Genomic DNA, 210,000 nt, shown 5'->3' with positions numbered 1-210,000 from the left:
GTATGCGAGCTTGAGATGATCAGCGAGAGGAGATATGGCACAGTTGAGTATTGCAGTAACTGCTCGTGGCATGGAATCACAATGGATTAGCAATGAGATAAAGGGATTTCCCCCTCTACAAGGTCTCTGCCACACAGTCTGTATTTGACTTAAAGCCAAAACATAGTTCTTGGAAGGGCTCAAAATTTATCTTCGATTACTTGGCATTTCCCTCCAATACAGTGGACTCCCGTCGTAACAAAGTCCTCAGGACTGGCAGTTTTCTTTTGTATATCAACATTTTGTTATACCGAACAAATGAACGATAACTAAACATGGAGCGGATATATCTTGCGCCTGAATTTTTACTTCGTTGTAAACAGAATTTTGTTATAATTGTGTTTGTTATAGTGGGAGTGCACTATAAATCAAAAGGGACTACACGAAACTTACCTGGCTGATGCAATTTAATAGAATGATGAGTTCTTTTAGAGTGTTTTTGATGTCAAAGGTGTAAAATAATTTTGATCATAGTACACAACTTTTATTCCGAAGAGCCCTCTCCGTAACCCTTCGTTCAGCATTGTGGGAAGGTAGAATGTGAAATGATGATCAATCGTGCCCTTGGAGTTCTGACGATCCTTTACGGCCAATAAATTTATATTTTGCATTTTCATCGTTACCCAACTGAAATCATGTTAGTACAGTGTTATTTCATACATCTCAATATGCATATGTGTACATTTCAGAGCAATAATAGATACTGTAGTTCTGCTGGCATACTAGAACTTTGATTTGGCTTTAAAGGGCTCGTATAACTTTGGTTTCTAACATTTCCGGGTGAGATAATGAGAACCCTCTTGTGAAATATGAAAGAGCATGTAATTCCACGAGGAATTTCAACGTTTATCTGATGAAAATTGGTTTTGAAATGGTCAAGATATCCAAAACAGAGCAAACCTAATAAAAGGTGGAATCCACCTTTTATTATGTTACGATCACTTTGTTTTTGGATATATCTCAGCCATTCCACAACTGATTTTCGTCAAATAAACTTTGCATTTCTTGATATCTCATAGAAAGTTAAAAGCACTAATACAATTACATATGTACAGTCAAACATTTGTATAGTGACCACTTAACATATTTCATTTCCCCTAAAATATACAAATTGTAGAGCCATTAATTAAAATTCAGATCCATCACAAAAAAAAAAGCAAAAAGAAATGTGACAACGTAAAACTAGGTATGCTAGCAGGTAGGCCTCGATCAAATGGTTGTGGCTGCCACATCTGCCACATCCAATATAATGAAATGAAACAACACAACGAATCAAAAACAACTTTCAAAAGCAAGCATGTCTATTTTCTGATTTAATTACATATCTTTTTTTTTTTTTGTGGTAACATTCACCTGAAATAACAATACAATGTTTTACATATACTACAATAAAATGATTATAATATAAACCATGACTATCTAACTCCTCTTTCTGATTTGCATAAGAGACTGAATTCTCCCTACAGTGTTTAAAATGACACTACCCATTGCACATGTCAAGTTCTTACTACATTTCAACACACACAATTTCCACTTTCATTTTGCGCGGTACGATGGACCATCACACTGTGCATTATAAGTGTGTTTGCTCCCATATAGACCACTCTTTTAAAGGCTAGTAAATCTTTATACTGTAAAGTGAAGAGTACCAGAGGGTAAAATCCCATCACTTTGACACAATTTGGTCCTGCTAATACCCACAGCTGGTTCATTTTGTGATGCACACGGGTTGTACATACTTTTGTGCTTTGTGAAGAAGTAAGACTTGAATTAGCTGTAAAGTTTCCACCAGATGCTACTCGAGGCTAATTATCAAATGCTGAGCACATTCACAGACCTGACTAAATATACAGTCGACTTTTATTATTAAGGTGTTGAATCCAAAGCTACCGGAGCAAATCCTTCAACTTTTGTGAATTTACACTTGGATAATAGAATTGACATGATTATATCCATCCAGGGTAGAGTTTTCTTCGAGATAGCATATCTTTTGGCTTGTTCAAGGTTGACTTTACACCCATTATGTCCAATTTTGAGCTGACATTCAACAGCTAGACATGCCACAAGATGCTCCAAGATTATATCATGTCCACTGGACTTCACCTAACTGCTCTTGGGAGTGCTGAATTTGTTTATAATTACAATATCATCTGATTTCTTTTGTTGTTGTTGTTGTTGTTGTAAACATCCAGGGGCAATGTTCATAAAAACAAAGTTCCATTTAAAAAACAAACAGTTTGTGCATCATTCAGAAAAACATCACATTACAATTTCAACTGTACACTGCACTACTGTAGTTTGCAAGCACAAATCCTTGACGGTCGTAAAAGAGTCTGTGCCAAAGCATCTATTTCATGGTCTTTACATATAATCCCTCCACTGTAGCTGCTCCCAACAGAGAGCAGCCACAGTACACGGCCTATGGGATAGTGCCAGTAGTGGTGCATGTAGTCTTTTTGGCGCAGACTCCTTTACGACCCACAAGGGTTTGTGCCTGCAAACTAGCACTACTGTGTCATGTCCTTGATTATCTCCCACCTGTGCACACTACTGCAACAGATGTAGCAAACCACCACCACACCGATTCTTCTGCCAGGATCATTTTAGTTGCACCTGTCTGTCGAGTCAAAAGGATCTTCACAATCTTGAAGTTTCTGGCATAAGGCTTGTTCAAACATGTTTGGCATCAGTGGGCATGTGGAGACACAGTGTGTGGTTGGCAACATATTTAAACTGGCATTGCAAACATTTAATAGAAGGCAGCCATAGGCAGAAAAGAAAAACAACCAAACCAACCCAAAACACTGAACTACTGTGAGATTCACAGAACGTGAATCTCGAAAAGAGCAGCATTTTAGCTGACTAGAGTCACTTGTTGCCGAACAACAATCAAGTGCATGTAATGTAAATACAATACACTCCCTAGAAATCAGTTATGCACACATCCAAGTTCTTACCAATCAATCCTAGTAGCAGAGCACACAGCTGTCATTTTCCACTCTTTTGACCCTGATATGAATAGTGTAAAACCAGAAATTTTAGCGAGTGTGAAATTCTCACAAAGTTTTTGAGGAGCCAAGATTTGCAAAAGTGGACTATGCACGCGAAAGTTTTCATCTACACAATGCACTGAAAGCCAATAAAATGCTGTACTCTATCATGCACGGTCATGCTGCGAAAGAGGCCGTCAGCTCCAATTGGTGAAAGTTTCAAGCCGCAAATGTTTCTGGTTTTATACTACATGCCCAAGGGTGTCATGTGATCACACTACAGTACATACCATGTCAAGTTTGTATCACAGCTACCTTTTTTTAATATTAATTTGCTACGGCTTACCCTGATGAGAGCACATACATGTAGCTATCATTACTATCTGGTTTCCCTTTTAACATTTTCTTTTTTTTTTCTCAAAATCATTGAGGTAAAGAAGGAAACAATAAAATAAGTTTCAGTTCCAAGCAAGGGATATTGGGTTTTTGTTGGGGTCATCACGGAATGATAAGACAAAAAACTAAAAACTCAAATTTTGCAAGAAAAGTCAATGTCACTGTGTCCTACTTTATGCATGTACGGTTTACATTATCCCCAAATCAAGGAGAGTGAAAAGATCGCATAACTTCATCTATGAAGAGCCTTTGCCATATAAAATGTTATCCTGTCCTGTGAATAGGCAAAACACACACAGGTCTTCATCGACACATACAACTATAAATACTCAAGGTTACATTCATCTCTTGTGTTACTGCATGCATGAATACTCTTTTTTTTTTTTTCTACTCGGGACACAAAATCTGTGTATATACTCTAGATCCATTTGCTGAAACCATACACTATTATACCAAAGTTCTAGATACCACACAAAGCAAATAGAAATAGATCAAGTCAAAACATATTCTAGTCTAAATATGACGTCTATTCAATACTGTAAACTTGTGTGTTGCAGTCAACAACATTTGTATAACTGGATGAAGTTTGTGAGATCACAAGCTTGACAACATTTGGATTAATACAAGAAGTGAAAGAATACATGCCACACACACAGTGCTTTGTTTATTTGGTTTCACATGGGCACTGTAACTAAATTTGGATTGCTGTAGACCACTTCCTAATAACCCTTGACCTACACTGACCTTGGACTTCCGACACTGCTGATCCAATTACATGTACAGGACTGCAGACACGCCAGTGGGTGACAGTACTACACCCATCATGTGAAAACTCACTAGTTACTGTATATTCAAGGTGCCTTCAATGACAACATAATCTTTTTGACTACGGATAAAACAAGCAGTGCTCATATCTTATCTAACTTGCATGAACAAATTCTGAAAACATCACTGTTTCATCAAAACATGAGAAACCACAAAATTCCATTACTTTTTATGTTTTCCATGCATTTTTGTTTTGTTTTGTTTGCCAGCTTTCACTGCTATGCCTGACGTCAGTCTTTATTTAAATGTTGTTGAATGATTTTTAATATTTTACTGAAATGAAAATAATTTGAAATCGACACCATGATGTAGAAGAGATCAAGCTCTGCAGCATGACTATAATAATTTGAATATCCCTTCCCCAAAGTTGTGATAATGCTCTTCTTGTTGTCAACAGACATTTTAAGAATTTTCTGCCTTGACGGACTGATGGTACAATAACTGCAGCGACATATGTCAGCACTGGAATAGCTGATCAGTATAAACTTGGGAGAAATAGGCAACAAAATTGACCAGCCATGACAAGAATCATGTCATATTGTACATCTATGCACATTGCTGCATTAGCCCTAGAATGAGAAGTGAAGGTATGACAAAACTCACTCAATAACTCCTGCACAAATACAGAATGTTTGTTCAATGTGTCGGTTCGAATTATTACAACTTCCTTCACCTGTGCTAGGAATGTACACGAACATATCGGTGATTGTGAATGCTCCTGATTCTCTTATGGGCAAATCATTACGAGAACTTCCATTTCAAACACATAGGGATTGACGACACTTAATGCACTCATTTGCCAACCAGTAGAGAAATTCTTGGATAGCTTAATGGATACATGTCCACTACAGCTCAATTATCATTCCCAGTGGGTAATATGTGGCTTGGTTCACTGACTTTGTCTAATTTCTCTAAATATTTTCAGTGACTAGAAATGTACTTCAACTCCTAAAAGTCAACAAAACTTTCCTCACAGGGTTGAATTCTCCTTTCCTGCTAAGAGTGGTCATTTTAATGTTGCACCATCTTGAGAAAATGTACATCTCCCTCATCAGGGAAAAGGGGGCACTGTATAATTCTCTCTGACCGATCTAAAAATACTTTGTACATCTATTCTAATTCTGAATAGACTCTTATGTAATACAATAGGCGTGCTACAGATCTATAGAATTATACAAGCATGCACATCATAATTGCATAATCAGAGTTTTATGCAATGCCCACAGAAAGGACCTTTTTGAATCCTGACATCAGTAGCTATGTGAACTCACCAGACTGTTGCTATGGAGATGAATTGAGATTGTGCGGTGTTGCACCAATGATAACATCAAAACCAAATAACAGGCGAATCCTGCTATAATGAGATACTAAGGACTGCAAGATTATCCTTGTTATATCACAAGTAATCTCATCAACATGGGCACCCATGAGAAAGTCTTAACAACATATACACTTTGTAAACATGTGTGTCTGAAAACTCTTCTTGAAACCACCACATGAATATAGTCTATGTGTGGTTCCGGGAGTGGAAACATCATGTGGAGACAGAGAGAGGATGTATTGAGGGCTGTAGGGAAAAGTATTATTTTTTGCTACAAGTTTTCTACGAATCCCTCCTGGCTATTCACAAGTTGATGCGTCCAGTGATCGCAGCTAAAGATTCAGTCCCTTCCTCCCATTGACAATACACGTAAGATGGCAGATAGTACATAGCAGGTACGCCATACTGCATTCTACAGATGCAAATCTGCAGCCCTCACACACTGCACAACACAGCGAGTGTTACATGCTAGTTTCTTATTTTAAAGTGTCATGAGCGTTCAATGCGTGCCACATGTTTGTGTGTGTAATGTGTATACTGTAAGATGTGTACCTGGTTGTGTATCACCCTGGCCTATTCTTTCAGTCTTGTAGTGAACAAAGCAAGGAAGGGATGTAACAATTCATTGTTAAAATCCACTCAAACTGTCAAAATGAAATATCAAGTGGCTTTTGGCATAAACATTATTAAAAACATCCACACTAGGAAAATCTTCTCGAAGAAACATGGGAAAGTCTTTTCAGAGTAATAAAGTCTCATTGAATTGGTGTTCTTTATAACAGGATCCATCTATATTATAAGAATTACACATTTTTAAAAACTTACCCATCTTTACTAATACATATGGTGAAAAGTTGTTGGCCACTTCTTTGTCCATGTGGGTGACTGTGTTAGTGTACAAAGTAGTGGTTGTGTCAGTGATACAGTATTCAATCCTCAGAATGATACAGGACCTAAATCCCTTAGATTTGTCTTCTAACTGATTCTAATGAAGTTCTGGGCACAACATGCCTCGTTAGATATTTTGCTCCACAAACTGTTCATGCAGTACAACACAACTAACCACTAACATTTCTAGTGTAAACATTGGCATTCATATGATACAGAAAACACTGCCATCCTCCCTTTTGAAGGGATACATCCACACAAGATTGCTGTCAACAATCCACTGGCTATTTGCCCATCTCGCTGACCACAACGTGTGCAACTTGCCTCCTTCAATATGTAATGCAGACTGATGAGTTATAGATGCCACTCACAAATACTGACGCATCGACATGTCGCATACAACATCTTATCCAAGGGAACGGGGGAAGAAACGGGATGCCAGTCTCATATTCTTACAATTTGGGCTAAGATCATAACTTGTCCCATCCTTTGTCCTTGCGACTACTTGCCATCATGCTAAGCACAGTCTGCGTGCCCTGAGTCTTGCACTCCACCTCAACCTTGGCCTCGTGGGCCCTCAGCAGCCAGGACAGGCTGTCCTCGAAGTAGTTCTTGAGACCTGGCGGGAGTTCCAGGACGTCCAGGACGTTGAGGTCGGGAGGGACGGCCTTCCGCAGCGCCTGGCAGCACCAGAACTGCAGGTTGCTCGGGAAGGACTTGGTCTTCACCAGCCGCATGCTGGACCGGGCAGCCGTGGAACTGACTATGGGGTACCAGGTCTTGTTCATCAGGTTTCTGGCAGCTATTCCTGCACAGGGGAACAGAAAAGAGGGTACTGCTCTATTATCAGTTCTTAAACGAATGAAAAGAAACAAAAGATGTGCTGCCCAGACACAGATACAGTGCACTCCTGTCATTACAAACATGATTATAATGAAACCCTCATTACAATGAGGTAAATATTCAGGTCCAAAAATTACTGTCTACATCTCATCTTTATAATCACCATATTGCTTGGCTATAATGAAATTATGATATAAAGAAAGAAAACTGCTGGTCCTGAGGACTTTGTTACAACACAGTGAAATCAACACTTAAAGGAACTCTGTACAGTTCTGGTTGAGGTGAGGATGCAGGTTTACAACATTTTTTTGGTGAGATAATGAAAAACCTCTTATGAAATATGAAAGAGCATGTAATTTCAAGAAGGATTCAACGTTTATTTGATGAAAATTGGCCATGAAATGGCTGAGATATCCAAAACAGCAATCCTACTAAAATTGACAGGCCACAACTTTTATCAGGATCTCTTTGTTTTTCCTTGTTTTTAGATATATCTCAGTCATTTCAAAACCGAATTTCATCAAATCAACTTTTGATTCCCCTTAGAATTGTACGCTCTTTAATATTTCATAGAGTGGGTTCTAAATATCTCGCAAAATGTTACAAGCTGAATCCTCAACTCAACCATTACTGTAGAGTCCCTTCAAAGATGAATAAAGGGCTGTGAGTGTCAACTCACCAAGTCTCTTTCCGTTCTTGTAATACGTCAGCGTGCCAAACCACATGTCTAGGTGCATGCCGATGATGGCCCCCTGACCAAACTTGCTGCAGTACATCCTGCCGACCCCGCCCTTCTGGAAGCGACCGGTGTAGGACAGACCACAACTCTCACTTCCCGCCTCGTGGCCCAGCATGCTGCAGAAGGCACGGGAGTACTGGTTGAGATCTACCTGTTTGGTTCCCACGCCGATCATCTGCCAAGAGAGCAAAGTAAAAATAAAATAGGTCTCCGACAACTACCCCCACATACAAGTACAGTGGCACCTCGTTAAAAACCACTGAGGTTATATACAACAAAACTTTCTAGTAGCGACGCGGTTTTGCTGGTCCCAACTTTTCATACATTGTACTTCTTTGTTTTTGTTAAAGAAGCCTGATATATCAAGGTACAAAGTACTGTTATGGTTTTAGGTCCTCACATGTTAAAAGTTTTCCTGTAATGGGTTTGTGCTAACCTACTGTTTTGATAATTTCAGAAGATGAAAGATTTACAGAAAATAAACTATGATATGCATGTACACATTTTCCTACTCATAACTATGTTAATTTGATGTTCCAAATGCCTCACTTTTCTCATTAAGAAATGACTGACTGAAATAGAATTTCTTGACACACAGTAAATATTTGCTTAATGTACAATTGTGTAAGTCTCTTTTAGTCTTGCCTTCAAATACATGTAGCTTCAGCTTTGTCTCTCAGAAAAAATAAACAAACAAACAACCTCTCTTATTCATTTGAAGACTGCCTTGAAACAAACCCAAACATCTCAAAGAACGAACTTGTGGAAACACTTCAAACCGAAACCTTATATTAAACAGATGCAGTTTGGTAATGATCATTTACTTCTGAAAAGGGGTGTAATGTCAGAAGAGGTTGAAAACATGCATGTTCCCATCGAATTGACATGTGCTACATAGTAGCTTGGAAAAGAACCACACCAGACCACACAAGCTGATAGCAACTCTTGTTGGAATGGCAATTGTCATGGTAATGACAAGAATCCAGCTTCCTGATTGGCTGTTGCTATGGGAAGTTGCCATACCAGCAAGAGTTGCTATCTTAACATCTTTTAACGAAATGGGGGTACTGCATGTATGTGTTCAAACTGTATCACCGCACATGTACAGTACATAGCAGTACTCATGACAGGTAAATTGATTGTTGCAATGTACACAACCAGTATGTCCCTAGTTTAGTTGCTAAGAGTTTCGATCCTCAGTAATCTTCCTGTCTATGACCATGAAGCTTTCTTTGTGAACGGGCATTTGTACATAGTACATTTCTTTCTTAATAACTGAGCAGATGAAAAAACAAAACTGTTCAAGTAAATTTCCATTGTTTGTTTTCCCCAAAACTTAAATTGGATTATCAAAATGGACTACAAAACTGTCCACAATACTAAATGAAAGAGACAAAAAAAATTGCACAATTTCAAAACAAAACAAAAAACAAAACAAAAAATCTGAGTTTTTTTCTTAAAGAGTTCTTTTTAAAGGTTGTTTTGTTTTGTTTGTTTTGTTTTTGATTTGTTTTTTTTTGTTTTTTGTTTTTTGTTTTGTTTTGTTTTGTTTTGTTGTGTGTTTATTTTTTTTTTGGGGGGGGGTTGCTTTTTGGGTTTAGAGAGGATGAATGTGCATATTTTCTCTACATGGGTGTATGTATAATAAGTGTGGAAAGCAAGACTGGTTTTGTAATGCAAGTTAAGAGTGATGTAATCAGTCTTAAGTAAACACAGGTGTTTTGTCAGAACAAATACAGGAACTGGTTCCTGACAACAACCCTTCAATAATTCACCAGGTACATTTTGGCCACACTGCTATCAGAGGGTGCGTTCAAGCGCTCTCATAAAGCAAACTGTACTGTACCCGCGCCAGAGGAGCGCTCGAACGCTCCTAAAGTGTACCGTACCGTACTGTACTGAGCCAAAGTGGACCACTTCCTGATGTGCTCCAAAAGCGTACCAAAAGTTTGCTGTAAAGCATCACGTATCATGAGCACATGCATGTACGTCACAATGCAAAGACATCATTCTCTTTGTTCGAGACAGCTGCAAGTAGTTCAAGCGCCAGGTAAATTACATTCTTGCTACAAAAATGTTTGACCTCTTCTAAAAATAGCTCATGAGGTACACTTTCTCAACAGAGCGCTAGAACACTCCAAAACTGGCATGGTACGGTACGGTACGCTTTAGTTCAGTTCGCTTTGGTTCGCTTTAGAGCGCTCGAATGCAGCCCTAGTGTTACATTCTGCAGAACTTCCATCAGTCTGTTCAATAAATCTGCCAATTGTATTCTATGTGCTTTAGTTTCATAATGTTGGCAATACAAAGATTTAATGACTTAAAACAGAGTGCCCACAGCACAAAACTAATGAGTAGAGTAGCCACTTTAAAGTTACTGTTGGGTATTCAGAGCTCAAACACTTTAGTACACATGTAATTCATTTAGGAATAACTGAGAATGACTTGATTGAAGGCAAGGAGTACAACTGTCATCAGCTACAGTACATGTACCTCAATAAACTGTCCCCAGTTATCAGGAACAACAATTGCACCAGGACACTGCGGCTGACAAAATATTGCACTTCAATCCCATACACTTTGAAACCTTTCCGGTGACTTTTGTACTTTTCGTATCAATGGTACAGTCATCACTTATTGCTTTAGTTGCAACATGACACGGTAATGGATGACATTGTCAGGAGACGGCAAGTCCCTTTCTCGACGGGAGCACTATGCCCTCTATCTTAGCATGTTTTGGCAATAGCTTTTTAAGTATTTTCCACAGTTGCTTATAAGCGTCTGATACATTGAGGTGCCCATCATAAAAAAAAAAAAGTGGCAAAAGTGTAGCAAGTTAACTGTGCTTCAGTCGAATCTCTTGGGACTTCAAAAAAAAAAAAAAAAAAGGGCAAACCCCCCCCCCCCCAAAAAAAAAAAAAAAAAACACTTCAACTCAGAGAAAAAGAAAATAAAGAAATGGGTCCTAGGAAATATATTCCACTTTTTAGGCAATATTTATTTGATTTTGGTTATGCAACTTTGACTTCTGCAGAGTCTATTGTGCTATGCTCTTGCATCACTATGACAAAGCCAATTTTACATAATGCATCCTGACAATATGATTTCCTTGATCACTTTATGCACTTAGTTTTAGAGGTATGTACAAGTTACATGTATGTCTTCAAGTCTGTTAAGTTGGTCTTTAGACTGTAAAATGACAAAAATAACACAAATTAATTGACAACAAATATAATAAGACAGGGGACTATGTGATGCACGATGAAGGTTTAGGAAATTACAGGTGATGAAATACAGCAGGGATCTTTGGAATCTATGGGGACATTTTATTTGGACATGATTTGCACTGATGTGCTGTGCTTTAATAAACAAGTATAAAAATATGTGCCAAAAACCTTTCTCTTTTTCCTCAAATCTTAGAGAGCTTACTTTGGCATTGCCTTCAATGAACATGTTGTCCCTTACTTGTCATATCCATGTCTGATTTGATTTGATTTGTTTTAATAAGCTAATTAAGTACTGTAATGCGTAAACCAACATTTAGAAAGCAGGCATTTATTTTTTGAAGATTCAGCTGTATCATATTCCCTTCTTCTGCTCACCATGTCGGTGCCATACACAGGGGACACCATCTTGACCTCCCAGTAAAACTGACCGTCCCTCATGAGTTCCGAGCCTCTGGCCGCCGCGGTGCCACAGCTGTAGTCCAGATGAAAGCGCACCTCGGTCTTCATCTTGGCCAGGCAGCAGGCACTGGACTTGGCATTGTCATCCCACTCCCATTCAAACCCTGCCAGGAATGCATGTATCAGAATACAAATTAATTACTGTAATTCTATGTAGTAAAATCAATCTTCTTCTTCTTAGGTACTGTCCAACACCCCTTTAGTGGGGGCCAACCGGACAGGGGGATCTAATGTGTATACAGTGTAATGTGTATAAAATCTAATGTGTATTGTATGTACATGTACATACAATTTAATGTGTATACAGTGTAAACCCATGATGGTGCAAAAGTTCTTTTGGCGGACCATACTGAAAATGCATTGGCAAACTCCAGTATCAGAAGTCAGTACCAGCTTTGGGACCAAGAATGTTTTAAAATTTTTCAAAATGCCCACTTGATGCACTAGACGGGAATAGCCCCCAGCATTGCCAGGTATCATTTATACACCTGGGTCGAGAGGGACATGGCGGGTAAAAACATCTTGTCCAAGGACGTTCAAGCACTGGGCGGGAATCGAACTTGGGTCCTCCGATTGGGAGTCGGAGTCTTATCCACTATGCCACAGCGCTCCCACAAAATCCTTTCAGTATTTGGACAAAGAATTTGAAAGTCTGGAGAAAAAAAAAAAATCTTTGACATGATAAACATGGGGTTTAATGACCCCATCACTAGGTATCTGTGAATATATCAATTCTTTAAATAAAAGATTCTGGGCAATACATCAGAGTGGTATACGAACTACAGGTAATTGTATAACCACAAGTAATATCCTCCTGTCTAGTCTGAGCTTTAAATTTGGCAGGACTTCCTCATGTCCCCCCACTGCTCACAAATTATACATCCGAAAAATACGTGCGAGTGCGTGTGTCTAAGCTAACAAGGTTAGGGTACTATCCAAACGCAGATACTGCAGAGTTCAGTGGTATGACAAAAAATAGGGAGGAGGGGACATAAGAAAGTCTTTCCTTACATTTTTCTGCTGAATTGCTTTCTGAACTCAGTCATACATTCCTTTCTTCACAGATATTGTGTCAAACATCTACAGGAAAGTTGGAGTTTAGCAGAAGAGAGATATTGTTCTCCACATGTATAGAGATCCTCTGTTCCGCCTATAGCTTTACAGTGCACTGACAGTCTTTTTGTGGTCATTCTCTTTTTTTTTTTTCTTTTTTATAATGCCTTGATCCTTGTTGTCACTACCAAACTCTTTATGAGTAGTCTGTGGTCCTCAATACACATGATCTATCAAACGAGTTCTGGGCCGGGCATGACAAGCTGTAGAAGATTGAATATATGTCTGTCTTGTCAGATCAGTAGTTATTCATTTCAAATTTCACAAAGCAGTGAGGACGGGCGGATTTTGCTACAACACACATACAAGTAACATTCTATAGGCACTTGCCCGAGTATACTCAGGACTCGTCCTGAACAGGTTAATGCAACGTTCTGTGAGGCCTTGATATTAGCATTACTGCATAATTGCTATCACGAATGACTCTTGAAATTTTAACATACAAAGATTTTTTTTTTTAAATGTGTGATTCATCCATGTATTGTACCATCCATTACTGATACAGAAAGACAACTTCCTTTCACAAATGTATGAAGTTGATGTTTACAATAAAAAGCTATGGTATTATAGTATCTAGACATGCTTTGGTTCCAGGGGTAAGCCATTAATTGCCTGAATAACTGATGAAAAACAATTTCACAACTGTCACAAAATGAGCACCTTGCTTGCCACTGAAGACCATGGCATGCGTGTATGTAAACCACAATTTCCTAAACATTCGCTGCATGAAACTTCCACGAATTGTAGAAGACAGCATTTTTTGCGGCATGAAACTTTTACAAATCGCCACTGGCGTTCAATGCATTGGTAGTCAAACACTTCTGCATGCATTTTACTTTCGCAAATACTGGCTCCTTGCATAATTTGCGGAAGTTTCATGCACGTGGAAATTTCTGGTTTCACAGAATTAGCAGAAGAGGTTTAGAAAGTCATAGTTTCTCACCAGTGTATTTGTTGTTACGTTCATCTTCTTCGGCACCACTGGAACTCATTCCCATTTCCTCCTCACTCCCAAATCCAGGCCAACCAGCGCCATCTCTCAGAATACCCACTCCTGTCCCTTCGAGGTTTGGCTGCCACAGCTGAGTTCCCTGTTTTCGGGCGGGAGGCTGCGGCGAAGCACCTCGTCGTGGACTCGCACTCCCGCCCGCCGTCGAAGGTGGTTGAGGGGAACTCCTCAAGGAGACCGAAGCAGTGGTACGTGGTTCTGTGAAGGATGCGGTCGTTACAGCTGGCCCTACTACATGACGTGCATGTTGTCTGCTGACGATACTACATGTACTACTACTACCAACGTTAGACTGGGATAAGTCAATGGGAAGAGTCGAGTTTGTGCTCCTGTTTAATGACGTAGGACATGATAACGTTGTTCTTGGATTCAAAAGAACTGGGGACGTAGATCTTCGAAATCGTTTTTCTGGTGGCTGATGGAAAGTATGTTGCGAACTTGTTGAATTTGTTGAAGAATTTGTTGCAATGTTACGACTGCTACTGCTGCTGGGTCGTTTCATAGCAGATGGAGTCGACGAAGGAGATGATCCCTCAGCCTCAACATCAGGCTCAGTGTCGATTGTGGTACCCAAGGGCAAGGCCAAATTCTCGTCCGATTCTTCTCTCTTGCGTTTACTTGCACTCGACCTAATACCCGTGCTGCTTGGTTCCATGATTACAGAATTCTAACATAACGACTAACATGCAATTTCACAACAATATGTGTTTTACATACGTTGAACCGAGTCGCGTCCTGTCCTCTACACCGAAAATGAGGTTCCCCCACAAATGAAGTGCAGTGATAGACGTCTCTGTTTCCGTGGAGTTTCCGTATGTCCGTGTCGTGTCTTCCCAATGCAATGGCAGCATGGATGCAATGCAAATGATACGTATCGACCTCAGCAGTTTAGGCGTCCATCCTGATTTCTGAGTAGACTCACAGTGAACATGGAGTAGATCTAGTTCTAGACCTAGATCTAGTTATATTCTACGATCTACGCTGCCGCTGCAATCGTGATATGGTTCGGTTACTAGTAGATAGATCGTAGTTCCACTAACGTTGATCCACCATGCACCACCACAAACTGGGGCCGCTGGTTACAATGTACGTTTAATATCCAGGTTGCGTTTGTTCACGCGCAGCGCACATACAGTAAATGGTTGCAGTACCTCGGTAACGATTGAATTTACAAGAACATCTGTGGAATGAGTCTATCAGATACATGCGATGGTACACGTGATTTATCTGCAATGATAGAGAGCATAACATCAAGGGGGGGGGGGGGGGGGCAGACACATCAATATTACTGTATGCCTGTGCTCAGTACATGTACTGTGATTCGACCACTCAACTCTCGCATTTGGACAATTTCATACCAACTCCCTTGGTCATATACAAACGTGTAGGCCTATTTCAGTTATTATTTTCCATAGTAGAAAGAAAATTTACCTAATTCAATCCAATCCGGAATGTGTTCTTGTGTCTCGGGTTTTCCATGAGGCTCCACACGTAGTGTTTATTTAGGTTACTCAAGTGATGATCAGGGACAATATTAAGCAACAATATATCCTTACGAAATCGCAGATTAGATTTAAATGTTATAAAATCAAAATTGAAAACCTGTAGAGTTCTACCTACTCACTGGAGCTGTGTAAGCCCTTTATATGAGCATACACACATGCACATTAGGCCTATATGAGGAGTTCATTAATGCAAAAAGAAATAAACCCCATTTTATTTTCATTTTTACGTAATGGTCATCATCAAATAAAGAAAAAAAGTCTTTTCAATGATACTGCACTTGTTACATAAAAAAAAAAAATGTTTTTGTAGATCTCAAAATTATCACATAGATAGCTTAGGTCTATATAGCTGCAGTACGGGCCGGTAATGCAATTATATTCTTCGTTTTTCAGCAGCTTCAATTTCAATTCTAAAGTGGATGAAAATACATGTATCGGCTTTTGCATATATACAGATTTATATGTATATTATGTTAATGATAATGATGATGATAATAATAATAATAATGATAATAATAATAATAGTAGTAATAATAATGATAATAACAATCATTCATATATATATATATATATATATATATATATATATATATATATGGGGGAGGGGGTATAGGCCTATATTGCATACTAAGATTTTCCTCATCATGAAACTCATTTGTATTATTTGTATCACAATACGAGCTGGAGGTATCAAATTTGTTCAGGTCTGAAAACCTTTGTCACACACCTGAACAGAAACATACGTGTTTTTGTTTTTTTTTTCTGTTCCCCCCCCCCCCTTTAAGTTTGCTTTTTTTTTTCTATGCAGAAAATTGCATGCAGGTATCAAAATGTTTCGGATCTGAAGGATCACCAATCTTGACCTTTTCATTTCATTTATTTCATTTCCAACAAAAGTATGGTTATAGCATAACATTTGCGTATATGCATAGTCATACAAAACATTAGCAGCTCATTTCATTCATTGTTATGCTCTAATCATACTTTTGTTGGAAATGGAATAAATGTAATGTAATGAAATGAAATGAATGAAATATATGAAATTACTTGCCGTCCTTTTTATATAGACCTTATTGTCATTTTGCTATGCCCAGACTTACTCTGGAGTGATTGTGATGATTACCCACAATTACAAGTACTCTCTTTTGAAGTCTTTGATATACTCAGGTTTGGAAGGGAAATAGAGAAATAAGAAAAAGTTAGTAGACATGAGGGAGAGAATTAAGATGCAAGAATAGGTAAAATCGAATTAATTTACAAATAATAGAAATACGTTTGTGCCATGCGGAAGGACTTTCCAAACCATCTATGACATCAGCCTGTTTGAGATGCTCATGCAGGTATAATTTGTAATAATAGCTGTTTTTGGCTCTTATCTGCTGGAAGTTCACTATTATTGAAGACGTTTGAAACGGTACAATTACAAAAATGCTAGATTAAATCCATATGCATGGTTGTGTCTGTTATACGCTATTGAAAAAAAAAGGAATAAAAACCTCAGTCTTAAGGACCTTAAAAAATGATAGAGCGTGTCAAGACTATAGTGTATAACCATTCTGTCGAAAGATGGCGCGCTCCAACAATACAAAATCACGAAATTGAAGAAATATACAGTACTCCATAAATACCCTGTTCTTTTTGTTTTGATTTGTTTTGTTCTGTTTTGTCTTTTGTTCTGCAAGAGCCATCTGTAATGGAGGGACATACGAAGAATGTCCGATACCTAGTCTCTGTTAAAGCCTAATAATTTGGTTCATATTTTGCTTTACACCAAGATTTGATATATCAAACAGTTGAAGATTTTAGCATGGAAATGTAAATCAGAGGAACCAAGAAAATAAATCTGACATTGAATATATTTCGTTGTTTATCACATCGTCTGATCTTATAATATTCCCGCGTGGTGTATTGTAGACCAACTTTTCGTATCCTCTGTCTCGAATGATATATTACCACGAAAATTATCCTCATTGAAAAAAAAAAACAAATCTAACAGAGAGACAACGTTTGACATAAATCTAATTGAGGAGAGAGACGTCTGCGGATCTAGCCTCAATCGAAATTGCCGCCTCTGAATGTCTGATAAGGTCAATGCTACCACAGCTCTTGCATCTCATATTTGATTTACCCTTTCAGCATCAATCAGTCAAATGTACACAAATTTCACACCACATACATAATCATGTGGGGGGGGGGATCACGTGGTATGCAGAGGATTAACAAGAAGAATGTTGGACAAGAGCCAGCCGGTCCACGTGAAAGATGATTGCATCGCATGTCTGTGCACAATACGTACTCTACGCTTGATTCTGCGTCGCTTTATTAGCCTTCTCTGATCCTTGAAACTGACAAGCAACATTTCTCATTGCCTTCCTCCATTTTCGAATTAGTGGCGGATCCGCGGGGGTGGGATGGATAGGGGATTTAAATCTCTCTTGAGCTCTTATTAATTTGCTTCTCTTCATTAAGAAGCTCCATATTGTTCGGTTTTTTGTTGGGTGTAGTTGATTTACCGCCTACACCCAAAATCCCCCTCTTTTAGCCCCCCCCCCCCATTTTTTTTTTTTAGCCAAAAAAAAAAAAAAAGAAGTGAAGACTTTTATTTGCTTGTCTGCAGATTTCGGGAGGGAAGTGGCACGACAAAATGCGAAGACCATTTTTTTTTTCGCTTTTGCTTGTCATGACCCAAACTTGACCCCCATATTATATAGCTAAAAGCTAGATCCGTCCCTGCGAATATTACACTTCTACTCTACTTTGACATGGAGACTTCACGTTCATACCCTGCACACTCCAACTGTATAAACAGCGTTTGATCTCTGTCAATACGATGCCTCTGCTCCAAAGACGCTTTCTAATCCATGAATCTTTAAATCGAGGATAAACGACGCTTTCATTTTTGACATGCGATGTAATTAACGGGGGACAATGATGACAAGCAGATTGAAGTGTAAATCGAAACGCTGACAGGATATTCTGTCATCCCTGCAGTTTAGCATGTTTAGTGATCTCTGCTTATTTAAGTTCTCTTATGATAGAGTCCCCTTATTCTTGAACACACATTAGTAGTACCGGGCAATCAATGTCATTAGAAGAACATTTCAAATAAGTTAAACGAAATACTAATTTGGATGACAGCAAGAATGTTAGGAGGAACGGTGCAAATCACTGGATGATGGTGTAGATTTTACATCATGCCTCTCTGTTGTCATGGTGATGCCATGGCTGTTTAATCATTGTCAAGAATAAAAATACGACTTCCCCATCTTTTCATGAACTCTCTATTAAGAAGCTCAGACTGCTGGTGTAGCAATAAATTTTGTCTGAAAATGTCAATTGCAGCGAAACATTTGTGTGTGTGTGTGTGTGTGTGTGTGTGTGTGTGTGTGTTAGTTCATCATGATATCTTTTTGTAACTATCGATGACTGTGATAAGTGATTCTTTTGCATCAAGACACGCCCACCTTTTGAAAGAAGCTGATGCTGACATTTTTTTTTTTAATCCAAGAAATCTTGCCAGTTAACCGTATATGCAGCCATGTAGGAGGGATGCAGGAAGGCAATTATTCACTCTACTGATTTATGTAAGAAGTGCTCAGTTCAGGCGAGCTTTGTTCCATACTCAAGACTGAAACTGCGAGAATGACTTCGTCTACAAGTTCACCAGAGAACAGTTCTACGGTTGAATTTGAACCTCCGAGTCATCTTGGTGTTTTTCATATAGATATCTGGGTGCGCGTTGTTATAGCCATCTATCTTGTTCTTATGATGTCGATAAGCATAGCAGCAAACGTAACACTGTTTCTCATTGCCAAAATAAATCCCCGATTAAAGAATCGCGTTTCTTCTCTCTTTGCCATCGTTGCCATGTTGGTGAACATCTGTCATGGGCTGTTGCTCAACTCGCTCGGTCTCGTGTGCGTTGTAGCTGATGTCCGGCAAAGCACAAAGTTCTGCAGAATGTATATGATTCTTTCCAATACGTTCCCAAAACTCGCAGAGCTACTGGCAACAATAGAAGGTGTGCGCTTCGCCATCGGTCTGTTGCGATCAGATCTTAGTCTGAAGCGTGCATGTATAGCTCGAGCATCGTCTGTTGCTATGGTGATCAGCATTATCTTTGTCATTGTCGACAACGTGCCGTTGATCATGGCCGAAGTCGTCTCGACTCCGTCTTGTTCTGTTGTTATCTCAGGATGGTTGAAGAGGATCTGGGTGACGGAAGGAGTCGTAATACTCTGCTTTCCTATTATCACTTGCTGGATCATCATTTTCTTGACATTGAGGCAGTTTCGACGCGGCAAAGCTAGAGTTGGAATTGGCTCCAGAGGAGCATCGGTGCATCGGAACCCACCAAGAGATGTACCAGAAAGTGTTGGCACAACGGAGCAGAGTGGACATGAGGGCAGTGACATGGCATCGTCAAGCCAGGGAGGTGAGAGATCTCCCCCAGCTCCCTGGTCAAGCCAGGGGTCAGCTAGGCCTGTCTCAAGTATTTGGACAAGTCGCAGTGGACAGCACTCAGAGCGACTCCCCAAGGATGAATATGATCAAAGAAATCGGGAAGGATGCTGCCGTGCTGTCAAACGGCGATCAAGGCATGTCTTTCACTGTAGCGGCTGCGCCAGCGCGAAAGCCCGCATTCTGCGTGTCGTCATCCTTGCTCAAGTCATTCTTGCAGGAGGGGCACCTATCCTGTATTCGATAGGTGTTGGTAAACCAACATATGCAACTTATGTCTTCTCTCAAACTGCTTTCTTTTCCACGATATTGCCGTCTTTGTTGCCACTGCTAATTCTCTATAACAACAAATACTTTAAGGGAGGTTTTACTGAATTTTACCGAAATTTGATAAACAGCACCAAATGAATCTGAAAAGCCGCTACTACTGTGATATAATAATATAGATATATCAAAATATGTCATAAATACTTATATTGTTATTGAAATTATAGAATGTAAATATCATTATATATCATATGCATCTCGAATCTCACTGTTCCTGTATTCACTATTCTACTTACTAACTTTAAACATCTTTCTCGAGTTTGCCACCCTTGAATTTGGCAAAAGAGAGAAGCTTATAACATAAGGTTTACAGTTTACTCGGAAACATCAAATCACTCAATATGAATGAATTCAAAATATATAGTCCAAGGCCAGAATTAATATAATTTCATTCTTGTCATGTTTTACATGTGCCTTAGCAATTCACTCGTGTTTTCAAAATGGAGATAGAGAAACTCTCTATTATTTTCTGATCAAATGACTGCAGTTTAGTATAGTGGTGAACCTTGGGTACTTTACTTTCCGCAAAACAATATTTGTAGATGTATATGAAACTTGATAAAAAAAAAAAAACTGCGTTACATGTTTCAAGTTTTACACAGACATCGAATTCTCAGTTGTTTTTGTCTAAGACTGCATGCGTGGAGGCCCGCGTTTGTAAATACACTGGGTATTCTGAACTACAGCTAATAGCTTTGAAGATTTTATTATGATCATTTTCAATTGTCATTCTAACAAAAGAAGACATCGTATTTTATTCGTATTCGATGTATTTGCGGAAAAAATAAAGATCACAAAAGCCCTAACTATACATTATCATCAACTTTGTCTAGTCAACTAAATTTGTCAGCTCAAGATTAAACATTTTGGTAAAACCTTGACACTTCAAGGACTGCATGCCGCCAAAAAAAAAAAAAAAATGCTGCTAATGAAAACTGCACTAATTGATTTGATAATAGAATCCTCCAAGTCGAATACAGAGCAAACAAGAGCGATATACTTTCACTCTCTCTGCAAATGGTCTTGATTACGTAATTCTCTCACTTTCTCCCTCTCCCCCTCTCTCTTCCTGTCTCACTGTGCATTTTCATAAAATACTCAAGTATCGCTGCAGAATTTCCCTTAATGTCTTTCTTTGCAACTGCCAGGAAAGCAGGGCTCGGCATTAGCGATGACCCGGTGGCCCGGGGCACTAAAAGTTGATGTCGGACCACCAAACTTCCAAAATATTTGTCTTTTATAGTAGTCCGATCGGACAAATAAGATTCAAAGATTATGTTGATGTTTCCTTTTATTTCGGGCCGTGCAACAAAATGTCAGATCTAAAGATTTTAGAGACCCCAGAGAGTAAATTTGGTGTCGAGCTCTGTTGTAAGTATTCTGGCATGGCGAATTATGACACTGCATGAGAAATAGTCAATGGATTCCATAGTATGATGCTACACGGTAACAATTATTATGTTTTTGTATATGTAACAATTGAACATTGTCGCTTCTCATCCTGACCTCCTCTCAATCTCTCTCTCTCTCTCTCTCTCTCTCTATCTATCTTTGCTTTTTTCAAAACCTATTCGAATATTGCTCCACTTGTTTTACCTTTCTCAATCTTTCTTCGCAAAATATTCCGTAAAAATATATGGATAACGATGACTCGTCACAATGAACATTAAATTTTATGTTTTTGTGTGTACATTGTACTAGACCTCCTCCCTCTCTTTTATTCTTTGATTTCTCATAACTTACTCGTGTCTTACTCTATAGTTTTATCTTTTTCAATCTTTTCTCGCATAATGATCCGTAAGTACTCCCTTGTGGGACCAATCGAGTATCTGAATATAAGAACGACCCAAGTCCATGGAAGACCATTTCGAGTAAACTTCATATCTTTTTAATTTGTCCAATAATATTCTGTTTAACTGTGATGGGAAGGCATATCCAAATTAGAACATATATTATTATGACAATTAACATTTACATTAATTGTGGAGAGGCCATTTTGTGTGATGGACTTGGGTCGTTCTTTGAATCATACACATGATATTCTGCTATAGAGATGAGAGAAGGATGAGAGAGGGCGCTATAATATGAATGTAAGAATGACCCAAGTCCTTCATTCTTACATTCATATAAGATTTAACTCATTCATTTCAGGCTCTTCCGGGGGGAATTGGGATTTATCATTTATACACAAGATGAGTGCATGCATAAGCTACAATTTCCCATGTCAAACTGAATTCGGCCAAAAATTAGACTTGGGTCATTCTTATATTCAGGTCTTCAATCAAATATTATAGTCGACGAAAAGTAATGATTGAAATTCGCCCTAGAAAATTGTTCTGCTTCTGCATACAATCGAATTGTCGGTTCCCAACCCGACCACTAACCTCTCTCGCTCTCTCTTTCATTCTTTGCTTTCTCATAACTTATTCGTGTCTTGGTCTGAATAGTTTTATCTTTCTGTTCTGTTTCTGTTCTTTAAATGTATAGATATACTCCCGCACGTCCAATCAAAATACGAAGGTGTAAGTCGATGGATAAGAGTGATACGCCCCACAGTAAATCGTTCTAATTCTGTATATACTATACAATCATTGAATTGTTTCTTCCAAGCCCGAACCCCTCCCTTATTTTCATTTAGCATGTTCATATCATATAAGGCTACTTGCACATTGCTCTAGATAGCTTTATCTCTCTTTGTCATTCCTTGAAAACTAATGTCTTGTGAGTGGTATTGCACGGCTAATTAGAATATCGAGATGTAGTCAATTACTGTAGATCCAGAAATTTTCACAAGCACGATTTTTTTTTTTTTTTTTGCGAAATTCGCGAAAAGCCTAGACCCATGAAATTTAAACGCGCGTGAAAGTTCTTGTCTTCACTATGCATTGAGTGCAAGAGGCAATACGCGAAAATTCCATGCAGCGAATATTTCTGGTTTTATAAGTACAGTAAATGAAATAACCACAGTAAGGCACCACAGTGAATTCCTCTCTTTCTTATTGTATATACAATATTTATCGTTGTTTCCTCCTGATTCCACGAATGAATTTGATTGACATGTGTTAAAAGTCTAAAACAAACACACGCGATAAAAGTATGCAAGCAAACCAGCAAACATGTCATTCCCTATACAGCACGCAGTTTATGTCAAAAACTTCAACAGGAACCCGGAAATAATATGGCCTACAGTGCACTTCCGTTGTAACGAACACGGTTATAACGAAATTCCGGTTACAACGAGGTAAACATTCAGGCTGCAACATTATCGGCTCTATGCACTTTTATTGTTTATTTGTTCGGTTACAGCGAAATGTCGATATAACGAAAGAAAACTGCCGGTCCCAAGGACTTCGTTATAACGGGAGTCCACTGTATCAATTATTATGCGTTGATCCAGATCTACAATGTAGAATTCTAACACGAACAAAATAATTACAATGAAAACAGCAACTTTATATAGTTTTGATACGTTTTATATACTGTCTAATTGATTGTAATGCATATTGTCATCCTTCAATATAGACTTTGGAGGCGGTATACCCCAAATAGAACAAGAACCACGCGGTACATGGTCGTAGCAAAAAAAAAATAATAATAATCAAAAGCTATTGGTGTCAAAGGTATACCATCACGATTTTGATAAACTTGGCTAGTGTTTTCATTCTGACTTCACGAAACATTCATCTACAGTTATTCCAGACGACGTTTGTGAGACTAAGTATACATAACAAAGTCCTCCTAATATTCGTGAATTAAACTGATTTGACCAACTTCGTGTTATACTTCGCATTTTCACGACATTCATGTTGTTTCACGGATTGTACTGCTTTCACATATGTGTATGTGTTTGTTCGTGTGTGTGTGTGTGTGTGTGTGTTTGTGTGTGTGTGTGTGTTTGTTCGTGTGTGTGCGTGTGTGTGTGTTTGTGTGCGTGTTTGTGTGTGTTGTGTATGTGTTTGTTCGTGTGTGTTTGTACTGGCAGGGAAATGGGATTGTGCATCCGTGTGTTTGTGTGAAAGAGTTGAAGTAGTAAACAACGAACTCAATCTTTACGAATGCAGAGTAGAACGGAGATGAGTGGTGACGCCTTCGTAAGGGTGACACGCGTCACCCTGTCCTGGGATTAACACAAGATAGCAATATGATTTTTAGACATGTATTTTAAATTTCGTGCGAAGATGGCCCAAACATCAGGCCAAAGCAGGCGTCACACTGTTCCGAAATTGAGCAAAGATTTATTTATTTATTTATTTCCGTTTTATTTCAACAGTGTAGCCCTTTCAGTTAACAAACTGCTCTACCAAGGGGCCCTGCACAATAAAAAGATACAAACAAATATATTCAAATGCACAACGTTACAATCAAACCAAACGTAAACATATCAACCACATAGCAAAGAAAAAAAATATGTGTAACAAAAAGTATACTATGATAAGAATACAACATGAATAAGAAAGAAAGAAACCGAGAGAACATAAAACGCGAGTTAAAAAAAAAACACAACTATAACAACAACAACAAAGATGCTCACACGGTAAGGGTAATGTTCAAATAATTCGACTCTGATCGCAAAATATATACCGAAGATCTTGCGAAAGTTCTTGTCATGATGCACCTTCATTTTGCTGAGCCACCTCCCATGAAGTTGCTGCGGGTGACTAAGACACTCTACTGGTGGTCCTACGAGGGCTTAAGATGCTCTCACAGTAATATTTACTTACTATATTATTGATCTTAGTACGATCAGAGCAGAATTTGAACATTTCCTTGATGTCCATCTTTGCTCCATTTTGGGACAGTGTGAAGTTGTAGGAGATTAATATTCGTCTACAGGTACAAACTGAATCGCTGATGGAAGATAGCGGAGCCCTTGGAGATCGAAGATTGTGTGGTTGATAATTATGACGTACGTGCACATTGTCAACGAATTAACGTCAAGGATGTGCAGGGATGTACAAAGAGCAGTTAAGGCTATATCAGCGTCTGCGTGTTGAAAATTATGCACCACGTCATCGCATCGCGCTTAACCTCTATGGTTGCCGTGGTAGGCTGATTAATGGTAATGCACGTGAAAATGCGGAAACGGGTATTAGTCGGTGTTGGATTTCAAACTTAAAAGGGAGATTAGAAATGGTACATAGCCCATCATGCACTCGGCATCGAGGCAGATTTGGCCTGTTTTTCATTCGTCCTCGGCCGCATCATGGCAAATTTCCAGTCCAAATTTCAGCTTCACGTATAATCATGTGCATGTGCAGTCTTTCACCCGTCAGATATTGGCGAAAGTGTGCTGTGAGAGATGGGCATAATCTACATTGTTACTGTCTACAACTGTAGCTTCTAGTCCAGCAGCCTCAGCGGTCAATGTTGAGAGACAATTAGGTGGACGTTTTCATGCCCATCGAAAGAGTAACCAGTATTCATCTTATATCGTTTTTATGACGGCAACTAATAAATTGGTGCCTCAACGTAAGACCGAAGACCGTCATTCGTGATGAAATTTAAGTATGGAAGCGCGATAAGACTCAAGATGGTTCTGATAAGAGAAGAGGAAAGGAATAACGGACAAGAACTTCACATCTACTGTGGACATAGATATACTGTACATGTTGATGCTGTGGTATAGCTGATTATGGCCACTGCGAAGAATTAAACACTCACTCAACTCAGTATCTCAACTGGTAAGGAATTTCATTTCGATAGAGTTTCAAGTGGAATTCTACTGACTGACGTTTTATGGCCGCTTTCTTGGTTTGGACAGGAGAGTTGATCATTGCCGAGATTTTACGTCATTTAGATTACGCGCGTCATACGTAATCATGGATTGGGAAGAGAACAACGAAGGTTACACTGAACAAACTATAAGTAACTTCAATATCTACAACATAACCTTGTGGAAGTCTTCCAAGAATTCTGGAGGTGGAAATAATTCTGTCCAGATGCAAATCGGGATCACTTTCTACTATGGATTTTTGATTGTCTTTGGACTCTTTGGAAACGGTCTCATCATTTTCGCCTTTGCGAAAAGCGCAGCCATGAGAAGAGTAACCGCAAATATTTTCGTGGTGCACAACAGCATTCTGAGCATCGTTAACATATGCGCGTTTTATCCGGTGTTCCTGTCCATTGTGTTCAACGGTGGAGATGGCGTTTTGAGATCTAAGTGTCTTGCCATACACGTGGTCTTCGACATGTTGTTCGTTGACCCATGCCTCTTCAGCATGCTGTGCGTAGCTGTCAACCGTTGCTTGCTGATAGCCTCCCCACATAAGATGTATCTGCGTTGTTGCAAGACGAAGGTGATCGTACTCTTTATGACGACATACTGGCTCGGTCTGATATGCAAGGCAATTATCCATATGATCTACTATGATGTAAGAACATATCCGCGCTGTAAGCTGGTAGGATATCGCTACAGGTGGCTAGACTATCTCGACATATTTTTCTTCGTCCTTTTCTCTGGTATTCCGAGCGTCGTCACACCTTTGTGTCACTTGACAATTCTCTACTTCATCCGATCGAGCATGAGAAGGGTTCGCAACGTGTCAAACATAGACAGTGGCTCAAAGGCGACGGTGACTGATGCAGAAAGTCTCGTCTCGGGAAAGCAAGGTACCAGAGGGGCAAACACGAAAGCAGACAAGATTCCCGACATCACTTCCATGTTTACTACTGAGCCCTGCAGCGCCCTCAATCGTCCAACGTGCAGCCAAGACACCGATGCGCCAATGTTGCGCCCTGTCCCCGTGACCATACAGACGGCAGCCATCAGTCGAGCGAAATCTGTAGTCATCACCGATCTTACGTCTGGCACCGTGACATTTTCCACATCCTCTTATTCACATGTAAGTCACTGCGATGCATCCGTCAACAACTCATCGAAGAGCTCAGGCTCTAGTCAACTGCAACGACCGGGACTGAAATCTCGACAGTCAACGCTCTTCAGCGTCATGAGACGGAGCGACGGAACCAAAATCGAACCAAAATCGAATCGGAATTCCAGAAAGGCTGAAATCCGGCTTGTCAAGATCATGGTAGTCATGTACCTCATCGTGATCACAGTCTGGTTAGGTACGTTGCTACCTTTGTTCCACCTCATTGACCTATTCTCAATCCACGTCCTCACCACTTTGGGCGGACTCATGCCTCTGTGTCATGCCTCGCTGCCGTACGTCTACCTCATTGGGAATCGCAATTTTCGGGACACTCTCAAATCAACCAAGGTATTCTCTTGCTGTCGAAAGGCAGCAAAGCCCTAAGATGGTCATTGATGTCTGATCTACAAAGGGATGGCTTGTAAGTGACATTGTTGTCTCCACAGAAGCTCTAAAATTACCATCACTCCAGAAACACTAGGTAACCATTGACACAATTTGGTGAAGCGGGACATGATATTGTGGGTGATAAGGCACCCTGTTATGCAATGTGCTCGCCCAGCATCGCCAGCCAGGATTCGAAGCCGGTATCTCATATGTTTAAGCATCAAGAAGCACTCTGGTAGACATAATGCAAAGTCAATTACTGACTGAATTTCTCTGTCAAACAGGTACAGAGATTCTGCGATACAAGGAGTGGCCACTGTTATGTCACTGTCTGCATGTTAAAGAAAAATAAATAATTCATTTCGTCATCGTATAGCGCTTAACTCTATGGTTGCACTGGTAGGCTGGTTAAAAGTGTAATGCAGGTGGACATGGTGGAAGTACACAATTAAAGCGTACGTGCAGGTAGTCGGTGTTGGATTTCAAACTGAAGAAGGAGATAAGAAATTCTACATAGTTCGCACCCAGTCGGCATTCAGGCTTTTTTTTTTCCCTTGTTTCTCTCGGCGTCGGCCGCACCATGGCAAATTGCCGCTCCAAACTTCAGCTTCACGTTGTACTCGTGAATGAATTTTGTCCTTGATTTATACTGTATTTGAATAATAATGTTAGTTACACACACACACACACACACACACACACACAAACACATACACGCATACTTATATCAGAGGCGGATCCAGGAATTTCGTAAAGAGGGGGCGTGTTTACAAAAAAAAGGGGGGGGCGCACGCACCCCTCCCCCATTTTTTTCTTTTTATTTCTTTTGTTTCAACAAAAAATAAAGGGGGGGGGGGGGCGTGCGCCGTTTGTGGTCCTCCCTGGATCCGCCCCTGTATATAAATGTCTGTGTGTATGTATATGTCTAGATATACAAATCATAACCTTACACATCTTAATCCAAAGGCATTCCCGTACGCAGTTTAAGCAGTCAGTTGAATGTGAACGCCACGATTTCAGATGTAAATAGAAAAAATAATTCAAACGTGCACCACCGCGGCCACATTACATGTGCCATATTAAAGGAAACCAAAGCCCAGATATAAATGTGGATTAAGTGAAGGTGGAAATATTAGTAGAACACATCAGTTTGAGGAAAATTTAGACAATCGCTGGATAAGGAGACTACTACACTGCATGACGTAATTATGGACAACAATATAAAGAAAATATAAAGGAAATTTCAAATATTTTCACTTTTGTAGCAGAATGAAAGAGCACTTGACTTACCACTATCAGAAAGCAGGGGGAATGATATTAACCTCAACATAGTTAGCAACAAGTGGAATCTGTACTTTTCATGAAAAGTGACATTTTGTATAATCATCCTTATATTTTCTATGTTTGTCATAAAAGACGGCATGAACTCTAGCAGTATTCTTATCAAGCAATGACGGCACTAAAAGTTAAAAAATTAATAACTTTTTAATCGATTTCCCCATTTTCCTCAAACTTTCACTGATGTATTCGATTAACATTGTTGTTTTCACTCAATCCATATCCATATTTGGTTTTTGGTTTCCTTTAAGTGTTCCAAAATGTGTACCTGACATGCTAAACAAGGCCAAAAGTCTCATACGATTCTTGTGAATTTTTATTGTCCCCTCGACAGCAAACTAATACTAATACTAATACTAATGAACTCATTCAGGTCCAAATTAGATGGCAATATGTGCCGATGAAAATGAGCAGCTTACTTCTCTTTTTTTCCCCTTCGGTTCCTCTTAATGGGAACTCAAATACTGAACTATAACAGCGCAGGGACCTTTTGTTTGGCAATAGTTGATTACGCAACAATGCAGAGAGATTTCTCTTTATGCATCCCTTTAATACCTGGTCCTTCTCCCTCTTCCTCTCTCTCCCTCAGTGTCCATTATCCTCCTTTGCGGCCCCTCTCCCCTCACTTCTCTTGTCATCTCTCTCCTGCGCCCTCTCCCCCTCTAGCTTCCTCTTTATTTGTTTTCTTCTCCCCTCTTCTCTCTCTCCTCTTCCCTCTTCCACCTCTCTCTTTCTTTCGCCAGCGCAATTAAAAAGGCCTGTCAGTAATTATCTTGTCTTGTACGTTGCGTGGTCGCAGAAGTGATATTGATTTGTGAATTACAATTTTGAGACTCACTTGAAGATAACCTTGTGAAGACACCTTGTTTGGCTTCTTCGAGAATCATGTAACGATCTTAGAGAGGAAGACGTGTTTAACAACATTGGTTTGATAGCTTGTTGTCATCCCCCGAACGGTGCGTAGTAACGTTACCTTTTAATCAAAATTAAACTTTGTCAGACATGATTGTATTGATGCGTTGTCTTGGTTGTCTCAACAGCGTGTCGTTGCTGCTTTTCGCATTCGTTAATGTGAGCTGTATCGTACTTTGTGACATTTTCGAGAAAGACATGGGATTCTTTCAGTGGACAACTAAGTATACAAAGGCTTACAGAGCGAAATCTGGAGGAAGGGTGTCTAGGGCGGCCAGTATCCTGTCGGCCCATACAAACAAGTGATAATTGTGGACAAGATAGCATTTGCATGCATGTGCATGACAGTGCACTATGTACAATCGATACCAGAATTGGCGTCGTCACACAGCAAAACACAGTCCAATTTCACCCGTCAGTAATTGGCGATGATGTGCCGTTGATACCGTGGGAGGTATGGGTATCATCTCTACAACTATAACGTGAGGTCCAGCAACTTCAGCTTTAGTGGAGAAAGCTAGTAAACGTTGATGCTTTAAGGTCCATCGAGCAATTCACCAGTATTCATCTTACCTCATGTTTCCCGTGGCTGCTAGGATATTGGTGTCTCAACGTTAAAAGACCATTAATTCATTTGTATCGTCGTACAAGTGTTTGCGAGATAAATTTTATGATTTCATCATACATGATAACATAAGACGGTGCAGATAAAGCAAAAAGGCCAAAGATGTTCTGATAAGAGTGGAGGAGAGGAACAGTTAACAAGAACTTTCCATCTACTGTGGATATAAACCTACTGTAGATGTGCGTGCTGTGGTACAGTTGTTTATACATTTTTGGAAGAGACTTTTGTATATACACGTTTGATTGAGAATAGTTTAACATCTGTTCACTCAGATGGTAGGGAATTCCATTTCAGTCAATGACTTTCAATTGGAATTTCGCTAATAGAGTGACGTTCATGCTTGCCAACTTGGTTTACCTGGGCAGTCGATCGTTCTTACTAGTACTGATTTCGCGCCTATTATTGATCAACCTCTAAGCTATGCAACCATGGATAGGGAAGACAATGACCAAGGTTACATCGATAACAACACAAGTAACTATAAAATCTATAACCTAAGCTTGTGGAAGTCCTCCGAGAATTCTGCAAAAGGCGAGTTTGTGCAGACGCAAATCGGGATTACATTCTACTATGTTTTTTTGATTGTCTTTGGGCTCTTTGGAAACGGTCTCATCATTTTCGCCTTCGCAAAAAGCGCTGCCATGAGAAGAGTAACCGCAAACATTTTCGTGGTGCACAAAAGCGTTCTGAGCATTGTTAACATCTGTGCGTTTTATCCGGTGTTCCTGTCCATCGTGTACGGCGGCAGCCATGGTGTTACGAGATCTACGTGTGTTACAATTCACGTGTTCTTCGACATGCTGTTCGTTGACCCATGCCTCTTCAGCATGCTGTGCGTAGCTGTCAACCGTTGCTTGTTGATAGCCTCCCCACATAAGATGTATCTACGTTGTTGCAAGACGAAGATGATCGTACTCTTTATGACGACATACTGGCTCGGACTGATATGCAAGGCAATTATCCATATGATCTACTTCGAAATCAATACATATCCGCGCTGTAAGCTGGTAGGATATCGCTACAGGTGGCTAGACTATCTCGACACATTTTTCTTTATCCTTTTCTCTGGCATTCCGAGCGTTGCCATACCTGTTTGTCACTTGACAATTCTCTACTTCATCCGATCGAGCATGAAAAAGGTCCGCAACATGTCCAACATAGGCAGTGGCTCAAAGGCGATAGTGGTTGATGCAGAAAGTCGTGTTTCCAAGCCAAGTACCAGACAGGAGTTCCCGAAAACAGACGTGATCCCAGACGTTTCCATGGTTACCACAGTGTCCATGTGTCCCGTGTCGGAGGTTGAGCCCTGCAGCGCCCTCAATCGTCCAACGTGCAGCCAAGACACCGATGCGCAAATGTCGCGCCCTGTCCCCGTGACCACACAGACGAAAGCTACCAGTCGAGGGAAATCAGTGGTCATCACCGATCTTACGTCTGGCACGTGTTTATCCGCACCAGCTGTAAGTCACTACGACGCACCCATCAACAACTCATCGAAGCGTATTAGCTCTACGGAACAACGACGACCCGGACTGAAATCTCGACAGTCCACGCTCTTCAGCGTCATGGGACGGAGTGACGGAACCAAAATTGAGCCAAAATCGAATCAGAATTCCAGGAAGGCTGAACTCCGGCTTATCAAGATCATGGTGGTCATGTACCTCATTGTGATTACAATCTGGATAGGCGTGTTGCTACCCTGGTTCGAAGTCATCGACCTCTCTTCCGCCCATATCCTCTTTCTTATGGGCGGACTCATGCCTCTGTGTCACGCCCTGCTGCCGTACGTCTACCTTATGGGAAATCGTAATTTTCAGGACACCCTCAAATCAACCAGAGTGTTCTCTTGCTGCCGAAAGGCAACAAATCCCTAAAAACGATCAATCATCAAAATAACGGGGTCGGTAGGTCTTATCTGCAAAAGGAGGGTTCTTTATTGAAATTACTGAATCCACAGAAGGCCCTCGAATTATTATTATTCCCGGGTCACAGTTTGGCTTAGAGCTGGGACATGATATGGATAGCGGATGAAGCATTTTGTCAGGCCAATGTGCTCGTCATGCGGGCTTCGAACCCGGTATCTTGCGTTTAAGCATCAAGATTCACAAGTACTCTGCCGTATACCGGCCCACCGGGGACATGATCATTGTATTTTACATCGATCTTTTTTTTTCTCGTCGTGTCTAAATGTTTTCTATTATTATTATTTTTTCTTAAATTGTCAGAGTAGCTGATAAACTTACGTGGTACGATTGTTGCCTTGGTACACGTGTGGTATTCGATACATGAAAACAATTATCTCAATCATGTTTTATTGTCGTGATGTGATTTCGGTTTATTGAATTGGTGTGAGTGCATTTATACTACTCTTATCGTGAATAGATATCATCTCTGATCATTACATTCATTGACACGAGAATGGGGTGAAGCTTCTTAGTAAATCAAATTGATTGAATTTGATTAAAAATGTTGGCTTCTATGTTCTATATTGCCAAATGAGTGATTCACGGTCCACAGATAAGCTGGGGATTGATCACGTTCACCTGCTCTCATTTGGAAAATCCTGACAATTTGTTGAGCTGGTATATATATATATATATTTTTTTTTTTTTTTTCATGTGATCAGCACTGGTCTTGAATCAACACCTACACTGATATTGGAAAACTGCAGTTTTTAGAAAGAGAGAGGGAATTACTGCTTTTGCACTTGTTATGTCTTACAATTACGAATCACTTTTAAACTCTCTAGATCTATGAATTGATCGAATTGACAATAACATGGATTTGGTTAAAAAAAAAAAAAACCCGACTTTTGTGATACATGCGGTGAGCTTATGTTCTGTCTATATCTTAAAATCATCAACTTTGTGTGAATATTTGTGTCAACGTAGAAATCAATTTAGCATGTTCGTTTGTGAAATAGTGTGTTACGACTTATGAAACGTATTCTTTATCACACGAGAACTGTTTACACAATAATATTATATGCCTATATCATAGATTATGTTATTATAACTGTTATGTAATCCATGCGTTTTAAAAACTAAATTGATCGTTTCCTAAATGTGAAATATCCCATCGATTTTCGTAAAGTTTACTGGTCATAGTATAAAATTTCCTATAATGTACCAATTTATGTGTCCAAAATTTCCTGTCTTACTGTGTCGTATTTCATTGAATCCTCCAGTTTGAGTCCGACAATGATGTTTATGACTCATTTTGCTTTGAAAAAATTCGGTTCGAAGTGCAATGTTATTATTTAATAACAGAGATAGGAAATAGATGATTGATAACGATGTGATCTTGATTAATATTCTTCTCAGTGTCAAAGTTAAAATGGGTGCGAGGAAACAAGACAAACCCGCCGAGCAGAAGTGTGTGTGTGTAAGGCGGCAGAATACACCTATACTGATCCACTCGCCAGAGAAGCAAATGGGGTTTATGTATGTTTATATATATATATATGTGTATATATGTATGTGCGTGTGTGTGTGTGTGTGTGTGTGTGTCAGTGTAGGACCTCAGGGGTACAACTAAGGAGTATTAGGCCATCAATGTCTTTGTTTACCCCTGGCGTGCGTAAAACAAAAACAAACAAACAAACAAACAAAAACAAAATGTATGAAAAGCATAATACATTTTACACGTATATAATAATATATATCATTGTAACCACCATTGCAGGGGTTCGACATTAGCCGTGACCCGGGGTGTTTTATAAAGCTGTTCTTAAAGTTACGAACGACTTATGATCAGTTCTGATGTGCTATACTTATCAGAATTTCAATAATTCAGCACAAGAACTGATCAACCGTCGTTCTTAAGTCGTTCTTAACTTTAAGAACAGCAGGGTCACTGAAATCAATGCCGGGCCGCCAAATTTCACCACCTTTTGGTGGCGCAATCGGGCAACTAGAATTTAAAATGCATTATTACATTGCCTCTATGTCGCGCCAAAACAATATTTTTTTTTGTCTCCAAATTTCAAATTTGGATATTTTAGTTGCCGAACTGGCCATCGGAGAAAAGATTCTTAGTGTCCAGCCCTGCCATTGATATTAACTTAATCAATCTTTTTGTCTCTTTATTGAGACTTGGATGTTTACACCGCCTTTGAAATATTGTACATAATAGATGTGAAGAAGGGAAACACTGACAAACAGTCATAAAAGAGACAAATGGGAAATAGACACAAGAAGGAGAGAACGCTTCCTACGTTCCGTCATCACACTCGTGTAGACTGTCGTATTTTGTAGAAAATGTACAAGAACCAATTGTACAGAGAAGTATTTTCTTCCATAATTATTACTATACCCATCTTTCATGCTCATATTTCTAAATATCCTGCAGAAAAGTAGATGCAGAAATCAGATCAACTCCCTAGACCTCTCGTATAATACTCTCGACTGCCATCCATATTGTCTAAACCAGTGATGAATCTTATATATACGCTTGCTCTACTTTTTCTGGAGATTTGATCAATCACAGTGTGTGATGTGTTGATGTGTGTGTCTACTTGTATTTTTTTCTGGTAGTTTCAGCAAAGCATCGATGCTAGTTATAGATATACGCAGCCAGTCGATGCATCACACAATAATGAGTCTTCGAAGAAATAAATATAGGCTTCCATTATCAAGTGATCATAACCATTCACAAAATTGACACCTGTCACTCGTCAATTTTCCTGAAGATTTTGATAAGATGCGTGTCGTGTTTGTGTGTTTCCATAAGAATTGTAGCTTCAATAATTATCAATACTGTCGTATCTACGACTTGTTACCATGCAATATGCAATAATCATGATAAGGAATAAAACGAGAGGGAAGACTAGTTCCAGATAAAGGGCTATATATCATGACCGACGCGGAAGAACCATTCATGGAATTGATACCTGTCATTTGGCGCCTTATCAGACGTCATTGCCCTCGCATAGTCGTAATGGCTGATGGATAAAATAATCTTCTTGAAATAGCAGTAAAGCAAAACAAAATAAATTGATAAATCCTCGCAAGAGGTTGTCTATGACCCGATATCGAAGATTTCACTTCGCTTAATACAATTGTATTAAACGAATATTGCTATCTAGAAACAGAACAAGGTTTTCATTTAGAGCTACGCTGTATCCAGGGTCCATAAAAGAAATCAATTTACCCTCATGAAAAATTCGTTTTCCTGGTGCTTAGACACGCTCTAAACATTTCAGTGCAACAAATCTTTCTCTTTAGTCCTCGTTTACTTTTACACGTCCATTTACCGATAATACCACTAATTGATCTTTTATTGTTGTCAACTTTGCCATGACCAGTAGAGCAAGATTGGCTAAATTTAGCTTCCATCATTTGCAAACAGATTTAAACTACAGAAATAAACATACTTATTGTCCCTTTTAATTTGGAAGTCTGGAGTTGATTGTGCTTCTGATGCAGGGATATCATTCAGTAGACAACTCGCCAACAGCAGTGGCACTGAAAAATTAGCATAACTGAAACATGTGCTCAAACATGCGGTATCAATTACACTTCGCTTTTAGAAGCAATTATCTGCACAAAGCAATATTGTTGAATCTGTCCATAATGCATCAATTAGTGACCACACGCAGGTCAATAACTGAACAATACCAGAATCTTAATTGCAACGGACAGACAAGACACGTTAGAAATATCCTCCGTCTGTATGAGCATGCGCAGTGTTTCGTCATGCGGAGAGCGCAATGTCAACCAAACGACAGCATTCTCCAATCTTAATTAATGTTACAGTGGATAGGAGCACCAGAAGCCTCCCTAATTTGCTCGTAGAAAGAAACGCGAAGGAGTGAGAATGAAAATTTTGAGAATCTATGGAGTTTCTTTGGAGATGGCTATTCGAGAGTGAGGGAAAAAAAAATCCTCTGCAAAATTAGTGAATGGACGTCTAAGCAAGCAGTGAAAGAACAAATTTTCTGAAATCCGATAAACCGGAAAACTGGACAGGAAAATTCCTTCATTTTTATCCACGGGAATTATGTAAAGCAGTTCACAAACTTTAAGGAGTTGTTAGAAATGACGGCAAACTTTACTCCTCGATATCGCCTAAATCTATCCGTCCAGAGTGATGGTAATTTGAACACGACTAACGGCGATAGTCTGGCGGGGATGTGGAAAGCTTGGTTGACCAGCCACAACAACCTGCGAGCGTGGATTTCGCTGATTTACGTGTTGGCGACTGTGTTCGGCATGGCGGGTAATTTCTTCATTGTCGTCCCTTATATTCGCCGTGCCAGTATTCGGCGCGTTTCTGCAAACTTCTTCATCGTTCAGCTCGCGATCGTTAACACTCTCAGCGTCGCCACGTGCTATCCCATTTTCCTCATCACATTGTGGAATTATCCTATGATTGCCAATCGAAATGCGTGTGTAGCGAGCTACGTCATATACGAATTGCTGATGGTCGACCCAGGCATGATCACAATTGCGTACATAGCTATCAACCGGTGTTTGTTGGTAGTTTCACCCCACAAGTTCCATCAGCGGTGTTGTACGAAGTGTCCCATTGCAATCATTCTAACTAGCACATGGGGAGTGTTTCTTATAAGAGCTGCGCTTCGGGTCGCTTTTGCCGAAGTCGAGATTTCAGAAGGCTGTTATGTGCATGGATACAAATACCCATGGATGAATTTCCTCCCTTACTTCTACCTAATATGCTTTGACATTATTCCCATCGTTATAGTTCCAGTTTGTCACTTGGTTACCATATCGGTGGTTAGAAAGAGTCGCAGGCGCATAGAGAATTCAACAAAGTGCGTAGCAAGATCACGACCAATCGCAGGCACATCATCAAGAAATGCACCAACGTGCGCCCGTAATTCAAACCTCTCCGACAAGAGCACAAACCTGTCACCGGACAATCAGGATGCTGATCCCTCGACATCTATCACGGACTGTGATGGGACTCGCATCCCGAAAGTGGACCATCTGACTGGGATCATCTCCAAACAAACATATTCCGCAGCCATTACACTTCCGTCACCAGCTCTATCACCGCCTGCATCAAATCAGAAGCAACAATCGTTAGCAAGTCTGACAACTGCTACTCCATGCGTGAACAGCTGTCAGGAAGGGTCGTCGATATGCAGAATTAAGGAAGCAAAGTGTGACAACCAAGAGATAGTCCGCGAAGTTACAAAGGACAGTGCAACTGGCGCAAGTGAGAAAACAGCTAATGCGGCCAGCTTGAAGGCATCCGACCATCCAAGCGTCAACAGGAGAGCTGAATATCGACTGATGCGGATGATGATCCTGATGTATTTCGTCCTCGTATCCACGTGGGCTGTAAAATTGGTGACCGTTTTCGAAAGCATCGATCCGGACACACTTTTCGCGCTGTACTCGCTGGGCAGCATGGTCCCGTTCTTCCACGCCACCATGCCCTATATCTACTTGTTAGGAAACCGGAAGTTTCTGGATGCCCTCAGGTCGTGGCCCATATTCTGCAGACCATGTCGGCGGAGAGTGCGACATCATGACGTCATACAGCAATGACTCTTCCAAGATTAGCCAACGTCCAATTCGGCAAGGTCCTTGAAACACAGCAAGACTTCATCATAATTTCGTCTTTCTCTCATACAGAAAATAAAACCAAACCAAACAACAAAACAAACAGAAATTTCAAACAGGGCGCATAACATCGTCCTCAAAAGCTCTAGTGTGGCATATTCTGCTAAAATGAGGATCATTCCTACTATCACTATCCTATCTTTTAAATCGGCATGCAGATCGGGGAGCAATCGCCACACCGACCGACATTCAAAAATGGTTTCTGCATACGCGCGAAACAACTGTTTCCATTGTCCAACCCGGGCAGGAGGAGGCGCGTCATGAACATCAGCTTAACAAATCTAAAAAGCTCGCTTTTCTATCACTGAATGCGTCGTGAGCGACGGTTCCAGAGCGCGAACAGATACTCGGGATACCACATTTTTGAAAGGAAAACCAGTCATTTTTAGTGTCCGAAAAAATAAAAAATACAAGCGATTTATTCCTCATCTTGCTTAGTGCTCATCATGATGATGATGATGTGTGTCGTCTGCCTATAACTTTGTTTATGCATTATATCACTGTGTTATGGTTTTTGTATTTATGCTACGTCATTTCTTTCGTACAAGTTTATATTTGAAGTTTACATAAAACGGCAAATTCATTAGAGGTCAATGTCGTCACTATAGAAACAAGCTTAGGTTTATATCATTTAACTTTTGTGATTACATTGGGCGATAAGCTGTCGTTCATATACCAAGTAAAGTTCAATTAGTATGTTAAAACAATTTGAGTGCATTCGATACGATTTGATTTTCAAGTCCTATCAAAGGCAAATGATCACCTTTACAGTTCAGTACTGTCTACATTTATTAAAAGCTGGACACCCATAAAACGCAAACGACGTGTTACTACTGTCCTTTGAATGTTTGATTTTATACAAGAGTTGCATTTTCAAAGAATGCTTGGCATCTTATTGCTCTTTAACACCTATCTATTACAATGACCATGGTTCAATATCTTTGAAGATACATATACATATTATGCATGTCGACACCATCCATCCTAATGATTGGTTTAATCAACAGCAAAATTTAAACAGAGATCGCTGAAAGACTGAATAGATGCATTTCCAATCTTCCGACTGAATTTGAAATATCATCTTAGTAACCTGTTTTCCTGATAATCCTCAGCTTAATAATCATTCTTTCATGCTGTAACTTTATATTAGAAGGCATTACTAAAGTATTTTGCTTTTGAGTGGGTCTTTAAAAATCCAGTACATGTGTTTAAATCGTCCAGTGACAAGAACGATTCGGTCAATCAAAATCAATTGTCACATTTTACATTGTCTGTCAATAAGCATTTTTGATAAAGTGCTGACAAACGGCACACAAAAAAGTTTCACTAAAAACAAACACACAGACACAGACAGACAGACACACACACACACAAACACACACACAAACCACCACTGATCTTTGAATGGATCATTCCTGCACCAACACTTGCCGAACGGAAACGGTAAAACCGAAAACGCAACACACTACACTCGCACGCATATATACCCCCACCTCTCTCTTGTTAAAATACTTGAAGGGTGCAGTGATCCATATTTAACATTACTCTTTCATCTTATGAAATCTACTTTCAGTCATATTTGCAATTTAAATTAATTTCGATTTTACTGGTGGTAATTATTTTTTGATTCAGAATGAAAGTGACGACACAACAGCCGAGATTTTCCCCCTTCTCCTTCCTGAAGGAGTCTGCGTGGTATATAGTTAAGCAGAAATCATAAACTTTACTCAGAATAAACACAGGGAGACAAGATTTAGCATATCTGTGTCATTTCTTATTACAAATATGTATTCCTCTTCTACTCAAGAGGAATCAGAACAAAAAAGTTGGGAACTTCTTTTTTCCATTTGGGGCGTCTTTGTTACAATTTTATACAGTACGCACAACATTGCTAAGCAGGACCAACCCCAGATAAAATGCAATTTAGAAACTGACCTGCTCACGCTGTCGGAACCAAATAACTGATTAAATCTCTCTTATCAGCTACATAAATAAGTGTACATAAAATATATCGAATCTCATTATTACGAGCTAGTTACATCATTTAAATATATTCATGAGCAGAGAAGGAATAGTGTTATCTGATAGAGACGTTCTCACGCTGAAGACTTGTTTTACACAGGTGAGGATAAAGGATTATACTCAGTATAAAAGGCTAGGTAAATCTACTTCTATTTTTCTAAGAATGGAATGGATACAAGTCATGTTACGGGAAATATTGTACATTTCAAGCTTACACTAGGCTGATTATCAAATACTGTCCTTCATTACCTTCGGAACATCTTATAAGATATGATTATGAAACGAGTGATGAAAAAAAATGCGATTTGGTTGATTGCATCACACGGTGCCATGTCTACAGTGTATTCACAGTAACAAGACTCAGACACACATTGCTGGGTGTCTCAAAATTTCTTATTTTCAACTAAGCTCTCGGAAACAGCTGTGTGAGTACCTAAGATTGAAAAATCATTTTGTCAGTGGCCCATTGAATACTGACTCCACATGCAAGAAAACAGAAAAGAAATGTGCCATTAATCTTAGCACATCTTTCAGTTGTTAATACCAATGGTAACCACGATAAAGAAAACTGTGACTATGCTTTAAAGGGATGGTATAGTTTTGGTTGAGACCTAATTTCAGGTTTCTAACATTTTTTTTTGGTGAGATAATGAGAAACCTCTTATGAAATATGAAAGAACACATAATTCCATGAGGGATTCAATGTTTATTTGGTGAGAATTGGTTCTGAAATGGCTGAGATATCCAAAACAGAGCGATTCTAATAAAGTGTGGGACCCACACTTTTTTACGATCGCTTTGTTTTACTTTGTTTTTTGGATGTTTCAGTTATTCCAAACTCGATTTTCATCAAATAAACTTTGAATTCCTCTTAGAATGGTATGCTCTGTACTATTTCATGTGTTTTCTTGGTATCTCGCAAAAAGTTAAAAGCCCAATTCTCATCTCCACCAATACTGTACCATCCCTTTAACTTCCCCAATAGAGTAAATGACATGGAAACATAGTACACCGTCCAACTACAGCATGGTATATTGCAACAGTTTAACTCAATTGGAACCATATGGGTGGCACTCAGAACAAACATTTCCTCAACTAACTCTTCAGGAAATAGTTAGTGTGAAAGTTTCATCTACACCTTTGAGCCAGTTCAGATTTTGGACTCACCATCAGAAGAATTCAATTAAAATTTGGATTTTACTGATATCAAATAATCAAAAAGGTGTTTTTCAAGCAGATATTGATTAAGGGAATTTTGACTGAAGTGGCAGTTCTCTCAATAAAGCCTCAAACGAAAGTTAATTTCTCAAATTAAGACATCTCTATCACACTATCAGCAAACAGCTCACAAATATTTCCACTCTTATTTTTACTTTTTGACAGTTACCGTCTTTGAAGGCCACAATGACCTCAAGTGATAATTAAGCCGATTAGTTCTGGATGTAGGGGAAATGGCGTTAAAATGAATTAGCATTTCACCAAGGTTTACTTGTAAACTCTAAACTCTATGTTCCATTCGAAACTACTTCTGACCAGCTGAAGCACACAAAAGGCAAAGGAACAACAAGAAAACCCTACAAAATTAACAAGAGCTAAAAAAGGAGTTACATTATATTAAAACTTAGAACATGCAACTTCAGGAGCTCTTTTAATATGCACCAAGGAAGAAATATCGTTCTCTACTTTGTGACCCAACCTTCCCAAATGAAAGACACACAAAAGACCAACAATCACCAAGTCATACCCCCTCTACAGATGGAGCCCTGTAATATACTTTCTGCACTTTAACTCCCTCACTACCATTGGCAACTGGTTGATCCACAATGCAATGATACTTGAGAGGAGGTAGTCCTCAAAGGATTAATACCTGCAGCATGTACAGGTGGAATGAAACATTTCATGCTACATAGCTCATCTTAAACATTCACGGTGAAGTACTTGGCATTTGGTGCATCATATCAAACACCCTGAATATTTGTACCTATGTACGGGGAAATATGATTTTTAGACTCAATTTGGAATTTCCACCTCACAACAAATACAATATTTCTTTTGTGTTCTAATCAATTGCTCAGAACAAATAACTAAAAAAAAAAAAAAAAAAAGACATAGAGAAGAAATGAGCCAATAAATAAAAGAAGGAAAAAAAAAAGATACTGTATATATTATTATTGCCAGAGTACAAAGGATATTATAGGAGAAATTCACAGGAGTATTTTTTTCTACACATCTCTTCCACCTTTTTAAAAACCCGGTAGTGTGGGGATTCATGGGTTATCCAATTCCTTCACTGCCCACCAGGGTAGGCCCACTGTAACCTACTCAAACCTTGACTAGCACTGGTCAGCGAATGCATGCATTTGAAGGTCATTCTCATCATCACAGTCTACTCCACTCGAAATTCTACAGCTGTGCGAGTGTACTCACATAGAATTCAGTGATAAAGCTGTACGCAGTTTGTTATGGGAATTCTCAAATATTTCTGAACTGGGCCAACCTTCTAACTCCATGAATCCCTATGCTACAGGGTCTCTAAATCCATTATGCAATGGAATTACAAGACTGCAGAGTCTAATGGCCTAATAAGGGAGTTTGTTTGGATGTAAGCAGGGAAACAGCCCGGGCAAGAGACCTTACAAGTCCTACACACCATGTCTTCAAAAGATATGCACACAGCCAACCTTACCTAAGTCAAATCTATTTGTATTGAAGAAACAACTCTGCCTTTGAGAAAATTCAACTTACGAAGGATTGAAATCAACAGAATATAAGAGAAGAGGTCTTGAAAAGGCTTTTGGATTAGGTGATCATTAGACTCGTGCGATGTCGACTTAAGTTAAGGTTGACTGTATTTTCTTTTTTACCAATACAACATAGTTAATGTCTGGAAACTATGTGCACCTATTTCCAACATGAGCTCTGACCAGGAAATGACAGCTGCATGCTACGCAGACACATATAAGTACTAGAAACAAAAATACACTAAAAATGTCAAGTATGGACACACAAAAAAGCTCTTGTTCTAAACATACAAATGTTACCTTTTACTCACTTATCTAAATTAGGTGGCAAGCACTATAACATCATTGGATACTACTTCTTTCGAAGGCTGGCAAAGTCAGTCACATCTATGCAGTGTCTTTAGTAGCTCAATGGTGAAATTATCAGTACAAATATTGCTGGAAAAAATGCGTCATCCTACACATAATCCTTTCACTTGTTCAGTTAATGCTGATGTGGCAATGAAAACCTTTTCGTGTTCTACTTTCATTATCTTGCAGCATCTGACATATTCCACACGAGTTGGACCGACATCAAGTAACAGTTTTGTTATTCTGAAATTGCTGTTAGAAACAATGGATGGTTTATCTTTAAAGTCTCTGTTCATCATCTCACCTACATCTTTGCACTCCTCCAAGATCACTTTAAGCAAGTTTTCATCACATTAAAATAGGAAAAGGCCGATGCATCACCTCATCAAATGCTTTTTAGGAAAGAAAGGGTGGAAACCAGAAACCCAAAGTAACAGGAAGGCAAAGACCATGCAGTTAACATTTTGATATTTTCTTCTCATAAGATATCATAGTGAGTCAAAGCTGAGATCAAATGCTAGAATTTATCCAGCTAGTTCTTTCAATAAAAATGTGTCTCTCCACAATATATAGATTCAGATGAGTAATATGAATGATAGACCCAAGTTTGCTTGGCATACGTTTAATTACAACCTTATGGAGAGTGGTATTGAGATGCGATAGGTAACCATTCATATTACATTATCTACAGCGATTATACTTTGGATATATCCTACATGGTTCAACACCTGTATAGTTTTTCAGTTAACCAACTGTCTTGAAAATATTTCAAATATACTGTTAGAATCTCAACAGAACCCCCATCCCCAACCTACAACACCAAATCAGAAGAAATCTGTATGGCACACTACATGTATTAGCATTTCACTTGCACATCATGCTATCAAGATTTTCTGCTAATCTAGTATTCATTTTTTGTGTCCAGATTCAAATTTGACAATTGGACTTTACTATGCCCACTTACCATGCTCATTTGCACATTCATAATCAATATGGTATCAAATGAGTGAACATTTTAAGTTAGATCTGGGATACTTCAGTATGATAATCTATAAATTTCATATTAAAAGCAATTGGTCTGAGTAGAAGATAGACATAAAAAAATCACAGACAGGCACCCTCACACAACAGCTGTATCGAGTTGTGAGCTGGCTACATACACCAGGCTCTGTGCTGTGAGAACAATGTAGGATGGGCCCACAAAACTAGGTTTATAGAGTACCAAAGTGTGATGTTATAGCTATTCATCACCATGGAAACAGGTTCTGCACAACCTCATCTGGCCCAAGCATCTGTGAACACTCTTGTTGCTGCCAACCACGTTTGCACCTGGTTCCAAACGCAGCTATAACATCATCACTTTGGTACTCTATACATATAAGATCTCATACAAACCTTAAACCTGGCTCAGAGTAGAGCAGTACCATGGCAACCTACAGCAGCTCTTACTGTCTGCACAGCTCCAGAGATCACAATCCTCAGAAGTGCATCATGCTTATTGGTGTACACAGCTGCTGAAGTTCTATACTAGGAAATGGCAGAAACTTTTGCATGGAACCTGCCAGCACTTCTGCACAAAAAAACTCTCAACTACTTCATGATTTGAAGAAGGAAAAGCAAAGTCGCACACGGTAAAATGTGAACCATAACAGCAATACATTCACATCTCCATAAGATGTATATGCAAGTTCAGGAGAGAATCATCATCCCTCTGCTTCTGAATGGAATGTGCCTGGCTGGCATAGACTGGGTATCCTATTTTGGAATGTACCACTAGTTGCCAGGAGGCATGGCTATAACACTAGTAACTCATCATCTGTTCTGTACAAGATGCACACACAGTTTTACATGCACACATGTTCATGCAAACAAAAATGCCTCTTCATAGACAAGGTTACGATGTAGCAGAGTTTACTGTTAAATATCTATAACTGTGTTGTAGATTAATACTTATGTGCATTCTGCTTCTGTCATTTCTTTCATATCCATTTCATATTCTCATCTCCCTCTTTTGACTATACAGTTTGTGCATGTAATATGAGAATGATTGTTTGTGAGAAGAGGGGAGTCACAAAGGACAGAGACGATTATTGGAGAACTCTGCATGGGACTACAGAAATAGAAATGAGAAAATTCAGAATCTACAGAGTCTAATCATTTGATAAAGAGTGGTTTCCAAATATTGGAAAAAAAAAATAATGAGGCAACATATCATTACACACAAGTCCCTGTTTGTCCTATCAATATGTGTACACAAGAGTGCAAAGCATCGATTAAAGAGATGCAAATGATACACAGTACATATGGATACAGGGAACCAAGTTCCCTCATTTTACATATCAACACCAGTTTTCATTCACTTCTTTTCAAATGCCAATCAAACAGGTATTGAACAATCCAATAAAACTAGGAATCATTATGTATAATCTAGAAATTTGATTGCAAAGATAGTGTCTAAAATATATCTAAATGAAGCTTGCACAACATTGTGGCTGCCACTGAGATTCTGCAAAGACGAAAGAGGGATGCCTACAGTCGGAACACTGCAGACCAAAGCAGCACATTTTCCTTTTTAGTATCATCATAAATATCCGTGCAAGTTTATTTGGTATTAGTGTACAACATTCTCGTGATAAAATCACGACACTGCCATCTTGCAATTAATAAGTCTTCGTCTCTCCACACCAGAACCATGTCACAACTCGGTGTCAAAGCTCTCTTGATTTTTGACACCGTCTTTGGCTTCTGGTGGTTTTGCGCTGGGTGGAGGGGGCGGTGGTGCTGTCATAGGTCTTTGTAACGACGTTGCTTTTGGTTTGGTTGTCGGCGACGGTGGAATTGTGGGCACTCCACTTCCGTCGGTGCTGTCACGTCCTGATCCTGGTCGCTCCTTGGTCGGACTCGGTACTGTAGGTTTTTCGAGTTTGGGCTTCTCCGCAATGACAGGTTTTCCAGCAATTGGGGGCTTGTCCGGGGGGCGTTCTGGCTTGGCTATTGATCCGTTTGTCGTCTGCGAAGGCGACTCAGAACCACTGTGATTGTTCTGCGTGGCTGCAGCTGCTGGGGGTGGGGTGTTCCTCGCCAGGCTGTTTGTCGGGGAGGGGCTCTGCGAAGCACTCACTGGAGGGGGTGGGGCGTGTGATCTTTTCACTGACTTCCTGGGAAGAGTGGAATTCCTTACAGGTCTGGCGGAGGAATGAAGAGGAGAAACCAATGAAACATCAATTAATACATGCAGTACAACATTACACAACATCTTCACTGAACTCAATTTCAATGCAACTTATGTTCATTCAAAAGTAATTTTCACTTCATGCAAGGAAGGCAGAAAGATAGCAATCAAGTAGCAAACAACTCATATCAAAAGCACTCAAAGTAGCTCTTTTCCAGACTTGAAGCATAGTGCTAAGAAACTGAGAAAGCTTAGAACTGCTGCAATAGCATTTACTTGTTTTCCCCAGAAGACGCTTAAATAAAAATTGCAGAAAAGACCAGCAAGGGTGGCAAGTGATAGCTTGTGTATCTACATCTAAATAGCTCAATGAGTCATTTTTTAAATGAGATTGAAATGTGCACACACTACAAGTGCAACAAGCAAACTGCTTTCATTCACCAAGTGAGGTATATTGAAATGATGCTTTACAGATCCAGTGTTCCCCAGAATGGCTCTCTTGTCCACAAACATTGATGGCAAAAAAAGAAAAGAAGCTAATATTAACCCTGAAGTACAGTTTCACAAGCAGAGCAGAGCACAACCAACAAGAAAAAAAAAAAAAAAAGGAGAAAAGATATGTAAAAGTGGCAAGCTTAAAAAAGAGAAGCAAATAACTTTGAGGTGACTGTCATTTATATTATGCACAATCTTTTTTTTTTCTACCTTTTGCCCCAGTGAGAAAAGCCAAATAAAAAACAGAACGTCATGTTCTTACACAGACACAGGTACGCTACTGTAAAAGTGGAAATTTTTGCGGTGTGGTACCTTGCATTTCGCACTTCCATGAGCTAGCGCGAAAATAAAAGCATGCAAACACTTTTGCATGCAATACTTTCATGTAACTAATGTCCTGATTGCGCGGAATTAAAAACATGCAAAATTCATCTAACCCAGCCGAGCGCGAAAAATAACTCCCACCAAAATATCCACTTTTACAGTATTTGATAATTCAAATGTCATGAAAAAAATGAGCATCTTGATCCCACACACCAGCAGGCTTACACTGTATGAAAGCTATTATGGATGTGAGCAGAAGACTACAGCATAATATGGGACAGTGCATTTTCTCTGAAAACAAGCTTAGCTTTTGTACTCTTGCAGGCTATAGACATTATACCATAAATGCCCTGTTGGGATGGACCTATTGTAGTCTCATGTGAAAGAGGCTGATTTCACTTTTCTTCATTTTTTGTTTTGTTTTTGTTTATACCCATCTACAGTGTATGTCTGCTTTCTAAAATCCTGAGCATATTTTTGAATATTTGCTAGACAGTACTAAAATGAGAAAGCAATTATAAATCCACTTTCAATCAGCAAATCATTGGACCAATAACCCTTAAAATGACATGTTGGTGCATAATTGTAATTATAGTCAAATGGTAACTATATTTGTTACATTATGGTTTTACTTCAATTTAATCTGTGCAGGTTACACTGTGAGACATTGTTCAGTAGGTACATTCTACTTTTCCCTCATGGCCTGCTAACAGCACCTGAAATCTAATTGCTGGCAAAGAGAACACCCCCTATTGTCTGCTTGAAAATGCGGGGTCATCCCACTAGAACGACACCCACGGGTCATACAACCCACAAGTTCAACATTGAAAACAAGTCCATGAGTCATACAGCCCATGAGTTCGACACGAGGCAAATAAATCCCATGAGTTTGACACTAGGTAAAAACAGCCGAGTTTGACAGATACAACACGGGGCTTAATGTGTCAGTCTTGTGGGCCTTGTTTGCTTAGTGTCGAACTCACGGGCTGTATGACTCATGAGCTGTATAACTCATGGGCTGTATGACTTGTGAGTTGTATGACTCGTGGGCTGTTTGACTTGTGAGCTGTATGACTCGTGGGCTGTATGACTCATGGGTGTCGGTCTCATGACATGTACCCGAAAATGGGTGCTGTTCGTTATTCCGAAGGTTAAATATTCCGAAGGTTCGTTAATCCGAAACACGCAAACTCCCTATACCTAGAGGTTCGTTAATCCGAAAATGAAAAAGGGTTCGTTAATCCAAACATTTGTGGTGTTATTCCGAAGGTTCGTTATTCCGAAGATTTGTTCATCCGAAAATGAAATTCGGAAAAACGAATCTTCGGAATAAGGAATCTTCGGAGTGAAGAGCCTTCAGAAAAACGAACCTTCGGAATAACGAGCTGTAACCTCCGAAAATACACCCGTCATCAGAGCACGTGCATCTTTGCCAAAAATAGCAAGATCTTGAGAGCAGATAGGTGTGGGATTTTCTCAAGAGAGAAAAGCAACCGAGCAGGGAGAGAGTGTCCACCATACCAAGGTAAGGAACTTTTAGCATTTCAAAATTTTAAAGTTTGCAATCTAGTGCATATTTATGTAATAATTTGATTTTTTCTGGTTGAAAAAAAAAGTCCCAAAATGTAACTTTTTTGTGGTTGGAAATCTATTTTTCCCCCTCCTTATTAAAATTATTATTATTATTTTTTTATTAATTAATTAATTAATAATTTTTTATTTTTTTTTTATTTTTTTTTTTGGGGGGGTCTTTTTGTGAGGTGTGAGTTAAAGCACCTTGTCAGGCATGTGAGTGTGAGGAAGAACCCCTGGTGCATGAGTCTCATTTGGTAGGTCTGCCTCACTCAAATTTAGCCAATCTCAAGGCATGCTGCAACTTAGACTAGTGATACTGGGCCACATACCGAAACGCATCAAGAAATCATTGCAATTAACTTCCCATGAATAAAACCCCTTGTTTTTAAATGGAGCATTGCAAGTCAAACAGAGACAAATGAACAAAAGGCACCCATTTCAGCAAATAAACATGCCAAAGTATACCAGGCAATAGACAGAATTCAAAGGATAATGGGTGCTCAAGAATTTGGTAATCAACATTTGCACAGCTTTGGGAACAAAATCAATTGAACAGTGCAAAGAAAATTGCATTTATATCTCTTTCTGTTGCAAAGTTGAAGTTTAGCTGATAGTGTACATCACATTTTGTTCCAATCTGATTATTATATGACTTCCAATAACATGTTCAACATAAATGAGCTTAAAAAAAAGTAACAATCGTTATGTAAATTTACTTATCTACATAACAGTATATATTTAACACACAATTAGGGTACATCTCAACAAAGTGTTTCTGATACATGATATATGTGACCTGCTACAACAAAAGGATCCTAAAGTCGCTGACGGCTGAGCCGAGAAAATCAAGTTTGAAGTCATATCAAAATTGGTCAAAACAACCGGATTTCTGTTTTTGGCATAATTTTGTAGTGTAATGTTTTGTTTATCATCTGCCGAAATTTTAAAGCTAAATGATCAAAGGAAAGGCAAGAAATCAGCATTTTTCTGGGCCATGATTTTCCGACTTTCAACGTAACAGAAATGTGTCCGAAGATTTGGATTTAGTGCCGCAGCTAGACTCGGTCCCTAGCAACAAGGGAGTGATCTTATTGGTCAGTGCGTGGCATCCTGATTACTGATTGGTCATACGTAGACTGCTGGCGCTAAGCTTGAATGAACATCGCAGAGGTCACTAGGAGCATGCCTTCTATTGTCAAGCGGTGAAAACTGTCTCGCCTTCCCTTGATCACGATAGCGTCAGAAGGAAAACTTTGAAGGCATTTTTCTCAAAACTCTAATTTTACTCAACCACTTGACATGCACTAATAAAATCATTGATATCCCCGCAACCGAGTGCTTTTATGAGTTGTGCTATATATGAAATTAAAGTAGAAGAGTAAGGGAATAATGTCATGCCATTGTCAGAAAATTGCCTTCCCCCGACTTACGGATCCTTTTGTTGTAGCGGGTCACATATAATACAGTAATAACCAGACAAAATGAATATGGAAAGTCTACAAGAAAGAGAAAGGGTGATGATTCTGAAAATTTCTTAAATTCACTGTAAAAAACAAGAACCAACTAAAGCTGGTGCCATTTTGCAGAAAATCAAAATAATAAAAAAAGAAATAAAAAAACAAACAAACAAATAGACAAAAACTCCAGGTTTCACAGCTGCAAAATGCACTAATGCCACAAGACACATTCATTGGGTGTGAAGTGTACATGCCAATAACAATTTGATTTGGGAAAAAAAAAACAGAAAATCACATGAAAATAAAGTGTGACATTCAAATTACATTCAGTTGAAACAAAAGGTAATATTGAAAACATCACACTGCAGTCACACAAAGTGCAGACGTATTACTTCAACACAATGTCAAATAGTATGAATAAAACATTCATATCTTCTGGGCCCCGTTTTATCAAAAGATAAAATCGATTTTAAATTTCCTTATCACACAGACTGCCATAGACTTACAGTTGAAATCAACTATATAATCAATTTTAACTCTTCATAAAACAGGGCCCTGATTGGTTAAATAGGTGTTCACAGTGATAAACAATATCTAATAAAGTGATGAAAATGAAGGGGATTTTTACATAAAAAAGCAAAACTCTACTTCATATTCAATTTTGGCTGTTTGACATCTAGAAAAATGATATGCATAGACTAGTGACTGCTTCATTCAAGGCAGATGCAGACACACACACACACACACACACACATATATAAAGAGAGTCATGGAATGCTGAAGTTTCACATGTGTATGAAGAACAATGAAATCATTAACAGCACACATATTGTTGCTGGGGTGACTAGACCTTGTATCTCAAATTTTGGTGAAAATCATTTTTCTGAATTAATGGTCAGATAATCAGTCAAGTGATGTCCTGACCAAATCCTAGCTGTCTTACCCCCAAAATGAAGGCACCATGGCATGCCAAAGGTTAAGGTACCTTGACTGCCATTTTTTAGTTCTTCTTCAGAACATGTGACATTAGTGAGCATTAGATCTGCGACATGAATGCTAAGACCATGTAGCTTCACGGGTTGGACAATGAAAATAATTGTGTCGCGCATGTGCAGTACACCATTCTTGGCTCAATCAGCGTCGTCTTAGCATTCGCGTCGCAGACCTAAAGCTCACTATTGTTGAGATACTGTAAAAGTGGATATTTTCGCGCGACTAATTTTTCGCGCTTGGCCGGGTCAGAAGAGTTTCGCGTGTTTTTAATTCCGCGGAATCTAGACATCACGCACAGGAACATATGGCAAGCAAAAATATTCGCGGGATTTTATTTTCGCGCTAGTTTCTGGTTGCGCGAAATGCGCGAAAATTTCAACACCGCGAAAATTTCCACTTTTCCAGTACAAGGTTTTGTCACCTCAGCAGTGATATAAACTATCTACTGAGGGGATGACAACACCCCCTCTTATGTCTGCCAATGGCTTGCTCTCAAATATTCACTAAATTTCTTGTTTCTACACAAGGAAATGATGGCCACTGCATCAAACTTTTCTACAGTTGAAATGGTATAGCTGTGATGAATAACAGATAATACTTACTACATTAAAATAAGCGGATCTTATACCTTTTATAATAATGCAATGGACCAAATAATAAATCATAATGGTATTTTTCCTACAATGGAAAGTTAACACTTGAGAAGGTGTTTAAAAATTTCAGAGCACAGTAGCTGATTTGATTCTATGACAGCTGAAAGTTCTAAGATGGAAATTTAAACAACATTTGGCAAAGATGACCTTCGATGCTGCATACGGTAAAGGCTGTTATTTTTGCGAGGGTTCAATTTTCATGAATTTTGCGCGTCACTGTTGGGCCGCAAATTTAACAACACACGAAAATACTGTGAACGGACGGGCATCAGTACACAATTAATACAATGGCCGCAGTGTCACATTGCGAAAAAAAAACCCCCAAAACATTTCCCCCAAATGCCTATGACTTCCCCTTTGCTAATATATTTGTACACAAAAATAACAGCTTTTACAGTAACCATGGCAACTTTAAGTTGCACAGCATAATGAAGGAGCTAGTCTCAATACAATACAGTGATATCTTTAACATGATGCGATCACTGGCAAATGTGCTTGTGGTGTTCCTGGTTTACTTGTACTTTATAAGAATACAGTGGTGTGTATATATATTGCCTGTACCCCTGGCATAGTCAAAGATGGGGCTCCAGAGTGCATATCATGTGTAACTGTAACTTTGTCTGTCTAGGTGCACTTGTTTAAGATGTGAAGCATGAGTAAATCTCTGTGCATCATTGTAGCTCAAGTTCAAATAGTAACTTCATATGAATTGCAGATATCAATGAAATTTGGTGATGGAAATGAGTTTGTTCACACACGTACATCTCATGAAAGCATTTTATCTAAATTCTGCAATGTCTTTCTCTGTCACTATGATACACAATAAGTTTTTTTTTTTTCTCTCCGATTAATCATTGATAAAGATGAAGTGAGAAATCATTCAAACAAAGCTAAAATGCTTCAAGTCTGGAACAAAGACTACTTTTGAGGGTAAATTACTGCATTCATGAAACAAATTCATAGTTTACTAATTTCTAAAGAAAAAAATATGCAACAATTTGAAAACAGCAGTTGCATGAATTTAATTTTTTTTTCCCTATCCTACATGTTGTATGAGTGACATTCTTTATGATAAGAAAGACAGATATAGCTAGTTACACAGTAATTCCTCTCATTAGAAGACTGAGGTACAACAATTGTGAAAGAAGGTTCAGAGAATGGAGTCAGGTTTGCCAACAGAATGACGTAAAGGATGCATGCTTTCAAAAATAAGCTGGAAAAGCTGTCACATGTTCTTCTAACCTTTCTAATCTCATTAAATTTGAGATACAACAAGGTGTCAAAGAATGCTTTTAAAGTTTGAAAATACTATCCTATCAAATTGATTATGGCTGAACAAAAATAAATACTGTAATTACCGTTTCCTTTTACAAACACACTACTCATATCAATCTGTCTTCTAAATCAATGTTTCAAAAGATCATATGCTTGTCATATTCTAACACTTGGAGGTGATACTCTCCACCCTGCACAAAATTTACAAGCATTTTATATAAAGGCGTCACACTAGAAAATTTGTATTCCTAGAGTTTCACTGCATTCATTAAGATATTCATGGATGCAAAAGAAGAGTTGATTTGCTGCATGGATTTACCCTGGTGGAGACACTGTATCAAACTTTGCTCCAAGTTACTATTAACATACATTTTGGTTTCCTTGCATTCCTTTTTTCCCCAACAATTCTCTGTTACAGGCACAATTCTTTTCTTTTTTTTAAAAACTTTGTTTCTATGGCTAATGCTCTGATCCTCTGATACTAGTTTCCAAGACAACAATTACAAGCCAGAGGTCTTGATTTCAGGACCTGCTAACTTCACAAAATTTTTGGAGACTGGAGGACAAGATCCTACAAAAAAAAAAGAAGAAACATTTATTTAATCTATCTAGTTATGTACTCAGAATTTGATTGATGAACCAAACTCTGTCTGCCTCTGTTCTGACTGAAAAATAGGAATGATTTGACTCAAGAGTAGGAAAGACAGAGCAGTTTCCATAGGAGTGTGTAGTAAAATTATCGAGAAAAAAAAGGAAGTTCTTATGGAAACAAGAGCTGGGAATGGTCAAAATTGAGATTCTTTCTTCCAAATTCAGAATAATTGGGAGGTCTGAGTATGCCTACAGAAGCAGATTATATCACCTAAGTTATGTTCACTTGAAATAGAATATGACAATATTTTCGCTATTTAAAACTACACTACAAAATGGAACTCTGTCTTGACAGTACTCTCAACAACAAAAGTCATTTTCCACAAGCATATCCGAAGCAAGCCTGACTCCATGTCTACTGAACCTTCTAGTCTCATCTCAAGGTAGTAGCTCTTTTTTTCTTTTTGTCTGAACAGGTCAAACTAATCTGTGTCAAACCTGATCTCATACTACCATAGGACTGACCTCAAAAGATGCTTTGGATACCATTTAGTTTGTTTCAGTGCTAGAAGCTTACACCTGCCATATTAAGATCAGATTATTTTTCATAATTTCTTTTTCTTTCCATTAAGGCAATTGAATTACAATAGTTGCAGTTACCATACGGGCTAGCAGCTTATGACAAAATGAGCAATCGTCTTACATAGACCCTAAAACTTTGATATCAAAGCAAGCCCTATAAATCACAGTCTACTTGAGCAGATATAAGTGTTAAATGTTGACCTTACACAAAGGATTTGAAGTTAATGGCGGGAGCTGTAACTTTGGGCTCTCTCACGTCAATTCCTCTTTGAAATTTTGCAGTCTGATAAATTGACACCCAAGAGCTACTACCTTGAGGTTTTGACAGAGAGATCTTCAGAAGATAAGAGAGATAGACAAAAATAATGTGTTGTCATAGTACCTAGGGCTGACATGCTGCATGCATCGACACTACAGGTGTGGGCTAGAGGGCTGTACTTGAGAAGGCTGGTGATGGGGGTGGGATGAGAGGAGGAGGCTTTTCTAGAATGGGGCTGTCACGAGGTGGAATTAAGGGGGGCGGTTTATCCATCGGGGACTTGTCGCGGGGCGAAGCCATGGGCGGGGGTCTGTCCCCCAGCTGGATATCTCGGGGCGGAATCGGGGGCTTTAGATTGGAAGAGGAGCCCTCTCGAGGCAGGGGAGGGGGCTTCTCACTGGGAGGCGGACAGGGCGGCTTGGAGCGTGGTGTCAGGGGTGGAGGGGTTCTAGCAGGAGGAGATAAAATAGCGGTAGGCGTGGGTGGAGATGGAGGAGACGGGAGTTGAGACGTTGGTACTGGTGGCGGTGGTGGGAGAGGGGCTCTTCTTTTAGTTACATGGCCTCCTGCCGGACCGCCTCTATTTTGGGGAATTGTTCATTCATTTGTTTGTCAATTTGTGTATTTGCAGTTTAGACCACAAATATATGCATATTTGAAAAAAAAACCCAGATAGTTGCAGTGTTGGGATCCAAGCGAGAGGGGAATGAGAATGAAAGGGGGGGGGGGGATATAATTGGAACAGGAATAGGTGAAGTGGTGGGGAGGTTGGTGAGGAGGTATAGTGGTGAAAGGAGGGTTGTTGCATCATTTCACAGAATAGGAAAGTTGGGAAGAATGGGGGGGGGGGGGGAGATTTGATCCAGGCAGGAATTGCATGATAAGAATCAGTGCAAGTGTGGGTGGAATGGGGTTGGGCAGGGGTTTGGGAGAAAGAGAGAAGAAGAAATAAACAGGCTCAGTCATTACACATCACAGAATGAAAGGCAGTGATTATCTGGCTCCACTCGGCTCATTCCTGCGTTTCCATGGTAACACACTTTGTAACAACTTTGACACCTACAGACAAGGACTACTCCAAGAGACCAGGGAGCCCTTGATGAATAAAACGAGTAATGATTTGAACTATTCATCTACATACCCTACAAAACTGACATGGAGCGAAACATGTTTACATGTGAAGAGTTTGACTGCGAAATGAATTAACTCCAATCTTGTAAAGTTGAGATATTTGTGATCAAAGCTGCGAAAAAAGACAAGGAAGACAATAAGAAAATATGAAATATTTTTTATCAAAACTTCAAAAATACTCCTGGTTATGTAACATGTGAGGTATTGCTGCCGAGGTTCTCATTTTGATCTATCTGATGATGGACTTATTTGAAAATGTTTAGAAATGGCTTTTAACCCATTTTGCAATCAAACTCTTCATTTATTTCTCAAGGGAGGAAAAAATGAACATGAACAATACCACCCTCTGTCTTTGAAGGCATCACAAAGGAAGAAAAAAAAAACCATTTTTTTTAAAGGGATGATAAAGTTTCAGTTGAGAAAGGGTTTCAGGTTTCAAAAAAAAAAAAATTGTGGTGATTTTTTTGAGATAATGAGAAATTCCTTATGAAATAGGAAAGAGCATATAATCATAAGAGGAATTCAAAGTCTATTTGATGAAAATTGGTTTTGAAATGGCTGAGATATCCCCGACAAAGTGATCCTGATGAAAGGTGGGACCAACCTTTTATTGAAATTGTTTTGTTTCACTTTGTTTTTGGATATCTCAGCCATTTCAAGACTGATTTTCATCAAATAAACTTTGAATTACTCTATAGAGTTGTATGCTCTGCAACATTTCATAAAGTGATTTCTAAGTATCTCCCAAAGAGTTAAAGGCTGAATCCCCACCTCAACCAATGTAACTTCTGTAGTTGTGGAAAGAAAACGACTGAAGGAAAAGGATACAAGACTAACACAGAAGTCAAACATTATCCTTTTCTAGAAATGGGTGTCATACTGCACTGTAACTGCCACATATGCATCTGTATTTCAACAAGCACTGATGCCACATATATGCACGAGTAACTTGTCACTACGACATCAAACATCAAACGAGTATCACTCCAAAGAGACAAGCTCACTGCATAAGTGCTTTAAAAAAAAACCAACAACAAATCTAACGCAAAATACAGCATGAATTAAATATGTTGTATTCCATTGAGGCTGGAAGGGACTTTACAGGCATCCCACCCCATTAAAAGAAAGCACAAACTGGCTTAAAAGTATGAAGACACAAACACACTCAAAAAATTGAGCATCAGTCTTAAATTTTCACTTTAAAATTTGTGCAGCTTCTTCCTGGCAAAATCTAATCAAGCATATTAGAATCACATTTGTTGTGATGACATTCATTAATTATGGTTTGATATAAGTAGTTTTTCCTCTCATTTTCTTCCTTTCTTTTTTTTTTTTTTTTTTTTTTTTTTGGGGGGGGGGGGGAGGGGAGGTAGACCATTTCCCCCTTTCCTGTCCTCTGCTCTTTAAATCTATGAATTGTTTCTCCAAATTCCAGCACACAAACAACACACATACATACACACAAATACTAATATCTATATCTATATATATATATATATATATATATATATATATATATATATATATATATATATATATATATATATCGTCGCTGGGGCGACAAGACCTCGTATCTACAAAATGTCAAATGTTCAGGAGAGCCAAAAAAACATGGCGGCCAAAGCACTGCAGCGAATGGGATAGCCTTTCCTTTGACATGCTGTGGTGGCTTCATTTTTGGGGTAAAACAGCTAGGATTTGGACAGGACATCACTTAACCAATTATCTGACCATTAATCCAAAAAAGTTATTTTCACCAAAATTTCAGATACAAGGTCTTGTCACCCCAGTGACGATATGACAAATTTCAGAAACTTTGATGAGAGTATTCCTAAGCACTGCTGATGAACGTATAGAATACATGCTTTTATACAATGTAAACTCAGACTTTTACTTGATTAACAGGCATACAATTCTGCACCACTATTAAAATGTCTTCATCAGGATACTTTCAGCCAATTACATGCACATGTATAGAATGATATGACATGCAAATTTTTGCCCTGTAAGCGTAATATATGATTAGGCACAAGAATACAATTTCAGTGAAGGCAATCCATTCACTGATCTTCAACAGAGGTGTAACATCTAAGAGAAATTTCATACAACAAACTCAAAATGTTACATCTTGTGAAACACAGCAAAGATAACAGTAGGCATGAAACATGGATTATCATAGTCTCAAACACAAGCACAGTCAAATACTTTAAATAGAAACATTTGCTCACGATCACAGCAAAGACAAAATAGGCATGCAGAGGGTATGCACAACTCTTGATGCCAGATTAGCACACTGATACACAAAAAGCATGAGTTCAGTTACTAGACACTGAAATACTAAACGACATGAATCTTTTGTACTCTGTGCTAAGGTGCATACGTCCACAACAGTGCCCTCACTACATAATGACATGCAAATGACATGCAAATGACATGCACAAGGAAAGTAAAAAAATCTTCTCTACAGGTCAGTCACCATGAATATGTTAATGAACCCTCATGCTTACTTCTCAGCTGGTGGAGGTGGACCAATGCCGTCTACGGTGACCTGAGGGGCTGATGGAGAGGGGTTAGCAGTGGCCGGTGCCACGCCCACTGGGGGGTTTGGTGGGGGCCCGAGGGGTGGGGAGAGAGTGTGGTGGTGGGGGTGGTGGTGCTGAGGGGGGACGGAGTGGGCGGAGGGGACCGACGCTGACGTGATGAGCTGGGACTTCTCGTCCGGGCTCTTGTGCTGCTGCGGAACCAAGTCTGGAACTGAGTTGGCTTTTGGCGTGGGCGACGTGAGGTTCAGCGTTGGAAAGTCCATCTCTGTGGAGTTCAGGATGGGATCGTTTGTTTGTTTGTTTGTCTCTATTGGTATTTACAGTGTAAGTGATTTTAATATGCACAACAATTCTGCTCTACCAATGCCTTGTATCTTAAGCCCCAAACAAGAAAGGTATTCAGTATACAAAATTACACTGGACAGGAAACCTTTGCCAGCATTTAAAATAACCTTCCAGCATGAAAAATTGGAATTGAATTTGTAAAATAACCCCAATACACTGAAGCAAAGTAGACTGTCACAGGGAGATTCTGTTTTAAAGTCTACACCTGCACGCATATCTTCAATTTGTTTTTGGAGAACAAAAAATACCTATAACTGTTCTGTTGTGCTACACACAAGGCTACATGCCTGTGAATGCACAATGATAAGGCACAGAACACAGCTGTTAACCTTTCCAAGTTGTTCAGAAAATATGAAGACTTTTTTCCTCATTCCTTTCCACTGAAGGCACTGTACACTGTGCACTGATTAGTAGTCCAACTCACCGTCCATGCTTGACATATATTTTTCACAGTAACAAAGTTTGTATGATTTGACATTAGTGTTATTTGTTAGATTGGCATGGTTTCTCATATATGTTTGTTGAGGGATTACTTTGCTAGAAAACAAGTTGGTAGTGGGGGTAAAACTAAATACAGTGCAAAATTCAATCTATGCTGAACGATGTAAAGATGTTGGGTAAATAATGTTAGTATTAATTTTGTTGTAAGTAAAAAGCTAATGAATTACATGGGTATTGTCTCTTCAAATTAGCAATCATCTTCTTCTTCTTTAAAAAAAAAAATAAATCTGCACTATTCTCATTAACCTTCCTGATATTGCTTTCACAAAGGTTTTCTAGGGGTCGGGGAGAGGTTGAGCATTTTTTAAAAAACTTCAGACACAATGAGGTTTTTGCAGGTCACACAATGCATCGAAAGTATGACCGCTGCAGCAAAGACTAACTGATTTGAAACCCTAGTGGATATCTATGTGGAGACCAAATCATCACCAATTATGTGTTTCTTTTGCGGCTTCATTTTTTTTTTCTTTTGGTAAGTTGCGCAACACACTTCTTTCCCACTTAAGCAGTGAAGAGAGTTAGTGGTCTTATCAGCGTAGAAGAGACTCTACAGCCAGCTTGGCAGCGAGATTGAATGGTAGAGATGTATACCCGAAGCACCCGACCCCAAGGAAGAAGAGAATTCTATGGTAGCGCAAACATGCCATCACTTTGGGCACTTTGATTCTGGGAAAATCGCGGTCGTCTTACCCTGGGGAGAGGCTTAAAGTGTTATCGTCTAATTCTGTGGATCCTGGAAAAATGAGAGATTTGGGGGCAATTCATGGCATCAAGTTGAACGTGAAGGCTCTTTAAAAGGGGCGGGATTTTATTAGGGTACCATCCTTTGTTCTGACAACATCTACAGATGTTCAGCGGAATGTTTGGGAAGTGACAAATTCTCGACGTCTTCGCTCGAGAACGGATTAAGGGGCATTTTCTGTTTCCCTCCAGTACTGTGTATCATGCACGGAACTTTCCAAGTGACAGAAGCTACGATGTAGATGAATAAATAACAGAAATATTGATGGGACAAAACACTCTATCAATCTCTGATAAAGAAAAAGTTGACAACAAATGCTCAGTCTCACATGACAGAAGGAAACAGCCTCTTGCATTCTTTTCAAAAGTTTTCTAAAATAACTGGCTGGTGGTACTTGAAGCAATCTCATGCATATTTTCCAAGAGTCAAGAGATCTACTTCTATCATATACAATGCAAGGATTGAACAAGAACAATGTATATGTGTTGCTGGTTTTACATATATATAGATATAATAATAACATATAAAGGAGTATCCAAAATGAACAAACTGTTCAGATTTCTGGCAACATATTATACCGTTGATCCCCAGCATGCAAACACAACATGAAATCCAATCATTGTCTGTCTTCTGAGGAAAGTAAACAATATCATGAAATGCTCAACAACAAATAAAACTTGTGAGGTATAATATACGGTTGATAGAAATGGAAAATTCTCATGCTCAAACTAAAAGAGTAATAAATATTTGTTAGAGGGAATTGTAAGAAAAGGTTATCTAAAAAAAATAGTGTGTCATAGAGGCAAATCTCTTTTGTCAACTGAAAATACACAGAAATCCCCAAAACAAGGAATCTTTGGAGGAGGACCCAATCTGAAGTTGGGAAAGAGGATTTGTTCAAATTGTTTTTATATCATGTATGCAGGATTTCAGAGGTTCGCAGATCTAACTTTAAATATTGTTCAAAGACAAAAGCAAGGTAATTTGAGATGATCACAAAAATTCACATATCAAAATCTTCTCGAGGAGAAACCTATGATATTTAAATTTTTCCTACTAGAAAAATCTTTCCCAGAAGAAAAATATGGAATATAAATTCTGTATTTCAACAGATTATCTCAGCACTTTTTCTTCTCCTACTTTTTCATCTTTTTTATTGTTGTTGTCTGCTCCTTCTATTGCTTCATTTTTTTTTTTCAGAAGGTAGGGAAAAAGCCGTATGAGCAGCATTTTGTTTTTTTGTTGATACTTCTTTCCCAAATGCTACAATCGGCCCATTTTGTTTCCTTTCCCCAATGTGGTGGTCCAAAATCTGAACTACAGCAAGCATCAAACAAAGATTTGCCTTTGGCACCTAGTAACAAATGAAAGGGGGTAGTAATGGGATGTTGGTTTCCCAAATCAACCATCTTTGTAACACAATACCTTGTGCTGGGTCTAAAGGAGATTAGCATCCCAAAATAAAGGGACCAAAAATAAAGATATAAAAAAGTGAAAAGAAAGAGGGAAAAGGGAAAGAGAGAAAATAAACAAATATATAAAGTAAAATACTGGAAAGACCATTTGATATCCTTTCCAATATAATATGAAAAGTCTACATACTGAGTACTTTACCAATGTAAAATATATTCGATAAAATTGACCCATGAATTATATACTTGATACTTTACCCATGAAATATATATTTGATATAGTAAAGTGAGGGGTACTATCTGGCTACTAAGAAGTAAGAAGAAAAGAATGATTAATTGATGATTACTGCTAACAGTTCAGACTTAACAATTACCATCATCCAATTAATGTATAAACACATTGTCAGTAACCTTAATTATAACAAAGCCATTCTCCTTTTAAGAGATAAAGTTGAGTTTCAGGTCAACAACATTCTCATTTAATCTTCACTTGAGTGAAAACATCATAAGGTAAACACATCATTTAAAATGAGCAGTTTTTTGAATTATTCAAAGTCTAGTGTTGAGCAACCAAAATGAAAATGGATGAAATTGCCATCAACTACATATTTAGCTGTAGAGGTACTTTCATCCAATATCAACATCTTTTGCTCTTATTTTTCCTTTTCAAACAGTTAGAGAATATTTCAAACACTGCAATCAAAACAAAAATGACCACAAATATGTGTTTATTGTAGGTCCTGTTGGTCTATTGCATTGAACATCCCGCTTCCAGAAATATGCTAGTCTATCCTCACTACAACCCTTTATCCTGAATATTTAATAAAACTAAAAATTCAATTTATGCCTCTTCAGTTCTAACTGTGTTCTCTGCAAATCTTGCACTGTCTTTTTTGATGTGGCCAAGTCTTTAATAATTATAGCTACACAGGATTGCTCATGAACACAGATTCTGCAAAGATGGATTGAACAATCGACTAAGATTTAGAATTCCCAAGTCTCTTTAAAATCATATCTTCCCTGCAAGCATTTGTTCAAATATTGCTATTAGGTGCCCTGTTGAATACAGAGATATTACTCAGTCTCTTTAATCAGTCTGTTTCAAACTTTGTATATGTAGCAAAATGATCTCAAAATTTGCCATGAATACTGTTTCTAAAATTAATATTGTCAAAAAAGGGAAGCAATGATTCACCACTAAGAACATTCTTTAGATCTCCAACATGTCCACCTTTATGTTACACGTAGGTGTCTAAAAATTGCATCCTTTTATGAGCAAGAAGTTGCACAAAATACCAGGGGCTGATCCAGGAATTTCGTAAAAGGGGGGGGGGGGGCACCTTTACAAAATTAAGGGGGGGGGGCACGACACGCCCCTCTCCATTTTTTCTTTTTCTTTAAAAAAAAAAAAAAAATAAAGGGGGGTGCGCGCCTGGTGCGCCATCGCCTGGATCCGCCACTGCATACTGATACAAAACGGGCCCAATAATAAAAACATCACATACAAGCTAGCACCCATCCCATTTAAAAATTAAACTGTTTTTATCATTCTTTTTTTTTTTTTTAAACAAAAATGCATTAGAAAACAGTTTGAAGGCATATTCATATCATATCCCAGCACACTAAAAATAGCTGTTTCACAGAGAGACAAAAGTGAATCTCTGATGATTACATTCCAAGCTTAATGGTGAAAGTGGTAAAAATTGTGAGATATACTACATGCAGTGTTCATGAAACCAATGCTACTCATTAACTCATGCCGAAAAATCGGCCCCTCTACTACACGAATGAAAAATTTGTTCATCTACAGTCTAGAATCGGTATATATATTGTCGTCTGGTGGGCATACTGATTGATAAATGGAAGCACCCTATAAACACCATACTGGGAAAGGCATAATATGGAAAACCCTTCTAATCACTCATAATCAGTGAATGGTCCGTGACGCTGGGCACAGATTACTTACCGCCAGGAAAGAACCATTCTGCCTTGGAGATTAGCGACTCGACAATGCCGGGTGCAGCTCCTATCGACAGTGCCGAGGTCCTGAGATTTGGTGTCGGGTCAAGAAAATAGTTAAGGAGTGGACCAGAAAAAGGGATTATAGAATAATATTCACATATGACATCACTTTCATTGCGAAAACATTTGATCCATGGGTGAACACTCAGTGGTTGTTATTATATGCAGGTGCCAATTCAAATGTCAAATGGTATAATCCATATTATGTTTGGTTATGAGAGCCCTTCATCTTGATAGGGAAATCTCTGACAAGTAATTCATTCTAACATTCGGCTTATGTCAAAGTTTTACACATGTTACTACCTTTCAGAATACACAGAAGCTTAGTCTATAATGTGTGCCAAATATTTCTGATATCTCACATGGGATAAGCCACAGACCCAAAATGTCAGAACAAAGTTTGTAGTAAGCAAATAATCAACGTTGGTGAAGGTGATGGGACAAACTATCACTTCTGAGGCGATCTGGATGTAGCTATCTTTCCGAAGCGCAGCTGAGGAAAGATAGCGTACACATTCAGATCGCCGAGGAAGTGATAGTTTGTCTCATTGCCTGAAACTTAAAGTTCATTATTTGCTTTATATTCCACATCTAGGGTCCTAGAAATTTCCATTTTATTTCACATCTGAAACCATTTTAGCTGTCTTTAGGTATCCTTAGGGCTTAGGCTACGTGTGCGCGTAGATGACAAAACAATGAATTTGCTGCGCGCACCACGCGGCACCGAAGTGAAAGTGCGTTGCACTGTGTACTATCAAGTGACCTAGATCACATGATAGTCCACAGTGCAACGCACTTTTATTTCGCACATACTCATCTTGAGTTAGGACTGTGTGGACTGTGTGGAGATCAGCAAAACAAAAGGCACTATCAACATAGAGTGTAACAAACTTTTCTTCTCAGGTGATGTGATGGGCAAAACTACGCTTCATCACGTGATCAGCTCTGGACCAATCCTATTGCAACATTCTTAGTATGTGGAATATAATCATACATACCCTAACTCATCCTTTTCTGACCAGAGCAAGTTTGGTGCAATCACTAAGGAGAGATTGGTAGAGTTCATCTTGTTCTTGTCGCTCCTGTCTGCTACCAGCTTCAGGAATCGACAGAGATGTCTGTGGGGAAGTCAAAGATGAAGTCACAAAAAATAAATTTACACAAAATTACAAAAAACTGAATTTACGAGAAAAAACCTACAACAGATTCCGCAGTACCATGAGAAAGAAGATGTCTGCAGTTGTTACTGGATGGAGGGACAGAATTACTGGCAGGTAGATCAAATTTTACTTTCAAGCAGTAGTCTACTCTTTGCTTAACCTAGACAATTGATACGAACAGAAAAGACCTTACATTAGAAATGGTTTTCAGTATTTTGTCCTTATCCAGCATCAAGGCAAGATGTCATTTACCGGGTATATCATAGGAGTTAGCATCCTACTGCTAACCTTTAACGATGTCATAAGTTGGAAAAGATAAATTACATAGATGAAATTCCTTCACAGGGAGACACTGCACTAGCAGAATAGATTCTCAACAAGAGACCTGCGGGTCTAGCGCTCACCTGAGTATCGCAAGTTCACCTTTCACGCAGTCACTAATCTAGATTATTCGCAGCTCTACTAAAATTTGACCAGGCATTCTCAAGTAGAAGATGAAAATGTACAATAAGGGCCCAAATTTTTTAAGATTCCTTAATTTGGGGGAATTCGGGAACCCTGGGGCCCTCTGGGTGGGGCATGGTGCCCATTTTGATAAATTGAGATTCTGACCCCCTAGGGATGCTACCTGCCAAGTTTGATGAAAATCCATCATGAAGTTTTCAGGAAGAAGATGAAAATGTACAATTCAGGCCCCCATTTGGACCTTCCCAACCCCCCCCCCCCCCCCCGCCCCAAAGAGGGGCACCCCGGGATCTGCTATGAACAAACTTGAAACTACAGTCATTAATGTACTCACTCATAGTATTATCCTAGCTCTATAACTTCTGATTCTAGAGAAGATTTTTAAAGATTCCTTCATTTTGGGGGGTTTGGGCCCCCTGGGGGCCCCTGGGTTGGGCATGGTGCCCATTTTAACAAATTGAGATCCTAACCCCCTAGGGATGCTACCTGCCAAGTTTGGTGAAAATGGGTCATGGGGTTCTCAAGAAAAAGATGAAAATTTACAATTTAAGCCCCATTAGGACCCCTCCCCACCCCCCTCCCCTGGGTCCCAAGGGGGGCACCCCTGATTCTGCCATGAACAAACTTGAAACTACAGTTATCAATGTACTAACTCATAGTATTAACTTAGCTCTATCACTTCTGGTTCTAGAGAAGAAGATTTTTACAGATTCCTTAATTTTGGGGGGTTTGGGCCCCCCTGGGGGCCCCCTGGGTGGGGCATGGTGTCCATTTTAACAAATTGAGTTCCTAACCCCCTAGGGATGCTACCTGCCAAGTTTGATGAAAATTGGTCTTGGGGTTTTCAAGAAGAAGATGAAAATGTAAAAAGTTTACGCACGATGGACGACGGACGTCGCACGCCGGACGCCGGACGAAGGGCGATCGCAATAGCTCACTTGAGCCTTTAGCTCAGGTGAGCTAAAAATGCTGACAACTCAACCTCTATCCAATGAAAGAACTCTTCCTCTTCCTCTTCTCTTCCTGTACAATGTGCCTGGTGGAAACAGTTCGCTGACTATTGCTAGTCACCTGCCTTGAACAACACAGGGTCAGCATCACTCACCCATTTTCTGGTGTCGGTGTGTGTGGGGCAGACCACTTCACCAGGTTACCACCTTGCACTTTGCGAGAAAGTAAAGTGGTATCTTTTACGTGCAAGATTCGTAACTCTCTCGCACATGGGTCCTGCATTTAGTTCCAATCCGAGGGACAGAGTGTTTTTGCCTTTTACTACAGGGGATGTCACGACTACACACAACATGGCACAGCTATACTCAATGGGATTCGAACCCAAGCCATTTGATTGCAGGGCAGTCATGCTACTGACTGAGCAACATCACTGCCCTGATGAATTATCCATTTATCTCACTAATCCTTTTCTCCCCTCTAATCAAGTGCTTTGTGGAACACAAACTGCAATGTGCATGCCTACAACAGATCAACACAAACTAAAGTGTGTATACCTGCAAAAGATACAGACCTTGGTGTCTTAAAGGGGCATTCCAGACGATCTTCATATTTTCACATCATAAAGGACATAAATCGACAGCTCCATATATAGATTTCTGGAATTTATTGTGGTGCTTGAGTACAGAAACTATACTCTGAAAAATCGTAAACAAATTACACTGAACAATGGTGATGATATAGGAGCCTCACATATTAAAGAAATGTAGCAGTGTAATTCCATTACAGTACCGCTTGCTTAACAAGTTCACCTGTGTGAAATGTAAAAATGTATGCACGCCTTCTTCTTTTGTTCTGCTTCCTTGAGCCCCAACTCATGCATTCTTATGGTGAGGCTGCCATGTCATCATCCTTGTTCATTGCAATTTGTCATAAATTTGGAAAACGTTCTTATTCCTCGCCCCAATCACTAAAATTCTCAAACTCTGTGTTGAGTTTATCTAATTTATGGTTGTTCACATCATGTAAAAGTCTGAAAAATCATCTGAGGTCTCTTTTAACAAAATTTGACAATATCCTAGCTGACAGAAATACATGCAACCCCCAAAATTGACCAGAGATCTGCTAAATGGTTCGCTGTGAATAGATAATTGTGGATAACTGGAGAGGAAAGAACACTTATATTCAGCTCTATGCATGAATCTACTACACTCACTTTAGGTTGTCAAAGTGTGCCTTTGGCAGTTTCTGTACAACTTTCTTCAGGGCTTGCTGCTTCGCAGTTTGGTCTTTGATCCTGGACAAACAAAAATAAGATTGAAGAGAAGAAAAACCTTTTCAATGAAGTCAAGAGTACCACCTACAATGGCAAACATGAACCAAATGATATTGTCAACAATGATTTAAAAGCAATACCGCTAAATTTCACACACGTCAGTAGACGAAAGAATACAGTGGACACCATTCCATCTTATGTGGATATGCAGCACAAAACGCTCAGTACCACGGAGGTAAAGGCAGTTGATGCTTTTAAAGTCCCAAAGAGTGCAAGAAAATTTCCCAACATTAAGCATAAATGCTTTGCAATCTACAGAAATACCCTCTGAATTTTGTATTAAGTGGTGCAGATCAGTATTATGTGATGGCACATGAATGTGCAAAGGTATAACATGGTCCGGAAAAAATGCAAAGAGCTAAATTTCAAGCAGAGAAAGAGACCATGATTAGATGTGAAAATAAACTGCATTTGTCTCTCAACTCATATTCTGTATACGCCATATATTTAGTAAGCCTAATTTTTTTGTGAATTGGGACTTCTCGACAATATCGCAAGTGGTTAAATTCCCATTTGTGGAGTTCAGTACTGAATGCCACGTTCATGTCGGGATCACAGTTAAATAATATCTACAAGTGTTTTTAAATTCACAGATATCACATGACTTGCACATGTCATGAAAATACAAAACCTCGCGAAAGAGATGGAAAATAACATTGCGGTGTACAGGGTACTCACGCTCCAGCCTCCATGAAGTCATTGAAGAGGGCAAAGGTCAAGAGTGGCTCGGGCAGCTCCCGGAGGTAGAGCTTGAGCACGCCTGCCACGGAGTGCTCTTGGAAAATGAAATCCATCATGTCCAGCTCGATGTTTGCATCAAAGGCTGCCTGCAGTGATGATTTGCAAAATACAGACATGAAAACTCCCCCACAGAAAATAAAACATAGTGGTGTACATTCACTGAAAGTCTTACCTAGGTTCTACATGTGTATTGCAGAGTAAAAGGTAAATCATATTTCTCATGAGGGATCAAAATTCATCTTCCGCCATTTGGAATTTGCTTGCAATATATCGAAAGGGTCTGCCAAGAGACTTGTCTCGCTGACGCAATTTGTAGTTGGATCAATTGTAGTTTTAGTAGTTGTAGGAGTAGTAGAAGTACTAATAAAAACAGCAGCAGTAGTAGTTCTAGTAAGTGAAGTAGAAACATGTACTAATAAAAATAGCAGCATAAGTAGTTCTAGTAAGTGAAGTAGAAGTAGTAGTCAATATAGTAGTTGCAGTAATAGTAGCAGTGGGGGAAGTAGTAGGAGTAACAGCATTCTCATTGCTATCTATATGACAAGACAATGTCTAATACTCTAACCTATTGTTACATTTGATTCCTTTTTATTATTCAAACTCAGACCATACACAATAATCCTGTAGGAATTATGATTCCCCCCCCCCCCCCGTCCAAAAACAAAACAAAACAAAACAAACAAACATAAGAAAAAAGAAAAAAAGAAAAAGATTTGACGATTCAATTCAAAATTTTGTTTCCTGCTTCGGTGCACAGTTCTGTCCCACGATCACATCTCAAAAGCAGCTTTATATCTGACTGGTTCCCTTCATGCTGAAAGGAGCAGTAGTATTCTCATTGCTACCTATATGACAGGACAATTTCTGATAGTTTAAGCTAATGTTACATTCAATTCCTTCCTAGTACTTAAAAAAATTTGACAGAACACAAGAATCCTGTTGGAATTAAGAAAAAAAGAAAAGAAAAATAATTGACCAATCGACTCAAAATTCTGTTTCCCGCTCCAGAGCCCAGTCTTAACCCAATTCCCATCTCACCTTCAGCAGCTTCATCTTGGACATGTTCCCTCCGAGCCGGAAGATGCCTTCCTCGTCGATGCCCAGCTCTAGCAGCCACATGGAGAGGACCTCGATCGGGGATGCAATGTCCCGCTCCTGCATCTTCAGGTGCTCCTCCAGCGGCGTGCCGAAGGTGGGCTTGTGCTGGTCCAGGTCTAGCATCTCCCGCATCTTTGGCACGGTGTTCTCTAGCCGGGCCAGAGCGTTGCGGTGGTACTGTGCCTGGGCTGCTACCATCTGACAGGACATTGAACAGAAACAAAAAAAGAAATCACACTTGAATATTAATCACACATCTGGGATTTCTGATTCAAGCTGTTGTGTAGTCTTAAAAATTTGCTTGCACAATACGTGATAGACCACTACTCATCGGCTGCTTGAAAACAACCATAAACAAGCAATATCCATTTCAGGAAAACTGAAAGTGAAAACTTCAGCGAAAGTAATAAATCCCACTGAATTGAGAAAGGTGACATTTATGTTAGGCTTTCGTTAACTTTTTTATTGACTCATGTGACTGTCCATGATTTCTTATACCCCTTTCAGTAACTCACAAGCTAAACTGGCCCGTGTCAAGCAGTAACAAGGCAAGTGCCAAAATGTGTCTCACCCTTGTGGTGACCATCCACTCCCCAAATGACATCTACCATCCAAGTTTGGTCACAAACGGACCTATGGATCAAAAGTTATGACCGGTAATAGAAACGCGCCATAAAAACTTAACATCGGGCTCTAAAAGTTTGTTGACCCATGCTTGTGACCATTGACCTTGTGGTGACCATCCACTCCCCAAGGGACATCTACCATCCAAGTTTTAACAGTCACAAACGGACCTATGGATCAAATGTTATGACCCATAATAGAAACGCGCCATAAAAACTTAACATTGGGCTCTAAAAGTTCATTGACTCCTGCTTGTGACCTTTGACCTTGTGGTGATCATCCACTCCCCAAGGGACATCTACCATCCAAGTTTGGTCACAAATGGAGTTATGGATCAAAAGTTATGACCCATAATAGAAACACGCCATAAAAACTTAACATTGGGCCCTAAAGTTCATTGACCCCTGCCTGTGAGCTTTGACCTTGAGGTGACCTTCATAGATGGTAAAATGTGAAACTTTGTATGACGCCTCCTTCCTCAAAGTTTGATTGCAATTGAAGCCCAGAGTAAAGAGTTATTGAAGTTTTTGTAGCGTTACGGACGGACGGACGGACGACGGACGAACAGACGCCGCAGGCGATCCCTTTGTCTCCCCTCACCTCCGGTGGGCTCAACAAAAATTGCGTTCAATAACTGTAGCAGAGCTGCACATTTTACAATGACCCATTCATGAACCTGGCCACGTAAGGGATAACTACAATGTACCATGGTAAATGAATGCATGTTCCAGCGGAGGCACGGCCAGGTAATTGTAACCTTTGTCTACGAAAGGAATTTTGGCCCGAGCCTGGCGCTGCTATTGTTCATAAACTTTTCCATTGGTACCTGGCCCGAACTTGGCCCGCGCCTGGTACTAGCTTTATGCAGCAGCGTCAAAATAGCCCGAGACTGGTGCGGACCACACTTTGGCCCCACCCATTCATAAACTCAACATTTTACAACTTAGCTCTGGCCTGGCCCGAGCCAAGAGAGTTACAGAAAGGGGTATTAATATCTCATGTGCAAAGTTAGCCATGATAAATGATGAATCAATAAGACAGTATGTTTTCTAAAGTGACTTGTTGATTTGTACCATACAGAAACAAATGAATAAATAAATGAAAGTTAAAGGGAATGTACAGTACTGGATGAGGTGGGGATTCATGTTTTGAACATTCCTAAGTGAGATAATGAAAAGCCTCTTATGAAAAATGAAAAAGCATATAATGTTAAGAAGGATTCAACATTTATTTGATGAAAATTGGTTTTCAAATGGCTGAGATATCCAAAAAAGTGATAATAGTAAAAGGCGACATGCCACAACTTTATTAGAATCTGTTTGTTTCACCTTGTTTTTGGATATCTCAGCCATTTCAAAACCGATTTACATCGAATAAACTTTTGATACCCCTTAGAACTGCATGCTCTTTGACATCTCATAGAGTGGTTTCTGAATATCTCGCAAAACGTTAAAAGCTAAATCCTCACCTCGACCAGAACTGCACACACCCTTTAACCTTAATGTAACACTCAACATCTGTCAAACATAAATGTTGGAAAATCAATACAAATCTTATCTAAAAGTCCCAAGATTATACCACACGCACTCAAGACAAACACATATAAGACCAAATGAATAGGGAAAACCATCTTTCCTACAAGAGGACATAAACTATAACTCTAAAATCCTGTTCAGTCTGTTAAGTGTCAATCTGGACATTTCAGCAGCTATGTGTGACAATACTAGCATGCCACAATGGGGAATATGAGAAGTGCAACTTTATAGATAAAGCCATAGATGCACACCCCATTGTAAGGTGGCCAGATCTGGTTACCATATGTGTCACATTGTTCTGGAACATAAAACATTAAAAACCACACAATGAGAGCTTTGAGGAAGTCCTTAATTGTTGTTCATGAAACTGATCACTCTATACCATAGTCGTCTATAGCCTGGTGCAACCATCACCATGCCTCCATTTCTCCACACCAAACACAAAGTATACACAAAGATACGGGAATGTGTGTACAATTGGGACTAGGTTCTGAATGATCATATGATGTGGTCTTGCTTTGTGCATCTCTTTTACACAATAGAGCCAGCCAGAAGAATCGGTGTCTAACTTGACATGTGAATTATCTCATATCCATGACGGGCCATACAGAATGCAGTAGCAACATGGAATTCACTTTGATCAGCAGGGAGAAATACTGGCAGGACTGCGCAAGAAAACTGGACAATCACTGCACTACAGAAACATCTGATTCATTGGATGCTTCAATTTGAGTGTGTCGTCTGGACATATATCAATCATTAGCCACATTCACGTGTACAAAATAGCTGGATAATGATCCCGATCCGTATCTCGAGATTTTAGCAAGTGTTCACGCAGACAGAAATAGTGGGATAACGATTGCCATCCAAATCTCAAGATTTTTTTTGCAAGCGTTCATATGGACTGAGAAATATTCCGCTAAGTGTGCCTTACTGCATGCACTTCTCTTTGCCCTTTGTTCTTGCGGGTCACAGTGGTGTGGTGCGCATGCTGTTGTGATATGCATTTTGAATGATGGGATATAAAATCTTGGGGCAATCTTTTTTTTAGCGTTCAAATGGTCATCACAGGGTCAATTATCAGGATTATTAAGAAATAAGTGTGAGATTTCTTGGGATTTGCATTGCGGTGCTGCTCGTGATAATTGGTGGGATTTTGTGTCCACACAGGCAAAAATCTCGGTATTTTGATTGCTATGCAAATCTTGAGATTTGTATCCCGCTAATTTGCATGCATGTGTATCCCACCATTGATTCTTGGAAGCTGTGGTATTTGCTCCATAAGTCATTACACATTCAGTGTCATCTCTGTAACCGAGATTTCTGTACCAATGACACTTTGCGAATTACTATCTGACACTGAAATCAATTCTTTTATAGAAAGTTTGCCAGATTCTTTCAAGTACAGATACTTTTGTATCATACACTAAAGTGTTCATTTCCACCTGTCTCATAGCTTGAGAAAGAGAGGATATTTCCTAACAGGGATTGTATTTGAGCCACTCGGTATGGGTGACTGGGCAATTTAATGTACTGTAAAAGTGGATATTTTTGCGCGACTAATTTTTCGTGCTTGGCCGGTTAAGAAGAGTTTTGTGAGTTTTTAATTCCGCGGAATCAAGACGTTAACTACTGGAACATATGGCACACAAAAATATTCGTGTGCTTTTATTTTCATGCTAGCTTCTGGTTGCGCAAAATGCACGAAAATTTCAACACTGCGAAAATTTCCACTTTTACAGTAAATCAAGTAGGGAAACTTTTAAAAATTGATACCTTCTTCATGGAATGTCCCATTTTCACAGAGAGTGTCATTAATCTTTCTGCACTTGCTGAGATATTGTATATGCCATCTTTTTGTTGGATTTTTATTTTACTGCTAACAGAAAATTCAACAATGCGCCATATTACCTATGACCCCGACATGAATGTGATGAGCATGTGTACATTTCTATGGTCATTGATGTGCTCCAGGATTGAAGAGTTAACTACTCACGAATTGTCAGGAAGTCCCGATTCGGAGAAAAAGAAATAGACTGTCTAAACATATACCGTATGCAGTACATGCAGGCTTGGTATAACACATGTCTAGGGAAACTCCCTCTTTACCCATCTACTGCTAGACACAGGTATTTATGAGCTTGAACGACTTTGCAAGAAAAGAAACTAGAAATGTCGCTTTGGCGACTGGTATGCCTCCGCCATAATGCATGATTTTCCCAATAGGTCTAGATAGTACATGTGGACACTGTGTGATTACATTTTCACAAAATTGGCAAAATACTGGAATGACAAGTTTGTCACAAATGTGTTGAATGTTCACCTTCCTTGACGTAGGTTTAATTGGATGAATAAGAAAACATGTATCTAGGGATTTAAGGACTTTAACTTGACTTTGACCCATTCGCACATTTAGGCATTGAGTAATTTTCAAGGTACAGGTGTGGAGAAAAAGTGCAATTTCTGAATTGAATAGTAAATTGTTACCATTTTCATCTGGCCCTTGACCCTAAAATTCATAAGATAATTACTTTCAGGTAGAACATGCATAATATGTACTAAGTTTCAAGGTAACTTGAGCCACTTCCGAGATATGGAGGAAAAAGTTGTTCAGCACTTTCACTTGATCTTTGACCTTTTGACCTTTGAGGCAAAAAGAGAAAAAAAAACCTTCCAGAGAATTTCTATTAGGTTACACATGCATACACCAAGTGTAAAAAAATAACCCTGCTGGCATTACATAAATATGAGGGTAATAGTGAAATTTTGAAGTCTTGCACTTGACCTTTGACCCCTGACCTTTGACCCCATGAACCCTACATTCTCTAGATAATCACTTCCAGTCAGTACATGTATATACTATGTTCCATGAAGATACCTTGAACAATTTTCCAAGGTACGGAGAAAAAAAAAGAAGTTTTAATATTTTTACTTGACCTTTTGACATTTGACCTTTGACCTCATGACCCAAATTTTCACCAGAGAATCTTAATTGGGTAATACATGTGTACACTAAGTTCCAAGAAAATATCCTCAGGCATTCAATAGATATGGTGGAAATAATGAAATTTTATGTATTTGACCCTGACCTTTTGGCCTTTGACCTTTGACCTAATGACCCAAACTTTCACCAGAGGATCTTAATTGGGTAATACATGTATACACTAAGTTTCAAGAAAATATCTTCAGGCATTCAATAGATATGGTGGAAATAGTGAAATTTTATGTATTTGACCTCGACCTTTTGACCTTTGACCTTGAGCATGTGCACCCAAAAGTTGATAGGCACAACTTCATCCCCTAATACACATACATGCCAAGTTTCATTAGGATACCTCAACAGGTTTCGATAGTTACCTTGTCCACAAAATTCATTACGGACGGACGGAAGGACGGACGGACGGACAACCCGAAAACATAATGCCTCCGGCACCACTTCGTGGCGGAGGCATAAAAAAGAGACCCAGGGGATCTCACTCGAGTATCGCAAGTTCACCTTCCATGCATTCTTACAGACTACAACCTGAAAACACTAAGAACTTGGGGGCGGGGGCAGCTTTGAGGGCTTCCATGGGGTATGGTGTCCAGTTGCACATTCTATGACACATGGTAAAAGTACACTTGTATTTAGAAAATTTGACTAAGCAGTTAAAGAAAAATTGATCAAAATGTAAAAACTAGCCTCAAATTTAATCCCTGCCTAAGCCCTGAATCTACCATAAATAACCTTAATAAAAGTACACTCACTAATGAATTAATTCAGAGTATTTCTGGTTTTAAACAATATTTTGCATAGTTCATACTGTCATTCCAGTGACAATTTCTGCCAAGTTTGGTGACAAATTTGACCATGTGCCCTTCAAGAATAAGAAGAATATGTGGCGGTACACACCCCCCGCCCCCCCGACCCCACCCTAGGAGCTGCCATGAACTGACTTACAATGCACGACGAAAGACGCACAATGCACAATGGACGCTGGACATCGGACGGTGAGTGGTCGCAATATAGCTCACTTGAGCCTTTGGTTCAGGTGAGCTAAAGACTAGGTAAGATTGGAATAAAGCAGAAATGTACTTACGTCCATCAAACTTCTAGCTAGCAGACTTTCTTTGGCCACCAGGTTCAGCATGTCAGTCACTAAGGCATCCTGGGTAATGCATCAAAGACAAAAACAAAATAGGGAGAAAAAAGAGATAGAATACAAAGCGGTTTAATTGTGAGTGTGATCATAAACTTGCTAAATATTCGTCAGGTTTCATGGTAAAGTAAACTCTTGCTTTCATCACATTCCAATATCAAAGCAGGCACTGAAAAACCTGAACTTGCTTTTTGTCACAGTAAAGGGAAATACATCATTATGGAAACGGTTTTGCTTCTATTTTTTTTTTTTTTCGGAGGGGGGGGGGTTGTTGGGGGGAGAGAGAGAGAGAGGATGTTGGGAAACAAACAGTAGAAGTAAAGCAAGGTGATGAAAATGAAAGTTAGACAAGATGCGCAGAATTTTGTCCATGAGAATTATATTACGGAAGAAAAGCAATAGCTGTCTCAATAATGTGACTGTAAAATTCACTCACATAGTCTATGGATTACTGTATACGCCGAATATTTCGCGAGGTTTTTATTTTCGCAAATTTCGCGAGTCGGGTGCTATTCGCGAAATTAAAGACACGCGAAAATATTGACTCTGATCCCGATGTGAATGTGACGTACACGTATACGTTTCTCCGTTTAGTACAGGACTCCACGATCGCGAATTTAACCACTCGCGAAATCGTCGGGAATAATTTAGACTCGCGAAATATATGGCGTATACAGTATCACCGTCTTGTGCAAGAAATGTCACTAGTCCCACACCAGAGGACATAGTGTCCTTATCACATACAAACATTTGTTTGTTTGCTTCATTTCCATCTGAGAAGATGGCTAGATAGTCCTATTCAGCTACACTAAGCTGGTCTTCCATGGGGTCCAGTTGGATGCGAGGCGGGACCACTTCACTGGGTTAAACACCCTGCTCTTTGCGATGAATAAACGAAGCGGGATCTTTTACGTGCATGATGAGTTGTGACTCTCTCATACACAGGACCTCCATTTTAAGTCCTATCCAAGGGACAGCGTGTTTTGCCCCTTACTAGAGGAGATGGTATGATTGCACACAATATTGCTCAGTGGGACTCGGGAATCGAACTGGGGTCCTTTGGATCATGAGGCAGACACACGACCGACTGAGCTAACTCACCGGTCTTGTGTGAACACTCCTTTCTTTCACTTAGGGTAAAATGAACCATCTCTTATACACAAGCTCCAAGAACAGAAAACTTTACTTCAAGAACATCATGTGTGGCCAGAAATCAAATAATGCATAATGCTATCTGATGATTTCTGATATGACAGCTTTTTTTTTTTTTTTGTCATAGTAGCCTTTGATAAAATCCTTCAGAGTAAAGTGAGGTACCTACATTTTAGATGTATCTGTGGTTTAGCAAATATAAAAGCAGTCTAAAAATTTTTATAGCAGTATTTTCAAGTGGGACGTTTCTCAAAATGTTGAGATGTACATGAGCTTCCCTTTAGATGCACATCTATTAGCTTTGAGGCATCTTCCAAACATCTGAAGTTCTGAAGGCACTGGCCGATTATTGAAGCTGTGAAACCAAAACCTCTTCAGCGAGGTGTCTTGATGGCTGCATTGTTTGAATTTTTTGTTTGAAGTATCACAAGCACTCCAGAGGTATAAAAAAAGAGAAAAGAAAAAGAAAAAGAAAAAAAATGTATTTTTGTACAAGACAGCAACAGATGATTGTTAAATAAAGATCTTCAAATATTTGATGGGGTCATAAAAAGCACATAAGAGTCTGAATGTCTGAGATTTGAAAATTGAAGTATAAAATATGTAAGCACTCATGATGTGAGAGCCTTTTACCACTGCACAGACCCAATAGTTTCAACTTTTTATTACACTGTCTTGACGAGTATTGACAGAAACATCAAATAAGTTAAAAGAAGAGACAGAAGTGAAAGTTAAATGTGAGAATGGACATGTTGTCATCTTCGTCTAACATGTCTAATCCTCCTGGTGTATCATAATAATACTCTTATTTCAGCAGAGTATTCATCATCTTCAGTAACAGAGACATAGCACTGTCAGCCATCAACATTTGTGGTATACCATTGGTAAAGAGAGGCATACCCTAGTCCATAAAGTGCACAAAGCCTGACAAAATAGAACTTCCCAAACGGTCTTAAAACTACTGACTGCTCTGGAAGAATAAAACAGCTTGTTCTTGGCGAGAAGACACCCGCAATTTCCACCTGTCGATGTAGGCTCTTGGAATGAATGCTACATTGTACATCTGTACGTGGCTTGCTACAGGGACGACAGATTGGGAACATTAACTGAATAGGCCCATTCACACTTTATACGATGAAACACCACATTATTTCCTAATGTGAATGCATCTATTATTTTATTACTACCCTCATTATTATATTATATTACATCATTATTTTTGCAATTATTACCCACGCTGATGAAAATAGGCAGGGGGTTATGTAAAGGGTTCCGTATGTTTGTTTGTTTGTTTGTTTGTGTACAAGATAACAAGAGAGTGGGTGAACGGATTTGCATCAAATGTTCAGGGAATGTTTGGATAGTGACAGGAAAGAATCGATTAGATGTTGGTGATAATCGGTTGACCCCTACAAATTCTGTGTGACCTTGTAGTTTTGACCCCATAGTATAGTGACCACTCCAAGCATTTTCCTGTTTCTTACTTTGCTATTTTCCACTACCATACGAAAACAGAACTCCCAGACGACGGACTTCGCTGCTCAAATGTTCATAAGAATTCTGAAATTTACGTTTATTTGAGGGACTAGTCCTGAATTTGTGAAAATTTTGTGAAAGTTAACTTTCCGTAGTCACAAAATGGCCCGTACTTGGTGATTTTCATATTAATATTGATTCTTTTTTTCGTTGGAGGAACATTCCTCAATCACGGAAAAATTTTGCTCTGTCCCAGTCACACTGCATGATATGTGTGTTCAAAGTCAATGCGTGTTCAGGGCAGCTGAAAATGCACCGCGCATTACCCTGTTGGCGCAAAATTGCATCGGGGACATTGCGGCGCTCGTTGGTGACCGAATACTGGTGCAGTGGACACTTGCATTCAACCCTTGTACATTGAATCACTGCATCGGCACGTACGGAAATTTTGTTTTTCTTTTGCGTTTTTGCGGATACCATCACACTCTCAGCTTGTGATAAGCAAAATATCTCGCAAGAAAACGGCGTATTTCTTGATTTTTAGCGCTTTTTCGGCGACCCGTACTCTTAAAACTGGGCTTAATTTGCACGCACTTTGGAAAAGTTGCGCTGATTCTGCACTTTTGACGGTGGAATTTGGGTTTTTCAATGGATTTTTGGAGGGAACTAAAGGACTTTCCTGTTGTGAATGAGCGTGCCAGTATGTGAAATGATGTGATTTGCGTGTGTTGTGATGGTAGAACTCACTGGCTGGTGATTAGTGATAAGTGACCGAATTCCGGTAGGTGACCAAATACTGGTAGGCTTACCCCCTACTCTGTAGTGCCGCTAAGGCATGGGCCTGCCGCCTTTGACGGCCCCTCTAGTTAATGCTATTTTCATTGTCATTATTATTATCAACATTGTTGTGGTTGAGGGGTGGAGAAAATAGCAAGATACAAATAGAATGGTGCGACTGGTTTGAAAACCAAGTCACCCTGGATTAGTTTCAATGTCTCATATGGTTATCAATACGTTGGAAACAAGCATCATAAAACACTTCTAAAACAATATGCCATGGCAAGTGTTTCACACTCAGTAATATGAGAAAGGCAGGTTGTTCCATTCTGACTGTCCAACAGAGAATAGTGTAGGGCCTACATTGTCTGAATCCTTGTACAGAGGAGAGTCCATGCCCAATGATGAGTTAACATAAAATATATAGTAGACAGGGAACAAAGAGAAATCTTAAAGTTGTCATGGAAGACTTTTTCACGCACTTTGAAGGTTCACGCCTATGAATATTGACCCCGATTTACAGAAAAAAAGATGATGCTTTGACAGGTATGAAACTGAGACTAAACCTTGTCATTTTCACAGGGTCAAAGGCATGATATCAAATCTAAAAAGTTCAGATAGTCTTGATCAAGGGTCGCCGGAGTGATTAGTGATTCAGAGAAAGTAAAGGAAGACTTTATTGTCCATTGAAACACTCAGCAAAGTTTCACATACATTGATATGCTTGGATACCTGGCAGTATTATAGCAATACTAAAAAAAAAAAAAATGAAATGTCGCTATGGCGACTGATGCATCCGCCATAATGCATGATTCTCCCAATAGGCATATAGTACAATGTCTTCACAATGTGTGATCCATGACAGTTTCACATAACTGGCAAAATATTGAAATGACAGGTTTGTCAGAAATGTCTTGAACTGGGTTTGCTATAATTTTCTAAGAGTGCAGGTACACATATTTGGGGAATTTTGGGGAAGTTTATGCAATGAGTAATTTCCAAGGTACGAAGAAGGAGTGTGATGACGGTACAAAGTAGATTTTTTAATGTTTTTTTGTTTTTTTTTTTTGGGGGGGGGGCATTGAAACCTGGCCTTTGACCTTTAACCTTTGACCTTTGACCTTCTGGCTGGAAATTTCCCGGAGAATCTCCATTAGGTAATGCATGTATTAAGTTTTGAAACTAATAATGCAAGCATTGCATTAAATACTAGTATATGAGGGAAGTAGTAAAATTTTGAGGAGTTGACCTTGAACTTTGACCCCCTGACTATTGGCCCATGATCCCTAAATTCCCTAGATAATCCCTGCCAGACAGTACATGCATATGTACCAAGTTCCACAAAGATACACCGAACCATTTGCGAGAAAAGTAATATTGCAACATTTTCACCTAACCTTTGACCTTTTGACCTTTGACCTTATGACATGAAACTCTCTCTGGAGAATCTTTACGCAGTAGTACATGTCCACACCAAGTTTCAAGAAAATACCTACACATGCAGTATATGCATATGTACCAAGTTCCACAAAGATACACTGAACCATTTGCGAGAAAAGTAATATTGCAACATTTTCACCTAGCCTTTGACCTTTTGACCTTTGACCTTATGACATGAAACTCTCTCTGGAGAATCTTTACGCAGTAGTACATGTCCACACCAAGTTTCAAGAAAATACCTTCGGGCATTGCATAGATATGGGGGAAATTGTAGCATTTGACCTTGACCTTTTGACCTTTGACCTCTTGCCAATGTCACTAAAATCTACTCAACTAATTGTCCCATCATACATCATCCTTGGACCAAGTTTGGTGAAAGCTGCTTCATCCAGTTTTGAGTTATCACGTAAACAGATAAATTTTAGGATTTTACCTTGATCTTTGACCTTTGACCTCTCTCCGATTTCACTGAAAAACTAATCAAGTAATTGTCCCATCATACATCATCCTCAAACAAAGTTTGGTGAAATTTGCTCCATCCAGTCTTGAGTTATCGTGTAAACGGATACAATTTCATGATTTGACCTTGACCATTGACCTTTGGCAGATTTCACCCAAAATCTAATAAAATAATTGCCCCATCATACTTCATACTTGGACCAAGTTTGGTAAAATTCCAGTAAGTATTACTCAAGTTATCGCGTAAACGAAAGCGGACGGACAGACGTACGGACGTATGTACAGACATACGGATGTACGGACGTACGGACAACCCGAAAACATAATGCCTCCGGCACCACTTCGTGGCGGAGGCATAAAAAAACTGTTGAAACTACAACAGTAATTAAAAACACAAGATACTAGCTAGAAGACCTCTTTTAATGTAATACAACTGTTGGACTTTTGTAGATTTATAATGGAACACAATAAAAACTTTTCTCAACGCTCAGAAAGGTTGCGAGTGGGCTTAGACGTATGGTGGCTGCCCAATATCTTTTATCCTAGAACATGCCCATATAAGGAACTCCAAAACTGAAACCGCGCTACATATTTTTTTTCCTCCCCGCCTGTGAAGTAAAGAGACTGAAACTAAGGGACATCATAAAGAGTATGAGAGTTTGGAGTAGTCCGGAGCAGAAGTGAAAGAAAAATGCAAGTCGGTTGGGGTGTTAATACAGGCTTGTATGCCGTCAAAACATTTAATTGTTGTTTTCACCTACAATACTGTATCTACTTCCTGGTCTTATTCCAGAAGTGATCAGAACTTCTCATGTCTGTACGGTATCAAAAAACAAAGGGAGTAACAGGCACACACAGAGTAATTCAACAACTGGGGGAGGGGGGGGGGGGGGAGAGCCAGCAACTAGTGTCGGGGACAGTTTCGAAATCGGTCTGCCTTACATTCATGTCTCAGTTATCAGCCGTGAAGGTTAATATTCTCACAAAAACTTCAGCCAAAAATTCTTGCCCGTAATTCCTGCATCATCGGAAAGGGAATGGTCTTGTTTAATGAAGTCAGTTCAGATATAATGTCCTTCCAAAACTATCTATCCCAGCCACAACATCAGCTCTGGCTGAGGGTATACAAAGGATACTGAAATGCAAGCAAATGAAAGCTGACGTATTGTGAAGACAGTAGAGTGTGTTCAGATATACTTTACTTTACTTTAACTTTTGCAAAACAATGGTATAAGACACAGCCTGTTCATTGATGAAAGTTCAGTTATCTCCTGCTGCTCTCCTTCAAATTGATATGTGTGCATCCTGCACTGCTATCCTTCCACTAACCGTCAAAGCAAAAAAAAAAAAAAAAAGCCACATTCGATCTACTTTGATTTGTCCCACACAAGACAGGTGCACACTAATGTGCATGAAAATGTAGCTCTTCAAATTCATGAAATTCTTCCGTCGAGATGTTTTCATTGCAACTGATTGACAAATTGCCCTACATCGACAGGAGGTCGTAGGTTCGAATCCTGCTCCAGTATGTACGCCCATGATTTTTTATCATGGCTACTACTAAAACACTGATCAATTCAGTGCTCATTTACGTCGATGTAGGGCAATTTGTCAATCAGTTGCAATGTAGCTCTTGTATGGAAAAGGTAGTTTCTAAATCAGTTCAAGAAACACGAATCTGTATAGGGATCGTCTTGGTGTAACAGCCTCACCTTTGAAGGCACTGCCATGGACAGATACTATGAAAGTGCAATAAATATAAGACTTGCCAAAAGGATACTTTGCTGAGTGGGCTGAAAGTTAACAGTGAATTTCTACTTTCCTTCCAGTACCAGTTTTAGTAGGGGATCACTACAGAGATATAGAAAAGAAAGTATAGCAGGATGAAAAGAAGAAAAAGGGAATTAATAGGTGGAGTCACAGGAAAGGTAAAGATAATGGGTGGGAGAGTTGGGAGTAGAGAAGGGGGAATACCCCATTCAGAGTTCCCAATAACATGGCACGACCTCAAAGAGACATGTTGGATGTGTTAACCCCATCACATGATGGGGACTCTAAAACGGTCGCGGCGCAAGCACACAGCACGAGTCTGGGGTGAGTGATCTGGAGTAAGTCTGAGGTAAAGATCGTGCTACCCAGCCTAGTGCGAGTCTAGCACAACCTCATAGAGTTGTGCTACACTCACAAAATAGTTGAAGGGGCTCTTAAATGGTCTTGGAGTGAACGCGGGACACACTTCTGGGAGAATATAAAACGGAGTGATAGTGAAAGGGAAAGGATAATGGGTGGAATGGATATGAAGGAGATCAAACAGTGTTAGGCTAGGGCTACAGTACCTTGCATTGCTCCACTTTTAGCTGCGCATCGTCCAGCTCCTCCTTGATGGCGTCAACCTTGGCGGCATTCTCCTGGATGTTGCCCTTTCCCAGTGATGTGGCCCTCGATGCTGCATGGTATCTTCAAGACAGAAGCGGGATATAACCAATCCATAATTTATATAGGTCACTCGCTATGTAACTCTATACCCATCTCCAAATCAGTTCTCAGTGAGTATTGCCATTGTAGCTGCAGTCATTCTAGGTTGTGATAACACTGATATACTTCAAGAATTAGGGCTTTGATTACATGTCACACAAGCCTAAAACCAAGTCTGTGAGACTAGACTACACTTCAGCTGACGCCCCCCCCCAAAAAAAAAAAAAGATTCACAGACCAAAGACATTATGAAAAACAGTATAACAGCATTTAAGGATACTCCAACAGAGTTTACTGAAAACAGGATTACCACACAAGTATAACAGTGAACTCTGTTACAAATTGAATATTTCCTTTATTATCATCCATTGTATGTGTCTCTAGTGTGAGGAAATATCTTTAAAGGGGATGGTTAGTAACTGATCAGTGGGAATCAGAGGGAATGCTGGGGTGATTGTTCCAATCCTTGTAGGATTCATTTAAGAGTACATTATAGGCCCGTTATCTACAGTTGTGTGAAAATTATTTGCTTCAGAATGGTCTCATATTCCAAGTTATGTGCAATTCAATGTTTCCAGGTTAGCATGCCTGTACAATGTCGGGGCGATCGTTAATGGGCCGTTAACATTGAACTGCACATTACTTGAATATGAGACCATTCTGAAGCAAATAATTTTCACACAACAATAGATATATAATGTACTCTTCAATGAATCCTACAAGGATTGGAACAATCATCCCCCAGCATTTCCACTGATCAGTTACTAGCCATCCCCTTTTAGGGAAAGATCCTCAAAAACCTCTGTGGATTCAGTGAATCCCAAAAGGTTTTATGTTGGGGAGACTCAAAAAAGGCATTGAAAAGTCATGTTATGGTTAACATAATGTGTCATCCCTCTCTAGATTAAAACTTTTCAACAACTTGTGATGTCACTGTTGTGCAATAATAATGAGAAAATCTATTGAAGTAAAATAACACATACATTTTTCTAGGATATCGAAAGAGCAATTGATGTAACTCCCCCACAAGGGACAAAGAAAAATATCTGGCCAAACATATGTCGCTGAAAAGTCAAGGGGGTAGGCCTATGTACTTTTCATGCCAATTGAAACTTGTGCAAAAAAAAAAAAAAAAAAAGGCCATAAAGTCCCTAGTTTGGTGAGGAATTCTAATAAACAAGAAACCAACAAACAAACTCTTCCCTTTAAACCACATATGCACACATTAAATTAATCTCACAAAGCAACAGCCTTCCTCCCACACACTCCACTATCATTCCAGCATGTTGTACATGCAGCACCAATCGTTTTAGCGCATATCAATCAAAAGCCCCTATTTCGCTGGTATTCAAATTGGCAGTATCGGAAACTGAAAGTTGCGCGCGCGGGTGAATACATGGCTATCTAGCTGTCTGTGACTAAGAGTCTGGGCAGCCAAGAGGCCATTCACTCAGCCCCACTGTCCTTTCCTTCTCTGTTAGTTTCCCCTCCTCCCCCTTTCCCTCTGCTGGGGTGGCCCGGCAACATAAATTATCGCCGATGGAAAACAGACACACAAATTACGACAAATAAAAACATATCTGAGGGTAGAGCCATCTTTCCTGTATTGCACCCAAGAGTCCTGTGCCCCAGAGAAGCCAAGCAGACAAGCCCCTGAGGTACATAATACTACACTACTAGGGGTCATGCCAACCCAAGGTCCAGACCCTCCGGCTCTAATATAGGTCGGCTGTGAGGTCTGTCAGAGGTATCGGGTTTTTTTTTTTTTTTTTTTTTGGGGGGGGGGGTAGTAACGGTTAGACCTCAAGGGAGGGGGTGAGTCACGCTCTGTCTGTCAGCTGGGGATACCCCCTTTCCCTCCTCTCTCTCTCTCTCTCTCCTCTTCCTACGCAACAGTTCAAGTTTACGACCGGTGATGAAACATGGCTTCATGACCGAGGATGGGATCGTAAGGGGCAGAGTCGTTCTCTTCCTACATCGAGCCGACATCCGCCTGCGTGCTGCAAGTTACAGGTTGTTTCTTCCCGTATCTATTTTTATTTCTTGTTTTGAATCGTGGCAAGAAGACGACTTGAAAATGTGCAACAACAGGTCTGATTACACGGAACTTGCTAATGAGTTAACGTACATGAACCAACCTTTGGGGGGACATTAATTTCTTTGAACAATTTTCCTGAAGCTAATTGCTTGCCATCAACAATGGGGCTCTTAGAACACAAATATTGCAAAAAACTCACAGTGTTTAATGCTATCTATCATTACAGGAAGGATCTTATTCCCTAAAACAATGAATTCACGGCGTTGCACACAATTACATTATACCGGTATGGTGTTTTCCCCTGCTATCATCCTATCAAATGAATCGTAACAAAATCTACAATGACATCTTTCAGAGCATGACCACCAGTTCATCCGTAAACCAGTTCTACACAAGTGCTTCACATGACTACTATTCAAGCTGTAAACAAGACACGATCAATTAAATCGACGCATGGACATGTGCAAACCAAGTTCAAGATTTGCCCATCATACATGTAACTTCGCCCATGTCAGACAAGCAGCATAATAATAGAGCATATGTTGCAGTGAGCGCCGCTCGTACAACACACTGAAGGGACATGAATGCACGGCCACAACCAGAGACATTGGAGAAAAAAATTTGTATGAAAGTCATGAATTTGCAGCGCACTGCATCATTCATTTTGGAGACAGGCATTTCCATTTAGAAGTGAATGAGAAGGAGAAGAAGAAACTTGTACAGTAGAACCTCGGTTGTCAGGCCACGTCGGGAACGGCGGGCGGTCGGATAATCAATCAGGCCAGATAAGAGAGATATGCTCAAATACAGCACTTTCTTGCATATCATGCCAGAGGTATACACGTTATTACCAATTCACTAATATTACAATTATCTGCATGGCGTTGTCATGTTTCGTACTTCATAAATTGATACCAGCCAGTCAATGTCCGGACAACAGAAAATCTGGATAATCGATGGTCGGATAATCGAGGTCCTACTGTAGTTGGAGATAGCAATAATGTGATGGATTGCAGCCTTAGCCTAGCTCCATAATCAGATTGTAACTGGCCGCTGAGTAAACTTCAAAACGAAATTTATGAGTTTGGAGTACAAAGCAGCATTTAGTTTAAATAACATTTCTGTAGCAAGATGTGAAGTTTTGAAAAGCAGTGATCTGAGGATCTCAACTATTCAAACAAGGAACGACATACAAATATGCTGGGAACCAATAAATCACGAAGTTCATGAAGGCCAAAGTGAAACTGAACCCTGGCGAAGTGTGAGTACTATTTGCCTGTTGGCATGTGACGTGGTCACATGACTTCCTTCTGCACCGCTTCCCTGTCCCCAACATATTGTATGCCATGGTGTATTTTGGTCCTACACATCCTCGAATGATTGTCACGGCATGAAATGACTTGGGTGTCATCACCTCCTTGGATTTCATAGTGCCCTTTTCACGTGCAACACACACTGGGGAGTCTGAAATCCAACCAGACAAATTTTACTTGTAAAGTAACAACAATAACAATAACAACAACAACAACAACAACAACAAACAAAACACAAAACCCCCTCTTTAGTGGTCAATCCATTGCTTTTATATCAAACTCACACAAAGGATACAATGGGAACATCAAAGCTTCATCTTGAGATCACCTGAAGTCTGAGAAGGCATTGACTGAAATTAACTTTGAGAGAAAATGGGTTATATCCTGCTCCAGAGGTTGATTTTTTATTTATTTTTTAATTTTTTTTGCTACCTAATGCATGAGCAAATGTGTATTCTTGATCTCGAGAACTGCAAACAAAGCCAAAAAGGTGTTACAGGAACTATATGACCAATATGCACACGAAAGAAGAAAAAAAAAAATACATTCTGACAGGAATATGAGCATGTGGGACCTGTGCAATTATATGGTTTCAGCTGCTCCTAAAAAGGGACTGAGATGGTTAAAATTTTGCACTGAAAGCAATACTTCATTTAGAAACTTTACTCACAAAGACATTGTTTTGAGGTCTTTTGTCTTCAAGTCGTGGAATGAAAGGACCCAAATTTGAAATGTGGTCTGTAATGCAGACCTTTCAACCTTTCCAAATGAAAAATAGGGATGGTTTGGCTCATAAGTAGTACAGAAAGAGCAGACCCCATAGGAGTGTGTAGTAAAAATTATCAAGAAAAATAGGAAAATTCCATTGAAACAAGAGCTGGGAATGGAGAATATTCAGATTCTTTTCTCCATACTCAGAATAGTTGGGAGGCCTGGTAATCGATAGTACTTTGGTATTTAGGTCAGTCTAGAGTTGGGCTTCTCAATCTTGTTTTTTAACCCAAAGCCCAGTAAGATTGCGTATGAATCTTTTTGATTTCATTTCTGCCCAAGATCGGGACCCATTGGAAGAAAAGCATGGGTTTTAGGACGGCTTGATAGAGAGAGGTACTATCACAAAATATTCTGGATTCTTGCACTGTAAAAGTGGATGTTTTCATATTTTTCTTCTTTTCCTTTTCTGTAGGGTCAATTCCAGTAAACTTCACCTATCTTTTATTAACAATTATGTGGATGAGCGTACTTCTGTACATACTTTATCATCTAAAAAAAAGTATTTGCATGATTATTATTATTATTATTATTATTATTTTTTTTTTTTTTTGCATGTGCATTACAGTGCAAAGTTTATGGAGTGTCTACCGGTACACAACAAAATATGTTTCATGTATAGTGTACAGTATGAGACAATGGGTTATCATCTATCAGAATATTACAGTCCTATTATGTTTCATTGAGTTTAATACTGTAAGTGCACAAATTTTCGTGATGTATTAAGTTTCGGCCGTTTCGTGCTACTTTTGGCTAGCAGAAATTCTAACACCCACAAAAATACCTTCACAATTTTCTCTGCACATTCTATTAAAATGGGTTGACAATTGTGCAGTGCGAATTCAAGAACACATGAATATTTTTTTGGGCCGCTCAACGCGAAATTTTAATTGCACAAAGATATGGAAATTTACAGTACTCCTTTTAACTTGTAGTTAAAAAAAAAAAAAAGAAGATACAATTCACAATTGTGAACACTAGCCAGATGAGACAGTTTTTAAGTTAATTTTCAGGAGTTGACCAATCTGATTTATGCCTTACTATTCAGAAAATTACAAGTTACAGGTGTCAGGAGACTAGCAACTGAAACAATATTAAAAATATTTTAGTATGAGAAGGCTAGACAAACTGATAGCATGAGTTTTTAACTGTATTGTTTCAAAGAAAGAAAATAACTACCTACAGATTAAATTCAACTGCAATGGGTAGTCGACAGGGATTCCTGCATCTTCTCATGCTCACACGCTACACTCTAATAATAAAGTATGGCTCCTTGGTAGCCATCAAATGTAACAAGTCATTACCCTCGACCACTGACTTCGAGGATTGACTATATAGCTACCTTTGCATATAGGGGAAACACTGTCCAATCTATACATTACACACCATTCCAAATTACATTCCCACTATCCTAGTGAACCTCCCCCAATAGGGCACCGAGGGAAAACAGCCTCTTTTAGCTCAATTTCAGTAGTAACCTTAGCCCACACCATTTCAACAATAAATTAATTTCTCTCCTTCCTACCAAAGTGTATTATCATTGGACGTTCCTAGTTGGAAGTTATGGCTGAAAAATGCCAAATTTAGCCACAGTTCAGCAACCTTTGAACACTGACCTTGTAGGATTTTAGCCCAAAATCAAATCCACTTACCTGGGCCTAGTGTCCGACCACAAAAAGCTACTATCGGGGCTTACACAGGCAACAGATTGGATTCATATGGACAACCTGAACACACAATACCTCAACCAGTATGAAGGTACTAATTCTGACTATACAGTCGAATACAAAGTGCTCCACGACTTCGCTCCATCTCAATAAAGTCCCATGTTGACTATGTATCAAGTCTCGGATGAAACTAGATACACCCTGTCTTCTTGCACCCTGCTTATTCCCTTACCCATACGCACTCTACAAAAGAGCAGATACATGCTCTTGCGCATGAATTGCTGGTTCCCATTTCAGTATGTAGTGCTTTTATCGTTTTGTCCATTTACAAATGTATATCAGCGTCTTAAGAGGTTTTAAACACATTAAAGTCAACAAGCAAATCAAAACTCAACATAACAGATATAAAGCCATTATAATGAGCAATTAACAGTCACATTTATTCCATGCTTTCATACTGGTGTCACATTGTACATGTACTTCTGCAAATGATCATGTTCCCTTTCTGCTCTGCTTTTTGTATTCTTCTTTCTTCTTATATAGCCTACCCAAGAAGATGATCTTGTGTGGGTAGGTAGGTGGGCCACTTCACCGGGTTAGCACCCTGCTCTCTACGATGAATTTAAATGAAGTGAGATCTTTTATGCGTATGGGGAATGGTGGCTCTCTCTCTCTCACACTCACAAAGGACCTCCATTTTATGTTCTATCCGAGGGACATGCAGGGTGTTCAGATGCAAAAAATTTATACTAGAACAGTATAGCTATACCAAAACGGTATAGCTATACAATGAATTTATACGTCTGAACGCTGACTAATGAAATGACGTATAACGAAACGACAGTAAGAGCATCGTTTCGAAGTAGAAATTGATAACGAATCATCAGTCCATCATGTATATTGTGGGTCTGAACATATGGCAACCAGGGAGGTGGAAGAGAGACTCTTCCACCTCCCTGTGGCAACCATAGAACGGTATAACTGGGTGGGGCTCATGGGAGCGCGCACAAAAGGTGACCCCATAGCTGTCACTCATGACCATAGCAGCATGCGCAGTGGGAAACTGCACATTTATACGACGTTTTCCATGAACGGTCGAGATTAGCGTCTGAACAGTCTGTCAGCTGTACGATGACTCTTTATACATTGTTTCTTTATCGAGTTTTGGTATAAACTGGCTTGCGTCTGAACAGGGGGAGTTTTTGCCTCTTACCAGAGAGGACGGTATGATTACACCAGGGAGGTGGAAGAGACACCTCCCTGATTACACACAGGTCATTATTTGGATTGGGAGGCAGATGTGCTACCAACTAGGTGGGTCTTCATCAGCTCGAGCTTGAAGAATAGCCCGCTATTTCTGATCCAAAGAATTAGCCCGATCAGAAAATGGCCCGCTAATTTTGCAGTGAAGACTGAAATAGCTCGCTATTCTGGTCAGAAAATAAACTACCGAAATCTTGGACTTATTTGCAGAATATCCAGCAAATTTGCAAAATAGCAGGCTATCTTCCTATCATACTAGGTAATATTATCGCTTTACTATTATATGGGCTGAGTTTACTTGTCTTTTCTTTTAACTCTAATACAAATTGTACTTTTTCTTGCCTCCTATTGTTTAGTACAAATATCAACAGTTTGTTGTATTTCAAAGTGCCTATTCAACACAAGAGCAATGTGACTCTATGTAAAACTTTTAATATCTGGTGTTAGACACAGAGCTTACCTGGAAAGTAAACCCTGGGCTCTGGATAGGGCTACTTAACCATGTACTTTGTTGTTATTCGTGTTTTGTTGTTGTTGTTGTTTTGTTTTTTTTTGTGTGTGTGTGTGTGTGTGTGTTTTGATGTTGTTGTTGTTTTTGTTTTTTGTTGTTGAACTGAATGAATGAAAAGATATGAAATCTTGGAAAATCTTGGACAGCATCAATCTCTATGTACATGCCAAAGTTATTAACATCATAAATCATAATGTTACTGTCTTTTATAAATTACCATGAGCTGTGACCTGTTATTTTGGTATCATCACTGTGATATTTCATATACTGTAGATCCCGAATACTTTGAAGGGGTTAATTTAGCAGGGGGTTTACTTTCGCAAATTTAGCTTGTCAAAAAAATTTGCGAATACATCAACTCACCAAATTACTGCACTCCTGTAATGTGAAAATGAGGACAATGCACTTACGTGCATCATTTGCAGGCGGCAGTTGCACAGAAATGCCTGGCCTACTACATGTATGTGCACATGCATGCCTACCCTGTATTATGCTGAGAGCAAGCAAGCAGTATGATACTCACGTCCCCAGATCGTGAATTCAGCCACCCGCGAACTCCCAATTTGCAAAGTATTATGCCCACAAAATATCTGGCATCTAAACAGTATTCACAATCTTTCTTTCCTGCATTGTTATTTGTTTATGATGACATAAATGGTATCCCGGGGTACCAAACAAAAATCAGCCATTTTGTTGAATTATTATTATTTTTTTTAAAAAGGTTGTAACCTGGATGCCAAAAAGAGGAAATTATTTTGGTGCTGGAGCTAGCGCGTGCTAGCCACTGCACTGCACTGCACAAAAGCACACGCTAGTGGTATCGCAGCTTCCATGCACGCATAGTATAACATGCAGTAGCATGGGAATGACTATGTACACACACACACACAGTGCATGCATTTTTATCTGACTGTCCTCGAGTGGACGTGAGGTGGCGCTACACACCGCGGTTACCCGGGGTACTACGGTACCCCGGGGTAACGTGTGATGCATCACATATAGCCTACATCTGGCACTGTGTTTGTTGAAAGTAGCCCTTGAAATGCAAATCTCTGAAATAAAGAAACGGCTGAAACAAATGTCATGATGACACTACCAGGCAACATAAAACTCAGAGATTATTATGTTGACTGATCATGTGACTGCAATAACATGACATATCAAAAGGAGTTGACACATGCATGCAGTGCCAGTCCGTGTCACAGTCAATATAAATTCAAAAGAAAGTGTAGACTAGCATATAATGATAAAGGTTTTTCACATCATTTGTTTGAAGTCTTACAGTGGAATGAAACCAAAATATAGACAGTATATGGATAGAGTACAAACAGTTTTGTAAATGTGGCAATTTTGATAGAACACAACAGTGAATTTTGAGGAAATTCCAACAGTTTGTTCAAAACTTATGAGTCTTTAAGGTTTTGGTACAGCCACTGCTGGATGAGAAGATGGTATTTTATTTCCCGTAATGCAAGACATGCAGGACAGTCCTGTCAAACTCCAAAAGACTTTATATGCATGCACAGTTTGGCCTCGCTCGAGCTGGGGCGATTTGAGTGGCGACTTTACTTTGTGAAGCAGTGTGATTCAGAATGCTATTTTGTTATTTTATTTTATTTTTATTTTTTTGCCTGTGTACATAAGAACCAGAGCGAAAAAAACCCCCAGTTACTTCAAGTTAATGCTATACTATTCTGATCGTAATGCTCGATTACAACCATTTATAGTTTCCTAATAGATCAGCCGGGGGTCCCATTTTTAAAGTGCGCTGAATAGATCCACTGAACATTGCATGAAAGCAAGCATCCAAAGTCAAACACATCCCTTGATCCTTGTGAAAAGTCCAAAGTCCAAAACTTTGGATCAACAGGACTGTCAGAACCAAAACACACAGCCACATCACCAAACATCCCAATCACAATCATCCTCAAAAGGTTTTTTAAATACCAGCCACTCTATACTGATCCTTATCGCAGGTGAAGTGGGTATTTTCAAAGGCAGAGAAGGGGGCGGCATCGCACATGTACAGTGGTATCATGCCTACCTCGGAAATGTGTTCATTACGATGGGAACAACTGTGCGTGCATGAATTTCCTCCTAACCAAAACACTACAACACAAACACTTCAGCGTGGGATGGCAAAGTGTGCATAAAGATATCCATAAACTGCTACATAATCAATACTGCATTCACCATTATCTTTCTTGAGTGGATTAATTTCCGACTGAGAATAAATTTTTTTGTAAAATCAGAAACGATTGCAGAATGAACCGGCCTTTTTCACGGCATAAAACTTTCCCAAACTTTGGCTGGCAAAATTGAGATAAGTTTCATGCACACAAAAAAATCCTGGTTTTACAGCATACCACTTTTTGAGAAAAAAAAAAAAAAAAAAATATATATATATATATATATACATATTCCCCATCTCAAACACGACATACTATGCACTTGAGTTACGGGAGGCAACATTTTTATGAATTATTTTATGACTATCGATTGACTGGCAAAATTTGCAAAAATAAGAATGCAAAATATAATATGTATGACACAGTAAACTATGTGGAACCAAAACAAATCAAAAGGTGTGAAGAAGTGTGCAATCATGCAAATCTAAAAACAGCTATTGATATCAAAGACCAGATAAAAGATAAATGTCTAGAGACTTAGCTAAAAAAAAAACACAAAAATATCTGGAGACTTTATATTTTCATGCTAATCTGTTCACTTCTTTCTCAACTTCTTACTCCCATGGGAGCCGCAAAAGTTATTGAGCGTCGAGCTTCTTCACAGTGAACCTTGGGAGAAAATTACTTGTGCTAGGCTTGAAGAACGATGTTCGTGCCATGTACGGGCATTACAAAATCATTTTTTGATTTTATAAGTGGCAGGCGAGAGGCTCTCCTGCCAAGAGGATGAGCAACTTCATATCTACGCCTATATTGGATGAGAGCAGAGTCATTATATCACTCTCTGGGTTCCTGCTCATTATTATCTCTAGGGAAATGCCACAACACAAGCTAGTCTTCTTACAAGGCATGAGTTGTTAATCGCCTCAACCCCTGACACACACTCACAGTTACGCCAGATGCCAATCCTGGCATTTCAGTGGATATCGTCGGTTGAGAATGATAAGGGCGTTAAGTTGTCACAAAACCCATAGTGTTCAAGATAACTTAACGCCCTTCTCATTCTCAACAGACGATATCTTTTAGTGAGACACCCTGTATGACCCGCAGATGTGCTCACCAGTTTCAACATATGCTGTCATTGAACAATCTACTCGTAGGAGAGGGGATTAAACCAAAAGATATAGAACTAGGATTACTTGCTCTGTGGGAATGCAAGCTTCCATCGCCCTTTCTACATCAATTGTGCTTGAACCATTCTAGAGACTTAGGTAGTACGTGGGGTATTCTAGCATTAATTCTTTTTATCTGATACCAGTAGAATTTATTGACCTTGAGACTCTAAAATTGAATACTCCATGGGGAAAAATCATACAGATGAACAGAATTTGAAAGACTAGGACATTGTTTTGAAAATAATTCACATTGAAATTTATAAGAAACGGGACGTAAATCTGACTACAACAGGAGAAAAGAACATATGATGATGATATGAACGTATATTGCATGATCTGATGAGCGTTTTGCTGCTGTCAGATGGCTGTGCTGGCAGGGACCATTTACAAAGATTACATGAATAATCATTACATCAGAGATGCATATCTCAGTGAATTTAAAAACGAGCAAATGCCTGTTATCACAAACTACCTTCTTTTTTATTTTGCTCACATGCAATGTGGAACTTGAACTGGCTTATTATTAAAATGCACATTGCAAATAATCATCTGCAGCACGTGTTGAATACTGTAAAGGTGGATATTTTCGTGAAAGTAATTTTTGCGCATGGGAGGGTAAGATTAATTAATCATGTATCTAATTCTGTGGAATCAGGACATTAAATAATGGGACATATGGCATGCAAAAATACTCGCATGCTTTTCTTTTCATGCTAGCTTCTGGTGGTGCGAAATGCACGAAAATTTCCGCACCACGAAAAATCCCTCTTTTACAGTACCGGTAGTTTAGAATCCTGAATCAGAGGATGGCAACACACATCTCCCTATAGCAAAGCAAATCAGTTCTCTGTCCAGCACCATGCATGCAGTAAACAGGTTATTATATAGTGTTTGGAGTACTTCTTACCTGTTTTTGGCTGAATCAAGGTCAAGGGTCAATCTTGTTAATTTCCTCTTGTTGGTGGATATTTGTGGAAGATCGTTCTGTTCAAAGCAAACAACAAAAAGAAATACAAAACAGAATTAGCCAATGTCAATGATTTCTAAAGTTGGATTCTCAAGCATTTACATTTGTATGTACCTAAGATCTCTTTTACACATATATTAACCATTCTATAATCTATTTCACAGTTAATCAAAGCATAGAATTAAAGTAATGGTGATAATCTTTCTTCCAGTTCATGAAATGGTACCATATCTACACTAGATCAGACGGATTCTAATCCTAGGGGTGGAATTAAAATCAAGTCCCCAGTATTCAGCAGCTTATAGACCACAGAGGGTTTGAACAAAGCACAAAAACAAACACACTGCATGTGAGTCAATTAGAAACCAAATTTTCTGGTTGCTAGTAGACCACCATAAACTTGTACATGCCACTGTAAAACCATTTTGTTTCAGACATGATACAACAAACCCTCTGTCCTGCTGTCTAGTATTGTGCAGAATACAGTACCCCTTGTTTTGAAGTGGAGAAACACGTCGTAACCTATGAGAACATTTTTTTTTTTATGGTTTCTGTTTTGCCTCATGTTCAGGGTGTTACGGTGAGACAAAAATGTGAATACTTCAGAATGGTACACTGTGCAGTAAACAGATAAGGCTTGTAAATGCCTCGACATTAACAGTTATCTCTTCTGGAAGAAGCAGCAGGTACTGCCACATTCCTTTCCTCTCATAGGATGACTGGTTTAATCCCCGACTTTTAAAGACCAAAAATATCCCTTGCCTTGCACTATAGACTACTGAGTACACTGAATATTTCACGAGGTTTTTATTTTCGCGAATTTCGCAAGTCAGTTGCTAAACACGAAATTAAAGACACACGAAAATATTGACTCTGATCCCGATGTGGATGTGACATACGCATGTACATTTCTCCGTTCAGTAAAGGACTCCACAATCGTGAATTTAACTACTCGCAAAATTGTCAGGAATTCCCGATTCGCGAAAAATTAAGACTCGCGAAATATATGGTGCATACAGCTTTACTGTAAATACAGGGATGGGAAATACAAGTTTGCACTGAATATCACTATTTGGCATTCTTGGACTTATGGATTGATTGTGGCACAGTCTGGGCAGCATATGTATAGAATGAAGACATTTAATTGCTCAGATAATAATGACATGACCTGTAGTATGTTCATAAAACATATCTCCTTGTTCTACATTTCTATCAACCTTTTCTGCCATAGGTTTGCAATCATATTCCTCCAACTCTTTGCAGCATACACTCATTATATTAGTCCCTGTCTCCTTCCTGACTGCAGAGTTCCTAAATCAAAGTACACCTTATACAATATATATACAACATACATGTATATGGATAGACAAAGTTTCGACAACATTTGAGACCACTTTTCTGTGTCTGTACACACACGAATATTTAAATGTCGTTTGAATGTCTATCATATATTGAAGCAAAGATTTTGAGCATCTTTCTGAATGATATCATATCATATGCATCCATTTGGCGTGAAAAGTCTTACAGCGGTAAAATCGGTGAGGTTTACTCAGTGTGTGCTGAACTGACCTGGTATGACTTTCATTAAAAAAAATAAACAAATAAACTATTAAATGAATACATGCAGACATCATAAAACATAGTATAAAAAGCTTTCTCCAGCATTCATACATAGCATGACTATTCAAAGAAAAACAAACAAAACAAAAACAAAAACAAAAACAAAAACAAAAACAAAAACAAAAACAAAAACAAAACAAAACAAAACAAAAACAAAACAAAACAAAACAAACAAGTATCCTCTTCTATTTGTTAGCTTCTTCTACATCATTTCCACAAAACAGGGCCAGTGGTTAACTAAGAACTTGCATTCGTGTGACTGCCCAGATCCTGTGCACTATGTCTTTAGAGCATTCTCTTATTGAATCTCTACTACCCATCCTTTGTATTCATATTTTTCCATTACTCAATACATAGTCACATAAAAACACCCAAAGCCAGGCACTCTGTTGCTTGAAGGTTGGGTTATGTTTTATCGTATACCTTCCAACCCTCTTTCATTTGGACTGTGTATTTAATATCTCCAGTGTCAATTTCTGGGTTTATCACCTGCCTATCTTTCATGTACAAAAAAAAAAAAAGAAAGGAAAAAGATGAAAAAGTATGTCTTTCATCGCGCATGAAATACAAAAGTAAGCTGGCATCAAACCGATATCAAAATACAGCATTGAAGAGGCATGTTTGTTTGGATATTTGATTTCAAAACATTCAGTCTTTTGTTCACCGGGACCAAGGTCCTTCATCACCCATCTATGTTTGCACAGAATTCAGTAAAGATGAGACTCATTCACATTCTTTCATACAAATATCAAAGTAGGTGGTCCTTTTTGTATCGTAACACAAAATGCATTATTCAATTGATAGCCTTGATAAGAAATTTAGGTCAAAAGGTCTACATATGATTCTCACAACAATGAATTCCCTTTATGCATGATGACTTCACACATACCTTTTTTTTTTAATAGATCTTTTTTTTTGTCACCTGTAATTAATTTTTGTCGATATTTGCGAATATGGGTTTACTAGAACTAAGCACATGATTAAGTGTGATATGAAATGCACTATAAAAAAAGAAAGAAAATGTTGTACTCATTGCAGGACTGACTCTTGTTCTATCAAGCAAATATCATTGAAAGAATCCCCAAAGAGTTTGGCAAGACCCTTGTATTTTGGATGAAATAAACCCCCTAAAAAAGGATGTTAATCACATTAAACAGCTGTTACTCATTACTTCTGTCTCCAGAGACAATGAAAATATACACTGAATTAATAAAGTTAGATTATTTTGTTAATACCTTGCCTTGAAAAAAAAATCATCAAATGAAATTTCATCACCATGGCAACGCCGCCAGAGGATCATCATTATTCCCTCTCTTGTCTATTTTGGTCGCAAAATTGTCTGATGGCTCGAGGCCTGGAAATACCTCTTGGGAGGGAATAGTTTACAGACTTTGGAAGGCATGGCAGTCAGACATTGTTTGTTGAAATATTAAACTCAAAACCTTAATTCCAAACACACAGGGTTTTTTTTTTTTTTTTAATGTATGAGGAAAAATAGCACTGCGACAAATATATTACATCTGATGAATATGATATTTGATTAATGACACAATTGCTTCAACTGAAATTTTTTGAAAAGTATTTTAAGTATCTGCTGTTGACATATTTAATGTGCATCTTCACATGCTTTTTTATTGCTATCAAGATTCATTTTTTGAATTCAATTTCTTGAATACAATTATCTTGGTCTACATTCACTTTAATGTCTGTTTCAAAAACACTTTGGGCCAATTTTTTACTTTAAATTGATGGACCTGCCTGTCTTTCGACTTAGGTAATTAGAGAAATTTTGTAAGAGAATAAATATTGGACAATTGATTTGCATGTTACCTGACACAAACACATAGCCATATGAAATCTGTATGTATTAATTAATTCTATTAGAATAGAATGTTCTAATGTATTGAGAAACACGTAAATGAGATATTAATGGTGAGAAATAATTTTTCGATTGACACACATTTCTTCAGCAAATGAGAACAGACGGAGAGAGCCTATTTCCACAAAATTCACTCATTTATAATGGAATAACTTCATATTTCTGGGTACTAATTCTACAGATTATTGTTGCTTTCTGAACCCATTTGAGGACAAGGTGACATGCATTTCCCATAGACACTTGCAGGAGTATACTCGGGACTAGACATCAATGGGCTTGAATGGACTTTGAATATCTGCCACAAGTTGGTGAAGAAATATACTGTACACATGGTAAAGAAAGAAGTAATTTTGCAGGAGAGTTGTTGTGTCTCATGAATGTCTCAATCAACTTCAATTATATTACCTAATCATTAGGCACGGTCAGACTGCCAAAAGATCGCAAAGTTTAAGATCGAGATCTTTAAGATCTCAAAGTTTTGCCAGTGTGACTGCAACTTCCCGCCAAACTTCTGACTACAACAAGGGATTTTTTTCCATCACCCCTGCCAAACTTCTCTATCTGTTTGCGGGCAATGTCTCCAAAGCGCGAGGCCATTGTCATGTACAGATGTGCATTGTTACGTCACAATCACTAGCCGTTGAACGGCGCGCTCTTTCTTCTTTCTTGTGCGCGCATACCAATGACCTAAACTTCGCGATCCTAATCCTCGCGATCTTTTGCCAGTCTGACTGCGCCTATTCTGAATGCACTCAAATACAGTATTTTTTTAATGTAATATTCTATTTTATACATAATATCACTATGCTATGAATGATGAAAATGCTTTGAGCCTAATGGAATAGGCATATTGGGAGCTCCAAGTATCTCATTATGTGTGTGAATGCATGTTTGCAAATTACTAATTGAGCGAACTCCTTGACAGGAGACTAGTATAGGAGGAGGAGGAGGAGGAGGACCACATAACACACAGTCCACTTCCTGCCTTCCCTACTTCCTTTTCCTACCTACTGTCAGGCATACACCATGGCATCGAGAGGATCACACAATGTGGCCGCTTTGAGACAAATTAGGTATCAGTATATAACCATACCATGTATGAATAGATTAATGGTGCTTTGACAAGATAGCAGCCAAAACACAGCGACGCTCCACCTTGACACCACAGTGGTATTCCTTCATAAAGACTACTGGGCCTGACTTGCGATTATAGCAAAACGGCATTTAAGATCATATTAACATGCGTAAAAGTGTCACTCTTACACAATATGAACGCTTTGCCCCCTGTGTGGATATCCCTATATCCTCATAGTGTTGGCAAAGAGGGCAGGTTACCTTAATCAACTCACACGGTGAATGTCCCAAGCCTACGTACACAACATATCAATATGAGTCCATTCAGGACACGATCAACTGTCTCACATTCATTTTATGAAATTAATATCCTAAAGTGAGAGGATACCATTTGCCTTTGAAAGCAAAAGCGCCTGCTATCAAAACAAATTTGTAGTCTTGTACACCAATTGCACTCATTGGGCTAATGAGTAATAACAACAACAACAACAATTGTCATAATTGCCAGCTTTGGTTGTTGTTTCATATGTCTATTCACATTGAGGACACTGATTGTGTACTGGAGCACCAACAAGCAAGAGTTATTCACTATTCAATGAATGCTATACTGATAACATACAAAGTTACTTGGCTCACATTAACAACATAATCCACAAGTACCTGGTAAGCCGATGTCATCTTTCAACACATAACCAATCAAAGATTACAAAATTGTAATTCCCTTTCCTTCAAACAACATGTGGTCAAGTCGAGTATGAAGTGGGCATCACTTTATGGCAAAATTCTAACAAAGGCATGTATGCAAAAAAAAAAAAAATTGTAAGTCACCTTAGTCCCACATGATTAAATCCATGTTGTAACTTTTCAGAATATATAATCTTTCCCATGTTTGTTTGTTTAATTCTTTGTTTGTTCATTTGTTTGATATATAACCAGGAATTAATATTTGCATATATTCAACCATTCAGAACAATATTTAGCTCTGGATTCTGTTGAACTCATATGCCATGTGGACATAAACAAGGTGCTGACAGTAATCGACTTTGAAGGAATTAATGATGGTCGCACGTGTCCAATATCTGTACGTCTCCTGCTGGAACACTTGACTGATTGCAACGCCAGCTTGCCACGTGAATTCCATTATCATGACATACCACGCCGTACAATCTTGGCCATATTACAAATCACCTACCTGGCTAAATATGCTCTTACAAGCAATGCAGATAACTAACCTGCTCTCTCCCTCTCTCTACTGTATCGAGGAAGTAAAAGTATGTCAATTTATCCAGAAAATTATCGAGGAAGAAGGATGTATATCGCATTATATACGGTAGACAGTCTCCTTCTGCTTCAATCCTTTGACAAATATCTATTACCTTTTTAACCCATACCGGGCCAACGCACCTGTGTACACAAACACCCAAGTGGCCCAGCACCGTTCGCGCACACACGCCAACAAAAAGACAACTCTCCAAACAATCGCTCTTCATTAGCAAGCAATGAAAAAAACATAGACAAGTTATATATCATTTGAAAGAGGAAAAGTCGTAGTACTCAGCGGAAGTGAATGCTTCATTCATATGTCATTTTATCCACTACGGGATATTCCGTATGTGGCCCCTGCCGCGTTTGGACGAACTACGGAATATCCCATAGATGGCCCGATATGGGTTAAAAGTAATTTTACAAAAGAATGATATATTGCATGCCTACTGGTTGCCTATTTTGCATTTCCTCAACCTCAAACACGAGTTGTGATTATAACACAATTTAATATCAAAAGCAATAGTGAAATCACAGTGAAACAACAATGATTACCACTACCACTACTACTACTGATAATAATAATAATAATAATAATAATAATAATAATAATAATAATAATAATAATAATAATAATAATAATAATAATAATAATAATAATAATAATAATTAAAAGAAGAACAAGAAGAAACAAAATAAAAATAACAAAAATGTCAAATGCTAACAGAAGTATCGTCATCTGTGTAAACACTGCTTTTCAAGAAGACTCATCCATAATTTTCACCACTGCACTGCCATGTACTCACTTTCACTGTTCCATTTCAAGAGGGGTATAATTACGCAGGACACAGTTGGTTTGACATCTTTATATAAAATACACAAATGTATGCACTGGGCAGGATTTGAACTCCGGACCTATCTGTAAAGAGTCAAAAACCTTGTGTGCACTTGCTTTACCACAGTGCTACCACAGGTTTGGTGGCCATGAACGAGGGTTTGGGGTCGGTGCACTTTGGAGTGCTGGTAGTCTTACCTCCAGGACTGTGTTGAATGGAATGAGGATGAGGTTTTCTAGACCCATTTCGTGGCTGGTCATCTCGGCGGCGATATTGGCGCAGGCCTCCGACGTCTTCTCCAGCATGCCCCTGGGGGTGAAAGAACCCAAACATTATAAAAAATGAGGTGCATTAACATTTACAGTGAAATACAGCAGTAATACATGATGTGAATGCAAACACATATCAAACCATGCAATACGCTTGCAAAATACCTTGGTTTTTAAGGTGGTAATTCAAATTTGGAATGAAAAACTCTCACCAGGTTTTGTGCCATGACATGTTCTTGTTTGCAAACAAAGAACACAAAACTTGATTTTTAAGTGTGGTTAATCTAATGGCTACTTTCTACAGCCTCTTCCATTTTGCTGAGAAACACCAAAAGAATCATCAAGCTAGACAAACGGCTTGCTTCATTTATCCTCTCCTTTGAATGTTTGTTAAGAACAATTATGATATAAACAATAACAATCGACAATGATTATATACCGCATAACACAATATATCAGTGTGAGTGTATATGCCCCTATGCACTTTAAAGGGTGTGTACAGTTCTGGTCGAGGTGAGGATTTAGCTTTTAATGTTTTGCGAGATATTCAGAAACCACTCTATGAGATGTCAAAGTGCATGCAATTCTAAGGGGTATCAAAAGTTTATTTGATGAAAATCCGTTTTGAAATGGCTGAGATATCCAAAAACAAGGTGAAACAAAGAGATCCTAATAAAGTTGTGGCATGTCGCCTTTTATTATTAGCATTTTTTTTTTGATATCTCAGCCATTTGAAAACCAATTTTCATCAAATAAACATTGACTCCTTCTTGAAATTACATGCTCTTTCATATTTCATAGGAGGTTTCTCATTATCTCACTTAGGAATGTTCAAAACATGAATCCCCACCTCAACCAGTACTGTACAGTCCCTTTAAGAAAAGGAAAGACTTTAAATTGAATATAACTACAGTTGCTATCACAATGGTACCAAGTTTCATGTTTGTTAAGACTGTAAAAACATGCATTTCAAGGTGGTTCTGAATTTATTGCTGTTGGTATTTTGTCTTAAACTGTGGGATAGATTATTCTACAAAGTAAACACATTATATGAAAATGTTTGTTCTCCATAAAATTTGGTTCTTCTATTTGGAGTAATAGAAAAAAATATAGATGATTTGTTGTCTTTGCACTGAGCTCATATCCTGATCTTTGTAATCACTGAAGGCTTGTAATGGCCAGAGAGTTGCCGCCTCTGGTTGTCAAAAGGAAGTGATATAATCACAAATATAGCTCCCATCATTGTCATGATGTATTAGTACTGGGCTTTCTGGATTTAAAATAATAATGATAATAATAATAATTCTAACTATTATGAAGATAAAAGAAGACAACACAAGTGTAACTTTACACACTTGCCGTTCAGGTTGAAACCTCAACAAGTAATGTGTGAGAGTGATTATGAAATATAATAACATTAAAACAAAATAATACCAATTTAAAGCAACACTCTTTACCTTTTTAAAACAAAATAATACCAATTTAAAGCAACACTCTTTACCTTTTTCTCACTCAAGTAACCATGTACAAATTGTAGCTGGGAATATTGTGAATGTCGGCCCCAAACTGTAATATTTCTCTGGTGCATTCACAGGTCATAAATAATGTCTACCTCCACATATCATATCAACTTACAAACAACACCACATACAATATTTCCTGGTACACTCGCCGCAAAGCAACTTACATTAATTGAAAACGTCCTTGCTGTGTAATTTGGCTTGGAATCATTGATTTTTATTATGCAATAAATGGGAGGGGGCGGAACGAGCTACAGAAGAGAGAGATAGATAGATAGATAGATAGGGAATAGAAAGAGAAGACTGTGAATGACAGATGAAATCAAGAGAGAGCAAAATAGGAAAGGAAAAAAGATGGAGAGATAGCTGGACAAGAATAGAAGGGAAGAAGAGAAAAAATACAAAAAGATATATTTATTGGAAGAGAGATGGCTGGAGCATGAGATGGAGAAGGGGGGGGGGGGGAATGGACACAGACAGAGAGAGAGAGAGAGAGAGAGAAAACCCTGTGACATATGTCAGGGCCAGCCCAGTTGACACCAGAAGTATTGATCACCATTGTTCCTGGGACTGCATACATCCAGAGACACCAGTCAGTATCGCTCACTCTTGTTTTTCCAGCTGGTATCCAAGCCATGTGTCTATGTATGTGTATGTGCGTATGTGTGTGTGTATGTGCCCAAATGTGTGAATGTGTGTGTGTGTGTGTGCGTACATGTGTGCATACATGTGCGTGTGTATGTGTGAGTGTGTTAAGGTCATTGGACTGGAGAAACAGTCATGGGATACCAGGAATAGAGAGGCACGCTGCTAATTGGGCTATTGTTGGAGAGTCAGCGAACAGGCCATGGTCTACATGTCACTGGAATGACTGTGGCATCCATACTCAAGTTCACAGCATAACCCAAATGCCAAACACCATGCGAATACTGGAACAGCACATGTTCCGTTAATCTGAACCTGTGCAAACAATCGTTTACTGCGTATACAGAACGCACAAATGCACAAACCACTGTCAGACGGTGGTACAGGTCGACAGCTAATAAGGAGGGGGGAAAAAGGCATTATGACCTACACGTATAATATCTCATTCTCTCACTTTCCTAACCACAAGTCAATCTGTGATGATGTACGTGATGAATTATTCCAATAGTCTCTACATTACTACCATAGCCTCCATACAAGTCTCTCACACAATTTAGCAAAAAAGACATACTTTTCTTTTTACAAAGACTAACACTCAGCACAATGCCTTTGAAATGCCTTTTTGGCCTTAATTTATAATGTGCACTTTTTTTCGCCCTTGATTTCCAGCGGGATAATATAATGCATATTAAAGAAGATAGAAGGAATATAAACAGACTTAACAACATTTCTTTCTGAGAATGCTGCATTAAACTTTGATCCCTATCTGGTATCATTAAAAAGCAATATCTCGTCTCTATCCAAGTCATAAATATACAATATTACTAGAACTGTTTTATCACAAATCAAATAACCTGATGGGAGATATGAGATCCATGTGATGATGCATATCTACTAAAATAGCGTGCACCAAGTATCTGTCATATGATCCAGGGGTCGGTGTGTTTACAATGAACCACTTAAGAGTGATTAGCAGCACGCGGTGTAAACACTGCTAGGTGATCCAGGCTAGGACTCTGGTATTCACACTGTAAAAAAAAAAACAAAAGAAAAAAAAAAGTGATCCCATTCACATTTGAAAAATAAGAGCAAGAAAGCTCAGTGGAAACCCTCCCTCCTAGGATTAATGTATTCCAACTTACCCAAATAAGGTTGATTCTCCGAGAGATGCGCTCATTTCACTCATACTTTGAGATAAGATGGAATGAGGAAGCTTTTTCTGCAGAGAGAGGAAAAAAAGTTGGCATATAATAATAATAATAATAAAGTACATTTATAATGCGTCGTATCATTTATCATTACTGATACTCTCGGTGCATGAGAGCCTGTAAGACACGTGCTGTGTACACATGAACAACAAATGGTACAACCCTGCCAACCCAATCCATATCCAATATTACATAAAGAAATTAACCCAAACTACAATTGAACAAATACATTTGAGGAGAGTCAACACTTGAACACATCAACACTTGACCATTCACAGCAATTCAACAACAAATTCAAATTTCATTCATACCTGCATGATAAACACTATTCTTGAGACAATATACTAGTAAAGCTTGCCCAAGGCTTGCCTGACATGCCATCAACTAGTGCACACCATCTAGAATAATAATGAAATTAATCTCAGGAAGACGTGTCTTGAGTGCCTTGTTACTCAGACCTTAGGATAAAACAATATAAAACAAATATTGATATCTTGACAAAACTGCCCTACAAGAGCTCAGAGTTGCCATGATCTGGATTAGGTCAGGAAAATATTTGAACTGAGAAATCAAAATGGATCTTATTGTTTTTGCCATTCTAGGATAACTCTTGCTGGATCTTTCCAGCTTAATTTTTCACACAATCCACGTAACATGAAAAGCACTGTGTGACTGTGTGGACTGCGCATCAATAAAGTTTGTATTTAACTATTAAACTCAGGATAACTTTGCTTACGAAATATTCAAAACATGTCATCCGTACAATTTGAAAAGAAAGTATTGATTTCCACCTGAATTATTGAATATTGCAAGGTGCTCTGTACGCCATGACAGTAATATCACACTTTTTATTACCACTGAGCCAGAGAAACAGAATTAATGTCTGATTTCAGATGTTAACAGAAATTCTAGCATTTTATCTGAAATTGTGATTTCAGTAAATTTTCTTGTCCAATTTATTTAATTCAAGAGTGGTTATTTTGGAAGAGACTGCATATATATATAGGTCTCATAAAGACAACTGAATGCACTATCTCAATGTAGAATCAGCACAAATGAAGTTCAATCACCCTTAGACATCAGTCTTTCTGATTCCTAAAGTACATCTCAAAATACAGTTTCAAGAGCAAAATTATACAGTACATCTGAAAGCAAAAGCTTTTGACAGTTCTATAATGCATTCAAATCTAAATTACAAATAAATGGAACATCTCGACTAAGCTTGCCTTATTCCTACAAAGCATAATGCAGGAAGAATTCAAACTTGTCAAGGACAACACTAAATGTTCAGTGCCATGAGAGATGAAAATTTTACAAAAGGGAGAAAGAAAGCTAGCACCACAAGTCATTCCTTTCTAATGTTCTTACCGTTCTCTTCTCCACATCTGTGCCTGACCCGATGAGGCAGGCCGACAACTTGGTGGTGATGTTCTTGCACGCATACTTGATGTGCTCAGTTCTCTTCTCACACTGGAGGAAGACAACAATAGACCAAATATTAGCTGGGCAATTCCGCGGTTAGTAACGTTACATTTGAACAAATTTAGATATTTGTTTTTACCACTAAATTACCATTTATTCACTTCAAGTCAAAATTATGTCAAAAACATGTTCATCCTTCCCAGGTTTATGATACAGAAAAGAATGAACACAATCCAAGAAATATTAGAATTGCTATAGCAACTTAAAGGGCTGGTTAGTAACGTTACGAAAAAAGGACATGACAAAAAAATCAATGTCTTGTAACAAAAAGTGTGCAAAAATTCAAGTTACTTCAAACAAAGTGTTGCATTAATTTCAATTATTGCATCATGGCAAATGTTCATGCAAATTTTTTTAGCAGTTCGACCAATAATTTTTTAGCTAGACCTCCAAAAGCATGGTTAGTAACGTTACGGTTAGTAATGTTACATTTGTCCGGAGTAATTCCGCAGGTCATTTCACCCTTTTGTAATTGACAAAATGTCACATGACTTCTGGAGTATTTAAATGTATTCCTCTTTTACCCTTTAGCAAAACTTTGAGGAAAAAATTTCAAAGGAACCCACTGTAATTTGCATTTAAGTGAATTTCAGCATCCCCAGTCCCACATGTACATTTTAAATGATGGTTTTAGATCTCACAAAATCAATGAATACGAAAAATAAAATCTACTGAATTTGAAAGACCCTAATGATTGGTGAACATCCATGGCATTAGTTGATACCTAGATTAAAGGGTAAGATAAAGAGGCACATTTCTTTTATCCATGTCATGTCCACCTAACTGCGGAATTGCCCAGCTGAGTTGGAAAAGTATAAACCTTTTCATGGAGGATGGAAGAAATGTCACAGGGAGAACAACATTTTTAAAACTGCACAAAGTCATAGTTATCTCTACACAACTCACAATTGTAATATTGAAAGCAAGTCTCCATTCTAACCCCTAAATTACAAACAGTTTGAATTGGTTGATTCTTGTTTTTGTCATTCATCAAATGGCGTCAGCTTGTAAGTTTTAGTGTTTTACCAAAATCTGCCTAAATGATGTAAATTGACCACTGCTGACTCCTCATCACTGACCAATATGACTTACCCAACTTGTACAATAACTCTGCTTAACAAGTCTACTTGAACATTATAAATCCTATCAGATGTTTTTGTACTTGTCTTCAAAAAAGCCCACCGAAATCAATATCTGCAGCATGATGTACATTGGCTCATGAACATGTTTACTTTTATTCCAGAAACTACCAAATCACTATCCTATTAAAGGTGTTTCTGTTTTTGTTTTTTTGTTTTTTGACTGGGAAGGTTTCTGTGGGTCAAAATGAAATGTTTACAAAACAAAGTCTCTGCCCACTTTGCTGTTCTACAAAAATCATTGCAGCCACCTCAAGTCAACTGTTGGTTGGCTTCTTTCTACATCGTATGAAGACACCCTTGTGATACATAGTTATACATGTATGTACATGTACATACATCCACACTTCTGTCAATATGATCACTAAATCTGAACTGAGACAGGTAAGGATATTTTCGAACAGAATCAATGGCTCTCACAAAATTGTTGTGAAACAATATTGCTATTACATGACATTGGTTGCAAGAACACATTGTGTAACAAGAGGAAACAGAGGAGGATATTATCAGAATACAGTTTCTGGAATATAACTAGGCACACCCTAGCACAATGCTTCCACTCAGTAAACACTGTTAGTCAAGCATAGATATTTAAAGCTCAGTTGAGCATTTGCTCCCCTACATGCATAGTTCTTAAGATCTTATATAATACCCCTCCTTATATAATACACCAAGATGAAAGGGGGAAACCCTACTCAATCGGTGCATAAAAGAAAGGGGGAATTCCCCAACACCAGTGAGCCAGAATGTGTCTTTGTCCCGCTGTTAATTATTGGATTCATTTTCTTTTCTTTTCACTTCTGGAAAATCTTAAACATTAACACTTACAAGAAGAAAATATTTCCTGATCCAGCCTGCATTGATTTTCCCATAATACAGAGCACACCTTTGCATACATTGTAGTACTCTTTTTTTTTCTCCCCTTGGTATTTTATGATACCAAATAAAAAAGGGAAACCCAACACCATTCCTGAACACGGAAGGAGCAATTCTCACTTGAAAGGAAAATACCTTCTTACCTGTAATAATTCATCATTCAGTACTTCTGTCTTCTCAGCCCTGTTTTAACAACAAAATGAAATAGAAAGAGAAACTGAAGTCACCAGAATGCAAACATGTCCGGCATTCAAAGATTGAACTAACAGTTACTCCAAAATTGCTTCCTGTGAAGTAAAAGAGACCAAGCTTCATACTTTCAAATTCAAATGAAAACTTTCTTAAACATACCCACCAAACAGGATTTAAATCCAGACTTATACTATGAACATACACACAGGAAAAAAAAAAGTGTGTACCTGGGAACATACATCAACCCAAGTTTTGACTGATGACATGAAAAAGGAATTTTTTGATAAGTGGTAATCATGCTAAGATTTTAACATACAGGTGAAATAAAATGAAATTATTTTTTTTGATTTAAATATTGTAAGTAAATCAATGACAAATTCTGATTCAAGTGTTTCCTGTGCCTATAGGATATCAGCTATGATGGAATATTTCTTGCCACTAGGCAATGTTATATGCTCCCAGATAAATTGTATAGATCAGGAAAAAAAAAAGGGGGGAATAAAGAAAGCAAGTAAGGATATCAGGGACTACAACTGCATCTATGCCCTACTGCTGGATGTCATGAGGAAGTTTTGATCCAAAATTCAACTGCTTCAATTATACCACACAATGTCATTTCATGCAAAGTCATGAAGGTGAAAAAAAAAAAAGATAGGAGAGTAAAGGAAATGAATTTCATGTTGTACCATAGTATCTTGTTGGAGCCTGACACAGACCAACATCAGGCTTCTCGTAGTCTTGAACCCAGGAAGTTAAGAACCTAAAATATTACATGTGGCTTGGAGAATAGGGTGACCCTTTGGAGATTGAGCCTTCTCAGTTGAGGAGACATGCTTGGGGAATTCAGTTCATTATTCACTCCCTAGAAATTTTGTAATCCCTCAAGAAATTTCTGTACCTGCAATGTACCCTCACAATGCCACATGTTCATTCAATATTTTTCTTTTTCACCTAAAAATTACTTTAGTGAACAATAGATCAAAACTGTTCGACCACAATTTTGAAGTTTGTTTTTGTTGTTTATTTTTTAGTACATGTAAACCCTGCCCCTGCTAAGAGAAACCATAACACATGGTTTGTTTTCAAACTGCTTGTAACGTAAAATCTTATGAATGTACAGTGGACTCCCTTTATAAAGAAGTCCTCGGGACAGGCAGTTTTCTTTCATTATATCAAAATTTCGTTATAACCGAACAAATAGACAATAAAAATACAGAGATTGGATATTGTTCCGGCCCGAATTTTTAACTTCGTTGTAACCGGAATTTTGTTACAACCATGTTCGTTATAACGGGAGTGCACTGTATTCAAATCTATGGATATATTTCTGATAGTCAAGTTTAACACAACAACACGAAGTCACATATCGTGGACGGAATCTGTGACCCTGCATTCACCTATGGAATCAAGATCCCTCCATCTCGGAGGCTGGCTGGCAACCAAGGGCAACGTTAATACCTCTAACAGTTCTATGCATTGTCCAGATGGACCAAATGATTGTCAATTATCTTGATGATTCCCTCTCAGTGCATTCATCACCCACTTTTGTCTTTCTTGTTTCCACTGAGAAAGTCCATTTCTGAAGAGACAGTACGAAGTATATCCCTAGAAGCATCTGACATCATATAAATCTACTTTAATATTTTCATCAGATGATATTGCCTTGCTGACTGAGGAAAAACAAAGAAATTTGCAAAGACCTTGCATGCTTAGATGTTACAACAATTATCTGGGTAGAAGGGACTAATGATATCATGTGTCGATGGCAGGTAAGAGGACAGAAATCGGATTATCCAAATTTTGTTACCATATGCGTACAGAAAGGTCACTGTGAAGTTCATTAATGCTGTTTACATGATATGCCCTTTAACTTCACCTAATATTAAGGTACTAGCTTCCCCTGATCATTATTGAAACCTCCAGCTCATTTGACATTTATTATACTTTACAAATCACACACGTGCTGTGAAAGTTGTAACAGTTGGAATAGGAAGAAGAAATGCCTGGTTCCTTGTGTGGGACAAAATGTCAAACTTACTTGATCCTCTGCTTGCTTGATCTCCAAAAAATAGAATGAGTAATTTTACTTGACATTGCTCAGTATTCATCTTTAAATTACAGTTGAACCTCTCGTATCCGGACAAGTCGGGACCGGGGCTCATCCGGATAAGGGATTTGGCCGGATATGGGAAACTCAATGCTTTATACATGTACATATACATACACATGTACTGATGTACTGTAGCCCATTGTAGTACCACATGTAGTAATGTGTATACTGCAACCTTTTCATTGTTACACTCAGTAACAGACCCCAAAATAGAGGTTTGTGTTTGCAAGAATGAAATCATTTTCTTTTATAAATTCTTGGGATGATTTACCTAAATAATTATTAAGAAATGTATCAAGTAGTAATTCATGTGTGCTTGTGTAGGAGTTCTCATGGAGTTGGAATCCCCCTTTCCTCCCGTAATTATAATAAAAAAAAAAAAATCACGGCGAGATTGCGTCTGTATAATAGAGAGATCCGGATAAAGGGAGGCCGGATAATAGAGGTTCAACTGTACTATCACATCATTGCTTGCACAGCCTCAGTTTCATCAGATGGCGTTATAAGAAATAGGGGAACAATGTATGTAGTCTATTAAACTTGACTTTATTGCTTGGGTTGCTATCCTCTTGAACCCTTGGCTGTTACTAATTCATCAACTTTGTATTGTTCCTTACTTTTGTAAGAAGCCAAATAAAAAAAGGAGAGAATATCAATATATGACAACACATGTCTCAAAACATACCGGTACTTAATTCTCTGATGCCATAAATATCAGAAATATTAAAGGACAAGTTCACCTTCATTAACATAAGGATTGAGAGAATGCAGCAATATTAGAACACATCATTGAAAGTTTGAGGAAAATCGGACAATCCGTTCAAAAGTTATGAATTTTTGAAGTTTTTGTGCAGTCACCGCTGGATGAGAAGACTACTGCAGTGTATGATGTCACATGCGTACAACAATATAAGGAAAATATAAAGAGAATTTCACAAAATTTCATCTTTTGAAAAAAGTACTCATTCCCTTGACAAGTTACTGACATATGTTATGGGTAATATTATTCCCATTGCCTTTAGAAAGAGGCAAGTCGAGTGCTCTTTTATTATGCGAAAAAAGTGAAAATAATATTTATGTTGAATTTTCTTTACATTTTCTTTATACTGTTGTACTCATATGACATCACAAGCTTTAGTAGTCTCCTCATCCAGCGGTTCCAACACAAAAAATTTTAAAAATTCATAACGTTTGCATCGATTGTCCAATTTTCCTCAAACTTTCACTGATGTGTTCTACTAATATTGCTGCATTCTCTCAATCCTTATGTTAATGAAGGTGAACTTGTCCTTTAAACATGGGATGGATGCCACCTTGGTCGATGTAAACATTGTATGTATGGCGACAAAGTGCTGATTTTTTCATAAATATCAAATCATGACTGGAAACCAGAAAGTGCATTTGTCTGAAGATCACTCTATTGTGAAAGGTTTGAGAGGTTTCACATAGGGCAGAAAAACTTGTCTGTAATCATGTTTCTGAAAACGTGTTTCCAGTATATACATGGTGTTCAGAAACACTGGCCTTAAGTAGTCAATTACTACAAACTGAATGTAACATTCCAACAGTACAGCAGTTACATCGCAAACTCCTTTAATTGCCTGTCAATCACATCTGTGACTTGATACCCTTGCATGCAAGAATTGATACGTTTTAGTAACATCATGGAGGAAATGATACCAGGACATATAAGCCAATGACCACCTCCACTTTGAGTATAATAATACAGTACTTATAGGGCGAATATCACTACCGTAGTGTCTCTATGCGCTTTAAGGGAGAGGGATGAAAATGAAGAAAAAAAAATGTACTGTACAATGTATGCACCATAGATGCAAACCAACACTCATTCATAATACTTTTTAAACAGAAATATCTTGAGAACAGTTTTGAACTTTAAAACTGTGGAAGCTTCCTTTATATAACACGGAACAGTGTTCCACAGCGTGTGAGCAGCATGAGCAAAAGATCGCTCGCCATAAAACTTAGTTGTGATAACAGGACATTGGAGAAGATTTTTCTGAGCCGATCTGAGATTACCAGAGGGAGTGTACCTTACCAAGGACTCACTAAGTATAGGTGGGTTTCATAAACTATTCAAACTCTATGTGCAAATCAAGAACCAAACATAATTTGAGGAATATGTTTCAGATAAACATGATTCAACTTTGCTTGCACACGTATTGCTGTTACTCGAGAAGCTTAAAACATTATTTATGCTTTAAGCACGTCTACAAAAGAGTTCATGGCCAATCTGAAACGGCTCTTACTTTAGGTCAGTCTACATTAGTAACAGTGGTTTGATAAAAGCTGCATGTCTGAATTCATAAGTGCATCGACTGGTGTACATATCGCTCTCCAACAAGTTGGAAGCCACTTCACTTCCTTGATATGAAGTTAACAGAAAAAAAAAAGTGGACAAGTTCAAGAGAAAGATCTTCCTGGTATACTAAGTTAGTCTATATCATCCTTACAATCAGACTCATGGGGAACAGCAAAGCTTATTGCAGGCAAGCCGAAGATACTCAGTCAGTACATAAGCTAGCTCTCTAGGATGTGAGCACACAGTTACTTCCTCTGTAGAATAAAAAAAAACAAAACAACACAAACACACACACACACACACACACACACACACAACAACAACAACCACTGATCAAAGTAAAAGTCAATTGAAAAGTCTGGTGAGCAGATTTGATGGAAAATATTCACGAGGAAGATATTCAAGCCAGCAATATCGAGGCTGTTTTCATGTTGTTGTGAATTGTCAACCTCCTTAAAGGATAAGTTCACCTTCATAAACATAAGGATTGAGAGAATGTAGCAATATTAGCAGAACACATCATTGAAAGTTTGAGGAAAATCGGACAATCCGTTCAAAAGTTATAAATTTTTGAAGTTTTAATGCAGTAACCACTGGATGAGAAGACTACTGCATTGTATGAATAACTTACACTCGTAGATGTCACATGCGTACAACAATATAAGGAAAATATAAAGAGAATTTCACAAAATTTCATCTTTTGAAAAAAGTACACATTCCCTCGACTCGTTACCGACATATGTTAGGGGTAATATCATTCCCCCTGCCTTTAGAAAGAGGCAAGTCGAGTGCTCTTTTATTATGCGAAAAAAGTGAAAATATGTTGAATTTTCTTTACATTTTCTTTATACTGTTGTACGCATATGACTCACAAGCTGTAGTAGTCTCCTCATCCAGCGGTTCCAACACAAAAATTTTAAAAATTCATAACTTTTGCATCGATTGTCCAATTTTCCTCAAACTTTCACTGATGTGTTCTACTAATATTGCTGCATTCTCTCAATCCTTTAATATGTTTATGAAGGTGAACTTGTCCTTTAACCCATAGGCCAGGTCCATCAGCTGCCATCAAGACAAACTTTATTGTACTGTAGATTACTTTTACATTTTAGCATCTGGACTGTATTGTAGGAAATGGCTACATGTAGTAGTAGAAACTTCTTAAGGTACCTTGGCACCAGGTATAAGATTTTTGTCTTCACGCCACATACAACAGATATCATCCAATCATATCCACATCATACACTGTCAAACATAACAAAATATGTAAATGCAACTTTGAATGTTTGAGGTGCAACATGTAGCACACCAAGGAATGTTGGGGAATACAAGACTTTTACTGTTACTCCATATATGGGCTTTATGCCATTACCCTACTTGGAAATGGAAAAAGAAGGAAGTCCAGTAAAGTCCCATCAACTTTCACTATACCGCACAGGTTTATCTCATAGAGAAAGTTGTTCTGAATAGATATGATGGAAATTATAAAAGACAAAGAGAGACATATTTCTGGCAATGTGAAAGTACAGTGACTCAAGAAAAAACATTCAATCTTGTGCATTACTGTAGGTGATCAATCACATGTTCCTAATTACTTGACAGGAAGAAGTATCGCACAAGTTCTGAACCTCAAATACTCCACCTAAACCACTGTCTTTGTAGAGGACTGCTAAAAAGTTCATCGACCATACATCTTTGTCACTGCCCAAGACAGGCCCAAGAGAAATATGCAGTAATTAAATGGCCTTTACTCCTGAAGGAGGAACTGTCCTTTTAGACTTTTCATGGCAGGAACCCATACTGTGTCACTGCCTTTACTTGGAAAAAATTAAATCTGACGACAAACAATAGACAATTATCCTTAAAACATAAACAAACTGCAACAGTTCTTAGATTAAAGAAAGATAAAAAAAAAAAACATGATTTATGAAATGCATGTTAGAATAACAAACCATCTACCTGTAATATGGCCTGTTATTACAACAACAACAACAATGCCTCATGCAATTTTTGAAGTTACAACAAAATGGCATTCTTCAACGGAAACTGTGGAAGAGATATTCCTCAATTTGGGTTTCATCCAATCAAAAATTACCCCAAATAAAAGATAGTGGGTGGGGGGGGGGGGGGCAATTCTTCTTCCTATGGCATCAGACTTTCCCTGAAAATTGCATCAATCATGTGAGCTGCATTGGCAATTACTGAAGTCATAGATTGGTCACATGAGTCAACATGGCGCTATCTACAAGTCGGCGGCAATGACATACAGTAGTTAAAGGGGCTGTACAGTACTGGTTGAGGTGGGGATTCATGTTTTGAACATTCCTAAGAGAGATAATGAGGAACCCCTTATGAAATATGAAAGGACATGTAATTCTAAGAAGAATTCAACGTTTAATTGATGAAATTGGTTTTCAAATAGTTGAGATATCAAAAAAAGTGATAATAATAAAAGACTACAGGCCACGCCTTTTATTAGGATCTCTTTGTTTCACCTTGTTTTTGGATATCTCAGCTATTTCAAAACCGATTTTCATCAAATAAACTTCTGATACCCCTAAGAATTACATGCTCTCTGACATCTCAAAGAGTGGTTTCTGAATATCTTGCAAAACGTTAAAAGCTAAATCCTCACCTTGACCAGAACTGTACACACCCTTTAAACATAGGATCACCGCCAGCAGTACTGAAGCCAAGATGACAGAGTCCATAGTCTTACATTACAGAGCCTTGCCTAAGTGCCATGAATGAATACATTTGTTTCAACATTACCACGCACAGGAGCCAAGAAAATGACATCATCTCGCGATCCAATACTGACGAAATTCTAGAGAAGCTCTGTTCGGCAAATTCACCCCACCCACAACCATTACGAAATCGCACACCTCCCTGTAGAATCAGAAGTGGCTCTGTGACATATGAATTACATCCTTGATCAAACTGTCTGCGAGATTTTTGACAGAGAATGAATTTCACTTCCTGATTTCTGATCAATTCATTGTGAAATACACCTTGTGCAGACACTGAAAAATATCCAACATTGATAATAAACAACTTCTATTTCTTGGACAAGTTTGAATTTGAATCACGATATCTGATGTCAAAATAAGTTACAACAAGAATATGCTTGCCTCAGTATACTGAATGAAGTCACTTTCAGTTCGGAAACATCCGCAATGCTTGAATAGCAAATGATAGCTAATCTACTTGTCATGGCTTATGATGCTGGACATGTGCAACAAGGGCTACATTAGGGTACTTTGTGTGGATGAAAGGCTGCAAGCAACATGAATTTCTTGTGTTTTTTGCGGATTTTTTTTTTCCTCTCGCAAAATGGCCCTGATGAGTCAGTCAAGACGAAGAAATGGCAGCTAGAATCTGAATCCCTCAGCAAACCTGGAAACAGACGATTTAATGAGGTTTCCATTTCGGGTATGGCCCGAGGGCCCTGCGGGATGATGGAATTGCGATCAAGTATTTTCCGAGAGGGGTTCCCTCTGCCCGACAGTCAATAGCGATGTCATTCAACCGGTCCCTTTTCTTCTACCTTTCCTCTGTATCACCCCTCTGCATTCACCTGCCCCTCTCTACATTATCAGCACCCCTTCTACCATCTTGTCTAACTCTTCCCCCTCTTCTGATTACCCCTGTTTGATTCCACATAAACCTGAACATCACTCTGTGGTTTTATCATCTGTATCCCTCTATGGATGCCATTCTTGTATTTTCATCTAAAGCCAGTTTGTAGTTCCACTTTGCGCATGAGTAAAAAAAAAAAAAAAAAAAAGGCTATATGAATACTAAATAGGCATTCGGTTTTTGAATTCACAGAGATAAGCATCTGTGATACAATGATTATTCATGTGATCCTTATAAATGGTGCTTGCCATTGCACATTCACCAGACAACAAGCCTAGTATTTGGCAATGTTAATACAAAAAGTATGATAATGTTTTCAATGCCTAAAATGAAATGGATGATTCCCCAAGAGTAAATTGACGGGTAACTCTTTTCACCTGGTCTACAACCCATCTACCATAATAATGTTCATTCTTTGTTTGGACGTGAATTTCATATATTGTCACATCATACAAGGTTACCAAAATGCATCACTTTGGCAATGAGTTTAGTGCCCAGCCAAGTGAGAAAAAAGGAAGGTCATTTGTCCAAATGTGCACATGAGGTAATTAGTAATATTACAAACTATATTATAATCTCCCTCATCATTTTTATATTTTCGCTCCTCCTCCTGCTCCTCCTCCTCCTCTAGGTACCTCTTGGTCATTTACCTTCCTCCATCACATGTATTTCCTTCTTCCTTTCATTCATCAAACCATCAACAGCAGCATCATCACTCTCAATATATATATCCATCTCTTCTCTCTTCTGTAGTTCAATTCCAGCATTAAAGGTATTGTTTGCCATTGGCAGCAGTGATTTAAAAAATGCTCGAGTTATCACATTTGATGCCTGTGTGTAGGTTAGTTGTATCACAAAACATCCTACCATAATATAAAAATTTTGCAATAAAGTCTAAAATATAAGGAGATATCACCGTTTTCTCAATAAACCATAACTGCAGATGGTTTCAAATAATTTTATCATAATATATGGTAACTAAATAGCCGTTCACACTTTGTATATTCAGCAATACTTTATACATTTATTATACTGTTGGTTGTTTCTATCACTAACTCACATTTTAGAACTATTTTGGAGCATTAAAGCTGGGTTTTTGTTTCATCTGCAAATGGTAAATAATGCCTTTGTAGCCTAATACGACGTGTAAACACTCTACACACTGTCTCTGAAAGAATATTAAGGTTTGCTTCTTTCCTAATTCCCCTTTTTTCAAGAAGTTCTGTGACTTTTTAGCTGACACTCGCTGTATTGTATGTACAGTATGACCGAATACTTGAAGTGCCCCCGAACTGTACAATTTTGAGCTGGCGGTTATCATCGCAGTGTTGTAAATATTCAACAGTTTGAGCCTGAAGTGGTATATACTGTAAAGCACGGATTCAAGGGGATATAAAGATGGATAATAGGCCAGATCTGGATGCTGTAATCATCAATAAGTTCTGTGACTTTTTAGCTGACACTTGGTTTATCGTCAGCCAATGATTACAGCATCTACATGTGTACAAGAAGCAAAAGAAATTACATATTAGAAAATGATAATCCTATATTTTTCACTGTCTGTGGCAGTCATGACATGCTACCCCCTCCTCCCTCTTTCTCCCTCCCCCCCCCCCCCCCCCCCAACACCTGTCACAGAGTAACCACCAAAGACCCTGTTTGGGTCCCGGCTCCTCTAACAAAGTACAAGATATCCTACGTGATATTTGATATCTATTGCTTGTAATGACACACTTAACTTAATGGGTCTCAAAGTCATAATACCAGTATATCAAAGAAGGAAACTCTTAGCTTGCATGGACAACAAACTGTCCGACAAGTATCCAAAGTTCATTTGACACTCCAAGTTACTTGAGCTGTATCATAGTCTTTTGACATTTCCACTTGGTGTCTAGCTCTGCGTTACACTACACACCAACTGTAGCTACATCCGACTCGATGGAGGTTTCATGACCACCCATACACCAATTTGGGCAAATCATGGGAGAAATAGCTCTTGGTTAAAATGCTCTGCACTGTTTCTGTGAAACTTGGAACTCCAGCATCTAAGGAGTGTAATGTGAAACAAAAATGTGTTTCCTCCACTACAGAGTGCCATAAGGAAACAAATATATGAAAGTAATAAATACTGTACAACTGCAATCAATCTTGTCAGAATAAGGTAAGTACTTGGCATAATACCAGCACGTGTCATGACAACTGAAAAAAAAAAACAACAACTGGGGGGGGGGGGGACATCTTTAGAGACCAATTCAGTATCTTGTTCAGATTTACTTCAGAAAACAGCCAGTAAATAAAGTAAAGAGCAAACATAAAAATGACAGAAGTTTCAGTGGCATCTGATTTGAAACATTTAAGACAGAGCTGAAATTCAAAAGTTTCTCCTAATTTCATCAATTACTAAAGGGATCGTATAGTTTTGGCTGAGACCTAATTTCATGATTCTAACATTTTTTGGTGAGATAATGAGAAACCTCTTATGAAATATTAAAGAGCATGTACAATTTTGTAATTCCTTCAGGAATTCAACGTTTATTTGATGAAAATTGGTTTTGAAATGGCTGAGATATCCAAAAAAGAGCGATTCTAATATAGTATGGGACCCACATTTCATTACAATCACTTTGTTTTACTTTGTTTTTGGATGTTTCAGTCATTCCAAACCTGATTTTCATCAAATAAACTTTGAATTCCTCTTAAAATGGTATGTTTTGTACTACAATGTATATCATAAGTGTTTTCTTGATATCTTGCAAAAAATTCTCATCTCCACCAATACTGTACCATCCCTTCAAAGTCAAGACACAATTAAATAGCAATGGTCTCCAATAACCTCTGAACCACTCACCATTCAATATATGGATTCATCTTTCAACATTATAAGAGCAGTTGAAAACCTAGCCAAGCAGTTGTAATTTACACTTTTATGTGCTGCATGAATAGTTAAAAAAAATATTATCACCTTCAATTGATTGACAAATACAAACGTACGTACATACACCTGTACATTCTAATATATGGACCTTCGGTGTAGGTCATACATTAATATTTTTAACCTTGTCATTATGCATGACCCATCCGGTTTTTCAGATACTTCATCTGCAAGTCAGTTATGTACAAGAGAAGGAAGGTCTGCTCTGATGCTCTGACCATGATCAACACATGCTCAGATTGTGAAATGGCATAGAGTGATATCCGGAAAAAAAAAAAAAAAAAAAAGTGATCACATCATGGCTCTCTCATCTGTTTGTGTAAAAAAAAAAAAAAAAAAAAAAAAAAAAAATCTTACTTTTTACATCAATAATATATAGTGTCTAATACCTCTTTCCACCTGAAAGCCATCATTGCCAGTTTATTCAAAGACCGGAATGATTTCATGCAAAAGATACATTACCCCTACCATTTTGTGCATCATGTGAGTTTACTACATTTTAATATTACAACCTACTTAAAAGCGTCATACAAAAATTAACTTTAACACCATGATAGACAGCCCTGCACCAAAGATTTATAGATATAGCAAAGCATTCCAAATGCTTTCTGAAGATGCTGGATGACATATCTTCAGGATGACAGTTGTAAATCCATGAAATTTTGAATGAGATCATAAATCATTCACCATCGTTGATGTACACCTGTATAGCTTAATCACTTTCTTACAACAGGGAGCTGGTATTTGAGTACAAAGTGCAAACAGCATTTGCTTCCTACAGCAATCAGACGATGAACATAAACCCTTTGCATCTACAACTGTATTTCACTTTGGTCAAAATTAGCTTTAGCACAGTAGCTACTGAATAGCAATTTATTTTGTGCATATATAGGATCTTCATATGGCACAATGTTCCTGAGGGCCCGGTTTCATAAAGCTGTTCGTAAAGTTACGAATGACTTACGAACGACGGGTGATCAGTTCTGATGTGCTATACTTATCAGAATTTCAATAATTCAGCACAAGAACTGATCACCAGTGGTTCATAAGTCGTTCGTAACTTTACGAACAGTCACCCCCTAGTAATGTAACTACAAATTATGTAATTGATACTGATTGCATGACTACTACTAGTCACCTGAGGCGAACCATGAGGGGTCAGCATCAATCACGGTCTGTTTTTCTTGTGTGGACAAGTACAGTCGGTGGACCACTTCGATCAGTTGGTTAGCACCTTGCTCTTTGTGATGAATGAATGAAGCTGGAGTGCACTAGTCGTGACTCCCTCACACAAGGGACCTATCCATGGAACAGTGTTTTGGCATTTATATATTCTTCAGGATGGAACACTGAGAACTGTCACTATCACATGACGATGAAATCACGTGTACAAGATTGCTTTTATGTTGTAAACATGGACTGTCACTAGTTTCCCCTTCATACAAGGAAAGTCATCACACATATGGAAGAATTTAGCTCCCATTCAGCATTGTGAGCATTTTGTTTTGATCCTGTTATTATCATGTAGGTGAATAATATTGCACACTAGATACACTTAAAGGGGCTGTACAGTACTGGTTGCGGTGGGGATTCATGTTTTGAACATTCTTAAGTGAGATAATGAGAAACCTCTTATGAAATATAAAAGAGCATGTAATCTTAAGAAAGATTCAACGTTTATTTGATGAAAATTGGTTTTCAAATGGCTGAGATATCCAAAGAAGTGATAATAATAAAAGGCGACAGGCCACAACTTTATTAGGATCTCTTTGTTTCACCTTGTTTTTGGATATCTCAGCCATTTCAAAACCGATTTTCATCAAATAAATTTTTGATACCCCTTAGAATTGCATGCTCTTTGACATCTCATACAGTGGTTTCTGAATATCTCGCAAAACGTTAAATGCTAAATCCTCACCTCGACCAGAACTGTACACACCCTTTAAGTGGCAATCTGTACATATCAGAGATTATAAGTAATCGAGCTGTTTTAGCATTCATACATTATCATTCAAGCCTTTTCATCAACATTTTCTCTGACCACTGTTGCATGACTATCTCCTCCCCTAAGCTTTTGTTTCTTACTTATCATATTCATTAATATCCTGAAACTTTTGTATGATGTGTGACATTATTTTGACAGGTGAGCAGCCTTATGAACAACATACATATGTAAGTTTTGTGTTTAGGAGCAGAAATGATCCGATATTTCCAGTTACGATCTCTTCTCTCAAACGATGTTGCTGGCTGGAATGAGGCATTTCCCTTGAACACGTAGGTGGGAAGGTAGAATGATTGCAAGGTTGGTCACTTGTCACTTCTCGGCTAATGCAGGCTGGCTGCTGGGCAGGCTTGTGTACTTTCACTTTGTACATAGGTACCGGGTATTCAGCGAATAATGATGAATGCTAATGTTCTAAAGTTATGGTTAGGCCCCTGCAGTAAACTATAAAATACATCAATGTGATTGCTATTGCCTACATAATATACGGCACACAATTAATGGAAAAATTATGTAAAACAATATGTCCCTCCACGAAACGTGCTACCACCCCCATTGTAACGTGTCAACTAGGCCGACATCATAGATTTTTAAAATTCACTTTCTCAAGCGTTGGTTCGGTGCATGCCTCAGATTTTTTGCATTAATTAGGGCAAAAGTTTTCAATATGCTTCAAAAGATTATATGATGTAATCACCTTGGCCGGGTTTCTATTTAAAGGAGCATGACAAGATAATGTCACAGCTTTATCTGTCCTTGGATTTATTACCTTACAAAGAACTTATAAAGAAAGTTCTAAATGAGTAATTGGGGGGGGGGGGGGATATTACACCCCTCCAATTCAATGCTCTTCCGGTGTAGTGAAAGATCATTTGCCTACATACATGTAGGACCAATATTGTGGGTTCAACGAGGTATCTATCAATCAGGAAATCTACCTTGTTCAAACTATACTATTTTGTGTAATCTACAATCCTTGTTCAAACTATACTATTTTGTGTAATCTACAATCCGTTGTGTTCCCGGAAAAACGACACGAATGCAAGCGATTCAAGGAAGGTGCACGCGGAAAAATGATGCGAATGCACACCTGTAAGTATAACACGTACTGAGCGTGCGTTTGCTTCGTTCTTCCAGGCACACCTTCCTTGAATTGAGTGCATTTGTGTCATTCTTCTGGGCACACCATCAATTCTGTCTATTGCATGGAGATATCAAAACCTAGATGGCTTTCGTGATACAATCTGTTGTAAGTGTGCTTGCTCCACTTGTCAGGTTAAAGGTTTTACTTGTCACATGGCCTTCCCCTTTTCCTCTTGCCACCCCCCCCCCCCCCCCCAAACCAAGAAAACAAAATGAAACAACGACAAATTACAAGGATGGCTGGTAGTGCTGTAAACCGTGCAATCCTCACACACACTTGTCAAGTTGTTAGTCAATTCCTTTTGAGCACTTCTCCTAACAAGGAAATTGAAAGCGGACTCAGGGGACATTCTACAATCTGAAGCCTGACAGCACACCCTCATTCTTATGAATTTATTTCAGCAGAATATATGACAAGATCCCACAGGCCATTGTGTGTTTCTATACACTCAAAGCACAACCTATTATAATGTAGGGCCTATATGTATGCTGTTGGAGAATGTACAGCTTTCCTTCCTTTTTTTCCCCTTTAGATCTAGCTGTTTGACACAATGCACATACACAAATGGAGTTGAAAAAAGACACAACCCAGACCTACAAATGTATTTCTATTTGTCAAGAGTTCTCTATGATAGTGTGTTAATAGATATGATGATCTGAAAAAGTCAGTAATTTAAACTTCATATCACCTTTTGATTTTTTCCTTCAATTCATTTGATTTTTTCCTTCAATTCATTTGATTCTATTCCTTGGGAATGTATTGTACTTTCACTACAGACCACATATCCTACCACAATCAGACAGCAAGGTAGAGAAAATGAAATCCCCTTCCCTAGCTCTAATGTTGCAGGCTGTTAACTGTTGTGTAAGACTTTATGGAGACTGTATTATAAAGGGGAAACTATGTTTGGGGAAGGTTGGCCCATCTCAGAATATAATTATTTTCCAAAAAGAATATCAAGCAGTTATCGTCTTCCTCCAAATTCCTTGTCTGCTCCTTGTCTAATAAGTGTAGAATTCGTATCATATTCGCTTTGATGCACATATTCCACGACTGGTGGTTCCACAGTATGTACGTTATACTTTTGTAGCAGACCTGTGCAAGTCATGCTTTTCAAATGTACCACAGTGAGAATGAAGGAAGATTTATAATTGAAATTGAAAAACCATAACATTGGCCCATCATTTCTCCTAAACTCATTGCATAATTTAGCAGTCTGTATGTGTGAATGTGTGTGTGTGTGTACAAATGTGTGTGTGAAAGAGTGTGAGTGGGGGAAGCATGACTAGTAGGGTATCTGTAGGTCAGTACGTGGGTACGTAGGTAGGTTGGTGTACTTGTACGTAATTTTGTGATGTCACAATTTCCTTTCAGTCTGAATAGTCAGTAAAGTGTCAGTGCCAATATCTCCTGTCTGTTCACATCACTTCCTTTTGAAGTTGATTTCTGTCCTTTCACCGGACATGGAAGAAAAAGAAAAAAAAGAAGAGAGAGTATCTATTCACAATAGGCATTTTACCCCTGCAACCTACGCTAGGAAATGATAGATTGTTCGTTTGTTTTGATACAACGACGCATCATGGTTAGAATGACAACTAGAGCTACAGTACTGTACATGTACATTGTATCAATCACCTGGTTGTGCACAGCAAAAAGGACAAAATATTCTACTTAATTACACATTTTGTGACACCACACTCCATACATGTATGTGTCATTTCATACAACTGTAGATGTTTGTCTCCAAGTCAGCATTGTGATAAAACTATTTACTGTAAAACATGACATTTTTCGCAGCAAGAAATTTTAATGAATTGCAGTCAATGGCCTTTATCACGGCATGAAATTTTCTCAAGTTGCCTCTCACATTCAATGCATACAGTATAGTGTAGATAAGAACTCGAGTGTGCATTTCAATTTCGTGAATCTTGGCTCTCGCAAAATTCATGAAATAAAAATTGCATGTGAACATTCCTTGTTTGACAGTATTCTATGTACAAGTGTACATTGGGAACAAACGGTACATCAATGGCTTTATCGGTTAACAGAAGTTCTGTATAATGGTGGATTTAAAGACACAGTAAATGTACATTACAGTATACACAACCACTAACTTCATTACAATTTGATGACATTTTCTTGTAATAATCATCATCTGGTTAAGATTGTATCTTCAGTTAATTCTCATGACTACAGAAGTCAACTTCCTCACAATGAGTCAAGATCAATCACAGTCATGCTTCTCCCAGAATGTACTCAGTTTGATGCAAGCTACATTACACAGGCCATACTTGCTTAAATTATGTACCGTAGTAGGCCCTAAATAAAAATCAAATTAATGTCAGTGTGAAGTAAAAGTTCTTATAAATCAAAATAACTTTCTGTCTGCAAAATAATTCATGCTTTTTTAGAACAAAAAATTTTCCTCGTAGAAGAGAATACCAGCATCACTGCCTCAAGCTGACACCACTATTAACCCGTTGAGGTAGAGTCCCGGGAATAATCGGGTAGGTGTCTATGGGAAATGCGTGTTGTAGCAAAATCAGTCCGTCCTCAAGGGGTTAAAGACATCTGAGGTCAACACACCTATAGATGGTAACCTTGTGATAAAGAAGTAGACATTCTACATTGCATACATTGTAGCTATTCCAATCCTACAATGTTTACATTTTTGAGGAGAGATACTGTATGATGCACTTTAGTCCCATGTTTTCCCAGCAAAATAACATGGTCTCTCATTATTACAGCCAAGAAGTTTGCATCCCAGCCTACATGTACCATGTAGGCCTATCAGAAACAGGGCTGAAATTTACTAGATTTAATATTTGTAATGGGTGGGGGGTAGGGGCAAGAGCATGGGTAGGGCGCCGTCTCGTGACCTTTTTCTGACAGACATCTACCGGCTACAAGGATAAGATGACGAACCTTGAGTTTAGTATCATTAGGCTATTAAATGACACCGACCAACACTCTGCACTGAAATTGACTTTTGATAACCTACAGCTCACGGCAACAGCAAACTCCAGAATGTACCACAGCATAGTATTACAAGATAGCTACAATGTTTGAACAGCACAACATACCAGTACAATGATGGGTCATATAAAAAAATTACTCTTTTAATGGCTCGGCAAATTGTACGCTGCATTAAACAATGTTCAACACAGACACTGCATACACGCAAACTTTTTAACAACGTTCACTGTAAGCATGCACTAAAAAAGGACTTGTGTATAGCAGCACAGACATATGCAGTTGTACCAAGGAGGTATGAGTTCTCTCATACCTCCTTGGTTCTACATCACAATATAAACTCCATGGCGTGGCTGCTGTACAGATGGCATTATACATAATGTGTATAACATCTCAAACACTGACTTTACTCCTGCTCAACTGATTACCAAGCAAGCAACTGTAATTACGAGCTCCTCATCACAGTACACTGGATTTACAAGTCTACTGTACATGTACATACATGTACGCTCATCATTCTTGGAAGTGACCAGAGGGTGTTTCAAAAAGAATTTGAAGTCGATCTTAATAGTCAAGATCAACACAAAAATTAAGGCATGCCGTGTACATGTATGTCTTCAATGGCATTCCAACTTGCTCATGAAAATGAAATTTTGAGACTTTTTCATGAAGCCATTAATATACAAAATAATATAAATGACAAAGAAAATTATCTGTAAATCAGTAACAATTTGAAGTAGATTCTGAAAACAAAACTGAACTTAGAAACCAGTGGTATACCATAATTTTTAAGTTGATCTTAACTTTAAGATCAATTTGAATTCTTTGTAAAATCCCCCCCGCTTCCACGGTGTATCCTTTAAAGGGTGTGTACAGTTCTGGTTGAGGTGAGGATTTAGCTTTTAACATTTTGCGAGATATTCAGAAACCACTCTATGAGATGCCAAAAAACATGCAATTCTAAGGGGTATCAAAAGTTTATTTGATGAAAATTGGTTTTGAACTGGCCGAGATATCCAAAAACAAGGTGAAACAAAGAGATCCTAATAAAGTTGTGGCTTGTAGTCTTTTATTATTATCACTTTTTTGGATATCTCGGCCATTTGAAAACCAATTTTCATCAAATAAACATTGAATCCTTCCTAAAATTACATGCTCTTTCATATTTAATGAGGTTTCTCATTATCTCACTTAGGAATGTAAAAAACATGAATCCCTACCTCAACCAGTACTGTACAGCCCCTTTAAATGCAAAACCCACCATGGCCCAAGTGTGAGAAACTCTACACACATTTAAAGGGCCTGCATAAGTTTGGTTGAGATGGTAATTCAGGTTTTAACTTTTTGAGAGATAATCAAAGACCACTTTGAAATATTAAAGAGCATAAAATCATAAGATGAATTAAAAATTCATTTGATGAAAATAAGTTTTGAAATGGCCGAGACATCCAAAAACAAAGTAATACAAAGTGGTCCTATACAGTTATTCATAGCTATAGTTAGCCCCCTTACTACAAACAAGTGACAAGCTGTATCTTTAGGCTATAGCATATAATGTACAGTTGTAGCTCTGATATCAATTGGTTTGAGCATTTATTTGTTTACCTAGGCATGTCCTCTGTACCAACCTACAGCACAGTGCAATGGAATATTAGTTAACAAAACAAATAAAAACAAAATAAAAAGCCCAGGACAAAGCTGTGAGGTTGCATCTTGCATACACAGCACTTCCAATAGTCTGACATAGTTACCGGTATGAGTTTTTCTTAATGGCCCACAAAAATTTGTCTGAGTGAGTTGAGTGGATACGAGCATTGTGATCACATCTCGTGACTCTGAAAAGTTTTTGGTATTCCTTTCCCTTGCACAGAGAATCAAACTTGCATACAGTTGATAAAAAGATTCTCCAGGAATCCATAGAGTCCTTTAAAAGTATGAAAACATGATTGATGCACATATTACATAAAATTTTTCTCTCCATCAAATCCTTAATACAAATGTAATTATTTCACTATTTCTGGTTTATATGGAATAAAGGACATTTTAGAATCAACAAATTTCATCTTTTATTGCAAAATTAACCACATTTGGCAAATTCTTAACATACGATTTAAATACCCCCAATCAAAACTACCCTGGGAATTAGAACAATGGGAACATGCTGAACCGGATGATAATAGAGTGATATAGAAGGTTATTCCTGCAGTGATGATGCACACTTTCATTATGAATATATTTCCCATTACAACTCTCGGAGGCCTGGTAAACTCAACATCTTGAAATGGTGGACTTGTGAAAAGAAGTTTTACTGGTTCAGCACCATAGCCACCTTTATATCATACTGCACACTTTGCAAAATATCTCCTGTCTACATTTGGTGAATACAAAATGAAAAGGTCTTTATCCTTTCTGGTCAAATTTGACAGGATCTGCACGATTTGGAGTCTCGTGCATGCATTATCATCCATACAAAAGAAGGGCAACTATTTCTGTATCAAAGAAAGGTCTGAGCATAAGACTAACCCCACTACAAGGCTGGAGGAGTGACCACTAACGTAAAGACAGGTTTGTTTCTGTACCTTCACAATACATGTGGGTTGGGTTGAAAGGATTTTACTATTGACTGAGAGTCTGTCAGACTCTAAGAATGTGACAAAGGAGGAAATCCACTGTCATTCATGTAATCCTCTAATCTTTAGAATGAGGAAGTGCGATAACATGTGGTCATCTTTAGTGCTCTCTACATTAAAGAACAAAATTAGTCAAATTACACGTGTAACAGACAGACAGGATGGTAATAGAGACAATCTGCTGTTATGGCTCATTATTTTTATTGTTTTTTTCATCATGATTTCAATATACACAAGTTTGACATAATGTCATCTTTGACATACGTATTATCTTCATAATTGTTTTCATAATAATTCATGAAAAATGTTCATTGCATTGGACATTCACATTAAATGGACAAGATGCTTTTCCTGTGGGGATTACAGACAATTGTATGCTTTTTATACCATGTTGATGTTTGTTTGTGACTGGCTAAATTGTCTTTTAAAACCAAAATGGACTCACTTCTCATCGGACACCTCATTATCCCTTCACAGGGAAACTACTTAGAAAAAACTAACACTGAAAAGTCTGAGCTGGATCTCAAAAAGATGCCATTTCTCTGCTGTGCAGTATTATGTGAAATGCAAACACGAGATTCTTTTTTTTTTTTCAATGAATATCATACAGGGATTCTAGGGCTTGATTGCAAAATTGGCATTATCAATGCACATGATGTATCCTACTGTACATGCTTTGCAGAAATAATTGTTGGCCTAGAACATTCAAGTTCAGTGTAGTTAGTAGACAGCAGATTGCATGTATTTAAATGTTACATCATGGAGCAGCCATTTTGCTCTTCCCTTCAGCTTGTGGGTGCCAAACAATGTACAGTACATTGTCGAGGCCCCTTAAAGGGATCATAGTTTTGGTTGAGACCTAATTTCAGGTTTCTAACATTTTTTGTTGATATAATGAGAAACCTCTTGTGAAATATGAAAGAGCGTGTAATTCCACGAGGAATTCAACGTTTATTTGATGAAAATTGGTTTTGAAATGGCTGAGATATCCAAAACAGAGCGATTTTAGTAAAGTGAGGGACCCACACTTTATTACGATCGCTTTGTTTTACTTTCTTTTTGGATGTTTCAGTCATTCCAAACCCGATTTCCATCGAATAAACTTTGAATTCCTCCTAAAATGGTATGCACTGTACTATTTCGTAAGTGTTTTCTTGGTATCTTGCAAGAAGTTAAAAGCCCAGTTCTCATCTCCACCAATACTGTACCATCCCTTTAACTTCTGATCTTATTATGGCAATCAACCAATCCTATTCTATCTGGACCCTTGTTTTCAGCTGGTAGGTCAGGCCTGAAAAGTGTATTTCCCCTTCCCTACAAGTACTTGTATATTATCATCCATTTGAACCATATATCAGGACCAACTCCCTAACCTTTGATCTTATTAATTGAGATATGTACTGATCCTATTCTGTCTGAACCCTAGTCTTTGGCTGGTACTGTGTAAGTGAGGCCTGAAAAAATGTATTTGCCATTCCCTACAGGCTTCATGTCTTACACATTCTACTAATCCATTTGAACCAAAGATCAAGTCCAATTCCCTTAACCCTGAATCCCAAGTCAATAATCCTAACCCTACTGTAGACCCCCCCCCCTCCCTTCATACACACTTACAATTTGTACAGGGATATAATGTACTGTACATGTATATCTGACAAGACACTTATAACAAGGCAAACTGTCCCCTTTCTGTTCAATGGCTTAACACTCAACACCTTCTGATCTTAGCAGGTCCATGACCTACAGTATGGGCCATCTTGTCTGTGAGATGAGCACTGGGGTCAGATTAGGTCATTGTAGGTCAACTTAGTCTCAAATATCAGACTCTTCTGAACCACAGCTTGACCTACATTTGCTTTCAAGTCTATTTTTTTCATGATATGAATATTCAATACTAAAACGAGTCTTCACCATAGCAAGTACAATATCACTTTATTCACTTGTACTACAATTTATCAATTTGATGTATTAAGTAGACATTCCCTCAATTCACGAACAATGTATTACCGCATTCCCCCTGAAAAGAGATATTAATGTGAAGTGCTCTTTTGTTATGCTAGAAAAGTGAAAATATAGTGATTTTTTTTATTTTCTTTATTCTGAATGTCTTTGTCCGTACATGACATTGCAAAATGTTTTAGTATTCCCATCCAGTGATGGACGTCACAAAACTTATAAATATTCATGACTTTTGAGTAGATTGTCTGATTTTCCTCAATTTGTTGCTGATGTGTTTTACTAATATTGCTGCATTCATTCAATTCACATAATATATAGCTGGGTTGCACACAGACTGATAGGAGACAAATGAACAAGATGGTAAAACACAAGACAATCTATTTCTGGCCTGCAATGCAAACAAAAACAGAGACATCGTCAAGTGCTCTCCTCTTCAGATATATGCCATGGAACTCCCATATTGTTTTAAATGCCTTATCGAGTACAAGCTGAGCGGAGAATGCTTTCAAAAGTACATTCTATGTGTGGTGACTGCACAAACTGCTGTGATCTTTTTTTAACGCATTCTGAACATGATGATCCAGTACTCCAGAGTGAACAGTCTCTCTAAGCCCTCATACAGATGCACATGTAGAACAAATCAATCAACTAAATATCATGGATATTATTCTGTTTAAATTCTTCTATGGCGCTGCACCCTGGGTTACCAAAACTGGGTGAAAGAAGAATTTTGACCCTTTGTAAGAAGATTTTGATGCATTTATAATCTTGAAACAAAAATTTAATGCCAAACATTAAGTACATAATCATTTTTTCTCTGATGTTTTGATTATGGTACCAAACTTGTAACGCTAATGCCTTGCTACTGTAATGTGTCAGTATACGAGGCACCAGTGCATGCATGTGAAGCTCAGCAGCTGCACTAAGCAGAAGCAGGACTGCAGTACCACTAGGCCTACACTGAATCTTTATCCATCTACAGATGAAAATAGTAACACTATGGGCCTCAGCTCGTTTGTGGATTAAAATGGTCTGCTTCTGAATTACTGTCTAAAATCATAATAATATTTGCAGAAAAAAAATTGAAGAAAAAAGTTATAACATAAATTGCATTAAAAAGAATTATTACAATTGTGAAATTACGTCAAAAACATCATAGCATCATAGGTGATAAGTGCTTTATAAATTTAAGTATATTGGTATTGGGATCATTTTTTGCCAATTGCTAAAAGTTGGCCACCATGATCACAGTGATTATAAACTGTAGGGCGTATACACTAAAGAATATAAGAGATGCCCCTACACACCACTCTGTAACCCTGGGTTGTGGTGCGCCGAATCATAATGCTTCTTTCATTTTCTCTCACTTTGCTGTAGATGTGATCAATCAAACTTCAAATGTGACCTATAAATCAATGACGGGGTGCATGTGATCAGTCATACATCAGTATGCAAACAAGCTTCTTCCCTGTTGTTTTGCAGAGTAATGGTAGCCAAGTAACCCTTGATGACTATATGAATGAAAAAGGACCAAAACAACAGGAAAACAACTAATGCACACATGGATTGCGTTACATGTATGTCATAAGATCACTGGGATTAATAATCACCTGAATGATCATGTGACATTTGTGTCTCAAAGATGATGCAGTAATTGCAACCTGCACAAATAATTTCTGTATTTATACAGTACAACATGCATCGAGGTGTTTACCAAAGTCAGAAGCAGTTAAAGGGACTATGCAATGCAAATTATGGATGTTGACTTGCATTATTTCATTCATAATTAATTTCCTGATAGTCACAGGCTACATATGTACAATATCATGTATGTGACCAAGCAAATGTCTATAATATACACTGTAAGTGCAACATTTTTATAAAGATTTTCTGTGTTTCCATGCTACTTTGATTAACAGAAGACATTGGATGGAAACAAGCAACTTTATGTTCAGTCAAGGGAAAAGTGCATTCCAATGTCTTTTTTTGGATCACTTATCAGTCACATACTTCATCAGTGATTGACAGATTATGTCATGGGCAGAATTTTAATTTGGAGGGTTTTTGGGGGACACTATATTCAAGTAATCTGAAGAAAAATAGTAGAAAAAACATATATGAAATATACTGTATGACACATACATGTATTTAGATATTCGTTTGGCCACATACTATATTGAGGTACTTGTACAATGTACACTAGTTGTATGTATCACGAATCAACACAAGTCAGTATGCACTTCCATTGCACCTACTGTACTACTACAAATTGTAACATTTAAAGGACATACCGGTATGTCCTTTAAATGTTAAATACCATGTGACATGGTCTAGTATCAGGAGATATTTAAACAGGTTAATTGGTGCTTCAAACAGTGACTCTTTTATTTTTCTTCAGACAAAGCAGTAACCGCAGTGACTAATGCTGGCGTACCGTGTATGGCATGAATTTGTACAATCTTAATTCGATGAAAAAAGGTGCAACTTGTCACTGTTGTCTTTCAAGTTAAAAATGGTCAGTCATGCATGATATTTGTCAACACAATCAGGCACTGATGGAAAGAAGAACAGTTCTCATTTCCTTACAACCAATAGTGCGCTATCCATATCTGGGAAACACTGCAACTACAACGCAGGGTAGGATGCATCATTAAATTCCGTGGGGGTCTTGCGGGTCACCTGTCCATCCCAGTATGGAAAGCCCTTCGTCTGGTCAGGAGGGTTCTTCAGAAGTCGCCTTCGACATGCTTCGTCCCAATTGCTATATGTAAAAACTGCTACATTACAAGTATTCATTTATACCAACGACTATCACCCGAGTGGAATGCATTCATTGCAATCGGCACAGACAATACAAACAAGGCCACTTTCATTATAAATACAGCAGGCCTCTGCTACATTCAAGAGCAAAACAACTCCACACTGTAGCTTCTCTAACTTCTCTCTCCGCGCCACCAACATCAGCACACCCCCTGTCCGGTTGGCCCCTACCACGCTGTGTCTACATAACCATACTGTCCATAGCTAGGGGTGTTGGACAGTACCTGAAGAAGCTATGCCAGCCTATGTAACACAATTGTCATGGATATGGCGTCACTGCATGCACTGTAAGTGTCCGACATGAACTGATGAAGATTTCACAGCCCTCCCCCTTTTTTTTTTCGTAAAATGAAAACAAAAGACAAGACAAGGGAACATGATTCATCCCAGCTTGAAATGGGCTACGCTCCAGAGATACAGTATTCATCGCATAATCGGGACAGGTTGGGAGTAGCAAACACGGCCCCTTTAAGCGGGGTGCCCGATTTCCCGATGAGCACTCACCATACACTAACGGCATACGACATGTACATTATGTAGTGCACACACGCACACACACACACATGCACACTGACGCACTGTACATGTACATGAATATACAACCACGCTACCCCTCGGCGGCGCAACCCTCTAGCTGTCCCTGCATTCTCGCAATGATGTAGAGTAATCGCAACCGGGTTCTTCTTCTGTCGCCTCTCTTTGAACACAAAATATGTGGATTAAAAGCTAGCACTTTCTTAAACATTTGTAGAATTCTTGGACACGTAAAGCGTTCTGTATAAATACATATCCGCAACCATGGGAAATGATTACCCAGAACTGATGTGGGAACGTCAATGAAAAGTCCTTCAATCATTCAATCATCACGGCTTGATTGTTTACTTGCCGCGATCACTGCACTGCACATGTGTTGTAGCGATCTGGCTCGCCACATATACAGAAAAGCGAAGGCGGGCAGCGAGCTGAAATGTACGTGTACTGGATGGACGGAAGTCAAAACACACCTGTCCGAAGATTGCTTTGTAAGTTTGATGTAAACGACAACTGATCGGGAATCTTTGAAATATTGTTGTGGTATTTTGGTAGATTTTTTGTGTAAAATATCAACAAAATCAAAGATCGCTTGAAGAAAAATTGTCCCGTTTATCAGAGGTCCCCGCCCGATTATCCAGTGAAAATAACGTGCATTGGAAATGTTTCTGGGAAGCGTATGTCATTTAAGCGAGGTTCCCGATTATCAGATGCCCGATTATGCGATGAATACTGTACCACATTATATTAAGGTCAGTTTACATTTACTGCAACTGCCTGACTCTAGTGTAGTCTGTGGTCATATTGCTTCTGTATGAACTGTGGTCTGATCTGGTGCTGGTCTGATAGTCGGCGACTAGATCTAGATCGTCTACTTCAACTGAGTTAGTAATGTAGACTAGATCTACACTAACATGTAGATAATAATCAAGTCTCGAGGAATAGTTGCAGACTAGACCAAGGAATAGACCTCTTATTTCTGCACGTTGAGTTGTACGTGAGTCGTGAAGTAGAATCTACTCACCTTCCCAGATTTTGGTTTGCTCGTTGTTTCATGCGGTTCAGCTGCCGCTTCATGGCATCTTTCTTGATCATTTTGACTTGTATTCCCCTTGCATTAAATCCAGCGGAGAACTGTCTCTAAAAGTGGTAAATTTCACCGCAGACACAGCGGCTGCCGCCACATTGACGGTATATTTAGCTCAACTAGTACGGTCTAAAATCCACGTTTGCATGAACTCGATGCCACAAAAACACACATCATTCTGACAGTGGTATACAATTTTACACGCATAATATTTCCTCGCTGCTATACATTCTGTACATGCTACACAGAACGAAGACAGGAACCGTGTGCTCATACATCAGCGGACGGGAGGATGCTCGTAATGCGGAAGTGGGCGGCTTCGAAACACCGACGCAAGGTGCATTGTTGTATAGCGCCACTTACGTCAAGTGTACAGTTAGTGGCCCAACCAATCTCTTTTGGTCCAACCTCCACCAGTGGCGGATTGGGGGGGGGGGGGGGCGCACCGGGTGCCCGTCCTATCTATTCTTTGTTAAAACAAAAGAAATAAAAAGAAAAATGAAATGAAACCCGGAAGTAGCACCAGAAATATTTTTTGCGCCCCCTTTACGGAATTCCTGGATTCGCCTCTGCTCCACTGCATGCTCTCAAAATAAACATGTATACAATTAGAAGTATAATATAACGGTTTTGATGGGAATAATATTGACATAATTCAGAAATAGAAAATCATATAGAAGTCAAGTGATAGATTCCATCATTGTTTAGGAGTAAAATATACAAAAGAGCTGCGTTTTACAATGTTTCAATATCTCTCACTTTTACACTGCTATCATACATCTGTATTCCTGAAAAGCATAGAAGTGCTCTAAATCTCATGACAAAACTTGGAATATTAATCATTTCCTATTCGCTAATAATGAACCATTATCAGAAACATAATATTATGCCTATGCAGATGTTTGTTTGTTTGTTTGTTTGTTTTGGGGATCATTTACCTTGCAAACATTTCGACATTACAATGCCGACTTCTTTGAAATAGCCAAAATGTGCAATTCCAAAATATATGTATTACAATCATATCTTAAATTATAGTTCATTAATTCAATTGATTCATAATTATAGTTTTCCCTTGATTTTGATGCTTAAGAGAGCGGCAACATGCAGGATTCTGGGGATAACTCTAATCAAGGCATCATGGCATCAACTGGAAAGCCTGAGCTTTTACACTAATCCCTCTTTCATGTCGTTCTGGGGAAAAAAAGACCTATTCATTTTGCCAAACTATAGAACTCTGTCCCAGAATGAATATTCATCATGATTATATTGAACAAAATAAATTCAATCAGGTGATTTGACTAAAAATGGAAGTCCTTAACTCTTTCGATGATATAAAATATCTAAAATCATCATCTTATCTCAGGAAAAGAGAAGGGAATAACAAGGGCTATAATTCGTATAAAAATTTATCTTTGGTTGCTTGTCTGTTTGTGGTACTAAGACGTTTCCGATGAATAATTAAAAATGATTGTATTATTTTCCATAAATCATGCTACTTGTATCTAAATATTCGTTTAGACAAAACATACTATAACTTACATAAGCATAATTACAATTGTTTTATCATGCACAAAATGATGACCTATAGGATATTTTTTGACGTTGTTTTTGTTTGCTATCTGTAGAAGTGTTTATTACATTTACACATCACTTGGTGAATGTAAAACAAGGCACAGATCATAAAATCTTTTTTATTTTCATCAAAAGACATTATTTTTTGTTTTCATGACTCAACTTTATTTCAGAACAACGGATAAAATAACATTAAACCATACACATAGTAATAGCTTTAAAGAAAACGTTTTTTAGACTTATCACACGGAAGCCCAAAATTGATATTGCAAAGTTTTAACCGTCATGGTGCCATCATTTGTAAAAATCCAGTTCTGTTTGGCGAACCGACACCGGTCCCGATACCTTAGAATTTAGCTGTTAAACGAATAAAAGGGTGATCATATATTTAAGATGACTGTGAAAAATTAAAAGCATCTATGATACAAATTGTTCTTATTTGATTTGAACAATTATTGCATCATTTATTCGTTGGTTTATTTCATACCGTTTTCTTGTAGCAGGGTAGTGCTCTTTCGGCTTATTCGGAACTGCTCTGCCAAGGGGCCATGCAACAAACACATACTGAATAAAAAAAAAAAAAACAAACACACAAACTTGCAGACATGGTAACAACGAGGAAACACAAACACCAAATCATACATACAAATACAAAATTATGGCACAACTTTGGAGAAGAGAAGAGTGGCGGTCATTTTTGTTGGCCCCGTAAAAAAGAGCATTATCAAGATGTCAATTTATGCAGTAGTTTTAAATCTAAGTATATTGAATACACTTTGGTATACGAATAAGAGATTGAACAGAATTGGATGGAGTGAAAACAAGGCATAATTTATTTGTTTATGAGATTGCAGGCATTCACGACAATGCATACTTTACCATGGCGTGAAGTAATAACGGGAGTGGTTTGATAATTATACTGGATAAGAAATTTCATTTACACTATACTCTTGTATGAAAGGAAATTAATGAAGATAATTATCATAGTACCACGTTTTAATTCATGCAGGAATATGATTATGACGTACCCGTATTACAACAAATATAAGTGTGCAAGAAATGATAGTATTAAATTTGCAAGTGTTTCAGGAAAAAATCCCAGTGTTTGCTTATAAACAGACACTTTTCATGATATCACGTTGTGACTGTTTTGTGACATGACAGTTCATTGTACAGTATGTTCCAAAGTTCATTTTGTTGAATAGAATATATCAATCATTATGACTATGCATTCATTTTGATGAATTAAGTTATAGGCCTATTGTGCGCTTGACAATAACAAATATCCCAGTGGGAGAGAGAAAAAAAAAGAAAGTATCGCCTATGTAATTTCTGCATGCGTGTATTCTCCCCCTTTTTAAAATAATGAATACTAATAAACGGAAATATAGGGAAACTTACTAGAAAATGAATGTCATTCTTAAGTGGAAAATAAAGCAACGAAAATTTTAAAGTGGGAGAGGGAGAGAGAAAGACACACACACACACACACACACACACACACACGCACACACACACACACACGCACGCACACTGGCCACATACATTGTACACACACACCTGCAGACAGAGGGGAGACACAGCAGGTGAAACCAAATAGACAAGGGACAGTACACACACCAAGCTAGGGGAGTACGAGCGTACAATCAATACACACCAATAACCTCTTTGATACACACACACACTTTCACACATACGTACGGGGGCACACGTACACACACACACAAGATCGCATTCACAGGCGCGCCGTCGTCGATCCTTCGCGGCCGCAAAGGCTTTGGCGACACATTTGCACACAGCCCACAGTGACGAATGCGCGCGATCAATTCCCCATTCGAGACCTTTTACACCGCGCATCTGGCGACATCACACTTTTTTCCAGCTTGCTGCTTGCTGCGTTTTGGTGAAAACGACGCCCAGCCGAAGGCGCCGTAGGAAAGGATCTTCCTGCGGTATTTTCGTGCGTGAGATGACGACTGCTACGAGAAGGCACAAGGGGATATAGTATCAACCTCCAAGCAACCGGTTTTTCTCCTTTGTCTCCTTCGGACTTGCTGCGCAATAATGAGAAAGGCTGAATCAAGAGCTGGACATTGATTAATTTTGCATACATCTCGGTAAGAACATCGCTTTAAAACATTATCATTACATTACATATTAATAGATACCGGCTTACAGAATAATATCTTGCGTGCTGTGGTATACTATCGAGTAAACGGCCATATGGCATCGGTCATAATCATCAGGGATTTTCGATAGAGCGCCGACGTATAGCTTAAATTATGCGGCATTGAGGTCATAACCCCCACTTCTCTTAGTGGGGCTTTACCTCGTTAATGAGAGCGAATGATGCTTTAGGCCTTAAAATTCATCCCATGAAAGCGTGACTCCAAGCATTAAGTTGTGTACCTCTCCCTGCAAAACCCTTTCGCTGTCTATTCCTGGTATAGTGTTACGCAAGATCATTGATTGAACTCGATTCTGGTGATAATGAAATCGATGGGGGAAAAGACTGCAACTTGATGCACAGACGAAAATGCGCATTCCTGTAGTCGCATGCTACTATTGTAATCATATTATTGCTTGTTTCTCCTTTGACTTATACAGCTGCATGCAGAGTAGTTGACTGGAAAAATCCGCATATACACATCCATTTGTCTCCATTGTTTATGGTTGTATGTATATAGAATGTGCAATGTGGCATTGACTCTTGCTTTACAAAGAGCCTTCCTTATTTTCTCGATACATGGAATAGCGATTATGTTGACACACAACAAAGAGAGTTGTGTGTGAATTCTTCATGACTTGCGAGAATCTGTCGAGGGCTTTTGAATTCCCTCCGTCAATAGACCGTTTCTGTAATTTCTTACAATTTATAGATGTTTCTTTTCCAACAACCTGTATAGTAAAACATTTCAAACATTTCATTCACCTGCTCACTAAATTTGCCTATAGTTATAGCTAGGTCAGGTAAGCCTCCTGCAGGTCTGTGATCGTTATACCCCAGATATTCTACAGAGATTATTATCTCATCAGAGATTGTTGCTTCCGGCCACCCACCGAAGTGAATCGGATCGCAGTCTGATGAATCCGACTTGGTTGGTCGAGTATCAGGTGAGTGTCGGACATGTCGCGCGTGCTTCTCATTGGGAGATCTTGCCTCATCGGACATGCCTAGCTCTGACCCGATAGTCTACTAACACAGGTCGGACTCATCAGACTACGATCCGATACACTTCGGTTGGTGGCCCGAAGCGATAAACTTTGCTTCCGATGAGTGACCGACGAGAGAAAATCTCTGTGGAATGGAGGTATTAAGGGCAACTTTTCTGAACAGAGCATGTATCATAGTAATTCATATCTGAATACGTTACAGAACCTGTCTATGAGAGAAGGCAAATCTTGTGTTCTACATGGTTTTGAATTTGCATAGTGTATCGATGCAAACATGATTGTGTAGCCCTAAAACACCTGGGAGCTGTAATGGAAATAAATCCTTAGGCTAATCCTTCTGTTGGATGTATTCACTGGTGCGTATTATTCTTAATTATGATACTTTGTCTATAGACCAATTCGGTTTGGGTATAACTGTTTTCCATGGTAATTTCTAACTGGGGGCTTCATGTATGCCTGTATAACAAGAGATGATTTCTGCACTGACACAGCAACGCACCTGGCTCATTGCATAACCCATAGAAAGTGCTGTTGTTCTTCTTTGGAAGCCCCCAGTTATGGCTGCCATAAGTTATAGTGCTCTAAAGTCGGATTCCTCTATAAACATCAATTCAATTTAATTCAATCATAGTTTATTTCCAATCAACGAAAATCAAAACAAAGTACAAAGTATACATGTCATGAAATAATATTGTTCAAACATTTGCAAAAGATTCATGTAGTATCCGAGATAAAACAATATACAATAATTAGGAGGAAGGAATTATGTACTTCGTGGGCGTGCGGAAAATAGATTCGATTATGGAAAATAGTAATCCACTAAAAAGCAAAGCTTGTGGGACGTGAATCGCTGGATAAATAATGAGTAAATAACATATTATTCAAGGGCTTTTTATATCTATTATATTTGCGCAAGTCCCAGGCGGGAGTATGAAGTACTCAGTAAATGAGTGCAGGGATCTTATGGTGGCTGTTGTTATATACACGCCGGAATGAATCCTGAGTAAACAGTAATAATCCACTGATATCTCGATGGCCTCCAGTCCTCCACACATAAATTCTTCAGTCGAGAATTTTCCTTTTTGACAAAGAATTCTCTACTTGTGGCAGACGATACATAACCACCAGAGAAAAACAATAAATCTCACCAGCTCATAATTAAATACAAAGACGCTGACTGGATAACAATTCCCGAATTCATGCATTGTTAATGTACATTGTATCAAGAATAGCATATCACTGCCATCAATACAAGCCGATGTTATATGGGACTCCTGTGGAAAGAACAGCCGTGTTGTGCATGGGAAGAACAGTTTTATCCATTTTGTCCGATGCAGCTGAAAGGGTGATCCTCCGTTTTTCCCCACTGTATAGGTATTTTCTTAATATATTTTATTATTGAATGCGGAAACACGTTTCTAGAGGGGGGGGGGGGGAGTATCGAGAGAAACAAGATGCCAAGAGCAGTGGCATGTAAAAGCACATCAATGAAAATGATGAGGCAGCTATCAGTGTCTGGCATGCCCTTGTAGCAGCTTTTATTACCAAGGAAGTATGAGAGAACATGCTCATACCTCCTTGTTATTATACTGACATCAGCACATCTACTAAGTTGTTTGAGACCATATCATAGTATATATACAGTATCACTGAATGATTTTATGTGTTCAAAATGAGCACTATATTGGATCATAATCATGACTTTTGCCTGTTTCCAAGATTCCCTTTCGGTATAAAATATACTCCTGAATATTATACACGATTCAAAGTCGTTAAGTTATAGTGAACCTACATTGTATCATAAGTATTTCATACCAAGGACTTGGAAAAAAAAAAAGAATTGTGACAAGTAAGCCTAATGATTACGACCATACACACTTTTCCGTAAGGGCGTTCCATTTCATGGCTGCGTCGACCTGACAACCTGCAAAATAATGTGCATGTGGTTTCTGTTGCTTCTTTGTAAAACATTGTCTAAAGCGCGCGATTAATTTCATGTTTTTTATAACCATTCTGTTGTCCAAACCGAACGTTTGATTCTCGTGGCAGGAGATTGTCATTATGCAGCTGATGCAGGTTGGAGCCGTAGGGAGCTACAGCTTGATTTCCAGACGTAAAATCACGGGGCTTTTCCCCAAAAACGTCTCTAAATGCTTTCAGTATAGGCATCTCCATATGCTATGCAACACCCATCAATCATGAAATTCCCTGTATCGCTAAACAGCTGGAAAACACAATCTGTATACTCGTGTCGAATTTCTGTTGAAAGTTACGTGCACTATGCAGACAAATAATGATGGTGCGAACGTTTCTTTCTTTTTTTCACACTGAGTGTCATCCAATTGAACGCAGAATAGCAAAATTTGAATTCTCCACATTCCGTTGGTCATTCATTTATTGTAATATGATATTTTCACTTGACAACATCCTCAACATTTGCCATTTTCAGAAACAATACTTTAAAATAGTCAAAATATGAATTAGTGTCCCTCTGCCGCAATCGATTTAAATTGCGTCCTGATCAAGCTCTTTTTCAAAAACTTTATTCCCAAACAGTAATCATTTTGTAACTACTGTTAAAGTTGTATTTCATCTAATGTTAATGTCTAGTAATTTTATTTTGCAGTTTTTTTTATCCATGTAAAGCTGTTCATAATCACAGCCTCAAATTTCTTTTCACCACACACCAATTATGATCTTGATTTTGATCATGGTATGATATACAGCTTTTTAAACTTAAAACCAAAGTAATATTCATTTAGAAATGACATATATATATATATATATATATATATATATATATATATATTTTTTTTTTTTTTTTTTTTTTTAGAATAATACGCTGCAAAAACATCGGTATTAGATTTAACACCATGGGTGTTAAATCTAACACTGATCAAGTGTCAATAGAGGACCACACCCACAGGTGTAGAAAGTATGTTGTGATGGTGTTGAAAAGTGTTCACCTGGCTCTTCATGGTGTTAATTTGACATTGGTGGTGTTAATGTCAATGGTACAACATCCGCCCAGCTTCAATAGGAGACCACACCAACTGGTGTTACTGTGGTGTAAATGTTTTCACATTTTTTTTTTCAGAAATCAAGTACTTTATCGGAAAATTCTTGATCGTCTTGTGGAAGTTCAAAATCAACAAGAAGAACAGTAACTAAGAAACTATGAAAAAAAACAAAAACAATTTTATATTTTGAAGGAAAACCCGGAGGTGTTAATCTAACACCACAAATGAGCACCGAAAATTCAACACCAGCTCGTTGATTCATATTTAACACCGGATTTTTTGCAGTGTACAGTTTCCTCACAAGGGCGTCATCCTACAACAAAAATCTAAATTTTGTACTTCGTCTGTGTCAAAGTACTTGTAACCCCATCAGATTCATCACTATGTGGGTATTACCGAGTAGAATTGACTACAGTATATTTTCAAAACAAACCGTGCGTTGTTTCTCAAACTGATGTGACAATATACTTCAGAGCAGACCTAGAACATTTCCCTTGCATATATTATCTTTATAGCAGGTCCTATCAGCAGGGCTGGGGTGCAAAGTACAAGTGATATGTATATACAATAGTTGTTAAACGATCGGCAAAATTTGTCACGTCATTGGTTTGGCAAGCGTGAAAGTGGCGTTAAGTTTAGATCCATTGTTATGAGCGAATTCGCAGAGATTTCATAAATGTCATAGGTGAAGGCTCTCGCAAAACCCAACTCCATTCAGTTACAGGGTTTATCGATCATGCCTATGGATAATGCTGGTTGTTTGATTCAATTATAATGTGTTTTATATCGCCAACCTCCTGTCATTGCGTTGCAACACACAGCATCGCAGCTTCTTGCGATTGTTCGTGAAGAAGGCATGAAGGGTACTATTTTACATACATCAGTCATTATAGTAACAGCAAGGAGGTTTGAGAAATGGAGTTCCAACTGGCTGTAAACATTCAAACAGCTGTCAGTTTTCTTTTGACGTACAAAAGAATTCCACAGGTGCATTACTTTGTGCCTTTGATGATCGGGGTTCGATGCCGCCGTCTTTTCGAGCAAAGAGACGATTCATTTGGAACGCTAACATAATGTCGCCTATATTTTGTTTGTTTTTGTATTAAAGGAAATTAAATTTCAGTTAATGATAAGGCATATGAAAAAGAAAGTAACTCCTGTCCAGGATTATGTCAAAAAGTGTAAATCTGAGTCGTACGTTGTGAAAATATTTGAACTGCACCCTTAGTGGAAAGTCGATTTTATCATCTTTCCGATCACTTCCGACAAATGAAACTTATATGGTATAATCTTCAAGTGTAGTTCTCTATTAATTTATATGTTAGATTAGTGTAAAAACATGTAAAGTCGGGTAATTTTAATTCTAATTTCATTAATTTTTGTGGAATTTTCATTCGCACATCCCTTTGTCTGTACCTTTATGTACCGCCCATGTTTCATAAGAAGGGACAGCGAAAAGTAATTACCATCATAAAAACATCTTCCATTGAGAGTGACGAGTCATGATGCAATGCCACATGAATCAATTGTCATCCTATCTGTGAGGCAGCTCCGGTTTATCACATACTTCAAATATTTCTTAGTGGCGGCATGAAACATGGGATCAAAGGGAATAACACTGTTGTTACTCCATCTTTTGAACCTTTTTGGCTAGACTTAGCATTTTTATGTTCACTGCACTGCAGCTGGCCGTTGATTTTTTTTTTTCTCGATTTGCTGGTGTACGTGTGCTCTTCTCGATTTAGTAACTTCCCCCGTCTATTCTGAGGACACAAAACGTATAATATGTGTTGCTTGAAGGTTTGCATGGTGAAGTAAATGAGGGAGAAAAGTTTGCGGTGGCACTGTGTATGTAGTCCTGTTAGGCTGCGTTCACATAGAAGTATACTATTTGGGTATTCGGGGCTCGTTTTCGAGGGCACGCGAATAGCTTGAATCGAACGATAGGATTTCCTCACACCGGTTCACATAAGAAGGCACTATTCGAAAGTACCGAATAGCTGCGAATAGTATAGCAAAGTGGGAATCGAGCTTGTTCGATTTTCTTGCAGCGTATACCGTCTCTCGTTTATGAAATAATGACAATTTTGGTCTGGATTTGCCCTTTAGCAAAAATAAGCATGTAGACTGACATTCTGATGCAGTTTAGAAATTGTTAATAAGATTTGCTGGGATGTAGGAGGAAGAAATCCTCACTGCATGGGATGGTGAGTTGACTGTGCGGGTGACGGTGTACTCGGTGCCCGAATAGCGAATAGCGAATTATAGCGAATAGCGAATACCGAATACCGAATACTTCTATGTGAACGCAGCCTTTAGGACTACATACACATGGTGTCACCGCAAACCTTTTCCCCTCACAATATGTATGACTTTTCTAATTATCTGAACTGAAACGATATTTACACTGTGATATTGCCATGATAATCAACAGTTCATCCGCTTGCAGCATGTGGCTTATCCGACCCCAAACCTGCATTAGAGAATAATTTGCTATATCCTCGAATATTTTTACATGCATCTTCATTTTCCCCTTATATTTTGGCCATTTGTTGTACCCGTGCTCGGGATATCTTAACTTTACACTCGATTTTAATACTGGGACTTACGTTCAACAAGCTTGCTTCTAAGTATAGGTTTCATTCATCTTTAGCAATATTCTCAGATTCCAACTTTCATAGGGTGCGTTTATCAACTCCTTTTCTCGGTAGAAACAGGTTATCCAAACAGCTTTCAAGGAATTTTTACGAGTTGATAAACGCAAAGCTGTTCTGAAAGCCCTTTAGGAAAGCCTTTACGAAAGGGTGCGTTTATCAACTCTCCTTTCTCGGCAGAAACAGGTTATCCAAACAGCTTTCAAGGAATTTTAACGAGTTGATAAACGCAAAGCTCTTTTGAAAGCCCTTTAGGAAAGCCTTTTCGAAAGCCCCAACTTTGTGGCGATCCAAACAGGTTTCCTAAACAGGTTTTCAGAAACCTGTTTGTAAAAGCCTTTTGGAAGTTGATAAACGCAAAGCTGTTTTGAAACGGCTTTGTAGTCTTGTACTTCAGGCACGCCTTATGACCTCTTCTCCTCTGGTCGAATTGCGCAATGCAGCTGTGCAGTGACAGGCCAGTTAAAAAAATCGTGTTCGCGAAGAGAGTTGATAAACGCAACTATTTTGAAAGCCGTTTCTAAAGGGCTTTGGAAAGGGCTATCGAAAGCCGTTTAAACAGGGGAGAGTTGATAAACGCAGCCAAAGTCGCATGCCGCCACTCAGAAATATTTGAAGTATGTGCTAAACTGGAGCTGCCTCACAGATAGGAAGACAATTGATTCATGTGGCATTGCATCATGACTCGTCACTCTCAAAGGAAGATATGTCTTTATTATGGTAATTGCTTTTCGCCGTCCCTTCTTAGAAAACATTGTCAAGCGGCACATTAATAGTACAGGCAGTCAGGGCTTTGGAAAGGGCTCTCGAAAGGGCTACGGAAAGGGCTTTCGAAAGGGCTATCGAAAGGGCTATCGAAAGCCGTTTGAACAGGGGAAAGTTGATAAACGCAGCCATAGATTGACCACTATATTCTACATGTTTGCAGTATTCTATCATGCTTCCTAGCTGGATTTGATGTATCATTTCATTCTGTTATAGGCCTATTTGATGTTTTTTTTTTTTCACCGAGAAATATAAACAAATTAAATGAAAATTTAAAATTGAAATCATTTCTAGACCTCGCAATTAAAGCCACAAAGCTAAAAAAAGCACTGGATATGATGAGCCCTCTGAGCAACATCCCTAAAGTTCTGACTGAGTTTGACCAAAATCTGGTCAACCCCCTGCTGTGTGAAACGATTTATACGCGTATGAAATATGAGAACTTGCAATGAAGCACCACAAGGGTAAGGTTTTGAGTAAAAATGGTAAAAGAAATAAATGCGTAGGTCAATTTGGTCGACAAGACGAAAATACGAGTCAGCATACGTATAAACATATACTAGTATTACAATGATTCCACAGTATTGTGCTGTACATGTATAAAAAGTGTACTGATCAGAAAAAAAAAAGAAATAGTCCAGAATCACTGAGAATGGCCCATGTGGATCCACAGCCGCGTGTGGATACACAATCATCACTCCTCTTCTAACTTATCAGAAATAAGAATTCGCTTGAATTTCGCGTTAAGGTGGATTTCCTGAGTTCTGTTGATTGACGACATTTCTGTGTGTCTGTGTCGAAGAGATGTCTTTACCATGCAGAGTTCTGGAATATCTGTCACGTGGAAACGATGGGAAATTAGTGGATGGATCTGGGCACACGACGCACACACACCGTTTGATGATGATGATAGGCCTACATGTACTGCACATACGTTTCATGATCAATGTATTGGTCTAAAAACATACGTGAACATCAGGTCTATATAATATCTATACCTCTCTCTCTCTCTCTCTCTCTTTCTCTTTATATCTCGATATATAGAAGGTTAAGTATAGTATATGACTATAACATTGTTATATACATAATTATTATATAAACACATGTTAACATATTCATAAACATAATGTAACGCACACACGCACACACACCACACACATGTGTGTGTATATATATATATATATATATATATATAATGTATAAATGTAGCCACTTATGTTGAAAGTTACTATGTGTGCTGAGTTATACGCGACAATCCACGCGTCGTTCCCATCAGCAGTTAACATGCTTTATGTTTCAAGCGTGTTTCTTCTTTCTTTGGTATACTACAGTAGATGAGGTTTTTGATCTCTTTCCCTCCCGATGAACCGAAGCCGCCCCCAATTATTGAATCCACAATGACACCAAGGAGGTTCAAGAGAATCGATTCACAACTGTCTTATTTCCTTTGAGCCCATGTTCGATGCCGCCACTTGAAAATATTTGAAGCATAATGCACCAAATTAGATCTACCGCGCAAAAGGAAGACAGTTGACTCGTGTCTCATTACGTAATCACCAGCCACTTTCTAAGGAAGATTATGTCTTTGTGATGGGTAATTACTTTTCGCCATTCCTAATTGTAAAAAAAAAAGAAAATAGAAAAAAATAGGTGATAAAAATTATATAAACGTTAAAAGGGGATGCGCGAGAAATTGGGAAAAAAAATGATGAAAAAAAATTAAAATTACTCAACTGTACATGTCCGGGAACTAATCTGATATATCTATTGATAAAGAATATAATGCTTGAAGATTATTTAAGATAAACCTGCTGAGTGAGCGTTCAGCCTATGAACAGCTCCTCACATCTGCTCCCATATTTTGTTCTAATTACTTGTTATATCATCTTGGCCATGGCTTCAAAACTAAACCAATGTTTTTGGTAAGGCATCTGGATCACGCTAGACTCTTGATGCAATTTCTAAGGATGCACTTGTCATGTCTGTGGACTTCATATTTTTTGCCATACCATGAGTCTACCTGGGTCAAGCACAGCCATGTTACAGCTTCTTCATGGGCATACCCATTGCTGATTACTCAAGCCTGAATGAACTAGCTTGAAATCCCATTGTGACCATCCACTGAAGCAGTTACACTGTACTGAGACAATGGAGTCAATCAAGTATTCAACCCTTGTTCTGCTCCTTGGCATGTACCTGCTGAATAGGTGTACTTCAGAATGCTGGTCTCAACTGAGACAATCCCAGTACACTCTTACGCCAGTGAAGTGGACACATTCTCAGGCAGTGAAACTTACAAGTAAACTCTGTGGCGGTCAGATTCACTACTACCCCAAGTCTGATGCTTGTTTTCGAATCTCCATTCTTCGTGATGGCGACATCAATCCTAACCCTGGGCCTGTTGAGGATTTGTGCAGAGAACAAGGCACGCAAATTAAAGACATCAGAGAGCATGTTACGCATACTTATCCCAGGCAGAAGCTGTATGATATCGGCCTCAAAGAGACATGTCATCAATGGCTTCCCCCTACATTATGGAGAACTCTCACTTCTCTTGGAATCTCGTACAAAAAGAAAACGAGACGTGGGAAAAAGCGGAAAGCAGCAACACCCATTACTCAATCTTCTGTCGTACATGTAGCGTCTGAAGAGAGCAGCATTTCAACTACACAATCTATGCCTCTACCATATTTGCCATGCTGCCACAAGGTAAAACCACCCCCAGCATCCATGACACCCTCAACTTGCATGTCAGCCCAAAATCCCTGTCACTTTGGCTTGTGGAATGCACGGTCGCTGAACAACAAAGTGGACATGTTCTGTGATGTGGTGATGGAGAGAAAACTTGATATTATTGTCATCACAGAAACATGGATGTCAGGGGATCATCGAGATGACCACACCATTGCAGGAATACTGAATGCACTACCCGATTATAGGCTGCACCAAGTGCCAAGAAAAACCAGGAAAGGAGGTGGCTTTGGTATTTGCCTCCGTAAGTCCTTCAAAGTTGTTTTTAACAAATCCAAAGTATTTGAGTCTTTTGAAATTATGGATTTGACATTTACCTGTTCGTTGAAGTGTTCATCTGTGCGTCTGGTAGTGATTTATAGGCCGCAAATGACAGCAAACAAATGCTCCACAATTACTAACTTTTTTCATGAGTTTTCAACACTCCTTGAAGAGCTGGCTACTTACCCTGGTCACGTTATGGTGTGTGGGGATTTTAACATTCATGTTGATGACGTCACAAGTCGCAGCACTATACTTCTTGATGATCTTGCTACGTCATTCAACCTCAACCAACTTGTTAGATCTCCAACCCATGATGCAGGCCATACATTGGATCTGATCCTGATACGTTCTTTGGATGATTTTGTTGTGGATGACAGTGTCACCGTCTCTAATCCCTTGCCTTCAGATCATGCTTTGGTTGAATGTAAGCTGAACATATCCAGGCCTCCGGCAGGGAAGATTGTCATAAAGACGCGTAAGCTCCGTGACATAGATTTGGAGGCATTTCGCTGCGACATTGCAAAATCTGCACTGTTTCTTGCTCCATCCTCTGATCTAGCCAAATTAGTAAAACAGTATGAGGATGTCCTTAGTGATCTGCTGAACAAGCATTCACCTGAGATAATACAAACAATCACAGCTCGTCCACATGCTCCTTGGTATGATGATTCTCTCCGTGCAGCAAAGAAGGAACTTCGGCGCTGGGAACGGCTTAGAAATTCTCAGAATCTTGAAGTATACAAACAAGTTTTTCGAGATCAGCGAGCTAGATACAAGGCTTTGTTGAACAAGAGAAGACGTGAATATCACAAGAAATCCTTCGAGGATTGCAACACTCGGCAAATGTTTCAAAAGTTCAGCAAACTTTTCTCGTCATCGTCCGACAAGGTTCTTCCATCCAAGTATGGTGGTGATTTACTTCACTTGGCTAACCAGTTTGTGCAATTCTTCTCTGAGAAAATTCAAAACATAAGGAATGAATTGGCAAAAGTGTCAAACAACCAGTCATCGCTTTCATTTCCTTGTATATCACCACGTCCAAATAGCATCCATGCGACAGCCTATGGACCAACCTTTGCAGAATTTCAACCCGTCACCGAGACAGCGGTAAGGAAACTGGTGTTGGCTTCACCATCTTCGTCTTGCAACCAGGATCCAATACCCACATGGCTGTGGAAGAAATGTGTTAATGAGCTGACTCCAGTACTCACACGCATTATCAACCTTTCTCTGATGAGCGGCTGTTTTCCAGATTCCTTCAAGCATGCACAAGTTGATCCTCTTATTAAGAAACCAGGTTTAGATTCAGAAGTATTGGGAAATTACAGACCAATAGCAAAGCTTAAATTTGTTGCAAAGTTGGTAGAGCGAGCATGTGCTAATCAGATACATGCATATCTGGAATCAAATGAAATGTATGGAAGAGCACAATCAGCATACAGGAGAAATCACAGTGTTGAGACAGCTATGATACGTGTTTTTAATGACCTACTTCTTGCCGCAGACAGGGGCCAGGAGACACTGTTGGTGATGCTAGACTACTCGTCTGCATTTGACACTATTGACCATAACACCATGCTCCGCCGTCTGTCATCGACTTATGGAATTGTTGGTACTGCATTTGATTGGTTTCAGTCTTATTTTAGCAACCGAACACAGAGTGTCTCAATCAATGGTATTGCATCTGCCCCTTATGTTCTCAAACAAGGGGTTCCTCGAAGGGTTCTGTCTTAGGACCACTGTGTTTCATAATGTACACAGCTCCCCTAGAGGATGTAATTGACAAGTGTGGCATAAGTAAAATTACATATGCTGATGATACTCAGATTTATCTTTCATTGCCAAAAAGCACTAATTCTGATGTAGCAGTTGGTCAGATTGAATCATGCTTAGGTAAAATTCAAGATTGGTCTTTGCAAAATGGTTTGAAATTGAATCTTGAGAAAACTGAAGTTGTGCATGTAAGATCTCGTAACAAGTCCTCAACAATTTTGTCCGTCAATGTTTGAGATACTCCTGTGCTGCCGATTTCTAAGGCACGTGACCTTGGTGTCATTATCCAAGATGATCTTAGTATGAAAACTCACATCAATAACATATGCAAATCTGCAGCCATAGGTCTACACAGGATTGGAAAATTGAGACACTTTCTCGATAAAGTAACTACAGAAAAACTGGTTCATGCGTTTATTTTTAGTCATTTGGATAATAATAATGGTTTGCTCATTGGAGTTCCAGACTCTCACCTGAAAGGACTCCAACGGATACAAAATTCAGCCGCAAGGCTTGTGACACGCAAACGGAAATCTGATCATATAACTCCCATACTTCGTAGTCTTCATTGGTTGCCCATAAGAGCTCGTATCAGGTTTAAGATTTTGACCCTTGCATTCAAATGTTTTCATGGAAATGCCCCTGCATATCTCAGTGAACTCATCAAGCCATATCATCCTGGTCGTAATCTGCGCTCAAAATCAAAAAATCTCCTCTCTGAAATAAGTGTCAAATCTAAGACATATGGTGATAGGTCTTTTGGAAAAATGGCACCCTCATTATGGAATAATCTCCCTCTCAGTGTTAGATGCATTACAGATTATGATAAATTCAAATCTGTGTTAAAAACTCACCTTTTTGACAATTGTTGATTACATGTTTGAATTAGAGAAATATGTGATAGATTTTGTTTCATTATTTTGTACACGCATAGAGACTATTTGTATGGTATTATGCGTTTCTAAGAACTGACTATTATTATTATTATTATTTCATATCAGTTGTATTTGTCGGAATTATTTGAAAAAGTGATGAAACCGACTTTTTACGAGGGTATACAGATTTAAACGCGTTCACGTAATACAGTCCTGATTTTCACTTTTCCATGTATTTTTAGACGGAATTGACTTTTGTTTTATATGCTTTATCGTTAAGTGAGATTTCATATCATTTGATAAACGAACAAGCAAAATACAGCCAACATTATGTTAACGTTAAAAATGAATCCTCAGATTGCTCAGCAAGACGGTGGCATCAAACGTCGATCATCAAATAAAGGCACAAAATTAAATGCACCTGTAGAATTCTTTTCGTACATGTGTAGAAAACTGGCATCTGTTTGAATAATTACAGCCAGTTAAAACTTTTTTTTTTAATTCTCCTATAGGTGACACCATTGAGCTACAAAGCACAAAGCTCCATGGTAACACCAGGAAGGTGGAAAGACTCTTTCCACCTCCCTGGTGAGACACCGTGCATGTCGGAACGAGCCAGACCGTGCCATGTTGTTACGCTGTGACACACCTCCAGGAGCGTTCGTTCCCAGACCTCTAGTGAAGCGTGCCTTTCGAACCCCGTGCTCGAATGGGTGCCAGCAAGGATCCTGCACCATACTAACCCTTGTGGTGTAGGGTCTTTGGTGCGAAGATTCGGAAAACCTTATCGAGCGTTCTTGCGGAAAGATCGCAAATCAGCACATATACGCTGACGTCATGTAGATCCCCCTTTTTAAATTCGGTAAATTCTTAGCCTTTTGCCAAGGCCTTCTCGCTGACCTTTCTGGTTGGACAACGCTGTCGCTCTCAGCTGGACGGCTCGCTTCGCTCACCCGGTATAGCCATCACACAGTGAAAGGCCCCTGACAAAAGGCTAGTGAATTCTGTGACAATAGCTTTTTTTTCGAGTGTTTTCAGGTCAGACTTAGCATTTGGTAAAAAACTGTTCTAGCTGATTAACAAGCTGCATGTAGGCCCTATAGAGTCTACACTACCAGAATTTCGGCGGCGGGGGGGGGGGGGGGGTGGGTGGGAGTCAAGAATCGATGACTGTAATGGTGTAATGGACATCAAATTTGGCCTTCAATTTTAGCTCAATATAGCCACAATTTGCCAGTGATTGAGCTGGAGATTAAAAAAACAAAACAGGGAGGAACTGTCGAGGGCTCCAACCATGTTACTGTTAGAGTTTGTGTTCGCATTTCAAGGTTCCATGCAATCCAAATGTATGTTGGCCTCTATTGATACCTTTTATCTGCATATAACCAATTCACTAAACACTTCATGAATTTATTATATATATATATATATATATATATATATATATATATATATATATATATATATATATATATATATATATAGCTGTGACATCATCCTCCTTTAACACTTGAGATGAACTGTAGACACAGATGTGCCTTTTCCATTCATTGTTATTACTACCTGCATTCACTCACGATAGCATCACAGGCCCGCTATTTTTTTTTTCTAAAAAAAAAATTCTAGCAAACATAGCAATAAATGGTACACTGTAATCATTTTTTGATAAACTTTTAATTGTCTGTCACGTATAACGCTGTATCTTTCCAACGCCCGAATCCTTGTTTCCGCATTCCAGCTCGACATGGCCGCTAACGTGGAGGAAAAAGACCCGGGGATTCCCCTCCAGCCAGCTACAGAGGCCACGCCCTTCGCTAAGGGCGATACCAAGACATTTGCAGCGACACAACACGATGGATTCAAGGATGACGCCCAGGTGAGTGAATCAAAGGGAGCCTATATACACCACATGGTTCCATGACATTTGCTCCTGCGACAAATTATTGTACCAATGAAATATATCCACGCTATACAAGCCAAACATTTATGGCGCTTTACAAATGCTGTGGATCATCATCATCATCATCATCATCATCATCATCATCATCATCATCATCATCATCATCATCAAATATGAATTTCACCCAAATAACCCTAACCCTAATCCTTACATCAAACTAAACCTAAAAGCCCTACCATCACCTCAACCCGAACCCTAACCCTATAGTCCTTGGAGAAAATTAGACCGGAGCAATAATAATTTATTGTCGCAGGAGCAAAATGTCGTATCATCATAACACATAAGCACGCAGCTCCTATTTGATAAGTTTAAGAGTGGCGCATTAGCTTCGATTGCTAAAGAGCCAGCCGTATATTGCCACCATATAGTATGGTATGCATTCTTCTAGGAAATGCTCAAAGCGATAATTGCAGTATGCACTTAAAGTGTTCATCATTATCTTCTTAGAAACACGACATTACTCTGGGATAAAGCATCAGCAATACATGCGATCATGGTAGGATGTGTCAATGAAACTAAAAATGTGTTATGATACATTAGTTATGACTTTTGCAGGAAAATGATATTCATAGACATTAAGCTGGGCAAATGAAATGAAAAAGTTCTCGGTTTCTGAATAAGTGTTTCAAAATGGCGCAGATAATCACCGACGTCAAATACATTGCTACGATTGAGAGACAACACATCATCATCATTTTGTATTGTGATCATTCTCCCTTGCAGAGATATGGATCACTTCAAAACAACTCTTTTCCCACTTTTGAAGTCACAAAGTCTCCTGACATTTGAGTGTGTATACATATACCATCGCATGATCAGTAATTTTATATTTAAATTGTTTGGAAATATTTAAATCAATGCATGGTATCAGCCTTTTGTCGATTTCTTCAAACTTCTATGTATTATTATTATTCCTGCCAAAAGAGCATATCTAAAGCTGGAACAATATTAACGTTAAGTATATCATTATGTTACTTAAAACAATCAATTTAAATCTCCGTGATCTGATTAACATGATTAAGGTTAAGAGAAATGGTTACTTCTGCGAAGTTGGTCGATCCAAGGACATTCTGTGGTGTTTTTGGTAGGATTGATACTAGTTATCGAGATTTTCTTGTACAGCAGAGCCGGTTTTCTGTACAAGCCCTACAATCATCCGATGACAATAGTTTCACGCGCGAGCAAAATAAAAATCTGCAAATCTCAAGTCTCATTAAACATTGAAGGTATTGTTTTTGGTAGGATTGATACTAGTTATCGAGATTTTCTTGTACAGCAGAGCCGGTTTTCTGTACAAGCCCTACAATCATCCGATGACAATAGTTTCACGCGCGAGCAAAATAAAAATCTGCAAATCTCCAGTCTCATTAAACACTGAAGGTATTGTTTACCATTGGGAGTAGGGATTTAAAAAAGTTCGAGTTATCACATCTGATGCATATGTGTAGGTCAGTTTTATCACAAAACATCCTACCATACAAAAATGTTTTTATAAACCCTAAAATAAAAGGAGATATCACATTTTTTCTCGCTAAACCATAACTGTCGGCGGTTTATTCTAGAAACAATATTGTATTATAACTATTGTTCACATTTTGTACATTTAACAATACTTAACATTGATTATTCTGATTTAATTTTTTACATTGGTTGTTTCTATCTCACACTCACATTTTAGAACTATTTTGAAACACTAAAGCTGTGTTTTTGTTTCATCTGCAAATGGCAAAGAAGCCCTTTAATGATAAATCCCTCGTGATCTCATCTTTCGCAGCCGATTAGCCCCAGTGGGCAAATGATTCAGGGCAACCAAACTGCCGCACCACCCGAGCACAAGGAGCTAAAGTCCGGTATGAACGTACCCCAAACGGCCATCTTTATTGCCAGTCAGGTGTCGGGCCTTACCTTTCTGGTCATCCCGCCCCAGCTTGTAGACAGTGGTAAGTGACTCTCCTCTCCCTCACCAACTCATCATTCGTCTCACAGCAATCAGTTTAAGGGATAGTACAGTTTTGGTTGAGACGAATTTTCGGCTTTCTAACTTTCTGCGAGATAATTACAAAACCACCTATGAAATATTAAAGATCATACTCATTCTTAGAGGAATTCAAATTTCATTTGATGAAAATCGGTTTTGAAATGGCTGAGATATCCAAAACAAAGTAAAACAAAATGATCCTAATTAAAGGTGGGTCTAGAATTGCTTTGGATTAGATATCACAGCTATTTCAAAAACCAATTTCATAAAATAAACTTTGAAATACTCTTTTTGTATGTTCTTTCATATTTCAAAAAGATGTTTCTCATTATTTCACCAAAAAAACAAAACAAAACAAAACTAGAAACTTGAAGCCGGCCATCTCAACCAAAACTATACCATCCCTTTAAAGGGACTGTACAGTACTGGTTGAGGTAGGGATTCATGTTTTGAACATTCCTAAGTGAGATAATAAAAAGCCTCTTATGAAATATGAAAGCGCATGTAATTTTAAGAAGGATTCGACGTTTATTTGATGAAAATTGGTTTTCAAATGGCTGAGATATCCAAAAAAGTGCTAATAATAAAAGGCGACATGCCCCAACTTTATTAGTATCTCGTTGTTTCACCTTGTTTTTGGATATCTCAACCATTTCAAAACCTATTTTCATCGAATAAACTTATGATACCCCTTAGAACCGCATGCTCTTTGACATCTCATAGAGTGGTTTCTGAATATCTCACAAAACGTTAAAAGCTAAATCTTCACCTCGATCAGAACTGTACACACCCTTTAACCCCCTCCACTATGCATGATATTTTGATGTAAGTGGATATCAAATCGGAAGTCGCAATGGAGATAATAAGCAAACGTTGACCCTTTTTTTGACTACCTTAAGTGGCTATGTGGCTGTCATCCTCATTCAGTTCTCATGTCAAAGGTGCCTTGACAGGAGCCTTATTTATATATTCCTTCCCCAAAAAGGGTTTTCTCAACATCGAAGACGAGTGACCTCCACGGAAATCTACCGGTAGATCCTCACAGTAACTAGCAAAGTTAATACTACAAGTGCTCTTCTGTTGTTCGTTTGCATTATTATCCCTCTGAGAAGATGGCTGGATAGCCCTTATTCAGATCATGCACTATAGCTGATCATCCATAGGATCCGGGCGAATGTGGGGACGGGACCACTTCATCGTGTTATGCCCCTGCTCTTTGCCATGAATGCATCAGGGAGGTGAGACAAAACTCACCTACCTGAATGCATGAAATGGTATCTTCTATATACGCCCATGAGTTGTGACTTTCTCACAAGACCTCACGAGACCTCCATTTTATGTCCAATCCGAGGGACAGAGTGTTTTGCCTCTTACTAGAGCGGACGGGATGATTTCACACATGTTGCTAATCCATAGCAACTTTTTTTTTTCCATCCCTTCTTTCAAGCAATCGTCTCACTGATAAAGTGGAAAACATCGCCCAAATCCTTTATGAATATAACACCTTTTTTTTTTTTTTTTTTTAATCTGCAGGTAGGCCTACAAAACAAATTGTGTTTATAATGTGTATCTCAGTGTGGTGATATTTGGTTGAAGTTTATGATTTTGGGTGATGTATACATAGTCTTCTGGTGTTCTAGTTGGTATGAAGGGATTGAAACGTACGGTTTTCAGTGCAACTCTGTCACTACCGTGGACAAAGTCCAAATGTAGACAATGTCGATGAAATATTTAGGTGCCGGACAGGAAAATGTAACTTGTTCAACTATAGCTTCGTTTATGCCATCCACTGGTATCGTCATACAATAATATTGTTTAGAGCGTCTAAAATATATTGGTGAAAACATCTTGCGGGTGCTGTCGTGTACAATGGTGTAATAATGATGATAATATTTTTATAATCTGATAAGAATTGTGTATATTTTCTGTTTTCACTCTGGTCTGCAGGGTGGCCAGGCCTCTTCGTCTACCCAATAGTGTCGGCCATCGCAATATATACGGCCGTTCTACTCGGTCGCTCCTGGAACATATTACGCCGAAGGAAGCCCGAGATGTGCCGAGACTGCCGATTACCCTACTCGGCGCTCGCCGGCGAGGCGTTCGGCCCCATCGGCAAGTAGGTTTCCACATGCCCTCCTGCGATCAGAGCAATCGATCCTGTTATTTATCTCCATACTGATTGCTCAATATCAGTATTACATAGATGTATTATATCAGTACTGTTGCTCTCATTATATTCTAGGCCTCACTAAATTGCTATTTTTTCCTCCCTGTATTATATTGTCTTCTTTAATTGGTTTGATTGGATGATAACTATGCTTTAAAAAAAAAACCAAAACCAAAACAATACAAAACACGTAGTGGTAAATGGTTCCAGACCTTGGCGGGGGAGGGGTGTCATTGTTATCACGGTGTGCGCATTCTTCGATCACACTGCTTAAAGTGAATCTCCTCATACTGGTATGGTAATATTGTGTTACAGTACTCAACCTCAAACACGGTGCAGACTTGGACTGAAGATGAGCTGATGCATTACTCTTACCTTGTCTCACCAATTCTGATCGAATTCACATAAAGCTATAATGGCGATGATTTTGATATTGATGACAATGACGCGAAGAGGGAAGAAATACGTCCGTATTTCAGAGTGATTGTCGTTTAATCCATTAGTGTTCCTGTGATCCAAATAATCACGCGTATATTATAGCAGTGAATGTGTGCCACATTAATGAGACAAACGCTATGCGTGCTACGAAAAACCCACAATGTGCCATGCATTCTCATTGTCAGTTTGTCTCTATTGTCGTCTAGATTTTTCTCTTGTGATACACTTTACATGATTAAAGTTTTGATTACGAGGATATAGAATAGGCCCATGAATTGTAACGAAGTAGGTCTTATGATGACGAGCTTATCGACAGAGTAATTATACCTAATGACAGCTGCACTTAAAGCGTATATGCTATGTTTAAAGGGACTGTACAGTACTGGTTGAGGTGGGGATTCATGTTTTGAACATTCCTAAGTGAGATAATGAGAAACCTCTTATGAAATATGAAAGAGCATGTAATTTCAAGAAGGATTCAATGTTTATTTGATGAAAATTGGTTTTCAAATGGCTGAGGTATTCCAAAAACTGATAATAATAAAATGCGACAGGTCACGCCTTTTATTAGGATCTCTTTGTTTCACCTTGTTTTTGGATATCTCAGCCATTTCAAAACCTATTTTCATCAAATTAACTTTTGATAACCCTCAGAATTGCATGCTTTTTGACATCTTATGGAGTGGTTTCTGAATATCTCGCGAAACGTTAAAAGCTAAATCCTCACCTCAACCAGAACTGTACACACCCTTTAAGCTAAATATTAGAGCTATATAGGGATGCTGTTTTTTTAGTACTGCTTTTATTGGAAGTTTGTCTGTGAACATAATACGACCTTCTGCACTGCTCTAACTGGGGTACATTTATCGTGAATTTTTTTATAACACTATTAAGGCCAAAAGTGGATCCCTGCATGTTTTATTGTCCAGTGAGCCTTTGAGTCTGCAAAAGGTAGTTGTTGTCGTCCAAACCGCGCGAGTCTTTCGCTCTGCTGATCTGTTGGAATAATTTCATCTTTGTGTTCTTGTCGTAACTGTATCATGCTCTACTGCATGCTGAAGGACGGCTAAAGCTGCCTTGAACAATCAGAAAAGCACTGAATACAGTAGGTGGAATGAATCGTGTGGTAAGATAATGTGAAATGAGTATTCACATGTTTGTAGAGGTTTAACCAGGGAGGTGTAAGAAAAGGAGAGACAACTCCCTCGTAATTCATGCAAACATGTCATGTTTGGGTTCAAAGCGTTACAATGCATGGGATGTATAGCATTCCACTATACGCTTTGAAGTCATGCTCTGCACCGCTCTAGTTGCAAGGCGAAGTTCGGAGACGAAAAACGCATTTCACCTTTCGTTGAATTACAAGCTTTATTTCCCCGTAAAATTTCAAATCGAATACTTTAAATCGAATCGATTTAAATCGATTTAAATCGAATACTTTAAATCGAATCGATTAAGAGCAGTTTAGGAAAGAATTCAATATTATAAACATGTATTTCTAGTTTCTTCGTAATGCGGAAATCGAAATGAAATAAAAATTAGGCCCTCTTAAAAACCTAATATTTTTCTATAATGCGCACATTTCCTCATGTTAGTTTTCTATCCTTTAATCTGGGATATTTTGATCTTTCAAATAAAGTACTCCGCTAAAGCGTGCTCCAGCGTGCTTTTAAACTATTTGCTGTTAAAAATGTCAGTTTTACACTGCATTTTGATTCGCTGCTCCAATTCAAGGCACACAAATTCATTGTTGCCATCACATTGAAAGAGAGAGAGCGAAATGCAGTAGGGGCAAGTATTTCTAGATGTGAGAGCGCTAGTCCCGATTATTGATGCCCTCTTTTGTCAAAGCACCTGATTTCCACCTGTAGTTAAGCGCATAACTTCTCGGCGGTGCCGCGCATCCTTCAAAGGAGAGCAGGAGTTGTCTCTCCTTTTCTTACACCTCCCTGGTTTAACGATAGAGCAGATAAGCCGAAAAATTGTGCAAAATTTGACTTAAGCATGAACTTTCACCAGTGTTAGTACATGTTATAAGATTCATTTTAAGATCGGGATCGAGGTAAGTCTAAATTGACCTCTGATGACCTCCAAAGGTCAATGACCTCAAAATTTGATAAAAATAGATATTTTGCGTCATTGATGAATGTTAAAATGGTAATGATGTACTAAAAATTCATTTTTTGTTACAGTGGAATTGTCTTCATGTTCCATAGAACCCTGACAAGTTTCTACCTTTGACCTCTGATGACCTCCAGAGGTCGATGACCTCAAAATATCAGAATATTGATATTTTGTCATTGATTAATGATAAACACGGCAATGATGTACTAAAACCATGTTTGTTTGTTTGTTTTTTGTTTTTTGTTTTACAGTGGAATTGCCTCAATGTTCCACCGATCCTTGACAGGTTTCTACCTTATATTGACCTCTGATGACCTCCAGAGGTCAATGACCTCAAATTATCAGCACTTTGATATTTGGTGCAATTGGTTGATGATAAACATGATAACGATGTCTTAAGAATTCATTTGTGTTACAACTGAATCGCTTTGCTATTCCTCAGATCAAGGGAAATTATTTGCATGTCACTGCCGGTGACCTCCAAGGGCTGTAACAGGTCAATGACCTCAAAATATCAGAATATTGATATTTGACGTATATTCAATGGTTAACTGTATACCTGGTGTGCAATCACGCATTTTACTATTAGCATTTATGCTACAATAGAAGTGTCCTCTCATTCCACAGAACATTGGTCATTACCCTGTGTACATCCAACTATGACATCTAAGGACAATGTGAGGTCAGACTTTTAGAATATCAAAATTTGTGTAGGATTACAATATTGGCTTCATTGGTTTAATCCTAAAAGTTAAATCATTTACAAATCACGCCTTGACGTTATAATCAAAGTATGTATGCATATTCCACAGAGCATTAGTTCATAGTAAAAGGTCTCAGGAATGTGAGCGGTCAATTACTTCAGAAATGAAGCTTACGTGTCTTCAGTGATGGCAGTGACCTCAAATACCGTATGTCAAAAAAAAAAAAAAAATGCAACGGGAACCTCCGCAATGATATCTTTAAAAATATCGAATCAATCTAAATACAAATTCAGGGTATGAAACTGCAACTCATTGCCCACATCTTACAGGAAACCCCATTCGATTTGCTTCAGTGGTCAAGGAGAAATGAGGAATTTTGTAGAGGATGTCAGGAATCTCTTCCCTCCAAGTTCTGTCTATTGTATTCACACACAAAATCATCGAAGTGCTAAGCTTGGAAGAATCAAACTCATGACATGCTTTAAAACAATCCACATTTCTCTGTGACCGCTTAACCAAATCGAATAGAGTTTACAGCAAAATAGAGCTAAAATTTTATATTTTAAGACCCTGGAGTAGCATTTAGACAATTTAATCATATTGGGTGTTATCAATGCGATAATCTGATTGTAATTTTTTTGGGGGACATACTGTATAATATTTATGTTTGGGTTAGTTATGCAGCCTAGCTTGCATGAAATTATGTGCAACATTATCAAATTTGCACTGGACAAAGTTTGTACGCTTAAACATGGAAAGTGGGGAGAGGAGTACCATATTTGGGGTTGATGCTTAATAGTATGTGAACAGGCTTATGGCAAAGTCCCTTGAACTGGATGAAAGGGTGAGAGATGCTAACCAGAAAACAACCGGCCCACCTCATCAGGTGTACGTCACAAGTCAAAGAACTCAAGAGTCGTACAGCCCATGAGTTACGCAGCTCACGAGTCATACATCCTGTGACCTAAACACTAAGGTCCATGAGCTCGACATCAAATATAATAGGCCCACAAGCTATGCGGTCCGCGAGCTCGACACTCGAGGAAAACTTGGCACACGGTACGAGATTAATATGTGTATTTCAGAGAGCTTAATCTGTTAAGTGTATAGGTCTCGTGGACCTCCCCCCATGTGTCGGACTCTTATGGGCCTGGTTTGCCTAAACTTAGTGTCAAGCTCATGAGCGATGCTACCTAGTTTCGAACTCGTGGGCTGTATGGTTCCGATGAATGACTCATGGTCCTGGAGCATACAGTGACGTCATGGACCATCTGGAAAACGACATACTGTGCGGCCTAACATGCATTCCATATGAAGTAATCCTGTGTCTTGCTATTGTCATCCAGTTAAGTTTAGGTCATTAAGTCAGGCAACTTGGGGCTTTTTTGTTTTTTTAATGACATCTTTAGGTACCTCACTTCCAAATAGGAGTGGAACTACTATTTGTTCTTATTGTCTTCTTTATACTCGATACTCCCTAACAATTGGGCCTGGCCAAGAGTTGTGCCCCCATGCCCAAATATTGCTTGTTTCCAATATGGCCGCCATCCGGTTTGCATCCAATGTGTGAATCAGGGTAATATGGCAGCGGGTAATATCATCCGTTTAAAACTCTCTGCCAGCAAGTGATGATTCAGTGTAACCTCCTGCTGAAATTGGTCTAGATGTATACCCTCGATCTCTTTCAAGACAGGGCAGCATCTGCGTCTTCAGTGAAGCACGCGATTGAGCCTACATTGCACGGATCGGCACACAGATCTCTACCACACATCCTGAGGTCAAACCAGCGTTCTTCCAGGTGCACAGCCACTGTATGCGATCATCAGAGTCTTCCATTGGCAATATCTAAACAGTTTGGGTGAAGGCAAGCTTGTCTCTATATGACGGGTGCATTGCGCATAGAGTACAGGATGCACGAGATGATAAGAAAGCTTCTTTTTGACTCGCGGGATAGGCTACAATCCTTTCTCAGGCAAAGGTTCTGAATTATCGGATCGTGCTCAGTCTGCACACAGTGAGCTGAACACCCAAGTATACGTGTGCAATGATTGTGTGTAATGATATGGGAAAATGCATGGAGAAATCAAAATACATAATTATGTACATGTTTATGTATTTTACGTGGAATCAGTTCCCGTCTGTTGTCTTCATCAATCTTGCAATGTTGTTGTTTATTATTTTCCCTCTCCATCACGAGTATGATATGGAATGTGTTGATTATTTCACGTGAAGTTGTTGTAATGTCGGAAAATGCAAGGTTGTAATGCAGGTGGCCTATTGCAGGTGGCCTATTGCAGGTGGCCTTCAATTCGTTTTCACATTATGACATGTTTAACAGACTGTTACTCACCAAGATGCCTATTGAAATCTTTTGAAAAACTTCTGCTTGATTTCACACGAGCGGATGATTATCAATTGTCGTTCTGCTATCATCGTGAGTAAACAAAGTATTGTTTCTCTTCAAGAGATAGCGTGCCAATTAATCTGCAATTACTGTTGGTGCTCAAAGACATTCCAACCCACCTCCAGCCTAGAAGGCGTTGTGGTGTAGAGCGGGATCTGAACATCTCTCATGAAGCGAGACTTTTCTTTTCTTTTCTTTTCTTTTTTTTTCTTTTCTTTTCTTTTCCCCACTAACAATGTGAAACAAAGTATTGTTTTTCTTCAAAAGAGAGCGTGCCGATTAATCTGTACTTAAGATGGTGCTCTAAACAAGACATTCCAACCCACCTCCAGTTTATATCCGTAGGCCTTGTGGTGTAGACATGGTAGAGCGAGACTTTTCTTTTCTTTTCTTTTCCCCACTAACAACTAAGTTTAGTAGGAAACATAGAAACATTCGCACATACTATTTACATTTCCCATCACATGCTTTGATAATCGGAATTTTCACGTACACATTTTCCCTGGAATTTTGCCAAGAACTTCTCAACACAATACATGTTCAAAAGAAACCATTTGGTTCATACATAATTTGATTAAAGGGGCCTACTTGTCACCGTCCACGTACTCAAGAACAGTTTTCGCTAAAGATACAAGTATGTTTACAAGACTGCAAACAGTCTGATTTGCCCCTTAACCCTACTCAGGCTGGGCTTTTTTGGCTATGCTATATCTGGGGGGGCGGATTCCGCCCCCCTTCAGATCTCGCCTATGGAACGCGCGATTGCGCCGAAAATCGGCACACGCGACGCCCGCGACGTATTCTATCAAAATGTATGGTTGCTTTCTCCGAAAAATTTTTCTTATATTTTATATTAATTAATTATTGTAATTTATGCATAAAATCAGTTTTGGGCTCTAAATCACTTATTAATGCTCCAATTAAGCTAATTTCTTTTTTAAAATGTTTCTTGTATCATTCTTCTGAGACATAGGATGAAAAAAAAATCTGTATCGAAATTAATTTCTTATGTATTTTATTGTTTTTTGAATTTCTTATGTATTTCCTTATTTTTTGACCTTTTGTTTTTGTTTGTTTTTTGGCCAAAATTTGTCACAGACATTTTTCTAAGCATTATTATGCTAAAATAAATTAATTTCAGCCATTCTAAGTGAAGATATGAATTTTTATGTGAATTAATTGAAAAAACACAATTTGCATTGGATTTGTACACAAAATCACGTTTTGGAGCAATTTTGGGGTTGACAAATTTTTTTCGAACGGGTGTCGCGTCAAAACGGTACGCGCGGGTGCAACAATTTGGGTCTCAAAAGTTGCGCGATACCTGAAAGAAAAAAGTCATGAAACATCGCGGCGGGAGCTTATCGCGTTGCGAAGATATTGCGCGAAACGTCGAGGGGGGGGGGGGATTCCGCCCCCCCCCCCAGCCTGATTAGGGTTAACAAATCAGACTACATCTCTTGAAATGTCTTCACACGTAAATTGAAGTCATTCCTCTTAAACGATTTCTCTCTCTCTCTCTCTCTGTATATATATATATATATATACATATATATATATATATATATATATATATATATATATATACACACATACACATATATATACATCTATATATATATATATATATATATATATATATATATATATGAAGACAACGTCATTATTGCGTAAGTTCCCAAAAGCTCCTTACGACTTCCTTACTTACTTCCTTTCCCTAAAGCATTTCATTGGCTCAATCTTATATTGGGGTGTGGTGTTCACTAGAAATGAATTCCTTATTGGTGGGCTAACAAAAAAGGCTTGTGCCGAAAGGGTGGGTTGGGTGGTGGCGCGTCGCGTTAATGGGAACACCACCCTTCGTCCAAAGCCCCCCCCCCCCTCCCCCCCCCCCCCGTTTTGTCGAAAGGGTGCGTTGGGAGCGTTGGGTCGCGTCGCGTTGACTGGAACCCCACCCTTCGTCCAAAGTCCCCCCCCCCCCCCGGTTTTGCCGAAAGGGTGCGTTGGGAGCGTTGGGTCGCGTCGCGTTGACTGGAATCCCACCCTTCGTCCAAAGCCCCCCCCCCCCCCGGTTTTGCCGAAAGGGTGCGTTGGTACTTTTTCTCATGTAATATTAAAAGACGAGTTTTGAATTTATATTTAACCTTCAAACAACCATTTCAAAGAGGCTATCGTCCGGATCGGTTTACACTCTATTACCACTTGGTCTACAGCCAGTTGGTCTAATAACCAGTTGGTTTAGTCATCATTTGGTCTAAAAGGGTGGTCTCAATAAAAACATCAATATTCTGATATTTAAAGTTCATTGACCTTTGGAGGTCATCAGAGGTCAAATCAGACTTACCTCCCGACCTTAAGATGAATCTTATGGTATGTACTAACATTAGTGAAAGTTTCAGGCTTTAGTCAAATTTTGCACAATTCTCATGATTTTGAGGGCTTAACTGCTCTACTAATAAGCACGCATTCGTTTAGCAGGGGAACGCTATCAACTGCAGTACATTCATATCACACATTATAATATGACTGTGTCCATGTTCCTTCTCATGTTCTGATTTTGTCGTTAGTTGTTTTTGTTTCGTTTTGTTTTGTTTTGTTGGTTTTTGTGTGTGTGTGTGTGTGTGTGTGTGTGTGTGGAGGGGCAGTCTTTTGCAGAAAAAAAAAAATATTTGTTTCGAGGAGACAAGCAGGCCTTGCGATTCAATTCAATTCTTATTTTCCACTCATGGGAGTGGAACACCTTCGACAGTCATTAACGGTTTTCGTGGGGGTTCACAGAGGCTTTGAACGTGATTAGATAAATGATATAAGAAAATATGGCAAATTTCTACTGAACCAAACTCATGCAAAATTACACTAAAAAATAAACTAGACAGGCTTCAAAGTAAGCTAATTAAACTTAATTAGATTGAGAAACCAGAAGAGTGGGATGAGTTCTGATTGGTCAAAAATCCTGTGCCTGCGATGTCATGAACCATCAAATACTGCTATCAACGTCAAGCCTATATAGTTATAGTCAACGAATAAGAAGCTAACCATTCAGTTTGCATCTGAGCCAAAGTATACGAGCATAAAGATTATTTGTTCATTGAACAAGGACACGTAATCTTGCCCAGGTATAACAGTTGATGAGATATATATTATCGTCAGAAATCTCCTCCTCCATCATGCAACCTATATGCATGCGCTACAGTGATAACTTGCAGCCTGCATGGGTTCATTCATGGAGTATCTGTGCAGAATATTAACGTTTTTGGTGAAGCCCGTCTGGTCCGAATCATGGTCGCCAGGGCATGAAAATTGATGGTGCGATTGAAAGGGGACATTTCACGTGATTTGAGCAAAAGGACAAGCACGGATGATTGCATCGAACCATTGTATTATGACTAGACAATACTATCATTGAGTTGCGCAAATTTCGTAGAGGTTGCTCGGCATTTCTATTCTTCTCTCGATTGTGTCCGACAACATACACAATGCAGATTTATAGAAGTGCTGGCATTATGTCTTCATTCTCACCACTGACCTGATGACGACACTCTACCACAGCCTGCTTATCATACCGACCTGAAGTGGACGACAACGTCTCTGCGAAGAACACGAACTTATGAATTTAACACTGAAAAGCGGGTGTTTAAAAAGGACGAAGAAAGAGTTGGACTAATAGTTATCGTAGATTATTCAAGTAGTCGCAACTTAAAGAAAGTCGATTGTCATCAAAACTTTCAGAAAGCCAATTATAATTAAAATCATGCGTTTCTATAAATGGGAGCTTTAAAATAGTGTATAGGCCCTACCTATAATAAGAAGATCGGTTACGTCCGACGTCAGCTGTCGGTACCGCTCTCTGCTCAAGTTGTGCAACTTTGCGCATAATGTATTGGCTGTTCACGTTCAAAGAAGTGAGATACAGCAAATGTATAACAGGTAGATGTAATTTAAACAGTTATCAGTCTGTAGCTCTGCTGGGTGATATTATAACTTTGAAAGTCACAACTCAATTATAGGTCTTCCGGCAAATTTTATAGCTAGAAAGTCAATGTATATTTCTTTATCTTCTTCTACCATTTCATCATATAGGAGTGTTATCTCCTTCACTATCGGTGTGATAGGATTGGCCTCTACCTGCACCTTTCTTCTGGGCGTGTCCGAGTTGATGTTCTCCATTATCTATCCGTATCAAACGTTCAGCTTCTGCCTCTGGCCCGTCATCATATTTATCGTCGTGTGTCCTCTGCTGTGGTTCACTGGACCCAAGGAGCTATGGTAAGATCAAAGAGCAAAAAACAAAAGGCAAAACCACAACATAGAAACATTAATAGATAAAATCACGTGGGAAAGAGCTGGAAAGTGCCGTATTTATGCCGGACATCGCTTGCAATTACAATTTGCCTATAAACTGAGCAACGAGCATATATTTTATACAACGTGTGTTGGATACAGTGGTTTCCTTGTTGCGTGCAGTTGATTCATAGTTACTTTAAACTGCATACTGAAGACCCAGGCATTGATGTCGATGTAAATTTTACTATAATGGCTCATAAAATGTATATAGTAGCTTAACAAAAAGATTTCATTAAGCTACTGTCGTGACTGTTACAGTTGGCTGCCATGCTGTATACGCCTGCCACTGGTCTTATCTCACAATTATGTCCCTATGTTTATGGACAGTATATAGGTTATGAAGGCGTTTAAACCATTTTATGCACGATGATGGTAATCGAGGATATGTGAAGTATAAGAGGCGCCGTGGGAGTGTGTCGACAGTATGTCAGTTCAGTTACAATCCGAGCAAGTGCAGATAAGGGTCATTACGGACCTTTTCTTGAAATTGACTTGTAACTGAAGTACTTGAAAACTGGATGGGTCTTCAGGAATATGTTATATTAAACAGGTGCGTCTTGGAGTGTAAAGGTGAGTGTGTAGTCTTTTCAAACAAATTAACCAAAGCCATTTCTCCAGCACTTACATGACATTGTGAACTACCACTCTCCGTTTGGCTATTTTCAGCTTCTCTTCTAAAAGATTGGGGCCTATTTTGTTTTGTACAGTATGTGGTTCCATACACAGAAATACGAAGACGAGGACAATATGAACAACAACAACAACAACAACAACAACAGCAACAACAACAACAACAACAACAACAACAACAACAACAACAACAACAACAACAACAACAACAACAACAACAACAACAACAACAACAACAACAACAACAACAGCAACAGCAACAGCAACAGCAACAGCAACAGCAACAGCAACAGCAGCAGCAGCAGCAGCAGCAGCAGCAGCAGCAGCAGCAGCAGCAGCAGCAGCAGCAGCAGCAGCAGCAGCAGCAGCAGCAACAACAACAACAGAAGAAGAAACCCTCAAAGGATGCATTTGGCCTTGAGAATCGGTCATGCTTTAAACAGTCGCACCTTATGATGGTACAGCCTAATGTACAAAACACACAAGACAAACACAATATCATGCTGTAGGCCCTATAGATGTTGACAAACATTTCAGACTTTTGATTTTTTATGACTCAAAATGTAGGCCCTATATACATCAATTAATATTCTAATTGATATGATCGATTAAGAATTATTGATAAAACATTAATCTACGCTGAACCTGGACGATTTTATATCTGTCGTTCGTTCTTCCAAGATGTGACATTATGAGCCATTGCCCATCTATGGCTACTGTGTGGGGATTACACACGCACTCATAAACACACGTAGGCCCTACTTCTGTAGGAAGTTTTAATGGGTGCACGTCACGAGACTGACTCCCACGAGTCATACAGCCCATGTGTCATACAGCCCACGAGTCATACAGCCAACGAGTTATACAGCTCACGAGTCATACAGCCCATGAGTTCGACACTAAGCTAACAAGGCCCATGAGACCGACACATTACGCCCCGTACGCGCGCCCCGTACGTGTTGTAATCTATCGAACTCATGGGCTGATGACTCGTGAGCTGTATGACTCACGGACCGGTTTTCAACGTCGAACTCGTGGGCTGTATGACTCGTGGGTGTCGGTCTAGTGGGATGACCCCCTCTTGAACACACGTAGGCCCTCTTATACATGAGGGGGTTAAACATTTAGCAAAATCTGAAACGTAATTTCACCAATGAAGAACCATGAGTGTCATAAAACCGAATGATGATATCATTTTACAGTAGCCGTCTTATAAAATTGTATCCCCTACGCTGTTCACCTTTAACCATATCAATTTTGGTAGTGTATCGTGGATAGTTTATGAGGTAATTATGAAGAATTAAAGGGTGAATTTTTAGAAACACCTTATGAATTATGCTTAAATAAACACGTTATCTTATTAATGTAACATGTTCATGTTGTGATACTAGCATTTACACAAAATGTAAATATAAACATTATCAAAGCAACAATAGAATTATGTGTAAATGAACACGTACAAGCATATTTGTGTGTACATGCACAGAACATAATTTACACGAATACAGCGAGAAGAAGAAGCGCTATAACACTGACAAATGTGCTTCTTTTTTCTTCTTCATTCAAATCTCCCTCTCTGCTCATTAACCCTTTCCCTGCTACAGGGAGATTGCCGCTGTGGGAACGTTTGCAACATTCCTCGGTACTTACATCCTGGGACTTAAGTCGGTGGGCGTGTTGGGGGGCGTGTCGAACAAGCCGCTTCACATCATCACCCATTCGAGCAAGTCGGACGGCGGCTGGAGTGGAATTTTCGGCCTCATTGGGTCTTCTTTCTTCCTCATGGGACCACACTACCTCTGGCCCACGATACAGCGCGACATGGCCGAACCTCAACACTTCACCAAGGCCTTGGTCAACGGAATGGGGAGTACGTTCGCTCCACACCAACACACTTGTTACTGTAATTTAGATATACCGTATGTCCCAAAAAAAAGGTACAACGGAACCCTCCGCAATGATATTTTTGAAAATAGCGAATCAATCCAAATACAAATTCAGGGTATGAAACTATAACTCATTTCCAACATCTTACAGAAAACCCCATTTGATTTGCTTCAGTGGTCAAAGAGAAATGAGGAATTTTGTAGAGGATGTCAAGAATCTCTTCCCTCCAAGTTCTGTCAACTGTATTCACACACAAAAGCATAGAAGTGCTGAACTTGGAAGAATCAGACTCATGGCATGCTTTACAACATTCCACGTTTCTCTGTGACCGCTTAACCAAACTGAATTGGGTTTTCTGCAAAATAGAGCTAAGATGTTATATTTTAAGACCCTAAAGTAGCATTTAGACAGTTTAATCATTTTGGGCGTTATCAATGCAAAAATTTGATTGTAATTTTTATTGGGACATACTGTACAGGCATGCACTAAAATACCCACTTACCATGTGTATGTGTTCATTATGTTTCTACGCCCTGGACTTCTGGCGTTTTTCGTTCTGGAAGACTTAATACCAATGACCAGTGTCATGTTGCTTAAAAGTTTCGATCAAACATAAGTCAGAAAATCAGACATAGGTCTCTGAATACTCGGTTCTGATTGGCTGATGCCTGAGTTATTCTTGTTTTTCTGTATAACTTATGTTTGATTGCAGCTTTTTATGCAAACAGAGCCCAAAATCACAGCGCTGTGACACAATTGATACACATCACATTCATCGATGCCACGCAGAGCACGTACAGGACACAGAATGGACGAAATTAACCCACTGAGGACGGGCTTATTTTCTTACAGCAGCATGACACTTGCACGAGTATATTTGAGACTTGTCCTCATCGGGTTAATACTGCATGGAAACTAAGATTAGATCTCTTGAAATAAAAAAAAAAAGAACGAAAAAGAAAGTGTAAACTGCGTTGCAAAGATTAACCCGTTCCATACTGAATTCTGAAATGCCCACCAGGTAAAACAAATCATTCTAAACGCTGCTAAAAGGACAGTCTAGTCAAATTATCTACGTAATATTGGAGAGAGGAAAATAATTAAGATATCTTGAGAATTGATGGGAACGAGAGCTACATTGTGATGAGGAAATAAGCCGACCAAACCAGGACATCAGTTATTATATAAGCGGTCTGTACAATGTTTGTTTGCTTGTTTTCTTTTTTTTTTCTTTTTTCTGGTCGAGAGATATTAAACACCATATACGAGGGTTCTACAATGTTTATATTATGTTGTTTGGGTGTTTGTTTTTTTCTGATCGAGCGATAATATTTATTACCTTAGAAGAAATGCAATTTTTGAATAGATGACACTCTCCAATTTGGAGTTCTAGTTTTCAGAGTTATATATTGCACGTCTTCGTACACAGAACGTTATTTTCTGTACACCCCTTGAAATCAAATTAGAATGTAATTCCGTGAATTAAAGCAAGTATACAATCATTTGTCTTTTTTCTTTACATATTGATCTCCTGCAATGACCGCGATTTTATTTACATTTGTTAAAAGTATATTGAATATTCTATTTCATTCTGGTTATAAAGTATTTCGTCAAAATTGGGCAGTTTTTTTTTTTAAGTTCGAGGTTTCGTAATCGGTGAGAGAGTAGCATGCGGTCGTCCAAAATTTGTCCTTAATGACGTTATTTTTCTTTTCTGCTTGACATTCATTCTCCCCCATTCAGTGCAAGTGATAGCTATGTACGTGTTGGTCATCCCCATCTGGTTGGCCTACAGCTCGCCGATCGCCGAGCTCGGCTACGTCGAGAGCCTTCTCCAGGCCGTCCAGCCCGGGCCGGTCCGGACCGTGGTCTCCGTCCTCCTCCTCTTCCATTTCGTCGCCGTGCTCGTCATGAGCAACAACCCGCTGTTCCACGAGCTGGAGCATAAGTTTGACGTTCCGCACGGTGAGCCCTTTGTACCGGTGGTGGAGGCTATAATTGGCCCTCTTTCAACCCGACACCGATCTGTGATGTAGCCATATCACACAGATCTCATAAATTGTTGTGTCCTACTGTGTTCTTATAAAAAGATAATGATCTACATAGTATTGCGTGTTTACAAATACTTCTAGGTCCATTCCCTCCATCTTTTAATCTATTTATCATTGGTACGACATGATTATTTTTGTGCTGTTCCTCTTGATCAGTCGATTATTATTATGAACTAACAAAAATATGATTATTACTATGACTGTTGTCATCACTGTTGTTATTACCTTTATCATCATCATTATCATTATTGTTATTATTATCATTAAATGAATTAAGGGTTAAGATATGAGATATGAGGCAAGATGTTCTTCATTATCAGTAATATCGTTGTATTGCACCAGGGTGTAGAAGGAGGAAGTTAGTTTCAGTGTCTGTGAGTTGGCCTTTATCTGTGCATATAAATTCAGACTAAGAGAGAATGAGAAAAGTAGAAAATACAAGACAGACGGATGAAACATTCTCCAAACACGAGACTATCAAGGAAATAGAAGGAGAAGGCAGTGGCGGAAATAAATAAGTGAAAAAAAGAAGATGAAAATAATCTCTAACCAACATTTTCAAAAGAAGACTGCACCCTATATAGAAAAATTAAGAACCCTTGTCCTTTTGTAAGACGAAGTCGTGTCTCTTTGAAATCAACGTCTCCCTCTTGACTCCCGCTTATTCGTCATAATCTGTAATAGCGTACAGGGAAGTTTGTGCGTGTGCATATCATTGCACAGGTAAATCTGCCATCACGCTTGAGTATGAACAGAGAAAAAGGGGAGAGCGTCAAAGTTTTGTTCATTTTTTCTTCCAATTAAGTCTGAATACCAGCCCCTATGTTAAAGTCACCAACGCGACCAGACGTTGTTTACTTTTATGACGTATTTAGTACAAAGCTTTGTACAGGAATCTGATAACAAAGGAGAAGGCTTTCTGTAATCTATTTCCTTTGAGTGGTCTAGTATATACGTGGAATGGATTTAAAAATGCACACACAAAACATATTTTATGTTATTAGTCAAGAGCTGTGCCAACAAAAAGACCTTGTTCTAAAGAGTTACTCCATAACCGAAATGAACTTGTCTGTGGATTCTTTCAAAACTGTTGAACCATTCTACGTTTGTTGTGTATTCAGCCGTTTCTATCTTTGCTGTGGGAACTCGAGGTATTGTTCTCCCCTAATATCTCCGGTTCAATCTCCTCCACCCCCTCAATTTTTCTCTCCCCTTCTCTCTCCCTCTCTACCTCTCTCATACTCATTCTCTTCATTTAAACAACCTTGTCGCTGTATGCAACAGAACAAAATAGTATTTGACTACTACATTCATTAGATAAAAACTCGAACATACAAAACATATTTACCAGACACCTACCGTCTGGATTGTTGATAATTCATTTCGGCGAGTCGCACACAACATGTGACTCTCTGCACCTCTGGGGGACATTCCATTACGTGTTTTGTCGGTGATTTTTACTTTCAAATTTACTCCCAGCCAATCAGATGCAATGATTTCAGTAGCTTATAAAGACCAAGTAGCGTAGGGATTAATGGGTGGCCCGATTCAGTTGCTGTCTACATATGAGGTGCATTCAAAAACCATTAATAGCCCCCAGTATAGGCATATGGTAGGCGAAAATGTTCCTCACAGCGTATACACACATCGGTAACGGTCGACTCAAGTCGAGATTCTGCGGCTGCGTGTGTGTACTTACATCAAGAGGTTAAAGAGATGGTATAAATGGTGGAGATGAGAATTGGGCTTTTAACTTTTTGCGAGATACCAAGAAAACATGTATGATATAGTACAGAGCATACCATGTTAAGAGGAATTCAAAGTTTATTTGATGAAAATCGGGTTTGGAATGACGGAAACATCCAAAAACAAAGTAAAATAAAGCGATCGTAATAAAGTGTGGGTCCCACACTTTATCAGAATAGCTCTTTTGGGATATCTCAGCCATTTCAAAACCAATTTTCATCAAATAAACGATGAATTCCTCATAGAATTACATGCTCTTTCATATTTCATAAGAGGTTTCTCATTATCTCACCAATAAAATGTTAGAAACCTGACATTAGGTCTCAACCAAAACTATACGATCCCTTTAAGCTGTACACAGTTCTTTCCTAGGAATCTCGAACAAATTATATCCAAACCGGGCCAGTCTTCCCACCCCATGGTATCCCCACGCTACCCGGTCTTAGGCATACACCTTGGTGATGGTGATGTCATGTTTATATTAAAGGAAACCAAAACCCAAAGAGAAATGTGGATTGAGTGAAAGCAGCAACATTAGTAGAACACAATATGAGTGAAGGCTTGAGAGAAATCGGACAATCGATGCAGAAGTTATGCATTTTTTAAGTATTGGTGTTGGAACCGCTGGACGAGGAGACTACGTGAGTTTATGACATCATGTGTAGACAACAGTAATTATGAAGAAAATATAAAGAAAATTCAACATGCTTTCACTTTTCTAGCATTTCGAAAGATCACCTGACTAACCGCTTTTGGAAAGCAGGGGGGGGGGGGATAATTACTACCCTTAACATAAGTCAGTGTCAAGTTGATGGAATGTGTAATTTTCATGAGAAATGAATTTTTGTGGAATTCCCTTTATATTTTCTTTATGTTGTTGTCCACACATGACGTCATAACCTCTAGTAGTCTCCTCATCCAACGGTTTCACCACCAAAACTTTAAAAATTCGTAACATTTGCGTCGATTGTCCGATTTTCCTCAAACTTTCGCCGATGTGTTCGACTAATGTTGCTGCTTTCACTCAATCCACATTTCTCTTGGGCAATTGCTTGGGTTTTGGTTTCCTTTCATTGTCCGTAACAAGATTCATGAAATGCTGCCCTGCATGCCTATCACAGAGTTCAGCTGGAAGCGAGTAGTTCTTCGTACGCTCATCTTCATGGTCGAACTCCTGATCGTCGAGTCGTTCCCGCACTTCGCTATTGTGACGTCACTCACTGGTGGCATCTGTATGACAGCGCTTGCCCTGATCGCGCCCATCTTCATTCATCTCAAGCTGCGCCTCTTGGAGACGGCTGACGATCCCGACGAGGCGTGAGTAATAAAGAGCGATGGAGGGTAAAGGGGGGGGGGGGTATGGAAAGGGTAGTTTTCGGTCGGGATTTGCAGGGTATGTGTCAAGTTCATCTATTATGTGATATACATGTATGTAATATTTTTGGGGAGACCTTGTTTAATAAGCTGTGATTTTTCAAGGTCCCATACAACATTCGCATGTAAACATCAACCTGGTTCAATTTTTGTAATTATACAAAACGATGTACGTGTCCCCACAAGGGGGTTTGTATTACATGTGAATGGTTTGTGAAAATAAATTGAAATTGAAGTTAGAAAACATCGCTCGAAACAAACAAGCAAGTGAAAAGCTTCAGCTCGAATATTTTCCATTATCACATCTCTGTTGTTATGAATTCAAGCTTGATGAGATTCAAAGAGTATTTATTTGCTTTTCATGATAGGCATCATTTCACGTGGGCGAGACCTATAGATCGCAAAGATAAATGTGAAAATAATGAGTTTCAAATATAATGGCCCGAATTCACGAAGGTGGTACAAAAGAAACCATGGTTTAAACCATGGACAAAAACCATGGAGCGCCAAGTGTCGCACGGAATATTTCGTTACGAAATTGGTCATTTCGTCAACAAAATGACCGTTTCGTTAACAAAATTATCATTTCGTGGACGAAATGTTCATTTAGTTACAAAATGGCGTCATTTCGTTACAAAATAATCATTTCATCGACGAAATGACCAATTTCGTAACGAAATATTCCATGCGACACTTGGCGCTCCATGGTTTTTGTCCATGGTTTAAACCATGGTTTCATTTGTACCACCTTCGTGAATTCGGACCAGCATGTCTGAAACCCATGGTGTAAAAACTTCATCATAATTATTTAGTATGTAGGCACTAACGTCATATGAATTATTTCTAATTGCAGCGGTGTCTCCATGCCGGACAAGCTGGTGTGTATCCTAACAATACCAGCCTACATCATGATTATTGGAGGTCTAATATACTACACCAAGTTCAACATATCGGATGGCGTCACCATCCTCACCGTGCCATGCTACGTCAACGCCTCCGCAGCCCACGTCTAGGTTTTAATACGCAGCTTGCGAAGCTGCATATAAGCCATTCGCCGCCACCCGAAGACTAGCTGCATGTCTTTTCTATCACTCGCGAGTGATCTTGTTGTATGATTGAGGAAGAAGGGATTAATTGGGGAGGTTTCGTCATTGCGAGAAGCAGTGGATTAGAGAAGGCGGTTTGGGCTTGTCACGTGACTTGTCAAAATCGGTGTGCTTGTAATGGCTGCATTTTTGCACGTGATGTGGAATGTGCTTCAAATCAGTACTGATGTGTCATCGGTATAGAGACAATCAAAATGTTATAACTACATGTACACGTTTTATTTCAGTTTGTCAACTATATAGTGAATGCGTCTTGTATTCAAACACTGCACTTTTTTTCGGATTCAAACCTTTTCTTTATCATGAAATGTTATTCAATGAATTAATGATACTACGCATGCAGTACTGTATGATAATTATGATTGTCACCAGTAAATAATTTCACAGAATGTGTCTGTCACCTTGCTTTAAAATAGGATGGATGAACAAAAATATTGTCTCAGTGTTTCAAGAACTGAGCATATCTGACACAATTCACATGGTACATCGTCTACTTATACCACCAGCATTGTTATTCGCCTGTTAAAAGCTCGTAGAGGCCCATGGGTTGGGGAATCGAGATATCTAAACGCTCTCCTGTAAAAGTGCGCGAGAAAACATGAAAATGGCATTTACAAAATGGCGTTTTCTCCGTCATAAGGCCTAAGGCATAGCGAATATTCCTTTGTACCGAATCTTGCTCAACGTTGTACAGTTGATCACGTTTAACCTTGGCGTTTCAGACCTGACTTCATGTACCAATGATTAACTGAAGAAATTCCTTGCCATAACAGAGACTTTCTTACCATGAATGATATGTCATTTTTATTATTCGGGGTAGGAGAGCCATGGCAATGCCTTGAGTTATTTTAGACTCCTGACGAGGTGTTTTTCACAAATCGAACCAAAAGCTAATAATGATATCAGCTCATGCAAAACAAGGTTCAAAACCTTATTTATGCATGGGCTTTACATGAATTAAAAGCAAAAAAGTACAACATCTGCTATTGTGGCTGATTAGAAGCCTATTGTAGAATAAACCGAAGCCTCAACAGTATAACTCCTCATCAATCACCAAACACTTTGGTGGAAATATTCTTTAGATAAATTCTTCACTTGTGATGGTAGATTAGATTAATCTGAAATGTTATAGCTGCTGGTAGAATGCGCTGCACATTTTGGAAAGAAGAAAAACTAAACCAAACAGAACATATTCTGCACTGTTTCATATTTGTTACCAAAAACGCGTCTGTTGAAAATGCACGTATTCAAAGGAATTATTGTTGTGTGATTTAAAGAGCTAGCGTCTTTGTGCATTAAGATTCGAACTAGAGAGAAAATAATTTCTCGTAGTTTCGTAAATAAAGTTGGTGATATACTTCTTTGTGACGATATCGCATCGTTTGTCTAATGAGTACTGTGGTGAATAAGGAATATTTGATATATTTTGTACTTGTAAGTGCATGTGCACAAGCTCGTGCAATAGTAGTATATAATTATGCTTGATATTATTATGTTTACAATTATCATAACGCACTCGTATATTCAAAGCTGTTATGGAAGGCAAATGCAAGATTGAATGATTATGTAAGCGAATATCTTGAAATGCAAACCAGGCGTGATCAAATTGTCGTTTGCTCTGGAAAAAGGTGTTCCGCCTTCGGCCAAGATGGCGACAAGCATCCAGAGTGTCCCATTCTTGCCCCTGGGTGTGACGAGTAATTTTGTCTAATTGTATGTGCAAGAGAAATACTGGATTTTTGTTCCGGTGGTGGCATTACCGTTGAAATATCTGCATGAATTCTTCACTCTTGTCAACATGTTGCTGCAATGAAAATGGTATGAATAACAGTAATACTTCTCTTGGAGATTTTGACGTAGGCATTTAGAATGAAGGGGGTTCTGGGATTAGAACTATACTAGGGCTTTTTCATAGCCGATTCGTTAAGAGCACAAGGTCTCGGGTTCGAATCTCAATGGAATCCCATTTTCTTGGTTCATTTCTCATTTATACTCAAAGAGTTGTGATGACCTCCATTTATACTGATTCATGAATGGGATGTGATGAAGAAATATTATCACCCTGGTGTACTCGAATCACAAGTAAAATAGTTCTCGATGACTCTCTCAAGTAAATTTATGGAGCTGTCGAGCAATCCTCTGGCTCGCTTCTACTTGATTTCAGAGCCGTTCTTAAGTGTAAAAGACAGAATGATATCCTCAATCTAATAAGAAAACATGAAAAAGGCATGTAAGAAAGGATTTCGCCAATGAAATCGAACTTTTATCGAAAAGAGGTATTTGTCAGCGCATGTTTATGTGGTAGGTAATGTTCAGCTTTTTCACGCTGCCATAAAACTGTTGATGTGAAAGTGTGAAATCTTTGCAGTATAATTGGTAAAAATAAAAGAAGAAAAGCTGTTGACTGCCATTAACATCAGCTTTAACAAAGGGAATTTATGATTATGGCATATTATACAGTATCCATAGAGATAGTAATAATATCGAGAGTGTTACACCAAAGATAAATAGGAGGGATTCGGAAAAGTCACACGCCTTATCCAGTGATATAATCAGTTTGTGCGTGTCACTGCAAACGTGTTAATCGTTCATTTGACGTTGTGTACCTGAGCAAACGAGTTCAAACATTTTGAATTAAATGGTTGACACATTCCAGTATTAAATGCTAAAACCTTCCAACTCCCTCTCCACAAACCCCTCAAGTGATCATATCTCGTCAACGAGGAGCGGTGGGGGCGCTATAAGAAGTGGACTTGGGGTGAACACGTGTGTGACTTTCATCGCAAATCTTGCAGTAACATAATTTGATATATTTATCTAAATCCAGGTGTAACTGCTAGAGAGATTGATGCTTTTGTGTACCATTCGTTTGCTTGGGAACTTTTGAATACTTTCCCTTAAACACTAAAAAGAAATTGAGTGACTTTGTATTCGCGTTATATTCAAATAGGCTGACTATTTTGAAAGAGGCTTTCGGATTTCATAAATTCATTTTTCCTACGTTAACACAATTTTACCCTACTGGTGACGTAAAACCCGAAGACTACTTAAAATAGTGCTGCGTTGGACTGTTTTTCATTTCTTTTTTTCATCAAGCTGGCTGACGATGTGCAAGAATCATTACATTACTGAAATAATCAGAATGATGTAATTCAGTTCGCTAACATTATAGATGTATATTCCTTAATTTAGATATTTGTATATTAGGTGCGTTGTATTCATGCATGGAAACACAATATGATGATAATGAGAATATCATACTTGTAATATTATAAGGTATATTTAAGATATTTATTTCTAATCCATTGCCATATTTTGTCTATATCCAACATTCGACTTTGATATTACATTCCTGCGTGTTTCCTCTGAGGATTAAGACGTAAATCTGATTTCAGGAGACAAGAATGAAGCCCTCAAAGAGTGTTGCAAGTTTTTGTGTTTTTTTTTTTCGAGGATATGATACTATATTTGAAAAATTCAGGTATCGTGAGTAGACGAGAACAGTTACCTTCATATTATTTTCTAGGGGGAGATTTATCACTATCATGACTAAGGCGATTATCATTGTGACCTAAATCGGGATGTTAGACTTTCTGTATTCGAGTAGGAACGTTATATTTTGCATCACACAAGCATAACACATCAGTGTAATCATACTCTGTGTATGATTTATCAATGTGATGGTTCTTTAAGGTATACACACGTGTTTCGTGTTTCTTTGTTGTGATGTATATAGATGGTCACAATATTTCTGTGTCTGCGCATATAACAATAGAATAGATATCTTTTTCTCTCTCTCCTCATTTCCAACTATCTATGAAATGTGTGGGTGTTTTTTTTTTTTCAGTGAACATGTTACTATAAACATGACGTGATTTTTACTGCATTGTGCTGAATTCATAAGATCAGTAATTACTGGCTTCAGTATGGTACTGTGGTTATAGTGAAGGATATCTGTAGATGTATCGCTCTTACATGATCGCCTTGTACTATTGTATTTGACTTTATGCACTTGCACTCATCCTTCGCGTGATGATCCAGCAAAACACAATGCATTCCAGTATTTCAGATGTTCGGCATGCCTTGTGTGTTTAGGTCTACAGGTGTGAAAGTTTCTCGTTCAATACTATTGAGCTGATAAAATGTATCGATGTTTGAATAATATTTTGTTGATGAAACAAAATTGTGAAAAAACAAACAGTGACACGGATGTTAGCTGGTATTGTTCATATCATATTTTTATTTAATCATAGTTTGTTAATAGAGTACAGAGTTACAATTCTAAGAAGTAACAGGGATGCATTCCTTTGGCAATGATTTCATGTCAAAGAATGCTGCACTGCCTTGGATACAATCATGATACAATCACCTGTATTACGAGAGTCGATATTGTCGTTTTAAAGGGATAGTATAGTTTCGGTTTAGATGAGGCTTCAGGTTGCCAACTTTTTTTTTAAGATGGCTTTTTAGATAATGAGAAACCTTTTATGAAATATGTATAATTTTAAGAGAAATTCAAAGTTTATTTGATGAAAATCGGTTTTGAAATGGCTGCGATATCCAAACCAAAGCGATTCTAATAAAAGATGGGACGCATTTTTTTTTTTTTTTTTTTTTAAGGATTGCTTATTCTAATTTTCGGATATCTCAGTAATTTAAAGACTTATTTTTATCAAATAAACATTGAATTCCTCTCAGAATTGTGTGCTCTTTAACATTTCATAAAACGGTTTCTAAGTATCTCGCAAAAAAGTTAAAAACTGAATCATTACCTCAACCAATACTATACCATCACACACGGTGTCTCTGTTGCGACGAGATTGTAGTGACCACATACTGTAGATGGTCAGTGAAGACAATTGACCACTGAGACAGGTTTGACCAAAAGTGGTCAGCTTTTATACTACAACTGCCCTTCATTGTCCACTGCCCGCCACAGTGACCTGTCTCTTGTGAAACTTTGTACGTGTTTTAGTATGTTATATATACATGTACATGCATTACCAATCTTTTCATTGTCCGTCGGCAAGATTCTATACCTTTGGCTTGACCGCTATATACAAGAAATTGAAATAATCAAATTGTTTGGGTTAAATGAACAAGACAGTCACGCTGGCTTAGTCACGCTGGCTTTAGCCGAGTGTTGAATCCACGACATGTTGTGTATAGAGAACCTCCTATTACTCAATATATGAATTACGCGATCACGATTCTGGGGGACAACAGTATAACAGATACCTGGTTCTCTGTTAAAACTCTGTTATGGGATCAGCAAGAGCAGATATTAGACTAACACGTCCGCCACACTCTCAAAGTGAAGGGGAACTGATAGTTTCGTCCCTTATGCCACTTGCGTAAGTTAAACCATGGCATCATTATTACTTGTAACTATTTGATTAATCATATTACTTTTTTTTTTTTTAGTATATGACAGGCGTTTATTAAGACATCTGTACATGGCGGTATTTGATTTGAATTAATCCAGTCGGATAAGACTTAAAAGTCATTCCCGCGTGTATAGGAGAGCTATATCCTATGCATGTAAAAAAAAAAAAAAAAAAAAAAAATCCACTTTATTTTTATCGTAAAGAGTAGGGTGAGATCCCGGTGAAGTGGTCAACACTCATGAAACCGTCTGATATCTTTAAGAAATTTCAGAATTGCAGGTGGCAGATTACCCCCGTGGATAGAAGAAAAAGAACAATATAAAATATCCTACTATAAAGGCCAAAAGTGCCTTTTAATGTTAACTTACCATATATCATTCACTTTAGTTGTCCTGTATGACTTCAGCTTACAACTAAATCTAAAATAGTTCAGTAATGGTTTAGCTTAGTGCATCTGTAATTTATTTGCTAACATAGCATTTTTAATAGAGTTCTATCAATTCGATCCAGTAAGATGCAGCGCTGTACGCTCCAAAGCTAGATTTTGATAGTAAAAAATCAATACTTTGAGTAAGTGTTCTAGCCTGAGACAAAGAAATACAAAGTGTATACTTGTTATACAATCACCGTATTCGTTCATGAATATATCTCATTGTCATTTATACTGCTATCGCTGAAAGAAAATTACGATATGTAATAACTCTGTCTAATAGTTCTGACAAGGAGTACAGTGTTTACTCGCAGCGATCTGTAAGTGTTTTGGTGTAGGCGTAAGGGTAAAAATTTCTGGTTCGTGTTAAACCAGCATTTTCCATTTTGTCGGCCGTTCAGTATCGCGTTGAATAGTGAGCGGTTCATGTGTTACGTGTTGTTATTCCTAAACGTAATGATCAAGAATTTAAATGCAAACACAAGCTTGCAGGTGCATGACAACACGTTTTGCCAAATATACCATAAAGGATGTGTGCATTTGTTGTTGTTGCTGTTATATCAAATGGCTGTCATTCGCAGTTGTGATGTGGATAATGTTCGATATATTGTGAAAATAAATATAATGAGCGAAGTATATTGTGCATAATATGTTATCATCCTGTTGTCGATATTCAGTCTTTCATCGATTTTATCACCTCTAATCTGCTGACAATTATTGTCATTTTCTCAAGATCACATACTATGGGGTATTGTGTTTGTTATCATGTAAATGTGTGTGTACAACGTGTGGGTGTGATGTGTTTGTGCGTGCGCTACGCGTGTGTTCTGTCCTGTTTACGTGTCCATTGCAACTGTAAAATGGCCGGTGTGGGAGGGGCGGGGGTATAATTTGACATTTAAGCGTTTTCGAGATTAACAATACACAGATCTTCCTATATACACTATCATGCTAAAGTACTGAGTAGCCTCGGGTTCTGACAAATTACTCGGCGACACCCGCCTTTGGAAGGTAACCTAGCAAAGGGTCAAAATTAAGCCAACAATGCCACCTGACTATTGTACAGATTTCATACGTGCTTAGGACTTGACGGCTGACATAGGCGATTTGCACCAACTAGGTTTTGACGCTATTCTTCGATATACTTTTTTGACAATACATCACAAGGAGTTTACTGATATCAGAGATTTTTTTTTTCGATTTGGCTCAAGGTAAAAGAAAGAAATTCTACATTTACGATCCTGGTAATGCCGTAAGCAGATATAGGACAAAAAAATATTACTTCAGGCATTCCGAGAAAGCGAAAAAAACAATGTAGATTCACACAATGCACTTCTTTTGAGAATAACATGTCACACTTACATTTCACACACACACTTGGAGTTTTATCTTGAGTTTGAGTTCCGCAGACTTCTTCTTTCCCAAACCTCATACCGAGAGGCCGGAGATTATTATATGACAAGATTCTTAAGAACCTTACACTGGCTATTTATACATGAGGCGCAAGAGATGACGTCATTAAAAAGTCAGGAAACTTTGCCATTGACGGCATCGTGTACGAAAAAAACCCAAACAAACAAACATGAGACGGCAAAAGAAAAGAAGCGAGACCTCAGCTCTCCCCATAACGATGGCACTGTCTATTAAGATATTTCTTCAGCCAGTTCGAAGGGTGTGGTATCTGCGAGATGTTCCCTCTTATTAAGCACGAAGCCACCTCTCTAAAGCTTGGATGTTTCAGGCAGTAGATGAAGGGATTCGTGCATGAGTTGACGACGAGGAAGGATGCCGTGTATTTGAAGTACTGAGTGTAACATCTCGACGTGAATATGCACAGGATGTATGGGAGCACAAAGAAGAAGAAACTGCAGACGACGATGAAGAGATTTTTAGTGATGTCGATTTCCCGCCGCGACAACACTCTTCTCATCTCTCTGGAGGATTTCGTTCGGTCCTGTGCTCTCCTCTTCACCTTTGGAGTGTCGACCGTGTAGACAGCCTGGTTGTGGCTTTGAGTCGAGGCAACCGAATCGTGATCCAAGCCGGTTGATCCCGTCGAAGGTTCCGGATCATGCTGACTGTCTCTCACGCCAGGTCTGTGTTCTCGCTCGCTGTAGAGGATCAAAAGATTGCGATGCTGCTTGTTCACGTAAATGTATATGAGCACGTAGCAACCAAGGATGACGATAAAAGATATTCCAAACAGGATTTCCTCGAATATGTAAATGATTCGGATTTGGAACGGAGTGCCGTCGAAGACGCAGACCTGGTTCTTTTCGTTGTAGCCCAACTCTCCTAGCCCCGCAGCAGGCGGAAGCATGATTACCAAGATGGGAAAGAGCCAAGCGAAGAGCACCATGAAGACGACGTTCCGTACGCTGTAGATCCGCAAGTACTGCGACCGGAACTTCGTGACCACCACGTACCGATTGATGCTGATCAACGCCAGGTGCGCCACGCTCGCCTTGAAGGCGATCAGACAGAGGGCGCCACACATCTCGCACACCCAGTCAGCCAGCGGCCATCCGTCCCGAAAGTTCAGGAATGCAATGATTTGGATGGGCAACATCGAGCAGCCGAGGAGGTCCGTGATGGACAGGCTGACGATAAAGATGTTCGTGACCGTTTGAAGTTTCTTGGAGAGCGTGAAGATGAAGAGGACGAGGCTGTTTCCGATGATGCCGAGGACGCAGCTGGTGGCCAGGATCGTGGAGAGGACGATGTTGGTGGTCAGCGTCATGCGATACTCCTCGTCACTCAGTTCGTCTGATGACGCGTTCACGAAGGGCTGTGTGGAATCCATGTTGCTATCCATAACGCCAACTTCGACAGCATGCAACCTGGGAAAAAATGAGACAAAAGTCACATGAATATTGCAAGTAACGTAATGTATGACATATTCATACCCTCATTACCAGGGTTGAATTATGTTCATTTCTTAGTCGTTCGTTTTTCATCGTGAGCGAACTAGCCCGCTGGTTTTATTTTTTCCTTCTGGCACTGAGGTGAAAAAAGGGGGAAATGGTAGATATCACACTACCACTATCACGAAAAATAAAATGTTAACGAAGGAATAAAGTAAAAATAAAGAAACAGAGAACAAGGGTAGAAGAAAAGACAAAAGAAGCGGTATTAAACCTCGGTCACACAGCGCTTTACGGCTTAATCACGGCCAAAACACGTCAGAAAGTGGTCTCCCGTGACGCAGACGATGCTGTTCGCGTTGATGTCAAGTTTAAGACGAGCTAGGGTCAATTTATAGACGTGGCAGGACGCGGGGAAAAATGTGAACGGCGTCGGACGCGGTAAAAAGTTTTGAACTGCTCAAAATTTTATTCCGCGGACAACCACGGGCGGCACACGTGCTAAAGACGTGCAACACACGTGAAACACACGTGATAATCCGTGTGGTGTATTATATATTATATATTATATATTATATTATTAAAACTTGGGGAGACTCGGTAAAGACGCGAAAGTTTAGCGGTCTGTCACGGGCAGAGCACGGTCATCTGATGCGTGTTACGCGTTGGTATCACGGGAAATAGCGTGTGTTTAGCGGCTTATCGCTGACAAATGGATTTTTCCGCGTACACACACGTGGATGGACGTGGTTAGCCGTGCTTAGGCAGCGCTTCAGCAGCGGAACAGCCGCCAACGGCCATACCCCGTACAAAGCACGGCCAAACCAAAATTGACCAAAAATTACCACTTACGACCACGTCCACCAGATTTTCATAACTTTTTGTACGTGATTTGGACGTGGAGTGTTGTGTGACCGGGGCTTTACCTAAATTATTTCATAAGCTATTGCGTTTGCGAACGATTCGAAGAGAACAATGCGAGAAAACCATAATACCGCCATCTACGGTGGCCTGTAGACGGCCCAGGTTTGCTTCATTCATTATGACGTACTGAATGACCAAGATTCCCACCTCTCTAGTACATCAATGTATGTCTTGATGCCGAGTGAGTACAAGTATTTAGTATCCAGTAATTATAGACAAAATGTGGGTACATGTATATGCATTGCAGCTGCAATCCCACAACAATAGAGTAATCTTGAGGTGTTAGTGGTGAACAAACCGCAGCCACTGTTACTACAGAACTGAAGCGGCAATATAATGAGATGACTAACAAAATGTATTGGTACGTAACGAACAGACGTTCAAAAAGATGTAGGCCAACATAGGTTTCTCATCTAATTGTAAGATGGGATTTCTTTTTTCTTTTCTTTTTTTGATGTTTTGTTCCATGTTTGTAATACATCAGATAATCTAAAAAAAAAGAAGAAGAATGAATTGTGATGAAATGTAATACATGTAACAAAAAAAAAAAAATGCTGAAAACTGCTTATCCAGAAGTGGCGAGCCAGTGGGGTAAAGTGGAGTGGAAATGTGGGTCTGAACTTTTGATTTTACATAGCAAAATATTCGTCGGATTCAAAATGTAAATTTGCCTCTGACGAACAATTCTGCTGGGATGGGCAGTTCAGGCACACTTTGACTCCGAAATATAATACTTCTGACTGAACCATCGGGTAACAATACATATGGAACTCTAGTGTCACGTAAGAGGATCGTTACGACTAAAACTGTAAATCCAGAAACAACAGAACTCACTCGTGAAGGTACATGTATAATGTAAAATTTTTAGTAATCATGAATCAAATTTAAAGGGATGGTACAGTATTGGTGGAGATGAGAATTAGGCTTTTAACTTTTTGCGAGATACCAAGAAAACACTTATGATATAGTACAGAGCATACAATTTTAAGAGGAATTCAGAGTTTATTTGATGAAAATCGGGTTTGGAATGACTGAAACATCCAAAAACAATGTAAAACAAAGCGCTCGTAATAAAGTGTGGGTCCCACACTTTATTAGAATCGCTCTTTTTTGGATATCTCAGCCATTTCAAAACCAATTTTCATCAAATAAACGTTGAATTCCACATAGAATTACATGCTCTTTCATGTTTCATAAGAGGTTTCTCATTTTCTCACCAAAAATGTTAGAAACCTGAAATTAGGTCTCAACCAAAACTATACGATCCCTTTAAACTGCCCAGAGAAACGCCAGAATTGTTACAGACAAGAAACTATATGTATAGATATCCAGCTGCATGCTTATTGTTCAAAGCAACAAAGTTGGTTTCCATGTTTGCGCAGTGAGACATGACTCTCTATAGGTGAGCAGTGGATCACTGGGATATTTAGAACAGTGTAAAGATGATTACGTGTATAAACGGACTATAGCCTACGAGACGTATACATGTGTACATGTATGCAATGTAAAAGGTGCCACACTTCATTCTAGATATCACTGAGGCGACGAAAATAGATATTGGGAAATCTTTCATTTGAATGAATCAAATCACCCTTCTATAATTGTGACCGTGCAGCACAAAACGAACAAAAAGTCGCACCCCTTGATTTTACTTGAGGCTACAAAAGAAGGTGAAATGGGTCAACCGAGTCAATCTTCAGTTTTTAATATTTTCTGAAAGAGCTATCCTTCTACGCTATTCTTAAGTTTAGGATCATAACATGAATGGGAAAGTGTGTTTTGATCAGTTTTTCTACAACCATTTCGGGGGGGGGGGAGTAGAATGATCAGCTACAGTTGAATGTCTTCGAGGCCCCTTTTCATTTCTTGAAATCCTTGCATACTCTTCACTTTCAAGTCTAATAACTTTTAAAAGGATAATGCTACTGCTTTTAAAGTTGGCATTAATTATAGACAGAATGTGTTAATAGAGCATGCTTAATTTCAGCTTAATTTGATAATCTCTTCATTGTTGTTGCTCCACTTGTTTACATCCTGTGTTTTGTCCCTCTCATCACACAGCTAGCACGGCTTGGTAAAGATTAAGCGCTTGTGTTAGACCCTGTACTTCAGAGCCTCTTTTCTCAGTTTACACTTTTCCAGAGTGTGTGCTTTCTTTCCAGTTTCAGATAGGTTAGGGAAGTCCATTTGAATTGAGTTATACATCATTTTAAAGCTTAGAGTCTGCTCTTCGAGAATCTGAAAAATCTATGTCTGGCGACTTTTTGTTTGTTTTGTGATGCAGGGTTACAATTGGTGTTTGAGCAGGATAATTGAAGAGTTTGATCGCAAAAGGTTTTAAAACACCATTTAGTATGTCCATCATCAGATAGAACAAAAATAAGATCTTTCCAGTGTTACCTTACTTGTTAAATAACAAGGAATATTCAATTGCACGCGTTAATTGAGGGAAAGGCTGCACAGTATCTAATATAGCAAATCCGCTCTACGCAAATCTTTGGGTGCTATACATTATTGCGATAAATTGAACCGTTGTCGATCCATAGAGTATCATGTGGGACCAGATTATGGCAGACTTATGGTGTCTCAAAGGACTTTATCTATCACAAACTCGTTCGCAGCAAGACCAAGAACACCTTGTTCTTTATCCAAGCGATTACACAGAAGCTGCTTAACATTGCTTTTGAATAATAAACGATAATGGTAAATAAATTTCACAACTCCCACAAGAGATACTCGAAAAAGAATTACAGTTGTATACGTACAATGTACATATTTATTTATACAGATCAAGTTAGTGTTATCTTCTTATTCGGAAAACATAAACGACTCTGTGATGACGTCATTCAATTAATTGTGGTGATCAAGTTAACGGTAGCTGCTCCGAAGCAATATAGTGGACAGAGAATTGTGATATGTACACTACCCTGCTTTATCCCTTGAAAAGGCGAACTTTGCAATTTATACATGTAAACATCTTCGTATGAGGTATGCAAAGACAACAACAACAAATTATTTTTAATGACTGATTCATTGAAATAAACGATTAGGGGGGAGACAAGACTGCAAAACTTCGAAGAAACCAATGTGCTACGACCAAGCTCATTTACATGTCTACTTGTGTACGATACATAATGTCACATGGAACATTAGTTAGAATGTGGGAAAGAGTGTGATTCTCTCAGGGACAGAAAATGCTGCATGGGAGTAACTTTGGATCGGAAAAGGGCATTAGAAGAGCAGAATAAAAAGAAACAAAAAAACAAACACAGAAATAGCAATAATAGCAAAAAATAAAAATAACAATAAAAAAAAGAAATATTTGAAGATGTACGGGGGACACTCATCAATGTTGAGAAAAGAACACTTATCCTACCCAAGAAATACAAGAAACAGATCATTTCGTTATCTGCATTCTCATCGGAGGTTATGCTAAAATGTATTCCTACAGTAGGCCGTAAATAAATTTTCGATGTATTTCTTTTGGAAACAATTAGGAAATAGCATGGTTGTATGACGAAACATTTTATAAAACGCTTACGCTGGAAAAGGACACATGATAAGATATGTCTGTTCCAGCTCATCCTAGTGACGTATTTGATAAAAGTGCATGTTTACAATAAGGATGTCACATGTCACGTCATCTTCAACAAAATGCTCAACCTGCTCAGGTGAACAGGCTCACAGAATGATAATCTACACTTGCAAATGACCGATTAATACATTGTTGCACATACAAATTTGTACTTACTTAAAGAACTTGCCTTTAAAATTCCAAAAATTTAGCCGAGGAGATGGCATATAATATGATTGAGATGTAAAGATTTTATTTAGCTATCAGCCCGTGTCCATCCAAACGCTGCTTATCTCAGTGATGGTAGAATCAACAATGCACAAATAGAATGGATGTGCAAATACGCTTGCAAAAATCTTATAAGAGCGACTCTAATTTCTGCCGGTGAGAAAGTGGCCTCATTTCGTAATATATATCCCTATTAATGGGTATCACCTGTCCTCTCACAGATCATATTCGTACAGGCGGTATACAGCGCATAGCTGCAGATGATTGGTTAAAATTGGTTTACACCTTAATGAACAAGCAAAGGTTTTGACGCGGTACCTGTATAATATCTGATGGTCTTTCAAACCATATACATAAGGAAAAATCTTGGTCCAAATAACAGCATGTCCAAAGCCGTTGATCCCAAAGATTACCTGCAGAACCAGCGATGCACACACAGTATAATATTAGTCAGATATCTACAACGCTGATTGACATCTGCATGCCAGCAACAAAACGTTAGTTCGTGATATTACTAAGTGCGTATCAGCTATCACAAATTTAACATTTTCTTACATCCATGGTTCCAGTCTACTAGCAGATGGTTAGCTAATAGATTTTACTGTACAACCATATAGCTTTGACATATTATCAAGATAAAGTACTGTTTCAAAATGTTTAAGGGAATTCTGTTGACACTGGTTGAGTAGGCCCTAAGTGCTTTAGATACAGTGTAGCTTGTATAAAACTATCTCACTCAGAGCAAGCATGTAATGTAACAATATTATTATAGCAGTCTAAGAGTTCGCATGCCACTTTGTTCTCCATGATCTCATTTCATAAAAGATGATAGGATGGCAACTCTTGCTAGAATAGCAACTTCCTGTAGCAACAGCCAATCAGGAAGCTGGACTCTTGTCGTTATCACGACGATTGACGCTGAAGCAAGAGTTACTATCACAGCAACACTAAAAAAAAAAATGAATTAATGGGATCTGTATGTCTATGCGTCTATCAAACATGCTTTTCAGTTCACTTTAGTGTTCAAGTAACCAAATGGAGTGCAGATAATTGTAAATTCAGATGACACTTTATAGAATTATTTATCATGTTGACTTTTTGAATTAATTTTTTTATTGGTTAGCTACGGAATACAACCTATAGGCCTAACATTCAACTAACTATTGACGACGTATACAGGTGGCTATAATGGAGGCATAATAATCCTTTTTCATATTTTGTTCTCGTTTTACGATTTGTTAGTCCTGAGGAATCATATAGTTTGTATAAGTACGTGCGAGAAATTTATAGAATCATATGCTAGATTCATAACCCCAAAAGGGGACAATTTCAGGAAGAATGGATCCTTCCAGAGAGCAGAATTATTGCGACTTATACAGTGACGTATACTTTAGTGCAATTAATAGTCGAAATATTCAAAGGGTCATTGTAAACTGTATCAGAGAACGACGCATATTGCCTGCTATCGCAATGATTATCATGTTGTATGTACACATTGTACTATTGTCGTCTGATTGTGGAACCAGTTAAAGGATCTGGAGTCCACAAAACGCATTCACCGGCAGCCGCGGTCGATGTAAAGTGCACTGTATTTATTCATACCTTTCTCTTTTAGGTGAAAACATTGGTCCATGCAATCCCAATACATTTCTGCAATACAGAGTCTCTTGGTAACATTTGTTTTTAAACTATTCACCTGGATATGCAGAGAATTTCAGCATTTAGCATTTACTATATACATGATTTCCAGGGAATTCAGGAATATGTTAATATAGTTTTTTGTAAAATGAAAATGCTACCTTGAAGACATGAATTTTGAAATAAACTTATTGTATAGTGAGATCAAAATGATATAGAAAGTTAGCCTGGAAGATAAACAAGTAGACGAATGATTAGATTTGTACAGACCCAAAAATATAACAATAAGGAACCATCCTTGCAAAGGAAATGATAGCATTCAGAATACATTACGTGGGAGAAGATGACTTATTCAAATATTATGACAGACAAAGAGTAAAATAGATGACGTCATGACAGCATTTTACAAGCCTGAAGCAAAGGCTGAAAATGAGATACAATTGAATAATGATCTAAACACAAGAAAAATTTTCGTTCGTCACTGTAATGCCTTTCGTAGATAATTCCTGTTTATATTTATGATATCCCTTCACTAATACATGTACCCGTCTTTTTATACGATTGTCTTTTTCTCTCTCTGTACAAAATAGCTCTCCATATCCCCCCACACATACACACAAAGACAATAATTTAAGAGGCAGCATAGATTCCGGTATTGTGCTGACGTGGATTTGCTGCAAAGGACAACAATAATTTTGACGTATACTATATAGTACCTGATACGTGTGCCTGAATGTTTATCTGAACGTAGTGTTGAAATAAAGATAATTTTCCGGGACAATAAAAAACAACGCCTCGAGGACATTGTTCTGAGAAATAATCGACCTCAGGCGGCAAAGCGTTACCGGTCAACGCACGCACGCACACACACACACACACATACACACACACACACACACACATACACACAAATACGAACACACATTTAACATAACCATGTACCCAGTACTAGTAATTTAAACACTTTAAGTGACACTTTAAATGACACAACACACTCACATTCTCTACCTACGCCTCGTGATCAAATTAATAACCTCCCCGCTTATTCTATACAATCACATTCCAAGCTTTCCGGGAAACAAATAAAATACGATCGATAGATTAATAATCTGACGTTGGTGTCGCTAACGATCTGGCCGTGATTAGCTCACAAGTTTAAGATTATGCAAATTGCCGAAAAGGGCAGCAACCTATTATTAATTATCATGACCGCATTAAGCCGAGTATCTTATTTACACGTGAGCGTTTTAAAAGGCTGCCGGAGAAAGAAGGTAAACCAATTAGACGAGAGAAAGCGTGATAGAACATAATTGAATAAAGACACGTAATGAGGGTCGATGCTGATGAAAAGAAAATGAAAGTACGTTGGATGTCTCCGCTTTCAAAACAACTAATTAGCATCATCTCACAGTTCCATGTAAACATGTATTAGTATATTCCACTTGATTTAGGCCAACATTGTTATCAATAAAGCAAAGTAATACAGAATGCTACGAGATGTACAATTGTATCCAAACTGGACAGATCATTATATGAACTATAGCATATATAGTTATGGACTTCTGAAGTTTCGTGTTTTCTTTGAACAATTACATAATTATGATAAAGCGCTGATGTCAGCAGCCCAATATCTCACCCTTTTACAAAATATTGTGTGGTTTTCACTCATTTCATTACTTCGTGAAAGCATGCACAACTTTTTCATTTCTTCCGAATGTGATTTCTACCGTTTTGTTCGTTTTGGTTACATTCTCCCTATAGAGAGTGGAACTGTATTTATGACATTTATTTTGTCATATATAATATATTTGACAAAATAAATGTTATTGATATATGTATATATCATAATATACATTCAAAATATCTATTTCGTCAAATGTTGAGTTGTGTATTTCCGGATCGTCTCTGGGAAATTTGAGCTCGTTTGAGAATATCACGGCTCGTCTGAGCTCTGAGTTTGTTCTTGTGACCGAGTGTCTATCGTGTCGGCAGCTTGCATAGAATATTTAGGTGCACGTCACGAGACCGACACCCACAAGTCATACAGCCCACGAGTAATACAGCTCACGAGTCATACAGCCCATGAGTTCGACACTAAGCAAACAAGTTGTGTCTGTCGAACTCTGGGGCTGTTTTTACCTAGTGTCGAACTCATGGGCTTTATTTGCCTAGTGTCGAACTTATGGGCTGGAAGACTCGTGAGCTGTATGACTCATGGACCTGTTTTCAATGTGGAACTACTGGGCTGTATGACTCGTGGATGTCGGTCTAGTGGGATGACCCCGAATATTCACTCCAGGAGGCATGCCTTAAGATTACTTGTGATAATAAAGGTAATATTGATCACGAAGACGACGACTACGACGATTACGATACGTAGTAATAATGAGATATCAACAATATTTATATTGATAACATATATGATGTCAATTATCATGTATACAGTAATGCAATTACTTGCATTTTGTTTGTAGACTCAGAGGGGTGGATGTGAACATTACTGTATACTACATGTATAACGGAAATGTTTACATCTAAAACAGATGTATATAATATACAAATAAGGAAATAAAAAATGCATGTGAGCTTTAAAAAATCCACAGACCTTCACCATATTGTAACAGAGTTGAAGGGCTTTGTATACATTAAACTTACATGTATTTTGCAATATTCATACTTTATATTGCCATATATACAACTATTATGGATGTGCATATACTTTTATGTATACAATGCACAATTGTGCGTGGGACCAGCAATAATGTGCATTTTATATGTAACGTGTACATACAGAAATCGTCTCATGCAGTTCTCCCTCACTACAGTGTTACTGAACAATCTACACTGTAATTAATTTTGTGTCAATCTGAACAATTATATATTTAGATTTCATGAATATAATATACTTTAGCTCCCTTATATCTATGTATGTGGGAACATTCAAATGGTATTTTGTGTAATAAAATAGATGTCCATACAAACTTCCAAAAATCTCATAGAACACAGTGCATACAAGTCATGTAAGCCTACTTGTATATTTAAAAAAAAAAAAAAACTTTTGCAGATAATTAGCCTGTCATATAATTATCATGAGATGGTTTGCGCGCTACTTTGTGTATATACTGTTGTCTATATATCCTTCTTTTGAGTGAAATAGAAGAAAAACTCTGTAAAAATGGTATACTTAATGACACAAATACGCCTGGGTAGAATGGTCAATGAAGGCTGATGGCAACTGGGTAATAAATTTTAGAGCACTGATCAAAGTCACAGAATGAGAGTAAGGGAAGTAGAGAGGTATCTGACTTCAGAGGTCTGAAACTTATGGCGGCCATAACTGGGGAGTTCCAAAGAAGAACAGAAACACTTTCTGGGTTATGCAATGAGCCAGGTGCGTTGATATATCACTGCATAAATCATCTTTGTTAGGCATACTGGAGGCCCCCAGTTAGAAATTACCATAAAAAACAGTACACAAACCGACTTGGTCTATATTTTTGCCTCGTGGAAATAAAACCGTGACAGCCATTATGTATAAACATGGATGTGCATACCTCCAAGAAGAGTATACCTCTGCAAATTTGTGTACAGTTTTAGGGACAAAGAGAATATGTTGACAAGTAAACATGTCAACTTGAGTACAATGTATATATCCTCAAATTCGAGTTTCCCTTCACTTATTTAGTCATGTCTCCAAGAGTAACGTATAAATGACAACATAAAGTCTGTCAAAATGTGTTTAGTTGGCAAATCCTACACAGTTTTGACCCTTCCCTAGCTGATCAGATACAAAACTGATAGTGTTTGTAGGACAACAGTTAAAGATTTAACAGCATTGCATATACGTAAAAGAAAACTCTTTTATGAAAACGCATTGCTCTGTACAACAAAACACCAAGCAAATGGGATCAGCACAGCTTAAAACCAGTGTTAAACAATGAGCTCGCCAATGTGTTCCAAATATTTTGAATCTCGAAGGATTTCGAGACCTGAAAATCGATATGGCGCGTGATACGTTATGTAATATGGAGATTGTGACAAAGAATCAAAAGCGCTCAAGAGCTGATGGACCAACAGTTTAGTGACAGTCGATGTCGGTACAATAGGCACCAAGATGTACCCCAGTACCGCTGAAAAGATCGCGAAATTCTTCTATCAGTGCCCCCACTGAGGCCATTCCAGTGGTGCTGTATATCTTACAGAATTTGAGGATGCGAATGCTTTACAACAAAGCTATAAGTTCCAAAGGGACAGCACTCCAGAAAATAAAAAAAGATAAGAAAACATGCGGGGGTGGGTGGGAAATAAAGAGTCACGATATGATCTCCTTTGTCCTGAGGAAAGGTCTTGTAAGAAAACAAACTTTATTCTTCAGTAAACAAGTACTGTTGTTTATTTTCACTAAAAACTGGCGCCAAGAGGGGTACAGGTGTATTAGTAGTGCCTGCGGGCAATGCCGGAGACAGCTCGCTATCCCCATCGAAATATGCTCCGTTGCCATGGTTTCTGCAGATCGCGAAAGACATTATGCAGTCGCAACTACCAAGAGATTTATAGAGTGGCAAGGAGTCGAGTGTATAAATAGAAGGAGTAGGCCCTTAGTGACAGTATACAAGTCTATATAGTCGTCAAAGAAGAAGTGTCATTATTATGAAGAAGCCGATGCTCATTTTTTACTGGTGAGCAAATTGCCATTACCACTATTTCAATTATTACTAATATGATCTCATTGTCACTATCGTCATGATAAAGAGATGAAAAATACATGAAATGAATTATAAGGTGTCATTTGTTAGCAGAAGGATGTAAATAAGTGTCAAGTTTCTTTAAGAAAAGGGGATTCAAATTGGAAAAAAGCACTAAAAGCCTGGCTTGATTAAAGAACTACAAAGGTGCAGCTATTACATTGGAAAGAATGACTATGCAGAAAAAAAAAATGAGAATGGAAACGACCGAAAAAAAAAATGAGTGGTTCTAGGAAATTGTACGTTATCCTGTGTGAGAAAAGCATGAGAAAAGGGTGCAACGAACGTAAGATGTGTACATTATGATGGGGATCACAGGGATCAGGAGGGGAAAAAACCACCTTTGTTAAGACGCATGAACCATGAACGGTCCATGCAGGTTGCGTGAATGTTGAATCATTGTAATAAGCCCTGAAGAGGCAACCTCCCATTTATAATAAAAAGAGACCATAGGCGGACATGCATTGAATAGATTAAGCTATGAGAAGGGCTGCAATAATGCGATAAAATGCGGTCTGGCTCCGCTACTTCTTGTCCATCACAAAGACTCCTGTAAAGTCTGTCATTTTCCTGCAATAAGGTCACTATTTAATCCTTACTGTATATTCTTAATATATGTATATCAACGGTGTTCTTTGTTTTTTATTGTTTCTCTTTTACGTTTTCAGTCATTGATAAAACAATGATCAATTTGTAACATCAATAACGAGTTCAGCATTATCACCACGGATGTCCGGCCGCTGGGGTGCACAGTTACTCTCAACCAATTGTAGGGGTATAATACTATGTAGGGCAGTTATAGTGGGAGGTGGAGCTGAAGCTGTCTTGTACAGTAGTCTAATGCATATAAATTTCACATTATAACAGCACTCCTATATGACAACCACACGAGTGCTTAATAACAGTTGACCCATCGTTTATTCTTTTGCACAATCTTACAGGACTAAATTCGATCAATACATTATGGAACATAATTATATAGAACACATTCAAACAACAGAATACGCGACTAGACACCAATAAAAGTACACAAACAACTCTACAGGTACACACAGCAATAGAAACATCTAAAAGAAAATCACCGTTTTGCACTGCTCACATAGACTTAAAAGTTCTTCCACGGGGTACCAACAATGATTACAGAAATTGAAAAAAAAAAAAGGTTTGACGTGGTAATACATTTAAAATTGCAAACTATATAGGCTACTAATAATTCTGATACCGGATTTGACTACAAATTAAGTAATATCAGAGATTTGAATGCATATGGAAATGATTAGTTTAACTCGATTTTGTAAAGAATAGAGGCTGAGGGAGATGTCTCTTTGCGTGGGAAGATGGTTGTATTTTCTATAGCCCCTCTTGAAAAGATTATATTTCTTGGGGGAAAAAATGTTTTACGCTTTGGTAATGTAAATTACCGAAACAAGAAACGATATTTCCGGGAACCAAAGTGCTGACCCATTGACTTACTACTGTAGAATACTCTAGATATAAAGCGACAACGATAACATGAAACTTGAGATGTGAGTTTTCTTCAGTTTGTCTCCCTCTTAATATACAAATGAAATTTGTAATTTTCAAATTTCATTATTTTGTAGAGAGAGACAGATTGAAAAAAAACCCCGCACACATCAACCTTTACCCCTCTGCTTGATATTCTCTAACATGAAAATTATCGAACCCCATAATGAAACATACATTATGCACAGATTAACAGACGTTGAAGAGTTAAGAGATATATACATGAGATACAACAATGATGTTGTATAATGGATGATATTATCACGTCGTCTGCCTTCTTTACACTCTCCTTATGTCGCTTCCCTTATTCTCATCTTTCCGGGGTCTTCTTTGGTCAAACAATAAGTCCTTTCAAGGACTACATAAACATTATATACCTCTCATCCTTTACATCACGATGTAAGCTTTCAAACACATGAATAGCCGTCTGTGGTATCGATCAGGTTGCTAAAGATTTGTGTGTGTGTTTGTGTGTGTGTGTGTGTGTTAACTCTGTTACTACCATCGGCAAACGGAATCCATAACATCTGCACACAAGGACACAGGAGCATTATGAGACAGTGGTCCTAAAAGAGTTAACGGGTGTAAACTCCTCAAGAGTCTTCGCCATGAAATCCGATTCCCAAGGTTCCTCTCAATGCTTCATCAACAGTGTCGGCTGTTTCAGTTTCCATCTATAATTGTTGATTTAGCACATGATAATACGATTGCATCAAAAGCGCATCGACCTCTTTTTGTTTCTTTAACAATGATTCAAATACGTAAATGATGAAGGGACTGGGACAATCTTTCCTCATCGACTGAATAGTCCCTCTTTGGAAATATTTAGGTCAAAGTTAAAAACGATATAGGGCCTATACCCATGCATATGCGGCAACGACGAAACTACAACTTGTATATCCAGATGCAGATCAATGATTGTTATGATGAATATACACTTTAGCATTCAACTGTTAAGAACCTGTTTCTACATTGTCATAAGGCTTCTATGGTGCTGTTGGGAAACATACTTAATCAAGTGTTTATATATGTTCTTTAAAATAATCATGATATAAAAGATCCAGACATCCAATCTTTTCAAATGTTTATGTTCATGATGTGACTAAACTTGAAGCGATTGCATATCGTGATGTACAGAAGATGAGACAAATCGTTAGGGGAAGAGAAGAGGGAAAGGAATTATTAAAGAAAAAGAGGAAAAGAAGCAAAGGAGATGAAGTAGCATGCACCCGCAGAAGATGTGAACTATATGTCGAAAGCGAACAGGCGAAGGAAAATCGTAAACAACAGGAGATAGATCCAAACTCGGGCATTATACTGAATTAACAAAGGCATCAAGTAGTGCTGCTTGGATATACCTCTCCCTCTTCCCCATGTACCACTATAGAGCTACGGGGACGGTCCCCTGTAGCTCCATGGTACCATATACTGTAACACCAGACAGGTGTGCAGTGCAGGGTAATCGGACTAAAGAACTCTTGACGTAGGCAGTCTTTTCATCGCCACCATACCGTCCACAAAGAACATAATCTCGTACATTATGGTGGATGGAAGACCAGAGTAGTGTTGTGAGCTGAAAAGACTGTTATTGTCGTCCGCTGATTCTGAACAGCGGCTGAGACTCGTCAATGATTACTTCTACGTATATTATATAGCGTGAAAAGAGACAAGACTTTTCGGAGGTGGAAGGACATGGTGTACGTGGGATTAATTTAACGGGCAATGGAAATAATCCTTTAAAACCTATTTAGGTATGGTCGAACGTCTTAGCAAGAGTGGATAAGAAAAGTTACTCAGTGACATCGCTTATATCACAGTGACTCACTGTAACTCACACAGCTTACAATGTAAGATCTTCCAGATATATTTTTTCCCTCTCCCTCTCTTTCCCCTCTTTTCTTTTAGGTCCGTCTGTACTGTTTCTATTAGCAATGGGTAAGATCATTTTTTTTGGTTGCATTTTGCATAACATTTCCTAGACATGTTGTGTGTAATATCATACCATTCTCGTCCCTTCTTTTAAGAGGAAAAAACATTCGGAACTGTCCCTCGGATAGGACATAACATAGAGGTCCTGTGTGTGTGAGAGTCACAACTTATGCATGTATTAAAAGATCCCGCTTCATTCATCCATTTATTGCAAAGAGCAGGGTGCTAACACGATGAAGTGGACCCACATTATCATACCAAAACAGAATTATCACGGAGTGCAAAATCTTGAAGCATTAGGCATGCACTTTATGGAAGAAGAATCAGACATTAAGTATCATGACATATATCAATGATGATAAACACCCAAGACAAACCCCCAATAAGTGTTGAAAAGGGAGTCTTCTTTCCCCTTGCTAACAGTATAACATTGCCACAACGTCTATAGCAATGTAATTCGCGGTCGCTACAAACATACGGACTTACAATTCACATGATCAGGTAAAGACCTATTTCCGCTATGCATCTGGAATTGTAAACAAATGCTTCCTCATGTTATATCCATTAAAAAAAAAGATCTTTTAAATTCACTAAATCACAGACGACAACAACTCACACGATCCCACCGGGCATTTTACCCGTTATTACCGGGTAATAACAGGTAATAACATTGTTATTACCACGGTAACACCAGTGGGTAATATATAACGGGGAAATAGTAGACCAATCTTTCCCCGTTATTACCCGAACCCGATATTACTCCATTTACTAGATATTACCCGGTATGATGTAACCGATATTTCCAGCATTTCCACGTTATTACCACCTGATATTACTGCATTTACCCAACATTACCCCGATATTACTGCATTTACCGAAGTAATAACGGGGAAATAGTAGACCACTCTTTCCCCGTTATTACCCGAACCCGATATTACTCCATTTACCAGATATCACCCGGTATGATGTAACCGACATTTCCAGCATTTCCACGTTATTACCACCTGATATTACTGCATTTACCCAATATTACCCCGATATTACTGCATTTACCCAATATTACCTGGTATGAAGTAACCGATATTTCCAGCAAAGCCATTCAACATTACCCATATTTCCCTTATCACCCTGTTGTAATAAAGTCTAGTTAAAATGTTGGTTTTAACACGGTGATAACGGTAATTTTTTGGACTTGAAAAATTTGCTGGGATTGCTGTGAGACTACCGTTATTACTCAAGTTTGCAATGTTATAACCAATCGAAGCCATTCAACATTACCCATATTACCCCTCATCACCCTGTTGTACCTCAGTAAAATGTCAGTTTCATCGGGGTGATAACAGGACTTTTCGGACTTGAAAAATTTGCTGGGATTGCTGTAAGATTACTGTTATTACTCAAGTTTGCCATGTTATAACCAATCGAAGCCATTCAACATTACACATATTACCCCTCATCACCCTGTTGTAACTTAGTAAAATGTCGGTTTCATCGGGGTGATAACAGTAATTTTTTTTGACTTGAAAATTTCGCTGGGATTGCTACCTCCTAAGATTACTGTTATTACTCAAGTTTGCAATGTTATAACCAATCGAAGCCATTCAACATTACCCATATTACCCCTCATCACCCTGTTATCTGAGAAAAAATATCGGTTTCATCGGAGTGATAACAGTATTTTTTTGGACTTGAAAAATTTGCTGGGATTGCTGTAAGATTACTGTTATTACTCAAGTTTGCAATGTTATAACCAATCGAAGCCATTCAACATTACCCAAATTACCACTTATCACCCTGTTGTAACTCAGTAAAATGTCGGTTTCATCGGGGTGATAACAGCAATTTTTTTGACTTGAAAATTTCGCTGGGATTGCTGTAAGATTACTGTTATTACTCAAGTTTGCAACTGCCAATCGAAGCCTTTCAATATTACCCAAATTACCCCTCATCACCCTGTTGTAACTCATTAAAATGTCGGTTTCATTGGGGTGATAACAGTAGGCCTAATTTTTTGGACTTGAAAATTTTGCTGGGATTGCTGTAAGATTACTATAATTACTCAAGTTTGCAAGGTTATAACCAAACGAAGCCTTTCAATATTACCCATTTTACCCCTCATCACCCTGTTGTAAACTCAGTAAAGCTAATGTCGGTTTTATCGGGTTGATGACAATATTTTTTTTTTTTTTGACTTGAAAATTTCGCTGGGATTGCTGTAAGATTACTGTAATTACTCAAGTTTGCAAGGTTATCGAACCAAACGAAGCAGACTCGAAGCCTTTCAATATTACCCATATTATCCCTCATCACCCTGTTGTAAACTCAGTAAAATGTCGGTTTCATCGGGGTGATAACAGTAATTTTTTTTGACCTAAAAATTTCGCTGGGATTGCTGTAAGATTACTGTTATCACTCAAGTTTGCAATGTTATAAACAAACGAAGCCATTCAACATTACCCATATTACCCCTTATCACCCTGTTGTAACTCTGTAAAATGTGGTTTCATCAGGGTGATAACAGTAACAGGTAATATCATTTGGGTAATCACATGGTAATAACGGTAATATTTGGACTTAGTCAAATTTCGGGGCGTTATTACCGGTAATATCGGTAATCGGTAACAAATTGCCCAGTGGGATGGTACATGGCTTCGGAGGTGGCCCTCACGAGCTACCGTCCTACACTGTATGGTGTAGGTACAGTAGGTGGTACACTTGTAGTATGTTTGATTCGTGGATGGAATATGAGATCGAACAAATAAGGTTAGCTATTGATCGGGTAAAATATTATCACGATGATGAAGAAAAAAATGAAAGTGAAACTTTAAATGAAAATAGCTACGCTATCGCGTTTGCACAGATGAAAATGCGCGCTACGGTGTGCTCCCTAAAATGGTAGATACAATGTATCTCACCTTTATTCATCGGCCGCAAGTTGGGGGAAATAGGCAGTCATTCCTTGCAGGAACTTCCAAACTCCACGCTAAAGACATCCGAGTGACATAGGATATTCCATGAACCTTTTTGCCTGTTCCGCCGATGGGCGCATTTGCGTGTGGCTTTTGGGACTGTCCCAACGCCGTTTGTGGCAAAGCGTGCTAAAGTGCTAGTTACGCACGCTCGAACAGAACAAGAGTTCTGTAGTTCGTTCGTGTCCCGTTTGGCGGATCAGGCGACGGATGCAGTCGAAGCAGGCGCAATGAGCCGCAAGCTGTAGTTCTCACAAACATACACACACACACGCCTACCCATTCGCTTACAGCCATACACAGACTGATTTACACACATACACACATAATGATACGGACCATTCGATGGTGAACGTTTTCCATAATGAAAGAGAGAGAGAGAGAGAGAGAAGACTGGCAAATTCTTTTACGTGAAGTGCTGTCCAACCAGTATACAGTTCCGCCACAGTGAGGTCTTATGTTACATTGTACTGGCGCCATCTCATTCACACAAACATTCATTCACTTTTGTGACTTGGCATGATTGGTCTGTCCCTTCTACAGCACCTCTCCAGCTCACCCTATAGTAAGAATGGCTGCTCTTTGTAAATGGCTATTGAGCTTTTGAGCTGTAAAACATGCCCAAAAAGTGACTGTTTTGTTGTGTTTTGTTCTGTTTTGCTTTGTTTGCTGCAGATCGACGGAGCCAACACCATCACTATCACTGCTCACTCCATGACAGCATCCACACCCCTCCCCACTGGCAACTGGGATTATTCGTCAAAAAACGTTTATTCATCTAAACACAATATTTCAAACAAAGTATTGAAACATCCTGATTCAGACCATCATAATATTATCATACATATCAAGAAAGCAGTTGTCTATAAAGACACCATGTTTTTTTCTGAAACACTTGATTATTTCTTGCAATAATGTTTCACTTATTAAATGCTATATTTACATAAATAAAAACGAGATATTATTTTTATATTTTTATCATATATCATTTCTTGCAAGCATAGATGTAGTTATACAATTCAATGCCGAATTGCTAATATCCCACTGAACCAAATAATATATTTTCCGTCGTGAATAATTTCTAAACGTTAATTTAATCGATTCTCTTACTTCCGCCCATAATCTATAAACATATTGACACTCACTCAAAAATGAATTAAAGTTCCAAGGGACACATTACAAAATGAACATTCTTTTCTTTCAATCAACCCAATTCTATTCAACATCTTATTTGTATATGCAATTTATAAAGTATTTTGAACTGAAGGCAAAACATCCGACTCGATGTACTCTTGTGCGGGGCCAACGAAAATAATTGTAATTTCTTTTCCTCAACTTTTTTAACTGGTGTCATTAAATTAAAAGAAATGTTTACATTGATACACTCTATTCTTCAACAAAACATCATACATGTGCGAACATCCTTTGCGTTGTTCAATAATTAGATTTAAAACATCGGGTATATTGATTGACAAAACTTTTTCATTGTAATCATATACCTCTATCACAACTTGCTTTCTTTACCACATGACATATTCCAAAATAATCTTAAAAAGAGCAATAAAAATGATAATACATTTCCTCTTTCATCTAACAAATCATTAACACAACAAGTTCATTTTTTGTGCCACATTCTTTTCAAAAATTATACATTCCCTTCAATTATCTTATAATTTTCCACAAGGGTTGATACTTGAAAATGATTACAATAAACAGAAAGTAATCACCGTATAGCTGTGAATACTTCCTTCCAAAAAGGATTTTAACGCATACATTTTTTTTTTAGCACAACAATACTACTACCTGTGTCCGCGAGTGACTGTGTGTTGAACCTGGGTGTGGGTGTGGGTGTGGGTGTAAGTATGTGTGTTTGTTTGTATCAAGCTAAGGACCCAATTTAATCCATACTCTCCCCCTTCGTTTATATTAATCTTCATCATACTTACAATTTTCATCCAAAGAACATTTTTATAGTTACCAGCAGAGTTCACAATGAAATAAACAAGCTGTCGCATCTCTGAACATCATAAAATATCAATTAAGAAACAAGTATCATTTATTTATTTGAACATATCCATGCATGCAGGATTAAAACGACTGGCTATGATAGCAGCTGCTTTACATCGATATATAAGTCCTGTATGAACATTACAGTTTCCTACATATACATAGGGGATTAGCGTAATAAAAAAAAAAATAGGCACCTTATTTATTATTTCTCGCAATACATTTGTCATTGTTTTATTATCTAACGCATAGAAACGAGAAAAAGAGACTAAGTATGAAAAAGTTAGACGAAAAGACATGCAGAGATCACTTGTGGAAGCCTTTCAGTTGGACAAAATTCTCTTTCAACTGGTGGAATTATGAAAAAGGGTGAGTTTCTCACAACAAACTGACGAAATGCGAATGTCATACTAGCCTCGAGTCACACTTATACAAATCATCATGCTTACACTTGCGAGAGAGGGGATTTCAGATTTACGCCAATTAAAGTCCCAACTTTTCAATCCCAAGAAAGTTCGTGTGGTTTTTGACAATCCCGACGAATACGATACTCCATAGAACTGGGCCCCGTTTTATCAAAAGATGAAATCGATTATAAATTTCCTTACCACACAGGCTGTCATAGACTTATAGTTGAAATCAACTACCATAATCAATTTTAACTCTTCATAAAACAGGGCCCTGATATTTCAAAATGTCTTGGTACTTCCAACTGTTATGTACCAATAAAATAGAGACGCCTATTTTTATATGCTAAAACTTTAAATGCACGTTAAATGCACGCAAGGATGTTTTTATATAACTCATGCATAGTTGTATACATACATCATGGGTATCCAATGTTCAAGGATAGCACTGGCAGTTATTAGTAACACAGAGTGTACAAAGCTGGCCTGAGATTTTGACTTCTGTTGAAATGAAATGTGACCCAAATGTTTACCGGGTAATCGTTCTTACAAACTAAAAATAGGAGATATACTTTCATGATCGTTGAATTCCGGAAGGGAGGTGATTCCTTTACCTTGAAAACTAACTCATTCGGTCCCTTGTAGGATGCTGCATGCGTGGTACATTATACAAGTAGCCCAGCATATCAAGAGATGCCAAGGTTGAGTGTTAACGTTTTATTTGTGATTACACAAAATGTGATTCAGGTTACAGAGGCGAAGAGTTTGATGCAAAAATACACATAAGTGACGAGGATGATGTGATTACTTTATACCAACAGTGACCAAGTGATATTCCTGTCGAGTCACAGCCTTACAAGATGGGGTGCATACAATTGGCCTATGAGGTAAATTAACTCCAGAAATGAAAAAAAAAAACACAACAAAATAAATACTCATACTCATAGAAACATTATATGCGAGCACTTTAACTCCCGTTCAACAGAGATTTATTCTCATCGGTCACTCGTCGGAAGCAAAGTTTTTGTTCTTTTATTTATGAAAGTGCGTGCTGAATTATTCTATGTGAGGGAGGGATTCTGATGCCTCAATGATGTGTGATAAGGTTATTAAAGTGGCAGAGTGGCACAAATTGTTGAGTGGGAATACCAAGAAAAATCAATCCCCCTCCACACCTTTCACCGAGAAAACATTTGTGGCAATGTAATTATGTAAATGAAAAGCATTATGCGATTTACACGAGCCATATACGAGCCAGGATTTGCATAGTAGATTAAAACTTCCGCTTGGCAGATAGCGTCTTCTGGCAGAAACCTAATTCATGAATTATTCAAACATTGGAATCAGAAGTTAATGAGACGGAGGGTGAAAGTTTCCAAAGTACAAGTAGCTCCCCGTGAGCTAAAGATGTACGTACATGTCAAGGCAGAACAATTTCCTGTGATGCGCGCCTGCTCCTGTTATGTGTCACGCTCGCTCTAATATACGCAACTGTGAAGAATCTTGAATAATTAGTCCCACATTTTATTCATTGGTTTTCTTCGCCGAGCACTCCTAAATAAAAATCAATCAAAACTTGTACAACAGCAGGACATGTATTATTACTTTTCGCGATAGTGGCTAGACGGACAGACTGACAGGCAGATGAACAAACAGACATACAGAACAAACGCACGATCTCTATAGTCACTGATGAACAATTGAAAGGCGGCAGTTTACGGTATCAGAAAAAAAAAGGTGACTATATGCCTCTGCGTATATCATGCGCACGGAGAGTCCCTGTGTGCGAATTTATGAATTATTAAGTAACATTATTTTGATAGGCAATGTAACCCAGTTTCACATTTCGTCTGTTTTAATGAATTGAGTACGATGAAACGCACACAAAAAATGAAATATTATCTGATTCTTAAAGGTTAAAAGATAATTGTTCACAAGGTGATAATCTCATCGTCTTAAAAGTCTCCCAAAATGGTGTGCACACAGATCTTCACATGCAGTATTATTTCCGTAAATCAATTTTTAAACAAAAATAAGGTTTTTTGTGTGTGTGTGCATTGTATACTGTCAAAGTTTCACAGTTGACAGTGCTTTAGCTATAAAGTTACAGAAATTACCTTTGAATAAATGATTACATCTGTGTACAAACAGATATAGGACATTCTAGGCGCTGACAGCATTATGGCATTTTATCTGCATGTATAATATTCTTTATCAGATAGGTGTTTCTTATGCATATTATACGGCATCTTATCACATAGAAACTATGCTGCTTCTATTTTGTTGTTTAAAACTAAAAAAAAAAAAAAAAAAAAAAAAAAAAAAAAAAATCCTATCCGAATAGGGAATGTTGCTTGGTTAAAAGAAGAGCTAACAAATGCTTTTATTCAACATTAATTGTTTTGGATAATATGTTGTTTGGATATTGTTTAACGAGTGATCCGCGTCTACAACTTCTGCTTTTAGTGGATTACTCTCTTCCATTTTATTTCTATTTACCTCTTAATGTCATTCCTGCAAATTACACATTGTCTGTCCTACACTACAGTATTTCATTCGAATGTACATTTTCTTTATATACTAGCTTGTACTTCTTTACTTCTTTGCCTGTACTATACTTATGTATCCCTTTTTGTTCGATGGAAATGAAGGAATTGAATTTAATTGCAGTATCAGAATACACGCTGCAGCAGCAGCAAGAAGAAAAACAACAATGATATGACATCAACGTTGATTAATTAGTCCAAGAGCATTACGTCAAAAAAGGCCTAAACCTGGACATTTTTGGTAACAAGCTGATTTTTTCAGGATAGGTCCACGAAAATGTCTAGAATAACATACTAAAAGTCCTCATGAATCCTCCTTGAGCGTTTTCCGCAATCCAAGATGGCGTCCAAAATGGCCGCCATTTCCAGAAATTCTTGTAACTTTTCAACCAGAGAACCCAAATACAAAATTTAAATGTCTAAATATATGTTTTGAAGCATGAAGAACTCAACAAAACACATATCAAGAGATGTTGATGCACGCAAGTACCGAAATCCAAGATGGCGTCCAAAATGGCCGCCATTTTCTGAAATTCTTATAGCTTTTCAGTCAGGTAACCCAAATACGAAATTTATATGTCTAAATATATGTTTTGAAGCATGAAGAACTCATTGAAACACATATCAAGAGACTCTGTTGCACGCAAGTACCGAAATCCAAGATGGCGTCCAAAATGGCTGCCATTTTCTGAAATTGTTATAGCTTTTCAGCCAGGTAGCCTAAATACAAAATTTAAGTGTCTAGATATATGTTTTGAAGGATGAAGAACTCAATAAAATACATATTAAGAGATGTTGACGCACACAAGTACCGTAATCCAATATGGCAACCAAAATGGCCGCCATTTCCTGAAATTTTCATAACCTTTCAACTAGAGAACCCAATACAAAATTTAAGTGTCTTTACACGTTTCGAAACATGAATAACTCAATAAAATACATATTAAGAGATTTAGACGCACGAATGTGCTGATTTTAACGCTCGAGCTCTTCCTTATATGGAAAATGGGGTGCAAAATGTCCCAATTTTATCTCACAATTATGTAAATAAATGTCAATATATTTTATAAGAAAAATTTAATTTAAAATATAGTTCTTATGTGTAAAGTATACAAATAAAAGCATTTGCATGTTAACGTCAAGGAGTGTGTCCTTGTTACGAGAGAAATGTTTCACCAACAGATTTGTTGCGAAACAGAAAGCCTACTAGAAGGCAATATCCGTTTACCACATGGTCTATTTTCGTCACCTTAAGCACATGAGATGAAAATTTAGTGCTAGCCCCTTTTTATTACCAATGCATTTGATGTCTATCATGAGGTGAGTTCCAGTTGAAACTGTCAGTTATCACTTGAAAAGTAAAAACAATTCTTTGAAAAGTAAAGTTATTTGAGCATGGAGGGGGGATACTTCTCCACCACAGGAGGGACTTTTTTTCTTTCTTTTTTTTTTCCTCGAAAGTGAAATACACAGTGCAAGCGTTTGGTAAGATATTGAATTATTTCCATCAAAGAGTAGGAAATTGGATATAAAGTAGTATTCAGGGAAATGGGCAATATGATTAGGGAAGGGTGTGGGGGGGGGGGGGGTCCCCCCCCCAAAAAAAAAAAAAAATGAGGGAGATTTTGCATTTTCAGACCTGATATTCAGACATCCTGATGCACCCTATTGGTGAAATATTAGATTTTTGTTTCCATCAAAAAAGGAACAAAAAGATATACAATCATGGAAGTGCGCGGTTATAGGGTTGCCTGCTCCCACACGAGGGAAATTTTCGTATTTTCACAGAGCTGTTGCATCCATTTGGTGAAATACCCGATATTTGTTTTCTATTTGAAAATGTGAGGAAAAATATATATTCAGGAAAGTGTCGGGGAGGGAGAAGTGTGAAAGGAGAATACTCCTTCCCATACCTCAGAAATTTTTGTATTTTCCAATTTGAAATTCAGAGATTTAGCGCACTCTTTGGTGAAATATCTGAGATTTGTTTTTGTCCTAAAAGTAAGAAAATAATACTTATGGAAATATGCGGGGGAGGCGTATGAGGTGATGCACCTTCCCACAAAATGGAGATTTGTTGTTTTTTTCAGGTTACAAGTTTTATGGTGCGCTCTGTTGATGAAATACTAGATTTTTGTTTCTATTAAAAAGTGTAAGTAGAATAAAGACTAGTATATTCAAGGCAATGAACTAGTAGA

General features: G+C 38.5%; 4 protein-coding genes across 4 annotated transcripts; 1 reads left to right on the top strand and 3 right to left on the bottom strand.

Moving 5' to 3' along the window:
• Positions 1 to 6,117: 6,117 nt before the first annotated feature.
• Positions 6,118 to 14,584, bottom strand: LOC140231917 (uncharacterized). Its single transcript, XM_072312065.1, has 4 exons — positions 13,784 to 14,584; positions 11,644 to 11,831; positions 7,982 to 8,216; positions 6,118 to 7,267 (listed from the first exon to the last, which is right to left on the bottom strand). The coding sequence occupies exons 1-4, from the start codon at positions 14,502 to 14,504 to the stop codon at positions 6,930 to 6,932; spliced, it is 1,482 nt and encodes a 493-aa protein (XP_072168166.1). The 5' UTR covers positions 14,505 to 14,584; the 3' UTR covers positions 6,118 to 6,929.
• Positions 14,585 to 45,469: 30,885 nt separating this feature from the next.
• LOC140231611 (rho GTPase-activating protein 17-like) lies at positions 45,470 to 135,010 on the bottom strand. The gene is made up of 15 exons (XM_072311761.1): positions 134,807 to 135,010; positions 108,671 to 108,710; positions 106,399 to 106,500; positions 104,965 to 105,041; positions 101,586 to 101,697; positions 94,657 to 94,733; positions 82,744 to 82,864; positions 75,044 to 75,112; positions 68,746 to 69,003; positions 67,645 to 67,793; positions 66,847 to 66,927; positions 64,056 to 64,175; positions 63,002 to 63,081; positions 58,000 to 58,300; positions 45,470 to 46,170 (listed from the first exon to the last, which is right to left on the bottom strand). Exons 1-15 carry the CDS (start codon positions 134,875 to 134,877, stop codon positions 45,681 to 45,683), a joined length of 2,148 nt encoding a protein of 715 aa, XP_072167862.1. The 5' UTR covers positions 134,878 to 135,010; the 3' UTR covers positions 45,470 to 45,680.
• A 3,427-nt stretch (positions 135,011 to 138,437) lies between these two features.
• LOC140232055 (uncharacterized) lies at positions 138,438 to 176,537 on the top strand. The gene is made up of 9 exons (XM_072312207.1): positions 138,438 to 138,558; positions 153,456 to 153,593; positions 155,452 to 155,617; positions 157,603 to 157,771; positions 167,573 to 167,758; positions 170,071 to 170,336; positions 172,097 to 172,318; positions 175,272 to 175,467; positions 176,378 to 176,537. The coding sequence occupies exons 2-9, from the start codon at positions 153,462 to 153,464 to the stop codon at positions 176,535 to 176,537; spliced, it is 1,497 nt and encodes a 498-aa protein (XP_072168308.1). The 5' UTR covers positions 138,438 to 138,558; positions 153,456 to 153,461.
• A 7,522-nt stretch (positions 176,538 to 184,059) lies between these two features.
• Positions 184,060 to 185,250, bottom strand: LOC140232112 (melatonin receptor type 1B-B-like). Its single transcript, XM_072312259.1, has one exon. The coding sequence runs from the start codon at positions 185,248 to 185,250 to the stop codon at positions 184,060 to 184,062; it is 1,191 nt and encodes a 396-aa protein (XP_072168360.1).
• Between the last annotated feature and the right edge of the window lie 24,750 nt (positions 185,251 to 210,000).

This window comes from Diadema setosum, chromosome 8 (genome assembly GCF_964275005.1).
Source record: "Diadema setosum chromosome 8, eeDiaSeto1, whole genome shotgun sequence".
Classification (NCBI taxonomy): Eukaryota; Metazoa; Echinodermata; class Echinoidea; order Diadematoida; family Diadematidae; genus Diadema; species Diadema setosum.
Note: the sequence above shows the minus strand (reverse complement) of the source record. Positions and strands in the feature narration are given on the sequence as shown.

Coding starts and splice junctions, on each gene's coding strand:
- LOC140232055 (XM_072312207.1), top strand. CDS start 153,462: ATGGCCGCTAACGTGGAGGAAAAAGACCCGGGGATTCCCCTCCAGCCA. Junction 153,594..155,451: donor GATTCAAGGATGACGCCCAG/GTGAGTGAATCA, acceptor CATCTTTCGCAG/CCGATTAGCCCCAGTGGGCA. Junction 157,772..167,572: donor GCGTTCGGCCCCATCGGCAA/GTAGGTTTCCAC, acceptor TTCATCATATAG/GAGTGTTATCTCCTTCACTA.
- LOC140231917 (XM_072312065.1), bottom strand. CDS start 14,504: ATGGAACCAAGCAGCACGGGTATTAGGTCGAGTGCAAGTAAACGCAAG. Junction 11,832..13,783: donor ACGTAACAACAAATACACTG/GTGAGAAACTAT, acceptor CATTCCTGGCAG/GGTTTGAATGGGAGTGGGAT. Junction 8,217..11,643: donor CTGTGTATGGCACCGACATG/GTGAGCAGAAGA, acceptor CTCTCTTGGCAG/ATGATCGGCGTGGGAACCAA.
- LOC140232112 (XM_072312259.1), bottom strand. CDS start 185,250: ATGGATTCCACACAGCCCTTCGTGAACGCGTCATCAGACGAACTGAGT.
- LOC140231611 (XM_072311761.1), bottom strand. CDS start 134,877: ATGATCAAGAAAGATGCCATGAAGCGGCAGCTGAACCGCATGAAACAA. Junction 106,501..108,670: donor TGAATGATGAATTATTACAG/GTAAGAAGGTAT, acceptor GTCTTCCTCCAG/TGTGAGAAGAGAACTGAGCA. Junction 58,301..63,001: donor AGAATGGTTCTTTCCTGGCG/GTAAGTAATCTG, acceptor TGAACTCCACAG/AGATGGACTTTCCAACGCTG.